This window comes from Suncus etruscus, chromosome 1, assembly GCF_024139225.1.
Source record: "Suncus etruscus isolate mSunEtr1 chromosome 1, mSunEtr1.pri.cur, whole genome shotgun sequence".
Classification (NCBI taxonomy): domain Eukaryota; kingdom Metazoa; phylum Chordata; class Mammalia; order Eulipotyphla; family Soricidae; genus Suncus; species Suncus etruscus.
This window is the reverse complement of record NC_064848.1, coordinates 204,933,223-205,191,436: the sequence shown is the minus strand read 5'-3', so window position 1 is coordinate 205,191,436 and position 258,214 is coordinate 204,933,223. Positions and strand designations below refer to the sequence as shown.

Here is a 258,214-nt window from a genome sequence, read left to right as displayed (position 1 = left end):
AACTCCTGAGCACTGCTGGGTGTGACCCCCCAAAAAAAATTAAAATAAAGAAATAATTAAGATACCAATAATAGAGCCTGGAGAGATAGCACAGCGGCATTTGCCTTGTAAGCAGCCGATCCAGGACCAAAGGTGGCTGATTCGAATCCTGGTGTCCCATAGGGTCCCCCGTGCCTGCCAGGAGCTATTTCTGAGCAGACAGCCAGGAGTAACCCCTGAGCACCGCCGGGTGTGGCCCAAAAACCAAAACAAAAAAAGATACCAATAATATGACACACACATATAAAAAGTTGAATTGATAAAATTAAATGGTAATTAGCCCACATTTGAAAAACATTTCAAGGGTATAGCAATAGCACAATGGGGAGGGCATATGTTTTGTATAAGGTTTGATCCTGGTCCTCCCATAGGTCCCCCAAGCCTACCAGGAGTGATCCCAGAGTACAGAGGCAGGTATAAGCCCTGAGCTTAAAAATCAAACGAACAGATAAACCAGATAATCACCTTTTCCTTCTAGCACCCTGATTTGCATTTGAGGGAAATAGTCCAGCGAGATTCTTGGGTAAAGGCAGCGGAGGCGCGGGAGACTGGGCCACTGACTTACTGATCCCTTTGACCGGAGGGTCCCTGCCATCCTCCCCTTGGTTGTAGAAACTCCTCTTTGAGCGAGGAAAGGAGTCCCTGGAGTCCGAGTTCCGCAGCCTCATGTCCCGGCACAGTAAAGTCGTGTCTCCCGTGCTTATCCTGGACCTGATCAGTATGGAGGACGAGCTGGAAGTCCCGGAGGAGGTGCCCCTGGAGCACCTGCCCGAAGCTGTACTGCAGGATGTGATCCGCATCGCCCGCTGGCTGGTGGAGTACGGCCGCAACCAAGGTGAGCTGCCTGGACGTGGCAGTGGTGGAATCCTAGCAAGTCTTTTCCCTTCTGTAATCACCTGGGGTGGGTTGTGGCTGCTTTATCTTTTTCTAAGTTGTTTTTTTTTTTTTTTTTTTTAATTTTTGGGTCACACCTAGTGGTGCTCAGGGGTTACTGCTGGCTCTGCGCTCAGAAATTGCTCCTGATAGGCTAGGGGGACCATATGGCATGCCAGGATTCGAACTACCATCCTTTCTTGGTTGGCTACTTGCAAGGCAAATGCCCTATTGCTGTGCTATCTCTCCAACTCCTCTAAGGTTTTTTTTTTTTTTTTTTTTTTTTTTTTTTTTTTTTGGTTTTTGGGTCACACCTGGCAGTGCTTAGGGGTTATTCCTGGCTCCAGGCTCAGAAATTGCTCCTGGCAGGCACAGGGGACCATATGGGGCGCTGGGATTCGAACCGATGACCTCCTGCATGAAAGGCAAACGCCTTACCTCCATGCTATCTCTCCAGCCCCCCCCTTTTTTTTTTTTTTTTTGCTTTTTCTTTCACTCTTTTCTTTTTATTTAATGTTGTTTTTGCCACACTTAATAATGTTCAGGGATTACTTTTTTTTTTTTTGGTTTTTGGGCCACACCCGTTTGATGCTCAGGGGTTACTCCTGGCTATGCGCTCAGAAATCACCCCGATGGGGCCGGAGAGATAGCATGGAGGTAAGGCGTTTACCTTTCATGCAGAAGGTGATTGGTTCGAATCCCGGCGTCCCATATGGTCCCCCGTGCCTGCCAGGAGCAATTTCTGAGCACTGCCGGGTGTGACCCAAAAAACACAAAAAAAAAAAAAAAAAAAGAAAAGAAAAGAAAAAGAAATCACCCTTGGCTTGGGGGGACCATATGGGACGCAGGGGGATCGAACCGCTGTCCGTCCTACGCTAGCGCTTGCAAGGCAGACACCTTACCTCTAGCGCCACCTTTCCAGCCCCCAGGGATTACTTTCTGGCTCTGTGCTCAGAAATCACTTCTGGCAGGCTTAGTTAGGAATTTGGGGATCAAACCTGGATTTGGCCACGTGCAAGGCAAACGCCCTCTCTGTTGTACTATTGTTCCGGCCCCTTTTACTTTTCTTCATTTTGCTTTTGGGGGCCATACTCGGAAGCTTTTGGAGCTACTCCGAGCTCTACTCAGGGGTCACTCCTGGCGGTGGTCTGAGACCATCTATGGTGCAGGGACTGAATTAGGGTCAGCATATGTGCAAGGCAAGTGTCTTAGCCTCTGCATTATCTCTCTGACCCTTTTGCATATTTCTCAGTAGAAGTTGATTAGGAATTAATAGTTGCTAACTAGGGGTAGCAGGAATACCTAGAAAACTGAGTCTAGTCAGATCCAAGATCTTTTTGTTCCTCTTTGTGCTCAGGGCTTAGTCCCTGCTCTGTGCTCAGGGATCTTTCCAGGTGATCCCAGGGATTGAATGTGGGTCAGCTGCATGCAAGGAAAGCTCCTTCCCCACTGCTCTGTCTGTTCAGTCTTGTCACCCTTTCCCAACACACACGTTTTGCATGTTTGTTTGTTTTGGGGCCACAACCAGAAGCATTTAGGGGTCACTCCTGGCTCTGTAATCAGAAATTATTCCCAGGGCTAGAGTAGTGGCGCAAGCGGTAGGGTGTTTGCCTTGCCCGTGCTAACCTAAGACTGATTGTGGTTTTGATCCCCTGGCATCCATATAGTCTCCCAAGCAAGGAGTGATTTCTGAGCGCATATCCAGGTGTTCTTTTTAACAGCTGTATAATGTTCCAGTACTTTGGTGGTACTTTCTCTCTCTCTCTCCCCCCCCCTCTCCCTCTCTCTTCTCTTCTCTTCTCTTCTCTTCTCTTCTCTTCTCTTCTCTTCTCTTCTCTTCTCTTCTCTTCTCTTCTCTTCTCTTCTCTTCTCTTCTCTTCTCTTCTCTTCTCTTCTCTTCTCTTCTCTTCTCTTCTCTCTCTCTCCAAGATCAAATCTTCAGCTTTACATGTTAGGGCTTTTTTTTGGGGGGCCACACCCATTGGTGCTCAAGGGTTACTCCTGGCTCCCTGCTCAGAAATCGCTCCTGGCAGGCATGGGGGGACTATATGGGATGCCGGGATTTGAACCACCATTGGTTATGGGTCAGCCACTTGCAAGGCAAACACTACCGCTGTGCTACATCTCCGGCCCCATCCAGTTCAAGTTTTAAAAATCAAAACAACCTATCTAGAACAGATGGTGGTTAGATTCCCGGCATCCTATATGGTCCCCCATGCGTGCCAGGATTGATTACTGAGCACAGAGTCAGGAGTAACCCTGAGCACCACTAGGTATGACCCCCAGAAAAACAAAAACAAAAAAAATAAAAACAGGTACCAGAGGGATGGCACAGTGGGGAGGGTGTTTTTCCTTGCACACAGCTGACCCAGGTTCGATCCACGGCATCATGGTCCTCTGAGCCTGCCAGGAGTAATTTCTGAGCACAGAGCCAGGAGTAATTCCTGAGTGCCGTGGGGCGTGGCTCAACACCCCACCCCCCCAAAAAAATGTCAGACCATCTTGGGACTGGGACCCAATGGTAGGTAGAAAACATTCCTTGGGGCCGGCGAGGTGGCGCTAGAGGTAAGGTGTCTGCCTTGCAAGTGCTAGCCAAGGAAAGATTGTGACCGAGGTTCGATCCCCCAGCGTCCCATATGGTCCCCCCAAGCCAGGGGCAATTTCTGTTTTGTTCTTGTTTTTTTTTGTATTTGGGCCACACCCGGTGACGCTCAGGGGTTACTCCTGGCTATACGCTCAGAAGTTGCTCCTGGCTTGGGGGACCATATGGGACGCCGGGGGATCGAACCACGGTCCGTCCAGGGGCAATTTCTGAGCGCTTAGCCAGGAGTAACCCCTGAGCATCAAACGGGTGTGGCCCGAAAAACCAAAAAAAAAACACCAAACATTCCTTGCATGCATGGGACCTGGAGATCCCTCCCTGGCAAACACAGAGAAAATACAGCACCAGATAAGGTGTTAGCACACAGCTGACCTGCGTTTGATCTCCAACCACCTTTAGTGTCCCTCGAGCCCCATCAGGAGTGATTCCTGAGCACAGAACAGGAATAAACCCTGAGCATCGTCACCCATAATCCAAAAACAAACTTACCCTTGTCATGCCCCAAGATAAAATAACCTGGGCCAGGGCAGAGATGGCATTTGCCTTGCATGCAGCCAACCCAGGTTTGATCCCCAGCATCCCATATGGTACCTCCAGCTTAACCTGCTCAATTCTCTCTTTGGCCCCACCCTACCCCACCCCAACTCCTGTTTCTTTTTTTTGTTTTTTGTTTTGTTTGTTTGTTTTGTTTTTTGGGCCACACCCAGTGATGCACAGGGGTTACTACTGGCTATGTGCTCAGAAATCACTCCTGGCTTGGGGGACCATATGGGATGCTAGGGGATCGAACCATGGTCCAACCCAGGTCAGTCACATGCAAGGTAAATGCCTTACTGCTGCGCAACCGCTCTGGCTCCTTTATTTATTTATTTATTTATTTATTTATTTATTTATTTATTTATTTATTTATTTTGGTTTTGGGCCACATCCAGTGACGCCCAGGGCTTACTCCTAACTTTGCACTCAGAAGTTGCTCCTAGTTCGGGGGACCATATGGGACACTGGGGATTGAACCCAGGTTTGTCCTGGCTCGGCCACAAGCAAAGCAAACACCCTACCGCTATCAATCCGGCCCCTCTGACTTCCTGTTTTTTACCTACAGAACTTCACCCTGACAGGCACCTGACTGGGGGCAGGTGCGGGGGCCTCTGGGCCACAACTCAGTCTCACTGTCTCCTCAGATTTCATGAACGTCTACTACCAGATCCGCTCCAGCCAGCTGGACCGCTCCCTTCGGGGGCTCAAAGAGCACTTTCGGAAGAACAGCTCCTTGGCCGGGGTGCCTTACTCCCCCGCCACCTCCAATAAGAGGAAAGACACACCCACCAAGAAGCCCGTCCGGCGGCCAGGTGAGCACGTAGGGGTGAGGGCCTGGGTCTTTGCCCCCCAACACTCAGTCCCAGAGGAGGTCTTCCTAGGACCTAGACCAGGGCCTGCCCCCCCCCATCCTACCCAGCTTCTGCCACAGTCACACCCTTCCCCCAGCAGGCTGGGGCCACACGACTGTATTTGGAGTAGGGAGTGTCTCAGGTTCAAAGGTAGACTGATGGAGTTCACCCCACTTTCCGGGGTCTGCGTCTCTGCCCGCCCTCCCTGATGCCACAAAGTGGTGGAGGAACCTGAAGTTGTGAACCCGTTCCCAGGACAAGCATCCCAAGGGCTCCAATGCTCTGGGCTATGGTATTAGAGGTGGCTGGGTTTAGGGGATGCTTTCCCCTCTCCCCGCTTTCCTGGGAGGTAGATAGTAGCATGATGGTGGCTGCCATAGCCTGGAAACGGGCCCTGTACCCTGCTGGGATGGGGATCCAGGGTGTTCCAGGCAGAGTTTGGGCAGGATGGATATGTTGGCCCAGGCAGCACCTGGATATGGGGCCATTTTCCTATTTCCTGCACCCCCAGGAAGCCCCCTCAGGCCTCCATGGTTTCTCTTGCGGGTCTCATACAAATTCCCAGGCCGACCTCAACGCTGCAGTGGGTGAAGATATGGGAGGGGGGTGACCTTCTCTCTCATGGTGGGCCTGCACCCACGAGGCTGCAGTCCCTGTGGGCCCTCCCAGCAGCACTGTCCTCAGGGGTCCTGACATGTGTCACTGAATGGTCATTGCCCCTCAGATGGGTCTTTCCCAAGACAAGGAGCCCAGAGCTGATCTGGCTGTGAGAAGGCTTAAGGTCCCCTTGCCCCAGTGGGTGTGGAGGTTTATGAGGTCCCCATGGCCCCTGTGAGTGTGGAGGTTTGTGTGGTCCCTGTGACCCTGTGGGTGTGGTTTGTGGGGTTCCCTTGGCCCCTGTGGGTGTGAAGTTTTGTGGGGTCCCATGTCCCCTGTGGGTGTGAGGTTTGTAGGATCCCTGTGACCCCTGTGGGTATGGAGGTTTGTGGGGGATCTTGACCCCTGTGGGTGTGAAGATTTGTGGAGTCCCATATCCCCTTGGGTGTTGCCCTTGTCATTGGGACCCCCATGGCTTTGCAGCAGCTACTGTACCATCTCTAGCCAGCAGGAACCCTGAAATCCCAGAGGTCACCTGGAGCCCCATAGCTGCCTTGTGATCTAGACACTTGGTGGGGGGGTTACGTGGTTATGTGCTGGTTCGAGCTGCTCGTGTGTCTCCCGTGTTCTGTCCTGTGCCCCACGAGGCGGTGGTGCTGTTTGCCTTGTGTTGAAACTAATTCTCTTGTTTTCCTCCTCCTGGCGTGAGAGCAGAGGCCCCTTCCCTGCCCCCCCCCAACTCCCCAGGTGCTGGTTCTCCCCACTCCATGCCCTGCTCTGCTTTGGGATCCCTTCCTAGACTTCGATGCTTCCCAACTCCTTGGTGTGGGGCTTCCCAGTGCCTGGCTTGGGCAGGAAACTCGGGGTCCAGCCCTAGCCCCGACCACTGACTCTCAGGGCTATAGATGTCTGAGATTCTGGTAGCCCTAGAGGCAGTTTTGTCACCAGTGGGGTATTGAGGGGTGCTGGATTCACACCCCTCAATGTGTCTCCCGTCTATTCACCACATCCTGGCCCGTGAAGGGGCTGACAGCACCCAGGTCCCGTAATAGGGAAACTTGTCCCCAACAGGGCTTCAGGGCCGGGGCAGGCCTGCTGGGAGAGGGGTCCGGGGGGCCTTGCCGGGGGACTGGTGGTGGGCTCTGCTGTTCTCTCTCACTCATTTCCTAGGTCTTACCTGTTCTCTGTGGCTCTGGTGCCAGGGACCATCCGTAAAGCCCAGAACCTTCTGAAACAATATTCCCAGCATGGTCTAGATGGGAAAAAGGGGGGCTCTAACCTCATTCCTCTGGAAGGTAATCACCCCATGCCCTTTCCTCTTCCTTCTCCTCTTCCTTGTGTCCATTCACTCGGCTGGGCAGAGCCTTCACACACATCCCCAGGAGGGCCTCAGGGAGCCTGGAGACTGAATGGAGGGGGGGAAATACCTATTCCTGCTGCCACCCTCGCTGGCACTGGGCCCGGCAGCTCTGACTCCCTGAGGCTCCCCACATCCCTCTCGTCTGTCTCCCTGTTGAATTGTGCCAGTTCTTTGCCTAGGGTAGCCCTTTCACGCTCAGATCAGCAGGGTTAGGGCCAAGGTGTCCCTCCAGTTTCAGGACGGGGAGGCCGGGCTGTTCCGACTCAGGACCAGCCACAGGAGGGTAGCAGATGCTATCCCTGCTCTCTCCCCACTCTCAAGGGCTCTCTCCTGAGCAGCCACTGCCCAAAACTACAGAAGGTCACCTACCTTGGTCCTCCCTTGGCCTCCCCATGGGCCCCTCTCTGGGCCAGGGGGACCTGCCAGCTGCTGTGAGTCAGGCTTGAAATGGCTGTTCCCGAGGAGATCTCTGGCACAGGAGAGGCTCAGAGCCATCTCCGATGCTGCCCCCGCTCCCCTATCCTCCCATGCCTCCCCTCCCGGCAAACCCAGCCTCCTCCCCGCCCCCCGACTGCCAGATCCCCCTGGCTGGCCCTCGGACAGACGCCTGTTTGCGGCGACATCTTGCTAGGTCCCGAGCATGATTTCCGAATTAAGCACCTGTCCGAGGCCCCGACCAACAAGCATGGGCCGCTGGCCGGTGAGTACCGCCGTCCGGCCCGCAGGCAGCTGCCCCCAGTGGGCCCCCACAGTGCCTGTTTCTCAGCAGGGCCAGGGGTGTCCTAGTTATTGCACCCGGAGTGTGTGCCCGGGGCAGCAGCCCCCCACTTCTGCAGGAAGGCAGGCAGAGTGAGAGCTCGCAGGAAGCCCCAACATCTCATGTCACCGCAAACTCCACAGCTCTGGTACCCTGTGGGTTGCAGGTGCCTTGGTCTAGCCTCCAAGGCTGCTATCTCAAGGCTTCCTGAGGATGCCCACAGTGGGCATTCCTTTGTCCTAGCCAGTTGTCATTGGTGGAGGAACTGATCACCTGCCAATGCAGGGAGCACTCCACCGTGCGCCGCTGTCCACAAGGCCTTGACCAGGCAGCAGGACTCAAGAGGGTTTCCCCTTCTTGCAGAGGGTCCAGTGCCTGAGTCTGTCCTCTTGGGCTGAGCTGGCAGCTAAGGAGCTGGACTCTTGAGCTGGCCGTGCCAGACCGGCCTTCTTCTACCCCCGGGCACTGCCAGTCTGGGTTGCCGGCCAGGGGCTGGGAGACCCCCATGCCCCCTGCACCTGGGAGAGGCTGCCCCCGTCTGCAGCCAGCTGCTCAGGGGTTATGCTGTCCCCCAGGGAGAGATGACATGCTGGACGTGGAGACGGACGCCTACATCCACTGTGTTAGCGCCTTCGTCAGGCTGGCGCAGAGCGAGTACCAGCTGCTGACGGACATCATCCCCGAGCACCACCAGAAAAAGACCTTCGACTCCCTCATCCAGGTCCGGACTCTCTTCCTGCCCGCATCTGACCAGCTGCGCACACCACCCACCAGACGGTCCCTGCACTCTCCCATGGCCTGCTGTAAACCTGTCCCAGCCTCAGGTGTCCCCCCCTACTGCCTGGCCTGCAGGGATCAGCTCCCCCCCATGCCTGTCCCTGTCCCCTAGGATGCACTGGACGGGCTCATACTGGAGGGGGAGAACATTGTGTCGGCCGCCCGCAAGGCCATTATCCGCCACGACTTCTCAGCCGTGCTCAGCGTCTTCCCCATCCTGCGGCACCTCAAGCACACCAAGCCTGAATTCGACCAGGTGCTCCAGGTAAGGGTACTGGGAAGGCGGGGTTGGACCTGCTCAGGTGCCAGGGGCAGGGCAGGGGCTCTGGCTCACGGTGCAGCCTTGTGTCTCCCCAGGGCACTGCAGCGGCCACCAAGAACAAGCTGCCCAGCCTCATCACTTCCATGGAAACCGTGGGGGCCAAAGCACTGGAGGACTTTGCTGATAACATCAAGGTGCCTTGGTGGGGGGCGAGATGGGCAGATGGGACTCTAACAAGGCTGGAGCTGGGACTGGTCAGGCAGGGCCAGGGGCTGGGCATGGGGCAGGGATGTTTGGGGCAGGGTGGGGGCATGGGGCGAGTCCAGAACTGGGACTGGGAACTAGGCTAGGACAGGGGCAGGATGGGCAGGGCCTGGTGCAGGAGTGAGTGGGGCTGGGATTGGGCAGTGCTTGGGCTAGGCGAGGCTGATGGAGCTAAAACTGGGTGGGTTGGAGTCGGGGCTGGAAGGGAGCACCCAGCCTCTTAGGAAGCCATGTTCAGGAGCTGTTCTACACCCCACAGAACGACCCAGACAAGGAGTACAACATGCCCAAGGATGGCACCGTGCATGAACTCACGAGCAATGTAGGTGCTACACTAGGGCTCCCCATGGGTAGGGGTGCTGCCGCCCAGGCTAGACACAGACAGCCCAGGGCACTAGGGGTGGCAGCCAGAGCTCAGGTGCCTGGGAGGGTCAGGATCTAGACGAGCTGGGGTAGCCCCTCAGGCATGGCCTGCCCTGCCCTGACTTCCTGGCCCCCTTCCTGCAGGCCATCCTATTTCTGCAGCAACTCTTGGACTTCCAGGAGACAGCAGGTGCCATGCTGGCTTCCCAAGGTACCGATGTTCTGCCCATGCCTGCTCCCCCTCTGGCCTGAGGACGCCCCAGGGATCCTCCTGCCACCTCCAGCTGAGGTTTATCTCCCAGTAAGGGCTGTGACTGGCTCCAGGCTGGTGGAGACACCGCAGCGAGCTGTATGTGACCCACCTTTCTTCTCTCTCCTCCCTCAGTCTAGGGAGCCCTCCAACCCCATGGGACTCTATACAGGATGCCCTGCCTACCCCTACTCTTTCCCGCTGGTCCCTCCACTCTGGTGTGCCCATGCCGGAGCTCGGCCCAGCTGACCCTGTTCTGCTTCTCACCCGGGGTTCCAGAGCTGAGGATTAGTGCCTGGGACCCCAGGGTTCCTTCAGCCCCGGGACACCTTGCCCTGCTCTGCAGGCCTTCCTGGGGTGCGGTGATACGGCGGTGGGGGTGCATTTCTAACCTGATGTTGCCTCTGCATCTTTCTCCCTGTCTCTCTTCCCTCTCCCATGTGCACTGCCTTTCACTCCGTAGTTCTCGGGGACACATACAATATTCCTTTAGACCCCCGAGGTAAGCAGTGGGGCTCTGCAACTCCTTCCTCCCCTAAGAGACCCCATGGGTGAGATTCCCAGGGGACAGACAGAGCCCCCGGTAGACCCAGAACCTATTGGGAACAGTGGGGTGGGGGTGGGGGTGGCTTCTCCTGCCTCCCAGCTACCCACCAGCTCTGGCCCTGGATGTCTTCTGTCTCTGAGCTTTATTTGCGCTGCTTTCTGCTTTGTAGCACCTCCTGTACCCCCTCCTGTGAGACCTGTGCCTTCTTGGCTTTCCCCTCCACCCCCATCCCTGCTGGCTTTCTGCTCTGAGTAGGCCTCAGGCCCCTGTGCATGAGAGTCCTGGGAAGGAGAAGGCTGTGGAAGCAGCTCAGAGATGCGACGCTTGACCGTGGGCTCAGCCCAAGTCGCACTAGTCTGGGGTTTCTGCTCCCGCATATCCAGCAGCCTTGCTCGCCACCATCCTCCATGGGTTTTGCTGTGGGTTCTAGAAAGTGTCCTGGGAGGATCCCTGCATGGGCTTCCTGGTGCCTGCAGGTCCCATGGGTCTGAAGGATGCTCTAGGCCCCTTCTCAGCCGTGTTGCGGTTGCTCCAGAGCAGAAGGAAAGCCAGAGAAGGTTCTGGCAGCCGCTGCCCACTCTGCTCACCTACCTCCTCCCCCCACAGAGACCAGTTCGTCCGCCACCAGCTACAACTCGGAGTTCAGCAAGCGCCTGCTCAGCACCTACATCTGTGAGCCCTGTACCCCGCTTTCATTTACACAGGCAGCCCTGGGGCAAAGGAGGCGGCTGTGTCTGCCTAGGAGGGGCTCACTGCCTTGGGCGGGCAGAGGGGAGTCGCCTTGGGGCCCCCAGGCTGGGATGTTCAGGGTCCAACTGCCGTGATGGGGGTGTCCCTGTCCTCCCCTCACAGGCAAGGTCCTGGGGAACCTGCAGCTGAACCTGCTGAGCAAGTCCAAAGTGTACGAGGACCCGGCCCTGAGCGCCATCTTCCTGCACAATAACTACAACTACATCCTCAAGGCCCTGGAAAAGTAGGCGGCCTGCACTGCATGTGTGTTTGTGTGTGCGTGCATGTGTGTGTCTGCAAGCAACTACCAAGTGTGTCTGTGTGTGTAAGGAATTGCCATGTGTGTCTGTGTCTGTATGAGGAAAGGAACTGCTATGTGTATGTGTGTTTGTGTGAAACTGTCGTGTGTGTCTGTGTGTAAGGAACTGCCGTGTGTGTGTCTGTGAAGGAAGGAATTACCATGTGTGTCTGAAACTGCTGTGTGTATGTGGAGACTATTCTGTGTGTGTCCCCATATGTTCATCCATCATAACCCCCCCAACACACCCCCTGCTGTGCTGCCAGGGAGGGGGAGGCCCCTGGTAGGCACCAGAAGCCTGTAGCCTGGATGACATTGCCCATCTGCTCCGGCCCACCAGGTCTGAACTGATCCAGCTGGTGGCCGTGACCCAGAAGACGGCTGAGCGCTACTACCGAGAGCACATCGAGCAGCAGATCCAGACATATCAGCGCAGGTGAGGGAGGGAGGGGCCCGCTGCTTGGGGTGACAGCATCAGGACCCGTGCAGGAGTGCAGCCCCATTCCACAAGGGCCCCTGTTCCTGCCTCTTTGGGGAGACTAGACGGGCAGCTGCAGCACCAGGGGGGGAGTGGCTGAAGGAGTCTCAGCTGCTGCTCCAGGCCTGGCCCAGCTCCTGCCTCCCCTGTGCATCTCTGTCGCCCAACCACTCTCCCTCCTTTACTCAGTCACCCCTAGAGATGCTCAGGAGTAGTTTCTGGCATGGCTGAGACGCTGCATGATGCTGGCCGTCATCCCCCAGACCTCCCACATGCAAAGCTCCTTCCTAGCCACTGCGCCCTCCCCAGATGCTTCTCCACATTTGGGTCCCAGGGTTGGTGGATTCATATGAGCCCAGAGTGTGTGACTGGACCGGCCTCTTCTCCCAGGACAATCTGACTTGGGTCCAGCCTCATTGCAGTACCCATCAGATGCTTCTTCCTTCTACCTCTCAGTGAATTAAAAACCGAACGGGGGCCAGAGCAATAACACAGCAGGGAAGGTGTGTTGACCCTTGCATGTGGTCGACCAGGTTCAATCCTCGGCATCCTGTAGGGTCCCCAAACACCACCCAGGAGTAATTTCCTGAATGCAGAGCCAGAAGTAACCCCTGAGCTCCTCTGGGTATAACACAAAACAAACAAAAGCAGGGAGCATGGAGGGATTTGCCCTGCACACAGTCAGCCCAGGTTCATTCACCAGCATCTTATAGGGTCCCCCAAGCCTGCCAGGAGTGATTTCTGAGCACAGAGCTAGGAGTAACCCCTTAGAACTGCCTAGTGTAGCCCCCAGAACAATAACAACAACAACAACAACAAAAACAAAGAGAAACAAAAAACACTTGAACAATTCAGATTGGAGATACAGATCAGCAGGAAGGGCATTTGCTTTGTACGCAGTCGACTTAGGTTCCATCCCCAGCATCCCCTAGGGGACCCAAACACCACCAGGAGTAATTCCTGAGTACAGGAATTACAGAAGGAACCTCTGAGCATCATCAGCCCCCAAATAAAACAAACAAGGGGCCAGAGAAATAGCACAGTGGTAGGGTGTTTGCCTTGTATGCAGCTGACCCAGGACGGATGGTGGTTCGAATCCCGGCATCCCATATAGTCCCCCGAGCCTGCCAGGAGCAATTTCTGAGCAAAGAGCCAGGAGGAACCCCTGAGTGCTACCACCAGGTGTTACCCAAAACCCAAATAAAACAAAAATCCAATTATGAACAAGTTATGCATAGGGCTCTGCTGGGGGACACCTGCCTAGCACACGGGGTCCTCGATTGTACCCTAGCACCACTCCGAATGTGACCATCCTCAGAGCCTCCCGCCCGCCTTCTGTTCTCCCCACAGCTGGCTGAAGGTGACAGACTACATCACTGAGAAGAGTCTCCCTGTCTTCCAGCCCGGCGTCAAGGTTGGTGGGAGCAAGAGAGATGGGGTCCCTCTGGGATGGGATGAGCTGAACTGGGATCCGGGAATGGCAGGGGAGGATCCTGGAAGGGGGATGTCTGTGCTAAGGACAGTTTCCCCTTCCTCCAGCTCCGAGACAAGGAGCGGCAGATGATCAAGGAGCGATTCAAGGTGAGCTGGGCCCCCCCCCACTTCCTCCCTTGCTCCTCCACCTGCAACAAAGACCGCCCCCCCCCCCCAAGTCCCCGGGGCTGCTTCTATGTCCCTGTGTGTGACAGGGCTTCAATGACGGCCTGGAAGAGCTCTGCAAGATCCAGAAGGCCTGGGCCGTCCCCGACACAGAGCAGAGGGACAGAATCCGCCAGGCTCAGAAGGACATCGTCAAGGAGACCTATGGAGCCTTCCTGCACAGGTGCGACCACATGGGGTGGGGTGGGGTCCTGGGGGGTGGGATGTGGTCTCAAGACCTCTTGCATGGGGTCATCCTTGTGGGTTAGAGACTGCATTGCTTAGCCTGGGGCCCTGGGCTTGTTGGGGTTCAGAGAGGGCCCTACCTGGGTCCATCCCAGTCTACTGAGACTGAGAGCAGCAGCAGCAGCATCGTGAAGCAGTAGACTGGGGGGCACAGGCGCAGGGCCTGACCTTCGTGCCTGGACCATGCCAGGTACGCCAGCGTGCCCTTCACCAAGAACCCCGAGAAGTACATCAAGTACCGAGTGGAGCAGGTGGGCGACATGATCGAGCGGCTCTTCGACACGTCGGCCTGAACCCGAGTCGGGCCAGATAAACCGTTTCACTTGCCTCTGTGCCCGCTGAGTCATATCCTTTAGGGGACCCAGCGGGGCCTCTTCACTGGCCCAGCCCAGATACCACCCCTCCCACCTGCAGCCTTGCTCCAGTCCCTACAGAGCAGATCTGGCACGCCTGGTATTCTGGGGCCCCGGTGCTGGTCAGCAGGGGTCGTGTTGGGAAAGGACCATGCACATGAGGCTGTGCCCACAGCTGCAGGCATGGATGGGAGCAGAGATTTCCTGCCTGGCTGTGTCCACAGCTGCATAGCCGCTGCTTCCATGGTCTTATTTTTTAGTGTGTGTTGGGCGAACTCATTGGCACTTAAGGGGTTACTCCTGGCTTTGTGCTCAAAAATCACTCCTGGCACATTTGGGGGACCCTATAGGATGCCAGGGTTTGAACCCTTGCATGCAAGACAAATACCCTCCCTGCTGTGCTGTGGCTCTGGCTCCTTCCCCATTCCTTAGAGCAGGGGTCTCAAACTCGGGGCCCTCGGGCCCCGTTTGCCACCCTCCGTACAACATTTTGTGGCCCTGCCCTAGAGGAATCTTTTTTTGTTTTGTTTTGTTTTAGTTGTTTGGGTCACACCCCCCAATGTTCAACTCTTACTATTGACTTTGCACTCAAGGATCACTCCGACTTTACCTCCTGCGGCACCCCGGTAAATTGAATTTAAGACCCCTGCTTTAGGGCCTGGTGCAGAGGACCTGGAGATGTAGCCAGACTGGTCTGCCTGGCAGTGTTATGTTCTGAGTCTAGGGTGCCTGCCCCCCCCCCCCCCCCCCAGTCAGGACAGCTTGTGTCTGCTGCCTCTAGGGGCTGTGTCCCAGGAGTCAGGCCTGGGGGCTAGGGGCCAAGAGAGGTTGCGTGGCACCCCCTTCTGGCCGGGGAGGTAAAGGCAGGGCTCACAAAATTGGCTCACTTCAGAATTGGATTTATTCATGCGCCCCTGGGCGGCCCCTGTCTTGGGACTAGGGGTTGATCTCCTTCTTCTGCACAGACTCCCCCACCCCCACCTCTCCCAGCATTGTCACATCCTGGGCTGCCCACCGTGGGGTGCAGCCAGGCCAGGGGCTGGGTTGGACTTGCAAGTGGCCCACACCCAGGTGCCCGCAAAGATCAGCTGGCTGCCCAGGACGCCCACCACGTAGGCCTGGAAGAAGATGCGGTCCACGGCCTTCACCCAGCTTCTCCGGGGCTGCTCACTCGGCTCTCGGGGGGCCTCTGTGAGGGGAGAGGGAAGGCACCATTTCCTGGGGTTCATCCACCCTCCAGAGAAGGGCTGGTCCCTGTCCCTGTCTCTCCCATCACCAGCTGATTGGTCCATCCTGGGAGTCACCTAGGCACCCAAGAAGCAAAACTTCCTGGAGCCTTAGGAATCAGAGAGTATAGCTAGAAAGATGACTGCCTTACATGTAGCTGACCCAGGTTCGATCCCCAACATCCCGGAGGGGTGAATACCACCAGGAGTAAGCCCCAAGCACCAAGGTCAGACAGGGGGAACCTGGAAACTATCAGCGGTCACCACCTTCCTTTGGTGCCTGCTCCGGCTTGTCAGGCGGGCCAGGATTGTCACTCCGGGCCAGCAGCCCCGTGAGCAGCACAGTCTCGGCTGTACTGAAGAAGAGCAGCAGCAGCAGCACTGTGAAGTAGTAGACTGGGGGGACAAAAAGGGGGCTGAAGGTCAGAGCCAGCTTGGGCCGAGGACAGAGGAGCCCTAGGCTGTCATAGCCTGCCTCCCCCATGCACGCACCGAACAGCGGGTTGCAAGAGGAGGAGCTGGGCAGAGACTGCACCAGGGACGAATGGAAGACCAGGTAGCCCAGCAGCAGGGTGACCTTGTAGGCAATGCGCTCGGGCCCCCCAAGTGGCAACAGTCCCCCGCACACGTCTGCCAACAGCAGCGCCTCCCCGGGGACCAGCAGGGCCATGACGCCCTTGACCGCTGTGTTCTGGAGGTGAAGCTGAAAAGCAGGCAGGGAGGTAGGGTTCAGGGGTCGCTGCCACAGGCTCGGGACCCCTGCACCCCATCTCCCCAGGGAACCCGCCCACCCAACTCACCTTCACCTGGAAGCAAGGCACCAGCTGCTCTTGGGGGATTTGGGCCTTCACGTTCCGAACCACATATTCCCGTTTGACACTACCAATCTGGTTTACTGCATGGGCCTGGAACTCCAGCTCTGCCGCTGTGCGGGTGTCAGGGGGGGGTGAACTCAGGAAGAAGGACCCCTTCACCCCTCCCAGCCCTGATGAGTCTTAAGAGGAGGGACAGGGACAGGAGGGGACTGATACACCATCACTACATAGAGGGACTTCTTGGCAGCTGCTAGAGGCAGTTTGGCCCCAGCAAGGGTTTCTCAAAACCTTATTTCTTATTTTTTTCCAAAACCTTATTTCACAGCATCCCACAACATTTGTTCCATCAGTGGGAGAAAGAACCTTAAATGCACTTGAGAGGCCAGAATAATAGGGGAGGGTGTTTGCCTTGCATATGGCCAGCCCTTATTTGATTCCTGTATGGTCCCCCCAAGTCTGCCAGGAGTGATCCCTAAGCTTTGTTGTGTATGGCAAAAAAAAAAAAAAAAAGTTAAAAATTGGGGCTAGAGTGTTAGCACAGCCAGAATGGTGTTTGCCTTGGATGTAGCTGACATGGGTTTTATCCCTGACATCCTATAGCACCACATGTGAGCCTGCCAGGGAGTGATTTCTAAGTACAGAGCCAAGAGTAACTCCTGAGCATCACCAGGTGTGGCCCAAAAAGCCCCCACAAAAAAGTGCACTTGAGGGGTCAGAGAGAGCATGGAGGTAAGGCATTTGTCTTTCATGCAGAAGTATGGTGGTTCGAATCCCGGCACCCCATATGGTCCCCTGTGCCTGCCAGGGGCGATTTCTGAGCATAGAGCCAGGAGTAACCCCTGAGCGCTGCTCGGTATGACCCAAAAAAACAAAACAAAAAAAAAAAAAGTGCACTTGAGTTGAGGAGGATGGCTCCAAGGGCCATCCAAGGTTTGCTCCTCAGCACTGGCAGGTTAGATGCCCCCTAATACCCCCCCCCACACACACACACACCTGTGCCACTATTTCAGGAAGAGCATTGACAGGCTCCAGCTGCCTGTCACCTCACACCCAGAGAGGATTCATGGTTAGGAGACATTGAAAAGGTGGGAGGATGCTGTCTCACTGGTCACCTTGCACTGCCCGTTTCAGGGTGGCCCCAGCAATGAGACCCCAATGGCCCCAGCTGATGTTAGGTCAGCTCTGTAGTGTGGCCTCCAGGGGAGTTGTGGGCAGATGCTTTGGGGAGCAAAGTTGGGGAGCTACAGAGAGGCAGGAAGCTGCCTGGGCAGGATACAGGCTCTTGCTTCCAAATCTCACTACCCTAAGCTGGAGCACAGACCTGATGGGCAGTTTTTGTCGGTGCTCAGAGCACCCTTCTCGTTTTGTTATATTTTATTATCCCTGGCAGTGCTTAGGGGTTCCTCCTACTCAGCTCAGGAATCCTGGCAGGTTTTGGAGACCCTATGGGATGCCAGGGATCAAACCTTTGGTGGGTTACAAGCAAGGCAAACGCCCTCCTCGCTGTGCTTTTGCTTTGATCCCCACCCTTGCCCCAATCTAGAGCCCTCAGCCCCCCAGCATCACCTGAGTTGCTGAAAGCAAAGAAGCTGAGGTTGCAGTCGCTCTGGTCCCGGGGGAAGTGGAGGAGCTCTAGGTCACAGTTGGTCTCCATGGTGACGGCCAGGTAGAGCTCCACGTAGCCGTGACGGTCCACTCGGACCCTCGGACTCGGGTTCTGCCAGTCCACCCAGAGCCTGCAGGGAGGAAAGACCCCACACCAGAAGCCTAGGCCCTAGACTACTCGGGGATACCTGCACTCCTCCAGCCCCACTGCAGACCCAGGAGAGAAGTCAGGGGATTAGGGAATGGCATAGCGGGAGGGCGTTTGTCTTGCAGGTTCCATCCCTGGCATCCCATAGGGTCCCCTGAGGTTGGTAACCAGAAGTCATTTCTGAGTGCAGAACCAGGAATAATGCCGGAGTGCCTCCAAGTGTAGCCTCCCCCAAAATGCAGGGGAACCCCCAAGATTAGGCTCCTTACTGATCCCTCTTCATTTCCTAATGGAAATGGGAGGCAGATTCCCAGAGCAAGAACTTACGCCTCCTGGATCGTGAGTCCCGGGGTCCAAAGCGAGTCCCAGGGCAGCGAGACCACACGCCGTGGGTTTGTGCTTGCGTTCCAGGCCAGGCGGGCATCCAGCCAGGACTGGGGGACACACACAAGGACTCATCTCAAGCTCCTGCTGCCTACAAGGTCCTGGTTGGGCCCTTTCTCTGACAGGTGGCTGCTGGTGGGGACTGCCCTGGCCTGCCACCCCCTTCTCCCATACTCACCAGCCGGAGCAGCAGCATGGAAGACACGGTGTATCGCAGGATGTCCTGGGTGACCGGGACAGTGTCTCAGCAGGCTGGACCCCCAGTTCACTGCCCCTGGCTGTGTCCCCAACACTCCCAAGGCAGGTCCTGACCCCACTTACCACATTCACTACGTTGGTCACAAACACTTGTGCATCTAAGAGCAGGGGACTGGTCCCATTTCGGGGGATCTGGGTCAGTTCCTGAGCCTCCTGGGGTGAGTTTTGGTGGAGGAAGGAGGGACAGGCTGAGGGATGGAGGTGGCAGTCATCCAGGAGTCCTGGGGTTTGAGCCCCCCCCTCCCAGCTCACCATTTATCTTCCACCTACCGAGCCCTGGTGCTTGAAAGCCTCGGGCCATGACTTCAGGGCTCCGCATGATGCTTAGCCCCAGGATGACAAAGGAGAGCTGGAGACTCAGAGCCATTTGCAAGTATGAGCAGCAGTCAAAAGGTGGCAGGATAGGGGCAGCTGCACTGTGATAAGCACGTGAAGCCCCCAGCACCTCAGTTCCGCAAACGCCCCAAGACAAAGCCAGGTCCTAGCCCCACCCACCCTGCACCTGCCGAAACTATCTGGTCCATTTCCACCACCTGGAGCGAGTGGCCAAGTTGAAAGAGTGGCCAAGTTTTGCTGGGTACTTTTCAGCAAAAGAGGGTCACCCTGTACACAAACACCACACACACACACATACACACACACACACACACACACACACACACACACACACACACACACACACACACCACCTAATATGGTCCAAAGTCCTCCACTAAAGTGACTGATGTGGGCCAGAGCACAGCAGGGAGGGCGCTGACCTTGCACTCAGCTGTCCCAAGTTCCATCTCCAGCATCCCAGAAGTAAACCCTAGCACTTATCCCCAAATGTAACAAATGTGCCCCGCAAGTGATAACAAAAACAATGAGCAGACTTTAAAATGCACAGGTTGGGTGGGAGAGAGCGCTTGCCTTGTTCATGAGACCAGATTCAATTCCTGGCACTGGATATGGTTCCCTGAACACCTCTAGGTGTGGCTCAAGACCACAAAGAAAAGTAGAAGAGAACAGAGCAATAGCACATTGGGGAGGGCGTTTGCCTTGCATGCAGCTGATCTGAGTTCAATCTCTGGCATCCCATATGGTCCCCTGAGTCTGCCAGAGGTGATTTCTGAGCTCAGAGCAGAAGTAACCTCTGAGCACCGCTAAGTGTGGCCCTGAAACAAACAGAAAAGTAGAATCCACCATTTAATTTACATAATGAATTATTTTATTGTGTTACCCTGATTTCCCAGATGAAGGGGCCAAGACTTTCCCAGCCTTGGACTTTGTGTTTCCCCAGGCTTAAACTTTGCGTGAAAGCTAGATTCAGTCACTCTCAGACAACACCTCTCTGACCTCTGCAAGTGTGGCAAAGGGGCAGAACACAGGAGATGGAGTGAGTCCCCCCACATGGGGTGACTTTTTGCACCTTTTACTCCCGGCGCTTCTCCTGGGCCTCAAAAGGGGGCAGATAGAGTTGGTTTGCTCACAAATGGGGTACCTTGGGGCTGAAGTGACAGCACAGCAGGGAAGACATCTGCCTTTCATGCACTTCACTCAAATTAGGTCCTTGGCATTCCCTGAGCACGGTTAGGAGTAATTTCTAAGCACAGGGCCAGGAGTAGCCCTTGACCACAGTCCTAAAACCAGAAGGAAAAAAAACCAAAAAACCAAACAAGGTGCTTCACTCAGCTGAGTGGAAGTCCCCCCACCTTTCTGGCTGCGGGAGGAGCTAAAAACCCGAAATTCAAAGCCCTTGGCTAACTGTTCCAACCCTTTCTATGTCCATGGCAGAAGCCAAATCCAAAAGCAACGTTGCAGGAGGCAGTGGTGCCTATATTCTTGGCCCTTGGGTGATCTGGGCGTCGGGCTGCGCACCTCTGAATCCCACCTCCCAGCAGACATCAAAAAGTCATCAAAAAAAAAAAAGGGGGGGGGCCGGGAAGGTGGCGCTAGAGGTAAGGTGTCTGCCTTGCAAGCGCTACCGTGCTACCGTAGGACGGACCGCGGTTCTATCCCCCGGTGTCCCATATGGTCCACCCAAGCCAGGGGCAATTTCTGAGCACATAGCCAGGAGTAACCCCTGAGCGTCAAATGGGTGTGGCCCAAAAACCAAAAAAAAAAAAAAAAAAAAGTCACTAAGCATCGCTAAGGGAAAGCACAGCGGGTAGGGCATTTGCCTTGCACGCAATTGACCCATGGATTTGATCCCTGGCATCCCATATGATCCTGTGCTAGGAGGAACCCCTGAGTGTGGCCATGTGTGGCACAAAAACAAAGAAACAAAAATCTAAAAAGAAGGGCTGGAGAGATGGCATGGAGGTAAGGCATTTGCCTTTTATGTAGAAGGTGGTTTGAATCCCAGCATCCCATGTGGTCCCCAGAGCCTGCCAGGAGTGATTTCTGAGCATAGAGCCAGGAGGAACCCCTGAGCGCTGCGGGTGTGACCCAAAAAACAAAAACAAAAGCAAGAATTTTTGAGGGGTCAGAAATTTTTGAGGGGTCAGTAAAAGCTGAGTGCCTGCTTCATGTGTAAGAAGCCCAGGGTTCAATTACTGGCACTGCATGGCCCTGCACCGCTTGGCAAGGTTCAAGGCGCCTGAGACAGAATAAAGAGAGGTTATAAAAAATATATGGGGGACCGGAGAGATAGCATGGAGGTAAGGCATTTGTCTTTCATGCAGAAGGTCAGTGGTTCAAATCCCGGCATCCCATATGGTTCCCTGAGCCTGCCAGGAGCGATTTCTGAGCATAGAGCCAGGAGTAAGCCCTGAGCACAGCTGGGTGTGACCCAAAAACCAAAAAATAAAAGATCTAAAAGGAAGTCATCAGGCATCTTCCCAGCACAGCCCGTCCCAGTCTGGGGAGGGAAGAGCAAGACCAGAAAAACCCATCTGCAGGAACAGGAACACGCGCAGGCGCACTCCAGCCTGGGACGGTGGGGGGGGGCGGACTCCTCCGAGTCCGCTACGTTCCCATCAGCCCGCAGCAGGGGCCGCTCTATCCCGCCGGGAGCGTCCCGCCTCCTCCATCCCATCTGGAGGAACAGGAACACGCGCAGGCGCACTCCAGCCTGGGACGGTGGGGGGGGGCGGACTCCTCCGAGTCCGCTACGTTCCCATCAGCCCGCAGCAGGGGCCGCTCTATCCCGCCGGGAGCGTCCCGCCTCCTCCATCCCATCTGGAGGAACAGGAACACGCGCAGGCGCACTCCAGCCTGGGGCGGGGGGGGGGGGCGGGCTCCTCCGAGTCCGCTACGTTCCCATCAGCCCGCAGCAGGGGCCGCTCTATCCCGCCGGGAGCGTCCCGCCTCCTCCATCCCGTCGTGCTCCGCGGCGCAGGGGCAAGATGGCTGCCGAGAAGCAGGTTCCCGGCGGTGGCGGTGGCGGTGGCAGCGGCGGCAGCGGCGGCGGCGGCGGAGGACGCGGAGCCGGCGGAGGGGAGGAGAATAAGGAGAACGAGCGGCCGTCAGCCGGGTCGAAGGCGAGCAAGGAGTTCGGCGACAGCCTGAGCTTGGAGAGTATCCTCGGCCGAGCGGGCCTCGGCGCAGTGACTACGTGTCGCTCCGGCTCCGGGGGCGGGAGAGGCGGCGGGGCCCGGCCTGGCCCAGCTGCAATCGCCGCTCCCGCTCTGCACGCTTGGGGTGTTGCACGTTGCAGTGCTGTCGACCTCCAGCACCCCCTTTCGGGCTCCTCCCGGTCGGGGATGGTGCATTTGTCTGGGCTCGTGGCATGGCAGGTGACAGGTGACAGGTGGCAGGCAGCAGGATCCGAACCCGCAGCGCCGGGTTGGCGTCGTGGTTGAGGTGTTTCGTCTGCCCAGGCTCCCTGGGGCCCAAGCTGGCGCCTTCCAAGGCCTGGCGTGCAGGGCCCGCCTCTAGCCCTCCAACCTCACCCCTGGCCCTTTGGTGATCGTCGCTGGCACTGACCCTCGGTTCCTGCCCTAAGGCCCTGGGTAGGGTGAACTGGATGGAGGCTTCTGGAGGTTTTTCTTCCAGAGGCTCATGCATCGCTTGCATCGTGTGAGGCTGCTTTGGGGGGTGATATGTAGCGAGTGGAGGCCGCATAGGTAGAGAGATTCCTGAAATGACTTGGTGGGTGGTCGTCGCTCTGAGCTGACAGGCACCCCAGGCAAGGCCTCCAAGCTGCCAAGAAGGCCAGCGTGGCTTGACGCGTGTCTTCACATGTTGTGTTGTTCGAGAATACGCAGATGGTTCAGCCCTTTCATGTTTTCCTTGGTTAGGCCGTTTACTTTTTGAACTGGCCTGGTCGTTCCAAATGGATGTCAAAAATGCCTTGATGTACAAACCTTTGAGGGGGCAGATAGGGAATCTGAGCAGGGATTTGAGTATTTGAACACACCTGGAGGTGATTAGGGGTTTTTTTCCTGGCTCTGTGCTTGGGAGATACTCAGGGGACCCTATGTGATTGATTCTGGGGGCATAACTAGGGTTCCTGGAATGCAAGGCAGATGCCTTAACGCTTCTGCCATCTCTCCAGCTTGCCTTGTCTTTTACGTTTTTAACTTTATTTATTGATGGATTGATTGATTGATTGGTTTCTGGGCCACATGCAGCGGTGCTCAGGGGTTACTCCTGGCTCTGCACTCAGAAATCACCCCTGTCGGGGCCGGCAAGGTGGCGCTTGAGGTAAGGTATCTGCCTTGCAAGCGCTAGCCAAGGAAAGATCGAGACCGCGGTTCGATCCCCCAGCGTCCCATATGGTCCCCCCCAAGCCAGGGGCAATATCTGAGCGTTTAGCCAGGAGTAACCCCTGAGCATCAAACGGGTGTGGCCCGAAAAACCAAAAAAAAAAAAAAAAAGAAAAAGAAAAGAAATCACCCCTGTCAGGCTGGGGGACCATATGGGATGCCGGAAATCAAATAGAATCCGTGGAAATCAAATCGAATCCGGTCCCTCCTGGTCAACCTCATGCAAGGCAAACACCCTACTTCCTACTGCTGTGCTATCTCTGGCCCCTCGCCTTGTCTTTTTTGTTTGTTTGTTTGCTTTCTGTTTTGTCTCAGTGCACTCGGGTTACTCCTGGTGGGTTCAGGGAACTATGGGATACTGGGGATTGAACCTGTGTTGGCCATGTGAAAGGCAAACGCCCTACCTGCTGTGCTATGCTCTGCCCCCTTACCTTGTCTGTTTTTAATTGTTCAAATGATCTCTTTAATTTTTGGGTTTTAAAATAACTTTTTAGAAGTTCCAGTGAGGAAACTTTTAGGGAAAAAATGAAATTGTAGGTAAAAGTCATTGTACTTAGTAACATTTGATGCTATTTCTTTTTTTTCTTTCAAATTTTGGCCACAGCCAGCAGAGCTCACCATTAACTCTTGGCTCTGCACTTAGGAATCCCTCCTGGCCAGGTTTGGGATCATAGTGCCTGGGACTGATCCCAGACGGGCAGCATACAAAGCAGGCCCTGGTGCAGTTATTTCCCCTCCCCCCCAGTTTTATGTTAAAAATAAAAGGAGGAAGTTGGTTAGGGCCTTTCCTTTGGAAAGAAAACTAATAATTCCATGCAAGCCTGGGTCCGGTTTGGGGCAGTGTGTGACAACCGTGGGTTCCAGCAGCCTCACAGCTGTTAGAGAAAATTTAGCCAGCAAGGAGGAACGTGGGAGGTTTGTAGGTTTGTACACGTCGTTACTACCAGAATCTGCCTGAATGAGTGAGCGTTGGCTCCAGGTGTAAACCAGTGGGAATAATCCCAGTTCCAATTGGCGGAGGATTTGGCAAGCTTGTTGGAGCTATAGGGGCCTGGGCAGTTCTTCCTCACTGGCTCAGAATGCCTGCCAGCAAATGCACCAGCATTTGCCCAGGCTGAACTCTCGCCAAAAGAGAATTCGCAGAGGTGCTGCGTATTTCAGATGCATTGAAGACCCTGTGGTTTGCTGTCTGTAGCGGTCCAGGGGGATGTGTCGTGGCAGCCACAAACTCTTCCTTAACCGGGACCCCAGTTCTGCAGATCATTAAGGAGTCGCAGCAGCAGCATGGTTTGCGGCATGGAGATTTTCAGAGGTATAGGTGAGTAGCAGCACATTCAGAAATCGTTGTGGACTTTCCAGACTCACTTTGTGCTCATTCATTTCTGGGGCCTGAGCTACGTCTAGTACAGCAAGAAGATGGTTTGATCCCCAGTATCCCAGAGGGTCTCCCAAGTACCACCAGGAATGATGCCTGAATGCAGATCCAGGAGTCAGCCCTGCACACTGCATGTGTGGCCAGACAAACCAAGAAAAGATCCTATTTGCTGTGCTGTTAGCAGAGTGTGGACCTGCAGTGACCGCATCAGATTCTCTTTTCCTCAAAGGATACTTCATTTTCTTTCTTTCTTGTCTTTCATGGAGTCGTGTTTTTGTGTTTTTGTTTTGGGGCCATACCCTGCCGTGCCCAAGGCTGACTCTTAACTGAGTTCAGGGTTCACTCCTGGAGGGGTGCACATGCGATGCCGGGGATCAGATCTGATTATTCTCATGGAAGGCGAGTGTCTTATTTACTGTACTAGCACTACCTACTATTTACCTACCTTACCTTCATGACCCCATAGAGATACTTTTATTGGGGGGAGAGGAGTTTTGGGCCACACATGGCGGTGGTGTTCAGGGGTTACTCCTGGCTCTGCACTCAGAAATCATTCCTGGCATGCTCTGGGGACCTTATGGGATGACAGGAATCAAATCTGGGCCCATCCCAGGTTGGAGGCATGCAAGCATGCAGGGCAAACACTTTACCACTGTGCTATCACTCTGGCCCCCACATTTTTGTTTGTTTTGGGAGGAGCTGTACCAAGTGATGCTCATAGCTTCCTGTTGGCTCTGCTCAGGCATCACTCTTTTTTTTTTTTTTTTTTTTTTTTTTTGGTTTTTGGGCCACACCCGGTAACGCTCAGGGGTTACTCCTGGCTATGTGCTCAGAAGTCGCTCCTGGCTTGGGGGACCATATGGGACACAGGGGGATCGAACCTCGGTCCGTCCAAGGCTAGCGCAGGCAAAGCAGGCACCTTACCTCTTGCGCCACCGCCCAGCCCCTCAGGCATCACTCTTGGGGGACCATATGAGGTGCCAGGGATTAAACCTAGAATGACTGCATGCCAAGCAAGCACCTTCCCCACTAGACTATAACTCTAGCCTCATGTTTTGTTCTTTTTTATTTTTACTATATTTAATAAAAAAAAAAACCCTTTGGCTGGATTTCCCTTTTCTGCCCTCCATAGTTTCATGCTGGGCACAAGAGATACCACAGAAAGAAAAACTCTGGCCTCAAAGGTAGCCTGCCCTGGTGTGAGTCCCTTCACCACCTATGGAGACCTTTGAGCCTTGAGGGCCACCAGGCTGACTCCTGAGCACAAAGCCAGTACCAGCCCCCTTGAGTGCTGCCAGGAGGGGTCCAAAACTACCCACGCGATGTTCCTGAGACTAAAATGAATCAGTTTTGTTTTATTTTTTTCTACTTCTTTTACCCCCGTTTTCCCTCTTCTCATTTGTTCGGTTTGGTTTGGGGGCCACATTCAGCTGTGCTCAGAGATCACTTCTGGTGGTCTTGGGAGCCAGGGATTGAACCCGGGTTAGTCACAAGGCAAGTGCCCTCCCTGCTTTACTATCTCTTTGGCCCCTGGGTGCTTTGAGGATCTTCAGGTAACAGGACTTAACTTGGGCCTGTTTTGCAACCCTTTCGCTGACTCTTTTTAAGAATCTCTGTTCCATGGGGGCCGGAGAGATAGCACAGCGGTAGGGCATTAGCCTTGCATGCGGCTGACCTGGGACAGACCCAGGTTTGATTCCTGGCATCCCATATGGTCCCCTGAGCCTGCCAGGAGCTATTTCTGAGCACAGAGCCAGGAGTAACCCCTGAGTGAGCACCACTAGCTGTGACCAAAAAACAACAACAAAAACAAAAAAAAAAGAATCTCTGTCCTGTGCACATGCCCAAACTGGGCTCACCCCCTCCCCCAGTACCCCTCATGGTATCCTGAGCCCCTCTAGAAGTGATTCCTGAGTGCAGAGCCAGCAGTAAGTCCTGGACACTGCTCGCTGTAGCCCCCCCCCCCCCCAATAAAAACAAAGCAAAAACGATAACCTATCCTCTGTTAGTCTTAAGGCTGAGAAGTTAAAGTAGCATTTAAATATCATTTTTGTTATGTTTATGTGCTAATTGTTTGACTTGGGGTTGGTGAGTTTTTTTAATGCGTTTTCATTAATTTAACCAAAACACACGTAGTGAATATGTGTTCATTATCTCTTTGCCAAGGTATTAGGCTTAATGTAAAAATAGAAGTTGGGGCTGAAGAGGTAATACAAATGGTAAGGAGCTTGCCTTCACATGACCAGCTTGGATTCAATCCCCAGAGTCTCTCTTTTTTTTTTTTTTTTTGTTTTTGGGCCACACCCAGCGGTGCTCAGGGGTTACTCCTGACTGTCTGCTCAGAAATGGCTCCTGGCAGGCACGGGGGACCATATGGGACACCGGGATTCGAACCAACCACCTTTGGTCCTGGATCGGCTGCTTGCAAGGCAAACGCAGCTGTGCTATCTCTCCAGGCCCAATCCCCAGAATCTCAAATGGTCCCCCCAAGCAGTGCCTGGAGTGATTTCTGAGTGCACAGCCAGGAGTAAGTAAGCCCTGAGCATCACCAGGTGTGGCCCAAAGCCACCAGCAGCAAATAAATAAATAAATAAATAAATAAATAAATAAATAAATAAATAAATAAATAAATAAATAAAAAAAATTATGTATCTCGAGGTCAGACAATAGTACAGTGGGTAAGGTGCTTTGCCTTATATGTGACTAACTTTGGGTTCGATTCCCAGAACCACATACGGGTCCTCTGAGCACCACCAGAAATGATCCTTAAGCATGGCCATAAGTAAGCCTTGAGCACCGCTGGGTGTAGCCCCAAAACAAAACAAAATCTCGTGCCAAGGAATGGTTCAAAGGGCTGAGCACTTACTTTGCATGCAGAAGGCCTGCATGGAGGCTTGATCCCCACTACCACATGATCCATTTGTGCCCCTCACCTCCCACCCTGCCAGCTCCACCAGGAAAAACTCATGAGCACGAATCAGGAGTAGCTCCTAATATGACCAGCTAAGGCCCCCAAATAATAAAATCGAATAAATAGGAGCCAGAGAGATAGCTTAAGGGGTTAAGTGCATGCTTTGTGTGTAGAAAACCTGGCTTCCAACCTTTGAGCACTACTAGCAGTGACCCCTCTTCTGCACTACCAGGTGTGACTCAAAAACCCCAGTAAAATGAATAAGAAAATCCTTGAGGGGCCAGAGCGATAGCATAGTGGTAGGGCCTTTGCCTTGCATGCAGCCGAGCCAGGGTGGACCCGGGTTGAATTCCCAGCATCCCATATAGTCCCTTTAGCCTGCTAGGAGCGATTTCTGAGTGCAGAGCCAGGTGTACAGGAGTAACCTCTGAACACCACCAGGTGAGCCCTAAAAACCAAAAAAAAAAAAAATCCTTGTGTTGGAGGTTTCTGTTAGTGGACCAGCTGCATAACACCCCCATCATGTGCCATCAGAGAAAGCTTCGTGAGTGCAGGGTGGGATCTGGTTTGAGACTCAAACCCTTATGCACTCTTTCAGTGCTTTGCCTGCCTGTGCTCACACTGTCTCCTGGGACCTGCTTTCTGGGTGCCCTGAGCCCTGCTCTTCCTCTGCATGCTATATACAGCTGTATGCCCAGATAGCCCTTGACCTGCAGAGAAACAGACATTGGCTTTTTTTGTTTTTGTTTTTATTTTTGTTTGTGAGCTACACCTGAGTAGCACGTAGGGGTTACTTCTGGCTCTGTGCTCAGGAATCACTCCTGACAGACTCGGGGCCCTATGGGACACCAGGGATTGAACACTGGTCTGCCACTTCTAAGGCAAGTATTCTGCACACTTCATAATGCTCTGGCCCCAGAAGTTGGCCTTTTTTTTCCCTCGCCTCCACCATCTACATGACTAGTACACTCCTAGCCCAGCCAGAGATGTGTTCTCTGATCTGGGAGGCAGCCTCACCCTCAGCTCGCCATCCTCCTAGACTGTCCTGTCCTTGCAGCCCAGTGGTTCCTGCTGTGGTTTCGACCCAGCGGTTCGTGCTATGGTTTCTTGTAGAGGCTACTGTTCCCGTCGGCAGAGACGGCTCCGGAAAACGCTCAACTTCAAGATGGGGAACAGACACAAGTTCACAGGGAAGAAGGTCACCGAGGAGTTGCTCACTGATAACAGGTATTGACTGTGCCCACTCCAGCTGGGCAGGCTCTGGGTTGGGGCTCAGGGCAGGAACCAGCCCGGGACACGGACAGGCTCCAGGGACTCAGGACAGGCTCTGACATGGAGCACAGACAGGGAAGGCTCCACCTTGGGGCTGTGTCTGCATTTTCCCTTCGCCCCTTTCTCTACCTCCATTCAGGTACTTGCTCCTGGTTCTGATGGATGCCGAGCGGGCCTGGAGCTACGCCATGCAGCTCAAACAGGAAGCCAACACCGAGCCTCGGAAGCGGTTCCACTTGCTGTCCCGCCTGCGCAAGGCCGTGAAGCACGCAGAGGAGCTGGAGCGCCTGTGTGAGAGCCAGCGCGTGGATGCCAAGACCAAGCTGGAGGCCCAGGTCAGCACCCATGCCTGCCACTTGCAGGGGGCCAGTTTGACTCTGGCTATTTTTTTGTTCTGTTTTGTTTTCAGCCACACTCGGCATTCCTCAGGGACCACTCTTGGTGGTGCTCACAGGCCCTGTGTAGTGCTGGGGTTGAACCAAAGCAGGTTGAGTACCAGCCAAGTACATTAATCCCTGACCCCTTCTAGGGGAAATTCAAGATGGTTTTTAAAAAGAAATGGGCTATTTGCAAGGCTAGAGAGAGGAGGCAGCAGTAAGGTGCTGGCCTGAACTGGAGCTAAACCAGGTTTGAATTTTTTTTTTTTAACTATGGAACACTTTACGAATTTGTGTGTCATCCTTGCGCAGAGGCCATGCTAATCTTCTCTGTATCCTTCCAATTTTATTATATGTGCCGAATCAAGCATTGAATATTTTTTTTTAGCTTTATTGATTGATTGATTTTTGGGCCACACCCAGCGGCACTCAGGTCACTCCTGGTTTCTTGCCCCTGGCAGGCTGGGGGACCATATGGAATGCCAGGAATCAAACCAGGTCCCTCCTGGGTTGGCCGCATGCAAGGTAAACACTCTACTGCTGTGCTATCTCTCCGGCCTCCAGGTTTGAATTTTCTGGCACCACAAACAATCCCTGAGTTCCACTGATCTGGGTTCAATTCCTGGCACCCTGAGCCTGCCAGGAATGATTCCTGACTACCATCAGGTGTTGCTCCCCAAATTAATAATCTTGGGACCGGAGCAGTTGCGCAAGCGGTAAACCATCTACCTTTCCCGTGCTAGCCTAGGACGGACCGAGGTTCGATCCCCCAGCATCCCATATGGTCCCCCAAGCCAGGAATGATTTCTGAGCGCAAAGCAGGACTAACCCCAGAACATCACCGGGTGTGGCCCAAAAACCAAAAATATATATATATATATATTAATAATCTTAAAAACTTTTTTTGGGCTCTTGGACTACATCCGGCAGGATTCACTACATGGTGGAACTCAGGAAAGCCTATGGGGTGCTGGGGAGCGAACCCTGGTTAGTCTTGTGCAAGGCAATACCCTCCCTATTGTGCTATTGCTCCATCCCCTGGCTGAACGTTTTTTGAGAGGGGTGGTCTGGGGTTAACCATCAGTGGTGCTTAGGAAACTACTCTCAGCTGGTGATTCCTTTGGCCATCCTTGGGGGACCATGTAGTGCTAAGGGTCAAACTGGGCCTCCTTTATGTAGATTCCACACTTCAGCCCTTTGAGCCCTTTACCCAGCCCTAACTGGAATGTGTTTATATGTGGAGCAGGGTTGAACCCTAAATCTTAGAAGTGACTCTGTAGTCTGCTACTTGAGCAACCAATCTGGAACCCCAAATCTCATCCTTTTAGGATCTTTTTTTTTTGGAGGGGGTGTAACACCCAGCAGTGTTCAGGGTTTACTCCTAGCTCTGCGCTTAGGAGTCACTCCTGGCAGGCTCAGAGAACCATATGGGATGCTGGGTATAGAACTAATTAAATTCATATTAGTCCTTGATGGCAGTGGATGACGGTGAGGCCTTTCTCAGCTGGGCCAGATGCCTGCAACCCCTTCCTGCCGGCGGGTCTGCGGGTTCAGGGTAGCTGTGAGGAAATGATCCACGGCAGTCACATTTTAGGAGACCTAAAGCTTTTATTATTAATAGGGCTCTTTGCCCATGTGTGGCTTCTATACTAACCTTTTAAGAAGGCTCCATAAGCTGCCTTGCACCTAAACCTGTTTCTGCTCTTTATCTCCTGCCACCTCTCTCGCTTCTTCTTCCTGAATCCCCTGCTGAATCCCCTTTACACCACTCAGGCAAACCCTTTATTACCTTCCATCGACCCCTCCCAGAAGTGAGCTGGTCTGACCATAAAGTTAGTAGTTAGCCTAGAGAGGGGTAACACTGGGAATCGAACTGGGGTCCATCCGGGGTTGGCCAAGTACAAAGCAAATGCCCTAGCGTGCTATGCTATTGCTCAAACCCCTGGGTTTTGGTTTGGGAGCTACCCAAGCAGTTCTCAGGGTAACTCCTGGCAGTAGTATCGATAAAGCTATTAAGCTCCCCACCCACCACACTTTCTCTCTGGCCTTTGTTTTACTCTTCACACTCACCCAGACTCAATCCATGTGTTTGAGTTTGGGGTCACATCCAGTGGTTTTCAGGGGACTATACAGGGTGCTGGGATCGAACCTGGCTCGGCCATATGCCAGCTTTCCGAACATCATGCTGTCTCTCCGGCCTCAGCTTTGTGTTCTTGCTAGCAGAGTCTGTAGCCAGGATGGCTGCTCTGTGGCTGCAGTTCTGGTGTGTGACCCCGTTGACTCTGTTCTCCCCACAGGCCTACACAGCCTACCTGTCGGGAATGCTGCGCTTCGAGCACCAGGAGTGGAAAGCTGCCATCGAAGCCTTCAATAAGTGCAAGTGAGTTCTGCGACCCCTGGGGCTAGGGGGAGAGGGACTTTGATTGAAACCTTGAGCTAACTGGTTCTCCCCAGTTAATTGCTGCTAACCTGAGGGTAGAAACTGAGCCCCCTTTGCCTCTTCCTCTGTGGCCTTTGGTGCTTCTCTTGAGGCCTCAGAACGTTCCTGCTCCCTCCCTGCAGCAGGAGGGTTTCATGGGGCTGTGGTGTGGGAATTCACCCTGTATCTCTCCTGTGAGTGGACTTTTCTAACAGAATGGAACCTGCCATTTTCTTCTTTCCAGAACCATCTACGAGAAGCTCGCCAGCGCATTCACCGAGGAGCAGGCCGTGCTGTACAAGCAGCGGGTGGAGGAGATCTCACCCAACATCCGCTACTGCGCTTACAACATTGGTGAGTGAGTGAACAAGCGAGGTCCACTCCTCCAGCCCCTTCCAGGCTAAGCATGGGGCTGCTGCCAACAGCTGCATGTCTCTTTCTCTGTCCTGTGGGCGTCTGTACTTCCCCAAGCTCTGTGAAAAACAGGCCGAAGATGGGGTTTTTTTGCATGGTACAAAGGGGAAGGTGGCGCTGCTGGGAGATCCTTCGAGATTCCTGATCTTGCTCTTCTTCACCAGGGGACCAGTCGGCCATCAACGAGCTCATGCAAATGAGGCTGCGCTCCGGGGGCACCGAGGGTCTCTTGGCCGAGAAGCTGGAGGTGATCAGGGCGGAACCTTCTGGAAATCTGGTTGTGGGGTTAGGTTGGGTTGGCCTTTGGACCCCACTTGGCAGGGTTCAGGTTTACTCCTGGTTTTGCACTCAGGAATCACTCCTGGCAGGACCTGGAATTGAATCCAGGTCCATTGTGGGTCGTCCACATGCAAGGCAAATGCCTTGCAAATGCCCTTTAGTTGTGCTGTTCCCCCCAGATGTATTTTCAATTTATTTTACCGCCTTGCATTTCTGTTGATGTGTGGCAGCTTTTCTCCTTAGACCAAACTTAGCAGTGTTCCCTTTAACCTCTGTTACATCTGCTTAATATTTGAATTTCCATTAGCAAAGATGTACGATATCAAGGAGGAATTAGTTTATTTTAGTTTGGGGGCCATACACAGCATTCCTTAGGGGTTACTTCTGGGGCCCAGAGAGATAGCACAGCGGCATTTGCCTTGCAAGCAGCCGATCCAGGACCAAAGGTGGTTGGTTCGAATCCCAGTGTCCCATATGGTCCCCCGTGCCTGCCAGGAGCTATTTCTGAGCAGACAGCCAGGAGTAATCCCTGAGCACCACCGGGTGTGGCCCAAAAACAAAAACAAAAAAACAAAAAAAAAGGGGGGGTTACTTCTGACTCAGTGCTCAGGGGACTATGTAATTTCAAAAGGGGTCAAACCTGAGCCTTCTACATGTAAAACCTGTGCCCAGACTATTGAGCTATATCTCTCCATGCCCAAGGAGGAATTAAAATACACAACTGTTGGGGCTAGAATGGTAGTGCAAACAGTAGGACGTTTGCCTTGCACGTGCTAACCTAGGACGGACTGTGGTTTGATACCCTGGCGTCCTAATGGTCCCCCAAGCCAGGAGCAATTTCTGAGCGCATAGCCAGGAGTAATCCCTGAGCGTCACTGGGTGTGGCCCAAAAAGCAAAAAAAAGAAAAAAACCCACAACTGGGAACTAGAGAGATTGTACAGAGGTAAGGTGCTTGCTTTGCATGTGGCCAATTCAGTTCCGAATCCAAGTACTGTATATGGTCTCCAAGTGCCTCTGGCAGGTTTGGGGATACCAAATATTGAACCCTGGTTAGCCACATGTAAGGCAAATGCCCTTCCCACTGCCCTCACTCAGGCCGCCATATAACAGTGTTTCATACAAGTATATAAATTTTGTACTTAGTTCTCCTCAGGCATTCAGATGCACAATTCAAGCCTGAACTTTTGCCAACTCCTGTCCAGGCCTTGATCACCCAGACACGCGCCAAGCAGGCAGCCACCATGAGCGAGGTGGAGTGGAGAGGGAGGACCGTTCCTGTGAAGATTGACAAGGTCCGCATCTTCCTGCTGGGACTCGCCGACAACGAGGCGGCCATCGCCCAGGTAACCGCCCTAAGGGAGGTGAGGAAGCGGGCAGTTGTTTTTGCGTGTTGCAGATGTCACGTTTCACTGCTGTTCATCTCATCAGAAAGTTGCTAAGTACCAGCTTTGCTGACAGTGTCCAAGTCTGCCCTTTCTCGTTTGGTTTCGTCCTTGGAGCCACACCCAGCAGTGCCAAGGGCCCAGGACAATTTTCTGTGATGCTAGCCATTGAACTCCCCATGGGACTTTGCAAGGCAAGCACCTGGCCCACTGTACTGACTTTTTTTTGTTTGTTTGTTTTTGGTTTTTGGTTTTTGGGCCACACCCAGCGACACTTAGGGGTTACTCCTGGCTATGCTCTCAGAAATTGGGGGATTGAACCTTGGTTCATCCTAGGCTAGCACTTGCAAGACAGATGCCTTATTATTACCTCTCGTGCCACCGCTCCGGCCCCCCTCAAGTTAATTTTTAAGGGCTGTGTCCTTAGGGTCTTGTGTTTAGATGGCAAACATTGTCATGCCAGGGTCAGCAGGGCCATGAAAGCTGCCAGAAGTGAGATGCACACATGGTCCAGTAGGTGGCGTCCTAGCCTCATCTCTGTCCCTTGATCCCCCTGACCTGTCCTAGCCGGTCGGCCACACAGGAGCCACTTGCTCCTGGGTCTTCATGGAGGGCCTCGCAAAACTAGAATGGCTTGTTTCCCCTGTGGAACAAGTATAATATTCATGCCAAGCTGTATTAATCAGTGCTTGCTGATGTAATTGTTACCTCTTGGGGGGTGGGGTGGACAACCAAATCTACTGCCCAGAGACCCTCGAGGCTGGAGAAGTAGAAGAATGGCTAAGGTGCTCGTCTTGCACGTGGCTGGCCCCATCTGGTCCCCCGAAACCCCTCTCCCCAGGAGTGATACCCTAAGTACAGATCCAGGAATCAATCAGTTCTGAGCACTGCTGGGTGTGGCCCCAAAACCAAACGAGGTAATAGCTGTTGTCAGGGCAGGGCTGTTACCTGGGCCAGGTTTCTACCCCCGCACGCTCACCCTTGTTGCAGCCTCTGCTCAGATCAGCACATTGGGAACCTACGAGAAGGTTTTCTCTTGCGCTGACACGCAGTGGTGCTTCCTGGAATGGTGTTTGGGGGGGATTTTGTTTGGTTGGGCTTTTGTTTTCATTTGTTTGGGGGCCACACCCTGGCTCTGCACTCAGGAATCACTCCTGGTAGACTCGGGGGGCTCTATGGGATGCCAGGATCAAACCCGCGTCTGTACCCTCCCTGCTGCTCTGTCAGTCCAGCCCTGTGTTTGGTTTGTTTTGAAGCCACATCTGCTGGTGCTCAGGATTTACTCCCAGTTTTGTGCTCTGGGATCACTTCTGAAGGGGCTTGAAGACCAGATAGAGTGACGGGATTGAACTCAAGGCTGCCGAAAGGTGACAGCTGAACTCTCACTTCATTGCTCTCTAGCTCATAATACTTGGAGAACTTTGCTTTCTTTTTTTCCCCCTGAGGAGTTACGACGTGTAATTTTTATTTTCTTTTTTGGATGGTGCCTGAGAATCCACACATGCAAGGCAAGTGCTTTATCACTGAGCGACATTCCAGACATCAATAGTCTTGTTATGTTATTTTCCCCCCAGGGTATGGCGTGAGGGATAAATGAATCTCCTAAGTCAAGTTTTGAAATGGTTTTCCCCCACTTCTTTTTTGTTTGTTTTTGGGCCACACACGATGGCGCCACTCGGGTTACTATTGCTTCTATGCTCAGAAATCCTTCCTGGCAGGCTCCAGGGACCATATGGGTTGCCGGGGATCTAACCCAGGTTGAACCCAGATTGGTCCCGAGTTGGCTGTGTGCACGGCAAACACCCTACCTGCTGTGCTATTGCTCCCGCCCCTTCTCTCTTTCTGAGGGAGTATATGTAAGGTATTTTCCCCTCACACGTTATGATTCAGTTCAGTAGCAAAATCATTAGGCCCATAGCTTCTGTTGGTTTTGTTGTTTGCCATGTTCAGTGCTAGGGGTTGAACCCAAGCCCCACACCTGCAAGACTGGCACCCTAGTGCTGCCAGGTAGCTATGGTGCCATCTCCTGCCAGGTCCTCATCACTGAGCTAGCCTAGTGGCTGTCATCATGTCTGATTTCTATATATCTTAGGTGTTGGTTCTCTTCCAAGTCTCAGAGACCTGGAAGCCACAGGGCAGAGGTCAAGGGCAAAGACAAGTCAAACCTAACATCTGTTCCCTGCAAGCAAGGGATTTCTCACAAGGAGAAAAACGGAGAGAGGTCAAGGAGAGGCCAGAGAGGTAGTTAGTACGGAGACGCTGGTCTTGCAGATGGCTTACCCATTTCTGATCTCTGACCCACCACCTGGAGTGATCCTTGAGCACTGAGCCAAGAGTATGCCTTGTATAGAACCTAATATAGCCCAAAATAACTTAAAATTGTAAAAATTATAAAAAGGGAAAGAAAGAGGGGCCGGAGAGATGGCATGGAGGTAAGGCATTTGCCTTGCATAGAGAAGGATAGTAGTTCGAATCCCAGCATCCCATATGGTCCCCCGAGCCTGCCAGGAGCGATTTCTGAGCCAGGAGTAACTCCTGAGCGCTGCCAGGTGTGATCCAAAACCCCCCAAAAAAAGTTGGGGGGGGTTAAGGCTGAGGCTGGAGCACTTAACACAACAGGGAAGATGTTTGCCTTGCATGTGGCTGACCCGAGTTCAATCCCCCACATCCCATAAGGTCCTCCGAGCCTACCAGCTGCCAGGAATAATTTAATTTTTTTCTTTTTCTTTTTTTTGGAGGGAGGGGCTATACCTGGTGGCACTCGGGTTACTCCTGGCTCTGTCTTCGGAAATTGCTCCTGGCAGGCTCGAGGGACCATACGGGATGCTGGAAATCGAACCTGGGTCCGTCCTGGGTTGGCCATGTGCAAGGCAAAATACCCTACCCTGTGTTATCTCTCTTTCCCCATGCCAGAAGTAATTTCTGACCACCTGTGATGTGGCCCAAAAACCAAAACCAAACAAACAAAAAAAAGTAAGTTTCAGGAAGTAGCTCATCAGTAGAGCTCTTGTCCTCTGTTAAGTGCTGGCTTAATGTCCAGTGGTCTGGAATAGAGCCCATGATGGCTTGTTTGAGGCCTGGTTGTCAGTTTCCAGCTCTGCACATGCCCCCAGCCCTAGAGGATGTGGCTCTCTGTTTGAGTTGGGGGCAACACCTTCTTGTGTTGTCCCGTCTCTACGCTGGGTCCTTCCTGGTGGTGCCCAGGGGCAAATGAGGGTTGGCTCTGCAAAACAGGCACCTTAGCTTCCCCCTATATTATCTCTTCGGCCTCTGCTTGTTTTTGGAGTGGAGGTTGGCCACACCCAGGGGAGCTCAGGGCTGACTTCTGCCTCTAGGACCAGGGGTCACTCTCAGTTTGACTGGGCTGAGATGGTACTGGGACTTGAACCCGGGTAGGCTGCATATAAGACAACAGCTTACACCCGTGTTCTTTCTCCAGCCCCTGCTTTATGTATTTGTGTGTATATTTATTTGTTTAGAGCTCAGTGTCCTCTATCACACCAAATCAGTATGAAAGGGAAATAACCCGGTACCGCCCTGTGTTGAATCTATAATTCAGGGTTAGCACTATAGGTGATTAAATCTCTCTTGAATCGAGTGAATCACAGGTTATTAAACCTGGAAAGTGCCCTTTGGCCCTGTGAGGTTGATCTCAAAAGCAGTCCTGGCCCGACTCTTAGATGACTTGCTGGATAAGGCCGGGTAGGCATGACACCCCTACAGGTTGTTGTGAGATTGTTACTCTACCCTGGACACACCAGGATGTTCTTTTCTTTGGGGGGGGGGGGTCACACCCGGTGTGCTTAGGAGTTACTTCTGGTGCTGTGTTCTCTCTCTGGCCCAACCGGGATGTTCTTACAGCTGCAGTGCCCTCAGTTTCCGGGCTCAACCTCACTTGTGTTGATACTGCCGCCCTCTAGGAAGGAAGTGCAGGAACAGGAGCTCCAATTGCTGCCTTGTAGGGTTTGCATGATGGTTTGTTGTTGTTGTTGTTATTGTTGTTGTTGTTGGATCCATACCCAGCATTGCTCAGGGTTACTGTGCTCAGTACTCCTGGAGGTGCTCAGGGTCTCTATGGGATGCCAAGGATTGAACCTAAGTCAGCCACATGCAAGGCAAATGCCCTTCCTGCTCTGCTATGGCTCCAGCCCAGCATGATGCTTTTTAAAATTTGCAGCTCACCTGGCAACAGGGCCGGACTGGCCACTGGGAGAACCATTGGGCATTGTGCAGCAGTGTGGGGACTCGGGCTCAAAAAGGTTAGCCATCACTGGTCTAGGGTTTCATTATTATGTTGGGTTTTTTTTTGTTTTTTGTTTTTTGTTTTGGCTTTTAAACCACACCTGGCTGTGTTCAGTGCTCATCCAGGCTCCGTGCTCAGGTAGCCCTGGTAGTGCTCAGGTGAACATGTGCTGTAAGCTTGAGTTGGGAATTGTTGTAAAGCCGAGCTTGAAGCCTTTTGGGTTTTCTTTTTATTTGGTTTTGGATTTGGATAGTTCACCATACAGCTGTGCTCAGGTCTCACCCCTCACAGGGCTCAGGGATCCTTGCGTGGTGCAGGGGATTTAGCTGGGGTGCAGCATGGCTGGCAGATGCCCCACCCCGAGTACTGTCCCTGGGGCCCCAGCACCTTGCCCCTTGCACTGTTGACCCTGTCCCAGTCAATAAACTACCACAGGTAAATGTACCAGGCGCTGCTTCCTCCTGCACCAGCTTTCTGCGGGCCAGGCAAGCTGAGGAGAGGCTGGCACCCTTCCGTGGTGCTCCCACGGGTGTGGTGAGAATGTGGTCCGACTTGCCCGGTGCGTCTTTCAGGCTCATCACCACCTTCTAGCAGTTTCTGTAGAATCTGGGGGGTTTCTCTAGTGGCGGGGTCCAGGCCTCAGTGTCGTCTCCCACCCCAGAAGCTCCCTATCTTCAGACCAGACAGAGCTGGTTTGTCTGAGACTAGAGGGTAAACCCCTCCTGGGGGTCTGAGGTCCCCATAAACCCTTCTGGACGCTTCGGCCTGTTGAGACTCCTGAGACACTGATGACCATTCTCTGCCCTGACGATGTCTTAGGGTACAGGGAGTGGCGGCTGCTCGCCGGCCAGGCTCTGGCCCTTGAGGTTTAGCTGCTTGTCTTGGCTCAGGGCAGACTCGGGGCTGCATTGAGAGCTTGCTCTCCTGGGAGACGGTCTCCCTGTCTCTTCTCCAGTTTAGACTTTTTTTTTAGGGAGTGGAGACACACCCTGCAGGGCTCAGAACTTACTCCCTGCTCTGCATTCAGAAATCGCTCCTGGCAAGCTCAGGGGACCCTATGAAATGCTGGGGATCAAACCCGGGTCTGCCATGTGCAAGATGCCCTCCCCAGCCCCGGTTGGACTTTTCTTCGTGTCTAGGATAGGGGACCCTTTCCTGCCTTCATCATTGGACCTTTGTGGTTAGATGTTCAGACCCATCAAATGCCCCCAGCCTGCTCTAGTGTTCGGGCTTCCACCGAGGGGTGCAGGGCCCCCCTGGGAGGTGCAGGGCTGGGCATCGAGGGCTGAAGACTTCAGTACCCCCCTGACCCCAAGGTTGGGATTCTGGAGGCACAGAGGGGCTGGGCTTCAGGGCTGCGTTGGAGGTGGCCGTTCCCTGCTCTTCATCTTCAGTGTGTGGTCAGCGGCGGACAGGTATTTCAGGGTCCAGAGTGATAGGGCTGCGGGGAGGTGGCTTGCTTTGATTCGATCCCTGACACCTGACATCCCATCGGGTCCCCGAGCCTGCCAGGAGTGATTCCTGAGCACAGAGACGATAGTAATACCTGAGTGCCACTGGGTGTGGACCAAGCCCGAAAGACAGAAAGGCCGGAGTGTCTGAGCGTCATTTCATTGTTGGATTGAATCCGGGCGCTCCCTGCAGAACAGGCCCGATGGAGCCTTTGTAGCTGGAGAGACACATTCAGTCACTCAGCTCTGACCACAGCACCCCGCCCATATTATGTTTCTTTTATTTTATTTTATTTTTTTTTTTTGAGGCCACATCCTTTCTTACTCAGGAAGTTTTTTTTAAAAAACATTTAGTCTTGTTTTTTTGGGCCACATCCAGCTGTGCAGGACTGGCTCTGGGTCTGCACTCAGGGCCCACTCCTTGTGGTGCTCAGGGGACCACATAGGGTGCTGGGGATTGAACCTGGGCCAGCCATGTGCGAGGCAAATAAATGCTATCTCCCCTGTACTAAATTCCAGCCCCTTTGCTCAGCGCGTACTTCCTGGCTCTGTGCTCAGGGATCTCTCCTGGTGTTCCTCAGGAGACTGGCTCTATAGGATGCTGGGAATCGAACCTGGGTCAGCTGCATGCAAGAGAATTACCCCACCTGCTGTGCTCAGTCTCCAGCTTCCCATCCTTAAAGAGGACGTAGGTGGTGGATTTATTTGCAGGCTGGCAGTCTCAGCTGAAGTGGGATCCCATCCTGCCCACCAGTGTCTCTGTGCGTGCACCCTTGTTTGGTATTTTGTTTCTTTTGGCACCAGAGATGCTCAGGAATCGCTCCTGGCCTTGCTTAGGGGGCCCGAGCCTGCTGCCTGGGCAACCTGACGCAGCTCTTGAGTCATTCCCACAACTATTTGGAGGAATCTCTGGTTTGTCTTTGGGACACACCCAGCAGCGCTCAGGTCTCGCACCTAGCTCTGCATTCAGGGGTCACTCCTAGCCGGATTCAGGGAACTATATGCCGGAGATTGAACCTGGGTCAGTCACATGTGTGTCACGTCGTCATCCCCCACTCCCCTGCAGTCTGGATCTACTTCCATGAGTTATTTCCTCTGAAACATTTCATAGGATTTGTATGTGGAAAAGTTTGGTCAGCAAATCTGAGCAAATGACTGAAGGGGCCAGCCAGAGAGACTCATCGTGCACCCTGCTGACCCCAACCTAGAGCCCCAGGTACTGTGTTACAGTCCCTTGAGCACCACCAGAGGTCACCCCTGAGTACTGGGCCAGAAATAGCCCTTGAGCACTACTAGTTCTCCCTCCCTCCAAAAAAAAGATACAAAGAAAATAAGTAATCTTGTTGGGGAACTGGGAAGCCAGTTCAGCAGATGGATAGGAGCATATATTTTGCATACAGGAGCCTTTAGGCAGGCAGCTGCTGAGCTTCTGGTTTTATGTATAGTTAAGAATTGAGGGGCCGGGAAGGTGGCGCTAGAGGTAAGGTGTCTGCCTTGCAAGCGCTAGCGTAGGACGGACCTCGGTTCTCGGTTCGATCCCCCGGTGTCCCATATGGTCCACCCAAGCCAGGGACGATTTCTGAGCGCATAGCCAGGAGTAACCCCTGAGCGTCAAACGGGTGTGGCCCAAAAACCAAAAAAAAAAATGAGGGCCCGGAGAGATAGCACAGCGGCGTTTGCCTTGCAAGCAGCCAATCCAGGACCAAAGGTGGTTGGTTCGAATCCCGGTGTCCCATATGGTCCCCCGTGCCTGCCAGGAGCTACTTCTGAGCAGACAGCCAGGAGTAACCCCTGAGCACCGCCAGGTGTGGCCCAAAAACCAAAAAAAAAAAAAAATGAATTGAAGGAGCCGGAGAGATAGCATGGAGATAAAGCATTTGCATTGCATCTGGAAGGATGCAATGCCGGTTCGAATCCCGGCATCCCAGGAATGATTTCTGAGCCTGGAGCCAGGAATAACTCCTGAGTGCTACTGGACGTGACCCAAAAACCAAAGAAAAAAAGAGAGAGAGAGAGAGAGAATTGAAAAGAATTGGTTACCCAGGAAACTAGGAAAGTGGCAGAGAGGAGAGGAGAGTCCCTCAGGGCAAAGGGTTTCCGAGACACCCTCCAGCCCCCCTGTAGTAAGTGGGTACACAGGCTATTCCCTGGGGCTTCCTCCAAGGCCAGTGGCGTGTCAGAGAGGTGGAATGTTTGACTCTGCGGGAAGTCAAGTACAGCTGCCACAGTGGAATGCTGAACCCCAAAGTCTGTCGGTGGGCCTGCCAGTTCCTCTTTGCCCTTGTCCCTCCTCACCTGCTCGGTGAGATTCTTGGGGACAATGATGCGGTTTGGCCAGTGTTCAGCAAATGAATCACTTTTCCCTCATTCCAGCTAGAGTGAGGCGGGCAGGGGGTGCCAACACCCTGTACTTTGTCCAAAGTGTTGCCCTGTCACCCAGTGCCTGGGACATTTCTCTAAAAGTGCAGAATATCTGAGTGCAGGATTCCTGTGGCCTGTTACTTAGAAGAAAAACAGTTTCATTTACCTCCTAGTCCTCCCACTGCAGAATGAGCGAGTGCTTCATAGCTCTTTGAGCCCTTCTCCCTGGCCCTGGATGAAAGATCAAATATTTTGATGGGAGGCCCCATCCAGGAGACCCAGGTTCCACTATCTGATGCTGCATGCCCCTAAACACCACTAGGAGTTCCCAGGCTGGTTGTGCCCCATTCTACCCACCCCCCAAAAAAATACAACTGAGAACCTTTGGGACCAGAACCATAGTCCAGCGGTGAGGGTGTTTGCCTTGCATGTGGCCAACCCTGGCCAGATCCCGGTTCAATTCCCAGCATCCCATAGGGTCATCTGAGCCTGCCAGAAGGGATTTCTGAGTGCAGAACGAGGAGGAACCCCTGAGCACAGCCAGCTGTGGCCAAAAAACTGAAAAGAAAAACAATTGAGAACCGTCAAATATGCTGGTTCCAAGGGTGCTGGATGGTCTAACACAGTTGTTGGAGCATATTCCGAGAGGGAGGGGTAGGAACCGCCAGTGTTGTCTCTCGTTAGGGCAAGATTGCAGGGCTGCTCCAGTGGGTCCGGTCCTGAACCTAGGGGTCCTTGCTGGCTCACCTGTGGGCCACTATGTCCTCCCAACCTGCTGGGATTTACTCTCTCCACTGAGGCTCTTGCCCTCTGTCTCCGTCCAGGCCGAGAGTGAGGAGACCAAGGAGCGTCTGTTCGAGTCGGTGCTCAGTGAGTGTCGGGATGCTCTCCAGGCCGTGCGTGAGGAGCTGAAGCCAGACCAGGTAGGCCGGTGCTTCAGGGTTCTTTGACGCCATTGGGGAGTTACCGGCCAGTGAGGGGCATCCGAAGGAGTGTCAGGATCAGGCAGTTGGGCTCCACCTTTCAATTCCTGTCCCATGTGTCTGCTGCCTTTCTGATCTGACTCCCTAATCACACACTGCATCCTTGGGCTCTGTCCCAGCAGCCCCAGAATAAGACAAACCACTGATCCTAGATGGCCTCGAGCACCACAGGGTGCAGCCCCTTAAGGGAGAATGCCAGGGCAATGTCCATCTGCCCAATGTCAATGCAGTGGCAGTGGGAGGCCCTAGCGCTCACTCAAGTGTCCCCATAGACACCTCCTATGCACTTTTATGCTACTGGGGACCGCAGCCACACCTTTGGCCTTTCCTGCTCTCCACAGAAGCAGAGAGACTCCGTTCTCGATGGGGAGTCAGGCAAGGTGTCGAACCTTCAGTACCTGCACAGGTAAGGGCTTGCCCACAGCCTTTGGGCTACCTGTCAACAGAAGACGCTTGACATATAACTCCCAGCGCAGAATGTGTGTGTGTGTGTATGTGTGGTTCTCTGAGTTGCATATGACTTGACTTTGTGTGTCTGTTGTTCCCAGAATATGTGTGTGTGTGTGTGTGTGTGTGTGTGTGTGTGTGTGGTTCTCTGAGTTGCATATGACTTGACTTTGTATGTCTGTTGTTCCCAGAATATGTGTGTGTGTGTGGTTCTCTGAGTTGCATATGACTTGACTTTGTGTGTCTGTTGTTCCCTGAGTTGCATACGACTTTACCTTTATAGAGCTCAAGGTGTCCTGCACCCTGGTGCCCCAAAGGTCTGAAGTTTTTCCTTTCACGTCTTCAGTTTTTTGTGACACCCTGTAGCCTCTGGAGGTGGCCTTTAGACTTCTCAGAGCAGTCGGTGCTTCCAGGATGGGCTGCGCTGCAGGCTCTGCCTGGCCTCATCTGGCCCACACCAGGGGGCCGGGGATATGACTCCAGGGGCCAGACACAGACCATATGCAAGAAGCCAGACCTCTGTCCATGTTCCACGAGGTCTCATGAGCACAGAGTCAGAAATAGCCCCTGAGCACCACCAGGAGTAGCTCCTGCAATACCACAAGTTGTGCCCTTAAAAATAAAAATACCGGGGCCGGAGAGTTAGCATGGTGGTAAGGCATTTGCCTTTCATGCAGAAGGTCATCGGTTCAAATCCCGGCATCCCATATGGTCCCCCAAGCCTGCCAGAAGCGATTTCTGAATGTGGAGCCAGGAGTGACCCCTGAGTGTTGCCAAATGTGACCCAAAAACCAAAAAATATATAAATAAATAAATGAAAATAAAAATACTGGGGCCAGAGTGGTGGCGCAAGCGGTAGGGCATCTTGCACACGCTAACATAGGATGGAGTACGGTTTGATCCCCCGGCATCCCATATGGTCCCCCAAGACAGGAACGATTTCTGAGCACATAGCCAGGAGTAACTGCTGAGTGTCACCGGGTGTGACCCAAAAACCAAAAAAATAAAAATACCAGGGGCCGGAGAGATAGCATGGAGGTAAGGCGCTTGCCTTTCATGCAGAAGGACAGTGGTTCAAATCCCGGCATCCCATATGGTCCTCTGTGCCTGCCAGGATCGATTTCTGAGCATAGAGCCAGGAGTAACCCCTGAGTGCTGCGGGGTGTGACCCAAAAAACAAAAATAAAATAAAAATACCAAAAAGTGGGGCCGGAGAGATAGCATGGGGGTACGGTATTTACCTCGCATGCGGAAGGACTGTGGTTCGATTCCCAGCATCCCATATGGTCCCCTGAGCCTACCACAAGTGATCAAGTGATTTCTGAGCATAGAGCCAGGAGTAACCCCTGAGCGCTGCCGGGTGTGACCCAAAAAAAACAAAAACAAAAAAGAAAAAGACTTGAGTCCCACCACTGTGGTGAGGACTCGTGTGTGTTTTAGGCTCCCCTGCTGCTGGCTTTGCCCGAAGTAGACCCAGCCTCGGAACCCTGTCAGGGTTTCTCTGGGGTTACTCAGCGACTGGAACATTGTCTGTGCTGTGTAATAGCCCTTGAGCCCTTTATGTCCTTTATAGTAACAGACACCCTACAGCATCCTGTTCCCCTGTCCCCAGCACAGCTACCTTCTACCTGGGCAAAGAGCTGAGGTCTCAATGTATCTCAGTGTCAGCTATAAATGGTCACCAACTCCCGGCTCAGGCATTTCCTGGACCTTGCAGAATGGACAGCTCTGGCCCACGAGCATCCTGCTTGTCTCCAGGCAGACGCTGCACCCCTGCACCATGCAGAGCCTCCGTGTTGGCTGCCAGGAGCACGAGGCCAATAAGGGGGGCCCCCACTCCCTAGGCCTGTGCAGGGACCTCTCACCATCCAGGGGCACTCCCTAGGACTGTCCAAGCACAGCCTGAGCGGCCACACACTCCCCCACAGCTACCTGACCTACATCAAACTGTCCACGACCATCAAGCGCAATGAGAACATGGCTCGGGGCCTGCAGAGGGCACTATTGCAGCCACAGCCTGAGGACGACAGCAAGCGTTCTCCGAGGCCTCAGGACCTGATCCGGCTCTACGACATCATCCTGCAGGTGCCCAGGGACAGGGGTGATGGGCTGGGGGGGGGGGGGGTACCAGCCTCTGCCCCCTCCAGGCCACTTCCCCACTTATGTTGAAAACCCAGTGTGAGGCCCGTCTTTGGGAATGTTCTCGTTGTGCAGAATCTGGTAGAATTGCTCCAGCTGCCTGGCCTCGAGGAGGATAGAACTTTCCAGAAGGAGATCAGCCTCAAGACCCTGGTGTACAAGGCTTACAGGTAAGCGCCCCCATGTCGTGGAGCTCTCCCCCTGCTGGATGCCGTGACTGAGGGTATCTCAGTTGGTTTGTGGTGCTTGGGACTCGTTCCCACAGCACTGTGGGGGTGCAGGGTGAGGACCTCGCAGGCCTAGGGGTGGAGTCAGGCCTCCTGCACGCAGAGCCTTTGCCCAGCCCTTTCCGCCACCTCAGGACCTGAGACCTGTTGTTGTTTTGGAGAAACGTGTTTTCTGGGTGCCAGAGAACTGGACTGTTGGGCTTTTCCTGTCTGGCTATATAGACACCCCGGTTTCCCTCTCCTGCTTTATTCCGGGGCACCTGTGCACCCCTGTATTCTGGCCAGATCCATGATTCCGGGCTCCCTGGACCCTTTTGGGGGTGCCCCAGCTCTGAGGGGCTTCTGGGACTCAGGGATTGTAGAAGCCATGAGCAAGGGGGCTAGTTTTTGGTATCTCTGAGTCTCTCTGCCGGGCCTGGTCCCCAGCGCTGCTGCAGCTGCTTTGACCACCTGACCTCAAGGGCATTGGAGGGATGTGTCTGTATTTGGGACCGAGGCTCACATCTCTCAGTGGAGCACTTAGTGGGTGCAAGGCCCTCCCCACCGTGGTCGTTCCCTCCCCAGGTGTTTCTTCATCGCGCAGTCGTACGTGCTGGTGAAGAAGTGGAGTGAGGCCCTGGTGCTTTACGACAGGGTCCTCAAGTACGCCAGCGAGGCCTCCTCTGACCGTGCTGCCAAGACCAGCCTCAAGGTGAGCTGCAGCCTTGCCAGCCCCTGCTGCTGCTTCTGCCCGACTACAGTCCCTTCCCCTCCGCCCTCCGTGGCTCTGACTCCTGCCATAAACCTGGCTCGGTTTCACTGGTTTTGTCATGCAAGGGAAACTAGTTTGAGCCTCGCATCACCACTGAGCCACACTCCTGGCTGGGAGGAATTCTAAGGGATCAGAATAATCTGGCTGCTCCAGCTCTGTGCTCAGGAGTTGTTCCTGAAGGTGCTCCAGGTCCATTATTGGTGCCAGGAGTCAGGTGTGGGCCTGGTAGGCTCAGTTTGGTGGCACTGAAGGCTGTACGGTGGAGTAGTCAGGAGTATTCACAGAGAACCTTACATATGCCAGTAAGGGACTGTTCACAGGCCTCAGGTCCAGTCTAGGCCTAGAGCCCCTGGGGGTGGTCACATGAGTTGGTGCGGTCCCCCTCTAGGACTTGCCTGACGTGCATGAGCTCATCACACAAGTGAGGTCGGAGAAATGTTCCCTGCAGGCAGCGGCTATCTTGGGTGAGTCGTCCCTGTCCCCCTGCCTCTGTTCAGCCTGAATAGGGCTGTGGGGTGCGGGTTGCCCTAAGTCTGTCCCCGAGGCCCTGGGGGTGCAGAAAAAGAAACACTGTCTCCTCCCCTGGCGTTCTGACTCACTGTTCATGTCGACTTTATGTTCTGTGGCATGTTTGGGACCCAGACCCACCCTGCGGTGCTCAGGCTCCTCCCTGCTCTGCTCTTGGGGATGGGCCCCCGGGTCTTGGTGACTGTTGCGTGGGGTCTGTGCTCACTGGGTCTCTGTAAAACTTGCAGACGCCAGCGACCCCCACCCCACAGAGAATGCCACCCAGGTCAAGGACAACAAGGTGAGGCGGGGCTGACACATCCTGGGAAGAGGCCTGTGGGGCTCCCAGCGCCACTTCTGTCTCATCGTTAGCATCTCCAGGGGCTCAGGAATACGTGGTTCTGGGGGTGGGTGCTGGGGTTTCTGGGGATCCTGCCCAGGATGCCCGGCCCATCGGGGTCCCAGAGCATCCCCTCTGCCTCGCCCGCAGCCTCTGGTAGAGCGGTTTGAGACCTTCTGCCTGGACCCGTCGCTGGTGACCAAGCAGGCCAGCCTGGTGCACTTCCCGCCGGGCTTCCAGCCCGTGCCCTGCAAGCCGCTCTTCTTCGACCTGGCGCTCAACCACGTGGCCTTCCCTGCCCTTGACGACAAGCTGGAGCAGAAGGCCAAGAGCGGCCTCACCGGCTACATCAAGGGCATCTTCGGGTTCAGGAGCTGACCAGGCTCTTCCAGGGGTGTGGGTTGGGGACCCGCTCTGAGTCCTGTGTTGTGCGAGAGGCCGGGCTGGGCCTGGGACTGTAAAGTCCAGTGTGCAGCGATTCCAGGTGCCACCCCTCGGCCCCGCACCCTCTGCGTGTCTGCACCTGCCCGTTCAGGGACCTCGGACCCCTGTGGGAATGCTGGTGGCCCCTATGGGCAGTTCTGTGGGTCCCGCCCAGAGTGCTGGATGTCTGGGGGTGTTGGCTTCAGTCCCACGGACCTGAAATGGACTCATCTTGGCCAGGAGCATTTGAGCCCCTCGTAGCGTGGGCCCATGACAGGGGACACTGGCAGCATCGCCCCAAGATCAGTGGCCAGCCCTGTCCCCCCCCCTAACTCCCACACCCACCCAGGAATGTTCCGGAGCGTCACAGCAAGCAGAGAGCTCTATTTTTAGAAGAAACATGTCACACAAAATGATGCAAACAAGTCTTATATTAAAAGGCCAAGATACTGGTGGTTCTGCCCGTTTCTTGCATTCTCCCTCCCCTTGCTCCGCTCCCCTCAGGAGCTGTTTGCTTGCTCGCTCTGTTTGGGCCTGGCCCAGCACAAGGAGAGCATGAGGGCCTGAGCATCCGCAGCTGCTTCATGAGCTATAGAGCCTGGTTTGTCTCTCATTGTCTTTCATTCCCCACAGTCAGCCCGTGTGGCGTCTGGCAGTGTCTGGCCGAAGCCCTGGAAGCAAGCGAGGCACAAAGGCAATTGAATGCCAGCGGGGCCAGGCCTGGCCCTCCTGCCCATCTGGGAAGCGGGAAGCACAGGGGTGTGTTCAGACTCGGCTGGGCAGTCTCAGGCCCGTGCGAGGTGGAGGTGTGTTCTCCAGCCTTGGTTTCCCCCAGGGATTGCAGCAGTTGGCACTGGGGACCAAGCAGGCTCTAGGCCACAACTTGGTTTTCTCCAGACTCACCTTTGCTTGTTGGACACACCTAGGCTCCTCAGTTTAGGGCCGTCCCTAGATGTGGCCTGTGCTACCCCGGCCCTCCCTTCAGACTCGGCCCACATGCTGGATGGTCTTGGAGGCTGAGCTCCTGGAGGCTTTGTTGTCGCCTTGGTTTCCTTTCGTAGTTTGGGTTCACTTCCCATGGTGCAGTGCTGGGGATCGAACCTGGGGTCTCAGACTTGCAGGGCCTATCCTTTCCCAGACTCTGAGGGCCTGGATTTTATTTAACCCTGGAGACCCTGTGTGTCCAGAGAAGAAAGGTGGGTGGCTTCCTTCCTTATCCTTTCACGGCCAGAGGCCTGTACTTCCTGGCCTGCTCTTGGCCTGACTGGGCCCACCCCACCCCAGCAAGCCACAGATCTCCTGCACCCTGAACAGGCCTTTCATCCTGCAGCATTGGAGTGCAGGAGCTCACTAGAAATTTCTCTTTGCCCTGAAGGCTGAGCCCATCGCCCCAGTGTCTGCAACAGCCAGAGAGAGGATGTGGGGGGGGGGTTGTTTCTTGTCCACCAGCTTCTCAAGTGACAGAGCAAATTTAAGGCAGTCCCTGCCTCTCCTCACAGAGGATTTGGAGGAGGACACAGAGGAGCAGGCAAATAGTTTTATTCCAGGGCCTTCCGACTGCTGGGGTGCCTTAGGCCTGGCTCCAGCCCTTGCAGTAACTTTGACATTGGAAGTCCTATCCTGAGGGGCCAGAGGAATAGCACAGTGGGGAGGGCACTTGCCTTGCAGTGGGCTGGCCATCCTAGTTCAGTTCCAATTTATTGGGTCCCCCAAGCCCTGCAAGGAATGATCCCTAGAGGCAGAGGTAAGTTCTGAGCACTGTTGAGTGTAGCCCCAAACCAAAAAGAGTCATCTCCCCAGATTCTGGGGTGCATAGGAGTGGAGGAAACCCCTAAAGAGGAGCCTGGCAGCGCCTTATATCCTGTAGGGATGACCGCTGAAGGGACGTTTGGTATCTGTTTCCATAACAACTTGCTTTAGAAAAGTTTCATGAGGGGGCTTGCGAGGTGGCACTAGAGGTAAGGTGTCTGCCTTGCAAGCACTAGCCAAGGAAGGACCATGGTTCGATCCCCTGGCGTCCCATATAGTCCCCCCAAGCAATTTCTGAGCGCTTAGCCAGGAGTAACCCCTGAGCATCAAACGGGTGTGGCCCGAAAAACCAAAAAAAAAAAAAAGCTTCATGAGGGGCCAGTGGGTAGGGTGTTTGCCTTGCTTGCGGTCAACCCAGGTTTGATCCCTGAGAACCCATATGGTCTCCCAAGCCTGCCAGGAGCAATTTCTGAATACAGCCAGGAAGAATCCGTGAGAGCCGCTGGGACTGGCCCAAAAGCCAAAGTGAAAAAAAAAAAGCGTCAGGAGGGGCTGGAGCAACACTACAGTGGGTTGAACATTTGCCTTGCACATGGCTGACCCAGGTTCAATCTCTGGGGTCCCATATGGCCCCCAAAGCCTATCAGGAGTGAATCCTGAGTGTAGAACCAGGAGTAGCCCCTGAGCACCACTGGGTGTGGTCCTCCGCAAAATAAAATGCATCAGGAGGGGCCGGTGAGGTGGCGCTAGAGGTAAGGTGTCTGCCTTGCGAGCGCTAGCCAAGGAAGGACCTCGGTTCGATCCCCTGGCGTCCCATCTGGTCCCCCCAAGCCAGGGGCAATTTCTGAGCGCTTAGCCAGGAGTAACCCCTGAGCACCAAAAGGGTGTGGTCCCAAAAGCCAAAAAAAAAAAAAAATGCATCAGGAGGAGCTGGAGCAATTGTATAGTTGTTAAGATACTTGACCTTGTGGGGCCAGAGATCACAGTGGCAGGGCCTTGCAGCTGACCGGGAAGAGACCTGGTTCCATTTCTGGCATCCCATATGGTCCCCCAGCCTGCCAGGGCAATTTCTGAGTGCAGAGCCAGGAGTAACCCCTGAGCTCCGCTGGGTATGGCCCAGACCGATCAATCAATAAAATGAAGTTTAGCAGCTGGCGTAGTGGTGCAAGCAGTAAGACATCTGCCTTGTCCGCGCTAGTCTAGGATGGACCGTGGTTAAATCCCCCGGCATCCCATATGGTCCCCCAAGCCAGGAGCGGTTTCTTAGCACATAGCTAGGAGTAACCCCTGAGCATCACCTGGTGTGGCCCAAAAACCAAAAAAACAAAATAAAGATGGTTGCCTGCACTAGCCTTGGATGGACCGCGTTTCGATCCCCCAGTCCCATATGGTCCCCCAAGCCAGGAGCGACTTCTGAGTGCATAGCCAGGAGTAACCCCTGAGCGTCACCGGGTGTGGTCCAAAAACCAAAAAGAAAAAAAAGATGGGGTCGGAGAGATAGAGATAGATAGATGGAGGTAAGGCATTTGCCTTGCACGCAGAAGGACTGTGGTTCGAATCCCGGCATCTTTTTTTTTTTTTTTTTTTTGGTTTTTGGGCCACACCCGTTTGACGCTCAGGGGTTACTCCTGACTATATGCTCAGAAATCGCTCCTGGCTTGGGGGACCATATGGGACGCCGGGGGATCGAACCGCGGTCCGTCCTACACTAGTGCTTTTGAGGCAGACATCTTACCTCTAGCGCCACCTTCCCGGCCCTGAATCCCGGCATCTTATATGGTCTCTTGTGCCTGCCAGGAGCAATCTGAGGGTGGAGCCAGGAGTAACCCCTGAGTGCTGCCGGGTGTGACCCAAAAACCAAAAAAAAAAGATACCTTGCAGGGCTGGAGAGATAGCACAGCGGTAGGGTGTTTGCTTTGCAAGCAGCCAACCCAGGACCAACGGTGATTCAAATCCCGGCATCCCATATGGTCCCCTGTGCCTGCCAGGGTAGAGCCAGGAGTAACTCCTGAGCACTGCCAGATGTGACCCAAAAACCAAAATAAATAATACCTTTTTTTTTGTTTGTTTTGCTTTGTTTTTGGGCCACACCCATTTGACGCTCAGGGGTTACTCCTGGCTATGTGCTCAGAAATCGCCCCTGGCTTGGGGGGAACCATATGGGACGCTGGGAGATCGAACCTCGGTCCTTCCTTGGCTAGCACTTGCAAAGCAGACACCTTACCTCTAGCGTCACCTCGCCGGCCCCAAATAATACCTTGAATATAACAAATCTATGTTTGATTCCCGGTATCCCATATGATCCTCTGAGCCTGCCAGGTGTGGGTCCTGAGCACAGAGCAAGGAGTAACCCCTGAGCACTGCTGGGAGTGGCCTAATAACAGAAAAAGCTGTCAGGAGGGCGAGGTGACCTGGCCAGTGCCCTGCAGTTACCCGTTGCCCCTTCTGGTGGTCTCTGGTCTTAGCAAAACTCCAGGGAGGCCATGTGGGTTTCCTGTTAGAAACAGGACTCCTGTGGCTTTAGCCTGGAGACCCTCTCAAGGTCGGAGAGATTTGGGAACCTCCTGCTTCCTAATAGCACCCACAGGCAAACTCTGGCCTCTGGTCCATGGGTCTTGAACTTGCCTCCATCCGTTTTTATCAGAGGGTCCTTCACCCTCTGCACTGCGACTGGTCACAGGCTGGCACTCAGCTCGGACCAAAGGAGCTGGTGTTTCCCAGCAGGTCTGACTGTGAAAGGGGGGAGGCCCTGTGTTCTATGGGCTCTTGAGAGGCCTGCCCTTTGCTGCTACAAGGACACTCAAAATCCCTCTCAGCACCCCACACCACCCACTTTACCTGGAACCACGGGGAATACGCCCCAGAATTGCTGCCCCAGTCCTTGGTCTGTCACCTGGAATAAGAAATTTCTCCTAGGAGCCCCCAAGTAAGGCCCCAGCAGAGGCGCCCAGTTCTCAGCCTTCCCTGAACCCAAGCCCAGTGCCAAGGACAGCAGGTGGCCAGCACTGTCAGTACCTGAAGCTGGGGAGACAGTTGTTTTGGGGGTCAGCCAGTATCTATGCTTACTGACCTTGTCCTCTATACTGAGAATTTGGGGGCTCAAGGGGGCCCGTGTCTTCTGGGCCCCATTCGACTTGAGCAGGCAAGTTTGACTCCTGGTTTGCTACCTCAGGCTCCTGTGAAACAACCAGAACGACCAGCCAAAGCATCTTCCTGCCCCTGAGGCCCAGCCAACCTCAGCAGGTCTAGGCTTGCTTGACCGATTGTTTGCTTGGCTGGTTGTTTGCTTGCTTGTTGGGTTGGTTGTTTTCGTGGTTGATTGGTTGTTTGCTTGGTTCAGTGGTTTACATGGTTGTTTGTTTGATGGATTAGTTAGTGGGTTGGTTGGTTCGTGGGTTGGTTGGTGGGTTGGATGGTTTGTGGGTTGGTTGGTGGGTTGGATGGTTGGTGGGTTGGTGGGTGGATGGGTTGGTGTGTTGGTTGGTTGGTTGGCTGGTTAGCTGGTGGATTGGTTGGTTGGTGGGTTGGTAAGTGGTGGGTTGTTTGGTGGATTGGCTGGTGGATTGATGAGTTGGTGAGTTGGTTGGTGGATTGTCTGGTGGGTTGGTTGGTTGTTGGGTGGATAGGTGGGTTGATGAGTTGGTTGGTTGCTTGCTTGGTAGAATGGTTATTGGTTGTTTTCTTTTTTTTTTTTTTTTTTGTGGTTTTTGGGTCACACCCGGCAGTGCTCAGGGGTTACTCCTGGCTCCATGCTCAGAAATTGCTCCTGGCAGGCACGGGGGACCATATGGGACGCCGGGATTCGAACTGATGACCTTCTTCATGAAAGGCAAACGTTTTACCTCCATGCTATCTCTCCGGCCCCAATTGGTTGTTTTCTTATTTGCTTGGCTGTTGGTTGCTTGCTTAGTTGTTTACATTTTTTGCTTGAGTGGTTGATTATTTTATTGTTGGCTTACCTGGTTTTGGGGTGATCTCAGTGCTCAGGAGGGATATTCCTGCCATTCTTCTCAGGGGTTGTGCCCAGCAGTGCTCAGTGGACCCTGCAGTCCTGGACCCTGGGCTTCCCACTGCAAAGTTGTGCTCCTCCCTTTGAGCCCTCCCTCTCCAGCTCTCTATGTTTCTTTTCGTCAGACTTTCTGGAGGACTCTGCTCCCCCACAACAGCAACCCCAGGTGTCTGTGCCCAGGACCCCTCCCCTGTCCCTGTCTTTTTAAAAAAAAAACATTTTATTTATTTATTAATATATTTATTTTTGGTTTGGGGGGTCACAACTAGTGTTGCTCAGGGGCTACTCCTGAATGCACTCAGGGATTCTTCATGGCAAGTCAGGAACATATGGGATTCTGAAGATCAAAACCCAGTGGGCCTCAAGCAAAGCAAACATCTTCCCCATTGTACTACCAGTCCGGCCCCTTCCCCTTTCTTTTAATTTTTTGGGGGTGGGGTTTGGGTCACACCTGGTGGCTCTCAGGGTTTACTCCTGGCTCTGCTCTCAGAAGTCACTCCTGGCAAGTTTGGGGGACTGTATGGGGTGCCAGGATTTGAATTGGAGTCTGTCCTGTGTTGTCCATGTGCAAGGCAAAGGTCTTACCACTGTGCTATCACTTTGGCCCCTCTCTTTTTTTTGGGGGGGGGGGCCACACTCGGTGGTGCTCAGGGGTTACTCCTGGCTGTCTGCTCAGAAATAGCTCCTGGCAGGCACGGGGGACCATATGGGACACCGGGATTCGAACCAACCACCTTTGGTCCTGATCAGCTGCTTGCAAGGCAAACGCCGCTGTGCTATCTCTCCGGGCCCTCTTTTTTTTTTTTAACTTTTTGTTCCCAGTGCCAGAATGGAGTCCAGATTTTCTGTGTGCATGGCAGGTGCTTCGCCCACAAGTCACCACCCTGCCCTCCCTTGGTCCCTCTCTGCACGGGCCATGCTCATAGGCATAGGATGGGGAAGCAGGTGACAGCCCCAGCCAGCTGGCTCCAGGGCTGCAGTAGGAGTGTATACAAACAGAGGGTAATTTCCTAAGCCAGTGAAGCCTGTCTTAGGAGCATGCGGGAGCTGGCAGCCTACAGCTTTATCCACTGGGGCGGAACACGGCAGCTGGAGGAGGGGGAGCAACTCAGGCCTGGCCCCACAGTTGCCTGGCTGTGGCATAGAAACAGCCACACACAGCAGCATGGTCGCTGCTGTGGACTCAGCTTCTGTGCACAGTACCTCACCAGCCTGAAGCTCCAGGGTGAGACAAGAGTGAGCGGCCACATAGCTGGCACAGGAAAGGTTGAGACCTGGGGACCAGTTTGACCTTAGTGCCTCAATCCTTAAAGGAGGAAGCGATGGCCGCTGAACTCAGGACTTCTGCAGGGCAGGACCGGAAGCCAGGGTCTGGGCATCCTGCCTGGTTTCAAAGGCAGAGACGTGGCAGGGGTGAGGCCAGGGAAGGCTGCCAACCAAGGGTGCTCCTTTGAGCTGTCTGGGAGAACCATCCGTGAACCACAAGGTCAGCCACACCTGCCATGTTCACAGCCATGGAAGAACATCAAGGAAAAGTGACAGGTGAAACCTGCCTTTAGAAAATGTATTTCCGGGGCCCGGAGAGATAGCACAGCGGCGTTTGCCTTGCAATCAGCCGATTCAGGACCAAAGGTGGTTGGTTCGAATCCCGGTGTCCCATATGGTCCCCCGTGCTTGCCAGGAGCTATTTCTGAGCAGACAGCCAGGAGTAACCCCTGAGCATCGCTGGGTATGGCCCAAAAACCAAAAAATAAAAAAAGTTAAAAAAAAAAAAAAAAAAAAAAAAAAGAAAATGTATTTCCGGGGCCGGAGAGATAGCATGGAGGTAAGGCGTTTGCCTTTCATGCAGGAGGTCATCGGTTCGAATCCCGGCATCCCATATGGTCCCCTGTGCCTGCCAGGGGCAATTTCTGAGCCTGGAGCCAGGAATAACCCCTGAGCACTGCCGGGTGTGACCCAAAAACCAAAAAAAAAAAATGTATTTCCGCAAAACATAACATAAAGATAAGGAATACTCTTAATACGTGCAAGGCATGCGGGGGCGCTAGCCCCCGCGCGCGTTTTTCAATATGTAGACTGGTCAGAAATTGCCAGTGACAAACAGTGCAACCGAGCAAATCTCAGCACACCCCAAGTTAGGACCAACCATTTCTGGCCGACTGGGCTGCCACCCCAGAAGGCCTGGAGGCCAGGGGCAGAAGAGGGGAAGGCTGGGGGCCTATCAAGGCTCCCAGCACACCCAAGTTAGGGAGAATGTATTAAGAGTATTCCTTATCTTTATGTTATTTTTTGCATATCCAGAATGTCCATTTTGTATTCTGCCCTTTCCCACACCCCTACAAAGCTCATTTTTACTCCTAAATCTCTCACCCCCCAAACATCACTAACTCACATTACTCTTTTTATCTTCAGTATTGCACAATCCTAATCACAGACCAAAGTCGTGCATTATGTGTAACAACCCCAAACTGTTTCAAAAGACATAAAAAGGACACGTATTTCTTTAGAATATTTTGTGTTTTTTCTCTGATAGCTAAAAGTCTTACTAAATATTCTCTTATACAGTGATGATTCTAACCACTTTTTATCTTCTCTTTATGAAAGAGTCCCCCAGTTTAATGCTTATGATGAACCATGTCATGGGGATTATTGGACTTGTTCTTATGGTCCCCATATGCACCAATAACACCACGTGGCATTGCTCCTTTTTTGCATAGGCACATTAAAATGCGAAAATACTATACATACAAATAAGATCCTATCTAATAGAGATAGGAATACACAAATCTTGTAGTGCAAAGGGACCTTACACCCTGAACATTGACATAACGACCTGGTACAGGCCTCAGAAGAAAGGGTATTTTCTAAATTTCAAAAAAAAAAAAAAAAAGGGTATTTTCCATTCACCCCTGAACCAGGGAAGCCATCCACAAAACATCCAGGTTTGTCTATAACATCACCTGGAAGCAATGCTCTACCACAGAAGACCCCACCACTGCTCAGACATCTATCTGCTCAAAAGAGACTTCCCTTAACACTGAGAAGACTTAACAGCAATGACCTGCTTACAGGACAGGGCTTCCTGCATTGCCCTTTAATGGTGAGGTGAAATGAGAAGGCACTCCACATCCTGACTTTAATGTAGGATATGCAGATTCCAGGATCTTTAATACAGAAACATGATACCAACAACAGAGACTTGTGAAAAGTGTGTTGGCACTAACTACGGACAATGTCTTGGATTGCACGATCTAACTTGCCTGGAGCCTAGAGTTGTTCTTATGCCAGGAAACTTCAGGGGTAGGGTCTCTTTGTATTTCCATGCCCCTCATATTTTGGTGGGCCTATGCAAACAACAATTGCCACTCTAACTGTTTTTACTGTGCTCCTTTGACTCTAATCCTTAAAAAAAAATCCACTTAAAATTTGAGGTTAACTTAAGCTAATATACATGTACATGGAAATGTAAAAAATACTATGCCTCTAATATTTAAGGAGTTACGTAAGTTTTATGGCTTTAGATTGCCTTGTGTGCTGTTAAGAAATATTATAATATGGGCCCGGAGAGATAGCACAGCGGCGTTTGCCTTGCAAGCAGCCGATCCAGGACCTAAGGTGGTTGGTTCGAATCCCGGTGTCCCATAGGGTCCCCCGTGCCTGCCAGGAGCTATTTCTGAGCAGACAGCCAGAAGTAACCCCTGAGCACTGCCGGGTGTGACCCAAAAACAAAAAACAAAAAACAAACAAAAAAAAAAGAAAATGTATTTCCAGGGGCTGGATCGATAGCACAGAGGGTTGGTGCTTGCCTTGCACGTGGCTGACTCAGATTTGATCCTCAGCATCCTATATGGTCCCCAAGCCTGTCAGGAGTGATTACTTTTCTTTTCTTTTCTTTCTTTCCTTTTGGTTTTTGGGTCACACCTGGCAGCGCTCAGGGGTTACTGCTGGCTCTACGCTCAGAAATCGATCCTGGCTCGGGGGACCATATGGGATGCCAGGATTCGAACCACCGTCCTTCTGTATGCAAGGCAATGCCCTACCTCCATGCTATCTCTCCAGCCCCAGAAGTGATTTCTGAGCACAGAATAACCCGAGCGCTGCTGGTGTGCCACCCATTACAAAAAAAAAATGTATTTCCAAAACTGTAGTATGAATACACTTGTAACCATGGTGTTTAAATTAAAAAACAAAAACAAACAAAAAAAATACATTTCCAGAGACTGCAAGCATAGTACAGCAGGGAGGTAGCTTGCCTTGCGCATGGCTGACCCAGGTTTGATCCCTGGTATCCCTTATAGTTCCCAACATATGAGTCCTGCCAGGAACAATTCCTGAGTGCAGAATCAGGAGTAACACCTGAGCTCTGCTGGGTGTGACCTCAAATACTATCTCCCACCCAAAAAAAAAAAAAGAAAAAAAATGCGTTCCAGGCCAGAGCAATAGCACAACATGTAGAGCATTTTGCCTTGCATGCAGCTAACCTGGGTTCGATCCACAGCATCCCATTTGGTCCTCCAAGCCTGCTAGGAGTGATTCCTAAGTTCAGAGCCAAGAATAACTCTGAACACCATCGGGTGTGGCCCAAAAACAAAACCAAAAATTAATGTAGATAAAAACCTCCCACCAGAAGAGAGAAACCAGAGAGGAAACACAAAGCCTCCTGGGGGCTCCAAATTAATTCTGTGTTGATAGTCACTGCCGTAGACATCACAGAATGCCCCTTGATGTCTACCTCCCCACCCCACACACATGCTCCCATCAGCCCTTTTCTGCTACCCTTCGTTGAATTTGATCCAGCCTTGGACAGTCCGGCCTGGAATCCAGCTCATGTTTTTCTGTGGTGAATCACTTGCCTTAATCTCGGGGTGTGTGTGAGGCCCCCCCTCACCTTGGCACTTGTTTCTCTCCAGGAGCTGGAGCAGGTGGGTGGCTGTTTCGGAAGGCCAGATGGTGCCTCTGGCGCTCCCTGGAGATTGGGGGACAGGCCACCCCCACCTCCCCTGGAGCTCAGGGCGGGTCCTGCCTCCCTGATGATGATAATGCCCTGAAAGGGGCCTGGATGGAGTTTACGGGCACTGCCTTGGGCTCTCCCGGGTGGTGGCCGTAACCTTGGCCAATCTCAGAGATAAGGAGGCTGGGGGGGGGGGTGAGACTCAGGGTGAGACTAGAGGCAGAGGGCAGGGCCGGGGGGGCCCCCCAGTCCTGCAGACATTTTGGCAAAGGGCTCCTTTCTGATGGCAGTTGATTGCAGGGGTGCTGCTGGCAGTTAAGACAAAATTGTCACCCAGGCTTGGCAGATTGGTGGGCTGGAACACAGGCAGAGTGGCCTCTGGATGCCCCTGTCTTCCATGTATCTGGGGCTCCATCTCACTGACAGCCCTGTTAGGAGTGTCATTAGCTGTGACTTCTTGTCTCTGTCCCTTTCCTGATGGGCGCCTCCTTCCCAGTCTCCCCTCCAGTGAGTGACCCATCCTCTGGGCTAAGTTGGGACTTAGCTCCCCGCACCTGGGCCCCCCTTCTCCGACCCACCACCTGGAGCAGAGCCCGGGAGAGGCATGTCAGAATAGGAAGGAACCAGAATAGGAAGGAACCCCTGCCTAACATGTCAAAACAGAGGGATCCAGCCCTGGTCCTCACAAACAGCTACACAGAGACGTGGCCCCCACATCAGTCTGCTAAAGGGGTACACGTGAGGAACAAAGTCCGAAAATGAGGTGGGAGCGGCCTGAGGAACACCCAAGTTCAGTGGGTTTCTGGGGTCCAGGTCTCAGAGTCTGGGGCAAGATACTCCGGACAAGGTACGCCCCATTGCTGGCTGGGTTGAGCCCCAAGAGACCAACTGGGAATGCCCTTTGTGCCAGTCTGGAGTGGGTGAGTGCCCATCGTGTTGATGGGTGGGTGAGCACAGAAGAGAGCCTCATTTCTGAGTGAGTGTCTCTGGGCAGGCGGGGTCACCCCAGTGCTGGGGCAGGCCGTGGGCATCTCTGGCTGGAGGCTCAGGAACCTGAGCTCCAGCCAGTCCCCCACTCTCCTCCCTGCTCTGTCCTCCCACTTGGAGTGGAGGGGTGCCGCCCGCCCGCCTCCTGGCCCCCGCGAGTTCCCCGCTTGGGTGTGATCCGGCGCCCCAGGGCGAATGAGTGGAGCAAGTCCAAACCTTCCCGAATTGGGCGGCGCGGGGACCCGCCCTAAAGGCTGGCTCCTTCCTCCCAAACTGGTCGCGCCGGGAGACTTGGGGTGCGCGCGCTAGCGGCCTCACCTGCAGGGAGGGGCCTCCCAGAAACTGCCCTCCCAGCTGCCGCCCCACCAGGCCACAGCCCTGCAGAGCTCCGGTCAGGTCGCACGCTTGCCCGCCTGCCCGCCGCCTGCCCACGCCGGAGCCCAGCAGAGCCGGCACCCGCCTGACCACCATGTTCAAGGGGCTGAGCAAAAACTCCCAGGGGAAAGGGTCCCCGAAGGGCTCCCCGGCTAAGGGCTCCCCGAAAGGATCCCCCAACAAGCACAGCCGGTGAGCAGGGCAGCGGGGCGGGCAGAGGGGGAATAGCGGGTGCGAAGATACTGGAATCCAGGTGCTCTGGTCCCTGGCATTTGGGGTCCCCAGGAACTGGGCCCAGGGGCTCAGCTGAGGCCCCTGGGGCTGCTGTGTTTTCCCTAGGTGGAAGTGGGGCGTCTGTGTCCCCTGATCATGGAGCCAGGCTGCTGATTTCCTGCTAGGACCCGACTTGACTTGTCTTGGGCATTTGAGGGGGGCAGAGGTGGGCTGGAGGTTGGGGTGGAGTGGGCCCAGCCTCAGGTGGTGCCTGGACTTCTCTGGGGGACCTTGGAGAGTTGGTTCCAGTGTTTGGGGAGTCCTTTACCTTGGGGGGGAGTGGGAGTGCTGGGGTCTCTTACTGACAAACGCCCCAGTTAGGATGAGGGGCCCATTACACAGATAGGGATCAGGGCAACCCGCCAGCCTGGGAAGGACCTGTCTGTCCAGGCACTTGTGGGGGTGCCAGACCTGGACAAGGTACTAGAGGGGCCAGGCTGACTACTACCCGGCCTCAAGTGGGCTCCTGAGCAATGCTCTTCAGTCCCGGCAGCTCAGGCTACAGGGTCCCTCCATTCGGTGAGCACTTCCCCTGTGTCTGCTGTTCCTGGCACCCTCCACCCACAGGCTCTGCCTTTTGGGGTTCTACATGTGAGGTCCAGGGACTCAAAGAGGTGCAGAAACTTACCTAAGATCACACAGCACTGGGAGCGGAAGGTGAAACCCCTCTGCCAGGGTTGGGGGCTCCTCCTGCATCTCCTGACCCAACCTCATCTGGGAAGACTCGCCTTTCCTGGGACTGACCTGCAGGGCCTTGAACTTCTCTGTTCCCATATGCACAATGGGAGCAGATCCTGATCTGGGCCCCCAAACCCCAAACTGGACAATGTGGGGGAGCCCAAACAAGCTCTTGACCTTGTCCTGAATCCACACTGTCTGCTCCCCAAGCTGGTGGTCAGCTGGAGTATAGTGAAAGCCAGCCCCCCATCCCCAGTTTTTTGAGATGCTAGATGGGGGCTGAGCTAGAGTCAGAGGGGGAAGTGGACCCTATGCACCAACACATCTGGACCCCCACTTTTTGGGAGGCCATACTCTGTGGTGTTCAGAGCTTATGCCTGGTTCTGTCAGTGTGCCTCAGGAACCATAAGTGGTGCTAGGGATTGAACCTAGGTCAGCTGTAAGTTCCCTGACTGCTATACTATTGCTTCAACTCCTGAAGTCCCTTTCAGAGCCCTCAAGTGGGGGACAGAAGATGATCATAGGGGGCCAGAGAGATACTACAGCAAGTAGAGCACTTGCCTTGCATGTGGCCAAACCGGGTTCGATCCCTGGCATCCCATATGGACTTCAGAGCACCACCAGGAATAGTAGTAATTCTTCAGCACAGAGCCAAGAGTAACCCCTGAGAATCACCAGGTGTCACCCACTCCCTCCCCCCAAAAAAAAGGACAGATCTTAGAGACCTCTCTTCAGGGCAGAGAGTCTGGCTTTGGGTGGGAAGTGACAGAGGGGCAGGGGACCCCAACGGAGTCCCCAACGGATCTGTGTGCAAGGAGGTATTTATTTTGGTTTTTGGGCCACACCTGGTGACGCTCAGGGGTTACTCGTAGCTATGTGCTCAGAAATCACTCCTGACTTGGGGGACCATGTGGGACACCTGGGGATCGAACTGCGGTCCGTCCTAGGCCAGTGCATGCAAGGCAAGCGCCCTACCGCTTGTGCCACCATTCCAGCCCCTCGCAAGGAGATCATTTTTCATCAACTGCCTTGTTCTCCATCCCCAGTGTTGCCACCCAGGAGCTGGCCCTGCTCATCTCCCGCATGCAAGCCAACGCCGACCAGGTGGAGCGTGACATCCTGGAGACGCAGAAGAAGCTGGAGCAGGTGCAGTGGGTGCAGGGGCCTCGCCATAAAGGGGGCAGAGGGAAACAGGGCGCCAGCAAGGAGCAGGAAAGAGTTCAGGTTCCTTGTTGGGCATCACACTTAGAGGGCCAAGGGAGCTTGGTGACACAGGCTTCTCCTGTGTCCTCATACCTGCTCTGCAGATGCCCGGACTCGGCTCTTTGTTGAACTTGGAGGTTGGAGGGCAGCTGGCGGGCACTGAGGGCGTAGCTTCTGGGCCATAGCTTCACCAATGGATGGAGTTTGTAATGGGAGTGGTCACCATGTATGGGGTTGTTTGTGGGTGGGGCCATCTATGGGCGTGGCTTCAATAAAGAGAGTTGCCAGTAGATAGAGCTGCCTGTGGTATGGGCGGTGGGCGTGACTTGTGGGCGAGCGTGGTCTATGTGGGCGTGGCTGTGTAGATGGGCGTGGTTTCTTGGATATTGAGTGAGGCTGTGGGTGTGGCCATTGGTGGGCGTGACTGGGTATGGGTGTGGTTTCATGTGGCCATGGTTTCTGCGATAGAGTTGTCAGTGGTCATGATTAGTGGGTGTGGCTGGCGTGTGGGCGTGGCTTCTGTGGGTGTGGTTGCCATTGGACAAAGCTGTCGATGGGCGTGGCTTGCACGGGTGTGGTAGTTGGTGGGCGTGGTCTCTATGGATGTGGTTGCCATTGGGCAGAACTGTCGGTGGGCGTGGCTTGAGGCGAGCATAGCTGCTGCGCATGGGCAGGGCTGTGTGTGGGCGTGGCTGTGTGTGGGCGGGGCGTGGGCGGGGCTTTCTCTCATCAGGGCTGGTGCCCATTCGAGGCCTCTGACCTGGGCGCATCCCCAGGACCGGCAGCGCAGCGAGCAGGGCCTGGCACTGCAGCATCGGCATGAGGCGGGCCGCAACCTGAAGGAGGCCGAGGTGCTGCTCAAGGACCTGTTCCTGGACGTGGACAAGGCCCAGCGCCTCAAGCACCCGCAGGCCGAGGAGATCGAGAAGGAGTGAGTCCTGGCACGGGGCATGAGGGTGGAGGAGCGGGGCCCTGCCGCAGCCCGCACCCACCCACTGGCTGGCCTTCCCCTGACAGCATCAAGCAGCTGCACGAGCGCGTGACCCAGGAGTGTGCTGAGTACCGTGCCGTGTACGAGAAGATCGTGGTGCCGCCGGACATGGCGCCCAGGGTGGACTGGGAGCGGGTTCTGGAGCAGAAGCAGGTTAGGCCCCCCCACCGCCTCGCAGAGACACCCCCAAGGAGCTCTTGGTCACAGCTGGGGCCGAGATGGGTGTTGGCAGGGGCTAGCTGCTGTGCTAGGACCGGAGGCAGCTGAAGGGGTCGGTCTAGGTCGGGAGAAAGTTAAAAAGACAGTGTAGTTAGGGAGGGCTTCCTGAAAGAGATGATGTGATGCAGGACACACCCTCAGCGAGGGGAGAGGGCCTTGCATGCAGAAGGACAGTGGTTTGGGTTCCAGCATCCCATATGATCCCCAGAGCCTGCCGGGAGCATTTTTCTGAGCATAGAGCCAGGAGTGGCCCCTGAGCACTGCCAGGTGTGACCCAAAAACAACAACAACAACAAAAAAAGAATTTCAGAATGCTGCAGCCTCAGACCAGGCTGCTGGAGAATATCACGACCCCTGTGCTGGGGGAATGGGGGGCGCCCAACCTGGCTGGCTGAAGGTGCTGAGATGAGTGGGTGTTGTGCTGCAGAAGCAGGTATGCGAAGGCCAGTATGGGCCGGGCATGGCTGAGCTGGAGCAGCAAGTGGCGGAGCACAACATCCTGCAGAAGGAGATCGAGGCTTACGGGCAGCAGCTTCGGACTCTTGTGGGGCCGGTGAGTGAGCCCCCACCCCGCCTGCCCACTACCCACCCACCCACCTTCCTCCCAGGGATGGGGATCATGGCCTGCACAGCATGAGGGGCGCATCTCCCTGGACTCCCCCTCTCACTGGCCCTGCATTTCTCCTCGACTCAGGACGCAAACACCATCCGGAACCAGTACCGAGACCTGCTGGTGAGTTCTGGGCTGGGAGGACAGGAATTATGGGATTGGGGCTCCGTGCCGGCTGGTTGGGGGTCCTGGCCTGGCTGCTTGGATGATGGGGCCGAGTTTCCGGTCATCCTCCCTGAGGGCCCCTCTGGCTTCCCCTCTCCTCCCGCCAAGTGCAGAAGGCAGCTTCGTGGCGCGGGCAGAGCCTGGGCAGCCTGTACACGCACCTGCAAGGCTGCACACGGCAGCTGAACACACTGGCCCACCAGCAACAGCGTATACTGCAGCAGGACTGGAGTGACCTCATGGGGGACCCGGTGGGCGTGCGGCGAGAGTACGAGGTAGGTGCCCAAGGAGGTAGGGAGAGAATGAGGGAACCCGTGGGCATGGGTGGGAGCAGGGCGTGGGGGGCTCGTCCACCCCAGAGCTCACCCTCCCCTTTCCTGCAGCACTTTAAGCAACACGAGCTACTGAACCAAGAGCAGTGCGTGAACCAGCTGCAGGATGACGGAGAGCGCATGGTGGAGCTCGGCCACCCTGCCGTGGGGCCCATTCAGGTGCTGAGACCAGAGGGATGTCCCGGGTGCCTCGGAAGCTCTTCACCACCTCCAGGCGGGCTCCCATGGAGGGTGGGGGCATCCCAGGAGGGGAGCAGTGGGCAGGGCTGGTTGGGTGAGTGGCAGGCCCAGGATGTGTCCTGGTGCAAGGCTCCAAACCAACCCGCTATGCCCAGCGATAGGGCATTTGCCTTGCATGCTGCAGACCCCGGTTTGATCCCCAGTATCCCATATGGACTCCTGAGCCTGCCAGGAGCAATTCCTGAGGGCAGAACCAGGAGGAACCCCTGAGCACTGCTGGTTGTGGCCCAAAAACAAAAATATAAACCAAAAAATAAATAAATAACCTGTTGTGCCCAGGCCCATCAGGAGGCTCTCAAGCTGGAGTGGCAGAACTTTTTGAACCTATGCATCTGCCAGGAGAGCCAGCTGCAGCACGTGGAAGATTACCGCAGGGTGAGATTCCGGCCGATGGCCTGCTGGGAAAGGGTGGTGATGGCCCTCGAGGGAGCCTCTGTTCCTGTGGATACTCATGACATACAAGCAGGGTGTGGAACAGGCTGCCTTGTGTGTATCCATCACACAGACTGAGGAGACCACCCATGTGGAGATCACTCATGGAGAGAGGGACTGGCGAGAGTATGGCAGGGAGGGCACTTGCCTTGTACACTGTTGACCTGAGTTTGATCCCTGGCATCCCTATGGTCCCCCCAAGCCCACCAGGAATGATTCTAAAGTGCAGAGTCAGGAGGAAGCCCTGGCACTGCTAGGTGTGGCCCCCAAATTAAAATGAACAAATGAATAGTAAATTGAAGCTAAAATGATAGCATAGCAGAGAGAGTGTTTGCCTTGCACACACTAACCCAGGTTCAATCCTGTTATCCTATATGGTTATTTCTTGAGCCTGGTAAAAAGTGCTTTTTTTGTTTGTTTGATTTTGGGTCACACTCAGCAGCACTCAGAAAGCACTCTTGGCAGGGCCGGAGAGATAGCATGGAGGTAAAGCATTTGCCTCTCATGCAGAGGGTTGGTGGTTCAAATCCTGGCATCCCATATAGTGCCCTGAGTCTGCCAGTAACCATTTCTAAGCATAGAGCCAGGAGTAACTCCTGAGCACTGCCGGGTGTGACCCAAAATACAAAACAAAACAAAACAAAAAAACCTGAAAGCACTCCTGGTAGGCTCAGGGGACCCTATGGGATGCCGGGAAAAACTCAGATCTGCCACCTCAAAACCAAAAAACAACAAAAATTATGTAAATTAAGCATGGCTTCACCTTCTACCCTGAGGCTGGGAGAAGACAGCTAAGAGACTGGGGGTTCTCATCTGGGACCAGCCAGGAGAGCACCCTCATCAGGAAGGCAAGCAACAGTGCTCCAGACATGAGGCCCTCATGTTCTGGGGTTTAGAAAGGCCAGGGGTCCTTCTGGGTTTTGGCCTTCGCTGGTTTGCAGGGACAGTAGGCAGCGGGCTGCCCCATGCTCACCTGCCCTGACCACCCGCTCACCTCAGTTCCAGGAAGAGGCGGACTCCATCAGCCAGACCCTGGCCAAGATCAACTCCAACTTGAACACTCAGTACAGCAGTGCCCCGGGGGGTCCACCGGGTCCCCCCACAGAGCTGCTGCGACAACTGGAGGTGAGCTCTCGAGCCATGTGGGCCAAAAACTGGGATCGGCCTAGTAAGATACAGTCCTGCAGGAGCATTGGCTGTGGGGGCAAGAAAAGGGAAGGTTCACTCCTGCAGGTGGAGACCGGTGAAGCAACAGCAAGTCCCTCCTTTTTGTGCCCAAGTTTCCTTCATGAGCTGAGGGATGACCAGAGTGAAATCCTGGCATCCCTCACTGCCCAGTGGAGGCCTTGAAATGTTGGTCTATCACCCAAGCCACTCTAGCCAGTGGGCTCAGGGCCTAGGTCCCCCACATAGGTCTCTCTTCCTTGGCCTCCCTAGAGACTGTCTTGGTGCAGACCCCATGGCCAGTCCTCCTGGGCAGTGGGTGTAGAGCTGGCCTGAGTGAGGCCTGACTGAGCACCCCCTGTTTGGGCCCATTGCAGGCAGAGGAGAAGCAACTGGCCATAGCAGAGAGGACCATTGGGGACCTGCAGCAGCGCAGCCGGGAGGTGGCCCCTCTCCCACAGCGCAGGAACCCACCCCAGAAGGCCCTGCACGTGGACAGCATCTGCGACTGGGACTCTGGAGAGGTAGGGAGGCAGCTGCCCATTCCCCTAATCCCATCATGGCCCCCCACTCCAGCGGATGGCTGACCCACCCACACCAGCCTGACCACACCCTCACACATCCCACTCAACTCTGACCAGCCCACTCGTTTGTGACCACACCCCTTATTAACATAACCTACCAGGTCCATGAGTGGACACGCCCACTCCATCTTGCTTCTGCTAAGCGTGACCCCGCCCCTTCCACAGCACTGCCCACTTCTGCCAAGACCAATTGGCTTATAACAAGACCTTGCCTGTCTGTCAAAGCTTTGCCCATTCATAGTATGATCTGCCCACGTCTGCCACGGTTCTGCCCACATATGCCACGACCCTACTTCTGCCCCATCCAGAATCCCAGGGCTCTCTAGACCCAGGTCCCTTTCCAATCCCCTAGGCCCAACTGTCTCTGACTCCTGACCCCCCAGTTCAGCCCCACCCCTATTCAGTTCCACCCCACCCTTGCTTGTCCCCCTGGCCTGCCTGCCCAGAAGCTTGGCCCAGAAGCTCCACCCTCGACCCACCCTCCTGCCCCACCCCTGAGGTCCCCTATGTCTCACCCCAGGTACAGCTACTTCGGGGTGAGCGCTACTTGCTGATGGACAACAATGACCCCCACACTTGGGTGGTGCAGCACCCTGGTGGGGAGACCAAGAGAGCCCCAGCTGCCTGCTTCAGCATCCCAGCTCCGGACCCCGAAGCCCTGGCTAGGGCCTCCAAGTGAGTGTGATGATGGGTGGACTGTGGGTGGGTGGGTCCCTGGCAGGCCCTACCCTGCCTGACCCTCATGGGTCCCCTTAGAGCATCTTCCCTGAGCACTCCTCTTTGTAGGCTGAGTTCCGAGTTGCAGACCCTGAAGCAGAAACTGAATGCGGTCCAAAGCCGCCTGAAGGCCAGCATGGAGGACCCGCTCCGGCCTGGCCAGCAGAGTAATTGGGGGTGGCCCTGGTTTGCAACACTGAGCTGGGCATCCCATCCCCTGGTTGGCAACCTGCTGGACTGCCCACCTCCCCTTTTCTGACCACCTCTGTGGGAACCCCGGGAGGAACCCCATAGATGAAGCTCTGCCCTGGTCCTTCAGTAGTGTCTTGTGCCCCCAGCTTCGAACAGCTCCGCTCCGGCTGACCCCCAGGCGCAGAAGCTCCTCACGCAGATGACCAAGTTGGACAGAGAACTGGCACAGATGGAGCAGCAGCTGCTGGCATGGGTCCGGGGCCCAGTCAACCGAAGTGCCCCCCTGGAGGACCTGGAGGGCAGAATCCAAAGGCACAAGGTAAGGGAGGGGAAGCAGAGAGAAGGGAGGAGGAGAAGGAAAAAGAGGAAGGAGGAGGAGGAGGAGGAGGCAGTTAAAGGCTTTTGCAGCAGCTTCAGGGATGGCGATGCAGGAAGAAACAGTCCTAATAAATCAGACAAGCCAGTCTCTGTCCTGGCTCCACCATGGACCAACTCTGCTACCTTGAGTAACTCACTTAACCTCTCTGGGCCTTGCCACTGTCACTTGTCACTTGCCACTGAAAACAGACCTAAAAGGCACCCAGCTCAGAAGGCTGGAGAGAGCACGAAGTGACCTGTTGGCAATCCCCGGCACCTTATGTGGTCCCTGGAGTCCACCAGGAGTGATTACAGAGTGCAGAGCCAGGAGTAAGCCCTGAGCACTGCTGGATGTGACTCCCCAACAAATAAAAAAAAAATCTGTTTGGCCCAATGATGGAAAAGGAACTTGTGGGTTAGGTTCTAGAAGGGATACAGCCTTGGATCCCAGCACTTTCCCAGGATTCCTCCTGGCGGGGAAGCAGGCCAAGGCAGGTAGGGTGAAGGTTGGGGATGGGGGCAGGGGGTTCCCAGCCTTCGTAAACATGACCACAAACTTGGTCCCTCCCTGTAGTCTGAGAGCTGCTGGCCCTGCCTCCATGTTGGGGAGCAGGGGGGTGTTCATGTCCTAAACCGGTTTATCCTCAAATACATTGTTTGAGTTTGTGTTGGAGAAACTTGAACGATGCTCACTCGATTGGGTAACTGGCACTTTTCACTCTGAACGAGTCCTTCACAGTGGGAGGTGTTTGGCAGCAGGGTCAGATGGGGGGCCTCCAGAGGCAGTAGGGGAAGGTATTGGGGGGCTGTAGCCTAGACCCTGGAGATCAGGAGAGAGAAAGTGGGATCTGTGTGAAGTGTTTGAACCATGTGTGCCCACCGGGGATTGGGGGAGGCAGCAGGAGGGAAAGGCCATATCAGCCCCCACAAAGAGCACAGAGCTGGGAGAGGCCTGGGGTCCCCACATGGTTCTGGAGTCAGGGCATCAGCACAGCTGGTGGGAGGGAGGATGCCTATGGACTGCTAGGGCATCTGGGGATACCCGAGGCCTTGAGGAATGGAGCAGGACAGCAGGTTCAGAAAAAGTGCAGGACAAGCAGCTGATCCAGGACCAAAGGTGGTTGGTTCGAATCCCGGTGTCCCATATGGTCCCCCGTGCCTGCCAGGAGCTATTTCTGAGCAGACAGCCAGGAGTAACCCCTGAGCACCGCCGGGTGTGGCCCAAAAACCAAAAAAATAAAAAAAAAAAAATAAAGAAAAACTGCAGGAGAGATGGCCCAGGGGCTAAGGCATTTTGCCTTGCATGTGGCCAACCCAGGTTTAAACCCTGGCACCCTATAGGGTCCCTACCAGGAGTGCTCCCTGAGCAAGAGCCAGGAGGAATCCCAGAGCACTACCAGGTATGGTCCCAAAACTAAGAGAAGAAAAAGGGTTTGGAGGGATAGCCCAGCGGTAGGGCGTTTGCCTTGCACACGGCTGACCCAACACGGACCTGGATTCGATTCCCAGCATCCCATATGGGTCCCCGAGCCTGCCAAGAGCGATTTCTGAGCATGGAGCCAGGTGTAGCTCCTGAGCACCGCCAGGTGTGGCCCTAAAATAAAATAAAATTAAAGAAGAAATAAAAAACAGAACAGGGAGCCCAGATGGTCAGAATAGACTCAGCCTCAGGATGGAAACATGAGGCTTAGGGATTAGAAGTGTGACTTGAGGGGCCGGAGAGATAGTATGGAGGTAAGGCGTTTGCCTTTCATGCAGGAGGTCATCGGTTCGAATCCCGGCGTCCCATATGGTCCCCCATGCCTGCCAGGAGCAATTTCTGAGCCTGGAGCCAGGAATAACCCCTGAGCACTGCCGGGTGTGACCCAAAAACCACCAAAAAAAAAAAAAAAAAAAAAAAAGAAGTGTGACTTGAGGGCCCGGAGAGATAGCACAGCGGCGTTTGCCTTGCAAGCAGCCGATCCAGGACCAAAGGTGGTTGGTTCGAATCCTGGTGTCCCATATGGTCCCCCGTGCCTGCCAGGAGCTATTTCTGAGCAGACAGCCAGGAGTAACCCCTGAGCACCGCCAGGTGTGACCCAAAAACCAAAAAAAAAAAAAAAAAAAAAAAAGTGTGACTTGAAACCAGCCATCCTGACCCAGCTGCTGATCCCACTTTTTTGGGGGCCATACCCAGTTTCACTCAGGGCTTCCTCTGGGCTCTGTGCCCAGAAATCACTCTTGGCAGAGGACCATATAGGAGGCCGGGAATCAAACCCAGGTTGGCCCTGTGTGTGCAAGACAAACGCCCTCCCCACTGTGCTCTCACTCTGGTCTCTCTTTCCCCACATTCTTTTTTTTTTTTTTTTTTTTTTTTTTTTTTTGGTTTTTGGGCCACACCCGGCGGTGCTCAGGGGTTACTCCTGGCTGTCTGCTCAGAAATAGCTCCTGGCAGGCACGGGGGACCATATGGGACACCGGGATTCGAACCAACCACCTTTGGTCCTGGATTGGCTGCTTGTAAGGCAAACACCACTGTGCTATCTCTCCGGACCCTCTCTTTCCCCACATTCTTACATCAACCCCAAACTGCTTCTCATGCTATAGAGGAGACTGAGGAGCTAGGAGGCTCATTCTCCTTCCTCTTCATTCTCTAGGGGCACTAGAGAGACTAGGATGATTTGGGGGTCTCAGCCTAGCAGCCAGGCCTCCCTCCTGGGCTGCATTCAGTGGCCCTAGAAGGGTGGCTGGATGGCCCCTGCTGTCCAGATCAGAGCCCTCTGACCCAGCAACCCTCACCCCACCCCAGGACCTGGCCCAGGACCTTCGGAGACTGGGCGCAGAGAAGGAGGCAGCTCAGCAGAAGTGCCAGGACTTCCTGTCGGAGAGGCCGGTGGGCACCGCGGCCCTGCACCTGCCCGTGGTCCTCAACAGCGTCAAGAACAAGTATAGCGACACGCTGGCTCTCTGTGACCTCTACGGGGACAAGTGAGTCCTTGTTGGGTGAGGGGCCAGGGGCAGAGCTGTACTTGAAGGGGTACTTGATGCCCTGGGGGCTCTCCCTTCTCCTTGGCAGAGCCCAGGCCAGCCTGGAGCTGGAACAGCAGATCCTGGAAGCCAACAGGGTCATTTCAGGCTTCGAGTCCACCCTGGTCCAGGAGGCGCCGCTCCCCGCCAACCCCGGAGCGCTGCAGGACAGGGTTGGGGACCTGCAGGTGAGGGGTGGGTAGGCCAAGCCTGAGCGGGGGAGCCTGGCATGGGGGCAGGTGGGGTGCACAGAGATGCATGGTGCTCTGTGCCCACCCAGCGCCTGCGGAGGGAGCTGCTGGAGCAGCAAGCCTGCGTGCTGGGGCTGCACCGCAAGCTGAAGGCAGCTGAGCACGCATGCAGCGCACTGCAGAGCAACTGCCATGAGTTCTGCCACGACCTGCCCAGCCAGCAGCGCCGGGTGCGCGCCCTCACCGACCGCTACCACACCGTGGGGGACCAGCTGGAGTTCCGGTGAGTTGTGTGCACTCGAGGAAGAGGCGGGGTGTGGATAGGGGTGGGGGAGAGCAGGGGCCACTAGTGAATTTACTTCTCTAAGTGGGGTGACTTCTGTGTTGCTGGCTGAAATCCACTTCTGGTTCAGTCCTTTCAGCTTCTCTCTCTTTCTCTCTCTCCTCTCTCTCTCCTCTTTCTCCTCTCTCTCTCTCTTCCCCTCTCTTTCTCACTCTCTCTCTCTCTCTCTCTCTTTAGTTTTTTTTTTTTTTGAGAAACCTAGGACTGCTTAGGGGACCCTATAGGATGCCAGGGATTGAACCCAGGTTGGCCATGTGCAAGGCAAATGCTGGCCCTTTAGTTTTTTTCTTTCTTTTTTCTTTTTTTTTTTTTTTTGGTTTTTGGGTCACACCCAGCAGCGCTCAGGGGCTACTCCTGGCTCTACGCTCAGAAATCACGCCTGGCAGGCTCGGGGGACCATATGGGATGCTGGGATTTGAACCATTGTCCGTCTGCATGCAAGGCTAATGCCCTACCTCCATGCCATCTCTCAAGCCCCCCCCCCTTTGGCGCTTTTTTTTTTTTTTTTTTGGTTTTTTGGGCCACACCCGGTTGACACTCAGGGGTTACTCCTGGCTATGTGCTCAGAAATTGCCTCTGGCTTGGGGGGACCATATGGGACGCTGGGGGATCGAACCGCTGTCTGTCCTATGGTAGCGCTTGCAAGGCAGACACCTTACCTCTCGCGCCACCTTCCTGGCCCCCCTTTGGCTTTTATTGTTTTGTTTTTAGGAGCAACATCTGGCATTGGTTGGAGCTTACTCTTGGCTCTGTACTCAAAGATCACTCTTGATGGTGCTCAGGGATCACTCCTGGGGGTGCTCAGGGCTTACTCCTGACTCTGTGCTCAGGGATTACTCCTAGCGGTACTCAGGAAACCATATGGGATGTTGGAGCTCGAACCCGAACCCTAGGTCAGCTGCGTGCAAAGCAAATGCCCTTCACACTGTGCTTTCACTCTCCTCTACTTCTGCCATCCTTTTATTTATTTTTTGTTGTTGTTGGTTTGGTTTGGTTTTTGGAACACAGCAAGAGGTGTTCAGGGGTTACTCCTGGCTCTGTGCTCAGGGGTCATTCCTATCTGTGTTCCAGGGGCTGGATGGGATGCTGGGAATTGAACCCTTTGTCAGCTGCTGACTTCTCTGCTGTGTTTTCTTTTACTCTGGCCTCTACTTTTCGTCCTTTCTCACCTGCCCCAGCTAGAGGGCCCCTACTTGACTCTTGAGCCCCCACTGTCCTCCAGGGTCCTCTTAGCTCTGTTCCTCCCCTGCCCAGGGAGAAGATGGTGCAGGATATGGGCGTCACCTACCAGCAGTTCAAGACCTGCAGGGACAACCTGAGCTCCTGGCTGGAGCAGCTGCCCCATGGCCAGGTGCGGCCGAGTGACGGGCCTAGCCAGATGGCCTACAAGCTGCAGGCTCAGAAGGTGAGAGCTGGCTGCTGGCAGGGTCACCTGGTCCTGTCCAGGGCTGGCTATGGTGCACCCCTGGCCCATGTGGGTAAACTGGGAGGTCTCAGCAGTCCCCTATCAGACATGCTCCCCTTTGTTAATTTTGTTTGTTTGTTTTGCTTTGTTTGTTTTTTATTTTGGGCCATACCTGATGATGCTCAGGGCTTCTTCTTGACTCTATGCTCAGGATTCACTCCTGATGGGGTTTAGGAGACTATGTGGAGTGCCGGAGATTGAGTGCAAGTCAGCTGCATGCGAGTCAAGTGCCCTTCCTGCCATATAATTACTATGACCCCTTGTTTTATTTTAAACTTTTGTTTTTGGGGAGCCACATCCAGAAATGTTCAGGGGTTACTCCTGGCTCTGTGCTCAGGAATCACTCCTGGTGAGCTCGGGATGTCGGAAATCCAACCCAGGTTGGTTGTGTACAAGGCCAATGCCCTCTCTGCTATGCTATGACTCCAGCCCCAAAGTGGCTTTTAAAGTGGGGTGGCCCAGAGCAGCCACAGTAGCATCACTCTAGACTCAGACTATTAGACTCTCAACCGGGCACTTTGGGCTTTGGGGGTATGCTGGGTAATGCTGAGACTGCTGCTATGCCAGAACCTCCTTGAGATCCACGAGAGACCACGAGGCAGGAGAAGGGGGCAGTGTGGGGTGCGGGCTACTGGGGAAAGGCCAACCCACCCCACTCCACCTGGTGGAAGATGCAGAGCCTTGTCCCTCACTCTCCCTGGTCTCCCCCAAGAGGCTGCTGCAGGACATCCAGGACCACGAGCAGGACCGGGTCATGGCCTCCCGCCTCTCCCAGGAGCTGCAGGCAATCGTACAGGTCAGCACTGACACCTCGGGTATCCCCCGGAAGTCCCCTCTGCTGGGGCCCTGCTCCCTGTTTAACCTCCTAGTCTGTGTCCTTTCCTCTGGCTGCCCAGGACTATGAGCTGCAGGCAGACTCCTACCGCTGCTCCCTGAAGCGCCCCCAGGAGGACACAGCCCCCCGAAGACCCCGCATGTCCCCCCTGCAGGAAAGCATTGAGCAACAGGTGAGTAGGACCAGGTGGGGCCCCTCAGACCTCTGGTCTCAGTGCTGCAGCCTCAAAGGCCGGTGCTGATTACTTCACCACCCTGCCCTGTCTTGGTCTCCCCAGGAGAATGAGCTGATCAAGGCCTACACAGAGGCTGTGGCCGCCCACCAACAGCAGCTGCACCAGCTGGAATTTGCCAGAAAGATGTTGGAGAAGGTCTGGGGATGGCTTCCTCTGCTTGTCTTTCTCCTCACTCTGAGGCTTCTGAGGGCTGAGGGGGGTTCCTCTTTCTTCCTCCCCACTACAGGCTGGATCACTACAGGCCCTAGGGGGTAACTTTCACCACTGGACAGGACTTTTGTCTTGGGATCTCAGTCTTGGGACCCAGAGGGCAGAGGGCAGGGAGTTTGGTGCAAAGGGCTCTCTGCCTGGCTTTGCATGTGGGACACCTGGGTTGGATCCCCGGTACCCTGTATGGTCCCTGAGTCCTGTGCTCTGTCCTCTGCGTGATCAGGAGTGATCCCCAGGGACCAGAATTGATACCAAGAGCAGAGCCAGATCCTACATCTCCACTGCTGGGCAACCTACCAAGAGTCACAAATTCCCCAGGGGTTAAACTCAAGGGGCTAAGTGTAGACCATGCCTGGGAAGACTGGGGTTTGAACCCCAGTATTATGTAGTCCCCAGGAGTGGCCCCCAAGCACTAAGCTGGGAGTCAACCCGAGTGCTTCTGGGTATAGTCCTAATGCCTCCCACCACAAAAAAAGGGGGGCCAGGGTCATAACATGGCAGGTAGGGTATTAAACTTGCACGTGGTTGACCCAGGTTTGATTCCTGGTATCCCCCCCCCAAGCTTGCCAGAAATGATTTCTGAGCTCAGAGCCAGGAATAACCCCTGAGTGCCAACTGAGTATGGTCCCTCAAAAATAAGGCAGTTGGTGTCCAGCAGAGAGGGGACTCGGAGGCGGAGAATCCCTCTGTCCATGTCACCCCAGTTCTCACTTCTCCTGTCCTCCTCTGCAGAAGGAATTCAGCGAGGATTTGCAGCTGCCCCTAGGAGCACAGCAGGGCTCCAACGGGCGCCCTGCCCCTGAGGGGAAGAAGCCTAAGGCCCTCCAGGCTCAGCTGGAGGAGGAGAGGCAGCGAGTGGCCCGGGTGAGGCAGGAGCTGGAGGAGCGACAGGGCCAGTTGCTGCGGCTGCGGGCCCAGAGGCCCCGGGAGCGGCTGGAGGAGAAGGAGGTGGTGGAGTACTACCGGGACCCGCAGCTTGAGGCCAGCCTGGCCCGGATCCAGTCCCAGGTGGCCGATGAGGGCACACGGCGGGCCCTCCTGCAGGCAGAGCTGGAGATGGCAGCGCAGAAGGTGGTGCAGCTGGAGAACCAGAGGAAGGCCGTGCAGCCTCACCTGCTCACTAAGGAAGTCACCCAAGTGGAGCGTGACCCGGGGCTGGCCAGCCAGGCGGCCCAGCTGGGCAGCGAGCTCCAACAGCTGCGGGCACAAGAGGAGGCCGTGTCTTCGCGCCTGGAGGCCCTCAAGAAGGAGCTGCAGGCCTGGGAGCAGAAAGAGGTGACGGTGAAGGAGAAGATGGTGGTCAAGGAGGTGGTGAAGGTGGAGAAGAATCTGGAGATGGTGCAGGCGGCTCAGGCCCTGCGCCTACGGCTGGAGGAGGACCGGGCACGCCGGCAGGCTGCGGAGGAGGCCGGGGCAGCTGCCCGGGCGCGCGTGGAGGAGCTGGAACGTGCCATTCGAGCCGTGGAGCCCAAAGTCATCGTCAAGGAAGTGAAGCAGGTGGAGCAGGCCCCGGGACTGTCAGAGGAGGCGGCCCGGCTGCGGGGCCTGCTGGATGCAGCCCGGCAGGAGAACGCGGCTCTGGCAGCGGAACTGCGGGAGCTGCGACGCCAACACAGCGAGGCCGAGAAGCAGAAGCCCCGCGTGGAGCTGCAGGAGCGGGTGCATGAGATCTTCCGGGTGGACCCCGACACCGAGCAGGAGATGGGGCGGCTCCGGGGCCAGCTGAAGGAGGCTGGCGAGCGGCGGGGTGCAGCCGAGCGGGAGCTGGAGGCGCTGCTGGCCGAGCTGGCCGTGCTTCGGGCCCAGAAGCCGCCGGTGGAATACAAGGAGGTGACACAGGAGGTGGTGAAACACGAGAGGAACCCCGAGGTGCTGCGGGAGATTGACCGGCTGAAGGCGCAGCTCAACGAGCTGGTGAACCGCAGCGGGCGAGCCCAGGAGCAGCGGATCCGGCTGCAGGGCGAGCGGGACACGTGGCGGCGGGAACGGGCCAAGGTGGAGACCAAGACGGTGAACAAGGAGGTGGTGAGGCAGCAAAAGGACCCGGTGCTGGAGCAAGAGGCCGAGAGGCTCCGCCAGGAGGTGCGGGAAGCCGCACAGAAGCGACGGGCTGCTGAGGATGTGGTGTACGAACTGCAAAACAAATTCCTGCTGCTGGAGCGGCGGCGGCCGGAGGAGAAGGTGGTGGTACAGGAGGTGGTGGTGATGCAGAAGGACCCGAAGCTGCGCCAGGAGCACGACCAGCTGAGCCAGAGCCTGGACGAGGAGATGGCCCGCAGGAGGCAGCTGGAGCGGGAGGTGCAGCAGCTGCGGGCGGGCGTGCAGGAGCAGGAAGGCCTGCTCACCTTCCAGGAGGACCGCAGCAAGAAGCTGGCCTTGGAGAAGGAGCGGCGCCAGCTGGGCCTGCGGATCCGGGAGCTGGAGGAGCGGCCGCCCGCGATGCAGGAGAAGATCATCATGGAGGAGGTGGTGAAGTTGGAGAAGGACCCAGACGTGGAGAAGGCCGCGGCTGCCCTGCGGCTCGACCTGGAGCGGGAGAAGGCTCGGGTGACGGATCTGCATCGGGAGTGTCAAAGCCTGCAAGTGCAGCTTGACGTGCTGCAGAAAACTAAGTCTCAGGAGAAGACGGTGTACAAGGAAGTGATCCGCGTGGAGAAGGACCAAGTGCTGGAGGGGGAGCGAGCGCGTGCCTGGGACCTGCTCAGCCGTGAGCGTGCGGCCCGCCAGGGCCGGGAGGACGAGGTGAGGCTTCTGCGGGAGCGGCTGGAGCGGGCCGAGGCGCTGGGCAGGACCTGGGCCCGTGAGGAGGCCGAGCTCCAGAAGGCCCGGGCCCAGGCCGGCCAGGAGCAGCAGCAGCTGCGGCAGCAGCTGCGAGAGCTGGAGCAACGGAAGCAGCAGAAGATGCTTAGCCTGCAGGAGGAGTCGGAGCTGCTGAGCCGCCAGAGCGAGAGCCAGCGGCACCAGGAGGCCCAGCGTGGCCAGGAACTGGCCCAGCTGGAGGCGGCTATCCTGCGCGAGAAGGACCAGATCTACGAGAAGGAGCGCACCCTACGGGACCTACAGGCCAGAGTGTGCCGGGAGGAGCTCAACCAGGAGACCCAGACGCGGGAGACCAACCTGTCCACCAAAATCTGCATCCTGGAACCCTACACGGGCAAGGACATGTCTCCGTACGAAGCCTACCAGCGGGGCATCATCGACCGCGGCCAGTACCTGCAGCTGCAGGAACTGGAGTGTGACTGGGAGGAGGTGACCACCTCAGGTCCCTGTGGTGAGGAGTCGGTGCTCCTGGACCGCAAGAGCGGCAAACAGTACTCCATCGAGGCCGCGCTGCGCTGCCGTCGCATCTCCAAGGAGGAATATCACCTCTTCCGGGACGGCCGCCTGCCCATCTCCGAGTTCGCCCTGCTGGTGGCCGGCGAGACCAAGCCCTGCTCCACGCTGTCCATCGGCTCCATCATCTCCAAGTCTCCGCTGGCCTCACCCGGCCCTCAGGCCACCTTCGGGGGCTTCTGCTCGGGCTTCTCGCTGGGCCCCCTGGGTGAAGACAGTTTCCCCATTGCTGGCATCTACGACACCACCACGGACAACAAATGCACCGTCAAGACGGCCGTGGCCAAGAATATGCTGGACCCGCTGACCGGGCAGAAGCTGCTGGAAGCCCAGGCGGCTACAGGGGGCATCGTGGACCTGCTGAGCCGTGAACGGTACTCGGTCCATAAGGCCCTCGAGCGTGGGCTCATCGAGCACACGGCCACGCAGCGGCTGCTGAACGCGCAGAAGGCCTTCACGGGCATCGAGGACCCGCTGAGCAAGAAGCGGCTGTCGGTGGGCGAGGCAGTGCAGAAGGGCTGGATGCCCCAGGACGGTGTGTTCCCGCACCTGCTGGTCCAGCACCTCACCGGTGGCCTCATCGACCCGCGCAGGACCGGCCGCATTCCCGTGCATCAGGCCCTGCAGTCGGGGATGATCAGCGAGGAGCTGGCTCGCCTCCTGCAGGACGAGGCCGCCTATGAGAAGGATCTGACCGACCCGCTCTCCAAGGAGCCGCTGAGCTACAAGGAGGCCATGGAGCGCTGCCGCAGAGACCCGCTCAGCGGCCTGCTCCTGCTCCCCGCGGCGCTGGAGGGCTACCACTGCTTCCGAGCCGCCTCGCCCGCAGGCCGCTGCCTGCGCTGAGCATCCCGGAGCATCCCCAGAATGAATGACTGACTGTCCAGGTGGGTCTCGAACAGGGATGCTCGCCCTGCCCCACCCACCGCCAATCAGAGGCCCAGAAGGAAGTGGCCACACCCTGAGCATCTCCCCGCCCATGCTTGTGGTCCCCTGCCCCTGCCCACCCACCCAGTGTCTTTAATAAAGTTTCACCTTATGTCTTTCTCCCCTTGGGGAGTGGAGGATAAATTTGTCCAAGGTTTCTGCACCTGTGATGGTGCAGCTGGGGATTTCTTGGGTGCAGAGTGGGTGAGGGTCTTGCCCAAGTAGTAGGGTGCCTTCCCAGATCTGTGGCAACCAAGTCCCTACTCTCCAGCTCTATGTTAGCAGCTTCCTGGTGTGTGTGTGTGTGTGTGTGTGTGTGTGTGTGTGTGTGTGTGTGTGTGTGTGTGAGAAACATAAAGCACTGAGTGTTTGGGGTTGGAGTGACAGCACAGTGGTAGGGCCTTTGCCTTGCATGCTGCCAACCGGGGACAGACCCAGGGTTCAATCCCCAGCATCCCATAAGGTCCCCCAAACTTGCCAAGAACGATTTCTGAGCGCAGTCAGGAGGAACCCCTGAGCACTGCTGGGGGTGGCCCATAAAACAAAACAAAACAAACCAAGCAAGCACTGGGTGAATGAGAAATGAGTCACTTTTATTCTCCATCTCCAAAGGCAGCAGTTAAGTCACAGAAGCATCATTCGAGGTGACCCCCCTTCCTAAAGTGCTGCTTCTCCAGAACCCCGCTTCCAGGTCACTGAACTCAAACCAAACATCTAAACCCAAACACACCAGCAGGGGGCCCCCTCTTCCCTGGGTCTGGCTGGGCAGGGGAGGGCAGGGCCTTGGAAGAGCACCAGAGGGTAGACCCATAAGCTTCCTGCTGTTGGAGCCATCTGGAACCCAATGGGGAGGGGGTGTGAGAGCAAAAGACAATGGAACATTCACCCACCACTGACAATCATTCACCAGAGGACCTGAGCCCCCCAGCTCTGCTCTCTCCCCAGACTGGGGCTGGTCTGCAGGTCACCTGCCCTCCAGCTCGCAGGGCTGCGGGCCCGGGGAGGTCTCGGGGGAGGTCTCAGTCCAGAAATACGGGTGCATGAGGGCAGCCTTGGCTGAGAGCCGCTGACGGGGGTCGTAGCACAGGAGTTGCTGGAAGGAAGGAGGGAAGGGGAAGCCATGGGCCAGGTTGCGGGGCTGACAACTCCCCCCAGAACCCACCACCAATGCTGCCTCCAGACCTGACCCCACGCCAGCCAGGGATGGCCCAGGAGTCCAAATGCCCTGCCCAGTGGGGCCTCCCAGACCCACCGCCCTCCACTCTGACTTAGTTTCTCTTTTTGTTTTTGGGCCTCATTAGGTGGCGCTCAGGGCTGATTCCTGGCTCAGTACTCATGAATCACTCCGGGTGACCCTAAAGGGCCCTAGGGGACTCAAGATATCCTATAGGGTGCTGGGGATCCAACTGCAAGGCCAGCCCCCTCCCCCACTGTAGTATTACTCTGGCTCTTGTTGGTTTGGGGGGAACCACACCTGGCTGTGTTTGGGGGACCCTGCAGTGCTGGGCTGAAACTCAGGGTGGCCAATGTCTGGCCACACATCCCCGCTTCTTTTTTTTATTCTTCTTTCTCCTTCTCCTTCCTCCTCCTCTTTCTCTTCTTCTTCCTTCCTTCTTCACCTTTTCCTCCTCCTTCCTCTTTTTCCTTCTTTTTCACCTTTTTTTTTTCCCCACACCCAGAAGCTCTCAGGGGTTACTCCTGACTCTGCACTCACAAATCATTCCTGGGAGGCTTGGGGGACTACATAGGATGCTGGGGATTAACCTAGGTTGGCCGCATCCAAAGCAAACACCCTCCTCCCTGATGTGCTATTGCACAGGCCCAGCAGCAGTTTCTTGGACATCAGGAAATGCTGGACAAACCTGTCCTAGGGTCAGAATTAAGGGGCAGGGGCAAGAGTGCCTTAGTCCAGCTGGAAGGTGGAAGTGAGGAGGGCCAGGTGGGAGTGCTCAGAGCCTGGTGGCCTGCCTGGCAGCCTGTGGGCAACGGCTTGGTAATACTACATGGCCCTGTGGAAAGCAGGGTGCATAGCAAAGAAATGGAGCCACAACCTTGCTTTCCTGGGGGCCAATAGCAGATGGAGGGATCAAAGGGAGAAAAGTCTGTCAGAGGGAGGCCTTGCCAGCCTGGCCAGGATGGTGCAAAAAGTAGGTAGGGGCCTGGGGAGATGGCATGGAGGTAAGGTCTTTGCCTTGCATGCAGAAGGATGGTGGTTCAAATCCCGGCATCCCATATGGTCCCCCGAGCCTGCCAGCAGTGATTTCTGAGCATAGAGCCAGGAGTGAGTCCTGAGCACTGCCAGGTGTGACCCAAAAACTAAAACAAATGTAGGCAGGGGAAGTGGCAGGGAACAACCTGTTCTTTTTTTTTTTGGGGCCACACCCGGCCAGTGCTCAGGGATTACTCCTGGCTGTCTGCTCAGAAATAGCTCCTGGCAGGCACAGGGGACCATATGGGACACTGGGATTCAAACCAACCACCTTTGGTCCTGGATCGGCTGGTTGCAAGACAAACGCCGCTGTGCTATCTCTCCGGGCCCCGGAACAACCTGTTCTGACCAAGCTTCGGGTGACAGTAACTATCTACACTGGTCCAGAAGAACAGAGTCCACAGTGAGCCTGGCCAATCTGCTGTCACAGGTTCAAACCCCAGTGTCCCTCATGTACCACGTTCTCTGTGACCTCCAACACCTCAATTTCAAGCTGCAGTGCCTGCAGCCTGGGCTTTGTGAGAGGCACAACATGGGGTGCAACCTCCCCAGGGCCAAGCCAACAATTGACCTGATGCGTGAGCAGAATAACTGCACATCTAGCAGGCTTGCATATGAACACAACACTGACCGCAGTGGGCAGCACCCTTGGCACAAGTCTGGTGCCCACAACCAAAGGAAAAACATCAGGGTCCAAGTGATAGCAAGATTACCTTGCAAGCGGCTGACCCAGGTTTGATCCCCAGCATTCCATAGGGTCCCCTGAGCCTGCCAGGAGTAATTTTTCTCTTTTTTTTTGGGGGGGGGGTCACACTCGGCAGTGCTCAGAGGTTACTCCTGGCTCTGCACTCAGAAATTGCTCCTGGCAGGCTTGGGGGACCTTATGGGATGTTGGGAATTGAAACAGGGTCTGTCCTGTGTTGACCACGTGCAAGGCAAATGCCTTACTGCTGTGCTATCGATCCAGCCCCACACCCCCGGAGTCCCTCCAGGAGTAATTTTTAAGTGCAGAGCCAGGAATAACTCCTGAGTTCTGCCAGTTGTGGCCAAAAACCAAAACTAACAACAAAAGTGTATCAGCCTTTGCTCCTGTCCTTTGCTGGGAGAGAATTCCGGCCAGCCGCTTTCTCTTAACCGGAACAGAAGGCAAAAGCAGCTACAAATAATTCGCGAGTGTTAAGCTCTTTTGTGAACACCTAGAAAATTAATCCGTAGAAGTTAATAATAAAAGCTCAAGCTGAATTCCTGTCAAGAGGTTTATTGAGAGAATAAGCAAAGCTTTTATAGCCTGTTTCAGTGGGAGGAGCAAAAACACAGGATTGAAACTTAAACCAATCAGATTTGTACAGGTACAACGATTTTTAACCAATGGGAGCAGACACATTTTGATGGCGGGAAGGATAAGGAGAAACCTGGCAGGATGGGGGGAGGGGAAGCAAATCCTTAATAGATTCTAACAGTTTAAACCTTACAAAAATCTATTTATGACTATGCTTGAGAGCAGTTACAAAAACAGATTCCATGGAAAGATTAAGGAACCTAGTTAAGCCAGGTTCTCTGTGGTGAGCTAAGTTTATTTGCAGGGTTCTTTTGGCTCAGGGCTATGCAAACTTTTGGCTTGAATCAGGCAGCGGTGAAAAATCCATACAAAGTTCCTTTAAACATGTGGGTACTCGGTCGCCCACATCTCCCCCTGTTTAGTATACAATATGGAAGGGACAGATGTGCCTCGGTGGACTGGCCACACTGGGTGAAGAGGTGTGGGGCTTCCAGTCACCGCATCTGCTACCCTTGAGTCAGTCGTTTCCAAAGCTTGGCAAGGCGCGAGCGCACAGATTGAGGTCTATGCGCCAGCTCCTCGATTACTTCAAACTTAAGTGGTGGAGAGTTGGCAGGAGGGGAGATGTCAGGCGTCAGCTGGTCTTCTGAGGTGCATAGCTGTTGGTATAAAACTTTTGAGTCCTTTCTGGTTGCTTCACCCACTTGATTTTTCACGAAGGTGGTGAGTTTGCGAAAAGCCCAAAGACCAAAAGAAACTAGCAACATGAAGCCAATGAAGGGTCCCAAAAAAGCTGGGAGCACTGTAGTTATCCATGGAGTGGTAGAAAACCAATTTTTGTACCAGCTCTCACTCTGCTCTAAATCTTTTTGTTTATTTACTAAATCATCCTCTATACGTTGAATGCTGTCTCTAAGTAAACCTGTTTCATCCTTAAAAACACAACATTCTTCTTTAGGAGCTACACAGATTCCCCCTTTCTTCAAAAAAAAGGAAACCAAATTAAACCATGGTGGTTTTGCTGCACTATTTTTGCTAGGGATTTAACAATGTGCTTTAAGTGTTGTAAACTTAGTTTAAGTTTGGAAACATTATTAACAACAGTTATACTTAAGGCATTGACAGATTTTAGAGTATGAATTAATGAATAAATTATTGTGCCAGCACCAATAATACCCAGGCCCATTAATAAGGCAAGGGTAAGAGCAGTAGCTGGCTGTTTCCTGCGGAGGGAGAGAGACAGAGTTATTTTTAAGGGGTAATAAATTAGTTTCAGGTGTAACAGTTAATTTAGGCATTAAAACAACTAAAACACAGTAGTTTTAGGACTGAAAAAACAAATGTGAAACAATGTGGGGAGATAAACCAGTAGAACAGGCAAGAAACGTTAAATTGGGGGCAATCATGAACTGAAAGGAGGAATTAATGACAAGAATTTGATTACAATTTTCAATATTGGGTACCAAAAGGCAAAGTCCAAGTTTTACCACCTGTTACAAGGTGATGCTGAAGTGAGGCTTGGGGCTGGATCGCAGAGCGAAGGGGTTAGAGACAGGCAGGGGGTTACCAAAGCAGAAGGGCGGTTGAGATGAATAGCAGATAGGCTGGGTCAGTGATGGTGGAGGCGTTGACCATTTGTAGGATGAGGTTCGAGGTGAATAGCAGGTACCGAAGGCGTCTGCGTTTGGACGGAGGGCGGAAGCGTTGATTATGACAAGGATGAGCTGAGAAGAGGAGGGGGTCCCGAGGACAGCATGGGCTGGAAGGGTGGGGAAGCCGGCAGAGTTTTGAAGAGCCGAGGGTATGGGAGAGGTTGAGCTGACATTGCCAAGGGAGTTGGCTATGTTTTCGGCACCATTGTAGAAGGAGAAGGGAAGGAACTAGAGGTGTTGTCATTGTCTTGCAAGGAAGAGTGAAGTGAAGCAAACAAATTAATGAAGCCTTGGTTTGAAGGGGGTGGTTGGTGGCAGCCAGGCAGAGTACCATTCAGCATTGTGAAAGGTGGAGTCAGTTAGCAACAGGTTTGCAGGGATGGTAGCCAGCAGGAGAGGTGGCAGGCTGTTTTGAAGTGAATGAAGAGAGGACTGCAGGAGGCTAAGGAAACTGCTTGGCAGGAGGCAAAAATGGTTATTTTTGAATGCCACTGGAATGCCTTATGACTACTGTTGGACTTTAGCACACAAAAAAAAATTTTATAATTAATGATAGCCAATTGTTTAAAAACCTTTAAACTGAACTTAAATGATTTCTTTTAAACTTTTTAGTTATTATTTTAAAGCTAGATGCTTCTTTTTGTAGCCACATTTGGCCTTATTGTATTGGCCTTAACTATACATAGCAGAAAAACTGGGGATTGCAAAGTTCAAAAATTCTCCAGGAAAAAGTTATTCCTGATGGCCATTTGAGAAATTTTTGAGGTTTACCATCCCCTATCTTTTTTGCCATGCTGATAGAACAAAGCTAGCTTAGCACAGGATTTTTAGCATGATTTCACAGTTTATAGATGACTAGACTAAGCTAGGTAAAAAATTAATTGAAATTTTAAAAATGGATAAGACTATAAAAATTGTATTTATAGAAATGCAAAAACAACAAATAGACAGACAGAACAAACAAGAAACACAACATTGTGGCCACTTTCACTGATAACACGCACACCTGAACAAAAGGATTGAATGAAAACTTGCATTAGAAAAATGGACAAGCGCTTTTAAAGTATTTAGCCGGCATATTTGTGAGAGAAAAGAAGAAGGAAAAAAAATTATTTTAATGTAGCTGGAATGGAACTGCTGAAAATAAATTTTAAGGTTGGCTTTAACACAAAACATTTTTTAAAACAATTTAAATTTGAAGTTTAAAACATGAAGTAAAATGTTAGCAGTTAAAAAAAATTTTTTTTTTTTTTTTTTTTTTTTTTTTGTTAAGTGACATGGTTAGGGGAGCGCTGAAGAAGGAGTTTCCACGCTGAAGTATATTATTTGCTGAAAATGAACAGGTTTGTTATAAATTGGTTTCACAGTAGAATAGTAAGACAGCTGTAATAAAGTGTTAAAATTTTTATGATTAAAGACGAGAGCATGAACTATGATTATTAAAGGTATAAAAAACTGACTTTAAAAAACAACTGTTTGTACTTTGAAGATTTTAAGTGAATAATTTGTAAAAATTATATACCAAATTAACAAGATGTGTAGACATTATAAAATATAGTTAAAGACATTTGATGCATTTTTACACCTAGAACTGAAGACCAAAATTATTTTTAGTACTTGTGAATTTGCTTATAAAATTTAGGTACCTTTATAATGCTAATTAACAATATTATTTTAAAAAAGGCTAACCAGAACATGAACAGAGACAATTTAAGATTAAACTTGGAGAATGCAAAATTATTTGTACTTACCTTTGAGTTTAAATTTAAGCTTGAAATTGAGAAAAGGGATAAGGCTACTTAAGGTTTAAGTTTTTTAAATGGCAATGCTATTTTGCTATATTTATTATGCATTTAAAAGAACTTAGGCTTAGTTTAGAGTTTTGGAATGTTTACACACTATTGTTAAGGAAAGCTGACCAACTTATTTTGCTTACTTGTATTATTTTAGTTGTTAAAAAATTAACTTTATAAACATGTGCAGTAATTTTAACAAAGGAGTTTTGCTCTTTTTTCAATGCAGAGGTAAGAAAGACACCTGTGTTATATTTACAAATTATTCCTTAAAAACAAAGTTAAAAATGTTACAAAATGTTATTTGACTATTAGATTTGAATAGCAGACATGGAGAGGAAAGAGCAATTAAAAAGACAAAATATAAGAAATATTTAAATGCAGATTAAGGAGCCTAAGCTACTAAAAAATGCCCATGACATGAACTATTTTACAAACTTTATATACTTTTAAGATTAAAAATAATTTTTAATAGAAATATAAGATTTAAACTTTAATACTTGTGTGTTTGTTTAAGTTTTAAAACACGAAAAGGTTTTTTATTTACTGATAATTTGTTATTACAAGTAACTGAATTATGACCTTGCTTTAAAATTTTTGAGAGGCATGAACAAAGGGTGTTTATTGCTGTTAGTTGCTTTTTTTTTTTTTTTTTATATAGAATTTTTTTTTTTTTTTTTTTTTTTTTTTTTTTTTTTTATGTTTTGCACCTTAGCTACACAGAAACCTACAGTTTTTAAAACAGGTACAAAGTATACCACATATACGCCACCTTTGCATAGGTTAAATAACTTATTATGACATTTTTTAACACATATAAGACTTTTTAATTTCACCAACTGTGGCCTTTATCTTTAGAAAAACATTTTAACTTAGGCATTTCGACTTAGGAGAAAGGAAAGCTTGTAAGGGATGGAAGGAGGAGGGGGGAGGACCGTTCTGCTCGCTTAAATCTTTGAAGCAGCCTGAAGTTTTTGTAGGCAACGGCCACTGGCTAACCCAGACAGGTGTGTTTGAACACCAGGTAATTTATTTTGCTTGGGGGTAGGTTAAAAAGCCGGAAAAGCGTGTGAATAGCCTAATTTTAGGCGTTCAGGAATGGGGGCGGGCTAGAACCGGCCACAGCTTCTAGCTCGCCGGCATTCTGCCCCGCGGGGGGCTGTGGGGGGTGCAGGCATAGAGAAGGGAGTGGCAGCGGGAGTTAGTAGAAGTTGGTTGCTGTGACACAGACCTGGAGAGTGACTCAGGCACAGAGTTGCTGACAAGCTGGGATTTGGAAAATGTGTGTTGTTTTTATAAGAGTTTAGAGACTGGGATTTTTGCCCGCCCGCCGGCTGGCTAGAGATTAACAGCGCGGGGGAAAAAAAAAAGCGGCGAAATTTTGGCCCGCCCGCCGGCTAGAGCTGTTCAGGGAAAAAGGCGGCGGTTTTAACAGGATTAGCACAGAGGTTGAAGCAGCAGAAGTGAAGATAAAGGGTTAAAGGAGGGAGGGAACTGAGAGATTTAAAGCGACAGGAACCTGAAAACTAGATTTTTGGTAAACATCATAAACAAAATATTAAGAAATTACAAATATATTTTTTGGTAACTTCTATGTGCCTGCGTTTTAATGCAGACTGAATATTAAGCACTGAATTTGGCTTCTGTGCTTGAGGGGGGCTGCCCATAAAAAAGCACAGGAGTCCCAAAGCCAATTGCGGGACGATAGGTCGGCACAAAAATAAATGTGTGCACACATAAGAAAGGCTGACTTACGCAGCGTCACTCCGGATGGGAGTTTACCCGACGTCTTACCACGTTAGCTCCTGGATTCGCCTGCCTCCAGCCGACGGGATGATCACATAGGATTCAAAACACACACGTGGGGCGCCATTTTGTATCAGCCTTTGCTCCTGTCCTTTGCTGGGAGAGAATTCCGGCCAGCCGCTTTCTCTTAACCGGAACAGAAGGCAAAAGCAGCTACAAATAATTCGCGAGTGTTAAGCTCTTTTGTGAACACCTAGAAAATTAATCCGTAGAAGTTAATAATAAAAGCTCAAGCTGAATTCCTGTCAAGAGGTTTATTGAGAGAATAAGCAAAGCTTTTATAGCCTGTTTCAGTGGGAGGAGCAAAAACACAGGATTGAAACTTAAACCAATCAGATTTGTACAGGTACAACGATTTTTAACCAATGGGAGCAGACACATTTTGATGGCGGGAAGGATAAGGAGAAACCTGGCAGGATGGGGGGAGGGGAAGCAAATCCTTAATAGATTCTAACAGTTTAAACCTTACAAAAATCTATTTATGACTATGCTTGAGAGCAGTTACAAAAACAGATTCCATGGAAAGATTAAGGAACCTAGTTAAGCCAGGTTCTCTGTGGTGAGCTAAGTTTATTTGCAGGGTTCTTTTGGCTCAGGGCTATGCAAACTTTTGGCTTGAATCAGGCAGCGGTGAAAAATCCATACAAAGTTCCTTTAAACATGTGGGTACTCGGTCGCCCACACAAAAGTATCTTAGGAGCCCCATGGCTGAGAGTAACACCCCGCTTACCCCACCCCACCTGTGGCTTCCCAGCCAGCATGTATGAAATGACCATCGCTTCAGCTTGACATAAGATAATAATGAAAATATGGGCCCTGGCAGGTTGGATCAATAGCACAGCAGGCTGAGCAATTTTTTTTTTGTTTGTTTTTTCGGGCCACACCCATTTGATGCTCAGGGGTTACTCCTGGCTAAGCGCAAAGAAATTGCCCCTGGCTTGGGGGGACCATATGGGACGCTGGGGGGATCGAACCATGGTCCTTCCCTTGGCTAGCGGTTGCAAGGCAGACATCTTACCTCTAGTGCCACCTCGCCAGCCCCAGGCTGGGCAATTTGCCTTGCATGCAGCCAACTCAGATTCGATCCCTGGCACCTCACGTGGTCCCCTGAGCCTACCAGGAGGAATCCCTGAGTGCCGGGAATAAGCCTGAGCACTGCCAGATCTCAAAATAGAACTAACTTAGGGTTGAAGTGATAACACAGTGGGGAGGGCATTTGCTTTGCACATGGCCGACCTGGGTTTGATCCTCAACATCCCATATGATCCCCTGAGCCTGCCAGGAGTGATTTCTGAGCACAGAGCCAGAAGTAACCCCTGAGCACTGCTGGAATGTGGCCCCAAAACAAAAACAAACAAACAAAAACTAAAAACAAGAAGTAACTATGCATAGGCAGAAGGTACCCTGGGAACTATACCCAGGAAAGCTGATGGCAGACAAGGTCTGTAAGATAGTAGGACCCACACAGGGCAGGCCAACTAACGAAGTGATGCTCAGGGCCTGGAAAGGAAGTGGTTCTGACAGAGGCCGTGAAATTGGAGGCCAGAGGTCTCCCTGTGGGACCATTAATCAACAGGCAATAATGCAGGCGGGGGCCGGAGAGACAGTATAGTGGTTAGAGTTCCACTTGACTAAGCCTGGTTTTATTCCCATCATATGTTTTCCCTGAGTGTTGGAGACAGTGTCCTGTCAAAGGATCAATTTTTCTGTCTTCTGTCTTTTATGCAGCCTTTTACCTAAGGCTGCCCATCTGCTGACTTTGCTGTAAGCTTTTGTGCTAACAGGAAAGGTATTTCACAGCTGAAGGAGATTTTTCTTTGAAGCCAAAGAGAAAGTGAACACCCCCAATGCTAACTCCAAATCTAGACCACTCCCTTTAGCTTCTTTCCGGAGTTAACAGCTAACTTCAAAAACCTGCCCCCTTCACAAACTGATGTTAGCCCAGATAAGCGGCTGCAGATCCCACTTTGGAGACATAAGGTCTCCATCCCTTCTGAATATTTTACTGCCCTTTGTTCTAAAAACCTTCCCGCCAAAAAGTATGATTGACATGTTCTTTTTCCTGCCCATTTCTCCTCCTCTATATAAGAGATGCTGAATCAATAAATTTTCGCCTCTGATCGGAAACTTCGCCTGGGGTCTTCTTTACTAACCTCTCTCAGATTTTTTACAGGTGTGGTTGTTCTTTTAACCCAGCCAAATAAGAGTGCGGAAGTCCAAGAGCCTCCCAGCCGCTTCCCCGCTGGCCGTGCCCCTTTTGGGGGGCTTTAGGACCCCGCACCTGAGCACCTGAGTATGACCCTCCCGACAAAAATCCCTCCAAAGCTGGAGCCATAGTACAGTGGGTAGCACACTGGCTTTGCAGGTGGCTGACCCAGGTTTGATCCCCGGCGTCCCTTGAGCACTGTGGGGAGTGATTCTTAAGAGTAGAGCCACGGGGCCGGGCGGTGGCGCTAGAGGTAAGGTGTCTGCCTTGAGAGTGCTAGCCTAGGACGGACCGCGGTTCGATCCCCCGGCTTCCCATATGGTCCCCCAAGCCAGGAGCGACTTCTGAGCGCATAGCCAGGAGTAACCCCTGAGCGTCACCGGGTGTGGCCCAAAAACAACAACAACAACAAAAAAAAAAAAAAAAAAAAGAGTAGAGCCAGGAGTAATCCCTGAGCACTGCCAGGTAAGGCTCAAAAACAAAAAAGAAACAAAATCCCCCAAGATAATGATCTGTGGGAACCAGGGAATTCTATCCAGGAGAGCTGGCGTGGGCTCCAGAACCCAGGTTTCTCATGTGTGGGGACCAGTCAAGGGGACTCTCTGGAGGGGTCAGGGTAGCGCTGGCACCAAGGGACCCCCGAACCTACCATGAGCAGATCTTTGCCCTCTGGCTCCAGGCTGGGTATGACCTTGTCCAGCCCCTTCCAGGCCCACTTGGGGAAACTGCCCTTGTAGTCCGGCAGCTGTGTGACCCCGGGCCACATGGCTTCATTGGGGGTCCCCAGGATCTGGAAGATCTGGAAGAGCTGGTCAATCTCAGAGTCCCCCAGAAACAGTGGTTGGCAGGTCACCTGGTATGAGAGAAGGGGCAGGTAAGGAGGAGCTTTGTTCTTTTTGGATTACTCCTGGCAGGCTCGGGGAACATTATGGGGTGCTCGGGATCGAACAAGTCTGCCACATGCAAGGCAAACACCTTCCCAGCTCTACTTCTCTCTGGCCTAAAAGAGGGGGGAGTCATTCCAAGCTGGTTCCTACTGAGTTACTCCCAAAGCTCCTTGTATGTTGCTGACTTTATTGTTGGGGGGTCATGTAGGGTGTGGGCCTATGAGCAAGGAGGATCGAACCCAGGGCCTTGGGCCTGTCAGGTGCAGGCCCTGTCTGGCTCCCTCACTCAGAGCCCCCTGCAGCCTGGGGGCCCTTCCTGTGGTTCTAGGTGCCCCTCCTAATACCCCCGCTACCATCTCGGCAAAGATGCAGCCGATGCTCCACATGTCCACAGCCGTTGAGTAGAACTTGCTTCCTAGCAGTATTTCAGGGGCGCGGTACCACAAGGTCACCACCTGTCGAGCAGAGGCATTGTCACAGGGGCCAGGGGCATAATGGCCGCCCACCTGCCCTCCTCTCCTTTGCGCCCCACACGCACCTCGTGGGTGTAAGTGCGTAGGGGCACCTTGAAAGCCCGTGCCAGGCCAAAGTCAGCCAGCTTGATGGCACCCAGTCCATCTAGGAGCAGGTTCTGTGGCTTCAGATCCCGGTGGATGACGCCATGTGAGTGGCAGAAGCTGAGGCCCTCAAGCAGCTGGAAGAGGTAGCTCTGGGGGGGGGGGGCATTATCACCTACTAAGGGGGATCCCTCCCTGCCCTCCCTTCACTTCCTTCCAGAGTTGGGTCCCTCATCACCCCCTTCCCAGGTGCTGGGAACCCCCTTCCAGTGCACCCCATTCCCACCTTCACAAGGTGTGGGGGCAGTGGGGTGCCCAGGCTGGCATCCATGCACTTCCTCAGGTCCTGGCTGAGGAATTCTAACACAAGGTACAGCTTCTCCTTGCTAAGCACCACATCCAGCAGCCTGGGGGAGGGTGGTAGAGGGGGACCCTGAGTCTGGCTGTGGTGCCCAGGGGGGCAGGCCCAGCCCCTTTCACCCTGCGCCCCACACCTGATGATGTTTGGATGCTTCAGCTCCTTGAGCAGGGAGATCTCTCGAATAGCCGTGCTAGGGACCCCCTCAGTCTCCCTACAGGAAAAGCAGGTGGTGCTGGAGGGAGGCACTGCATGGGGTGTCCTCTGGTGGAGGGATGGTCCCGGCTGGGAGGCTCTGTGGCCTTTGCCCCCTCTGGAACTCACCGGTTAAGCCTGATCATCTTCAGGGCCACCAGCTGCCCGGTGCCCTTGTTCCTGGCCTTGTAGACCACCCCATAGGCGCCCTCTCCGATGGTCTCTACCTTCTGGAACATGTCCATGGCGTCCACCTGCCCAGAAAGGGGTGCCCGGGTGCCTCCAGGCTCCATGGAGAATACATGCCTGCCACCCTCCCCGGGGTGTTTTTTATTTTATTTTTTTTGGGGGGGGGCATACTCAGTAGCACTCAGAAATCACTCCTGGTATATGGAATGCTGGGGATCGAACCCGGTTCTGTCCTTTGGTCGGCCTTATGGTAGGCAAACGCCCTACTGCTGTGCAATCACTCTGGCCCCCAGGATGTCTGAGCCCTACAGCACCCCCCATTTGCCACCCGTGACCCTCACGGCCCATGGACCTGGGCCCTGCTGTCTAGCCCCCCAAATCCGCCGCCCCCACCCCAACTCCCACAAGAGCCCCAAGTCTGTCTGACCCCCTAGGCCCTTGCTCCCCACCTAGTCAATCCTGAGACCCCCAGGCCCCAATTGCCCAGCTGCCCCTCACCCAGCCCATCTTGGGGGGGACCCCCAGGAAGACGCACTGACAACTTCTAGGGGCGCTGGGGCCTGCCCACAGGGGCGTCCTGGAGAGTCCCGGGGACAGGTCAAAGGTCAAGGGGTTTCTGAGGCCAAGTACACGCAAGGCCCCAAGGGGTGCCAGGAGCCAGGCCTGGCCTATCAGGCTGCAAGGGGCCCCTCTGAGGGCGAGGGCTGAGCCTCGGCGGGCGTGTCCCCCTCAGGGTCCCCGGACCCCCACGACACGGTGCACCCACCCAGCGCCCTCTCCGCGCGCTTCACCAGAGAAGCGCCTCGGCCTCCCCGCGCCCCGCTCGCCGGCTCCCCCTGGCGGCCGCCGGCGGCGCTGCAGCCCGTGCACAGCTAGCTCTCTTCCCTGCAAACGCTTTTATTCTCTTCTGGCTTCTAGAACTTTCCGGGGCCCCCACTAAGGACACAGCCAGGGCCCCACAGCGCCGCCTCCCAAGCTGTCCCGGTTGTGGGGTGCAAGACCAGTCAGGGGATCTCCTCAGGTGTCAGCACTGCCTCCTTCTCAGCCCAGCCCCAGTCTCCAGGAGCTCAGTCCTCAGTCCATAGGCCAAGTCTTGCATGTTCATGGACCCCGTGTGTCCGGGGGTGGGTGCTCAGGAATGGGGGAATCCGTGCTTCTGGAAGCTTCCATGTCCTGCGGGCCGTTGTTGTCCCTGTCTTGCTGGTATTCCCTCTGCTCCTGGATGGCCTGTTCCAAGAGGACCAGGTTGAGCCCTTCCACGCAGATTAGCACCCGGGCCTTCAGCAAGGGGACCCCATCTGGAAGAGGAAGCAGCAGGGTCAGGCTCTTGGCTGCACCCCTCGGCCCTTCTTTTCTCCAGACAGACCCTTGAACACTTTAGGGTGTCTCCTAGGAGAAGAGACTGTAAACCCTCTATGTCCTGCATGCAACACCCCAAAACGTCTGTAAGGATGTCTCCAATCAGCTCCAATCCTGTCCCGATTCCTACGACCACCACCACCCTTGTTGGTGCCAATGAACGTGGTCTGGGGGGCAGGCTTTATTACTGCTCCAGTTCTCTATTTGTTCTATGGGACTTGCCCTTGTTCTTATTTTTGTTTGTTTGTTTGTTTTTGGGTCACACCCATTGGCTCTATGCTTAGAAATCACTCCTGGCAGGCTCGGGGGACCACATGGGATGCCTGGATCCGAACCACTGTCCTTCTGCATGCAAGGCAAACGCCTTACCTCCATGCTATCTCTCTGGCCCCCTTGTTCTTATTTTAAGGAAAAAAAAATTGTGGGTTTTGGGCCACATCCAGTGGCGCTCAAGAGGTTACTCCCGGTTTTGCACTCAGGAATCATTCCTGGTAGGTTCAGGGGACCATATGAGACCATATGAGATGCCAGGATCGAACCCAGGCTGGCCGTGTGCAAGGCAAATACCTTCCCCACTGTGCTACTGCTCCAGTCCCGTATGTCAACTTTGGGCCCCCTGGGTACAGGGCTGCAGAGAATCCACATGGAACAGTTTGAGCTTATAGAATGTAGGGCTCTAGGTGGGCTCAGCGGTGACCCCTCCAGTCTGTCAGAGCCAGTGGACAGGAGATACATCTGGGCTGCCCTGAAGTTTTTCAGGGGCTGGAGTGATGGCACAGCGGGGAGGGCATCTCCCTTGAACACTGCCTGACCCAGGTTTGATCTCTGGCATCATCTATGGTGCCCTAAGCTCTGCCAGGAGTGATCTCTGAGCCAGGGGTAAGCCTGAGCACTGCCCAGTGTAGCACAAAGAAACCAGAAGAAAAATAAAACTAATTGAGGGAAAAAATATTAAAGATGGGGCCAGATAGATAGCACAGTGGTAGGGCATTTTCCTTGCACCCAGCCAATCCAGGAGGGATGGTGGTTCAAATCCCAGCATGCCGTATGGTCCCGAGTCTGCCAGGAGTGATTCTGAGCTCAGAGCCAGCCAGGAGTAACCCCTGAGTGCCACTGGGTGTGGACCCCCCCCCCTAAATTATTAAAGGTATCAGGGCAATAGTGGAGAGGGCACTTGTCTTGCATGCCTGGTTCAATCCCTGGCATCCCATATAGTCCTGAATGCAGAGCTAGGAGTTATCCTTAAGCATTGCTGGTGTGGCCCCAAATCAAAACAAAATTATAAAGCATTTTGGGGGGCTAAAGTGATAGCACAGCAGAAAGGGCATTGTGTTGCACATGGCAGATCTGGGCTGAGACCAACCTGGAATGATTCCTGAGCACAAAGCCAGGAGTAATCATTAAGCATAGCCAAGTGTGATCCAAAAAAGAATCAAGAAAAATAAGTGCATTTTGGGCAAAGAGCTGGTTGCAAGGGAGGAACACAGTCTCTGAATGCAGGAGACCTAAGTCTGACTGCTCTGGTCCCCTGAGCAATGCTGGGGGTGAAGCCCCAAGCATGGAGCCATTTAAGGCAAAAAAAAATTTTTTTTACTCTTATTTCTCTTCTCTGGTTACTGAATGAATGTATTAATGATTTTAGTACATGAGACTATGAATGATGCTGGTGAAGTCAGATCGGAAGATGTAGAAGTCGCAGGTGAGGTTGGATCCCAAGTGAGTAGACTCATAAAAAGGATCCACGAGCCACTTTAGGAAAGTAACTCAGTTTTTTGTAGGCGGGAAATGGAAATTAATATTAAGGGAAACATGGATGTCACCTCTGTGTCAGTCAATCAGGTAGGAGGGGAGAGGGGATGAAACAGGCTGTGTGAGTGGGCAGAAGCTATAGCACAGTGGGGTAGGGCATTTGCCTTGCATAAAGCCTACCTGGGTTTGATCCCAGTATCCCATATGATCCCCTGAGCCTGCCAAGAATAATTCCTGAGTGCAGAAGAAAGGGGAACCGGGGGCTGGTCCATTCAGGTTGAGGATGATAGTATTTTTGGGTGCAAGTGGGGACTGTTTTGTTTGCTTATTATAAGAAGGCACATTTCTAGGGGGAGGTGGAACAATTAAAAATTATTTTTCTAATAAAGTCGTAAAATTCACTTATACATGGATGGAATGTATTATGTGGAGTGAAATGAGTCAGAGGGGCAGGGATATATAGAATGATCATACCTGGGCTGGAGCCATAGCAAGCAAGTAGAGTGTTTACCTTGCATGCAGCCAACCTGGCTTCAATCCCTGGCATCCCATATGGTCCCCAAGCTTGCCAGAAGTGATTCCTGAGTGAAGCCCTGAGCAGAGCTAGCTGTGACCCCCCAAACCAAAAAATTAAAAATAAATAAAACAGGGTGTCTATTTCTGTGTTTAGAGAAGACAGGGTAAGGGGATTAGGGAAAGTAGGACGCATGTTATGAGTGTTAAAACAAGGTGTGTAAAAAAAAAAAAAACAACAAGGTGTGTGCTTAACGTGTTTAGCAACAGGTGATTAGCTCTGTTTAAGGGGGGGGGCTCCTAAATAATGCTTGGGAGGCCTGGAGGTCCCTCCTTGATGCTCAGTCACCTGAGCTGGATGGGGCAACACTTTGGCCGGGCACAACAGTGCTGGGTCACCAGGGATGTACCTGGCAAATCTAGGTGGAAGGTAAAACTTGCAGTGCTAGGGCTGGAAGCTGGGCATTGCCATGCCATGAGGGGTACAAGGTACAAGGTCGGCCTTGGGGTGCCATTCTCCAGCCTGATCAACATTGCATCCAGTTACTGCTGTAGCTGTTGCTGTTCCATATTGGGGGCCGCACTTACTGGATCTCAGGGGTCACTCCTGACTGTGCTCAGGGATCCCTTCTGGAGAGATGAGTATTGAACCTGGGTCAGCAGCATGCAAGGGAAGCACCTTCTGTAGTATGTCTCCTATCCAATTACCTTTTTCACTTATTAGAATTTTTTTTCTTTTTTGGCCACATCTAGTGGTGCTCAGGGATCATTCCTGGAAAAGTTTTGGGTACCATATGGGTTGTCAGGGATGAAACCCAGGTCAGCAGTGTGCAAAGCAAGCACATTACTAACTGTACTATTGCTCAGAACACCTCCCCACAATTTTCACTTTTTTTTTTGGTGTTTGGGCTATACCCAGCAGTGCTCAGGGGTTACTCCTGGTTCTGCATTCAGGAATCATTCCTGGCCAAGCTCAGGAGATCCTATGGAATGCTGGGAATCAAACCTGGGTCAGCTGTGCGCAAGGCAAATGCCCTACCTGCTATGCTATTAATCTGGCCCCTAAATGGTTTTTTTTTGGGGGGGGTGGGGGCAATGACAGTACAGGAATGATTCCTGAGCACAGAGCGAAGAAGCCCAAAATAAAACCAAAAACCCAGGTTCAATCTCCACCATCCTAATGGTTCCTGGAGTTTGCCAGGAGCATTTTCTGAACGCAGAGCCAGGAGTAACCTTGAGCATCGCTGGGTGTACCTCAAAAACCAAACCAAAGCAAACCAAACAAAACAAAAAAACCCACATTGTTTTCTTGTTTTTTTTTTTTTTTTTTTTTGGTTTTTGGGCCACACCCGGTAACGCTCAGGGGTTACTTCTGGCTATGTGCTCAGAAGTTGCTCCTGGCTTGGGGGACCATATGGGACACCGGGGGATCGAACCGCGGTCCGTCCAAGGCTAGTGCAGGCAAGGCAGGCACCTTACCTTTAGTGCCACCGCCCGGCCCCTGTTTTCTTGTTTTTTTGTTTTTGGATCACACCCAAAGATGCTCAGGGGCTACTGCTGTTGAGTGCTTTGGTGGTTGTAATGTATCTTTTTTTTTTTTTTTTGGTTTTTGGGCCACACCCGGCGGTGCTCAGGGGTTACTCCTGGCTATCTGCTCAGAAATAGCTCCTGGCAGGCACGGGGGACCATATGGGACACCGGGATTCGAACCAACCACGTTTGGTCCTGGATCGGCTGCTTGCAAGGCAAACACCGCTGTGCTATCTCTCCGGGCCCGGTTGTAATGTATCTTTGCTGTTAAATCCTTTGTTGGGTATTTGTGAATCCAAGAACAGTCCCCAGAATGAGAAATAACTTCCCATCCCCTTGTCCCCTTTCGGGGGGGAGACCTTGGTAATATTTATCCGTAGCAAATAATAATCCACACAGACAAGAAGGATAGGGTGTAAAAGATTGAGCAAAGAGAGAGAGCGAGAGAATCCTCTTGCAGCCTACAAACAGCTTTCGCAAAAGGACCCCTCTCCCCTCTCCATCAAGCTATTTATTGCCAACTCCACAGCACCCCACCTGGAAGGTCTAGGTGGGGCAATAATCACAAAACAATCCCAAGGAAATATTTTTATATACAACAATTCCAAGAATAATCTTAAAACTTTCTTTAATCTGGAAACTTTTTTTTTTTTTTGGTTTTTGGGCCACAACCGGCGGTGCCCAGAGGTTACACCCGGCGGTGCCCAGAGGTTACTCCTGGCTGTCTGCTCAGAAATAGCTTCTGGCAGGCACAGGGGACCATATGGGACACCGGGATTCGAACCAACCACCTTTGGTCCTGGATCAGCTGCTTGCAAGGCAAACGCCGCTGTGCTATCTCTCCGGGCCTGAAACTTTTTCATAAACTACAGTGGTCACTACTGGCAGTGCTCCGGGGACCCTGAAGTGACTGAGAGGACATACTGAGGGGCCAAGACAGGTTAGAAACAGGTCTCTCTGATCATCCCCCAGAGCCTGGGACTGATTTCAAATCAATGCCGAAGGCATGAACTCTGTGGGTGCAAAGGTTTCAGCCTGAATAAATATTAACTTGCATTGGGGAGAGATAGCACAGTGGGGAGGGTGCTTGCTTTGTACATGGCTCATCTGGGTTAAATCCATTGCACCATATAGGGTCCCCTGCCAGGAACAATCCTGAGCACTGCCTTGCATAATTCAAAATCATTAACAAAATAAGTCAAAGGTTAACCTTGATATTGATGAAACCAAATATAAATAGAGGAGGCACTGTGGAGTAAACTTGTTTTTCTTTTTGGTTTTGGGGCAATACCCAACAGTGCTCAGGGATTGCTTTTGGCTCTGCTCTCAGGAGTCATTCCGGGCAGTGCTCTGGGAACCTTATGGGATGCCATGAATTAAGCTCGGTTGGCCGTGTGCAAGGCAAACGCCCTACCACTGTGCTATAGCTCTGGACCCTGAGTTACTTATTTTTCCCTAGCACTTTTGTTTGTTTTTAGGCCACACTCAGCAATGCTCAGGGATCACCCCAGCTTCTACAACAACTTTTTTTTTTTTTTTTTTTTTTTTTGTGGGTCATACCCGGCAGCGCTCAGGGGTTACTCCTGGCTCTATGCTCAGAAATCACCCCTGGCAGGCTCAAGGGACCATATGGGACGCCAGGATTCGACCTTCTGCGTGCAAGGCAAACGCCTTACTTCCATGCTATCTTTCCGGCCCCTACAACAACTTTTTTTTTTGTTATTCTCTCAAGTCTTTTACAATACCATTTTAAATGGCTGTATACGAAATATTTTAAAAAATGGGTTGGTCCAATGGCAGTGGCTTATCAGAACTTATTAACGTTAGTATTACAAAAGTTGGTATATAACCCCCCCAAAGCTCATTTTGATTGGCTAAAAAATAATAAAAGGGCCCGGAGAGATAGCAAGGCGTTTGCCTTGCAAGCAGCCGATCCAGGACCAAACGTGGTTGGTTCGAATCCTGGTGTCCCATATGGTCCCCCGTGCCTGCCAGGAGCCATTTCTGAGCAGACAGCCAGGAGTAACCCCTGAGCACCACCGGGTGTGGCCCAAAAACCAAAAAAAAAAAAAAAAAAAAAAAAGGCTGTCTAAGGGGCCAGAGAGATAGCATGGAGATCAGGCATTTGCCTTGTATGCAGAAGGATGGTGGTTCTAATCCTGGCACAGGAGCGATTTCTGTGCGTAGAGCCAGGAGTAACCCCTGAGCACTGCCGGGTCTGACCCAAAAACCAAAAACCAAAAAAAAAAAAAAAAAAAAAAAAAAAAAAGGCTGTATGGTATTCTTTTTTTTGTTTTGTTTTGTTTTTTTGTTTTTTTGGGGCCACACTCGTTGACGCTCAGGGGTTACTTCTGGCTCAGAAATCATTCTTGGCTTGGGGGACCATATGGAATGCTGGGGGATCGAAGCACGGTCAGTCCTAGGCTAGTGTGAGCAAGGCAGACGCCTTACCACTTGTGCCACCGCTCCAGCCCCAGCTATATGATATTCTACTGAGTGAAATATTAAGATTTCTTGGGGCCGGAGAGAGAGCACAGCGACGTTTGCCTTCCAAGCAGCCGATCCAGGACCTAAGGTGGTTGGTTTGAATCCCAGTGTCCCATATGGTTCCCCGTGCCTGCCAGGAGCTATTTAGAGCAGACAGCCAGGAGTAACCCCTGAGCATCGCCGGGTATGGCCCAAAAACCAAAAAAAAAAAAAAAATCTCATACGTTCCCCAAGCCTGCCAGGAGTGATTCCTGAGCACAGAGCCAAGAGTAGCCATTGAGTACTGCTGGGTGTGGCTCAAGAACCAAAAATAAAACAGTTGGGGGAACTCGTGGGCTGCTGGAAGAAATATTCTCCCCCAGAGAGAGAATCTCTCTATTCCTTGTAGCCTCAGAACCCAGGCCTAGATCTGAGTCAGCCCACAGGCTCTGCAGCCTGGAGTAAGAGCAAAGGTCAGGGACAGGCTTACCGGGCTGTTGGTCCAGCTCCCCCAGGACAATATAGAGGGAGCCCAGCTGGGCCTGGAAGGGTTCCACCAACTCAGTGCAGACAAGGAGCTGGTGCTGGTCGGAGCCTCGCTGAGCTCGCAGGCTCACCCGGGACTGGTTCACATCGTAGAGGTGCAGCCTAGAGACAGAGAGCATTGGTGTTTCTGCCCACAGCTGTGGCCCCTGCAAAGCTCCTGCAAATCCCTGGGAAAATGTTTAGCTCCTTGTTTACCCGGGAAGTGAAAACAGGAAGTGCAGTCTGCCCTGTTCTCCCACAGACTTTTTTTTTTTTTTTTTTTTTTTGGTTTTTGGGCCACACCCGTTTGACGCTCAGGGGTTACTCCTGGCTATGTGCTCAGAAATCGCCCTTGGCTTGGGGGGACCATATGGGACGCCAGGGGATCGAACCTCGGTCCTGATCCTTGGCTAGCGCTTGCAAGGCAGACACCTTATCTCTAGCGCCACCTTCCCGGCCCCTCCCACAGACTTTTGTTTGTTTGTTTTTGTTTTTGAGGCCACACCTGGCAGCACTCAGGGGTTACTCCTGGCTCTACACTCAGAAATCGCTCCTGGCAGGCTCGGGGGACCATATGGGATGCCGGGAATCAAACCCAGGTCCTCCTGGGTTGGCCATATGTAAAGCAAACGCCCTACCACTGTGCTATCTCTCCAGCCCCTCCCACAGACTTTTTTTGTGTGTGTGTTTGTTTTGTTTTTGGGTCACTCCTGGCTCCACGCTCAGAAATTACTCCTGACAGGTGTGGGGTGGGGGGGCCCTGTGGGATGCCGAACCTGGGTCAGCTGCATGTAAGGCAAACATTATCCCTGCTGTGCTATCGCTCTGGCTCCAAGAACTACAATATTTTTGCCTATCTCAATTTTAGTTATTACTATTTTGTGATGTTGAGGATACATGTGGGGCCTCCTATAGGCAAAGCAAGTGTTCTACAGCTGAGCCACATCCCTGGCCCTTGGCCCCTTTCCTCATTGAGGTGCTGGGGGCCATACCCCACACCCAGTGGTGCTCAAGTGCCACATCCAGGTCTGGTCACTCTTGTCATGTTGGGGCCACATGATGGCCGACAGGCTTTTTACTTTTTTTTGTTTTTACTTTTTTTCTTTTCTTTTCTTTTCTTTTTTTTTTTTTTTTTTTTTTTCGGTTTTTGCGGCCACACCCGTTTGATGCTCAGGGGTTACTCCTGCTTAAGCGCTCAGAAATTGCCCCTGGCTTGGGGGATGCCGGGGGGATCGAATTGCGGTCCTTCCTTGGCTAGCACTTGCAAGGCAGACACCTTACCTCTAGCACCACCTCACTGGTCCCTTTTTCTTTTTCTTTTTTTGTTTTTGGGTCACACCCGACAGCGCTCAGGAGTTCCTCATGGCTCTGCACTCAGAAATCACTCCTGGCAGGCTCAGGGAACCATATGGGAAGCCGGGATTCGAACCACTGTTTTTCTGCATGCAGGGCAAACACCTTACCGCCATGCCATCTCTCCAGCCCCTTAATGGTTTTTCTTTTTGGGTACACAGTAGCTTAGAATTGCGTGGAAACCCAAATAATTCATGATCTCATTTATGATTTTTTTTGGTGGGGGGGCCACACCAGGTGGCGCTCAGGGGTTACTCTTGGCACTGTGCTCAGAAATTGCTGCTGACAGGTTCAGAGGACCAGGAACTGAACCCAGGTCCGTCCCTGGTCATTCGCGTGCAAGGCAAATGCCCTACTGCTGGGTTATCACTCTGGTCCCTCAGTCATTATATTTTTCTTTTGTTTTTTGGGGGCTAAACTCAGCAGTACTCAGGGAAGACTCCTGGGTTTGTGCTGAGGAATTACTCCTGGTGGTGCTCGGGGAAGCACATGGGATGCTGAGGATCAAACCTGGGTCAGCTGTGTTCAAGGCAAGTTCTTTACCCACTATAGTATCACCCTAGACCCTTTTTCGGTTTATTTATTCCACCTTTTTTGGGGGGTGCAGTGGCATCCAGGACTTCATACACAGTTGAGACCCGAGTTCTACCACACTGGCCCTTTTCATTTTAAGAAACTCCTCTTGGGGCCAGCGAGATAGCATGGAGGTAAGGCGTTTGCCTTCCATGCAGAAGGACGGTGGTTCGAATCCCAGCATCCCATATGGTCCCCGTGCCTGCCAGGGGCGATTTCTGAGCATAGAGTCAGGAGTAACCCCTGAGCGCTGCCAGGTGTGACTCAAAAACATAACAAAAAAAAGAAAGAAAGAAAATCCTCTTAGGGGCTGGAGGAGAGGGCATTTGCCTGCAGGCAGCCATCTACAGGGTTCCCCAAGCTGGCCAGGAATAATTTATGAACACTGAACTATGAGTAACCCCTGAACATTTCTGGGTGTGGTTGTGCGCACCCCAATAAAAGCTCCTCTTAGGATAATATAATGCCAGGCTTACAGACAGTATGTCCTATAATTAACACCCCAAAATGCAATGTTCTCCTGGAAACACAAATAGAACTAACAGATCAGGGGCTGGAGAGATCGCACAGTGGTGGGGCATTTTCCTTGCATGCCAAAAGGATGGTGTTTCAAATCCCAGCATCCCATATGGTCCCCAGTGCCTGCCAGAAGCAATTTCTGAGCGCAGAGCCAGGAGTAACTCCCGAGAGCCACCGGGTATGACCCAAAAGCCAAAAAAAAAAAAAAAAAAAGTAAAATTAAAAGAACTAACAGATCATCTGGATACAGGAGACACACATGTCTTAGGGCCTTGCCATCCACACTCACACACAATCTATTGTCAGCTATTTGCTCCCCAGTGTCACACACACACAAATTACAGAAATAAAAATAAGGGACTGGAGCTAGCACAGTGGTAAGGCGTTTGCCTTGCACACAGCCAGCCCAGGACAGACCCCAGTTCAACTCCCAGCATCCCATATGGTCCTCTGAGACTGGCAGGAGCTATTCCTCAGTGCTGAGCCAGGAGTAACCCTGGAGCACCCCTGGGTGTGGCCTAAAAACCAAAAAAGGAAAAGAAAGAAAATGAGACCCTCTCCCCCTCCCCATACACCACCAGGAAACAAAACAGCCATGTATTCACCTGCCAAACGTTCTCAGACTGCTGCCTTCGGGAACGTGGCCAGCGCTGACCTCCCAGGGGAAGTAATAGGTCCCAGGTCTGGGCAGCATCGTCTACTCCTCTCGTCAAATCCCGGGGATGGAGCTTTGAAGGTTCCTGAGAAGCCGAGCAGACAGAGGGAAGAGGTTCACAGATGGCCGAGACCCTGTTTCAGCAGATGGTGATTTCAACAAAACTCTGAGGACAGGGACCAGAGCGAAAGCACTCGGGGAGGGGAGGGTGTTTGCCTTGCATGTGGTTGACCTGGGTTTGATCCCCGTCATCCCATGAGCGTGCCAGGAGCGATTAAAGAGCAAAGAACCAGAAGTAACCCCTGAGCGCCTCCAATGGGGCTCAAAAACCAAAACAATAACAACAAAAACCCCTACGAGAGCAGGGAGGGGCTGAAGCTGTGGCCCAGTGGTAGGGTGTTTGCCTTGCATGTGGCTGACCTAGGACGGACCTCGGCTTGACCCCCCCTCCCCCGGGTCCCATATGGTCCCCCAAGCCAGGAGCGATTTCTGAGCCCATAGCCAAGAACAACACCTGAGCATCATTGGATGTGGCCCCAAAATAAAAATAAATAAGAAGAGAGAGCAGAGAGACAGAGCACACACTGGCTGGAGTGCAGGGCTGACTCCTGGCTCCGTGCTGAGGGAATAACTCCTGGAGGGCTGGGAGGACCATATGTGGGGCTGGGGATTGAACCTGGGTCAGCCACAAATAAGATAAGAGCCTTATCTGTTGTACTCTCTGGCCATATATATACATATACATATGTATGTCTAAGTACACACGTACATACAGGTTTCACCACAGGTACTTTGTTTCCCTGTGTGTGTGTGTGTATATGTGTGTGTGTGTGTGTGTGTGTGTGTGTGTGTGTGTGTGTGTGTGTGGCGCCATACTTGGAGATGCTCAGGGGTTCCTCCTGGCTCTGCACTCAGGAATCACTCATGACAGGGTCAGGCGACTATATGGGATGTCAGGAATCAAACCCAGTTTAGCTGCATGCCAAACAATCGCTCTCCCCACTAACCTATCTCTCTGCACATTTCCCCCCAAAAAACAAATGTAAAGCATTAAAGAGAGCCCAGGAACAGGGCTCAAAGAACCAGGTGAATTGTGTTCTCTCCAAAAGAGGTTGGCACCCTGGGAGCAAGAGAAAAGGTTTTCACAGGTGCTACCTAGTTAGCAGGAGGCCTGCACAGTGAACTCTGGACAGACTGACACACATGCAGGAGTAAGTCAGCAAAACTGGAGGCTGAGATAGAAACCTGCACCCAAGACCACAAGCCCAAGAAATACCTCTGGGTGCTGGGCTCGCTGCTGCAGACACAGGCAGGATCTGGGGCACCTCAAACAAACAAGCCCTTTTTTTTTTTTTTTTTTTTTGGTTTTTGGGCCACACCCAGCGGTGCTAAGGGGTTACTCCTGGCTGTCTGCTCAGAAATAGCTCCTGGCAGGCACGGGGACCATATGGGACACCGGGATTCGAACCAGCCACCTTTGGTCCTGGACTGGCTGCTTGCAAAGTAAACGCCGCTGTGCTATCTCTCCGGGCCCTCTTAATCCAGTTCTAATCAAGACTTTAAACTCAAGGGCGCTTCGGGAAAGCTAAACTTCTGCTAAAAGTTTAGAGCTCTCACTGGCTTTATCAAATGTTGCTGGCAGTGGGTAACGGGGAGTCTGTGGTCAGAGGAAGGGCCTGTATGAAAGTGTTAGAAAGTGTACCAGAAAGTGCTCGCTTCAGCAGCACATATACTAAAGTTGGAATGATACAGAGAAGATTAGCGTGGCCCCTGTGCAAGGATGATACGCAAATTCGTGAAGCGTTCCATATTTTAGGCCTTTTTTTGATTAAAAAAAAAAAAAGAAAGTAAGTGTACCAGAAAGAGGGCAGAGGTGGTTATCAGCCAAAGATTCTGGCCCGGGGAGAGATGCAGGCCTCCCTTGCGTGAGGCCTTGAGGTTCAGCCCAGCACCTTTCAAAGAGAAAAAGGTCTTGAAGTTAAAGCTCCTTCTCTTTGGGTGAAAGACCAGGTCTTATCAGGCAGGTGGCAGGTGTGATTTAGGAAAGAGCAGATAACTGGGTTTTCAAGATTATAGTCCTGGAAGAGGGAGAAATCAGAGCTGTACCAGGTACTAAGAAGGATGTGGGGGCCGGAGAGATAGCATGGAGGTAAGGCGTTTGCCTTTCATGCAGAAGGTCATCGGTTCGAATCCCGGCGTCCCTTATGGTCCCCCGTGCCTGCCAGGAGCAATTTCTGAGCACGGAGCCAGGAGTAACCCCTGAGCACTGCTGGGTGTGACCCAAAAACCACAAAAAAAAAAAAAAAAAAAAAAAAAAAGAAGGATGTGGCACCAAGGAGGGTTATCTTTTTTTTTTTTTTTTTTTTTTTACCAGACTCTGCCTTTCTTTGTTCTGGCCCACAGGCAACTGTGCTCAGGGCTTCTTCCTGGCTATGCTCAGAGATCCTAAATTGATGCTGAGGATCGAACCCAGATTAGCTGCATCATGCAAACACCTTTCTCGCTGTACTAAGGCTCCAGCCCTTGATCTCCTTTCTCTTTTTTTTTTCTTTTTTGCTTTTTGGGCCACGCCCAGTGACACTCAGGAGTTACTCCTGGCTCTGCGCTCAGAAATTGCTCCTGGCTTGGGGGACCATATGGGACACTGGGAGATCATACCATGGTCCCTCCTAGGTTAGTGTGTGCAAGGCAAACGCCCTACTGCTTGCGCCACCGCTCTGGCCCCATGATCCTCTTTTCAATACATCCAGTTCTCAATCCAATTTGGCCTTCTCTTGCCTTCTCAAAAGAGGAGAAAATGAGCAAAGACCCTCTTCTTCCTCACTATATTTTTCCCTAAAAGCTCAGCCCTTACTTATTTAACTTTGTGGAAAAGATGAGCATTTGTTGTTGTTGTTTTGGTTTTTGGGCTACACCCGGTGGTGCTCAGGGGTTACTCCTGGCTGTCTGCTCAGAAATAGCTCCTGGCAGGCACGGGGGATCATGTGGGACACTGGGATTCGAACCAACCACCTTTGGTCCTGGATCGGCTGCTTGCAAGGCAAACACCGCTGTGCTATCTCTCCGGGCCCGTGGTTGTTGTTTTTGGGTTGCGGCCATACCCGGTAGTGCTCAGGCATTACTCCAGGCCTGCTCAGAAATCATTCCTGGTAAGCTCTGGGGACCAAGTGGGATGCCAGGATCAAACCAGGGTAAGCTGCCTGCAAAGCGAATGCCTTCCCAACTATGCTCTCATTTCTGCTTGAGATAAGCATTTTATTCATTTATTTATTATTTTTGTTTGGTTTTGGGGCCACACCTGGTGACGGTGACTCAGAAATCGCTCCTGGCTTAGGGGACCATATGGGACACCGGGGATCGAACTGCATTTAGTCCTGGGTCAGCCACGTGCAAGGCAAACGCCCTACTGCTGCGCCACCGCTCCAGCCTGAGCTAAGCATTTTCTTGTTCATCTGTCGCTCACAGGCTTGTTCTTTCCTCCTAAGATCCTCTCCTTGTGACAGCACGAACAAGAAGACTGCTGGCTGGGCTTCTCAGGCCTTATATGGGACCCAGGATCAAACCCAGGTGGACAGCAATGCCTTACCCGCTGTCCTATCACTCTGGCCACCTTTGCTTTTCTTACAAATCCCCTGGGCTATTTATTTGGGGGGGCTTTGGGGGTTCTCAGGGGTTGATCTATAGCTGCTGGGGCCATGCAGTGCTACGGATCAAATCTGGGCCTCCTGAATTCAAACCATTACACTGGCCCAGTGGTCCTCAAACTATGGCCCGCGGGCCACATATTGTATGTTTTGTTTCTTCATTGCAAAATAAGATATATGCAGTGTGCCTAAGAATTCGTTCATAAGTTTTGTTTTTACTATAGTCAGACCCTCCAATGGTCTGAGGGACAGTGAACTGGCCCCCTGTTTAAAAAGTTTGAGGACCCCTGCACTGGCCTCTAATCTAAAGCGGCCCTTTCCCATGATTCACAAGAAATTGCAAGGGGGGCCGGGAAGGTGGCGCTAGAGGTAAGGTGTCCGCCTTGCAAGCGCTAGCATAGGACGGACCTTCGATCTCCCGGCGTCCCATATGGTCCCCCCAAGCCAGGAACGATTTCTGAGCTCATAGCCAGGAGTAAGCCCTGGTTTACGGGTATGGCCCAAAAACCAAAAAAAAAAAAAAAGAAATTGCAAGGAATACTCCCCATCTTAACATTTTTTGGGGACCACACTGCAGAGGCTTAGGGATGACGCCTGGCGATGCTCTAGGGGGGCAAATGCGGATCCTGGGATCCGAGTTCAGCTGCATGCAAGTGACACAGCGCCTGAACCTTGGTCCTTTCCTACCCGGGGTGCACTTCACACTTCCACAACAGCAATTGTGAAAACTAAAAACACCCTGTACCCTGGATGCTCTTCTTTTTTTTTTTTTTTTTTAGATTTTTTTTTTCTTTTTTATAATGCAATGTATTGTATTTTTTTTAGATTTTTTTTTCTTTTTTATAATGCAATGTATTGTATTTTTTTTTTAGATTTTTTTTTCTTTTTTATAATGCAATGTATTGTATTTTTTTTTTTGATGCTCTTCTTAAGAGGACATAGGAGCCTCTAATCCCGTTCTCATTTCTCTCCCATCATCTGGGCGGCTTGAAGAAAAAAATACAACAGCCTCGCGGGCCTCAACCACAGAACATGGAGAGGCTCAAACCAGAGTCACCTTTCCCTCCCATCAGCCATTACTTCCGGTGACGTCATGACGTACATGACCGGAAGGGGCGAGGCAGATCCAAGCGCACGCGCAGTCGCGAACTGACCTCCGCGTGACCCCGCTCCATCCGGTCCCGCCTACCTGAAAGAGGGAACGAGCCGGGCGGAACGTTCGCCACTTCCGCCCTGAGCGGTCACGTGAGACGGGGGCGCCGCGGGGTTCCGAGGGCGTCGCGCGCCTTCTCCTTCTCCGCCGTCCCGCCCGCTACCTCCGAGAAAGCTTCTCGAGCGTCCTCTCCGCGGGCTCCGCCTCCGAAGTGAAGCGAGGCGGGGACTAGGCCGGCGCGGTCGCCTTTCGCGTGGCCACGTGGCCGGACCGAGGTCACGTGACCCGGTCGAGGTCACGTGACACGGGGGCGTGGCTATCCGGACCTGGGCGGGGCCTCGCGCGTCCCGGGCTCGCTCTTAGGCCGGGCGGTGTCCTGCGCTGCAGACTGTCAAGTCACTCGTCGCTGTTGCTGCTGCCCCTGCCGCTGCCGTCGCCGTCGCAGCTGTCACCATGAACCCCGACCTGCGCCGCGAGCGGGACGCCGCCAGCTTCAACCCGGAGCTGCTCACGCATATGCTGGACAACGGCATCAGCAACACCCGGCGCCGCCGCGAGATCGGTGAGGCCGCCGGGGGTCGTCGGGCTCAGGGGGGGTCCCCAAGCCAAGAGCCCAGCGGGTGCGGATCGGCTGCGGGAGAGGCTTCAGGGGCGATCGGCTCCGGCTTGTGGGGGGAACCCCAAGACGAGTCTGAGCCACCCCCCGTCCGTGCCACCCTGAGTGTCTTCTCTTCTCTTCTCTTCTCTCCTCCCTCCCGTGCAGAGAACATGATTCTCAGCGACCCCGAATTCCACCACGAGAACTTGAACTTCCTCTCCCGCAGCCAACGCTACGAGGTGGCCCTGAAGAAGAGCGCCTACATGGTGAAGAAGATTAAGGAATTCGGCATCGGGGACCCCGAAGAGCTCATGTGGTTTAAGAGGTAGGTCGGTGCTACCCCTGCAGGCGAGAAGCAGCTGGTGCCAGAGGCCAGAGGTGGATGGAGGACACTTCCCCCTGTGGCCTGGACCTGATAGGGTGGACCTGGCCAGCTCTCTCTCTGGGGCATGTGTCATGGCCCACCCCACCCCCTCGGAAAATAACGTTGACCTTTGTGCTGGAAGACCAGGGCCCACATCTGTAGAATGAATGCCAAGCTGAGGGTTCTGCCCGCTGCCAGATTCTTGCTCAAGAATCCACCACATTCTGGCAGCGCCCGCGTGTTTTCATCTCGAATAATTCCGGTGCCGAATGACTTTGCTTTCTTTGTCTAACTTGGAGCCTGCTGAATTTCAAATCCCGATCGGAAGGACATTTTTTGTTTGCTTGATTTTTTTTTTTTATTTGGTTTTTGGGCCACACCTGGCGGTGCTCAGGGGTTACTCCTGGCTGTCTGCTCAGAAATAGCTCCTGGCAGGCCCGGGGGACCATATGGGACACCGGGATTCGAACCAACCACCTTTGGTCCTGGATCGGCTGCTTGCAAGGCAAACGCTGCTGTGCTATCTCCGGGCCCATGCTTGATTTTTTTATTTTGGGCCACACCCAGGAGCTCTCAGGGGGTTACTCCTGGCTCTGCACTCAGAAATCATTTTCTGGCAGGTTTGGGAACCATATGGAGTGCCAGGATCGAGCCCAAGTGGGCCTCGAGGCTAATGCCCTACCAGCTGTGCTATGGCTCTGGTCTCTTTTTTTATTTATTTTTAAGTTGCAAGATCAAACAGTTTTGATTTTATCCAGTCACTATCCAGTATGGATGTGGAAATTGTGTTGATTTTTCGCTTTGGGCCATAATCTTCGAGATGTTCAGGGCTCACTTCTAGGTCTGCACAGGGTTCACTCCTGGCAAAGCTTGAGTACTATGTAAGGTGCCAGGAATTGGCTGCTTGCAAGGCAAGTACCTTCTCAGCTGTGCTATCTTTCTGGTTCTGGATGTTGAATGTATTTATATGGGCTTGAGGACAGACCCAATCATGTTCAGGAGTTATTCCTGGCTCTGCTCTCAGGGATCATTCTCGAGTGGTGGGCTCAGGGAACTATATAGAGATGTCAGGGATCAAAGTTGGATTGGCTGGATGCAAAGCAAATACTGCCTTAACCACCAAACCATTTCTTTTTCTTTTTCTTTTTTTTTGGTTTTTGGGCCACTCCTGGCAGCACACAGGGGCTACTTCTGGCTCTATGCTCAAAAATCACCCCTGGCAGGTACAGGGGACCCTATGGGATGCCGGGATTTGAACCACCGTCCTTCTGCATGAAAGGCAAACGCCTTACCTCCATGCTCTCTCCTGCCCCAACCACCAAACCATTTCTTTTTTTTTCTTTCTTTTTTTTTTTTTTTTTTTTTTTGGGCCACACCCGGCGGTGCTCAGGGGTTACTCCTGACTGTCTGCTCAGAAATAACTCCTGGCAGGCACAGGGGACCATATGGGACACCGGGATTGGAACCAACCACCTTTGGTCCTGGATCGGCTGCTTGCGAGGCAAACGCCACTGTGCTATCTCTCTGGGCCCCCACCAAACCATTTCTACAGTCTTTCTTTTCTTTCCTTTTTGCTTATCAGTTTACTTTTTTTTTTTTTAACTTTTTTTTTTTTTTAACTTCTTGGGCCATACCTGGCGGCTCTTGGGTTACTCCTGGTTCTGCGCTCAAAATCACTCCTTGCAGGCTTGGGGGACCATATGGAATGATGGGATTGAACTCTGATCCATCCTGGTCATCCAGATGCAAGGCAAACTGCTGTGCTATCACTCTGGCTCTGTTTGTTTTTTAGTTTGGGGGCCACACCTGGCAGTGCTCAGAGGTCAGTCCTGCAATCAGGGCTCAGGGAATCAATCACATGTGGTGCCAGGGATCAACCCAAGTCAGCTTTATCTTCTGACCTATGTTTTTTTTCTTTTTTGTTTTATTGGGCCAGACCTGGCAGTGCTCAGGGATTACTCTTGGAGGCACACAGGGGACCTAATGGGTTGCTGAGGATCAAACCCAGGTTGGCTGTGTACAAGGCAAACTCTATGCTGTACTGTTTGTTTGGCCCCCCCTGGGGTGCAATTTTATTTTTGTTTATTTTCTGGTTTTGGTTTCATTTTGGAGCCATACCCAGTGATACTCAGAGCTTACTCCTGGTTCTGCATTCTGGAATCACTCCTGGTATGATTCAGGAGACAGTTTGAGATGCCAAGGGTTGAACCTGGTTTGGCTGCTTGCTAGGCAAACACACTCTTTGCTTTGTTGTCTTTTTAGCCCTTTATATTTATTTAATGAATTTCTGGCTTTTATCTATGTACACTGTATTGCTCATTTGCACTCAGTGAACCCTTCCTCTAACAAAGCAATTTTTTTTTGTTATTGGGCCACACCCAGCAGCATTCATGGGTTACTCCTGGCTCTTTGCTCAGAAATCGCTCCTGGCTGGCTGGGAGACCACATAGGATGCTGGGAATCGAACCCGGGTCTGTCCCGGGTCAGCCGATTGCAAGGCAAACACCTTACCGCTATGCTATCTCTTCAGCCCTTAACAAAGCATTTTTTTTTTTAATTTCTTTTTCTCTTATTTCTTTCCCAGCTGTGCTGGGATCTAATCCAGGCCTTGTGCTTGCAAAGCTTGTGCACTAGAGATGGTGCCCTGCCCACAAGAGTACATCTTCCACATCTCATTGGTTCCAGTGTGTTTCCCCATTTCACCTGTCTTTGGTGGGGCCACAATAGGCAATGCTCAGGAGTTACTCCTGGCAGTCTCGAGGAGACAAAATGGAATGCTGGGTATTGATTCCAGTCAGCCCCCTTCGAGGCATGTGCCCTACTCGCTGTCTTAGTTCTCTGGCCACTTCTTTTTTTTTGTACTTTTAAAATTTTTTAGAAGGACTCCAATATATAATCAGTAATGAAGTGTGTATTCCAAAATCAAGGAAAAAGGTTGCAGCTTTTATTTTTTTATTTTAATTTTATTTTTATTTTTATTTTGGTTTTTGGGTCACACCCGGCTGTGCTCAGGGATTACTCCTGGCTTTGTGCTCAGAAATCGCTCCTGGTAGCCTCGGGGGACCATATGGAATGCCGGGATTCAAACCTCCATCCTTCTGCATGCAAGGCAAACATCTTACCTCTGTGCTATCTCTCCGGACCCTTTTTTTAGTTTTTTTGTTTGTTTGTGTTTTTTTTTGTTTTTTTTTTTAAGGTTGCAGCTTTTAAATTTAGTCGTTTAATTGTTACATTGAGTTTTGGGCTGACCTGGTAAATGCCAAGAATTCAGTTCACTTGGGGCCCTGAAGTCCTCCAAAGAACTCCTTTCTATCTTAGTTACAAAATTAACAATGTCTTTGGAAGCCAGATCAGAGTACCACTAAGGTAAAACTTGGGCCAGAGTGATAGCACAGTGGGAAGGGCATTTGCCTTGTATGCAGCTGACCCGGGTTTGATCATTGGCATCACATAGGGCCCCCTGAGCCTGTCAGGAGTGATTTCTGAGCACAGAGCCAGGAGGAAGCCAGTTGCTGCTGGGTGTGCCCTCCCTCAAAAAAAAAGAAAAGTATAACTCATGGGAATAGTATAGCAGGTAGGGCACTTGCCCTGCACTTTGCCAATTCAGGTTCAATCCCCAGCACCCTGAGCCTGCCAGAAATGATCCCTGAGTCTCTGAATGCAGAGCCAGGAGTAAGCCCTGAGCACTCTTAGGTGTGTCCCAAAAAAAAACAAAACCAAAAAAACTTGTGGGGTGGCAAGGTAAGGTACTTGGCCTTGAAAATGACTGACCCAGTTTCCCAACATCACCTAGGTTCCCCTGAGCCCTCCCAGGTTAGATCCCTGAATGCAGAGCCAGAAGTTAGCCCTGAGCACCACAGGGTATGGTCCCCTCCCCCCCAAAAATTAGAATTAGTATGATTTTGTTTTTTAAAATGGTTTGAAGTGACTGGGGAGATAGTTCAGTGGGTAGGACGCTTGCCTTGCACATGGCCGATCTAGTTTCAATCCCTGGCACCCCATATGGTCCCCAGAGTCTTGTCAGGAGTAACCTATGAGCACTACCAGGTGGGACCCTAAAATGAAAAGGAATGCTTGCTTAGTACTTGTGAGGCTCATGGTTATATTCCCGTCACTACAGGGGTCTCCATGGCCCATAAAGCTGAGCTAGTAAATAAATGGCTGCTGCATTGTGTTTGAGCTGGAGAGATTCTAGAATCTTCCCGACCACCCTTTCCTCTGTGGGTAAAGTCACAGTGAAGCAGAACAGAACCCTTTGTGTAGGTTAAAGGTCAGCCGACTGCACCACTTAGCATAGTATTATATTTTCACGGTAGACACCTTGCTCCCTGGGAAATACAAAGTCTAGTCTTGAACACAATTCTGACGGGCAGTGTGGCAGAAACTTGACTCTAGACAAGGGGATTGGAAGTCAGTCGACACAGTGCCATCAGCTGTGTCACACCCTGTAACTCATGCCTGTGTTTTGTCACTATGCAAAAGTGCTTCCAGTGCCCTCTGACGCACCATCTGTTGTGAAAGGCCTTGGATTTCTTAGGTGCTCTAGTTCTTGGGCTGGAAGTGTGCAAACAGGAAGGCAGAACTAATGGAAGTGGCATTCCCTCTCTGGTAATGTGTAGACGCAATGGTCCTCAAACTACGGCCTGCGGGCTACATATTGTATTTATTCCCATTTTGTTTCTTCACTTCTAAATAAGATATATGCAGTGTGCATAGAAATTTGTTCATAATTTTTGTTTTTACTATAATCTGGCCCTTCAACAGTCTGAAGGACAGTGAACTGGCCCCGTTTAAAAAGTTTGAGGACCCCTGGCATTGACCAGTCTCCTATCAGTCTCTTCTGATAAAGTACACTAGTATTTGGACGTTTGCTGATTAAACCCTTGTTTATTTTTGGGCCATCTCCTGTGGTGCCCAAGGCTTATTCCTTCTAGCAGGTTCAGGGGACCATATGGCTGCTGGGGATCAAACCCAGAATAGCTACATACACATACAAAGCAAGTTCCTTACACTCTGTTCTATAGTTGCCTCCTGCTTTTTTGTTTTTGTTTTTGTTTTTTTTTTTTTTGTTTTTTTTTGGTTTTTGGGTCACACCCGGCGGTGCTCAGGTGTTACTCCTGGCTGTCTGCTCAGAAATAGCTCCTGGCAGGCACAGGGGACCATGTGGGACACCAGGATTCAAACCAATAATCACCTTTGGTCCTGGATCGGCTGCTTGCAAGGCAAACGCCGCTGTGCTATCTCTCCGGGCCCAACCTCCTGCTTTTTAAAAGCTTGTTCTTTTTCTGTTTTGGGGCTACACCTGGCAATGCTCAGTGTTTACTCCTGGCTCTGCTCAGGGAATCACTTTTGACAGGCTTGGGAAACAATATATGATGCTGGGGATCAAACTGGGGTTGGTTGGCCAAATGTAAAGGAAGTCCCTTAATCTCTGAACTGTCTCTCTGACCCCTAGGTTTTTTGCTTATATTAACTTCCAAATGACTCTAAAATATGAATTTAAGGCTAGAAGTATTTGATAGTTTTTATTTGTGCCAAGTTTTTCTTTTTTTTCTAGAATTAACTTTTTTTTATGTCAATAGCATCTTTTTACAAACCAAAAATAGCTTTACTGTGCTCTTCACCTTCCTGTATTAGCATTTATTTATTTATTTATTTATTTTGATTTTTGGGCCACACCCGTGGTGCTCAGGGGTTACTCCTGGCTGTCTGCTCAGAAATAGCTCCTGGCAGGCACGGGGGACCATATGGGATGCCAGGATTCAAACCAATGACATTCTGCATGAAAGGCAAACGCCTTTCCTCCATGCTATCTCTCCGGCCCCTAATCAGAATTTTTTTTTTTTTTTTTTGGTTTTTGGTTTTTGGGCCACACCCGGCGGTGCTCAGGGGTTACTCCTGGCTGTCTGCTCAGAAATAGCTCCTGGCAGGCACGGGGGACCCTATGGGACACCGGGATTTGAACCAACCACCTTTGGTCCTGGATTGGCTGCTTGCAAGGCAAACGCCACTGTGCTATCTCTCCGGGCCCCTGTATTAGCATTTAAGTCTCTGCTTCTGGGCCAGAGCCATAGTACAGTAGGGATTGTGTTTGCCTTGCATGCAGCCAACTTGGGTTTAATCCCTGGCATCCCTTAGGGTCCCCCAAGCCTGAGCGCAGAGCCAGGAGTAACCCCTGTATGCTGCTGGGTGTACCCCACACCAAATCCCTCCTTCTGTGGTTCAGAAATTCTCCTGTAGTCCTTTCTTCCATTTAAATGGATGGGGCTGCCTGGTGTTTGAGAAGAGGGTCCTCACATTCATCCAATGAAGCATCCCCCTTTCAGATAGGCAGGCAGGCCTTGTCAGGAGTAGGAAGCCCAGGGAAGTTGTCTGGGTGCTTAATTAACTCACTCCTCCTGCTCCCGTCCTTTCTTCCCTTTCCTTTTATCTAGTTTAAATTCACGTTTGATACAGAATATTGAGGTTATAAAGTTTTTTCTTTTCTTTTTTTTTTTTTCTTTTTTTTTTTTTTTTTTTTTTTTTGGTTTTTGGGCCACACCCGGTAACGCTCAGGGGTTACTCCTGGCTATGTGCTCAGAAGTTGCTCCTGGCTTGGGGGACCATATGGGACACCGGGGGATGGAACCGCGGTCCGTCCAAGGCTAGTGCAGGCAAGGCAGGCACCTTACCTTTAGCGCCACCGCCCGGCCCCTAAAGTTTTTTCTATATTGACTGTTCTATGGATGTTTGTCTGTCCCAGCCTCTCCCTCTCCCCTCTTCTATTCTCCTGTCCCCTTTCCTCCCCTTCTTGTTTTTTTCCTTTCCTTCCCATTTCTTTTTTTGTTTTTATTTGGTGGAGGTCCACACCCAGCTGTGCTCAGGGCTACTCCTGGCTCTGCTCTTAGAAATCGTTCCTGGCAGGCTCAGGGAACCATATGGGAATTGAACCCGGGTTGGCTACATGCAAGGCAAATGCTCTACTACTATGCTATCTCTCTAGCCCCCCCCCACTTTTTTTTTTCCTTTTCTTTTCTGGTTTTGGGGCCACTTTCAGAGCTGAGGACTTAGAGTCACTCCTGTTGATGCTCAGGTTTTCAACTGGGCTCAGCTCACACAAGACAGCACCTTACTGTACTCTCTCTGGCTCCAAATCTTGTCCTCTCAATTTATGCCTGAATCAGCAGCGAGGAAAAGTTTACCTTGGTTCCTAGAACAGCGTCTGTGGGTTGAGCATAGTCAGTCACCTTGGTGGAATCTGGAATCATGACCCCAGGGTCAAGAGAGGAGCTGGGGCCAGAGAAGATAGTGGGGACTGCACTTGCCTTGCACGAGGCCAACCTAGGCTTGATCCCCAGCACTACATGTAGTTGGTTCCCCAGCTTGTATGCAGAGATAGATGTAATCTCTGAGCATAACTGGATGTGGTACAAAAATAAAAGAAACACAAAGAATGTAGCTTAGCGTAGAGCACTTGCTTTGTGTGTGTAAGACACTGGGTTCATTCCCTGGCTGCAAACTGAAAAAAGAGAGTGGACATCTCTGACAAGGCAGATCTTTCAGTGTATTACTAATACCTCAGTGAGTTACAGAGAGAGATTGATTCTAAATGGATTATGATTTGTGTAAGAAAGGAAGATGGACTGATTTGTGTAGTCAGGAGGACAATAAGATATGTTGTCTTCATTATTGTTCTCTTTATTTTTTTTCCCTGCTTTTTGGATCATACCCTGTAATGCTCAGAGGTTACTCTTGGCTGTGCACTCAGAAATCTCTCCTGGCAGGCTCGGTGGCTAATATAGGATGCCCAGAATTGAATCGGGGTTTATCCTGTGTTGGCTGCATGCAAGGCAAACACCCTACCACTGTGCTATTCTCTGACCCAAGAGGTTTTTGGTTTTTTGGTCACACCCGTGACACTCAGGGGTTACTCCTGGCTATACCCTCAGAAATTGCTCCTGGCTGGGGGACCATATGGGACGCTGGGGGATCAAACTGCCGTTCGCCCTAGGCTAGTGCATGCAAGGCAGATGCCTTACCACTTGTACCACTGCTCCGGCCCCAAGAGTATTTTTAAGAGGTTTTTTTTTTTTTTTTTTTTGGGGGGGTCGCACATCCCGCGATGTTCAGGGGCTACTACTGGCTCTACGCTCAGAAATTGCTCCTGGCAGGCTCAGGGAACCATATGGGATGCCGGGATTCAAACCACCGTTCTTCTGCATGCACGGCAAACACTCTACCTTCATGCTATCTCTCCAGCCTCTATTTTTAATGAGTTTGTTTTTTTTTTTTTTTGGTTTTTGGGCCACACCCAGAGGTGCTCAGTGGTTACTCCTGGCTGTCTACTCAGAAATAGCTCCTGGCAGGCACGGGGGACCATATGGGACACCGGGATTCGAACCAACGACCTTAGGTCCTGGATCGGCTGATTGCAGGGCAAACACCGCTGTGCTATCTCTCCGGGCCCTTTAATGAGTTTTTATTAACAATTTCTTCCAGTAAGATGTGAGGTTTCTGGGGCTGGCATGTGGCGCCAGAGGTAAGATGTCTGCCTTGCCAGCGCTAGCCTAGGACGGACCTCGGTTCGATCCCCTGGTGTCCCATATGTTCCCGCGCATAGCCAGGAGTAACCCCTGAGCATCATCGGGTGTGGCCAAAAAAAAAATAAATAAATAAAGATGTGAGGTTTCAAACCATTGATTTTTTTTTTTTTAATTTTGTTTTGGGACCACACTTGGCAATGCTCAGGGGTTACTTCTGCTTCTGTACTCAGGATTTACTTTTGGTAGTACTCAGGGAACCATATGGGATGCTGGGGATTAATCCCAGGTTGGCCATGTGCCTTACCCATTAGACTACCTCTCTGTTCCCTTTATTTTTTGGTTTTTTGGCCATACCCGGTGACGCTCAGGGGTTACTCCCGGCTGTGCGTTCAGAAATGGCTCCTGGCTTGGGGGACCATATGGGACGCCAGGGGATCAAACTGCGGCCTGTCCTAGGCTAGTACGTGCAAGGCAGATGAACCGCTCTGGCCCCCCCCTTTATTGATTTTTGGGGGGGTGTGTGGGAGAGCCACACACTATGGCACTTGGGTTACTCCTGACAGGCTCAGGGGACCATATAGGATGCTGAGAATTGAATCTTGGTCAGCTACATTTAAGGCAAATTTGATTTCTAAAGAAAAGACGTAAAACTTGCAATTGAAGCAAACACAGTCCAAAAAATTCATTCAATCCTGACTGTGCTGTGACTCAGTGACAGAACACATACCTCTCTCGCTGTGAGGCCTGGCAACACAAATAATCATAACAGCTTTTGGGGGAAATTTTTTTAAACAATTTCAGCAAAAAATATCATCAACAAAAAAGGGGGTTTGAAGACATCAAATAATAGGTGGGATTTGCTTCCTGAATCTTGTATAGATTGAAGAAAAATAGGGATTTGAAATGGCTAAAGGAGAATGAGATACCGTAGTGTCCGCCCCAGGCCTTTCGGGGTTCCAGCAGCTCGGGTCCATTTCTGAGGACTCTGGTTCTGGTGTTCCACTCCTCCATCCTGCACTCCACACTGAGTGGTGGGGTGGGTGGCAGGATGTACTCTGCAGAGTAAGGCTGAGATTTCTTTCTCTTCTTTCCTGTAGACTATGTTTGAGCAATTTTGCGGAACCTGTGGGCCTCAATTTCTCCATGTTTATTCCTACCCTGGAGAATCTGGGCACCACAGCTCAGCAGGAGAAATGGCTGCCTCCGGCCGAGGAACTCGCTGTAGTTGGCACCTACGCCCAGACCGAATTGGGCCACGGTTAGTCTTCGTTTGAGGGTCCCTGGGTCCCCTGCCTTGGGACTAAGGGACTAAAGCATTTAACTTTAGGTGTTTGGTTTACACACACGATTTTGTTTCTTTGTCGGTGCATGATTAATAAACTTCCCTTTCTCATAGGCCAGTTTCCTGCCAGCTGGCCCAGGTTTCTTCCTGACACATTTCGACACTGCTGTTTCTTGTTTCCCACTGTTCTCTTCATAATGTTTGAGTAGGGTTTGAGTCTTGTGGGGAATCTAACAAAAGTACCCCCAAGTCTGATGTCTTGTTTGTTCACGAATTTGTGGGAAATTCTCGTGAATATTAAAGACTTGGCAACTTCTAGGCGATACTTCTCTATGCTGATGATTTTAAGTGTGTGGGTTTCCATCGGGCCCTTGGGTCGGAGCATTTACTATCGGGGCTTTTAGGCAGGGTGATGATAAGGGACAAAGGTGATGATTCTCCTCACTTGACACTTGACCACATGAGTCCTAAAAAGGTCCTTTCAAGGAGTTCTGTTTTCAGTTGTTCAGTGGATTTGTTTTCCCAGACCATGCCATTGTTGGGGCTGAGCTGGTGATTGTCAAGATTGATTCATTGTGCAAATCAGGGCAAGTGGAGAAAGAGGGATGGGTGTGTGTGTGAACATGGGGAAACAAGCATCCCTGTGGCTCTGTGACTTGGTTCCAGAGAAGGTTGCAACCGTGATCCCTGCCTACTAGTGCACTCAGTGTCCATGTGGTGGCCCTCCCATCCCTCTCTGCTTATCTCTATGAAAATGTTTGAGGACAGATGGGGGAAGAGGGTCCTGGGGATCGGTCTTTGGGAAGGAGGAAAACCTCCTACAGGCTTCTTATCTCCAAGGGGGTCAGTGGTGGTTTGGACAGTAGCTTAGGAAGAGGTAAAGAAAAAGAAAAAGAAGAAAAGTTTTTCCAATCAGTCAGCTTTGTGGTAGAGATTTTTTTTTTTTTGGTTTTTGGGTCACACCCGGCAGCGCTCAGGGGTTACTCCTGGCAGGCTCAGGGGATCATGTGGGATGCCGAGATTCGAACCACTGTCCTTGTGCATGCAAGGCAAACACCCTACCTCCACGCTATATCTCCGGTCCTGTGGTAGTGAATTTGGAGCTGGGGCCATGACCAGCGGTACTTTGGGTCCCATGGTGCCAGGTCCAAGGCTCCTGCCTGAAGCTTGTCCCCCAGCCGTTTGACCGCTTCCCACTTCTTTTACTTCAGGATTCATCGAATTCAACATAATCGTGTATTCGTAGCAGAGGGAGGATATGAACGATATGGGTCAGATGAAGGATGGAAACTGCTCAGTCCGAATGGGCCTCCCTTGTCGGTTTGATCCTGCCTATGTACAGTGCTTTGTCATGGTGGTTTTTTGAGAAGTTGGTAGTTCAGCAGTGATTTTGGGACCAGAGCAATCCATTATGAGTGATTATCCAGAGTGGTCCATTATGGTGGTTATCCACCAGAGGGTCCAGTAACTCACCATCATTAGGGTCTTTTGGGTTCCTGGATCCCTGTTCGGGCACCAGTTGTAAATGAAGCTGGTAATGAATGTCAGGTTCTAAGACATAGAAGTCACTGGTGAGGTCACAAAGTCGCTGGTTGTAGCAGTCACTGGTGAGGTTGGATCTCAAGCGAGTAGAGCACTCACAGAGAAGCATCCACCAGCCGCTTCAGGAGAGTAACTTCGTTTGCTGTAGGTGGGCAATGGATACTTATATTAGGGGAGAGTAAGGTATGACTTCCGTGTTAGCCAGCCGGTAGCATGTGAGAGAGGATTACAACAGGGTTGTGCTTCTGGGTTTGGGGAAGACAGGGTATGGGGTTAAGGAAAGCCGGTGTGTGATCTGGGTGTTAAAACTGGTTGTGTGCTTAAGGTGATTAGCTATAGGGCCCTTGCTCTGCGAGTGGCCAATCTGAGTTGAATCCCCGGCGCACCCTGAGCCATACCAGGAGTGAGCCTTGAGCACTGTGTGTGGCTCTGTGGTGTTTGCCACTTCGGACAGTTAACGTTTTATCATATAGAGGAAGCAGCAGCTCGGCCTGGTTATCTCACCCATTTGCCCATCTGCTATGCTATTGTATTTTATAAACGTCTCTCAATTTGTTTTTTGTTGTTGTTGTTGTTGTTTTTGGGCCACACCTGGTGGTGCTGAGAAGTTACTCCTGCCAGGCTCGAAGGGCCATGTAGGATGCCGGGGATTGAACCTGAGTCGGCCACATGCAAGGCAAACACCCTCCCCACTGTGCTATCGCTCTGGCCCTATTTGATAATGAATAAAAATGAAATGGCTTTTTCCCCTACATAAGCTATAGCTTTTCTAATCTTAATCATCTATTGTATTTTGCTGTTGATTTCCTAGGATTATAACCACATAGATAAATTTTGATTTCTTTCTCTCATAATCTTTTTAACCGAATTATTTTGTCTTCAATCTTGGCTTCTAGACTTCCATCTACGTGTGGAAGGATTGTCCACTAAGCCATCTGTCTTGGTTGTGGTTTAGAAAGAACTGTAGCTAGTGCCTCACCAAGTGAATGCTGCTGTTCGATAGTGTTTTCAGTTTTATTTTGTTTTGTTTCGTTTTGGGCCATACCCAGCTATGCTCATGAGTTATTCCTGGCCCTGTGATCATGAATTACTCTTAGCGGTGCCCTGGAGAACATAAGGGGCACTAGAGATTGAACCCAGGTCTGCAGCTTGTGAGGCAAGTGCCTTCCTTATCTCCTGTAGTCTCTCTCCAGCCCCCAGGTAGTTTGAAAATAAATTATTTAAGGTAAGACCAAAGCAGCTGTTTGCATCAGAGTAAATGCTCCAGAGGGCCTTTAATCCTGCTCTAAATCATCTCCACTCCTGGATAAGCCTAGTCTTAGGACTGAAAGACCTTTTCTCCAAGGACATTCTGTAGTTTCCAAAGTGTTTCTGGCTGCAGGCATGTTCTCCCTGCCCTCCGTCCTGTGCACAGCAGGCCAGCCAACACTTGCCCTTTTAGGGCCTGCTGGGGTTGCAGGCTCTCTCTGGGCCCAGCGATACCAGGTCACCTTGCTGCACAGGTAGAGGCTGTGTTGAGGCTGGCCCAACCAGTTTCCACCCAGAATTATTAGCCCCTCAGCCCCTGCTTTTTCAAGAAAGGATGTGCCCGCTTGTGAGTGCTGGGACTTTCACCCCCTGAGATAAATGATTTCCCCAGAAATCCCTTCACTGTTTCCGAAGGGCCAGAGATTCCTAGGGAGCTGTTAGTTGATTGGCTTCTGTTCTCCCAGCTTCTGGCAATGGTGACATCTCAGCATTCTTCCTGGAGTACATTTTGACTGGCTTGTTTTCTTTTTCCTTTTTTTTGGTGGGGTGAGGGAGGGTTAGGTGCCAGGGATCAAACACTGGTCTGCCATGTGCACGAGTGTCCAACCAGACCAGAGAGTTCAGTGGGCCGAGCACATACTTTGCCTGGGCTCAAGCCCTGCACCTTGGTCCTTTGAGTCCCACTGAAAGTGATACCTCGGGCCCGGAGAGATAGCACAGCGGCGTTTGCCTTGCAAGCAGCCGATCCAGGACCAAAGGTGGTTGGTTCAAATCCCGGTGTCCCATATGGTCCCCCGTGCCTGCCAGGAGCTATTTCTGAGCAGACAGCCAGGAGTAACCCCTGAGCAATGCCGGGTGTGGCCTAAAAAAAAAAAATAAAGAAAGTGATACCTCAAGTAGAGCGGGGAAGTAGCTCCCAGACACTACTGGATGTTGCCCCCAAGTCATGTCAAATCATCCAGAAATGGTTTCGGGGCTATCCACAGTAGTTCTTGAGGATACATTCACTCTGTGCTTAGGGGGTCATGCCCAGTTGGGGAAACCAGGGGACCGAGAGTGGTAGTGATTGAACTTGGGCTTCTGTGTGTGAAGCTTATGCTAAGTCCATGGGACTGTTTTTGTGCACATTTTAGAGGTGCCAAAGCATATGCTACCTACATGCCCACTACCCCTTAAAATCCTATCTCTCAATTCCGTCTCTCCTGTGACACCAATGAGAAGCCCCCCCTTTCCCCTTCACCTCACATTCTCTACTAACCTTGAATCTTCAGCCTCATTCTGTTTTTGTCTCTTTGTTTGCTTTTTCCTTCTTCTTCTTTTTTTTTTTTTTTTTTTTTTTTTGTTACTTTTTGGGTTACACCTGGCAGTGCTTAGAGCTTAATTCTGACTCTGTGCTCAGGAACTACACCTGAGCAGCACAAGAGGGAACCGTATGGGATGCCTGGGCCCAAACTAGGTTGGTTGTGTGCAAGGCCAATGCCCTCTCTGCTGTGCTATCGCTCTGGCTCCTCGGCCTCCTCTCCGAGAAGACTAAGAATAGAAGAGTCTTCTTAGGAGCTGAGTTAAATGCAGTGTCAGTAACCTGGGTTAATTCGGAGGCAGAACTGGTCTCTGGTCAAAATAAATTCACAAGAAGTCTAAAGCACCAAAGCACCCTGTTTTGTTTTGTTTTGCTTTTGGGGCCACACCTGGTGGTATTCAGGACTTGCTGCTGGCCCTGCACTCGGAGATCACTCCTGGCAGGCTCAGGGGACTGATCAGATGGGATGCTGGGGATCGAACTGAGGTCGGCCACAAGGCAAGCACCCTACCTGCTGGACTATCGCTCCAATCTGGGAGTAGATTATTTAATAGAAAACCAAGATGTTGACTAAAATGTGTAATGAGTCTGATTGTAACCTGATTGCATGAACCTGTTAATTGTAACTGCTCTAATATACTAGAAATCCTGTTTTTTTAATCAAGAGATTATTGGGATGAAGAGAGCACAGTCCTTTTCTGTATGAGTTTGTGTGACTCGCACCAGGCTGGCTACTTGAGAGAGTGAGGCAGGAGGAGCACCTGGCAGCCTGCAGCATTTCTGAGGTGCTCCCACCTCCCCCGCCCCCAGTCCAGCACCGTAGCCTAAATTCTCCTTTCGGACCAGCCCCTTCAAAGTGTCCTATTGGTTTTGCTCCCATGGCAGTGAGGAGTCCTGCTCGCTAGACTTTGTGCCTTGCCTGTCTGGAGTTGAGATACGTAGCCAAGTCCTGCCACAGTTCTCCACTTGGCACCCGAGTACCCAAAGCGAAAGGCATCTTGCCAGCTTTGGGTAGCCCTGGTGCCTCACCCCCCCACCCCACCCCCACCCTGTGCACACTCATGATGAATACAGAAAAGGGACTGTGCTCTCATGGGGCCTTGCACCAGACCGAATCAAAACTTACAGTTTTTTCTTTCCTCATGCGCTCCCCCCACAATGCTGATTCTCTGACCCGATGACGCGTCTCTCAAATTCCCACCCTTGGTGTTTCCTCGAAGCTTTGTGCACCGAGGGCATCCCGAGGCCCTGGATCTTCACTTGGGCATGTTCCTACCTACCTTACTTCACCAGGCCACAGAAGAACAACAGAGTCGCTTCTTCATACCCGCCTGGAACTTGGAGATCATTGGCACCTATGCCCAGACGGAGATGGGCCATGGTAGGGCTTTTAGTCCCCACTGCCTGGAGCTGGGTTGAGGCGTGCCTGCCCTCTGCCAGCCGAGCATACGGCCTTCTGTCTGAAAGTTCGCCTTGTGCCGAGGGTAGGGTTCTCTGGGCAGGGGAAAGCGAGGGCGTGTTGCCAGAGATAACACCGGCTCATTTGTCCTGGGTGTCCAAAGGTAAAGGCTCTTGGTGTTAGTGCGAGTTCTCAGGGGCTGCAAAGCCTGTGTGTGCTACAGAGGTTCAGGGCCTGAATTCCTCCCTCACCGCTGTGAAAATCTTCCGCTGTTGATTCTTGAATGCACCCTCCTGCCTTTTCACACATGGCATGTGTGCCTTGAAGGGACCTGAGTGTCTGAAGGAATCAAAACTTCGCTGACCTTTTGTTAGTGTTTCTGTAAGTTCAGTCAAGTTGGACAGGAAAAATGAAGCAGAAAGTGCTTCTAAACTCAGGTGTTTGGCGCCCTGCCCCGTTCCCCCATGCCCTTCGTGGCCTTGCCAGGGCTGTCGGAGGTGTCTTTGGCCTCGCCTCTGAGTTGATGGTTTTGGCTCCTCTTTTACTCAGTCTTAGAACTGACTGGCCGCGTGAGTGTTTTCTTACTGGCTCCTATTGCTGGACAACTTGATCTTCTCTTGTGGCTGCTTTGGTGCTCAGCTTCTGTCTTGGTTGCCGGAGACCAAAGGTTTCAAAAGTTTGTTTCTTAAAAGCAGGGCTGGAGCCCAGTGGGGAGGGTGCTGCCTTGCACGCAGCCAACCTGGGTTCTATCCCTTACATCCGACCCCGCCAGGATTGATTTCTTGAGCACAGAGCCAGGAGTAACTCTTGAGCACTACCGGATGTGACCCCAAAAACCACAAAAACAAGAGCAAATGGTTGTTTGCAGCCGGATCTGATTTCAACTCCTGGAAAGGTTGTAGTTGTTCTGTTTTTCACCTTGAAAGTTTCAACTGGGGCCGGGAAGGTGGCGCTAGAGGTAGGTAAGGTGTTTGCCTTGCAAGCGCTAGCATAGGATGGACCGTGTTCGGTCCCCCCAAGCCAAGAGCGACTTCTGAGCTCATAGCCAGGAGTAACCCCTGAGTATCAAACGGGTGTGGCCCAAAAACCAAAAAAAAAAAAAAAGAAAAAAGAAAGTTTCAACTGTTCCCAGGTTTGAGTATTTAAGAAGATCTGGCATTATCAGAGCAGCTTGGCAAAAAGTTCTCAGCATTTGTTTCACTATTAGCGGGGGAGGAGACTGCCAAGAACACTGGGCTGGAAGCTGTTGATTCATTTGCAGTCGGTATTAAAAGACAGCTGGGTCCCTCTCCCAGCTTGCAATTGGAGCTGCCTCTCCTGCTGGCAAAAATGAACCAGCTAAAGCTGATCTAGCCTATCTGTTGGGACTGAGACTGAGCGAGGGACCAGCAGGCCATTCTAGCATAATTCTGAAAGAAATAAGACGGTTTACAGGAATTTCAGCTGGAGTCTCTTGGATTACCTTGTCTGGGCTTCGTTGGATGCAGATTCCAGAATGAGGAGTTGATGTGGCCAAGACAGCTCCTGTGTGCTGAATCTCGAAGACCCATAGCATAGAGGAGGGTTAGCAGCCTAGCTCACTTTCAGTGCCTTTCCTGTTCTGCAGTCTTGTTTGTGGAAAGGTATAGAGAGGCTGCCTAATGTTTTCTTTTGGTCGCTGTAAAGGAGAAGCCTGCTGACAGAGGTGTGCTGAAGTGAAATTAGAAATAACACCTTGGAATCTACTAGAACTCTCGGGTTTAAGTATAGGTGTTATGTCTTATTGTCTGTCTTTTGTAGCTTCTCTACACTTGATTCCTGGGCTTTCTCTTTGGTTTGATGTGGAATCGGCCAGACTTCAAAATTTATTCTGCCTGTTAAGCTCTCTCTGACTGACCCTACTTGTTTTTTGTTGTCTGTTGTTTTTGTTCTTTTTTTGTTTTTCCCTTTAAACTTTAAAGAGGTGGGCATGTGCTTTTTATCCTGCACCAGACCCTTTCTTCGTACATCTTCTCCGAAACTGATGTCATTTCTTTTTTTAGGAACCCATCTTCGGGGTCTAGAAACTACGGCCACTTATGACCCGAAGACCCAGGAGTTCATTCTCAACAGTCCTACCGTCACCTCCATCAAGTGGTGGCCAGGGGGCCGTACGTGAATTTTCCCTTCTCACCTGTTATATATTTGGATGATTTATTGCAATATTGTTGTTTAAGATGTAGATCTTATTTTATGAGGCTATTTGAAAGAGAAAAATATCAAACTGTTGATTACATGCTCTCTTGAGCATGTTCATACAGCTTGCAAAGGATCACTTTGTAGAAACACATTGTAGATGTGTAGATCACATGTAGAAAGGATCACTTGTGTATTCTGCTTCTCGTTTTTTTTTCTACTTATATACCCATATGTCAATATAGTTTCTGTAGTCTTTGAAGTAAAATTAGATTTCCCATTTAGTCAGGCCTGTGCACTGTCAAGCATTTGAGGTTTTGTTGTTTTTTTCTTTTTTTGTTTTTGTTTTTTTTGTTTGTTTTTTGGGTCAAACCCGGCAGTGCTCAGGGGTTAGTCCTGGCCCTATGCTCAGAAATTGCTCCTGGCAGGCTTGGGGGACCATATGGGACGCCGGGATTCGAACCAATGATCTTCTGCATGAAAGGCAAATGCCTTACCTCCATGCTATCTCTCTGGCCCCTAATCAGAATATTTTTTTTTTTTTTTTTTGGTTTTTGGGTCACACCCGGCAGTGCTCAGGGGTTATTCCTGGCTCCAGGCTCAGAAATTGCTCCTGGCAGGCACGGGGGACCATATGGGACGCCGGGATTCGAACCGATGACCTCCTGCATGAAAGGCAATCGCTTTACCTCCATGCTATCTCTCCGGCCCTAATCAGAATATTTTTAAAGCAGATTTATTTCCTACAAATTCTGTAGTGAGAAAAATAGTGGCTATCTTGGCTCTGACTTAGTGTGTCACATTATTGAGCATTTTAATTGTGGCTGGTTAACTTGAGGACAATCTTTATGGAGACACAGACCAGTATGCCAGGGCTTAATCCTGACTGCCCTGGGATCACTGCTGTCGGGGCTGTGGGGACCATGTGGAAATCAAGCCTAGATCTATTGGCAAGACAAGAGCCCAGTCCCTAGACAGAATCTGTTTTCCAATTGAATTTGGGTTTTTGGGTCACACCCGGCAGTGCTCAGGGGAAACTCCTGGCTCCATGCTCAGAAATTGCTCCTGGCAGGCACGGGAGACCATATGGGAAGCCGGATTCGAACTGATGACGTTCTGCATGAAAGGCAAACACCTTGCCTCCATGCTATCTCTCCAGCCCTGAATTTGGGTTATTTTAAATATGATAGACTTGTGACTAGTGTTCACTCTTGGGTACCGGGCACCCCTGTGTGGCCTTTCCCAGCTCTCCTGGGTATGGTTCTTACACCAACAGCAAAGATAAAGTGAATCAACATTCAGATGATTAGCATAGACTTTATTTATGTAAATATGTGAGAAATAAGTAAAACCACCTGGGCCTTTGACACGCAGGACATCTCTCTGGCCCTTTAAAGCTGTTTTTGAAAGGAAAGGATTGATGGCAAATCCACATCTTTAATGAACTCTGATCCTATGCTAAGTTTACGTACATGCAATCAAGGGATGCATTCAATTTTCTACTTTGTTGGTGTTTAGGCCACAGCTGCTAGTACTCAGGGCTAGTCTTGGCTCTGTGCTCAGGAGTGACCCCTGATGTGTTCAGGAGCCATTCTAAGGTACTGGGGGTTCGAACCAGGGTTGTTAGAACACAGTGCAGGGCAAGTGCCTTACTCCCTGCACTCTCTCCAGACTGCTCTGTTGTTTCTGTCCATTGAGATATAAGAACGCTTATTCACTTGACTCTTGTTCTCCTTGTTTTTGCAGTTGGGAAGACTTCAAATCACGCCATAGTTCTTGCCCAGCTCATCACCAGGGGCCAATGCTATGGATTACACGCTTTCATCGTGCCGATTCGTGAGTTTGGCACCCACAAGCCTTTTCCAGGTTAGGACTCTTCTTCTGAGGTTGCCGTCAAAGTTAAACCAATCACTTTCCCTCTGAAAAAGAGGAGGAAGCTGTTATCAGTCTAAACACCTCCTGGCTTTTACTTTTACCGAGGTAGGTATTACAGTCGGAGACATTGGCCCCAAGTTTGGCTATGAGGAGGTCGACAATGGCTACCTGAAGATGGACAATTATCGCATCCCCAGGGAGAACATGTTGATGAAGTACGCCCAGGTAGGTCTAGACTGGAAGTAGAAAGAAGCAGGGGCTAGAGCGATGGCCTTGCATATGACCAACAAGGGTTCAGTCCCCGACATCCCTTACGGTCTGCCAAGCACCACCAGGAGTGACCTTAGTTTCTTTTTTCTTTTTCTTTTTTTTTTTTTTTGTTTTGTTTTGGGGCCACACCCACCAGCACTCAGGGATTACTTTTGGCTCTGCAATCAGAAATCACTCTTGGCAGGCTTGGGGGACCATATGGGATGTTGATATCGAACCCAGGTCTGTCCTGGGTCAGCCACGTACAAGGCAAATGCCTTACCACTGTGTTGTCACTCCATGCCTAGGTGTGACTTCTTAAGTGCAGAGCCAGACACAGACAACAAGGAAAGAAAGTAGAAGCAGGGTTGTCCTGCGTGACAGTCTCATGATGTTGCTCTTGAGAAGGGAAGGGCTTGTTTTCACTATGGATGCTGCGTAGGACAGTGAGCTCAGCAGCATCGGCATGCTCAGGAGCGCGGTTCACTGGCCCCGCTGGCCTCACAGCTTAGCTGCACCAGAACCACGTGGGCAGGATAGCTTACGAACAGGGGGGCAGGTGGGTGTTGAGAAGCACCCCAAAAAGCATGCCCAAGTATTGGGAGCCAGGCCTCTTGGGGATCCCCATGTATGAGAAAGGAAGCATCAGTCCCGGCTCTTTGCAGGTGGAGCCTGACGGCACATATGTGAAGCCAGTGAGCGACAAGCTGACATACGGCACTATGGTATTCGTCAGGACCTACCTGGTGGGCTTGGCTGCCATGTCTCTGTCCAAGGCCTGCACCATCGCCATCCGCTACAGCGCTGTGCGACACCAGTCAGAAATCAAGGCAGGGTAAGGGGCAGCTGCTGTGGGTCAGGGCTTGGTGGGCTCCCTGGGCTGGCAGCAGAAGCTACACGACACAGGCACTGCATAGAGCCTGCTCCTCTTTTTTTTTTTTTTTTTTTTTTGGTTTTTGGGTCACACCCAGCAGCACTCAGGGGTTCCTCCTGGCTCTACGCTCAGAAATCGCTCCTGGCAGGCTCAGGGGGACTATATGGGATGCCGGGATTCGAACCACTGTCTTTCTGCATGCAAGGCAAATTCCCTACCTCCATGCTATCTCTCTGGCCCCACCTTCTTTTTATTTTTTTATTATTATTTTATGGCTTTTGGGTCACACCCGGCAGCACTCAGGGGTTACTCCTGGCTCTGCACTCAGAAATCGCTCCTGGCATTCACAGGGATCATGTGAGATACTGAGATTCGAACTACCATCCATGCTGGATCTGCTGCGTGCAAGGCAAACGCCCTACTGCTGTGCTATCTCTTCAACTTAAATCACCTCCTTTTCTTTTTTTTTTTTTTTTGGTTTTTCGGGCCACACCTGTTTGATGCTCAGGGGTTACTCCTGGCGAAGCACTCAGAAATTGCCCCTGGTTTGGGGGGGGGGGGCATATGGGACGCCGGGGATCGAACCATGGTCCTTCCTTGGCTAGCGCTTACAGGGCAGACACCTTACCTCCAACGCCACCTCGCCAGCCCCTAATCACCTCCTTTTTAATGTAGTGAAAATGTTTGTTGTAGTCCTGTGTTCCAGCCATGAAACCTTCAAAGCCTTGAAGGCAATTTGAAATTCTTATTGTTACCAGTTGCTAAGCTGGATTTATTAGGAGTGGCCTTAATCTGGGTTCCCTGTGTGTGCTCTGGGCCATAGTTTCCACTCTCTTTTCTTTTTCCTGGGTATGACTCCAACATATCATTGTTCCAGACAGATAGTATAGAGCAGTGGTCCTCAAACTACGGCCCGCGGGCCACATATTGCATTTGTTCCCGTTTTGTTTTTTTAATTCAAAATAAGATATATGCAGTGTGCATAGGAATTTGTTCATAGGTTTTTGTTTTGTTTGGGTTTTTGGTTTTGGGCCACACCTAGTAATGCTCAGAGGTTATTCCTTGCTATGCGCTCAGAAATCGCTCCTGGCTTGGGGACCATATGGGACACAGGGGAATCAAACTGCGATTAGTCCTGGGTTAGCTGCGTGCGAGGCAAATGCCCTACCACTTGCGCCACCATGTCAGCACCTATAGTTTTCGTTTTTACTATAGTTCGGCCCTCCAATTGTCTGAGGGACAGTGAACTGGCCCCCTGTGGAGTTTTTGTTTTTGTTTTTTTTTTGTTTTTGGGTCACATCCAGCAGTACTCAGGGGTGACTCCTGGCTTCACTCTCAGAAATCACTCCTGGCAGCCTTGGGGGACCATATGGGATGCCGGGTTTTGAACCACCATCCTTCTGCATGCAAGGAAAACGCCTTAACTCCATGCCATCTCTCCAGCCCCCTGGCCTCCTGTTTTAAAAGTTTGAGGACCACTGGTGTAGAGGATAGGGTGCCTGCCTTCCCCATGCCAGCCTGGGTTCAGCCCCTAGTACCTATAGCACAGTGGGGTGGCCCCCCCACCCAAAACACAATGGATTTTTTTTTTATTGTTGTTTTTGAGCCACACTCATTGACACTCAGGGGTTACTCCTGGCTATGGGCTCAGAAATCGCTCCTGGCTTGGGGGACCATATGAGACGCCAGGGGGGATGAACCGAGGTCCGTCCTAGGCTCGAGCTCAAAAGGCAGACACCTTAACTCTAGTGCCACCACTTCAGCCCCCAAAACATGAATGAAAACCTTGTCAAATGTTTGGCCTCTGTCAAAATTTGACCTCAGATATTGAACCCTTCACTTGCGTTCTTCTCCGAAACTGTGATTATAGTACAGATTGTTAACCCTGTACCTAGTCAGACCTTGTTTTGGAGTGCTGTTTGTGGTGTGGACATACCTGGGTGTCCTCAGAGGATGAGCCCAGCCTGACTCAGAGGCCCCTGGGTGTGTGGCTGAATCTAGGCTTCCTGCTTGTAGAGCCTGCTCTCCCACTGATAGACCATGTTCAGCCTGCCTGCCTGCCTTCCTCCAGTGCTTTAGGGTGTTGTTTTGACCTGTGTCCTCGTGCAGGGAAGACTGAGACAGTGAGGGGCTTCACGGTGGGCCCTGGTCTTCATTGCAGACCGTGCAGTTAGGACTGTCTTTAGATCCCACGGAGGATTTGCTGCTCGTGAGCCTTTGTGGCCTTGGGCAGGTCCTGGAGTCTTTATTTTCCCCTTTTGAACTGGGGTCATCTTGAGAATTGGGCTTGTTATTTCCATCTGTGTGTAAACTGGAATCTCTGTGTTCACTTTTATTTCTCTGTGTCCTTCAGCGAAAAGGAACCACAGATCTTGGACTTTCAAACCCAGCAATACAAACTCTTCCCACTCCTGGCCACGGCCTATGCCTTTAAGTTTGTGGGCTCATACGTGAGGGAGACCTACTTGCGAGTCAACGGAGATATCAGCCAAGGGAACCTGAGTGAGCTGCCCGAGGCATGTGTCTTTCCTGAAGGGGATGTTCCTGCTTCCTCTTGGTTGGGGGAATAGTCCAGAAAAAACATTGGGCATCCTTTTTTTTTTTCTTTGGTTTTTGGGTCACACCTGGCAATACTTAGGGGTTACTCCTGGTTCTGCCCTCAGAAGTCACTCTTGGCAGGCACGGGGGGGGGGGGGGGGGGGAAGACACACCATATGGGATGCTGGCATTTGAACTGGGGTTCGTCCTGTGTTTGCCATGTGCAAGGCAAATGCTGTACCGCTGTGCTATCGCTCCAGCCCCCACATTGGGCTTTCTTTAGGTATTGTATTCCTATGTCCTTGGAATACACTGTTATACTGATTAGAAGTAGACCAGGGACTGGGAGGGTGCTTGTATGTGACCCATATGGGTTTAATCTGAGCTCCCTGTATGGTACCCCAAACTCCATCAGCAGTAAGCCCAGAGCATCGCTGGGTTTGGCCCCAAAAACCAAAAAAATTGGACCAGAGCAGAAGCTAAAGTGTGGTTTGCATCGTGGCTTCAGAAGTTCTGTGCCATCTGTGCTGGTCCAATTGGCACAGCTCCCAGGGAGTGCAGGGGTGTTGGTGACTTGGGGGAGTTGGGCAGGCAGGAGCAGCCTGCAAGGTCTAAACACTCCTACACCTGCCCTCAGCTCCACGCCCTGGCTGCTGGCCTGAAAGCCTTCACCTCCTGGACTACCGTCGCTGGCATCGAAGCTTGTCGCATGGCCTGCGGCGGCCACGGCTACTCACACTGCAGCGGGCTCCCCAACATTTATGTCAACTTCTCCCCAGCCTGCACTTTTGAAGGCGAGAACACTGTCATGATGCTGCAGACGGCCAGGTGCGTGTCTATCCCCCATTGGGTCTCCTGCCTCTGCTTTCATTCTTGGGGGGCCAGGGAGACCAAACCTGCGGGGGAAGGCCTATGCTCCGCTCTCCTCAGTAGTTGTGCCCTTGTCCCAGGACAACGCCCTCTCGGTCCTGGGGAGTTGGGCTCAGGGGGCTCCTGACCTAGTGCTCCCCTGAGAAGGCAGCCCCCGTGTTTTCCAGGTTCCTGATAAAGAGCTACGAGCAAGTGCGCGCCGGCACCCTGGTGGGTGGCACCATGTCCTACCTGAATGACCTGCCCAGTCAGCGCATCCAGCCACAGCAGGTGGCAGCACGGGCCTCCGTGGTGGACCTCAGCAACCCTGACAGCCTCATGGATGCCTACAGGCTCCGGGCGGCAAGGTGTGCATCCGCCCACGCAGGGGGAGGTGGTACTGAACGCTGGGGTTCCTTGCCTGAGCACCTACCTCTCTTCTCCCTGACAGGTTAGTAGAAGTTGCTGCAAAGAACCTTCAGGCAGAAATGAGTCACAGAAGCAGCAGGGAGGTGGCCTGGAACCTAACCTCTGTGGACCTCGTTCGAGCAAGCGAGGTGGGCCCTGGCTCTCAGTCCAGGCAATGTCCCGTCTCTCCTTCAGTGCTCATATCCACTTCTTCTTCATTGCCCTCGACCTTCACTATTCCACCCTCATCATCCTCACAGCCCCCAGACAGTAAACTTGCCCCGTCCCACCACCCTTGCCTGCCGCCGCTATCCTTGCCTTCTGTGGTCACTGTTTCTCACAGTCTGGTCTTTCTTTTGTGTCCAGGCACACTGCCACTATGTGGTGGTCAAACTCTTCACAGAGAAACTCGGCGAGGTTCAAGAGAAGTCCATCCAGGTGGTGCTTAGGAACCTGTGTCTGCTGTACTCGCTCTATGGGATCACCCAGAAGGCCGGGGACTTCCTGCAGGTCAGGGGTGCTCTGTTTGCTCTTTCTCCTTTCCCATAGGAGACAGTTGGGGTGTACCATAGCATTGGATGTCTGTCTGTCTGTCTGCCCGTGTATATACTTGTCTGTCTTGACCCTTCAGGGGGGCATCATGACAGACTCGCAGATCACCCAAGCACACCAGCGTGTCAAGGAGCTGCTGGCTGTGATCCGACCTGAAGCTGTGGCTTTGGTGGATGCGTTCGACTACCGGGATATGACTTTGGGCTCTGTGCTCGGCCGCTATGACGGGAATGTATATGAGAACATGTTTGAGTGGGCCAAGAACTCCCCGATGAACAAAACAGAGGTAACTCCTGGGTCCTCACCTTGGCTCTCCATCCTCTCCTGGGTGCTCCCGACCACACTGACTTTACTTGAGCTACCGAAAACAGGTTTTCATGCATGTGCTTTCTTCATAGTCAAGAAAAACAATTTTTTCTGACTCTTGGACACACCCAGCTCTGTGCTTGGGGCTCACTTCCAGAATTGCTTCGAGGCTCACAAGGTACCAGACATCAAACCTAGGGCTTCTGCACACACAGTCTGCACTCTAGTCCTGTGAACTGTGTCCCTGGCCCCAGCAATTGGAATGTTTTCAAGCCTAGAGTTGGGGGTAGGCATGGGTGTAATAGCGGCCGCCTGCCACAAGTGGGGAGACCCTGGGCCTGCTGGCCAGGCTGGTAGGTTTGGATGGTGCTGAGGATCGAACTCTGGACCCATACATGCAGAGCATTCACTCTGGCCCTCTGAGCTATCTCCCTACCCATGAAAAGCTCTTGGGGTACAGTGTAGCGTGTTTCTACTTTGGTGATGCTTGTCCTATAGTATGTGGCCCTGAAGGTTCTTCGATGCCAGGGCTGCTGTGAGCAGCAGGCTGGCAGTGCCCAGAAAGAGTCTCAAATGAAGGTGGGTGACAGATGGAGGTCAAGGGCCCTCCATTCCTTTCCTCCCTTTTCTTATTGAAGTACTTGGAGTGGGGCCGGGTAGGTGGCGCTGGAGGTAAGGTGTCTGCCTTGCAAGCGCTAGCCAAGGAAGGACCGCGGTTCGATCCCCCAGCGTCCCATATGGTCCCCCCAAGCCAGGGGCAATTTCTGAGCACATAGCCAGGAGTAACCCCTGAGCGTCAAACGGGTGTGGCCCAAAAACCAAAAAAAAAAAGAAGTACTTGGAGTGGGGGGCCTCAAACCCGTGAGCTGTGTTCACCACAGGAACCACATGATTTAGCCACCAAATTTGCTTTTTTTGAGTTTTCTTTGGCCAGTTGAACAGACCACATTTGTCTGTGCTCAGAAGCTACTTCTAGCTCAGTGCTCTGGCAACCAAGCATGAGTGCTGGGAGCAAACCCAGGCCTCTGCAATGCAGAGCCTGTGCTCAGCCCCTTGAGCTCTCTCCATCTCCTCCCCTAATCTTTTTCTAATGATTTTGGAATCATTTTAAGAATCAAATAAGGTCCATATAATTTCTCAATTAAAGGTGTGCTGTGATCACACAACAGTACAGCGGTAAGGTGCTTGCTTTGCCTGTGACTGACTCGGTTTCTAATCCCATCACTACACAGGGCCCCCTGGGCTGTGTCAGAAGTGATCCCTGGGCCCGGAGAGATAGCACAGCGGTGTTTGCCTTGCAAGCAGCCGATCCAGAACCTAAGGTGGTTGGTTCGAATCCCGGTGTCCCATATGGTCCCCCATGCCTGCCAGGAGCTATTTCTGAGCAGATAGCCAGGAGTAACCCCTGAGCACCGCTGGGTGTGGCCCAAAAACCAAAAAAAAAAAAAAAAGTGATCCCTGAGCTCTGTGCCAGGATTAAACCCTAAGCACACCCCAGATGTGGCCTAGAAACTGGAGGTAGGGAGGTATGGAGAAGATATGTTAAGAGTAGAGAAATAATACAGGAGTTTAAGGTACTTACTTGCCTGGCATTGAACCCACCCCAGTTTGACTCCCAACTCCACATCTGATACCCCAAGCACTGAGCACTGCAGAATCTGTTTCAAAAACAGAGGAATCAACTACTAGGGGCCAGGAGATGACTCCGTGCTGGAGTGAAGTTTTGTAGTCAGTAGCCTGGGTTTGGTCCCTGGCACAGCCTGCCAAAGAGCACCCCCAGGTCCACAGGGTGTTACCCCATACACTTTTCATTAAGTGTTCATTCAGGAATTGGGCAGTGTGACTTAGAAGTAGAGCATATGCCTTGCAGGTGTGTACCCTAGTTCTGTAGTCTGGTGGTCTGATGCTCTGGAACCATCCCAGGGCTGCACAGATTCAAATTGGGCAGCTCTGTGGGGTCAGAGACACTGGCCTGTGGTGCATGACCATCTGCTTTTGGAATCTAGCACCCCTGAGGATCCCCCAGCAGCACCCGCAGTGGTCCCTAAGCACAGAGCCAGGAATAAGCCCCGGAACATTATCCTGGAGTGTGGTCCCAAGAGCCCCTCAGAGATCTTCGATTGTGCACGTTCCTTTCCGGTAACTCCTTTCCCTCTCCTCAAGGTCCACGAGTCTTTTCACAAGTACCTGAAACCGCTGCAGTCGAAGCTCTGAAGCAGCGGGGCCAGACCCCGCCTGCCGCCACAGACCTGTACCAGAACCTTGATTCGCTTCGGATGCTCTCGAGCCCACGAGAGAAGGACCCCTCTCCTCTTTGATAATTGAAGAAAGAAAAAATTTGAAGAGATTTCAGAGATTAAATGAGAAATCAGATATGTTTTAAGTGCAATTAGCCATGAAAGAGCCCTCAGACCTGCGGAGTGCGGCAGGTGGTTAGCGGGACTTAACTACCGAGTAGTTAATTGTTCTTACACCTCAATTGCTAATCACCGGCTCTAGACATGTTCTTAAGCACTTTTTGAGCCAGGTGCGCACCTTCTCTGCTTTCTAGCTATGTGGCTTGCCCCTAGCCCATGGCCTGGCTACAGAGCAGGGTGAAAGAACAGGGCCTGATGCCAAGAACCTCATTCAGGCACTCTCTGGGTCCCAGTGCTGTCACCCCCACCCCCACCCCCACCCCGGGCTGGTCTCTCTTCTTGTCTTCCCGGTCTTGCTACCATTTTCCCAGGGTGAGGGTTTCTGCAGCACAGGCCTTCTGCAGGGTCCTTCCCCAGCAGTCAGGAAATAGTCTTCCATTCCAGGGTCTCTCTGGTGGCACAAAACCTCCCTTTGTCCCCTGCTGCTTGGGAAAGGATTAGGTAGCCAAGTCACGGCTACATCTGCCTTCAGGCAAAGGAAGGGACTTCAGCCTGTGGATGCCCAAGGAACCAGCAAACAATTAACTCTTTAAGGACTCTCTGTCAGGGCTGTGCCTACTTGATGGCCATATTATTTGGATTTCCTGGAATAGTCCAGGCTTCAACTAGTCTGTCATCTTGGCATAAACCATTAAGAAGCTTGCCAATTACATTATTAAAAGCTCTGTTTGGGTCAACTTTATACCTATGAGTATTGCAGAAACTTTTCAGAAAATACAATCACTGAAAGCAGAGCAAAAGAAAGCAGTTAGTTCCATAGAATCTTATTTCTTAGCATAGATTTGGCTTTGTATTCAGTTTGTTTCTAAGAGCTTGGTAGGAATTGCAAAACTGTCCTTACAATGGAGATCTAATTTGCACAATCACGCTATACTTAAAAGTTTCATGTATACCTCTTAATGATTTTTTTTCTTAAAATCAATGCTATACAGCGCATGAGTTTGACTTTTTCTTTAAGGCCTTTAACTGTGTCTTGACATTGTCTCATCAGGCCACTTGTCCTAGACTCAATGTTTATTATAATTTAGTGGAAATGCAGTTCCTATCTTGGGGCCTGTCTTAATTCAGTCCCTGTGGAACTGGTAATACAAGTCCAGCAGAAATATTGACAAGAAGCCTTAATATTTTCAACTGATTAATGGTGTTAAGTTGATATAAACAAAAAACAGCACTGTGTTACTCCTATCAGGATATATTTGGACAGTAGCTTAGGATCTTGGAAATAGAGACTTACCTTAAATTGAGTGGTCAAGTGCTTGACTCCTAGATGAATGTCTGAGAACGTTTAAAATTTACATCTACCTAACTTAGCTGTGAAGATGCACACTTGACCCTCGCAGGTTTGAGTAGCAGATGATGGACAGTCTCTTCCTCTACACCTTGAGTTTTCTTTCAGAATGAAACCAAAGGAGCCAGCGCCATACTGCAGTGGGTAGAGTGCTTTCCTTGAATGCAGCTGATCCTGGTTTGACCCCTACTACCCGAGTTGGTTCCTTGAGAACCGCTGGGTGTAGGCAAAATAAGTAAATAAACATGACATTTGGTACTAATTTAATTGACATGAAATGTTTTGTCTTGAACTCATTCAGTGTCATTAAAGAATAAAACCTCAACTTGTGCCGTCAACAGAGGAGTGCCACATAAGTTTCTATTATTATATGAAGAATTTTAGGATGTGTATCTTTGATCTCGGTAGCACCAGGAGATGGTGATGGTCCCTGCGGTAGCAGAGACTGGGCACAGCTGTGGAAACTCCTTTGCAGGATGACGGCCCTTTTTTGGGAAAACCAGACTGCTTTCTGTTTTTTGTATTTGGGGGGGGGGTCACACCTAGCAGCCCTCAGGGTTTCCTCCTGGCTCTATGCTCAGAAATCGCCTCTGGCAGGCACAGGGGACCATATGGGATGCCGGGATTCGAACCACCGTCCTGCATGAAAGGCAAACGCCTTACCTCCATGCTATCTCTCCAGTCCCCAGACTGCTTTCTGATTGCTGTGTGGCTACAGTTATTTGTATGAATTTATTTTTTTTGGTAAGCCATTCTCGAAAATACTTTTTGAACTTCAAAATGATGATATAACCAGAGCCATAGCACAGTGGGAAGAGCATTTATTTGCCTTGCATGCAGCTGATTCAGGTTCAATCCCCACCATCCTATATGGTCCCCTTGAGCCTGCCACAAGTGGTTTCTGAGCGTGGAGCCAGGAGTAACCCCTGAGCACTGCCGGGTGTGACCCCCCCCCAAAAAAAAAGTCAGGGGTCGTCTTATACGCCAGTATACAGCATATTGAAACTTACTCCAGCTTCATCCCTCTGTTCAGCTTTTATGGGACACAGAGAAGGTACTCTGTCGTCTCCTTCTAGCTGTCTTATTAATCACTGCACCCCAGCCAGCTGCTCTTGGAGGAGCCTCCTCTCCCTGCTCTCAATGTAGATCACAATTAAAAAATCACAGTCACTCAAGTGACAAGTGTAAAATGATTGTTGGCACTCCAAAGTCTAGCTGTATTAAACATATACTGTTGACCTTTGAGGGTTTTACTCTTTCTCTTTTTGGTTTTTGGGTCATACCCGGCGGTGCTCAGGGGTTACTCCTGGCTATCTGCTCAGAAATAGCTCCTGGCAGGCACGGGGGACCATATGGGACACCGGGATTCGAACCAACCACCTTAGGTCCTGGATTGGCTGCTTGCAAGGCAAACACTGCTGTGCTATCTCTCCGGGCCCGTTTTTTAATTTCTGTTTGGTGTGCATTAAGAGAGGCAGTCTGGGGCCGGAGAGAGAGCATGGAGATAGTGTGTTTGGCTCGCATGCAGAAGGTCAGTGGTTCAAGTCCCGGCATCCCATATAGTCCCGCAAGCCTGCCAGGAGCGATTTCTGAGCGTAGAGCCAGGAAGAACCCCTGAGCACTGCCGATGTGACCCCAAAATAAAAAAAATAAAAGAGGTAGTCTTATACAGCAAATATAGCCCAAACCCTATATTTTAACAGGAAAAGTAGATCATCTTATACGCTGAAAAATATTATATATATATATATTTATATATACACACACACACACACACACACTTTTGTTGGGGGGGGTTGGTTTATGGGCCACACCTGGCAGTGCTCAGAGGTTACTCCTGGCTCTGCACTCAAAAATCAATCCTGGGGCCGGGCGGTGGCGCTCGAGGTAAGGTGCCTGCCTTACCTGCGCTAGCCTAGGAGACGGACCGCGGTTCGATCCCCCGGCGTCCCATATGGTCCCCCAAGCCAGGAGCGACTTCTGAGCGCATAGCCAGGAGTAACCCCTGAGCGTCACCGGGTGTGGCCCAAAAACCAAAAAAAAAAAAAAAAAAAAAATCAATCCTGGCAGGCTTGGGAGGACCATATGGGATGCTGGAGATTGAACCCGGGTTGGTCCCAGGTTGCTGCATGCAAAGCAAATGACCTACCACTGTGCTATCGCTCTGGCCTCAATTTCTAGGGAAAAAAAATGTGGGAGTGGCCCGGGGCGATAGCACACTGGTAGGTTGTTTGTCTTGCACACAGATGACCCAGGACAGACCCGAGTTCAATACCTGGCATCCCATATGGTCCCCGAGCCTGCCAGCTTCGATTTCTGAGTGCAGAGCCAAAAGTAAGTCCCGAGCGCTGCTAACCAAAAACCAAAATTAAATTTGGGGCAGGGGTAGATACACCTGATGGTGTTCAAAGGTGATACCTGACTGCACTTGGGTCACTCTTGGTGGGCTCGGGACTATATGAAAATTGAACCCAGGTTAGCCACATGCAGAGTAAAAACGCCTTACCCACTACTGTCCCTCTGGTGCCCAAGAGTTTAAAACTTTAACCAAGATAAGTTTTGTCACAATACTGTCATAGATCAGGTACCAAGTACTTGATCTCCCCCAACCTACTCAGCAGACCTCTGCTTTATGAGCCCTGTTTTGTTTTCAAGTATGACAGGTTCAAAGAAATGACACCTGTCCTTTGATTTGTTCCCTTGGACTGCTGAGGTTTGAATTTGGTCTATTTCCTATGATGCTTTTTTTTTTTTTTTTTACAGTTATCCACCCCTGGCGGGACATCTGGGGCGGAAGTACTGAGTAGGTTTCAGGTCATCGCTGTTGGGCAACAGTGACTCAGCAGTCCTGCGAGAAAGACAAAACCATGACACTTGGTCCTTTGTAAAATTAGACCCTAATTTTAAATCTACAGTTGGGACTGGAGTGATAGAACCATGGGTATGCGCTTGACTTACTTGTGGTCAACTCTATCTAGTCGGTTAGATCTCCAGCATCTCATACGTTCCCTGGGAGGGAGCACCTCCCAGAGTGAGCCCTGAGCATCGCTGGATATGGCTAAAATAAAATCTATGATTAACACCAAAGGACTCTTTACTGGGCGGCACTCTATATAGTTTTCTTTCTCCTTTCAATTCACAACTTTGCTTTTCAGAATTGAACCAGGAGGGCTGGAAAGAAGAGCAGGGAGTGGGGGTCATACTGCGGGGGTCAGTTAGTTGACCTACACTGCCTGGTGTAGCCCCAAACCACTTCCCCTCTGCAGGAATAAAAGATTATTAAGGGACCAGAGCAGTGGTGCAAGCGGCAGTCCATTTGCCTTGCACAACTGACCTAGGACAGACCGTAGTTTGATCTGGCATCCCAATATGGTGCCCCAAGACAAGAGTGTTTTCTGAGTGCATAGGCAGGAGTAACCCCTGAGCATCACTGGGTATACCCCCCCAAAAAAAAGATTATAATATATAGACGTGTAGTTTTATGAGTAGCTCCCTCAGACTACAGATTCAATATTATCACAACCTTTGTTCAATAACATTGAAATATCTTATTGCACATTATTTAGTCTAAAATAAAAGGGCAAATAAAGCAGTTAGATATTTTGTTTTGTTTTTGGGCCACACCCGGCATTGCTCAGGGTTACTCCTGGCTGTCTGCTCGGAAATAGCTCCTGGCAGGCACGGGGGACCCTATGGGACACCAGGATTCGAACCAACCACCTTTGGTCCTGGATCGGCTGCTTGCAAGGCAAATGCCGCTGTGCTATCTCTCCGGGCCCGCAGTTAGATATTTTACAGGATGAAAGTAAATAGAATGTGGGACCAGAGAGATAGCATGGAGGTAAGGCGTTTGCCTTGCATGCAGAAGGACAGTGGTTCGCATCCCGGCATCCCATATGGTCCCCTGTGCCTGCCAGGGGCGATTTCTGAGTATAAAGCCAGGAGGAACCCCTGAAATAGAATGTGAAAAAAGAAAAAGGAATGTGGGGCTGGAGCAATAGCACAGAGGTAGGGCATTTGCCTTACCCTACGCAGCTGTCCAGGACGGACCTAGGTTCGATCCCTGGCGTCCCATATGGTCCCCCAAGCCAGGAAAGATTTCTGAGCACAGAACCAGAAGTAACCCCCGAGCATCACAGGGTGTGGCCCAAAATCGAATAGGAGAAAGGTAACATACTTTTTCTTTATGGGTCACACCCGGCAGCACTCAAAGGTTCCTCCTGGCTCTGTGCTCAGAAGTCGCTCCTGGCAGGCTTGGTGGAGCATATGGGATGTCGGGATTCGAACCACCAACCTTCTGCATGCAAGGCAAACGCCTTACCTGCATGCTATCTAACAGGTACGTCTAAGCTTCAGGGTGTGGGGTGTATTCATAGTGATTTCCTAAGTCGGCCTAACGAATTGAACTAGATTCTCCTCCACCCTCAGCCCCCTTTATGAATATTTGGTCCCCGGTGGGACCTGAGGACAGACAACAGGCCTTGGAGCGCTGCATCGTCCTCCCGCGGGCGTCGAAGCTGCTCCTAGCAACGGGCGGAGCAGCGAACTGATGCTCTGCCCCGGTTGACAGATGCGGCGGGGCGCCTCGGGAAATGTAGTTCGTCTTGGTGCGCAGTTACCCTGAACTCCGTATAAGTGAGCGGACGGCGGACTACAACTCCCAGCATGCTCCGCGCCCCCTGCTTCCGGTGGCGGGGCGACCGAGCGCGGCCTGGGCGCATCTTCGAGGCGGGAGACTGCGCCACGCGGAGCCTCGGAGCAGAACCGGGACCACCCGCGATGGCTGGGACGGGGCCCCCTCGGCCGCGCCTCCGAGGGCCATGGCGCGTACCCAGGGGGTGCTGAGGGGCTGGGAGGCTCGCGGCGGAGCTCGGGGAGGACCCCAGAAGTCTGGCCTGGGCGGGCGGGCGCTGTGGCTTTTGCTGACCTCTGAGACATTCTTGGGGTTCAAGAGGCAGGACGGGGGTCCACGAGGGTTGAGGGGGGTTGACTGCTTCCAGAGTGTCCAGTGAGACCCTAGGCCACTCCCTCTACTTATAATCTCAAGCCCCTCAGTTGCCCAAGTACCAATATTTTCCTAACCTGCACCCCTCTTTTTGGGGGGCGCCTTTGGGGCCACACCGGGTAAAATCAGAGCTTACTCCTAACTATGCTCAGGAGTGACGCCTGGCAGGCCCTAGGAAAAACTGGAGGTTCTGGAAATGGAACCTGGGTTGGCTGTGTGCAAGAAACACCTTACGCTATCTCCCCAGCTCCCACTTGGGTACATTTTTTTTTTTTTTTTGGGTTTTTGGTTTTTGGGCCACACCCAGTGTTGCTCAGGGGTTACTCCTGGCTGTCTGCTCAGAAATAGCTCCTGGCAGGCACAGGGGACCACATGGGACACCGGGATTCGAACCAACCACCTTTGGTCCTGGATCGGCTGCTTGCAAGACAAATGCCTCTGTGCTATCTCTCCGGGCCCTCCACTTGGGTACTTAAGTTGTTTTGGAGCCACACCCATCGGTGCTCCGGGCTCACCCCTGGCTCTGCATTCATGGATCACACCTGGCAGTCACGGGGATCTTCTGATACTGGGGATGGGACTTGAGTCAGCTATGTGCAAGGGCAGTGAGTGCTTCAACCTCAATAGGACATCTCTAGCACCCGAAAATAGGTTTCAGTTTAACTGGGTAAAGTAAGAGAAGCCTTAATAGGTTTTGCACTTAAGCACTATTGAAATCCCATGTTTGGATTTGAGAACCATAGCCCAGGGGGGCCTGGGAAGGACCTACTTTCTGCATAGTGCTCAGGAAATGAGGTTCCAGAGATAAACCCTAGGGTTTCCCCTTGTTCCTTCTCCCCCTAAAGAAGTGACTTTTATGGTAAGGGAGGGATTTCAGGCCATCCAGGGGCACCCCTTGTAGGAACTGTTTCCATGTCCTGCAAGAATCCACCTGGTTTTTGGGTCATATACCAGTGTTGCTCAGGATCACTCCTGACAGATTCCAAACCAGATGGGGTGCCAGGAATTGAACCAGGTTAACCACATGCAAGGCAAGTGCCTTCCCTGTTATACTTTCTTTCCAACCCACAACATAATTTGGGAGTTTTATGTTTTGTTTTGGGGCCACATTCAGTGATGCTCTTGACTCTGCATTTAGGAATCACTTCTGGAGGTGCTCAGGGAGCCATATGAGATGCCAGAGGTCTAACCCGATTGGCTGTGCAAGGCTAGCGTCCTCCCCACAGTGCCATCTCTCGAGCCCCAACACCGTTAGTCAAGCAGCCACTTTGATTTACCTTTTTCAGGGCTGCTGTGCCTGATGTGGGAGAATTCAGATGAACTGGAGAGCTGAGTGACAATTCCGCGAGCCAACCCCAGAGCCTCGAGATGGTAGGAGGGCCCAGAGCAAATGTCTAGGCTGGGAATCCCCACCTGTCCCACACCTCACCCCTGGGGATCTTGACTGCAGGGATCAGTATTGACTGGGTGACAGAGCCAGTATGAGGTCCCTGGTGCAGTGCTATACTGAGTGGACTTTGTTTTATCTTTTTTTTTTTAATCACACCTGGTGGCACTCGGGTTACTCCTGGCTCTGCACTCAGAAAACGCTCCAGGTAGGCATGGGGGACCATATGGGATGCTGGGCTTCGAACCACCATCTGTCCTAGATCTGCATGCAAAGCAAATGCCTTATCGCTCTACTATCTCTTGGGCCCTTTGTGATTGGGTTTTGGGGTTCTTTTGTGTGTTTATTTTTGTTTTTGCCACACCCAGTGGTGTTCATGGCTTACTCCTGGCTCTGTGCAAAGGAGTCATTCCTGGTGGTTTTCTGGGGACCCTGTGAGGTGCTAGGGATCAAATCTGTGTCAACTACACACAAGGCAAATGCCCTCTCCATTGTGCTATTGCCCCAGTCCCAGATTTTGTTTGTTGGGGCCACACGCAGAGATGCTCAGGAATCTCTCCTAGCAGAACGCGGGGGACATATAGGATGCCAGAGAATGAACCATGGTCAGCCATGTGCAAAGTGAGTGTTCTGCACTCTATACTATCTCTTGGACTCCTGGTAGCAGATTTTGTTGACGTGATTACACAACCGATTTTCCAGCTGGCAGGGTCTGTGTGTGGCAACCAGCATTGAGGGTAAGGGAGGGATTTCAGGCCATCCAGGGGCACCCCTTGTAGGAACTGTTTCCATGTCCTGCAAGAATCCACTTTCACAACCTCCTCCTGCCTGGGGCCTTCATCTCTAGATAACACGCAGGCACTGCCCAGCCATGCTCACTGTCTGGTTCTGTTCTTGTGTCTTGTGTTCCCACTTCAGGCACTGAAGGCCAAGAAGGCACTGAAAGGTGAGCAGGAAGACGAGAGGTGCAACACCTTGCAGCTGAGAGTGGGGACAGAATGGCATGTCTGATTGTGGGAGGTTTTCCATAATGTCCTGGCCCACGCTGGCCTTCCTATGGCTGCAGCCGCCATCACATCATTGGGTCTCCCTCACTGTCCTGGACCCTTCCCCTGGAGGGTAAAGGGGCCCCTATGGAGAGATAATTTGTGTGCACCCTGAGAGCTTAGGCAGTCCTCACCCAAGACACTCATAGCTCGGTTTAGCACCAGAAAAATGGGCTTGTTGGCCCCATAGAATACAAGGTCCAGGGGCTGAAGCGATAACACAATGGGTAGGCCATTTGCTTTGCACGTGGCCCATCTGGGTTCAATCCCCAGCATCCCATAGGGTCCCTCGAGCCTGCCAAGAGTGATTTCTGAGTGCAGAGCCAGGAGTAACCCCTGAGTGCCACTGGGTGTGTCCCCTTCCCCCAGGAAAAAGAAAAAAACAAAAACAAAGGCTCACTAACAACCTTCAGCTTTTTCCTTGGCCAAAGTTATTGTTTCCCTCTACCTGGGGCCTTTCAAGCCAAATATCTCATTCTGGCGGTGAGTGAGGAGTGAGCTCAGTGCCATTCTCCGTGGGCACCACTGACGTGGCCCGGAGCATGGCCAGGCTGTAGGTCCTGCTGTCTCCTGCCGTCCTGACCCTCCATCTGTTGCAGACTCCATCGAGGATGTTTTAGGGGACCTCCTGGGAGATGACAGTAAGTGGCGCTTCCCCACCTCAGCCCCGGTCGGGAGCTTATGGGCTGGGCTTTGGGTGTTGTTTTGTTTTGTTTTGTTTGATTTGGGGGCCAAACCCAGTAGCATTTAGGAGTTATTCCTGAACCAAAGGACAAATGGAAAAAATAAAAGCTTTGTTAGGGCTGGAAAGAGAGTTGGGTTGGGATGTGGTGGAGTGCTTCCCTTTCCTACGGGCATCCTTGGTGTGAATTCTCAGCACCACGTAGTATCCGCTGAACTAAGCAGAGTCAGGAATTGTTCCTGAGCTCCCCTGGGTGTGACCTGCAAAAAAAAATTTTTTTAATCTGGGGCCAGAGTGGTAGCACAGCTGTAGGGCGTTTGTCTTGCACATGGCCAACTCCTGACGGACTCCGGTTTGATCTCACCATCCCATATGGTTCCCCGAACCTGCCAAGAGCAACTTCTTAGCACAGAGCCAAGTGTAACCCCTGAGTAGCACCAGGTGTTACCCAAAAACAAAAAATAATTTTTTTTTAATTTGGGGCCAGAGTGACAAGTATAAGTACAGCAGGCACTTGTCTTGCCAGCTGCCAACCTGGCACTCTAAAGGGACCCCCAAATCTCACAACGGGTGATGATGCAAGATCCCAGGACCTCTAAGCACAGCCATGTGTGACCCTTGAAAGACATTAAGCACAGAAGGCTCATCTCCTAGGCTCACCTGGAGAAGAAGCATGGAAATTGCATTTCCTGAGAGGGTTGGGCTCCCCCATATTCAGGGTGTTCAAGGAAAAAAGTGGGGTCTACACATGGCCCCTGCTCCTGGGCAGGTATCTGGGGCCTACAGCACACAGGGCTCTGCTTCTCCCCAGCCTCCCTCCTGGATCAGCCAGTCAAGTTCAAAGCCAGCACCAGAAACTCAGTGGGGGCAGCCCAGGCGCCTGCAAGGGCCAGAACCAAGTAAGTACCAGGCAGCTGAGGGCCCAACCCGGCCTGCTCCTTCCTCCAGGGCTGCCATCCTGTCCTGACCACCCTCCTGCCCCTGAGAGCCCAGAAATCTGACAGGGCACCCAGAATCCGGGTAGCTAGTGCTAAGCTGGCCACTACCCTGGGCAGCGCCTAAACCGTCTTGAGCTTCAGTCCTGTCTTCCTTCCTTCCTCCTCCCTTTCTCCCTCCCTCCTCTGAGATTGACCTTTTTTTTTTTTGGTTTTTGGGTCACACCCGGCGTTGCTCAGGGGTGACTCCTGACTGTCTGCTCAGAAATAGCTCCTGGCAGGCACGGGGGACCATATGGGACACTAGGATTTGAACCAACCACCTTTGGTCCTGGATCGGCTGTTTGCAAGGCAAACACTCCTCTGCTATCTCTCCGGGCCCTGAGATTGACCGTTGAACTTCACATATGCCGCATGCTCTGTCACTGAGCCACATTACAAAACGTGAGTTTTGTAACCTCAGAACAAAATTGGCCCAGGAGGCCGGAGCAGTGGCTCTGCCTTGCAAGCGCTAGCCTAGGACAGACCGAGGTTTGATCCTCGGCATCCCATATGGTTCCCCCAAGCCAGGAGTGATTTCTGAGCGCATAGCCCAGAGTAACCCTTGAGCATCAACAGATGTGGCCCAAAAACAAAAACAAAACTGGCCCAGGTCAGTGATGTTCCCTGTTTTTGTTTGGGGTGAGGTGAGGGGTGTCAGGGGTGTTCAGGAAGTCATGTCTCCCTGGGGAATCCAACCAAGGTCAGCCACATGCCAGACAAGTGCCTGAACCCTATTATCTCTCCAGCCCCTTCTTCCCTATCAAAAATAACTCTGGTGAGGCTGGAGGAGTGGCACAAGCAGTAGGGTGCTTGCCTTGCATGCATTAGAATGGACCGAGGTACGTGGTTTGATCCCCCTGGCGTCCCATAGGGTTCCCCAAGCTGGAGCAATTTCTGAGCATACCTATAGCCAGGAGTAACCCCTGAACATCAGCAGGTGTGGCCCAAAAAAGAAAGCAGTTAATTAATTAATTAAATTCTCCAACTGCCATTAAAAATAATAAATAACCTTGGTGAGATGGTACAGAGACATACAGAGGGTCGGCAAGAGCTTGGCACACAGTGGCCTGAGGTTTATGCCCACCATCTGCAAAATGAAACATTTTATTTTAAAAAATGAAAAAATTGGGGCCGGGCGGTGGCGCTAGAGGTAAGGTGCCTGCCTTGCCAGCGTTAGCCTAGGATGGACCGCGGTTCGATCCCCTGGCGTCCCATATGGTCCCCCAAGCCAGGAGCGACTTCTGAGTGCATAGCCAGGAGTAACCCCTGAGCATCACCGGGTGTGACCCAAAAACCAAAAAAAAAAAAAAAAATTACATTTTGGGGGGCCAGAATGATAGGTAGGGCGTTTGCCTTGCACACAGTCAACCTGGGATGGACCCGGGGTTCAATCCCCAGTATCCCATATGGTTCCCCCGAGCCTGCCAAGAGCAATTTCTGAGTGCAGAGCCAGGAGTAACCCTTGAACACTGCTGGGTATGGCTCAAAAACAAAATTGAAAAAAATTTTATTTTTATGGGGACCAGAGAAGCAGGACAGTAAGTAGGGCATTTTCCTTGTAGGCAGCTGACCCAGGTTTGATCCCTACTGATCCCTTGAGCATGGCCAGGCATGATCCCTGTGTACAGATAGGTGTAGTCCCCAAACAAACCCAAAGTGCTGGCTTTGGGGTTACTGCCCACACCAGGGGCTGGGGTACCCCCTTACGTAGCCTGCCTGCTTTGAAGCAGTCAGGATCACCGGACCATACACTGCCAATGCCCCTTTGTGGCCCCTCTGGACAAGCGTCTGTCGGAATCCGTCTGTCCTTGTCTGTGGGACTTTGCTTCCTTCCCTGGCACCAGCTGGCACCTGTGATTGGAGTGGTACCAACAGCTGCTTTTGCAGGTCCTTCCTGGGAGGCGATGCCCGGGGCACTGCAGCAGAATCAGCGGGAGCCAAGACTGAGGTGAGGACCTTGGAATCCCCTCCCAGTCTTTTTCTTTTGTGGAGGAGGGGAGCTCCTAACCGGATCTGACTCTTCTCAGGAGTGACCCCAGCGGTGCTCAAGGCTGATTCCTGCCCCTGTTCTCAGGGTACACGCCTGGCAGGGCTCAGGGAGCAGATTAGGTGCTGGGGATTGAAGCCAGGAGAGGCCACTCCCATAACTGAGCTTCCAAGGCTGTGCTCCCAATGCTCCCAAATCTGCCACAGTAGCAACCTGCCACTATGCACAGTTTTGTGTCTCATCCCGACCCTTTATTTTGCACATGGCAGTGCTTAGCAGTTACTCCTGACTCTGTGCTCTGGTAACACTGCTGTCAGTTTTACAGGACCCAATGGGACACCCGGGATCAAACCCCAGTTAGCTTCATGCAAGGCAAGCTCCCTCCCTACTATGCTATCACTGGCTTTGCTGATTTGCTGATTTTTTTCTTCAGCCAAATAGCACCGAATGGGGTCCAAGCAATAACACAGTGGTAGGGCATTTGCCTTGCATGCGGCCAACCCTGGAAAGACCTGGATTAGATCCGTGCCATCCCATGTGGTCCCCCAAGCCTGCCAGGAGGGATTTCTGAGTGCAGATGCAGGAGTAATGTCTGAATGTGGCAAAAAATAAAAAAAAATTTAAAAAGCACCAAAGGGGGTTGCTCCCCAAGGCTCTACTTGAGGAAGGCCACGGGGTGCAGCCCCCAACTAGCCCAGCTTTGATCCTCCTCTGACTTTTCCTGGGTGTAGGATTCAGACATCTCTGAGGCGGACCCACAGGCCTTGCTGCAGACTATGAAGGTGAGCACTGCAGCTGGAGCAGGGGCGTGACCCCCCATCTCTTCTCCTGCCTGCCTTCTCCCTCATCTCTGTTTCCCTAGCAGTCTCTTTCTGCCCCTCTAACTCTGGATCTGCTGCTGGATCTAGACAAACACCTCCCCAGTCTACCCTCACTTCTCCCAGCCTGCCCTGGCCCAATTCCTTCCTTCTTCTGCTCCCTCTCTGGGGTGCCCGCTGCCCTCCCTCCCCCCCTCCCCCGTGAGCTAGTCCCTGCCTCCTCTTCTCTCCTGGACTACAGCTGAACACTGACTTTCAGCCCTGGAGACCATCAGAAGAGGAGTGTTTGCTGTTTTTTAATTTATATTCTGGCTTGGGAGCCACACTCAGTGGTGCTTAGGGGTGACTCCTGGCTCTGCACTCAAGGATCACTCCTGGTGGGGACCAGATAGGGTGCCAGCCACATGTAAGACCAGTGCTCTCCCTGCTCTTCAATCACCCCAGACCCCTCTGGTCCCACCTTAGCACCAGATTCAACTTCTTTTCAGGGAGAGAGGGTGGGTGTTTGTACCACACCTAGTGGTACTCAGGAGCTACTCCTGGCTCTGCTCAGGAAGGGCCACTGGCAGTGCTTCCGGGGTCAGAATCTGGGTCTGTATGATGCAAAGTGCCTTAACCCCTGTGGTTCAGTTTTGTGTTTCCTTTAAAAGGGGTTGGGGATAACATTGCCAGCAGTGTGGGGGTGCCCAGTTATGCTAGCAATGGAACTAGGGGCCTGTGTGTATATCTGTGCTCAGCCCTTTGGGTGTCTCAGGTCCCAGAGTGAGTGGAGAGAGTCTTCCCCACAAGCCCACGGTGCTCCTGAGTCCCTGAAGTCATCCTGGGTGTCTCGGGGTCTCATCCCAGAGCTAGATCTGGACACCCTTTGGTTTGAGTTTGTTGGAATTTTTTGGGGGGGAGGGGTTGGAGCACACCCGGCGATACTCAGGGCTGACTCCTGGCTTTGCTCTGAAGGATCACTTCTGGTTGTGCTCAGGGGACTACATGGGATGCTGTGCTTCGAACTCGGGCTGGCTGCATACATGCAAGTGCCCTACCTGCTGTGTTATCGCTCTGCCCCCCCCCCCCCATGCCCAGACTTGCTCTGTCCTTCCCGTGGCTAACAGAGCCTTGGAGAACAGTGCCCAGAGCCATTCAGCGGACAGGTGGCCCCTCATTCTCATGCTATGACCCCTTCATCCTCACACTGTGACTGCCTGATTCTCGCCTCTGCTTTGCCCACGCTCCTCTCCTCCATCCCTGGTTTGTCAGGGTCCCTCTGTCCCTCCCACCCCTCTCCCCCCACATGGACTTGTCCCCAGGCCATGGGGTGCTGAACACCAATAGGGTGTCCCCTGCCTACAGGATCTGGATGACATGGACGCCGACCTGTTCAAGCCACGAGCAACAGCACTGGCCCCCAGCCGAGCAGCAGCAAAGGGCTCTGGGGACAAAGTGCTGCAGGGGACCCACCAGGCAGCTGGTATGTGGGGTGGCCATGAGCAAGAGGCCTAAGTCCTGAGCTCAGGGGCAGAGCAGACACCTTGCGGGGGGGGGGGGCACCATCAGTGTCTGCTTCTACCCCTATCATATAAGGTTCCACCAGAGAAGCCCATGGACTTCTCTGAGTCCATGAGTGAGGTCGTGTGTATGTGTGTGTGTGTGTGTGTCTGTGTGTCTGTGTGTCTGTATCTGTGTCTGTGTCTTTGTGTGTAGATGTATCTTTGTGTCTGTCTGTATGCCTCTGTTGGTGTATGTTTTATTTGTCTGTGTGTGTCCGTGTATCCCCACTTTTCCCAGCAAACCCTTGTGGGCAGAGTGGAAAGAATTTCCAGACCATGGGGACTTCAGGAAAGTTGCTTGAGAAGTGGTATGGGGCGTCCCATAGCTGAATCCATTGCCCTGAGCCTTCTGGAGAGAGTAAGAGGTTGAGAGAGAGCAAGAAAGAGACACAAGGGGCCAGAGAGATAACACTGCAGTAGGGCATTTGCTTTGCATGCTGCCAACCTGGAAGGGATCTGGTTAGATTCCTGGCATCCCATATGATCCCCAGCCTGCCAGGGGCAGTTTCTGAGAGCAGAGCCAGAAGTAACCTCTGAGCACCGTTTGAGTATGGACCAAAAACCAATCAATCAATCAATAAATATTTAAAAAAAAAAAAAAAAAGGCATAGTTTGAAAGAGAGCAAGAAAGACACACGCGCGCGCACTGCCTTCTCTTTCTTTTCCTGCAGGGGGCACCATTCCAAACAGGAAGCCTCCTGGGAAGTTCTCCTTTGAAGGTACAGGGAACCCTGCCCTGCCTGTACTCCTGGGACCTTGTATCTGAGATGGGGGTGGCATGGGGAGCACTGACAACACCCTGATACCAGTGACCTGGACATCTGAGTGTGGTCCAGGGATCAAGTCCAGATCAGCCACATGTGCCAGATGCACAATCTGTGGTCTCTTTTCCCCATCCCATATTTCTCTTCTAATGCCCAGAGATCTTTCCAGAAGACTGTGCAGGCAGCTGATTGGGGGTTCCTCAGCCAATTTCCTTGGGCTGAGTCAGGGCTGTGTGGGGGCCCCCAGCCTTGCTTTCTGTAGCAATGTTTCTAGACCCCTTGGCTGTGCAGTAGTGTCCCCTGCAGGCAGCACCTGCCTCTGCCCCCTCGGCCCTCCACTGTCTTATCTGCTTCTTTTCCCTCCCGGCCTTTAGACATGGAAGACCCCCTGGCCGGGCTCCTCTCAGATGAAGAGGGAAGTGCTGAGAAGCCCCTGGTGGAGACAGAAAATCCAGCCCCTGTGCGGGGTCCAGGTCCGAGGGGTTCCCCCCAACCCTGCCTGAGATCCTGAGCCAGACCTTAGTTGCCCCATAGGAATGGGGGGTGGGAAGGACTGAAACAGGGTGCACAAGTAGTGTCTGCCCCACCCACGTGCACCTCAAACCCTTCCCGGGCCAGCAGCTGTGGCATTGTGGCCCACACACTCTGCCTCCAGGCCCCCCAGTTCCCCTGACTCCGGGCGACACCCCTATCCACAAGAAGCCAGACCTGTTCGACGACGGGGACGATGTGGTGGCCGTACTGGGGTTTGGTGACAGCCCCCGAGCAGACCGGAGGCCGACCGGGGAGCAGTGAGGAGCCTACCCCAGGAGGAGTGGGGTGGAGGCATTTAGGGCAAGTTCACACTGGGCTGCCCCCCACTCACGCTGTGCCACTACCCCAACTTACGTTGTCTTGCAGGGAAGGGCCACGCCCCGCACGCTCTCGGCTGGATGAGCTACTGGGCCGAGGCACGGCTGCCACACTCCTGACCCGCCCGGGCACCGGGGAGCATCGGGAGTTCAAGCTGGATAGGAAGTACCAGAGGCCACAGGGTGAGGGCATAGGAGACAGGACAGGAGGGGGAGGCCCTACTAGGAGAAATTAGCCCCACCTGTCATGCTACCGACATGGTGTCTATAGCCATCAGTGCTTCATGGTTGGGTTGTTCATGAGTGACCTGGCTACATGGGGCAGCCTACTGGGGTTGAAGCCATTCCCAGAGCCTTCGGTGTGGGGTGGACCAGGCTCCCCCCTGCAAGGATATGCAATGTCAAGGCCAGTCTGGTGACCTTGGCATTCCCTGGAGTTTCCTGCTGGGGACCCCGTCACTTGGACACACTCCCAAGACCTGAGTGCCAGGCAGTAACTCACAGCCCTGTCACTCACAGACAAAGAAGAGCCAGGGTCCGAGGAGGATTTGGACTTCACCTTTGGAGCCTACCAGCCCACCGTGGGCTCCTCCCACAGTCGCCAAACCCGCCGCCAGGCCGTCAGGTAAGGGGCCTGGGCAGGCTGGCACCAGCAAGGCAGATGGCCCAACCTGCTGCCTCCTGAGAGCATCAGGCTATGGCAGACACGGGGTTCCTCCCCACCCCCCATCGTGGGCATTGCTTGTGCCTCTGACTTCCCCGCCTTCCCACATGCCCCTCTAGCTAGGTGAACAGAATTTTCTGCCCATGGAGGCTCTTCGAGTTGTGAATTCTGTTCTGAAATCTTTACTCCTTCCAAGTTCCACCTAGTTGCATTCATGCCCCTTTGGGTGACACTGGGATGAATTTGAGGAACCCAAGATCTAACCCAGAGCCTCACACATGCAAGGCCCGTGTCCTACCATTAAGCCCCAGCCCAGGAATTAGGGACATGTAGCATGAAGAGGGGACAGGCCAGAAAGTGATGCCACGTCTCAGGGGCCTCCTTGGCTTCCTGTCCAGGTCACCCTGAGCACATGGCCCCAAGCACAGCAGATTTCTCTTTTTTTCTGAGGGTTTGGGGGAGTTGGGCCACGCCTGGGCTTACTCTTGGCTTTGTGCTCAAGGACCACATCTGACAGGGTTTGGGGGACCCTGTGTGATGCCGGGGATTCTATTGGGGTCAGCTGCATACAAGGCCTCTGCCTTTGTTTGTTTGTTTGTTTGTTTTGGGCCACACTCAGTGACACTCAGGGGTTACTCCTGGCAATGTGCTCAGAAATTGCTCCTGGTTTGGGGAACCATATGGGACACCGGGGATCAAACCACGGTCCATCCTAGGCTAGCTCTGGCAAGGCAGATACCTTACCGCTCTGGCCCCAAGACCACTGACTTAACTTAATGCCAGTGTTCTTTCTGGCCCTGGCAGGCTCCTAACAACCTGCAGCCAGGGGCCAGTGTTAGCATAGCAAGTAGGGCATTTGCTTTGCACATTGCCGATCTGGGTTTGATCCCCAGTATCTTGTATGGTCCCCGAAGCCTGCCAAGAGCAATTTCTGAACACAGAGCCAGGAATAACACAAGAGCTGCAAGGTATGGCCCAAAACCAAAAAATTCTGGCAGCCAGGGGCCCAGGGACAAGGCTGAGTATGCCAAGTCAGGAACAAGGGACAGAGTGACAGTGGTGCCTACAAACCCAGCTACATCCTTCGGCCTGTGCACTCTGGTAATCTTGTGTCGTTCCTGGAGGCTGGTGGGGCCTTGGGGGCATCCCTGGGACTCCACATCTGTCTCCTGGGTGCTGGCAATGCCCAGCTTGCTGCCCTCTACCCTCCCAGGCCTCACACCCCAGCAGTGAGGGAGAGGCAGGGCCTCCTTCGGCCCTCACACCTTACTCTGCCTTGTAGGTTCTCAGCAGAAGGCGCTGCAGATTCCAAGAGTGAACCAGGCTCTAAGCCAAGCGTTGTGTCCAGCCCTGCCACTCAGCCCCGCAAGGGAGGCGCCGACTGGCTGGGCCTCAAGGATGTGGATGTCGACACGGGTCTGGATCTGGATCCATCCTCCACAGCTCCCACTAGGGAGGCCCGAAGCGGCACCTCTTTGCACTCCATGTCCGCCCTGCCCCCTTCGGGGAGCCAGCGCGCACCCTCCGGCCCCAGCTCTGCCCCGCCAGACCTGGCCACCCAGCACAGGGGTCCGCTGACCCAAGGCAGCCCAGCGCCCCGGCGTGGAGCACCCGATGATGATGACCAGGCAGAGGATTGGTTGAGCCATGCCCTGTCCCGGAAGAGGGCGCAGGGCCTGGCCAGAGAGGACCGAGAGGCCGCCTCGGGAGACCCCAGCTCTGGGGGGTACAGCCTTGGGCTGGGGGCTAGGGAGGGGGGCCAGGCCTGTCTGCTCACACGGGTATCTTAAATTTGAACCGGTCCTTATGACTCAGCCCTTGGACTGTCTCTGTGGTCTGTCTACTCTGCCTGGGTGAGCGCTGAGGCAGGAAGGGGGTCCTTGAAATCAGTGGGGTGCCATCAACTCACTCAGGCTCGGGAGTAGCAGACCCCCAGCAGGAGAGCGGGGCTGAAAGGGCCTTGTTGGGCTGTGGCCTCCCAGCCTGACACCTGGGCCTTCTCTTCTCAGCCTGCCCATGGCTAGTGCCCCGGGGAAGCGCTCGGACACAGCAGTACAGGAGTCTCCAGCTCAGCTGGCTCCCACGAGGTATGTCTATAGCTGGGGACAAGGGCAGGGCATGGAGGTAGGCTGCAGACAGCTGTGCTAGGATCCAGTGGGTCCCTCCAGGGTCTGGTAGCCAGTCCCTTGTCTCACCAGTGAGTTTGAGAGCTTCATCCAACAGGTCCATCTCCTTACCCAGGACCTCACTTAGCTCGGGGCCAGCCCCCACTCTCCCGCTGTGCCCTGGACCCTCTGTCTCCCCTCCCTGCATGATCTCCCACCTCCCTTTTGCCTCCATAGAAACTCCTGTCTTCTTTGTCCTCAGGCTGGCCGTGACCCCCAAACAAGCCACCATGAACCTCGGTGCAGGGGACCCCAAGCAGGAAGCAGCCCCGAGACACCGCTCTGGCCCAGGTGGGTTCCTCACTTTCCTCAGAGGCATGCAGAACCGAATGAAGCCAAAATCCCCCAAACACACTGACGGGACTCAGGGTGGCAGTTCAGCTCTCTGTGCTCACTTCACAGAGCCTGTAGGTACCAACCGGGGCCTCCCAGAACCCGAAGGCATCTCTGCACCCTTCCAGGTAGGAGGGGCCCCGCTCAGAGGCAAAGGGGCCAAGCTGGCAGCCACATCTTTCCCAGCAGGGAGTTGATGGGGAAGCCTGGGAGTGCCCTAACCAGGAGGTGACTGGGGCATTTTTGTTTTGGTTTTGGTTTTGGTTTTGGTTTTTGGGCCACACCCATTTGACGCTCAGGGGTTACTCCTGGCTATGAGCTCAGAAATCGCCCCTGGCTTGGGGGGACCATATGGGACGCCGGGGGATCGAACCATGGTCCATCCTACGCTAGCGCTTGCAAGGCAGACACCTTACCTCTAGCGCCACCTTCCCGGCCCGACTGGGGCATTTTTGGTGGTGACAACTTCCCTCCCCTCTGCAATGACCCCAACGCAGCCTCACCTCCCACCCCGACCATGCAACCCGAGTCCTAGCCCAGAGCCCTATGAATGGAGATGGAAGTGGGCCATAGTTGCAGTCCCGTATGCCCTCAGACTGCTCTGCATTTGGGAAGATGTTTTGTGGGGGGCGCTGTGCCCACCAGACTGTTTCCATAGGGTCTGGGTATACCCAGGAGCAGCGGTGCCCATGGCAGTGGTCACCCACAGTCCCTGCTTCCCGAGTCCCTGCCGGCCCCTACCTTCCCGAAGCTGCCGCAGGCACCATTGCAGAGTGAGGTGGGTGAGCTCCAGGCCCAGCTGCTGCAGAGCCAGGCCCGGCAGGCCGAGCTGGAGACCCAGGTGAGTCCTGGGATCTGCGCTGAGGCTTGTCACCCAGGACCCCAGGAGAGGGAAACCCCGCTGAGCACCCACACCTTCGTGAGCGCCCACACCCACGTGCAGGTGCGGAAACTGGAGCTGGAGCGAGCCCAGCACGCGTTGCTGCTAGAGAGTTTGCAGCAGCGACACCAGGTGGACCTGGAGCTCCTGGAGAACACACACAGGTAGTGCCCACCCTGCGACCCTTGGGTCTACGGCTGGGTGCCCACTCCTCACTGAGCCCACCACAGCTGGATGCTGTGGCCCCAGAAACCGCCTCAAGGTGCTGGAGACATCCAGCCAGCAGCGGGAAGAGCGGCTGCAACGTGAGAACCAGGAGCTGTCGGAGCGGTACCTGTCAAAGTGTCAGGAAGTCCAGCAGGCCTGCGCCGAGCTCAGCGCCCAACACCAGCGGCGACTGGCCACTGCCCTGCAGGAAAAGGACCAGGAGCTGGAGCGGCTTCAGGAGCTGCAGCGGTGAGGGGGACCGGGGAATGGGAGGGGGTCCCCTCAGGCCTCGACACCATAGTTTGTGGGTGGGGACCCCGGCTGAGCACAGGGACTCCTCCTCACCTGCCCTACAGAGTGAGGGTTGGCGTCAGTCCAGGGGGCCCTGGGGAGTTCCATAGGCATCAGAGAAATATCTCTGTATCTCTGTTGGCTTTCTGTTGGGCCTGGGGCCCCGAATGGACCCAGGATCTGTGCCTGTCTGTCTTTGGGGAGGGCCCTCGCCTTCAATGCAGCTGACCCAGGCTGGATCCCCGGCATCTCATATGGCCCCCAAGCACTGCCAGGAGTGATTTCTGAGTGCAGAGCTAGGAGTAAGCCTTGAGCAACCTGTGTGATCCCAACCCCCTCAAGAAAAGAATAAAACTCTTGGGGCTGGAGCGATAGTACAATGGGGAGGGAGTTTGCCTTGCATGTGGCCACCCAAGTTCAATTCCTGGCATCCCAAAGAGTCCCCTGAGCAGCACGAGGAATGACCCCTGAGTGCAGAGGCACAGATAAGCCTGAGCAGCCTTGGGTGTGTCCCCCAAATACAAAGAACCAAACTCAGAGGAGCAGGCAGGAGCCTGTCACTCCTCGAACCTGCCAGGCCCAGATCCCCCTCGTCCCTGCAGTTTCTCTTGCCCAGAGCAGAAAGGACCTTCTAGCCCAGAGAGCAGGCATGGCATCACGGCCCAGAGACCGGGGCAGTTGGGGGTGTTCCCAGGAGCTGCCTGCCAGCTTCGGGGTCTCTCTGCTCCCCACAGAGCCTCCATCCAGGAGATGCGCAAGGACCATGAGGAGCAGCTACAGCGGCTGAAAGCACTGAAGGAGCGTGAGATCGACGCAGTGACCAGTGCCACTTCCCACACACGGTGGGCATGCACATTGGGCCGGCCTGGCAGCAGGCGGGCGTGGACTGTGTGCGCCCCAGGCTGACCCTGCCCTGCCAATGCCTAGGTCGCTGAACGGCGTCATCGAGCAGATGGAGATGTTCTCCAGCAGCCTGCAGGAGCTGACATCACGCGTCGAGGCCTCACACGTCACAGCTGCCCAGGAGCGGGAGCTGGGTGTGCGGCAGCGGGACGAGCAGCTTCGAGGTGCCTGCGGGGCGCCTCTCGGGTTGTGGGGTACCAGGAGGGGTGCTGACGCTGAGTGGCCCCCTGCCACTGTGCCCAGTGATGCAGGAGCGCCTGGCCCGGGAGCAGCGGGACATGGAAGAGGAGCGAGGCCGCCTGCAGGAGATGGTGGGCCGGATGGAGGCGCGCCTGACGGAGCAGAGCCGGCAGCTGGAGCAGGTGGGGTGCAGCCTAGGTGGGGTTGGGGGGTCAGCAGGCTCCCTCCTTGCACCTCCACCCCAAGCTGCCTCTTGAAATAGCACTCTTGTCCCCATGTTCTTTCCCAAAATCCCCAGCTACTCCTGCGTCTCCACTGATAGGACATGTGCACCCATCTGAGCTCTGGCCCAATCGCTTTTATTTGGACGTGGGGTGGTGGGAGCCCCAGCAATCTTCAGACAACCTACAGAGGATGCATTGCTACTTGTAGCCCGTGACAATTTGGGGGGCCACCCTCGGTGTCGAATACAGGGTCTTGAATGGGGGGATCCATCGCATGTAAACCACATGTCCTAACCCCTTTGCCAGGATGCAGTGAACCTGGTCGTCCACGTCACCCACATTCTGTGCTTCCTGGGGCAAGGCATATGGGGGTGCCCAGCCACAAAGGTGCAACGTGTCATCTCTTCGGCCTGCCCCGTCCATGCAGGAGCGCTGGCGGATGAGTGCAGAGCAGTCCAAGGCGGAGTCCATGCAACGCACCCTCGAGGAGCAGAAGAAGGCCGTGGGCCAGCAAATGACCATGGAGCGGGAAGAGCTGGAGAAGGCCAAGGTGAGGGCAGTTCTGTGGCTCAGCTCGCCACGCCCACTGCAAACGGCCACGCCCTTTCTCCCATAGCCACGCCCACCGCAAAAAGACACGCCCCTCGCCGCATGGCCACGCCCACTATAAAGGCCATGCCTGGGAACAGTCTTGTCTCTACTGCCGCTAACCACGCCTACCACTGATAGCCACGCCCATTGTGATTAGCCACACCCCTTATGTGGCCATGCCCACTCCACGGCTCCGCCTACCTGCCCCTTCCCCGTCCAGACCGCCCTGCTGCAGGAACAGAAATCCGTCATGGACAAATGCGGGGAGGAGCGGAGGCGCCTGGCAGCCGAGTGGAGCGAGTTCTTGGCGCAGCAGAAGTTGAGTAAGGAGCGGGCAGAGCGTGATGCCGAGCGGGCGCTGCAGGTGGACAGCCAGCGGGAGGGCACCCTCGTCAGCCTGGCCAAGGTAAGCCCCTCTGCCTTGTGTCCTGGCCTGGGCGCCGTGGGAGGGGAGAGGGGTGTCAGCAGCAGCGCTTCCCAGCAGAAGCAAAGGACAGTTCCCTGGTGAGAGTGACCCCCTTTCCCACAAGCAGGGCTGTTCGGGAACCTTGTGGCACTGGGGATTAAGCCTTGGCTTCCTGCAGCCAGCTCCCTAATATTTTTTTCTTGTGTGATTTATTGTTTGATAGCCAGCCACACCTGGAGATGCTCAGGGGTTACTCCCAGGTGGTATTCAGGGGACCCTGTGGCACCAAAAATGAAGTTAATTTTGGCATTTGGGGTACTGGAACCAAGCTCTGCACCAAATTGTGCACCCCTAAGTCACCTCCCTGAGTTAGAAACTTCGCTCTTCTAAGGATGAGACTAAGCCATAGTACAGCCAGTGAGGCCCTTGCCTTGCACACAACCAATCGGGTTCCATCCCTGTTGGGTCCCCCAAGCACACGAGGAGGGATCCCTGAGTGCAGAGCCAGGAGTAACCCCACATCCACCGCTGGGTGCATGTGGCTCCCAAACAAAAGAAAACCAAAAACATCTTGTAAAGACACTGGGTCAGCCAAGTGGAACCCAGGCAAACCCCCCAGGGATGGGCCTCTGGGATCCCGGTGGAAGTAGCACCTCTGCAGAAGGCAGCGGCAGCTGCAGCAAAGACTCCTGTCCGCACGCAGGAGCAGGCTGAGCTCAAGATCAGGGCCACCGAGCTGCGTGCCAAGGAGGACCAGCTGGTGGCCGAGCGCGAGGCGCTGGAGCGGGAGCGGCAGGAGCTACGGCTGGAGAAAGAGCGAGTCAGTGCTGCTGCCCTGCGCCTGCGACACCGCTCCGAGGAGGTGGAGCGCATGAGCCAGGTCAGCATCAGGCAGAGGGGAGCACAACCCTCCCTGGTTATGCCGCCCCCCCCGCAACCCTCCCACCCACCGTGGGCCCCCCACACTCCCAGTGACCCCGCGGCGCTGCTGCAGGTGGCCTCGGAGAAGTACCAGGAGGGGGAGCAGGCGCTGCAGAAGGCCCAGCATATCCGCTCTGAGCAGCAGGCCCGGCTCCAGCTGGTGCAGCAGCAGCAGCAAAAGCTCCGGGAGCAGGAACACCACATGCACCAGGCAAGGCTCAGATGGCACGCGGGCCCACAAATGTGCACATGCATATGCACACAGAAACAGACAAAAACACAAGCATACACACACACACACACACATATGCACGAACGTGCCCCCGGCACCCCTGACCGTGCTATCTCCAACCCTCAACAGGAGCAACTGAGCCTGGCCCAGCAGAGACTCCAGCTCGACCGAGTCCAACAGGACCTGCCGTCTCTCCCCGCCAGGCTGCTCCCCACGATTCCAGGCCCTGTGGCCCCTAGTCTAAGCGGTGAGCGATGGAGCAATGGTTCAAGGACACCTGTCCCACCTCCAAGACAGGAACCATAATCAGGCTCTTCAGTCACCCTGTTGGGGACAGGTAGTAAAACAGAGAGGGCGCTTGCTTTGCAAGAGACTAACCGGGGGCCGGAGAGATAGCATGGAGGTAAGATGTTTACCTTTCATGCAGAAGGTCATCGGTTCGAATCCCGGCGTCCCATATGGTCCCCCGTGCCTGCCAGGAGCAATTTCTGAGCACGGAGCCAGGAAAAACCCCTGAGCACTGCCGGGTGTGACCCAAAAACCACAAAAAAAAAAAAGAGACTAACCTAGGTTCCATTTTTGGCACCCCATCTGGACCCCAAGAACCTCCAGGAAAGGTTCCATCAGCACAGAGCCAGGGTTAAGCCCTGAGCACTGCCAGGTGTGGCCCCAAGACCAGAGTATTATTACTCTTTAGTTTTCTCATGTTTCTATGGGCCCTCCCTGCTGATGCTCCGGGGTCACTCCTAGTGATGCCTCAGTGGTGGATCAAATCGCCGGGGCTGGAACCGGGTTGACGTAGCACTTCTCCATCCTGGATTCCTGGTTATGCACAGGGGGCGCATATGGGCTGTCAAAAGTAAATCTGAGAGGCCAGAACCAGCCCAGTGTTAAAGTGCTTCCCAGGGACCGAAGAGATAGCACAGCAGTAGGGCATTTGCCTTGCAAATGGCCAACCAGGACAGACCTGGGTTCGATTTCCAGCGTCCCATGTGGTCCCCGAGCCTGCCAGGAGCAATTTCTGAGTGCAGAGTCAGGAATAACTCCTGAGCGCCGCCAGGTGTGGCCCCAAAATACAAAATAAATAAATAAACGCTTCCCATGTTTTGTTTCTATTTGGAGCTACATCTGGCAGTTCTCCGGGTTCACTCCTGACTCTGCACTGAAGAGTCACCCCTGGTGGGGTTCAGGGGACCATATGGGATATGGGGGGGTCATCGAAATTGGGTTGGCCCTGTGTAAAGCAAGTGCCCTGCCCACTGTACTGTATCTCTGATCCCAAACATTGCCCTTGTATTCAGCTAATTTCTGGTGCCCCACATGATTCCCCCAAGCATCACCTGAGACTGCTAAATGTAACTCAACTAACTCCCTCTGCCCTCTCCAAAAAGGAGCCAAAACATTACTAGCTGCATTTCATCATATGTTGGTGTGTGTGTATGTGTGCCCACTGGTGCCACAATATCACTAGCTGCATTTCAGCACATACTAGAATGTGTGTGTGTGTATGTGTGTGTGTGTGTATGTGTGTGTGTGTGTGTGTGTGTGTGATTGGAACTGGATATGGTTCTGTGGGACCCATTAGCACACTTATGAGGTCTTATATTTCATTCCTAGACCTTTCATTCAATGAAACTGAATTCAATATATTGTCCAGGTTTTGCTTTTTTATTTTGTTTTGTTTGGTTTTTGGTTTTGGGGCCACACCCAGCAGTGCTCAGGGGTTACTCCTGGCTGTCTGCTCAGAAATAGCTCCTGGCAGGCACAGGGGACCATATGGGACACCGAGATTTGAACCAACCACCTTAGGTCCTGGATCGGCTGCTTGCAAGGCAAACACCGCTGTGCTATCTCTCCGGGCCCTGCTTTTTTATTTTGTTAGTTTGGCCCACACTGTGCTCAGGGATCACTCCGTGAATGGTGCTCAGGGGATCATATGGGATGCCAGGGATCAAATGACAACAAATGCCTCCCCACTGAAATGTGTTTCGTGCCCCTCAATATGTTGGGTTTTTTGGCTCCGAGAGAAGATTTGGGAGGTATTTTCACTCAGTAATGGTTTTCCTGTGACTGTTTCCAGTGCCTGTTGAGCCCGTCCCTGCCCCTCAGAGCAGCCGTCTGCTGGCTCCGGGCCCTGCGATGCTCCATGCCAGGCTACTGCTGCTGAGACACACAGCCCAGCAGGTGAGCCTGGGTCCCTTCTGCACCCCACTCACACGAGTTTCCACAGGGCACAGGACCACCCCTTCACACATAGGAGACTGGCCCGCCCAGGGGCTGAGAGAAGAGGCTGCGGCTTGGCGGGTCACAGAGCCCCCTAGGCCAGGTTCTGTGCCTCCCTGTGACCCCGTGTAGGCGCTCCCCTACTATGCCTCCTACAACCCCATGAGAGCAGACAGCCCGCTCTGCCTCATCCCCTCTGCAGCCTGGTCACCTCCAGCTCCTGGGCAGGAAACAGGCAGCGTCACTCCTTGTGGTCGGGATCTTCAGGCCCCAGGAGCAAGTTGGCCCTGGGGTCCACGCATGAGCCCCATCCAACTACCTGCCGCTGCCCTGCAGGATCACGACTTCCTGGAGGAGGAGCGAATCTTCCTGCAGACCCTGAAGGGCGCCCACTCGGCCTGAGAACCCACTGCCCACCAGCTGCTGCTCCAGGACTGGGAGTGTAGTGTGCCTAAGCCCAGGATTTACTGCCTCACCTCAGACATCCTGCTCTGACCCCTCGTCAGGGGAGATACCTGAGCCTCTGTCAGACTCTGAGCAGCGGTTATTGGGGGTGGGGCCTAAACGGGCCTCCTGTAGGGTATGTGGATATCCCGGATCCCAGCTGCCCATTCTGAGGCGACAGCTAAGGAAGGGGAGAGGTTTATCCCAAGCCCCCTCCAAAACTGGTGGTGGGTGAAGAGAATGCAGGGAGCCCTGCTGCCCCCCAGGGCCACCTGTGCCTTCTCTGTATGTGGAGATTCCTGTGCCCAGAACATGAGGACAAATGGACTCTAATAAAGCGGATCATTTTTTTAATATCTTTATTTAAACATCTTGATTACAAATATGGTTGTAGTTGGGTTTCAGTCATATGAAGAACACCCCTCTTCACCAGTGCATCATTCCCATCAATGTCCCAAATCTCCCTCCTTCCCCCCTCCCACACACCCCATCTGTACTCGAGACAGGCTTTCTACTTCCCTCATTCATTCGCATTGTTATGATAGTTGTCAGTGTAGTTATTTCTCTATTAAGCGGATCATTTCTAAAACAGCTTCTTGGGGCGTCTGTCAGTGCGAGAAGCTGGGGGCGGCAGGGCAAGTGTGTCCTCACCTGTCCCTGTCCCTGGGGACTCCATTCCTCCAGTGTTAGAGTTATGTGGACGCCATATCTCAGCCCTCTACACCCCTCACTGATGATCCACTTATGCCTGTGTGGCACTTGGTCATTTGTAAGCGCTCCAGGCCAAAGGGATAGTACAGAAGGGAGGGCACTTGCCTTGCACACAGCCAACCCATGTTTGATACCCAGCATCCCAGATGGTCCCCCAAGCACTACCAGGAGTGCAGAGCCAGCACTGAGCACATCATTTCCAGCACTGAACAATACACTTAGCACACCTGGAGTGACCTTTGAGCATAGAGCAAGGAAGTGCCCTTTAGTACTGCCCTCCATCAAAGTGATCAAAAGCCAAGACATATTCTCTAACACATCAGATGTTACATCATCTCACAAGCCTGGAAGATTACCACCTGCTTTCTTCCTAAAGAACAATCAGACAAGGTCCTGTGTTGCAAATTAGCCCTTAGGATGGCCTTGGATGGTGGATGGAGGCCTTTGTTCTTAGGCCCCGGCCATGTGGCTCCATCCCCCATTAATCGATGGGTCTGGGTCCAGGAAAGCACGGGTATTGAACTCACTCACAGGCAGGCTTCCAGAGAGATAACATCTTTATTGCCCTGACCAACAGATTGCCCTGGCCAACAGATGTGGCTGCTAACCATTTACTAGTCCTGCATCTTACTTCTTTCATCCATGTCACCTCCAACCTCCATCCTGGCCAAAGACCAAAAGGACCTAATCCTCTCTGGTCAAAGCCTAATCTAACCTTTCCAAGACTCCTCCCAGGAATGAGCGGGGGTCTTGCAGGTAAGATCAAGTTACCTGGGAAGAATGGGAGGATGAGGCCACAGTCCTGATTGGGAGGATGAGTCAAGCTGTCAGACTGCATAATCCATGCACCAGGCTAAAGCAATCATATGATGGACAGGACGTTTGCCTTGCATGTGGCCAACCCTAGTTCAATCCCCCGTATCCCATAGATTCATCAGGCTCCACCAGGAATGAGTCCTGACCACATATCCAGGTGTGGTCAAAAATAAAAATTCTAGGGCCAAAGAGCTAGCATGGAGGTAGGATGTTTGCCTTGCATGCAGAAGGATGGTGGTTCAAATCCCGGCATCTCATATGGTCCCCCAAGTGATTTCTGAGTGTAGAGCCAGGAGTAACCCCTGAGAACTGCCAGGTGTGACCCAAAAAACAAAAACAAACAACAACAAAAAAAAAATGCTAGGGCCGGAGAGATAGCACACCAGTAGGGCGTTTGCCTTGCAAACAGTAGACCCAGGAAGGATGATGGTTCGAATCCAGGCATCCCATTATGGTCCCCTGAGCCTGCCAGGAGCGATATCTGAGCAAAAAGCCAGGAGTAACTTACCTCTGAGCACAGCCGGGTGTAACCCAAAACCCAAAACAAAGCAAAACAAAACCATCAAAAAAACAAAAACAAAAACAATTCTAGGGGCCAGAGCAATAGCACAAGCAGGTAGGGTGTTTGCTTTGCATGTGGCTGGCCTGGGATTCAAACCCCAGCACCCCATATGACCCCGAAGTCTACCTGGGGATTTTTGATTTCTGAGCGCAGAGCCAGTGAGTAACCTCTGAGCGCCTCAAGATATAGCCCCAAAACAAAAATTCTACATAGGGCCTGCCAGCAAACTCCTGGGAGATCAGACTAGATAAGAGTGCATGCAGACTTCAGGGGTTCCAATGACTTCATCTAGGTCCGCCCCTTGGTGGCAGGAGGCGGAAAGACAGCCCAGGGGATGGGGCGGAGACAGCGGTCTCGCGGTGGGCGTGGCCACACGGGGCTACTGGAGTGGGCGGGACTTCCGCCCGGCGTTCAGGCACCGCGGCGGCCACCCCTGCTGGGGTCCGCCCGGCGCTCAGGCACTGCGGCGGCCACCCCTGCTGGGGTCCTCGGGGGTCCTGCCGGGAGAAAGCAAGATGGCGGCGCCCTTATGGCGAGCCGCGCTGCGGGTCGGCTGGGGGTGTCCGGGCTTTAGCACGTCGGGTGAGCGGGCGCTCGGGATCGGGGAGCCCTTGGGGGTGGGGGTCCCCACTACGGTCATGCCCCCGGGGGCGCGGGCCTGCACCGATCCCTGGATCCCTCAGGCCTGACGCCTGCTCTGTCCGCAGCCGCCCTGAGCCGCCGGACCCCGCCGCTGGGCCCGATGCCCAACGAGGACATCGACGTGAGCAACCTGGACCGGCTGCAGAAGTACCGGAGCTTCCGTCGCTACCGGCGCCGCGCGGAGCAGGAGGCGCGGGCCCCGCACTGGTGGCGGACCTACCGGGACTACTTCGGGGCGAAGCCAGGTGCCGGGGACAAGGGGACTGTCTCCCCGTCCTCCCGGAGCCCCCCGAGTCCTGCCCACCTGCCTAGTCCCTGCATGCAAGGATGTCCGTGCTTTGGGGTTGGAGACTCCAGCCTCTGCGCTCAGGGATCAATCCTGGCAGGCATCCCGGAAACCATAAGGAATCCCGGGGATCAAACCCTTATTAAAGCTTGAAGCAGCTCCCAGCTATAATCATGGTGTGGCTCTCGGCCTTGAGGTCTGTCCCCCCCTTCCTAGGCTGACTGACAGTGATGCTGGTGATGTGGTTTAGGACCAAGTCCTTTGCGATCACAAGTCACATCTCATGACTTCTGCAACTCCAATGCAAAGTAAAGATTCAGCTTTGCGATGCAAAGAGAAGAGAAAAAGGCCTGAGCGTTAGAACAGCTGGGAGGGCTTTTTGTTCTACACACAGTCTACCCCGGTTCAATCCCTGGCATTCCTTATGGTCCCCCAAAGCACTGGCTGGAGTGATCTGAGTACAACAGAGCTGGGAGTTATCTTTGACAAGGATAAGCGTCTTGTCCCCTGCACTATCCTTCCAGCCCTATGACAGGCAGGTGTTTTTCTGCCACATCCTGCAGTGTTCCGCGGTCACCCCTAACTCTACTCAAGGATCACTCCAGGTGGAACTCAGGGGACCATATGGGATGCTGGAGATTGAACCATGTGCAAGGCAAATGCCCTCCCCGCTGTGCTATCACTCTGGCTCCAAAACTGGGAGTTTTAAGGGGTGACTTTATCTCAGTGTCTCCATCTGTCTATGCTTTCTAGATCCTAAAGACAAAATTGACATTGGGCTGCCCCCTCCCAAAGTGAACCGGGCCCAGCAGCTCCTGGAGCGAAAGCAGTTCCTCAGAGAACTCCGTGCCAATGTGGAGGAGGAGAGGGCTGCACGCCTGGGCACAGGTAAACCCTGAAGCAGAGAGATGGGGCAAGGAATGCCCCGGCCCTTACCCCGCCTCCCAACTGCCTGCCATGTCTCCTTCACAGCAAGCATCCCTCTGGAAGCGGTGCGGGCCGAGTGGGAGCAAACCTGCGGCCCTTACCATAAGCAGCGCCTGGCCGAGTACTGTGGCCTCTACCGGGACCTGTTTAATGGCGCCACCTTTGTGCCCCACGTTCCCCTGCACGTGGCCTATGCTGTCGGGGAGGACGACCTGATGCCCGTGTACCACGGCAACGAGGTGACCCCCACCGAGGTAGTGCCTGCCATACCTACTCCAGTTTGAAAGTTGGGGTGATAGTAGCCACATATCCTCTTATCCTTTTGACTGGCCACTAATTAGTAGTATGTTATGAGAAAGAATATAAAAGGGGCAAGAAGGATCCGAGCAATAGCCCAGTGGGGAGGGCGTTTGCCTTGCATATGTTGACCCAGGTTCAATCCCTGGTATCCCATAGGGTACCCTGAGCCTGCTAGGAGTAATTTTTGAGCGCAGAACTAAGAGTAACCCCTGAGCACCACTGGGTGTGGCCCCAAAACCAGAAAGAAAATAAATAAATAAATAAATAAATAAATAAATAAATAAAAATTTAAAAGGGGCAAGACGGGGCAGGAATACATAGTGGGGAGGGGGTTTGGCTTGGCTTGCCTTGTGCGCAGCTGAGCTAGGTGCAATTTCTAGGACTCCATAGTGTCCCCAAATACAGCTAGGAGTGATCCTTGAGTGCAGAGCCAGGAGTAACCTGTGAGTATCTTTGGGTATGGGTCCAAAACAAAACAGCAGCAAAACAGACATGGGGTCCAGAGTGATAGCACAGTGGGGAGGGCATTTGCCTTCCTGTGGTCAACCCAGGTTCGATCCCTGGCATCTAAGCCTACCAGGTATAATTTCTGAGTGCAGAACCAGGATTAACCTGCAAAGGAAAAAAGAGGGCCGAAGAGATGGCATGGAGGTGGGGTGTTTGCCTTGCATTGCAAAAGGACGGTGGTTCGAATCCTGGCATCCCATAGGGACCCCTGACCCTGCCAGGAGCGATTTCTGAGCATAGAGCCAGGAGTAATCCCTGAGTGCTGCTGGTTGTGACCCAAAAACAAAACAAAACAAAAAAAAAGAAAAAAAGAGGGGGATGAGAAAAAGAAGCAGGACTTGGTGCCTGCACACACACACACACACACACACACACACACACACATTCACATACACAAACACGCATTGCCATTGGCCTCTGCTTTAGCCCTGAACAGCAGGGATCCCGCAGGTTTCTGCCTGTGTTTTGGAGCTCCCACACACACGTTCTTCCTCCAGGCCGCCTGCGCCCCAGAAGTGAGCTATGAGGCAGACAAGGGTTCCCTGTGGACACTGCTGCTCACCAACCTGGGTAGGTGCCATGCTCCGCTCCCTTCCACTTCTCTCTTCCTGCCAGTCAGTTGGGTCTCTTCCTGCCAGTCAGTTGGGAGACCCGGGGCAGAGAGCATTTCTGCCCCCTTTAGGCTCAGGCTCATCTGCTTGTGTTCCTTTGTGGCAGATGGACACTTGCAGGAGCCTGACGCTGAATACCTGCACTGGCTGGTGTGAGTATTGGGGGTGTGGCCAAGGTCTCAGGAAGTCACAACTCCCTCAAGGATTGGCCCTGGGAAGCAGAAGGAACTGCCCCCTCTTTGGGGGCAGAGCCTTTGGTTTCCTAGATGGCTGTAAGCCTCAAGGCCAGGCAGGAACCGAAAGGGTTGGGCCTTAAAGGGAGGGACCAGGAAGCCTGTTCATGTCATTTTTATCCCTCTGCAGCCACCAATCTGTGCAGCAGAGCTACAGCAGAATCAACCTAAGAGTACGGGGTGGGTAGACACTCTCATAATCCCCGAGCCTTCGTGAAATGGGCTCGTAGGGGGTTGGTACCAGAGTTAGAGCTCGCCTGCTGCCCCCCTACCATCTCTGGGACTCTCTCCGTGGCCCTGAACCCCTCCTGCACCCTTCACAAGGGGGGCCCTGTGTGTGCTGCAGATTTATGAATAAATAGAGACTAATACTACCCAGATCATCCAGTGGCCCAGGGATCACCCACTTTAGGGGGGTAGGTGGTCAGAGGGACCCCACTGCACCCAACCATGTGGCCATTAACGGCTGTGCTTCCTCCTGCCAGCACCAACATCCCGGACAACAGAGTGACAAAAGGCCAAGAGACGTGTCCCTATCTGCCCCCCTTCCCTGCGCGTGGCTCTGGCTTCCACCGACTTGTCTTCTTGCTCTTCAAGCAGGACAGGCCCATCGATTTCTCTGGGGACACCCGGCCCACACCCTGGTAACCTGCACTGCCTACCTCTGGTTCCATGCCACACACCCCATGTGATGGTCTCCCTCCTTCCCTCCCCTACTTGGCCCTGAACCACCCCATGAGGGGTTGTGCTGGGCAGACGCCGAGGGGCTGCTCCAGTTTGTTTTTGCATTTGGGGCTAAGGGGGACTCAGTCCTCCATTCTCTCCCTGTTCTCCCAGCTACCAGCTGGCCCAGCGAACCTTCCACACGTTCCATTTCTACAAGAAGCATCAGGAGGCCCTGACCCCGGCCGGCCTGGCCTTCTTCCAGTGCCGCTGGGATGAGTCGGTCACCCACATCTTCCACCAGCTTCTGGGTAAGAGCAGAGTGGGCCAGGGTGCAGCTGACTGGGAAGTCCCCTCCTGGCCTTCAGCAGACCTCATGGCGCTGTCATTCTTCTTGCAGACATGCGGGAACCCGTGTTTGAATTTGTCCGCCCCCCGCCTTACCACCCCAAGCAGAAGCGCTTCCCACACCTGCAGCCGTTACGCTATCTGGACCGGTACCGGGACGCTTACGAGCCCACCTATGGCATCTATTAGTAACCACAGTGCCACCCGGAAGCTCAGCACTGGAGACAGGAGGCCCGAGTTCCCGAGGGCCAAGCTTGGGCCTGGGATTTCTGCCACCCTGGGTCCCTGCTGTCCCAGGACCCTACTGCCCTGGGTGCTGTGCTGTGACTGACTAGGCAGCCAGAGGATGGGGATAGAAATAAAGAATTAGTGCCATGCTTGCTATTGTGGTCTGTGCTGAGAACCCCATAAGCCTCTCCCCACTGTGGACTTTTACCCTCCTTGGAAAAGGAAGGGCCCCACCACCCTGTGGCCAGAGATCAGACAGCAGGTCATGCAGGGGGAACCAGCTGCCTCCTCCTGCCCCTTGTGGCCTGGCTTCAGCTGGGTGAAATCAGGAGGCCAGAAGCCCCCACTCCCACCCCTGTGCCTTGGGGGTCTGGTTCTGGGATGTTTTCATTCCGAAGAGGGTCAGACTAAGCAAAAAAAAATTGTGGGGCCGCACAATAGCACAGCGGGGAGGGCGTTTGCCTTGCACACAACCAATTCCTGGCATCCAGACAGTCTCCCAAGCCTGCCAGAAGCAATTTCTGAGCACAGAGCCAAGGGTAACCCCTGAGCACCGCTGGGTATGGCCCAGAAAATAAAGGAAAAAAAAATTTGAGCCCCTTTCCTGGTTAGAGAAACTTGGTGACATTCACAGACAGATCTGCATGTCATGGGGAAAAGCACAGAGCAGGACACCTGCTTGCATGCAATTGACTCAGTTGCTGGTTCCATCTCCAGTACCAAATAAGGTTTCAGACACATCCGCCAGGATTGAGCCATAAATACTGCCGGGTGTGGCCCAAAAACAAATGATGCCACTCACTTTGCCCAGGGAGGGCCTCTGGTCCAAGCTTGACGACTCTGGGGCTTTCTCAGAATCAGGTGTGCTGTGAGCCAAATTTTGTTTGCAGTCTACAGCACCTGCAAACAAATCCTTCGTGGAGTTCGGGAAAAATTTCACGGGAAAAGGTGGGCACGCGGAATGACTAATGACGGAAATATATTGTAAAAATGAAATGAAACCACACAGATAGTATGGGGACTCACGTTTACAAGAAACGAGAGACAATTTTATTTTTTAAGCTGGCAGCTTTTAAAAAGTAGAGGCAGGAAGGCAGATGTAAATTCTAGGCATCAAAGAGGCTGGGAGAAGAATGAAGGACCCTGGCTAGATTAGCATATGAAGAGCTGATGCTGAAGGTGAAAAGGGAGTTTGTAATTAACAGGGAAGTTGGAAGAGAGGAATGTTTCAGAGTTTCGGGGGGGGGGGGGGGAGTGAAAATTACTTTGTTTTGAGCTAAGTTATGGAAAAATATGTTTCTTGGCGCCAAGGTAGCAAAAATTACAGGGAGCTCTTAAATGGGAGACTTTTGGCTGGATTAATTGCTGTCCTTTGTTGTAGAAAGAAATTACTAAGGCCTGATTTCTAATATAGGTTAAAAATAAAGAGAAAAATAGTTACAGCCACATATATGAATTATTGCCAAACCATCCACGCAAAGGGTCACGTGATTTTGACTGCTCTATGCGGGCCTTTTTGGCAAATAATTCCTTTTCAGGAGAGCACTACATTTTGGTGTGTGCTTCTGAGTGGGAATGTGGCATTTCACTCTTTTTTTTTTTTTTTTTTATGGGCACCTGGTGGCAATATTAGGCTTTTATGGCTGTGAGCTTAGAATAGCCTTTTGCACAGTAGGGACTGAAAGGAATGAAAAACATATTTTCCCCTACACATTCCTGATGAGAGTTGTCTGTCTCTTTCTCATGCAATGTAATGTTCCCCCCCTCACCCTCCCCTCTGTGTTAACTATCTGCTTGTCTCTTATCTACTGAGCTACAGGTGCTGATCCATTTGCTGGCTCCCCATGGTTTTACAGACCCTGCATTAATCGTCCTGAAGACATCTTGGAGACTTAATGTCTGAGTCCCGCTCACTTGAAGACTTGAAGTCTGATCCCTACTCACACCTACCCCCAAAACCTCCGGATTCCCCCATATCAAAGCCCATTCCTGTTTCCGCTGTAAAAATAACTCAGCCCACCTGAAAACTGTATAAAAACCCCCTGATTTCAGACCTCGGGGTTCGCAACCTCTGCTTTGCTCTGAGCACGTTTTGAACCTCTGATCGATCAGATTAAAATTGGAACTTGCCTGCAATTTGCTGAGCACGTGCCTTTTTCACTATTCTGTGCTGGGCAACTGGGGGGGTCGGGTCGTCCGGACTTTTCATTTTTGGCGAGCCAGCCAGGAGACCCTTACACACCCTGCCCGAGCCGGACGAGTGAACAAGGTCTGCTTGGTAAGTTCCCTGGGATCCCCTCTCCCTCCTCCTCCCCTTAGCTCACTCTCTAGTTCCCCGTGTGCTTTGCTCTGGGTTTATCTGTGGGAAGCGCCATTTTGCATTGCTATTGTAAACAGACCTGGTAATTCGACTAAGGAGGCTTAGTCGTGGAAGTGTGGCTTTGGAATCCCAGATTGAGATTCCCACTTGACGCGTATACCGAGTGGCAAGAGTTGACGAACTCCAACGCAAAGTCACATCCCTGGACGCGCGCACCAGGGGGCCTAGGAGGCGATTTAAAGCAACGGGGGAGACGTTCCCTGATTGCAGGAAGGAGGTCTGTCTTTGTCTGTGTAGGTTTGCTTTCCGCCGCTATTATTGGATTTAAAACTGTTGTTGGAATATTGGCTTGCGATTTGAGTTGAATATCTGGCAATTTTGATATTGTCATTGTGTCTCTCTATTGTGAGTCCCTTGGGGGCTTGTCCATTGACTGTTACGCCGAAAAACTTTCTGTTTAAGATCTCTCTCTTCTTTATCTAAACTAACACTACTGAGTCTGACCGCAAAAGTCCCCCGGAGCCAGGTACCCCGTCTTCTCCATAAAAGACGTGGTCCGATAGATAAATCCTGGTGAAGAATAAGGGGTCTCAGACAAATCTCTCCAGATAGATTTGCCCTCCAACAAGACAAAACTGAGCACTGATTAGGAACACATTGGTTTAAGCAATACACTACTCCCTCTAGTGGTCGGACATTCTTTTTTTATGTCTTCTGAGACTAATCCTCTCTGTCCTCCTACCTGTAACTGGGCTGACCCAGCTGCGTATTCTGGTACACTCATCCCAGTTTGTTGTTTTCTCTCTACGGAACACCCTACCCTTGTTTTCGTGTTTCAAATCGGACTCTGTATTGTGTTTTTTTTATTTCTTGTTGGCTGTTATACTGTTCGGTGTGGAAAGAGGGCTTGATATATTGCTGTCAAGTATTCTGTGTGAAAGAGAGGCTTGGTAACAGCTGTTTGTGCATAAGGCTGGTGAGATCAGGCAGCAATGGGACAAGTACAATCCACACCACTTGCTCTTACACTAGAGCACTGGAAAGAAGTTAACAAAAGGGCAAAGAAACAGTCTTGGGTTATAAAGAAGAGAAAATGGCAGGCATTTTGCTCTTCCGAATGGCCCTCCTTTGGTGTAGGGTGGCCTCAGGGAGGCTCTTTTCATTTGCCATCCGTACGAAAAGTAAAAAGCGTTATCTACCGCGCCAAACCCGAGGGACACCCAGAACAGGAGTCCTATATTCTTGTCTGGGAAGATTTGTGTGAAAACCCCCCGGAATGGATGCGCCCTTTTCTGTTTTCAACAGCTCCCGACAGCCTGGTCGCCTTGCCGCCTGACCCTGAGCGCTCTTCCTTACCCCCACCTATTAACCATAGCATTCTTCCCGTAAGAACCCAAGAAGGAGGCGCCCCGGAGGAGATAACGAAGCCAGCCCCTCCCGGCTCACCTCTATGCCCACCACAGTTCCCCAACATTTATCCAGATACAACTGATCTTCTTCTTTTCGAGCCCCCCCCTACAGGCCCACAGAACAGAGATTCGTTTCGCCAATGCCTGCCCTGCCCGCATCCTCACAACGGGAGGCACCTGTCCCCCTTGCATCTTCCTGTAAGGGCATGGAGAAGCAGGGAGCAGGTCAGGGGGCGTGGCTGCTTCCTGGGTCTGCAGAGTCTGGAGCGTCTGCCCCCCTTGCGTCTCCCTCAACTTGCGAAAGTTCGGAGAAGGGAAGGGCAGACCAGGGGGCATGGTGGGTCACCCCAGCGCCTTTACCAGGGAGAAGGGAACAGCCCACCCCAGCTCCTGCCTCGATCTGCGGGAATGCAGGAAGTGCAGACCAGGGGACGTGGCGGCTCACCGCAGCGCCTGCACTGGGAAGAGGGGAACCGTCCACACTGTCAGCTCCCACTGCCCCTCCCCAGCCACCACCACCACCACTATTAACCAAGGGGCATGACCGGGCCCCTTGCCTGCCTTCTGTTTTAACAACAGACGGACAGGAATCATACTATCCACCCTCCCCCCCTGACTCAGGGAGGGAATGGACGCACAGGACCAGCTGCAGGGACCTGGAGCCAGCTAAGAGGACAAAACTCTGCCCCTCATGCAGCATCTATCATGCCACTAAGACCAGTGGTCCCCAACGTTCCTTTGCCCGATGGGCATGGTGGAAACATGCCTACCTTACAGTACTGGCCTTTTCCCTCCTCTGATTTGTACAATTGGAAGCTAAATCACCCTTCTTTTTCAGAGGACCCTACCAAGCTAATTAACCTTTTTGACTCCCTAATGAATACTCATCAACCAACCTGGGATGATTGTCAACAACTGATAAAGACCCTTTTTACAACTGAGGAACAAAACAGAATCCTGGCCGCAGCACGGAAAAATGTGATTGGGAATGGTGGACTAATCACCGACAGGCCTGATGAAATAGATGACATCTTTCCTTTGCGCAGACCTGACTGGGACCCCAACGCTCCTGGAGGTAGGGAACATCTGTCCACTTATCGCCAGACACTCATGAGAGATCTCCGGGAAGCTGCTAGAAAGCCCACAAATTTAGCCAAGGTAAAAGAAATAATACAAGGGCCAGAGGAGCCACCAGCTGTCTTCCTAGAAAGACTAATGGAGGCATATAGGCGATATACCCCATTTGACCCTGCTTCTGAGGTCCATCAGGCATCAGTAATCATGGCTTTTGTAGGACAGTCAGCAACAGATATTAGAAGGAAGTTACAGCGGCTAGAAAACATACAAGGCAAAAATTTGCAGGATGTGTTAAAAGAGGCAGAAAAGATATATGAGAAAAGAGAAACAAAAGAAGAGAGAGAAGAGAGGTTAGAAAAGGAACGTAGAGAGTGGGAAGAAGAGAGAGAAAAGCGTAAGAAGGAAGAGGAAGAGAAAGAAAGATTAGAGAGAGAGCGGAAGGAAGATCGGAGAGATTACAGGAGAACTAAGGAAATAGCAAGAGCCCTGGCCGTAGCAGTCAGTGCAGAAAGGGCAGACAGGGACCTGGGCCCACATAAGAACCCGGGATGGAGCTCAGGCCCGCGTCGCGATTTAGGATCACGACGGAAGCCGCGCAAGCTCGAGAAGGACCAGTGTGTTCGATGTGGACAGATAGGGCACTGGGCACGGGAGTGCTCCCAACCCCCGAAACCTCGCTCAACAAAGACCCTAGCAATAGACTCCGAATGAGGGGGTCGGGGCTCCAATCCCCTCCCGGAGCTCAGGGCTAAGTTTAAAGTGGAGGGGACTCCCGTGGATTTTGAGTTAGATTCAGGAGCAGTATATTCAGTCCTGAAGAAACCACTAGGGCCATTGGCAAACAAACTAACTTTAGTACAGGGAGCAAATGGAAGCAAGTACAGACCCTGGACTACTAGTCGTACAATGGATCTGGGGAGAGGAGAAATAAAGCACTCCTTCCTGGTCATTCCAGACTGTCCTTCACCTTTAATGGGTCGAGACCTATTAACTAAATTAAGGGCACAAATTACTTTTGAGGAAACAGGCCCTGAGGTAATTTTTAGGAATCCAAAAGTCCAACCTATTGGAACATCCATTTTAACCATGAGAGCTGAAGACGAGTATAGAATATTTGAGGAAGAAATCCATATCTCCAAAACAGATCTGGACTGGTGGTTAGAAATAGCACCAGCAGCATGGGCCGAGACTGCTGGACTAGGGCTGGCAAAACTACAGGCACCAGTAGTGGTGGAATTAAAGGCAACCGCAACCCCTGTAAGAATCAGGCAATACCCCATGAGTCAAGAAGCAAAGCAGGGAATAACTCCCCACATCAGAAAGCTCTTTAAGCAAGGAATTCTGGTAAAATGCCAGTCCTAATGGAATACTCCACTCCTCCCTGTCAAGAAACCTAGCTCCGGGGACTATAGACCAGTACAGGACTTGAGGGCAGTTAATGCCCGGGTGGAAGACATTCACCCTACGGTGCCCAACCCCTACAATCTGCTTAGTACCCTCAGTCCAGACAGAATTTGGTACACTGTGTTGGATTTGAAAGATGCCTTCTTCTGCTTACCCTTGCACCCAGCTAGCCAGCCGTTGTTTGCTTTCGAGTGGACAGACACGGAGGCCGGCATCTCAGGCCAGCTGACATGGACACGACTCCCACAAGGATTTAAAAACTCCTCCACCATTTTTGATGAAGCTTTGCATCAGGACCTAAGTGCTTTTCGCGAACAACACCCACAGGTAACTCTGTTGCAGTATGTCGATGACTTGTTGATCGCTGCCGAAACCGAGGGCAGCTGCAGGCAAGCCACTCTAGATTTGCTACAAGAGCTAGCCCAGCTGGGATACCGGGCCTCTGCCAAGAAGGCCCAATTATGCAGACAGGAGGTAACGTTCCTAGGATACACCCTATGTGATGGCAAACGATGGCTGATGGAGGCTCAGAAAAAAGTAGTTGCCCAAATCCCGCCACCAACAACACGGGTCAGCTGCGTGAGTTCCTGGGAACAGCAGGGTTTTGCCGTTTATGGATTCCGGGTTTCGCCAACCTGGCAGCACCTCTATACCATCTCACAAAGGGAGATGCAGCATTTGAATGGACTCCTGATTGCCAACAAGCCTTCAATGCAATCAAGACGGCCCTGCTGTCCGCCCCAGCACTGGCTCTACCTGATGTGAGTAAGCCATTCACTTTATTTCTGGAAGAAAGAGGCGGGGTGGCCAGAGGCGTCTTAACCCAAACACTCGGGCCGTGGAAAAGACCAGTTGCCTACTTATCAAAGAAATTGGACACAGTAGCCAGTGGCTGGCCCAAGTGCCTTAGGGCAATTGCAGCCGCGGCCCTTTTGGTAAAAGATGCTGACAAGATCTCCCTTGGGCAAAAGCTAACTATAGTAGCCCCACATGCACTGGAAAGCATCATCCGCCAGCCTCCGGACCGGTGGCTCTCAAACGCAAGAATTACACACTATCAAAGTATTCTGCTAGACAAAGACAGAATTCATATCGGAGTACCCGCCACCTTAAACCCGGCCACTCTGCTGCCTGAAGAAGAAGCAGAGCCGATACTGCACAAATGCCAAGACATACTGGCTGAGGAAAGCAGTACCAGAAAAGACCTCCAGGACCAGCCGTTAAAGCAGTCAGATGTGATATGGTTTACAGACGGAAGCAGTTTTGTAAAAGGAGGAGAAAGAAGAGCCGGAGCAGCAGTAGTAAGCAATCATAAAGTGGTTTGGGCCCAACGGCTGCCAGATGGAACTTCTGCTCAGCAGGCAGAACTAATTGCATTAACAAAAGCTTTAAAATTAGCAAAGGGGAAGAAAGCCACCATCTACACAGATAGTCGGTATGCTTTTGGAACCGCCCACGTCCATGGCATAATTTATCAAAGACGAGGGCTGCTGACTTCAGCGGGAAAGGACATTAAAAATAAAAAGGAAATACTGGAATTATTATCTGCCCTTCAACTCCCCAAAGAACTGGCCATCGTTCACTGCCCCGGACATCAAAAAGGAAATGGAGCAGTAGCAGCAGGGAACCGAAAAGCAGATGCAGAGGCAAAGGCTGCAGCTGAGGGACTACTGCCCTGCCCCATCGCAGGACCAAGGCCACTTCAGGAGGAGGCATTAGTATGGGTCAGAGAAGACATCCCTATACCTCCACTCAAGCCGGAGTGGAAAACTACAAAAATTGCTGAACTAGATCCGGAAGAAATAGAAGAGCCTGACCCAGAGGCAAGAAGGTTGTTGCCACTCAAGGAAGTACCTAGACAAGAGAAAACTTCAAGAATTCAAGAGTACCTAAAAACACTCCATCGCCTCACCCACCTAGGGCCCAGGAAAATGTTAGAAATTGCAAGAGACTGGCTGGGGGGCACGCGCCCCGAGGAAATAAAAAGACTTGCAGAACAAGTTGTTAAGTCGTGCCAGCCATGTCAGCTGGTAAATGCCTACCCTGGAAGAATCAAAATGGGGAAAACGATTAAGAGGAACACGACCTGGACAGCACTGGGAGATTGACTTCACCGAGATCAAGCCCACCAAATATGGACTGAAATACCTATTAGTTTTTGTGGACACTTTTTCCGGCTGGGTAGAAGCCTACCCCTGTAAAAATGAAACTGCGCAAATGGTATCTAAGAAAATTCTGGATGATATTTTCCCCAGGTTCGGACTTCCCCAGGTAATCGGGTCCGATAACGGACCTGCTTTCGTGGCCCAGGTAAGTCAGGGATTGGCCAGGGCTCTGGGAATTAATTGGAAGCTACATTGTGCCTATCATCCCCACAGCTCAGGTCAGGTAGAGCGTATGAATAGAACTATTAAGGAGACTTTAACTAAATTATCTCTAGAGACTGGCGTAAGTGACTGGATTTCCCTCCTCCCTTCAGCCCTTTTCCGGGCTCGAAACACCCCTCTCCCCTCCCAGTGTATTTTAACCCCTTTTGAAATCCTATATGGGGCTCCTCCCCCAGTAAAAGTTATAACTGATACTTATGAACCTTCTCTTGCTTCCTCTTCCCCCTTGACTGCCCGACTGGCTGCTGTCACCACGCTGCAAAAGTGCATCTGGAAAAATCTTCAGCAAGCATACGAGCCCGGGGACCTGACAGTACCACACAACTACAAGCCAGGAGACTCAGTCCTCGTGCGGCGACATCGTGCTCTAACACTAGAACCCAGGTGGAAGGGACCGTATGTTGTCCTCCTCACGACCCCTACTGCAGTTAAGGTAGACGGTATTGCGGCGTGGATACACGCCTCACATTTAAAGCCAGCACCAATAGAATTTAATCAGAATGAGTGGGCAGTGGAGCGAGCAGAAAACCCGCTCAAAATCCGGCTTAAACGCCAGCAAACTGCTCCTCCTGCCTCAACTCCTGTGGTTACTTCTAATGCCCCCAGTCTTAGGGGGGTTTGATCGGCCAGTGGAACACCAAAAGCTGTTAAGGACTCTCTACGGTAACCCCTGTGACTGCCCCGGAGGTCATCAGTTCAAACCTGAGTACCGAGCTACACAGGCAGTCGACTGTGGCACTAAAACGGCCTATCTCCAGCTCAAGCCATCAGCTTCCACAGGTGAAATCAAGGCTCAGTGGGTATGTAAGCAAAAACCCCAACCCCTTCCCCCGGACACAAAAGGAACCTGCCCCCCAGGATGTGTAGAGCTAACTCAGGTACACTCACGGTGCTATAAAACCTATCAGCAGTGCGTTAAAAATGGCCAACTCTACCTGGTGGCGAAACTAACTGATACCTACAAGGGGAGCACGGGAGGTGAGTGGGGTCCTGAAACTTTTAAAACTCCATACGGGGCAGCACATTGTCTAGCAAATATTGGAGATGTGGTCTGCTGGCCTCTAAAAGCCCCTTTACATATATCAGATGGGGGAGGGCCCACAGATCAAGAAAAAGAAAAGGAAGCCATAAAATGGGCCGAAAAGGAAGTTTATAACCTAATGCCAAACTGGCCCAAGCACCCCTCCCTTCAAGCTAGGGTGCTAAATGAGGATCTGGATTCAAATATACACGACATTCTAAAGTACACTCACAAGCTCTTAAATCAAACCAACCCAAGCTTAGCGGCTGACTGCTGGCTATGCATGAAAATGAGTAACGATTGGCCATTAGCAATACCTGTGCCTAAACCAAATATAAGTAGCTTTTCAAACTGCACCTATACCAAGCCCTTTAAAGTAATCCCTCAGGAATTTGACTCCTCCACTTGCTATGTTAGAAATTACTCACTAACCATAGATTTAGGGCAAGTACCAACAACAAGGTGCTCTAACATCTCCGAAGTCTCATTGGACTTGGGATGCCTCCCCCCAGGACAGGTCTGGGTCTGTGGAGGAAATTTGGCTTATCCAGTGTTACCCAGAAATAGCACAGGCATTTGTGCACCTGCCTTTCTGCTACCCAACATTGATGTTCTCCCAGGAACTGAACCAGTCCCGCTTCCCAGCATAGACCACCTGGGAGGACACCGAACTCGTAGGGCTGTAGTATTACTACCCCTGCTGGCTGCGTTAGGGGTGGTCGGAGGATTAGGAATGGGAGCTGCAGGGTTAGGAGTTTCATTGGACCGGTATAATAAGTTATCTGATCGACTGGCCTCAGACATCCGGCAGGTTTACAAGTCTATCCAGGACCTACAAGACCAGCATGACTCACTCGCCCGGGTGGTCCTGCAAAATCGGAGGGGACTAGACTTAATCCTAGCCGAGAAAGGAGGATTGTGTGTAGCTTTACAAGAAGAATGTTGCTTTTATGTTAATAAATCCGGAATAGTACGAGACAGAATAAAGAAACACCAGGAAGAATTAGCAAAGCGAAGGGAGGAACTCTATGATCAACCGTTATGGTCTCTATGGGGAGGAATCCTCCCCTACCTCCTGCCTCTACTTGGTCCACTGCTAAGTGTACTCTTAATAGTTGCAGTAGGACCCTGTATCGTAAACAGAGTTGTAACTTTTATCCGCACTCAAGTGGGGGAAGTTAAGCTAATGGTGCTAAGACAGCAATATCAGGAAGTACCCACAAAACTCTGAGTAACCACTTGCTGCACCTTGAACTTAACCCCTGAAACCAACTCCGCCCCACCTCAGCAGGAAGTAGTTACAGAAGAGAAACCGTCTGCCCAAAATCCCTTCAATGTTCTTGACTAGCAGTGGTTACTTCTGTGTTAATTCTAAGATTAGAATTATTAACAAGAAGGAGTGGGAAATGAAAGGAATGAAAAACATATTTTCCCCTACACATTCCTGATGAGAGTTGTCTGTCTCTTTCTCATGCAATGTAATGTTCCCCCCCCTCACCCTCCCCTCTGTGTTAACTATCTGCTTGTCTCTTATCTACTGAGCTACAGGTGCTGATCCATTTGCTGGCTCCCCATGGTTTTACAGACCCTGCATTAATCGTCCTGAAGACATCTTGGAGACTTAATGTCTGAGTCCCGCTCACTTGGAGACTTGAAGTCTGATCCCTACTCACACCTACCCCCAAAACCTCCGGATTCCCCCATATCAAAGCCCATTCCTGTTTCCGCTGTAAAAATAACTCAGCCACCTGAAAACTGTATAAAAACCCCCTGATTTCAGACCTCGGGGTTCAAAACCTCTGCTCTGCTCTGAGCACGTTTCGAACCTCTGATCGATCAGATTAAAATTGGAACTTGCCTGCAATTTGCTGAGCACGTGCCTTTTTCACTATTCTGTGCTGGGCAACTGGGGGGGTCGGGTCGTCCGGACTTTTCAGGACCAAATAGGAGTTTGAATTACTGTTTGCATGCGAGGCAAAACGCCTTACGTATGCTATTTTTTGTAATAAGTTCAATTAGAAGGAATAGGGACAGTACCAAAAGAGCCAAAAGTTTTAAGTATTTTTGCAAGGTGGGATTAGGAGTATGATACACTTAGCTAAATAGGGTATAAAGTATATACTATTTTATGAAAATTAAAATATAGGTAGGTTACTATAACAAATAAAAAATTGAGAATGTGCACTGGCACTGAGGAATAAAAAACAAATAAGTAAGATTTTATAAGTGAGAGAATTGTAAGGAGATGGAAGATTAAGTAATACTACATTATTAAGAAAAGTTAGAAATAAAGAAACATAGGGCTGGGCGGTGGCGCAAGAGGTAAGGTGCCTGCCTTGCCTGCGCTAGCCTTGGACGGACCGTGGTTCGATCCCCCGGTGTCCCATATGGTCCCCCAAGCCAGGAGCGACTTCTGAGCGCATAGCCAGGAGTAACCCCTGAGCGTTACCGGGTGTGGCCCAAAAACCAAAAAAAAAAAAAAAAAGAAATAAAGAAGCATAGAAAAGTTGGAAATTAGAGGACAATTTAAGCAATAGTAATAACATGACATATATGAAACAATTTTTGCTGGCAAATAGTTGGGGAACTGCTGGTTTGCAAATTATAAACACATATATAAAAATTTTTTGGGGCTGGGCGGTGGCGCTAAAAGGTAAGGTGCCTGCCTTGCCTGCGCTAACCTTGGACGGACCGCGGTTCGATCCCCCGGTGTTCCATATGGTCCCCCAAGCCAGGAGCAACTTCTGAGCACATAGCCAGGAGTAACCCCTGAGCGTTACTGGGTGTGGCCCAAAAACCAAAAAAAAAAAAAAAAAAAAAAATTTTTTGTGACAAATTACAATGATAATAAAAGTTTTGTTGCTGCTTTGAAGAAGGTAGGCTAAACAGGAAACATATACTTGAAGAATAAAAGATGGTATTTTGTTGAAGAGTTTATAAGTTTAGTTTTTAAATTTTAAAGAGTTTGTAAATTTAGCTACGGGTGTGACGTCATCTGTTTCCAGGCAGCCTTCAGGGGTTAGTAGTGATGGCTGGCGTTTTTTTTTTTTTTTTTTTTTTTTTTTTTTTTTTTTTGGGTCACACCTGGCAGTGCTCAGGGGTTATTCCTGGCTCCAGGCTCAGAAATTGCTCCTGGCAGGCACAGGGGACCATATGGGGCGCCGGGATTCGAACCGATGACCTCCTGCATGAAAGGCAAACGCCTTACCTCCATGCTATCTCTCCGGCCCATGGCTGGCGTTTTTGCAGAAGTTACAGGACTGGGGGTTGAAAATGCAGCTGGAGTTGTTAGGTGAAATCAGCAGGGGTGCTGAGAGTGAGCTTGTCAGCTTTCTGCAGGAGGGAGACTGCTTGTTAGTTTCTGCAGGAGGGAGACTGATATTTCTTAGGCAGACAGCGTTTTAGCGTTAGTAGTTTCTGTGAAGTTTTTTGAAGAAAACTGGAAAACTTAAGTGAAAAAATTAGTGGGGGCATGGTAATTGTTTTACTTTGACTGGGTTTCAGAGAAACTTTTTAGACCTGTAGGGAAATTAAATAGCTTTTAATTATGCTTTGGGGGAGCTATATGCTTCCCTTTTGGACTTCATGTTTCTATAAAACAAAGGTTGTTAGGAGAAAGTGAGGGTGGAGAATTTGCATTATTTGTATTTAGGATGTTAAAGAAGCTGTATTTTTTTTTTTTTTTTGCCTATAAGAAAGGAAGAAAGATTTTTTGTTACTTTGATTGCAAGGGAATGCAATTGACTGGTATAATTTTGTAGTTTTAATTCCTGGAAAGGATTAAATTGATTAGTGGGATTTGAGCAGATTAGATTTAAAAACTCTAAGATTGTTTTAGAGGTGCACGTGTTCTTGTTTCCTGTGGGAGGATAAAAATTAATTTGCAATGAAATACAAAAATTAAGTAAAAGCAATTACAATTATTAATTAGTACAGATTGGTTATAAAGCAAGGTAAGGTTATAATATTTAAATGCATTTTATAAGCAAGTAGATAAGGTAGTGGTGGTAGGTATATTTAGAGGCTAGAAATATAAGGAAAAATAAAAGAAGCAAAACTTTTAACATAGTAGCAATAAGATTATAAAGTAATGATTTTTATACTTAAAAAGAAGAGAAAATGTTTGTTAAGAAAACCGCAATAATTGACCTGATTATACTGTATCATATTGAAATAAAATAAAACAAATTTATAGAAAAAAATTATAGAAAGAATAGAGAGAAAATATTTTTGAGTTATGTAAATGAAAAGTTATGCACCAAACAAGACGTAAAAATTGATGTAACTTATTTGTTATTGGCATTTGTGTGAAGGCACACCTACTGTTTTTTTTTTTTTTTTTTTTTTGGTGGTTTTTGGGTCACACCCGGCAGTGCTCAGGGATTATTCCTGGCTCCAGGCTCAGAAATTGTTCCTGGCGGGGCCGGGCGGTGGCGCTAAAGGTAAGGTGCCTGCCTTACCTGCGCTAGCCTAGGACGGACCGCGGTTCGATCCCCCGGCGTCCCATATGGTCCCCCAAGCCAGGAGCGACTTCTGAGCGCATAGCCAGGAGTAACCCCTGAGCGTCACCGGGTGTGGCCCAAAAACCAAAAAAAAAAAAAAAAAAAAAAAAAAAAAAAAAAAAAAAGAAATTGTTCCTGGCAGGCACAGGGGACCATATGGGACGCCGGGATTCGAACCGATGACCTCCTGCATGAAAGGCAAACGCCTTACCTCCCATGCTATCTCTCCGGCCCCACACCTACTGTTTTTAGGAAGAAAACTTTAATGATTTTTTGGGAGAAAACACAGCTGAATATTACTGTTAATTTGTTCACTATAAATTTTTGGATAAGAGTTACCGTGATAAGGTAGAGTAATTAGCACATAAATAAACTTTGTTACTAATGACCAGTTTTTTGTAGTTATTAAGTAACTTTTACTTAAATATTTTTTTAAACGTATATAAAACAAATACAGAAAGTAGTTACCAAATACATGTTAACTAAAAATCTTAACTTTAGATAGCTGAAAATTAAAATTATATTTTTAAACATATATATTTTTAAGATTGGAGAAAATTTTTCTTTTTTGGGGCAGCCACTGAAGGCTGTTTGCAAATGTGGTTTGCAGAGAAGGCATTTTTGTTTATACATATGCAAATTAAGGTGGCCATTGAGTATAACAAAAGATAAATTTAAAGATTTTAAGAGGCTGAAAGCACAGAGCAACAAGTAAATTTTTAAAATTGCAATAAGTTACGTAGCTCTGATTTTATGATTACTGTAACATGAGGTTAAAAAACATGCTTTATTACTAGAATTATACCATATAAAGCATTAGATTTGTGTTTTGAAAATAATTTGGCACTAATAGACTGACAAATAAAATGGCCTGATTAATTAATTGTTAAAGTTTTAGACTTTTTGGGAATAAGTTCCCTTTTACCAATTAAAGGTACTAAAATTTGTTGAAAATTTGAGGGCATTTTTTGTAGATGAAATACACCTTAACTAAATTAAAACCAGTGCTGACAGGTGGTATATGCCAGCTATTTGTTAACATTAGAAAACTTTTATTAGGGGGCCGGGCGGTGGCGCTGGAGGTAAGGTGCCTGCCTTGCCTGCGCTAGCCTAGGACAGACCGGAGGGACCGCGGTTCGATCCCCCGGCGTCCCATATGGTCCCCCAAGAAGCCAGGAGCAACTTCTGAGCGCATAGCCAGGAGTAACCCCTGAGCGTCACAGGGTGTGGCCCAAAAACCAAAAAAAAAAAAAGAAAAGAAAACTTTTTTTTTTTTTTTTTTTTGGGCCACACCCTGTGACGCTCAGGGGTTACTCCTGGCTATGTGCTCAGAGGTTGCTCCTGGCTTCTTGGGGGACCATATGGGACGCCGGGGGATCGAACCGCGGTCCGTCCTAGGCTAGCGCAAGCAAGGCAGGCACCTTACCTCCAGCGCCACCGCCCGGCCCCGAAAAGAAAACTTTTATTAAGGCTTAAAGATGGAAATAATGAAAATTATTCTTAATTAAAATATAAGTAAATAAAATGCTAGATGTTATTAAAGACGATTGAAAATTAGTTTTTAGATAACAAAGAATTAACACAATTTGATACCAGTTTTAATATTATTATGACCAATGATAATATTACACAGTAATAAATCTATGTGACCAAAAAAAATTTTTTTTTCTTAAAATTAAGTTGTAAAAATATTATGCATACACAAAATTAATACTATGGTTAAATTTTAATTAACTGCAATATCATTAGACAATTTTTTTTTTTTGGTTTTTGGGTCTCACCCGGCAGTGCTCAGGAGTTACTCCTGGCTCCATGCTCAGAAGTCGCTCCTGGCGAGCACGGGGGACCATATGGGACGCCGGGATTCGAACCGATGACCTTTTGCATGAGAGGCAAACGCCTTACCTCCATGCTATCTCTCCGGCCCCTCATTAGACAATTTTGATTTATTAAAAACCTTTTAGAGGGGCCGGAGAGATAGCATGGAGGTAAGGCGTTTGCCTTTCATGCAGGAGATCATCGGTTCGAATCCCGGCATCCCATATGGTCCCCTGTGCCTGCCAGGAACAATTTCTGAGCCTGGAGCCAGGAATAATCCCTGAGCACTGCCGGGTGTGACCCAAAAACCACAAAAAAAACAAAACAAAAAAAAAAAAACCTTTTAGAAAGAGAAATTTGGAAACCTTGAGAAATTTAGACCTCATTCTGATGACCACAATGAGCTTTCTGTGGGGGAGGTTTTCTTCCCCTCAGGGCCTAGAAGCCGCTTGAATTCAAAGCGCAAACAGATTTTTTTTTTCTTCGCTTTTCTCTGAGGCGAGGTTTTGACCTAGGAAAAAGCTGTTTTTTTCAAAATTGCACATTTGTAATATGCTCACACATTGTTTTCAGACACACAATTTCAATGCACACTTAGACAAATTCTTAGATTCACACAGCACATAAATTGACAAACCTAAAGGTGAATTGCAGGTAAAAGATGAGATGAGAAAAATTGTGGGAAATTTTTGGACGTCTCCAAATTATTCCCGCCAGATTTTTGCTGGCTATTAATAAAAAATTGTTTTAGGGGCCGGATAGGTGGCGCTGGAGGTAAGGTGTCTGCCTTGCAAGCGCTAGCCAAGGAAGGACCGCGGTTCGATCCCCCTGCGTCCCATATGGTCCCCCCCAAGCCAGGGGCGATTTCTGAGCACATAGCCAGGAGTAACCCCTGAGCGTCAACGGGTGTGGCCCAAAAACAAAAAAAAAAAAAAAAGTTTTAGGAAAGGATAAGATAAGGCCTTTTTAGAAGAAAATAGAAAAGTCGACTCTTAGTTAAAAAGGGAGGTTTTTGAAGAGAAATAGAAAAAATTAAGTGCATTTGTTTACCTTTATAAATTTCTAGTTGGCAAATTTTTACTTTTGTTGCATTAGATATGACCTGCAATTTTTACGGATACACACATATTTATTATTATTTAAAGAAAACATTTGAGCAGAGACTTATGAAAAAAATTTATGCATTAGATATGCAAAAATGTTATTTTTTTTTTTTTTTTTTTTTTTGGTTTTTGGGCCACACCCAGTGACGCTCAGGGGTTACTCCTGGCTATGCGCTCAGAAGTCGCTCCTGGCTTGGGGGACCATATGGGACGCCGGGGGATCGAACCGCGGTCCGTCTCCTAGGCTAGCGCAGGTAAGGCAGGCACCTTACCTCGAGCGCCACCGCCCGGCCCCTGCAAAAATGTTATTAATCATGATTTTTAGACAGTTTTTAGCACATTTCTTCCCCATATAGTATACGATGAATGAGGTAGAATATAGGGCTGGAAATTTCCTTTGCTTACACCATTATTCCAAGGTAGGACTACAGCACTTTTTAGAACACTTTTAGGCAATCCTAGACCCCTCAAAGGGAATGGAACGTGTTCCACTGCCCAAGAGTGGGGCCAGTCTTTTCCAGCGATGCAGGAAAAGTCTGCTCCGGTATCCACGTGGCCTAAAATATCTTTGTCCTGAATTCTTATAGATGTTACAAGTGGTTCTGAGGTGTTTTCATATTTTTCAAACATTACAGGAGAACAAGACTCAGTAGCATGAGAAGATGCAGCATACAGATTGTTTTGTTCTAAAAACTTTTTAACTTTTTGCACAGGAGAAACAGTAGCCAAAGCTAATTTTGATTCATCTTTAACTTGGTGTTTTCTGGGGGATTCTTTTGTTTTTAAGTTTAGAGATGCTATAGAAGGAACCGGCATATTAGCTGTTAAAGGTTTTGAGCCGTCCTTTGCTCTATCAAACCACTGATCGCTAGTTGTTCTGTTAAAAGTTATATTGGTCTTCTGCTTGGACTGCTGACCATGACTATATTCCATTTCTGCCCTGGTAGCTTGTACTGATTCTTTTTTATCATCAATTACCTCCATAACCTCTGTCCAAATAGTATGGATAAGATTTAGATGGGCATCAGGACCATATGTTTCATATACATTTTTGATATCCTGCTGTACTTGTAGCCAATCCTCTAAACATAGAGTACCCCTCTCAATAAACCAGAGGCTATAAGTTTCTAAGAATAGAATAAATTGCTGTATCTGCTGTGGAGATATGGCATAACTCTTAGCTCTTAGAATATACTTTATAGTATCAGAAAGAATTTGTTGCTTAGAATAATTTTGACCCATGTTCCCGTATACCTTCTCGCCTTAAAACCTGGTACTTTTCCAGGGGTTCCTAGGCAACCGGCGAGGTCCAATTCCGTGGCCTGGAAATGAAAAAGAGAAGGGAAAAAAAGGGATAGAAGAAAAGACAGAGAGATAGCTTACCTTTTCCGATATGGCCCCACATTGGGCACCAATTGCTGTGAGCCAAATTTTGTTTGCAGTCTACAGCACCTGCAAACAAATCCTTCGTGGAGTTCGGGAAAAATTCTACGGGAAAAGGTGGGCACGCGGAATGACTAATGACGGAAATATATTGTAAAAATGAAATGAAACCACACAGATAGTATGGGGACTCACGTTTACAAGAAACGAGAGACAATTTTATTTTTTAAGCTGGCAGCTTTTAAAAAGTAGAGGCAGGAAGGCAGATGTAAATTCTAGGCATCAAAGAGGCTGGGAGAAGAATGAAGGACCCTGGCTAGATTAGCATATGAAGAGCTGATGCTGAAGGTGAAAAGGGAGTTTGTAATTAACAGGGAAGTTGGAAGAGAGGAATGTTTCAGAGTTTCGGGGGGGGGGGGGAGTGAAAATTACTTTGTTTTGAGCTAAGTTATGGAAAAATCTGTTTCTTGGTGCCAAGGTAGCAAAAATTACAGGGAGCTGTTAAATGGGAGACTTTTGGCTGGATTGATTGCTGTCCTTTGTTGTAGAAAGAAATTACTAAGACCTGATTTCTAATATAGGTTAAAAATAAAGAGAAAAATAGTTACAGCCACATATATGAATTATTGCCAAACCATCCACGCAAAGGGTCAAGTGATTTTGACTGCTCTATGCGGGCCTTTTTGGCAAATAATTCCTTTTCAGGAGAGCACTACATTTTGGTGTGTGCTTCTTCTGAGTGGGAATGTGGCACAGGTGGGTAGATTACCCTCTGGGGGAGTTCTGGCCCCCTTAGCTTGGCCAGGTCAAGCCCAAAGCAGCTCAAGCCCACTTCAAGAAACCTGACTGAGCTGGCCCTGAAAGCGACCAAGCCCAGACAGACGTCCATCTCCTCCAGATGGACATGGGATCACGACCCCGAACTGGTGTGGCAATCTCTGTATGGGAACAAGCACCTGTGTGCAAACACCAGGCCGTAGGAATAAGGAACTGACCCTTATCAGACCCCTTGCCACATCCCACCCCCAAATAAAACACCCCCTACACATCCTGATCGTTCATGGGGACTTGCAAAAAATTATTGGGAAAGGGGTCAAAGCAATAGCACAGAGGTGAGGACATTTACCTTGGATACAGCTGACCCAGGTTTGATCCCAGCATCCCACATAGTCCCCAAAGCATGCTAGGAGTGATTTCTGAGCAAAGAGCCAGAAGTAATCTCTGAATGCTACTGGGTGTGGCAAAAAAAAAAAGAAAGAAAGAAAAGAAAAGACACATGTCTTAATGCAGCTGACCTGGTTTTGATCCATATGGTCCAAGTCTCACCAAGAATAATCTCTTTTTTTTTTTTTGGTTTTTGGGCCACACCCGGCGGTGCTCAAGGGTTACTCCTGGCTGTCTGCTCAGAAATAGCTCCTGGCAGGCACGGGGGACCATATGGGACACCGGGATTCGAACCAACCACCTTTTGGTCCTGGATCAGCTGCTTGCAAGGCAAACACCGCTGAGCTATCTCTCCGGGCCCAGGAATAATTTCTGAACACAGAGCCAGGAGTAATCCCTGAGCACTGCTGGAGAGATTACAACAGGCTGCATATCTGCTTTGCATGCAGAAAGCCCAGGTGGTCCCTGGCGCCATATGGTCCAGAGCAAAACCAGGAATCACCCTTGAGCACACCTGGGGGAAGCAAACAACAACAAACTAATGATGGGGTCACAGAAGCGGTTGTGTGGCAGCCTGGAGACCTGGGCATCTGGGTCCTTATTCCAGGTGGTGAGCTCTGGTTCCACACAGACACACACACACCCCAGCCCCACCACTCATGCAGGAGCTGTGGGATGAAATTTCCTAAACCTGATTGGTGGGGCCAGAGAGATAGCACAGAGGTAAGGCGTTTGCCTTGCACGCGGCTGACCCAGGACAGACAGTGGTTGGTTCGAATTCCGGCATCCCATGTGGTCCCCTGTGCCTGCCAGGAGCGGATTTCTGAGCTCAGAGCTAGGAGTAACCCCTGAGAGCCTCCAGATGTGACCCAAAAACCAAAACACAAAAAGTTCTGAGTACCACTGGGATGACCCCAAAACAAAAACCAAAAAGGGGGAAGAAGGGGCAGGAAGACTTAGAAATGGCACAGTGGATAATTTGGGGTGTGATGCCCAGCAACCGAAATAGGGTGTGACCCAAAAGCCAAAATAAAAACAACCTGATTTGGGGGCCGAAGAGATAGCATGGACGTAAGGCGTTTGCCTTGCATGCAGAATGTCGTTGGTTTGAATCATGGCATCCCATAGGGTCCCCGGAGCCTGCCAGGAGTGATTTCTGAGCTCAGAGCCAGGAGGAACCCCTGAGAGCCTCTGGGTGTGACCCACAAACCAAAAAACACAAAAAAGTTATGAGTACCACTGGGGATGACCCAAAAACAAAAACTGTAGTATATGAAAAATTTTCCATAAGATGATTCTTGGAATTGTTGTATATAAAAGTGTTTCCTTAGGATTGTTCTGTGACTATTGCCCCACCCAGCCCTTCCAGGTGGGGCGCTGTGGAATTGGCATAAATAGCTTGATGGAGAGGGGAGAGGGGCCTTCTGTGAAAGCTGCTGGCTGCAGGAGGATTCTCTGGCTCTCCTTGCCCAATCTTTTACACCCTATCCTTCTTGTCTGTGTGGATTATTATTTGCTGCGGATAAATTTTACCAAGGTCTTCCCCCGAAAGGGGACAAGGGGATGGGAAGTAATTTCTCATCCTGGGGACTGTTCTTGGATTCACAAATACCCAGCAAAGTTAACAGCGAAGATACATTACAAAAAACCAAAAAGGGGAAGAAGGGGCAGGAAGACAGAAATGGCACAGTGGATAATTTGGGGTGTGATGCCCAGCAACCCAAATACCCAGCATGGAGGTAGTACGTTTTGCCTTGTATGCAGAAGGGCAGTGGTTTGAATCCCAGCATCCCATATGGTTCCCCGAGCCTGCCAGGAGCGATTTCTGAGCTCAGAGCCAGGAGGAACCCCTAAGCACCGCAGGGTGTGGCCCAAAAACCAAAACCAAAACACCCTGATTGAAGGGGGTGAGGGGTGGGTGGGTTGGGGTGGTGTAATCCCAGATCAAGGCCCGTGCAGACAAGTGGTGTGGTCCGCCTGGAGAGGCCGGTTCCGGGCCTGGGGCGTGTAGGGCTGTCACAGGGGTGTCCCAGGGGTGTCACAGGGCTGGTGGCCCTGGGCCTCGCTGTCCCTTTAAGAGGCCCGGGACTTTACGACCAGCAGCCGGCGCCCCAGCAGCCTCGCCATGGCCTCGCTGGAGGACAAGCTGTCCTGCGCCATCTGCCTGCAGCTCTACCAGGCCCCGGCGACGCTGCCCTGCGGCCACAACTTCTGCTACGCCTGCATCCAGAAATGGGAGCCCCAGAACCAGCAGTGCCCCACCTGCCGCACCCCCTTCTGCGGGGACACCGATCTGCGCCGCAACGTGGAGTTCAGTGAGGTGGTGGACATGGTGCGCGACGAGCTGGATCGCCGGCCCGGGGAGCTCCCCGCCCCGGACCCCGACCCAGGGCTCGAACTCGCGACCAAGCCCGCCCCGCGCTGCCCCCGCCACGGCTGGCCGCTGGAGCTCTTCTGCCGCACCGAGGGCCGCTGCGTGTGCTGCGCCTGCACCGTGCGCGACTGTCACGGACACCAAAGGGCGCTCTTGCGCATCGCCCGGCGGGACCGAGAGGTGAAGCCCGCCCGGGAAAGCAGGGAGGGCCAAGAGCCTGCTAGGAAGGGATTCGGGGAGGTGTGGGGGTCCCCCTAGTGAGATCTTGGAGTCAGTGGGCCAGGATGGAGCGCAGAGGTGGTCAGATATCTTGGGGAATGCTGGGGGCCCTTGAAGGCCAGTGGGTGAAGAGGGAGCTACAATAGGCAGTGGTCAGAAGCTGGGGGGACTGGAAGTAGGACAGTCCACTCTCCCCCACACACACTCATGCCCACCCCTTGGGTGAAGATGGAGCTACACTGGGCAGTGGTCAGAAGCTGGGGGGACTGGAAGTAGGACAGTCCACTCTCCCCCACACACACTCATGCCCACCCCTGTCTGCTGCAGGAAGCCCACCCGAAGCCCCAGCTTTGTACTTTTGGGAGGGCTCATGGCCTTGGCTTCATGGCCACCTGGTTCCATGACTCAAGGTCAGAGCTGCCGGCACTGGGAGGTAATGTTGGGGTGCATAGGGAATCTTTGCAAGGGGGCCAAAGGCGTTGCTTCTGGCATCTGAAGGGTTGACTTGATATCAGGAGAATATTTTCAGGGGTCGGAGTGATAACAGCGGGGAGGGCATTTGTCTTGCACGAGGCTGACTTGGTTCAATCCCCAGTATCCTATATGGTCCCCCCCGAGCCTGCCAAGAGAGATTTCTGAGCACAGAGCCAGGAGTAACCCCTGAAAACTGCTGGGTGTAGCAACCCCCCAAAAAAAGGGAGGAGCGAGAGATAGCACAGCAATATCGCTGACCCAGGACCAACAGTGGTTCGAGTACCAGCATCCCATATGGTTCCCGCCCTCCCTCCCACCCTGCCAGGAACCATTTCTGAACACAGAGCCAGGAGTAATCCCTGAGCTTCACCGGGTATGACCCCCTCAAAAAAACCCAACAAAATAAAAATAAAAAGAACATGGGGCTGGAGTGGTGGTGCAGCGGTAGGGCGTTTGCCTTGCATGCAGCTGACCTGAGATGGACCTCGGTTCGATCCCTGGCATCCCACATGGTTCCCAGTGCCAGAAGCCATTTCTGAGCAAATAGCCAGGAGGAATCCCTGAGCATCACCAGGTGTGGCCCAAAAACCAAAAATAAATAAATAAAAAGAACATTTTCAGGACTGGAATGATAGGACAGTGGGAGGGGTCTTGCCATGCATGCACCTGATCCTGGTTTGATCCATGGCACCCTGGAGGGAAAAAAAAGATAGCACACATTTTCTTTTTTTTGTTGTTTTTTGGGCCACTCACCCCACTCCATGGTGCTCAGGGTTACTCCTGACTCTGTGCTCAGAAATTACTCCTGGTGGGTTATTTCTTTTCTTTTCTTTTCTTTTTTTTTTTTTTTTGTTTTTGTTTTGGTTTTTGGGCCACACCCAGCGGTGCTCAGGGGTTACTCCTGGCTGTCTGCTCAGAAATAGCTCCTGGCAGGCACGGGGGACCATATGGGACACCGGGATTCAAACCAACCACCTTTGGTCCTGGATGGCTGCTTTGAAGGTAAACGCCGCTGTGCTATCTCTCCGGGCCCCTGGTGGGCTATTTCAAGGGATATTTGGGATGTCGAAGATTAAACCCAGATCAGCAGCATGCAAGGTAAACACCCTCCCCTCTGTGCTGTTGCTCCAATCCCAAGACAGCACAAGTTTTCATCCCAGCTGTATGGGGCGGGGGGGGGGGGGGAGACGGGACGGGACCTTATAGTCGCAGAGGGGCTGGGGCACTGCCAGGCCTCACCGTGCCCATGCCCTGCTGTAGGGGGGCAGGAAGGGGAGGAAGAAGTTTGTGCAGCCTCTCACCAAAATCTGGCCCAACCCTCCTGGGGTGCACACACCAAGGGTGAACTAGGGTGGCACAGGAGGGGGTATGGATAGGTACATGCTGGTGTTTGCTGAGGGAGTTCAGGGCCACTTCTGCAACAACCTTGTATTATTGGTGTTTTTTTGGGGGAGGGTTTGGGCCACACCCAGCTGGATTCAGGGATTACTTCTGGGTCTGTGCTCAGGAATCATTCCTGGCAGAGCTCTGGGGATGACCCATGGGATGCCAGGGATGGAACCCTGGTGGGCCATGTGCAAGGCAAGCACCCTCCCCACTTTATTTATTCATTTATTTATTTATTATCGCTCCAGCCTCCTTGTCTTTTCTTCCCTTCCCCCATGGACTCCCGCAGGCCCAGCTGAAAGCAGCGCTGGAGACACAGTGGCAGCAGCAGCAGAACCGGACAGAGCAGCAGCTCCAGGAGCTAAAGCAGAAGATGCTTCAGATCCAGGTGCAGTGAGTGGGTCAGATCCTTGCCAACCCCCCGAATTTGAGTGGCCAGTCCAGGGGGTCCCCCGATGCTCTAGGTCTAGGAACACTCCCTGGCCAGTAAGTGCAAGGTCCTGGCATCTGGGAGGTGAGAGGTGGAAAGAGAAAAAAGATGCTCCAGGGGACCCCTGGCTCCCCATCTCAGCCCAGCAGGCAGCCCTGGTGCCATCGACCCCTGTGTGCCTCCCCAGACCTCAGCCTGCACCGTGGCCTCGGTGGTCTCGGACAAGTTCAGCCACCTGCTGCAGGCGCTGGAGGAGCGTCGGGCCTCGGCCCTGCGGGACCTGGAGGAGGCCCGGAGCCGCGCGAGTGCGCAGGCGCAGGAGGAAGAGCAGCGGCTGCAGCGACACCTGCAGGCGCTGGCGGAGTATGACAGCCGGGCCCGCGCGGCCCTGGAGCAGGAGGACGACGTCGCCTTCCTCCAGGTAGGCCTCAGTGTCCCCCAGGAAGGGGCGGTGGCTCTGCCCGTCCTCCCGGCTCACTGTGGCTGTCCCTGGGCACAGGGATCGCAGCTCTTGATGCTCCCCGCGCCCGTCGAGCCGCCCAGCCCTCCGCAGTGGGACGAAGAGCAGCAGGTGGGAGGCCTGAAGAAGTGGCTGAGCCAGCTGGCCGGGCTCCTCCTGGAGGAAGGGGCTCCGCAGGCACCAGCTGAGGCTGCCGGCTCGCACCCCCCGGGTAAGGTGCCCCAGATCTCCGTCCTGTGCCCCTGGGGCTATGAGTGGGCCAGGTCCCTGTGCTGTGCCCTCTCTGACCCTGCTTTGTTTCTTTTTGGGGTGAGGGGTTGGGTTTTTGGGTCACACCTTTCAGCGCTCAGGGGCTACTCCTGGCTCTATGCTCAGAAATAGCCCCCAGCAGGCTCAGGGGACCATCTGGGATGCCTGGATTCGAACCACCGTTCTTGTGCATGCAAGGAAAACGCCCTACCTCCTTGCTATTTCTCCGGCCCTCCTGCTTTTCTTTGTTTGTTTGGTTTTGGTTTTGGTTTTTGGGTCACACCCTGGCTCTGCGCTGAGAAATCACTCCTGGCAGGCTCGGGGGACCCTCTGGGATGCCAGGATTCGAATCATCGTCCTTCTGCAAGTACAGACCCTGGACTACTAGTCGTACAATGGATCTGGGGAGAGGAGAAATAAAGCACTCCTTCCTGGTCATTCCAGACTGTCCTTCACCTTTAATGGGTCGAGACCTATTAACTAAATTAAGGGCACAAATTACTTTTGAGGAAACAGGCCCTGAGGTAATTTTTAGGAATCCAAAAGTCCAACCTATTGGAACATCCATTTTAACCATGAGAGCTGAAGACGAGTATAGAATATTTGAGGAAGAAATCCATATCTCCAAAACAGATCTGGACTGGTGGTTAGAAAGAGCACCAGCAGCATGGGCCGAGACTGCTGGACTAGGGCTGGCAAAACTACAGGCACCAGTAGTGGTGGAATTAAAGGCAACCGCAAACCCTGTAAGAATCAGGCAATACCCCATGAGTCAAGAAGCAAAGCAGGGAATAACTCCCCACATCAGAAAGCTCTTTAAGCAAGGAATTCTGGTAAAATGCCAGTCCTAATGGAATACTCCACTCCTCCCTGTCAAGAAACCTAGCTCCGGGGACTATAGACCAGTACAGGACTTGAGGGCAGTTAATGCCCGGGTGGAAGACATTCACCCTACGGTGCCCAACCCCTACAATCTGCTTAGTACCCTCAGTCCAGACAGAATTTGGTACACTGTGTTGGATTTGAAAGATGCCTTCTTCTGCTTACCCTTGCACCCAGCTAGCCAGCCGTTGTTTGCTTTCGAGTGGACAGACACGGAGGCCGGCATCTCAGGCCAGCTGACATGGACACGACTCCCACAAGGATTTAAAAACTCCTCCACCATTTTTGATGAAGCTTTGCATCAGGACCTAAGTGCTTTTCGCGAACAACACCCACAGGTAACTCTGTTGCAGTATGTCGATGACTTGTTGATCGCTGCCGAAACCGAGGGCAGCTGCAGGCAAGCCACTCTAGATTTGCTACAAGAGCTAGCCCAGCTGGGATACCAGGCCTCTGCCAAGAAGGCCCAATTATGCAGACAGGAGGTAACGTTCCTAGGATACACCCTACGTGATGGCAAACGATGGCTGACGGAGGCTCGGAAAAAAGTAGTTGCCCAAATCCCGCCACCAACAACACGGGTCAGCTGCGTGAGTTCCTGGGAACAGCAGGGTTTTGCCGTTTATGGATTCCGGGTTTCGCCAACCTGGCAGCACCTCTATACCATCTCACAAAGGGAGATGCAGCATTTGAATGGACTCCTGATTGCCAACAAGCCTTCAATGCAATCAAGACGGCCCTGCTGTCCGCCCCAGCGCTGGCTCTACCTGATGTGAGTAAGCCATTCACTTTATTTCTGGAAGAAAGAGGCGGGGTGGCCAGAGGCGTCTTAACCCAAACACTCGGGCCGTGGAAAAGACCAGTTGCCTACTTATCAAAGAAATTGGACACAGTAGCCAGTGGCTGGCCCAAGTGCCTTAAGGCAATTGCAGCCGCGGCCCTTTTGGTAAAAGATGCTGACAAGATCTCCCTTGGGCAAAAGCTAACTATAGTAGCCCCACATGCACTGGAAAGCATCATCCGCCAGCCTCCGGATCGGTGGCTCTCAAACGCAAGAATTACACACTATCAAAGTATTCTGCTAGACAAAGACAGAATTCATATCGGAGTACCCGCCACCTTAAACCCGGCCACTCTGCTGCCTGAAGAAGAAGCAGAGCCAATACTGCACAAATGCCAAGACATACTGGCTGAGGAAAGCAGTACCAGAAAAGACCTCCAGGACCAGCCGTTAAAGCAGTCAGATGTGATATGGTTTACAGACGGAAGCAGTTTTGTAAAAGGAGGAGAAAGAAGAGCCGGAGCAGCAGTAGTAAGCAATCATAAAGTGGTTTGGGCCCAACGGCTGCCAGATGGAACTTCTGCTCAGCAGGCAGAACTAATTGCATTAACAAAAGCTTTAAAATTAGCAAAGGGGAAGAAAGCCACCATCTACACAGATAGTCGGTATGCTTTTGGAACCGCCCACGTCCATGGCATAATTTATCAAAGACGAGGGCTGCTGACTTCAGCGGGAAAGGACATTAAAAATAAAAAGGAAATACTGGAATTATTATCTGCCCTTCAACTCCCCAAAGAACTGGCCATCGTTCACTGCCCCGGACATCAAAAAGGAAATGGAGCAGTAGCAGCAGGGAACCGAAAAGCAGATGCAGAGGCAAAGGCTGCAGCTGAGGGACTACTGCCCTGCCCCATCGCAGGACCAAGGCCACTTCAGGAGGAGGCATTAGTATGGGTCAGAGAAGACATCCCTATACCTCCACTCAAGCCGGAGTGGAAAACTACAAAAATTGCTGAACTAGATCCGGAAGAAATAGAAGAGCCTGACCCAGAGGCAAGAAGGTTGTTGCCACTCAAGGAAGTACCTAGACAAGAGAAAACTTCAAGAATTCAAGAGTACCTAAAAACACTCCATCGCCTCACCCACCTAGGGCCCAGGAAAATGTTAGAAATTGCAAGAGACTGGCTGGGGGGCACGCGCCCCGAGGAAATAAAAAGACTTGCAGAACAAGTTGTTAAGTCGTGCCAGCCATGTCAGCTGGTAAATGCCTACCCTGGAAGAATCAAAATGGGAAAACGATTAAGAGGAACACGACCTGGACAGCACTGGGAGATTGACTTCACCGAGATCAAGCCCACCAAATATGGACTGAAATACCTATTAGTTTTTGTGGACACTTTTTCCGGCTGGGTAGAAGCCTACCCCTGTAAAAATGAAACTGCGCAAATGGTATCTAAGAAAATTCTGGATGATATTTTCCCCAGGTTCGGACTTCCCCAGGTAATCGGGTCCGATAACGGACCTGCTTTCGTGGCCCAGGTAAGTCAGGGATTGGCCAGGGCTCTGGGAATTAATTGGAAGCTACATTGTGCCTATCATCCCCACAGCTCAGGTCAGGTAGAGCGTATGAATAGAACTATTAAGGAGACTTTAACTAAATTATCTCTAGAGACTGGCGTAAGTGTCTGGATTTCCCTCCTCCCTTCAGCCCTTTTCCGGGCTCGAAACACCCCTCTCCCCTCCCAGTGTATTTTAACCCCTTTTGAAATCCTATATGGGGCTCCTCCCCCAGTAAAAGTTATAACTGATACTTATGAACCTTCTCTTGCTTCCTCTTCCCCCTTGACTGCCCGACTGGCTGCTGTCACCACGCTGCAAAAGTGCATCTGGAAAAATCTTCAGCAAGCATACGAGCCCGGGGACCTGACAGTACCACACAACTACAAGCCAGGAGACTCAGTCCTCGTGCGGCGACATCGTGCTCTAACACTAGAACCCAGGTGGAAGGGACCGTATGTTGTCCTCCTCACGACCCCTACTGCAGTTAAGGTAGACGGTATTGCGGCGTGGATACACGCCTCACATTTAAAGCCAGCACCAATAGAATTTAATCAGAATGAGTGGGCAGTGGAGCGAGCAGAAAACCCGCTCAAAATCCGGCTTAAACGCCAGCAAACTGCTCCTCCTGCCTCAACTCCTGTGGTTACTTCTAATGCCCCCAGTCTTAGGGGGGTTTGATCGGCCAGTGGAACACCAAAAGCTGTTAAGGACTCTCTACGGTAACCCCTGTGACTGCCCCGGAGGTCATCAGTTCAAACCTGAGTACCGAGCTACACAGGCAGTCGACTGTGGCACTAAAACGGCCTATCTCCAGCTCAAGCCATCAGCTTCCACAGGTGAAATCAAGGCTCAGTGGGTATGTAAGCAAAAACCCCAACCCCTTCCCCCGGACACGAAAGGAACCTGCCCCCCAGGATGTGTAGAGCTAACTCAGGTACACTCACGGTGCTATAAAACCTATCAGCAGTGCGTTAAAAATGGCCAACTCTACCTGGTGGCGAAACTAACTGATACCTACAAGGGGAGCACGGGAGGTGAGTGGGGTCCTGAAACTTTTAAAACTCCATACGGGGCAGCACATTGTCTAGCAAATATTGGAGATGTGGTCTGCTGGCCTCTAAAAGCCCCTTTACATATATCAGATGGGGGAGGGCCCACAGATCAAGAAAAAGAAAAGGAAGCCATAAAATGGGCCGAAAAGGAAGTTTATAACCTAATGCCAAACTGGCCCAAGCACCCCTCCCTTCAAGCTAGGGTGCTAAATGAGGATCTGGATTCAAATATACACGACATTCTAAAGTACACTCACAAGCTCTTAAATCAAACCAACCCAAGCTTAGCGGCTGACTGCTGGCTATGCATGAAAATGAGTAACGATTGGCCATTAGCAATACCTGTGCCTAAACCAAATATAAGTAGCTTTTCAAACTGCACCTATACCAAGCCCTTTAAAGTAATCCCTCAAGAATTTGACTCCTCCACTTGCTATGTTAGAAATTACTCACTAACCATAGATTTAGGGCAAGTACCAACAACAAGGTGCTCTAACATCTCCGAAGTCTCATTGGACTTGGGATGCCTCCCCCCAGGACAGGTCTGGGTCTGTGGAGGAAATTTGGCTTATCCAGTGTTACCCAGAAATAGCACAGGCATTTGTGCACCTGCCTTCCTGCTACCCAACATTGATGTTCTCCCAGGAACTGAACCAGTCCCTCTTCCCAGCATAGACCACCTGGGAGGACACCGAACTCGTAGGGCTGTAGTATTACTACCCCTGCTGGCTGCGTTAGGGGTGGTCGGAGGATTAGGAATGGGAGCTGCAGGGTTAGGAGTTTCATTGGACCGGTATAATAAGTTATCTGATCGACTGGCCTCAGACATCCGGCAGGTTTACAAGTCTATCCAGGACCTACAAGACCAGCATGACTCACTCGCCCGGGTGGTCCTGTAAAATCCGAGGGGACTAGACTTAATCCTAGCCGAGAAAGGAGGATTGTGTGTAGCTTTACAAGAAGAATGTTGCTTTTATGTTAATAAATCCGGAATAGTACGAGACAGAATAAAGAAACACCAGGAAGAATTAGCAAAGCGAAGGGAGGAACTCTATGATCAACCGTTATGGTCTCTATGGGGAGGAATCCTCCCCTACCTCCTGCCTCTACTTGGTCCACTGCTAAGTGTACTCTTAATAGTTGCAGTAGGACCCTGTATCGTAAACAGAGTTGTAACTTTTATCCGCACTCAAGTGGGGGAAGTTAAGCTAATGGTGCTAAGACAGCAATATCAGGAAGTACCCACAAAACTCTGAGTAACCACTTGCTGCACCTTGAACTTAACCCCTGAAACCAACTCCGCCCCACCTCAGCAGGAAGTAGTTACAGAAGAGAAACCGTCTGCCCAAAATCCCTTCAATGTTCTTGACTAGCAGTGGTTACTTCTGTGTTAATTCTAAGATTAGAATTATTAACAAGAAGGAGTGGGAAATGAAAGGAATGAAAAACATATTTTCCCCTACACATTCCTGATGAGAGTTGTCTGTCTCTTTCTCATGCAATGTAATGTTCCCCCCCTCACCCTCCCCTCTGTGTTAACTATCTGCTTGTCTCTTATCTACTGAGCTACAGGTGCTGATCCATTTGCTGGCTCCCCATGGTTTTACAGACCCTGCATTAATCGTCCTGAAGACATCTTGGAGACTTAATGTCTGAGTCCCGCTCACTTGGAGACTTGAAGTCTGATCCCTACTCACACCTACCCCCAAAACCTCCGGATTCCCCCATATCAAAGCCCATTCCTGTTTCCGCTGTAAAAATAACTCAGCCCACCTGAAAACTGTATAAAAACCCCCTGATTTCAGACCTCGGGGTTCAAAACCTCTGCTCTGCTCTGAGCACGTTTCGAACCTCTGATCGATCAGATTAAAATTGGAACTTGCCTGCAATTTGCTGAGCACGTGCCTTTTTCACTATTCTGTGCTGGGCAACTGGGGGGGTCGGGTCGTCCGGACTTTTCAGGACCAAATAGGAGTTTGAATTACTGTTTGCATGCGAGGCAAAACGCCTTACGTATGCTATTTTTTGTAATAAGTTCAATTAGAAGGAATAGGGACAGTACCAAAAGAGCCAAAAGTTTTAAGTATTTTTGCAAGGTGGGATTAGGAGTATGATACACTTAGCTAAATAGGGTATAAAGTATATACTATTTTATGAAAATTAAAATATAGGTAGGTTACTATAACAAATAAAAAATTGAGAATGTGCACTGGCACTGAGGAATAAAAAACAAATAAGTAAGATTTTATAAGTGAGAGAATTGTAAGGAGATGGAAGATTAAGTAATACTACATTATTAAGAAAAGTTAGAAATAAAGAAACATAGGGCTGGGCGGTGGCGCAAGAGGTAAGGTGCCTGCCTTGCCTGCGCTAGCCTTGGACGGACCGTGGTTCGATCCCCCGGTGTCCCATATGGTCCCCCAAGCCAGGAGCGACTTCTGAGCGCATAGCCAGGAGTAACCCCTGAGCGTTACCGGGTGTGGCCCAAAAACCAAAAAAAAAAAAAAGAAATAAAGAAGCATAGAAAAGTTGGAAATTAGAGGACAATTTAAGCAATAGTAATAACATGACATATATGAAACAATTTTTGCTGGCAAATAGTTGGGGAACTGCTGGTTTGCAAATTATAAACACATATATAAAATTTTTTTGTGACAAATTACAATGATAATAAAAGTTTTGTTGCTGCTTTGAAGAAGGTAGGCTAAACAGGAAACATATACTTGAAGAATAAAAGATGGTATTTTGTTGAAGAGTTTATAAGTTTAGTTTTTAAATTTTAAAGAGTTTGTAAATTTAGCTACGGGTGTGACGTCATCTGTTTCCAGGCAGCCTTCAGGGGTTAGTAGTGATGGCTGGCGTTTTTGCAGAAGTTACAGGACTGGGGGTTGAAAATGCAGCTGGAGTTGTTAGGTGAAATCAGCAGGGGTGCTGAGTGTGAGCTTGTCAGCTTTCTGCAGGAGGGAGACTGATATTTCTTAGGCAGACAGCGTTTTAGCGTTAGTAGTTTCTGTGAAGTTTTTTGAAGAAAACTGGAAAACTTAAGTGAAAAAATTAGTGGGGGCATGGTAATTGTTTTACTTTGACTGGGTTTCAGAGAAACTTTTTAGACCTGTAGGGAAATTAAATAGCTTTTAATTATGCTTTGGGGGAGCTATATGCTTCCCTTTTGGACTTCATGTTTCTATAAAACAAAGGTTGTTAGGAGAAAGTGAGGGTGGAGAATTTGCATTATTTGTATTTAGGATGTTAAAGAAGCTGTATTTTTTTTTTTTGCCTATAAGAAAGGAAGAAAGATTTTTTGTTACTTTGATTGCAAGGGAATGCAATTGACTGGTATAATTTTGTAGTTTTAATTCCTGGAAAGGATTAAATTGATTAGTGGGATTTGAGCAGATTAGATTTAAAAACTCTAAGATTGTTTTAGAGGTGCACGTGTTCTTGTTTCCTGTGGGAGGATAAAAATTAATTTGCAATGAAATACAAAAATTAAGTAAAAGCAATTACAATTATTAATTAGTACAGATTGGTTATAAAGCAAGGTAAGGTTATAATATTTAAATGCATTTTATAAGCAAGTAGATAAGGTAGTGGTGGTAGGTATATTTAGAGGCTAGAAATATAAGGAAAAATAAAAGAAGCAAAACTTTTAACATAGTAGCAATAAGATTATAAAGTAATGATTTTTATACTTAAAAAGAAGAGAAAATGTTTGTTAAGAAAACCGCAATAATTGACCTGATTATACTGTATCATATTGAAATAAAATAAAACAAATTTATAGAAAAAATTATAGAAAGAATAGAGAGAAAATATTTTTGAGTTATGTAAATGAAAAGTTATGCACCAAACAAGACGTAAAAATTGATGTAACTTATTTGTTATTGGCATTTGTGTGAAGGCACACCTACTGTTTTTTTTTTTTTTTTTTTGGTGGTTTTTGGGTCACACCCGGCAGTGCTCAGGGATTATTCCTGGCTCCAGGCTCAGAAATTGTTCCTGGCAGGCACAGGGGACCATATGGGACGCCGGGATTCGAACCGATGACCTCCTGCATGAAAGGCAAACGCCTTACCTCCCATGCTATCTCTCCGGCCCCACACCTACTGTTTTTAGGAAGAAAACTTTAATGATTTTTTGGGAGAAAACACAGCTGAATATTACTGTTAATTTGTTCACTATAAATTTTTGGATAAGAGTTACCGTGATAAGGTAGAGTAATTAGCACATAAATAAACTTTGTTACTAATGACCAGTTTTTTGTAGTTATTAAGTAACTTTTACTTAAATATTTTTTTAAACGTATATAAAACAAATACAGAAAGTAGTTACCAAATACATGTTAACTAAAAATCTTAACTTTAGATAGCTGAAAATTAAAATTATATTTTTAAACATATATATTTTTAAGATTGGAGAAAATTTTTCTTTTTTGGGGCAGCCACTGAAGGCTGTTTGCAAATGTGGTTTGCAGAGAAGGCATTTTTGTTTATACATATGCAAATTAAGGTGGCCATTGAGTATAACAAAAGATAAATTTAAAGATTTTAAGAGGCTGAAAGCACAGAGCAACAAGTAAATTTTTAAAATTGCAATAAGTTACGTAGCTCTGATTTTATGATTACTGTAACATGAGGTTAAAAAACATGCTTTATTACTAGAATTATACCATATAAAGCATTAGATTTGTGTTTTGAAAATAATTTGGCACTAATAGACTGACAAATAAAATGGCCTGATTAATTAATTGTTAAAGTTTTAGACTTTTTGGGAATAAGTTCCCTTTTACCAATTAAAGGTACTAAAATTTGTTGAAAATTTGAGGGCATTTTTTGTAAATGAAATACACCTTAACTAAATTAAAACCAGTGCTGACAGGTGGTATATGCCAGCTATTTGTTAACATTAGAAAACTTTTATTAGGGGCCGGAGAGATAGCATGGAGGTAAGGCGTTTGCCTTTCATGCAGGAGGTCATCGGTTCGAATCCTGGCGCCCCATATGGTCCCCTGTGCCTGCCAGGAATAACCCCTGAGCACTGCCAGGTGTGACCCAAAAACCAAAAAAAAAAAAAAAAGAAAACTTTTATTAGGGGGCCAGGCGGTGGCGCTGGAGGTAAGGTGCCTGCCTTGCCTGCGCTAGCCTAGGACAGACCGGACGGACCGCGGTTCGATCCCCCGGCGTCCCATATGGTCCCCCAAGAAGCCAGGAGCAACTTCTGAGCGCATAGCCAGGAGTAACCCCTGAGCGTCACAGGGTGTGGCCCAAAAACCAAAAAAAAAAAAAAAAGAAAACTTTTATTAAGGCTTAAAGATGGAAATAATGAAAATTATTCTTAATTAAAATATAAGTAAATAAAATGCTAGATGTTATTAAAGACGATTGAAAATTAGTTTTTAGATAACAATAAAGAATTAACACAATTTGATACCAGTTTTAATATTATTATGACCAATGATAATATTACACAGTAATAAATCTATGTGACCAAAAAAAATTTTTTTTTCTTAAAATTAAGTTGTAAAAATATTATGCATACACAAAATTAATACTATGGTTAAATTTTAATTAACTGCAATATCATTAGACAATTTTGATTTATTAAAAACCTTTTAGAGGGGCCGGAGAGATAGCATGGAGGTAAGGCGTTTGCCTTTCATGCAGGAGATCATCGGTTCGAATCCCGGCGTCCCATATGGTCCCCTGTGCCTGCCAGGAACAATTTCTGAGCCTGGAGCCAGGAATAATCCCTGAGCACTGCCGGGTGTGACCCAAAAACCACAAAAAAAAAAAAAAAAACAAAAAAAAAAACCTTTTAGAAAGAGAAATTTGGAAACCTTGAGAAATTTAGACCTCATTCTGATGACCACAATGAGCTTTCTGTGGGGGAGGTTTTCTTCCCCTCAGGGCCTAGAAGCCGCTTGAATTCAAAGCGCAAACAGATTTTTTTTTTCTTCGCTTTTCTCTGAGGCGAGGTTTTGACCTAGGAAAAAGCTGTTTTTTTCAAAATTGCACATTTGTAATATGCTCACACATTGTTTTCAGACACACAATTTCAATGCACACTTAGACAAATTCTTAGATTCACACAGCACATAAATTGACAAACCTAAAGGTGAATTGCAGGTAAAAGATGAGATGAGAAAAATTGTGGGAAATTTTTGGACGTCTCCAAATTATTCCCGCCAGATTTTTGCTGGCTATTAATAAAAAATTGTTTTAGGGGCCAGATAGGTGGCGCTGGAGGTAAGGTGTCTGCCTTGCAAGCGCTAGCCAAGGAAGGACCGAGGTTCGATCCCCCTGCGTCCCATATGGTCCCCCCCCAAGCCAGGGGCGATTTCTGAGCACATAGCCAGGAGTAACCCCTGAGCGTCAACGGGTGTGGCCCAAAAACCAAAAAAAAAAAAAAAAAGTTTTAGGAAAGGATAAGATAAGGCCTTTTTAGAAGAAAATAGAAGAGTCGACTCTTAGTTAAAAAGGGAGGTTTTTGAAGAGAAATAGAAAAAATTAAGTGCATTTGTTTACCTTTATAAATTTCTAGTTGGCAAATTTTTACTTTTGTTGCATTAGATATGACCTGCAATTTTTACGGATACACACATATTTATTATTATTTAAAGAAAACATTTGAGCAGAGACTTATGAAAAAAATTTATGCATTAGATATGCAAAAATGTTATTAATCATGATTTTTAGACAGTTTTTAGCACATTTCTTCCCCATATAGTATACGATGAATGAGGTAGAATATAGGGCTGGAAATTTCCTTTGCTTACACCATTATTCCAAGGTAGGACTACAGCACTTTTTAGAACACTTTTAGGCAATCCTAGACCCCTCAAAGGGAATGGAACGTGTTCCACTGCCCAAGAGTGGGGCCAGTCTTTTCCAGCGATGCAGGAAAAGTCTGCTCCGGTATCCACGTGGCCTAAAATATCTTTGTCCTGAATTCTTATAGATGTTACAAGTGGTTCTGAGGTGTTTTCATATTTTTCAAACATTACAGGAGAACAAGACTCAGTAGCATGAGAAGATGCAGCATACAGATTGTTTTGTTCTAAAAACTTTTTAACTTTTTGCACAGGAGAAACAGTAGCCAAAGCTAATTTTGATTCATCTTTAACTTGGTGTTTTCTGGGGGATTCTTTTGTTTTTAAGTTTAGAGATGCTATAGAAGGAACCGGCATATTAGCTGTTAAAGGTTCTGAGCCGTCCTTTCCTCTATCAAACCCCTGATCGCTAGTTGTTCTGTTAAAAGTTATATTGGTCTTCTGCTTGGACTGCTGACCATGACTATATTCCATTTCTACCCTGGTAGCTTGTACTGATTCTTTTCTATCATCAATCACCTCCATGACCTCTGTGCAAATTGTATAGATAAGATTTAGGTGGGCATCAGGACCATACGTTTCATATACATTTTTGATATCCTGCTGTACTTGTAGCCAATCCTCTAAACATAGAGTACCCCTCTCAATAAACCAGAGGCTATAAGTTTCTAAGAATAGAATAAATTGCTGTATCTGCTGTGGAGATATGGCATAACTCTTAGCTCTTAGAATATACTTTATAGTATCAGAAAGAATTTGTTGCTTAGAATAATTTTGACCCATGTTCCCGTATACCTTCTCGCCTTAAAACCTGGTACTTTTCCAGGGGTTCCTAGGCAACCGGCGAGGTCCAATTCCGTGGCCTGGAAATGAAAAAGAGAAGGGAAAAAAAGGGATAGAAGAAAAGACAGAGAGATAGCTTACCTTTTCCGATATGGCCCCACATTGGGCACCAATTGCTGTGAGCCAAATTTTGTTTGCAGTCTACAGCACCTGCAAACAAATCCTTCGTGGAGTTCGGGAAAAATTCCACGGGAAAAGGTGGGCACGCGGAATGACTAATGACGGAAATATATTGTAAAAATGAAATGAAACCACACAATAGTATGGGGACTCACGTTTACAAGAAACGAGAGACAATTTTATTTTTTAAGCTGGCAGCTTTTAAAAAGTAGAGGCAGGAAGGCAGATGTAAATTCTAGGCATCAAAGAGGCTGGGAGAAGAATGAAGGACCCTGGCTAGATTAGCATATGAAGAGCTGATGCTGAAGGTGAAAAGGGAGTTTGTAATTAACAGGGAAGTTGGAAGAGAGGAATGTTTCAGAGTTTCGGGGGGGGGGGGAGTGAAAATTACTTTGTTTTGAGCTAAGTTATGGAAAAATCTGTTTCTTGGTGCCAAGGTAGCAAAAATTACAGGGAGCTGTTAAATGGGAGACTTTTGGCTGGATTGATTGCTGTCCTTTGTTGTAGAAAGAAATTACTAAGACCTGATTTCTAATATAGGTTAAAAATAAAGAGAAAAATAGTTACAGCCACATATATGAATTATTGCCAAACCATCCACGCAAAGGGTCAAGTGATTTTGACTGCTCTATGCGGGCCTTTTGGCAAATAATTCCTTTTCAGGAGAGCACTACATTTTGTTGTGTGTGCTTCTTCTGAGTGGGAATGTGGCACAGGTGGGTAGATTACCCTCTGGGGGAGTTCTGGCCCCCTTAGCTTGGCCAGGTCAAGCCCAAAGCAGCTCAAGCCCACTTCAAGAAACCTGACCGAGCTGGCCCTGAAAGCGACCAAGCCCAGACAGACGTCCATCTCCTCCAGATGGACATGGGATCACGACCCCGAACTGGTGTGGCAATCTCTGTATGGGAACAAGCACCTGTGTGCAAACACCAGGCCGTAGGAATAAGGAACTGACCCTTATCAGACCCCTTGCCACATCCCACCCCCAAATAAAACACCCCCTACACATCCTGATCGTTCATGGGAACTTGCAAAAAATTATTGGGAAAGGGGTCAAAGCAATAGCACAGTGGGGAGGACATTTACCTTGGATACAGCTGACCCAGGTTTGATCCCAGCATCCCACATAGTCCCCAAAGCATGCTAGGAGTGATTTCTGAGCAAAGAGCCAGAAGTAATCTCTGAATGCTACTGGGTGTGGCAAAAAAAAAAAGAAAGAAAGAAAAGAAAAGACACATGTCTTAATGCAGCTGACCTGGTTTTGATCCATATGGTCCAAGTCTCACCAAGAATAATCTCTTTTTTTTTTTTTTTTTTTTTTTTTTTGGTTTTTGGGCCACACCCGGCGGTGCTCAAGGGTTACTCCTGGCTGTCTGCTCAGAAATAGCTCCTGGCAGGCACGGGGGACCATATGGGACACCGGGATTCGAACCAACCACCTTTTGGTCCTGGATCAGCTGCTTGCAAGGCAAACACCGCTGAGCTATCTCTCCGGGCCCAGGAATAATTTCTGAACACAGAGCCAGGAGTAATCCCTGAGCACTGCTGGAGAGATTACAACAGGCTGCATATCTGCTTTGCATGCAGAAAGCCCAGGTGGTCCCTGGCGCCATATGGTCCAGAGCAAAACCAGGAATCACCCTTGAGCACACCTGGGGGAAGCAAACAACAACAAACTAATGATGGGGTCACAGAAGCGGTTGTGTGGCAGCCTGGAGACCTGGGCATCTGGGTCCTTATTCCAGGTGGTGAGCTCTGGTTCCACACAGACACACACACACCCCAGCCCCACCACTCATGCAGGAGCTGTGGGATGAAATTTCCTAAACCTGATTGGTGGGGCCAGAGAGATAGCACAGAGGTAAGGCGTTTGCCTTGCACGCGGCTGACCCAGGACAGACAGTGGTTGGTTCGAATTCCGGCATCCCATGTGGTCCCCTGTGCCTGCCAGGAGCGGATTTCTGAGCTCAGAGCTAGGAGTAACCCCTGAGAGCCTCCAGATGTGACCCAAAAACCAAAACACAAAAAGTTCTGAGTACCACTGGGATGACCCCAAAACAAAAACCAAAAAGGGGGAAGAAGGGGCAGGAAGACTTAGAAATGGCACAGTGGATAATTTGGGGTGTGATGCCCAGCAACCGAAATAGGGTGTGACCCAAAAGCCAAAATAAAAACAACCTGATTTGGGGGCCGAAGAGATAGCATGGACGTAAGGCGTTTGCCTTGCATGCAGAATGTCGTTGGTTTGAATCATGGCATCCCATAGGGTCCCCGGAGCCTGCCAGGAGTGATTTCTGAGCTCAGAGCCAGGAGGAACCCCTGAGAGCCTCTGGGTGTGACCCACAAACCAAAAAACACAAAAAAGTTATGAGTACCACTGGGGATGACCCAAAAACAAAAACTGTAGTATATGAAAAATTTTCCATAAGATGATTCTTGGAATTGTTGTATATAAAAGTGTTTCCTTAGGATTGTTCTGTGACTATTGCCCCACCCAGCCCTTCCAGGTGGGGCGCTGTGGAATTGGCATAAATAGCTTGATGGAGAGGGGAGAGGGGCCTTCTGTGAAAGCTGCTGGCTGCAGGAGGATTCTCTGGCTCTCCTTGCCCAATCTTTTACACCCTATCCTTCTTGTCTGTGTGGATTATTATTTGCTGCGGATAAATTTTACCAAGGTCTTCCCCCGAAAGGGGACAAGGGGATGGGAAGTAATTTCTCATCCTGGGGGACTGTTCTTGGATTCACAAATACCCAGCAAAGTTAACAGCGAAGATACATTACAAAAAACCAAAAAGGGGAAGAAGGGGCAGGAAGACAGAAATGGCACAGTGGATAATTTGGGGTGTGATGCCCAGCAACCCAAATACCCAGCATGGAGGTAGTACGTTTTGCCTTGTATGCAGAAGGGCAGTGGTTTGAATCCCAGCATCCCATATGGTTCCCCGAGCCTGCCAGGAGCGATTTCTGAGCTCAGAGCCAGGAGGAACCCCTAAGCACCGCAGGGTGTGGCCCAAAAACCAAAACCAAAACACCCTGATTGAAGGGGGTGAGGGGTGGGTGGGTTGGGGTGGTGTAATCCCAGATCAAGGCCCGTGCAGACAAGTGGTGTGGTCCGCCTGGAGAGGCCGGTTCCGGGCCTGGGGCGTGTAGGGCTGTCACAGGGGTGTCCCAGGGGTGTCACAGGGCTGGTGGCCCTGGGCCTCGCTGTCCCTTTAAGAGGCCCGGGACTTTACGACCAGCAGCCGGCGCCCCAGCAGCCTCGCCATGGCCTCGCTGGAGGACAAGCTGTCCTGCGCCATCTGCCTGCAGCTCTACCAGGCCCCGGCGACGCTGCCCTGCGGCCACAACTTCTGCTACGCCTGCATCCAGAAATGGGAGCCCCAGAACCAGCAGTGCCCCACCTGCCGCACCCCCTTCTGCGGGGACACCGATCTGCGCCGCAACGTGGAGTTCAGTGAGGTGGTGGACATGGTGCGCGACGAGCTGGATCGCCGGCCCGGGGAGCTCCCCGCCCCGGACCCCGACCCAGGGCTCGAACTCGCGACCAAGCCCGCCCCGCGCTGCCCCCGCCACGGCTGGCCGCTGGAGCTCTTCTGCCGCACCGAGGGCCGCTGCGTGTGCTGCGCCTGCACCGTGCGCGACTGTCACGGACACCAAAGGGCGCTCTTGCGCATCGCCCGGCGGGACCGAGAGGTGAAGCCCGCCCGGGAAAGCAGGGAGGGCCAAGAGCCTGCTAGGAAGGGATTCGGGGAGGTGTGGGGGTCCCCCTAGTGAGATCTTGGAGTCAGTGGGCCAGGATGGAGCGCAGAGGTGGTCAGATATCTTGGGGAATGCTGGGGGCCCTTGAAGGCCAGTGGGTGAAGAGGGAGCTACAATAGGCAGTGGTCAGAAGCTGGGGGGACTGGAAGTAGGACAGTCCACTCTCCCCCACACACACTCATGCCCACCCCTTGGGTGAAGATGGAGCTACACTGGGCAGTGGTCAGAAGCTGGGGGGACTGGAAGTAGGACAGTCCACTCTCCCCCACACACACTCATGCCCACCCCTGTCTGCTGCAGGAAGCCCACCCGAAGCCCCAGCTTTGTACTTTTGGGAGGGCTCATGGCCTTGGCTTCATGGCCACCTGGTTCCATGACTCAAGGTCAGAGCTGCCGGCACTGGGAGGTAATGTTGGGGTGCATAGGGAATCTTTGCAAGGGGGCCAAAGGCGTTGCTTCTGGCATCTGAAGGGTTGACTTGATATCAGGAGAATATTTTCAGGGGTCGGAGTGATAACAGCGGGGAGGGCATTTGTCTTGCACGAGGCTGACTTGGTTCAATCCCCAGTATCCTATATGGTCCCCCCGAGCCTGCCAAGAGAGATTTCTGAGCACAGAGCCAGGAGTAACCCCTGAAAACTGCTGGGTGTAGCAACCCCCCAAAAAAAGGGAGGAGCGAGAGATAGCACAGCAATATCGCTGACCCAGGACCAACAGTGGTTCGAGTACCAGCATCCCATATGGTTCCCGCCCTCCCTCCCACCCTGCCAGGAACCATTTCTGAACACAGAGCCAGGAGTAATCCCTGAGCTTCACCGGGTATGACCCCCTCAAAAAAACCCAACAAAATAAAAATAAAAAGAACATGGGGCTGGAGTGGTGGTGCAGCGGTAGGGCGTTTGCCTTGCATGCAGCTGACCTGAGATGGACCTCGGTTCGATCCCTGGCATCCCACATGGTTCCCAGTGCCAGAAGCCATTTCTGAGCAAATAGCCAGGAGGAATCCCTGAGCATCACCAGGTGTGGCCCAAAAACCAAAAATAAATAAATAAAAAGAACATTTTCAGGACTGGAATGATAGGACAGTGGGAGGGGTCTTGCCATGCATGCACCTGATCCTGGTTTGATCCATGGCACCCTGGAGGGAAAAAAAAAGATAGCACACATTTTCTTTTTTTTGTTGTTTTTTGGGCCACTCACCCCACTCCATGGTGCTCAGGGTTACTCCTGACTCTGTGCTCAGAAATTACTCCTGGTGGGTTATTTCTTTTCTTTTCTTTTCTTTTTTTTTTTTTTGTTTTTGTTTTGGTTTTTGGGCCACACCCAGCGGTGCTCAGGGGTTACTCCTGGCTGTCTGCTCAGAAATAGCTCCTGGCAGGCACGGGGGACCATATGGGACACCGGGATTCAAACCAACCACCTTTGGTCCTGGATGGCTGCTTGCAAGGTAAACGCCGCTGTGCTATCTCTCCGGGCCCCTGGTGGGCTATTTCAAGGGATATTTGGGATGTCGAAGATTAAACCCAGATCAGCAGCATGCAAGGTAAACACCCTCCCCTCTGTGCTGTTGCTCCAATCCCAAGACAGCACAAGTTTTCATCCCAGCTGTATGGGGCGGGGGGGGGGGGGGAGACGGGACGGGACCTTATAGTCGCAGAGGGGCTGGGGCACTGCCAGGCCTCACCGTGCCCATGCCCTGCTGTAGGGGGGCAGGAAGGGGAGGAAGAAGTTTGTGCAGCCTCTCACCAAAATCTGGCCCAACCCTCCTGGGGTGCACACACCAAGGGTGAACTAGGGTGGCACAGGAGGGGGTATGGATAGGTACATGCTGGTGTTTGCTGAGGGAGTTCAGGGCCACTTCTGCAACAACCTTGTATTATTGGTGTTTTTTTGGGGGAGGGTTTGGGCCACACCCAGCTGGATTCAGGGATTACTTCTGGGTCTGTGCTCAGGAATCATTCCTGGCAGAGCTCTGGGGATGACCCATGGGATGCCAGGGATGGAACCCTGGTGGGCCATGTGCAAGGCAAGCACCCTCCCCACTTTATTTATTCATTTATTTATTTATTATCGCTCCAGCCTCCTTGTCTTTTCTTCCCTTCCCCCATGGACTCCCGCAGGCCCAGCTGAAAGCAGCGCTGGAGACACAGTGGCAGCAGCAGCAGAACCGGACAGAGCAGCAGCTCCAGGAGCTAAAGCAGAAGATGCTTCAGATCCAGGTGCAGTGAGTGGGTCAGATCCTTGCCAACCCCCCGAATTTGAGTGGCCAGTCCAGGGGGTCCCCCGATGCTCTAGGTCTAGGAACACTCCCTGGCCAGTAAGTGCAAGGTCCTGGCATCTGGGAGGTGAGAGGTGGAAAGAGAAAAAAGATGCTCCAGGGGACCCCTGGCTCCCCATCTCAGCCCAGCAGGCAGCCCTGGTGCCATCGACCCCTGTGTGCCTCCCCAGACCTCAGCCTGCACCGTGGCCTCGGTGGTCTCGGACAAGTTCAGCCACCTGCTGCAGGCGCTGGAGGAGCGTCGGGCCTCGGCCCTGCGGGACCTGGAGGAGGCCCGGAGCCGCGCGAGTGCGCAGGCGCAGGAGGAAGAGCAGCGGCTGCAGCGACACCTGCAGGCGCTGGCGGAGTATGACAGCCGGGCCCGCGCGGCCCTGGAGCAGGAGGACGACGTCGCCTTCCTCCAGGTAGGCCTCAGTGTCCCCCAGGAAGGGGCGGTGGCTCTGCCCGTCCTCCCGGCTCACTGTGGCTGTCCCTGGGCACAGGGATCGCAGCTCTTGATGCTCCCCGCGCCCGTCGAGCCGCCCAGCCCTCCGCAGTGGGACGAAGAGCAGCAGGTGGGAGGCCTGAAGAAGTGGCTGAGCCAGCTGGCCGGGCTCCTCCTGGAGGAAGGGGCTCCGCAGGCACCAGCTGAGGCTGCCGGCTCGCACCCCCCGGGTAAGGTGCCCCAGATCTCCGTCCTGTGCCCCTGGGGCTATGAGTGGGCCAGGTCCCTGTGCTGTGCCCTCTCTGACCCTGCTTTGTTTCTTTTTGGGGTGAGGGGTTGGGTTTTTGGGTCACACCTTTCAGCGCTCAGGGGCTACTCCTGGCTCTATGCTCAGAAATAGCCCCCAGCAGGCTCAGGGGACCATCTGGGATGCCTGGATTCGAACCACCGTTCTTGTGCATGCAAGGAAAACGCCCTACCTCCTTGCTATTTCTCCGGCCCTCCTGCTTTTCTTTGTTTGTTTGGTTTTGGTTTTGGTTTTTGGGTCACACCCTGGCTCTGCGCTGAGAAATCACTCCTGGCAGGCTCGGGGGACCCTCTGGGATGCCAGGATTCGAATCATCGTCCTTCTGCAAGTACAGACCCTGGACTACTAGTCGTACAATGGATCTGGGGAGAGGAGAAATAAAGCACTCCTTCCTGGTCATTCCAGACTGTCCTTCACCTTTAATGGGTCGAGACCTATTAACTAAATTAAGGGCACAAATTACTTTTGAGGAAACAGGCCCTGAGGTAATTTTTAGGAATCCAAAAGTCCAACCTATTGGAACATCCATTTTAACCATGAGAGCTGAAGACGAGTATAGAATATTTGAGGAAGAAATCCATATCTCCAAAACAGATCTGGACTGGTGGTTAGAAAGAGCACCAGCAGCATGGGCCGAGACTGCTGGACTAGGGCTGGCAAAACTACAGGCACCAGTAGTGGTGGAATTAAAGGCAACCGCAAACCCTGTAAGAATCAGGCAATACCCCATGAGTCAAGAAGCAAAGCAGGGAATAACTCCCCACATCAGAAAGCTCTTTAAGCAAGGAATTCTGGTAAAATGCCAGTCCTAATGGAATACTCCACTCCTCCCTGTCAAGAAACCTAGCTCCGGGGACTATAGACCAGTACAGGACTTGAGGGCAGTTAATGCCCGGGTGGAAGACATTCACCCTACGGTGCCCAACCCCTACAATCTGCTTAGTACCCTCAGTCCAGACAGAATTTGGTACACTGTGTTGGATTTGAAAGATGCCTTCTTCTGCTTACCCTTGCACCCAGCTAGCCAGCCGTTGTTTGCTTTCGAGTGGACAGACACGGAGGCCGGCATCTCAGGCCAGCTGACATGGACACGACTCCCACAAGGATTTAAAAACTCCTCCACCATTTTTGATGAAGCTTTGCATCAGGACCTAAGTGCTTTTCGCGAACAACACCCACAGGTAACTCTGTTGCAGTATGTCGATGACTTGTTGATCGCTGCCGAAACCGAGGGCAGCTGCAGGCAAGCCACTCTAGATTTGCTACAAGAGCTAGCCCAGCTGGGATACCAGGCCTCTGCCAAGAAGGCCCAATTATGCAGACAGGAGGTAACGTTCCTAGGATACACCCTACGTGATGGCAAACGATGGCTGACGGAGGCTCGGAAAAAAGTAGTTGCCCAAATCCCGCCACCAACAACACGGGTCAGCTGCGTGAGTTCCTGGGAACAGCAGGGTTTTGCCGTTTATGGATTCCGGGTTTCGCCAACCTGGCAGCACCTCTATACCATCTCACAAAGGGAGATGCAGCATTTGAATGGACTCCTGATTGCCAACAAGCCTTCAATGCAATCAAGACGGCCCTGCTGTCCGCCCCAGCGCTGGCTCTACCTGATGTGAGTAAGCCATTCACTTTATTTCTGGAAGAAAGAGGCGGGGTGGCCAGAGGCGTCTTAACCCAAACACTCGGGCCGTGGAAAAGACCAGTTGCCTACTTATCAAAGAAATTGGACACAGTAGCCAGTGGCTGGCCCAAGTGCCTTAAGGCAATTGCAGCCGCGGCCCTTTTGGTAAAAGATGCTGACAAGATCTCCCTTGGGCAAAAGCTAACTATAGTAGCCCCACATGCACTGGAAAGCATCATCCGCCAGCCTCCGGATCGGTGGCTCTCAAACGCAAGAATTACACACTATCAAAGTATTCTGCTAGACAAAGACAGAATTCATATCGGAGTACCCGCCACCTTAAACCCGGCCACTCTGCTGCCTGAAGAAGAAGCAGAGCCAATACTGCACAAATGCCAAGACATACTGGCTGAGGAAAGCAGTACCAGAAAAGACCTCCAGGACCAGCCGTTAAAGCAGTCAGATGTGATATGGTTTACAGACGGAAGCAGTTTTGTAAAAGGAGGAGAAAGAAGAGCCGGAGCAGCAGTAGTAAGCAATCATAAAGTGGTTTGGGCCCAACGGCTGCCAGATGGAACTTCTGCTCAGCAGGCAGAACTAATTGCATTAACAAAAGCTTTAAAATTAGCAAAGGGGAAGAAAGCCACCATCTACACAGATAGTCGGTATGCTTTTGGAACCGCCCACGTCCATGGCATAATTTATCAAAGACGAGGGCTGCTGACTTCAGCGGGAAAGGACATTAAAAATAAAAAGGAAATACTGGAATTATTATCTGCCCTTCAACTCCCCAAAGAACTGGCCATCGTTCACTGCCCCGGACATCAAAAAGGAAATGGAGCAGTAGCAGCAGGGAACCGAAAAGCAGATGCAGAGGCAAAGGCTGCAGCTGAGGGACTACTGCCCTGCCCCATCGCAGGACCAAGGCCACTTCAGGAGGAGGCATTAGTATGGGTCAGAGAAGACATCCCTATACCTCCACTCAAGCCGGAGTGGAAAACTACAAAAATTGCTGAACTAGATCCGGAAGAAATAGAAGAGCCTGACCCAGAGGCAAGAAGGTTGTTGCCACTCAAGGAAGTACCTAGACAAGAGAAAACTTCAAGAATTCAAGAGTACCTAAAAACACTCCATCGCCTCACCCACCTAGGGCCCAGGAAAATGTTAGAAATTGCAAGAGACTGGCTGGGGGGCACGCGCCCCGAGGAAATAAAAAGACTTGCAGAACAAGTTGTTAAGTCGTGCCAGCCATGTCAGCTGGTAAATGCCTACCCTGGAAGAATCAAAATGGGAAAACGATTAAGAGGAACACGACCTGGACAGCACTGGGAGATTGACTTCACCGAGATCAAGCCCACCAAATATGGGACTGAAATACCTATTAGTTTTTGTGGACACTTTTTCCGGCTGGGTAGAAGCCTACCCCTGTAAAAATGAAACTGCGCAAATGGTATCTAAGAAAATTCTGGATGATATTTTCCCCAGGTTCGGACTTCCCCAGGTAATCGGGTCCGATAACGGACCTGCTTTCGTGGCCCAGGTAAGTCAGGGATTGGCCAGGGCTCTGGGAATTAATTGGAAGCTACATTGTGCCTATCATCCCCACAGCTCAGGTCAGGTAGAGCGTATGAATAGAACTATTAAGGAGACTTTAACTAAATTATCTCTAGAGACTGGCGTAAGTGTCTGGATTTCCCTCCTCCCTTCAGCCCTTTTCCGGGCTCGAAACACCCCCTCTCCCCTCCCAGTGTATTTTAACCCCTTTTGAAATCCTATATGGGGCTCCTCCCCAGTAAAAGTTATAACTGATACTTATGAACCTTCTCTTGCTTCCTCTTCCCCCTTGACTGCCCGACTGGCTGCTGTCACCACGCTGCAAAAGTGCATCTGGAAAAATCTTCAGCAAGCATACGAGCCCGGGGACCTGACAGTACCACACAACTACAAGCCAGGAGACTCAGTCCTCGTGCGGCGACATCGTGCTCTAACACTAGAACCCAGGTGGAAGGGACCGTATGTTGTCCTCCTCACGACCCCTACTGCAGTTAAGGTAGACGGTATTGCGGCGTGGATACACGCCTCACATTTAAAGCCAGCACCAATAGAATTTAATCAGAATGAGTGGGCAGTGGAGCGAGCAGAAAACCCGCTCAAAATCCGGCTTAAACGCCAGCAAACTGCTCCTCCTGCCTCAACTCCTGTGGTTACTTCTAATGCCCCCAGTCTTAGGGGGGTTTGATCGGCCAGTGGAACACCAAAAGCTGTTAAGGACTCTCTATGGTAACCCCTGTGACTGCCCCGGAGGTCATCAGTTCAAACCTGAGTACCGAGCTACACAGGCAGTCGACTGTGGCACTAAAACGGCCTATCTCCAGCTCAAGCCATCAGCTTCCACAGGTGAAATCAAGGCTCAGTGGGTATGTAAGCAAAAACCCCAACCCCTTCCCCGGACACAAAAGGAACCTGCCCCCCAGGATGTGTAGAGCTAACTCAGGTACACTCACGGTGCTATAAAACCTATCAGCAGTGCGTTAAAAATGGCCAACTCTACCTGGTGGCGAAACTAACTGATACCTACAAGGGGAGCACGGGAGGTGAGTGGGGTCCTGAAACTTTTAAAACTCCATACGGGGCAGCACATTGTCTAGCAAATATTGGAGATGTGGTCTGCTGGCCTCTAAAAGCCCCTTTACATATATCAGATGGGGGAGGGCCCACAGATCAAGAAAAAGAAAAGGAAGCCATAAAATGGGCCGAAAAGGAAGTTTATAACCTAATGCCAAACTGGCCCAAGCACCCCTCCCTTCAAGCTAGGGTGCTAAATGAGGATCTGGATTCAAATATACACGACATTCTAAAGTACACTCACAAGCTCTTAAATCAAACCAACCCAAGCTTAGCGGCTGACTGCTGGCTATGCATGAAAATGAGTAACGATTGGCCATTAGCAATACCTGTGCCTAAACCAAATATAAGTAGCTTTTCAAACTGCACCTATACCAAGCCCTTTAAAGTAATCCCTCAGGAATTTGACTCCTCCACTTGCTATGTTAGAAATTACTCACTAACCATAGATTTAGGGCAAGTACCAACAACAAGGTGCTCTAACATCTCCGAAGTCTCATTGGACTTGGGATGCCTCCCCCCAGGACAGGTCTGGGTCTGTGGAGGAAATTTGGCTTATCCAGTGTTACCCAGAAATAGCACAGGCATTTGTGCACCTGCCTTTCTGCTACCCAACATTGATGTTCTCCCAGGAACTGAACCAGTCCCTCTTCCCAGCATAGACCACCTGGGAGGACACCGAACTCGTAGGGCTGTAGTATTACTACCCCTGCTGGCTGCGTTAGGGGTGGTCGGAGGATTAGGAATGGGAGCTGCAGGGTTAGGAGTTTCATTGGACCGGTATAATAAGTTATCTGATCGACTGGCCTCAGACATCCGGCAGGTTTACAAGTCTATCCAGGACCTACAAGACCAGCATGACTCACTCGCCCGGGTGGTCCTGTAAAATCGGAGGGGACTAGACTTAATCCTAGCCGAGAAAGGAGGATTGTGTGTAGCTTTACAAGAAGAATGTTGCTTTTATGTTAATAAATCCGGAATAGTACGAGACAGAATAAAGAAACACCAGGAAGAATTAGCAAAGCGAAGGGAGGAACTCTATGATCAACCGTTATGGTCTCTATGGGGAGGAATCCTCCCCTACCTCCTGCCTCTACTTGGTCCACTGCTAAGTGTACTCTTAATAGTTGCAGTAGGACCCTGTATCGTAAACAGAGTTGTAACTTTTATCCGCACTCAAGTGGGGGAAGTTAAGCTAATGGTGCTAAGACAGCAATATCAGGAAGTACCCACAAAACTCTGAGTAACCACTTGCTGCACCTTGAACTTAACCCCTGAAACCAACTCCGCCCCACCTCAGCAGGAAGTAGTTACAGAAGAGAAACCGTCTGCCCAAAATCCCTTCAATGTTCTTGACTAGCAGTGGTTACTTCTGTGTTAATTCTAAGATTAGAATTATTAACAAGAAGGAGTGGGAAATGAAAGGAATGAAAAACATATTTTCCCCTACACATTCCTGATGAGAGTTGTCTGTCTCTTTCTCATGCAATGTAATGTTCCCCCCCTCACCCTCCCCTCTGTGTTAACTATCTGCTTGTCTCTTATCTACTGAGCTACAGGTGCTGATCCATTTGCTGGCTCCCCATGGTTTTACAGACCCTGCATTAATCGTCCTGAAGACATCTTGGAGACTTAATGTCTGAGTCCCGCTCACTTGGAGACTTGAAGTCTGATCCCTACTCACACCTACCCCCAAAACCTCCGGATTCCCCCATATCAAAGCCCATTCCTGTTTCCGCTGTAAAAATAACTCAGCCCACCTGAAAACTGTATAAAAACCCCCTGATTTCAGACCTCGGGGTTCGAAACCTCTGCTCTGCTCTGAGCACGTTTCGAACCTCTGATCGATCAGATTAAAATTGGAACTTGCCTGCAATTTGCTGAGCACGTGCCTTTTTCACTATTCTGTGCTGGGCAACTGGGGGGGGTCGGGTCGTCCGGACTTTTCAGGACCAAATAGGAGTTTGAATTACTGTTTGCATGCGAGGCAAAACACCTTACGTATGCTATTTTTTGTAATAAGTTCAATTAGAAGGAATAGGGACAGTACCAAAAGAGCCAAAAGTTTTAAGTATTTTTGCAAGGTGGGATTAGGAGTATGATACACTTAGCTAAATAGGGTATAAAGTATATACTATTTTATGAAAATTAAAATATAGGTAGGTTACTATAACAAATAAAAAATTGAGAATGTGCACTGGCACTGAGGAATAAAAAACAAATAAGTAAGATTTTATAAGTGAGAGAATTGTAAGGAGATGGAAGATTAAGTAATACTACATTATTAAGAAAAGTTAGAAATAAAGAAGCATAGGGCCGGGCAGTGGCGCAAGAGGTAAGGTGCCTGCCTTGCCTGCGCTAGCCTTGGACGGACTGCAGTTCGATCCCCCGGTGTCCCATATGGTCCCCCAAGCCAGGAGCGACTTCTGAGCGCATAGCCAGGAGTAACCCCTGAGCGTTACCGGGTGTGGCCCAAAAACCAAAAAAAAAAAAAAAAGAAAAAAAAAAAAAGAAATAAAGAAGCATAGAAAAGTTGGAAATTAGAGGACAATTTAAGCAATAGTAATAACATGACATATATGAAACAATTTTTGCTGGCAAATAGTTGGGGAACTGCTGGTTTGCAAATTATAAACATATAAAAAATTTTTTGTGACAAATTACAATGATAATAAAAGTTTTGTTGCTGCTTTGAAGAAGGTAGGCTAAACAGGAAACATATACTTGAAGAATAAAAGATGGTATTTTGTTGAAGAGTTTATAAGTTTAGTTTTTAAATTTTAAAGAGTTTGTAAATTTAGCTACGGGTGTGACGTCATCTGTTTCCAGGCAGCCTTCAGGGGTTAGTAGTGATGGCTGGCGTTTTTGCAGAAGTTACAGGACTGGGGGTTGAAAATGCAGCTGGAGTTGTTAGGTGAAATCAGCAGGGGTGCTGAGTGTGAGCTTGTCAGCTTTCTGCAGGAGGGAGACTGATATTTCTTAGGCAGACAGCGTTTTAGCGTTAGTAGTTTCTGTGAAGTTTTTTGAAGAAAACTGGAAAACTTAAGTGAAAAAATTAGTGGGGGCATGGTAATTGTTTTACTTTGACTGGGTTTCAGAGAAACTTTTTAGACCTGTAGGGAAATTAAATAGCTTTTAATTATGCTTTGGGGGAGCTATATGCTTCCCTTTTGGACTTCATGTTTCTATAAAACAAAGGTTGTTAGGAGAAAGTGAGGGTGGAGAATTTGCATTATTTGTATTTAGGATGTTAAAGAAGCTGTATTTTTTTTTTTTTGCCTATAAGAAAGGAAGAAAGATTTTTTGTTACTTTGATTGCAAGGGAATGCAATTGACTGGTATAATTTTGTAGTTTTAATTCCTGGAAAGGATTAAATTGATTAGTGGGATTTGAGCAGATTAGATTTAAAAACTCTAAGATTGTTTTAGAGGTGCACGTGTTCTTGTTTCCTGTGGGAGGATAAAAATTAATTTGCAATGAAATACAAAAATTAAGTAAAAGCAATTACAATTATTAATTAGTACAGATTGGTTATAAAGCAAGGTAAGGTTATAATATTTAAATGCATTTTATAAGCAAGTAGATAAGGTAGTGGTGGTAGGTATATTTAGAGGCTAGAAATATAAGGAAAAATAAAAGAAGCAAAACTTTTAACATAGTAGCAATAAGATTATAAAGTAATGATTTTTATACTTAAAAAGAAGAGAAAATGTTTGTTAAGAAAACCGCAATAATTGACCTGATTATACTGTATCATATTGAAATAAAATAAAACAAATTTATAGAAAAAATTATAGAAAGAATAGAGAGAAAATATTTTTGAGTTATGTAAATGAAAAGTTATGCACCAAACAAGACGTAAAAATTGATGTAACTTATTTGTTATTGGCATTTGTGTGAAGGCACACCTACTGGTTTTTTTTTTTTTTTTTTGGTGGTTTTTGGGTCACACCCGGCAGTGCTCAGGGATTATTCCTGGCTCCAGGCTCAGAAATTGTTCCTGGCAGGCACAGGGGACCATATGGGACGCCGGGATTCGAACCGATGACCTCCTGCATGAAAGGCAAACGCCTTACCTCCCATGCTATCTCTCTGGCCCCACACCTACTGTTTTTAGGAAGAAAACTTTAATGATTTTTTGGGAGAAAACACAGCTGAATATTACTGTTAATTTGTTCACTATAAATTTTTGGATAAGAGTTACCGTGATAAGGTAGAGTAATTAGCACATAAATAAACTTTGTTACTAATGACCAGTTTTTTGTAGTTATTAAGTAACTTTTACTTAAATATTTTTTTAAACGTATATAAAACAAATACAGAAAGTAGTTACCAAATACATGTTAACTAAAAATCTTAACTTTAGATAGCTGAAAATTAAAATTATATTTTTAAACATATATATATATATATTTTTTTTTTTTTTTTTTTGGGTCACACCCGGCGGTGCTCAGGGGTGACTCCTGGCTGTCTGCTCAGAAATAGCTCCTGGCAGGCACGGGGGACCATATGGGACACCGGGATTCGAACCAACCACCTTTGGTCCTAGATCGGCTGTTTGCAAGGCAAACGCCACTGTGCTATCTCTCCGGGCCCAAACATATATATTTTTAAGATTGGAGAAAATTTTTCTTTTTTGGGGCAGCCACTGAAGGCTGTTTGCAAATGTGGTTTGCAGAGAAGGCATTTTTGTTTATACATATGCAAATTAAGGTGGCCATTGAGTATAACAAAAGATAAATTTAAAGATTTTAAGAGGCTGAAAGCACAGAGCAACAAGTAAATTTTTAAAATTGCAATAAGTTACGTAGCTCTGATTTTATGATTACTGTAACATGAGGTTAAAAAACATGCTTTATTACTAGAATTATACCATATAAAGCATTAGATTTGTGTTTTGAAAATAATTTGGCACTAATAGACTGACAAATAAAATGGCCTGATTAATTAATTGTTAAAGTTTTAGACTTTTTGGGAATATGTTCCCTTTTACCAATTAAAGGTACTAAAATTTGTTGAAAATTTGAGGGCATTTTTTGTAAATGAAATACACCTTAACGGGGCCGGAGAGATAGCATGGAGGTGAGGTGTTTGCCTTTCATGCAGGAGGTCATCGGTTCGAATCCCGGCGTCCCATATGGTCCCCTGTGCCTGCCAGGAGCGATTTCTGAGCCTGGAGCCAGGAATAACCCCTGAGCACTGCCGGGTGTGACCCAAAAACCACAAAAAAAAAAAAAAAAAAAAAAAAAAAGAAATACACCTTAACTAAATTAAAACCAGTGCTGACAGGTGGTATATGCCAGCTATTTGTTAACATTAGAAAACTTTTATTAGGGGGCCGGGCGGTGGCGCTGGAGGTAAGGTGCCTGCCTTGCCTGCGCTAGCCTAGGACAGACCGGACGGACCGCGGTTCGATCCCCCGGCGTCCCATATGGTCCCCCAAGAAGCCAGGAGCAACTTCTGAGCGCATAGCCAGGAGTAACCCCTGAGCGTCACAGGATGTGGCCCAAAAACCAAAAAAAAAAAAGAAAACTTTTATTAAGGCTTAAAGATGGAAATAATGAAAAATATTCTTAATTAAAATATAAGTAAATAAAATGCTAGATGTTATTAAAGACGATTGAAAATTAGTTTTTAGATAACAATAAAGAATTAACACAATTTGATACCAGTTTTAATATTATTATGACCAATGATAATATTACACAGTAATAAATCTATGTGACCAAAAAAATTTTTTTTTTCTTAAAATTAAGTTGTAAAAATATTATGCATACACAAAATTAATACTATGGTTAAATTTTAATTAACTGCAATATCATTAGACAATTTTGATTTATTAAAAACCTTTTAGAGGGGCCGGAGAGATAGCATGGAGGTAAGGCGTTTGCCTTTCATGCAGGAGATCATCGGTTCGAATCCCGGCGTCCCATATGGTCCCCTGTGCCTGCCAGGAACAATTTCTGAGCCTGGAGCCAGGAATAATCCCTGAGCACTGCCGGGTGTGACCCAAAAACCACAAAAAAAAAAAAAAAAAAAAAAAAAAAAAAAAAAAAAACCTTTTAGAAAGAGAAATTTGGAAACCTTGAGAAATTTAGACCTCATTCTGATGACCACAATGAGCTTTCTGTGGGGGAGGTTTTCTTCCCCTCAGGGCCTAGAAGCCGCTTGAATTCAAAGCGCAAACAGATTTTTTTTCTTCGCTTTTCTCTGAGGCGAGGTTTTGACCTAGGAAAAAGCTGTTTTTTTCAAAATTGCACATTTGTAATATGCTCACACATTGTTTTCAGACACATAATTTCAATGCACACTTAGACAAATTCTTAGATTCACACAGCACATAAATTGACAAACCTAAAGGTGAATTGCAGGTAAAAGATGAGATGAGAAAAATTGTGGGAAATTTTTGGACGTCTCCAAATTATTCCCGCCAGATTTTTGCTGGCTATTAATAAAAAATTGTTTTAGGGGCCGGATAGGTGGCGCTGGAGGTAAAGTGTCTGCCTTGCAAGCGCTAGCCAAGGAAGGACCGAGGTTCGATCCCCCTGCGTCCCATATGGTCCCCCCCAAGCCAGGGGCGATTTCTGAGCACATAGCCAGGAGTAACCCCTGAGCGTCAATGGGTGTGGCCCAAAAACCAAAAAAAAAAAAAAAAAAAAGTTTTAGGAAAGGATAAGATAAGGCCTTTTTAGAAGAAAATAGAAGAGTCGACTCTTAGTTAAAAAGGGAGGTTTTTGAAGAGAAATAGAAAAAATTAAGTGCATTTGTTTACCTTTATAAATTTCTAGTTGGCAAATTTTTACTTTTGTTGCATTAGATATGACCTGCAATTTTTACGGATACACACATATTTATTATTATTTAAAGAAAACATTTGAGCAGAGACTTATGAAAAAAATTTATGCATTAGATATGCAAAAATGTTATTAATCATGATTTTTAGACAGTTTTTAGCACATTTCTTCCCCATATAGTATACGATGAATGAGGTAGAATATAGGGCTGGAAATTTCCTTTGCTTACACCATTATTCCAAGGTAGGACTACAGCACTTTTTAGAACACTTTTAGGCAATCCTAGACCCCTCAAAGGGAATGGAACGTGTTCCACTGCCCAAGAGTGGGGCCAGTCTTTTCCAGCGATGCAGGAAAAGTCTGCTCCGGTATCCACGTGGCCTAAAATATCTTTGTCCTGAATTCTTATAGATGTTACAAGTGGTTCTGAGGTGTTTTCATATTTTTCAAACATTACAGGAGAACAAGACTCAGTAGCATGAGAAGATGCAGCATACAGATTGTTTTGTTCTAAAAACTTTTTAACTTTTTGCACAGGAGAAACAGTAGCCAAAGCTAATTTTGATTCATCTTTAACTTGGTGTTTTCTGGGGGATTCTTTTGTTTTTAAGTTTAGAGATGCTATAGAAGGAACCGGCATATTAGCTGTTAAAGGTTTTGAGCCGTCCTTTGCTCTATCAAACCACTGATCGCTAGTTGTTCTGTTAAAAGTTATATTGGTCTTCTGCTTGGACTGCTGACCATGACTATATTCCATTTCTGCCCTGGTAGCTTGTACTGATTCTTTTTTATCATCAATTACCTCCATAACCTCTGTCCAAATAGTATGGATAAGATTTAGATGGGCATCAGGACCATATGTTTCATATACATTTTTGATATCCTGCTGTACTTGTAGCCAATCCTCTAAACATAGAGTACCCCTCTCAATAAACCAGAGGCTATAAGTTTCTAAGAATAGAATAAATTGCTGTATCTGCTGTGGAGATATGGCATAACTCTTAGCTCTTAGAATATACTTTATAGTATCAGAAAGAATTTGTTGCTTAGAATAATTTTGACCCATGTTCCCGTATACCTTCTCGCCTTAAAACCTGGTACTTTTCCAGGGGTTCCTAGGCAACCGGCGAGGTCCAATTCCGTGGCCTGGAAATGAAAAAGAGAAGGGAAAAAAAGGGATAGAAGAAAAGACAGAGAGATAGCTTACCTTTTCCGATATGGCCCCACATTGGGCACCAATTGCTGTGAGCCAAATTTTGTTTGCAGTCTACAGCACCTGCAAACAAATCCTTCGTGGAGTTCGGGAAAAATTCCACGGGAAAAGGTGGGCACGCGGAATGACTAATGACGGAAATATATTGTAAAAATGAAATGAAACCACACAATAGTATGGGGACTCACGTTTACAAGAAACGAGAGACAATTTTATTTTTTAAGCTGGCAGCTTTTAAAAAGTAGAGGCAGGAAGGCAGATGTAAATTCTAGGCATCAAAGAGGCTGGGAGAAGAATGAAGGACCCTGGCTAGATTAGCATATGAAGAGCTGATGCTGAAGGTGAAAAGGGAGTTTGTAATTAACAGGGAAGTTGGAAGAGAGGAATGTTTCAGAGTTTCGGGGGGGGGGGAGTGAAAATTACTTTGTTTTGAGCTAAGTTATGGAAAAATCTGTTTCTTGGTGCCAAGGTAGCAAAAATTACAGGGAGCTGTTAAATGGGAGACTTTTGGCTGGATTGATTGCTGTCCTTTGTTGTAGAAAGAAATTACTAAGACCTGATTTCTAATATAGGTTAAAAATAAAGAGAAAAATAGTTACAGCCACATATATGAATTATTGCCAAACCATCCACGCAAAGGGTCAAGTGATTTTGACTGCTCTATGCGGGCCTTTTTGGCAAATAATTCCTTTTCAGGAGAGCACTACATTTTGTTGTGTGTGCTTCTTCTGAGTGGGAATGTGGCACAGGTGGGTAGATTACCCTCTGGGGGAGTTCTGGCCCCCTTAGCTTGGCCAGGTCAAGCCCAAAGCAGCTCAAGCCCACTTCAAGAAACCTGACCGAGCTGGCCCTGAAAGCGACCAAGCCCAGACAGACGTCCATCTCCTCCAGATGGACATGGGATCACGACCCCGAACTGGTGTGGCAATCTCTGTATGGGAACAAGCACCTGTGTGCAAACACCAGGCCGTAGGAATAAGGAACTGACCCTTATCAGACCCCTTGCCACATCCCACCCCCAAATAAAACACCCCCTACACATCCTGATCGTTCATGGGAACTTGCAAAAAATTATTGGGAAAGGGGTCAAAGCAATAGCACAGTGGGGAGGACATTTACCTTGGATACAGCTGACCCAGGTTTGATCCCAGCATCCCACATAGTCCCCAAAGCATGCTAGGAGTGATTTCTGAGCAAAGAGCCAGAAGTAATCTCTGAATGCTACTGGGTGTGGCAAAAAAAAAAAGAAAGAAAGAAAAGAAAAGACACATGTCTTAATGCAGCTGACCTGGTTTTGATCCATATGGTCCAAGTCTCACCAAGAATAATCTCTTTTTTTTTTTTTTTTTTTTTTTTTTTTGTTTTTTGGGCCACACCCGGCGGTGCTCAAGGGTTACTCCTGGCTGTCTGCTCAGAAATAGCTCCTGGCAGGCACGGGGGACCATATGGGACACCGGGATTCGAACCAACCACCTTTTGGTCCTGGATCAGCTGCTTGCAAGGCAAACACCGCTGAGCTATCTCTCCGGGCCCAGGAATAATTTCTGAACACAGAGCCAGGAGTAATCCCTGAGCACTGCTGGAGAGATTACAACAGGCTGCATATCTGCTTTGCATGCAGAAAGCCCAGGTGGTCCCTGGCGCCATATGGTCCAGAGCAAAACCAGGAATCACCCTTGAGCACACCTGGGGGAAGCAAACAACAACAAACTAATGATGGGGTCACAGAAGAGGTTGTGTGGCAGCCTGGAGACCTGGGCATCTGGGTCCTTATTCCAGGTGGTGAGCTCTGGTTCCACACAGACACACACACACCCCAGCCCCACCACTCATGCAGGAGCTGTGGGATGAAATTTCCTAAACCTGATTGGTGGGGCCAGAGAGATAGCACAGAGGTAGGGCGTTTGCCTTGCACGCGGCTGACCCAGGACAGACAGTGGTTGGTTCGAATTCCGGCATCCCATGTGGTCCCCTGTGCCTGCCAGGAGCGAATTTCTGAGCTCAGAGCTAGGAGTAACCCCTGAGAGCCTCCAGATGTGACCCAAAAACCAAAACACAAAAAGTTCTGAGTACCACTGGGATGACCCCAAAACAAAAACCAAAAAGGGGGAAGAAGGGGCAGGAAGACTTAGAAATGGCACAGTGGATAATTTGGGGTGTGATGCCCAGCAACCGAAATAGGGTGTGACCCAAAAGCCAAAATAAAAACAACCTGATTTGGGGGCCGAAGAGATAGCATGGACGTAAGGCGTTTGCCTTGCATGCAGAATGTCGTTGGTTTGAATCATGGCATCCCATAGGGTCCCCGGAGCCTGCCAGGAGTGATTTCTGAGCTCAGAGCCAGGAGGAACCCCTGAGAGCCTCTGGGTGTGACCCACAAACCAAAAAACACAAAAAAGTTATGAGTACCACTGGGGATGACCCCAAAACAAAAACTGTAGTATATGAAAAATTTTCCATAAGATGATTCTTGGAATTGTTGTATATAAAAGTGTTTCCTTAGGATTGTTCTGTGACTATTGCCCCACCCAGCCCTTCCAGGTGGGGCGCTGTGGAATTGGCATAAATAGCTTGATGGAGAGGGGAGAGGGGCCTTCTGTGAAAGCTGCTGGCTGCAGGAGGATTCTCTGGCTCTCCTTGCCCAATCTTTTACACCCTATCCTTCTTGTCTGTGTGGATTATTATTTGCTGCGGATAAATTTTACCAAGGTCTTCCCCCGAAAGGGGACAAGGGGATGGGAAGTAATTTCTCATTCTGGGGACTGTTCTTGGATTCACAAATACCCAGCAAAGTTAACAGCGAAGATACATTACAAAAAACCAAAAAGGGGAAGAAGGGGCAGGAAGACAGAAATGGCACAGTGGATAATTTGGGGTGTGATGCCCAGCAACCCAAATACCCAGCATGGAGGTAGTACGTTTTGCCTTGTATGCAGAAGGGCAGTGGTTTGAATCCCAGCATCCCATATGGTTCCCCGAGCCTGCCAGGAGCGATTTCTGAGCTCAGAGCCAGGAGGAACCCCTAAGCACCGCAGGGTGTGGCCCAAAAACCAAAACCAAAACACCCTGATTGAAGGGGGTGAGGGGTGGGTGGGTTGGGGTGGTGTAATCCCAGATCAAGGCCCGTGCAGACAAGTGGTGTGGTCCGCCTGGAGAGGCCGGTTCTGGGCCTGGGGCGTGTAGGGCTGTCACAGGGGTGTCCCAGGGGTGTCACAGGGCTGGTGGCCCTGGGCCTCGCTGTCCCTTTAAGAGGCCCGGGACTTTACGACCAGCAGCCGGCGCCCCAGCAGCCTCGCCATGGCCTCGCTGGAGGACAAGCTGTCCTGCGCCATCTGCCTGCAGCTCTACCAGGCCCCGGCGACGCTGCCCTGCGGCCACAACTTCTGCTACGCCTGCATCCAGAAATGGGAGCCCCAGAACCAGCAGTGCCCCACCTGCCGCACCCCCTTCTGCGGGGACACCGAGCTGCGCCGCAACGTGGAGTTCAGTGAGGTGGTGGACATGGTGCGCGACGAGCTGGATCGCCGGCCCGGGGAGCTCCCCGCCCCGGACCCCGACCCAGGGCTCGAACTCGCGACCAAGCCCGCCCCGCGCTGCCCCCGCCACGGCTGGCCGCTGGAGCTCTTCTGCCGCACCGAGGGCCGCTGCGTGTGCTGCGCCTGCACCGTGCGCGACTGTCACGGACACCAAAGGGCGCTCTTGCGCACCGCCCGGCGGGACCGAGAGGTGAAGCCCGCCCGGGAAAGCAGGGAGGGCCAAGAGCCTGCTAGGAAGGGATTCGGGGAGGTGTGGGGGTCCCCCTAGTGAGATCTTGGAGTCAGTGGGCCAGGATGGAGCGCAGAGGTGGTCAGATATCTTGGGGAATGCTGGGGGCCCTTGAAGGCCAGTGGGTGAAGAGGGAGCTACAATAGGCAGTGGTCAGAAGCTGGGGGGACTGGAAGTAGGACAGTCCACTCTCCCCCACACACACTCATGCCCACCCCTTGGGTGAAGATGGAGCTACACTGGGCAGTGGTCAGAAGCTGGGGGGACTGGAAGTAGGACAGTCCACTCTCCCCCACACACACTCATGCCCACCCCTGTCTGCTGCAGGAAGCTTACCCGAAGCCCCAGCTTTGTACTTTTGGGAGGGCTCATGGCCTTGGCTTCATGGCCACCTGGTTCCATGACTCAAGGTCAGAGCTGCCGGCACTGGGAGGTAATGTTGGGGTGCATAGGGAATCTTTGCAAGGGGGCCAAAGGCGTTGCTTCTGGCATCTGAAGGGTTGACTTGATATCAGGAGAATATTTTCAGGGGTCGGAGTGATAACAGCGGGGAGGGCATTTGTCTTGCACGAGGCTGACTTGGTTCAATCCCCAGTATCCTATATGGTCCCCCCCGAGCCTGCCAAGAGAGATTTCTGAGCACAGAGCCAGGAGTAACCCCTGAAAACTGCTGGGTGTAGCAACCCCCCAAAAAAAGGGAGGAGCGAGAGATAGCACAGCAATATCGCTGACCCAGGACCAACAGTGGTTCGAGTACCAGCATCCCATATGGTTCCCCGCCCTCCCTCCCACCCTGCCAGGAACCATTTCTGAACACAGAGCCAGGAGTAATCCCTGAGCTTCACCGGGTATGACCCCCTCAAAAAAACCCAACAAAATAAAAATAAAAAGAACATGGGGCTGGAGTGGTGGTGCAGCGGTAGGGCGTTTGCCTTGCATGCAGCTGACCTGAGATGGACCTCGGTTCGATCCCTGGCATCCCACATGGTTCCCAGTGCCAGAAGCCATTTCTGAGCAAATAGCCAGGAGGAATCCCTGAGCATCACCAGGTGTGGCCCAAAAACCAAAAATAAATAAATAAAAAGAACATTTTCAGGACTGGAATGATAGGACAGTGGGAGGGGTCTTGCCATGCATGCACCTGATCCTGGTTTGATCCATGGCACCCTGGAGGGAAAAAAAAGATAGCACACATTTTCTTTTTTTTGTTGTTTTTTGGGCCACTCACCCCACTCCATGGTGCTCAGGGTTACTCCTGACTCTGTGCTCAGAAATTACTCCTGGTGGGTTATTTCTTTTCTTTTCTTTTCTTTTTTTTTTTTGTTTTTGTTTTGGTTTTTGGGCCACACCCAGCGGTGCTCAGGGGTTACTCCTGGCTGTCTGCTCAGAAATAGCTCCTGGCAGGCACGGGGGACCATATGGGACACCGGGATTCAAACCAACCACCTTTGGTCCTGGATGGCTGCTTTGAAGGTAAACGCCGCTGTGCTATCTCTCCGGGCCCCTGGTGGGCTATTTCAAGGGATATTTGGGATGTCGAAGATTAAACCCAGATCAGCAGCATGCAAGGTAAACACCCTCCCCTCTGTGCTGTTGCTCCAATCCCAAGACAGCACAAGTTTTCATCCCAGCTGTATGGGGCGGGGGGGGGGGGGGGGGGGAGACGGGACGGGACCTTATAGTCGCAGAGGGGCTGGGGCACTGCCAGGCCTCACCGTGCCCATGCCCTGCTGTAGGGGGGCAGGAAGGGGAGGAAGAAGTTTGTGCAGCCTCTCACCAAAATCTGGCCCAACCCTCCTGGGGTGCACACACCAAGGGTGAACTAGGGTGGCACAGGAGGGGGTATGGATAGGTACATGCTGGTGTTTGCTGAGGGAGTTCAGGGCCACTTCTGCAACAACCTTGTATTATTGGTGTTTTTTGGGGGGAGGGTTTGGGCCACACCCAGCTGGATTCAGGGATTACTTCTGGGTCTGTGCTCAGGAATCATTCCTGGCAGAGCTCTGGGGATGACCCATGGGATGCCAGGGATGGAACCCTGGTGGGCCATGTGCAAGGCAAGCACCCTCCCCACTTTATTTATTCATTTATTTATTTATTTATTATCGCTCCAGCCTCCTTGTCTTTTCTTCCCTTCCCCCATGGACTCCCGCAGGCCCAGCTGAAAGCAGCGCTGGAGACACAGTGGCAGCAGCAGCAGAACCGGACAGAGCAGCAGCTCCAGGAGCTAAAGCAGAAGATGCTTCAGATCCAGGTGCAGTGAGTGGGTCAGATCCTTGCCAACCCCCCGAATTTGAGTGGCCAGTCCAGGGGGTCCCCCGATGCTCTAGGTCTAGGAACACTGGCCAGTAAGTGCAAGGTCCTGGCATCTGGGAGGTGAGAGGTGGAAAGAGAAAAAAGATGCTCCAGGGGACCCCTGGCTCCCCATCTCAGCCCAGCAGGCAGCCCTGGTGCCATCGACCCCTGTGTGCCTCCCCAGACCTCAGTCTGCACCGTGGCCTCGGTGGTCTCGGACAAGTTCAGCCACCTGCTGCAGGCGCTGGAGAAGCGTCGGGCCTCCGCCCTGCGGGACCTGGAGGAGGCCCGGAGCCGCGCGAGTGCGCAGGCGCAGGAGGAAGAGCAGCGGCTGCAGCGACACCTGCAGGCGCTGGCGGAGTATGACAGCCGGGCCCGCGCGGCCCTGGAGCAGGAGGACGACGTCGCCTTCCTCCAGGTAGGCCTCAGTGTCCCCCAGGAAGGGGCGGTGGCTCTGCCCGTCCTCCCGGCTCACTGTGGCTGTCCCTGGGCACAGGGATCGCAGCTCTTGATGCTCCCCGCGCCCGTCGAGCCGCCCAGCCCTCCGCAGTGGGACGAAGAGCAGCAGGTGGGAGGCCTGAAGAAGTGGCTGAGCCAGCTGGCCGGGCTCCTCCTGGAGGAAGGGGCTCCGCAGGCACCAGCTGAGGCTGCCGGCTCGCACCCCCCGGGTAAGGTGCCCCAGATCTCCGTCCTGTGCCCCTGGGGCTATGAGTGGGCCAGGTCCCTGTGCTGTGCCCTCTCTGACCCTGCTTTCTTTCTTTTTGGGGTGAGGGGTTGGGTTTTTGGGTCACACCTTTCAGCGCTCAGGGGCTACTCCTGGCTCTATGCTCAGAAATAGCCCCCAGCAGGCTCAGGGGACCATCTGGGATGCCTGGATTCGAACCACCGTTCTTGTGCATGCAAGGAAAACGCCCTACCTCCTTGCTATTTCTCCGGCCCTCCTGCTTTTCTTTGTTTGTTTGGTTTTGGTTTTGGTTTTTGGGTCACACCCTGGCTCTGCGCTGAGAAATCACTCCTGGCAGGCTCGGGGGACCCTCTGGGATGCCAGGATTCGAATCATCGTCCTTCTGCATGCAAGGCAAACACCCTGCCTCCATGCTAACTCTCTGGGACCCCTGCTTTCTTTTTTTGGAGGGGTCCCACCGATGGTGCTCAGGGGTTACTCCTGGCTCTTCACTCAGAACTCACTCCTGGCAGGCTCGGGGGACCAATGGATGCCGAGAATCAAACCCGGGTCAGCTCTGTGCAAGGCAAACTCTACTGCCCACTGTACTGTGGCTCCGGCCCCTAACGCTGCTTTCTTTGTCCTGTAGATGCCCCGAGCGTCCAGACACCGGTCCCTGGCGCGCTGTGTCCGGTGAGGAGGGAGCTCTGGCAAAGTAAGGAGGCCCGGCGCCACATTCGTGTGTTTATTGTGCGTGGTGGGACCTGCTGAGCCCAGGAACCACGGCGGCTCTTCCTGTCACTGGGGTGCCACTTCCACATGGCCCCGCCCACTCTAGCCCCGCCTCCCACGTGGACACACCCACACCTGCCTAACCCCGCCCACAATAGGCCCTGCCCGGATTGTGTGGCCATGCCTCCCAATAGCTCCGCCCATACACCTTGAGGCCCGTCTCATATGGCCCCGCCCACAGTCACTGACTGCCACTCACATGGCACCGCCCACAGTCGCCTGGACCTGCCTCCAATTGGCCACGCCCACACTCGCAGGACCCCGCCCCACCTTGTCTTACACTCCTGACCCCGCCTCCACATGGCCCATCCACGCAGCGTAACCCCGCCCACACCGCCTGGCCTCGCCCACCGCGTGGCCCCCGCCCACATCTGACGTAGCCCCGCCTCCCACCTGCCTTACACTCGTGTGATCACGCCCGTGACCACGTCCACACACGTAACCCCGCCTCCCACTAGATCCTATTTAGATTGGCCCCGCCCATACGACATGGCCCCGCCTCCCGCGTGGCCCCGCCCACACTTGCCTGGACTCCTCCCAGCATTACGTGTTCCACCCACACATCTGCTCACATCTGGCACTCTGTAGCCACCTAGCGGGAAGGCCATACCAGACACATTCGCCTCATCCTGTCCCCCACTCTTGCTCCGTCATCTTTTTTCTCATTGGTGCCAGTTCAAAGGAGCCTTGCATCGAGGATGGGGGCCTGTGCGCTACCCAGGGCCGGCACAGCTTGCAGGGAGCCCTGCTCGCTCTCCTTGATCAAAGATCTCAGGGGTCAGGAGGCAGGAGCCAGGCCCAGCCTCGCACCCTGGCTCACTCACCTATTTATTTATTAGTTAGTTAGTTAGTTAGTTTTTGGGCCACACCCGGCTGTGTTCCGGGGTTGCTCCTGGCTGTCTTCTCAGAAATAGCTCCTGGCAGGCACAGGGGACCATATGGGACACGGGGATTCGAACCAACCACCTTAGGTCCTGAATCGGCTGCTTGCAAGGCAAACACCGCTGTGCTATCTCTCCGGGCCCCTATTATTTATTTTTGTTGGGGGGGGGTCACACCCGGCAGTTGCTCAGGGGTTCCTCCTGGCTGTAAGCTCAGAAATCGCTCCTGGCAGGCTCGGGGGACCATATGGGAGCCGGCATTGGAACCACCTTCCTTCTGCATGCACGGCCAACGCCCTACCTCCAAGCTATCTCTCCGGCCCCATCTGGCCTGTTTTTGCTACTTTGCTACTTTTCCATTTTGCTACTTTGTTTTCTCTTTTTGTTTTTTATTTTTGTTTTTTGGGTCACACCGGGCAATGCTCAGGGGTTCTCCTGGCAGGCTCGGGGGACCATATGGTATGTCGGGATTCGAATCACCGACCTTCTGCATGCGAGACCAACTCCCTACCTCCATACCATCTCTCCGGCCACCACCACCCCGCTCACCCTCTTTCTGACTCCCTCTGTCCCCAGATTATCGCAATCTGACCTTCGATCCCAGCAGCGCCAACCGCCACCTGCACCTGTCGCGGCAGGACCAGCGCGTGGTGCACCGGGCGAAGCCCCGGGACCAGGTGGGCCCCGACAGCTTCGAGCTGTGGCAGGTGCAGTGCCAGCAATACTTCAGCAAGGGGTGCCACTACTGGGAGGTGCGCACGTCCGGGACCTCGGTGACACTGGGGGTGGCCTACCAGGACCTGCCGCGGTGCCGGGGGGAGCGCTCCACCGACAACATCGGCCGCGGGCCCAATTCCTGGGGACTGCACCTCCTGGACGACAGGACTCAGGCTTGGCACGACGGCAAAGCCCAGCGCCTCCCAAGGGTGTCGGGGCGGCTGCTGGGCATGGAGCTGGACCTGCACTCCAACCGCCTGGCCTTCTACAGCCTGGAGCCCAAGACCCAGCTCCTGCACACCTTCTACGCCGTCTTCACCCGGCCCCTCTACCCGGTTTTCTGGCTGCTGGAGGAGCGGAGCCTGACCCTGCTGCAGAGGCCGGAGACCAAGCCCACCCCGGTGCCCGTGGAAGAACCCCCGGGGGCCAGGCTCTGCGGGGTGGACGTAGCTGCCACCTTGCCAGGGTCCCCCAGTGTGGGGAACGGAGCCATCGGTCCTTCGGGAGAGGAGCTCAGGAGCCTGCCCCCGACAGAGGACTCTGCTGGTGACCAAGAAGTGAAGAACATATCTTGAAAAAATACATTTCTGCCTCACCTCCCTTTTTTCATTTTGTTTGGTTTGGGGGTTACACCCAGCGATGTACTCAGGGGATATTTCTGACTGTGTTCAGGGGACCATATGGGATGTCAGGTGAGTGGAAAGCAAGCTCCTTACCTGCTGTACTATCTCTCCTGCCCTCTTTTTCTTTTGCTTCTGTTCTTGGTGACACCCAGCATTGATCAGGGCTTCCTCTGGCTATTTGCTTGGGGATCATTGCAGCAGGGCTGGAAGGATCAACCTTATGAAGTGCAGAAGTTTGAACCCATGTCAGCTAGTACTCTCTCCTGCCACTCCCCCTTTGTCTTTATTTTTTGTTTTTGTAACCCCAGCAGCACTCGGGTTACTCCTGGTTCTGCACTCAGAAACTACTGCTGGCAGGGGCCGGTGAATAGCATGGAGGTAGGGTGTTTGCCTTGCATGCAGAAGGACAGTGGTTTGGATCCCAGCACACCATATGATCCCCAAGCCTGCCAGGAGCGATTTCTGAGCATAGAGCCAATAGTAACCCCTGAACGTTACCGGGTGTGACCCAAAAACCAGAAGGAAGGAAGGAAGGAAGGAAGGAAGGAAGGAAGGAAGGAAGGAAGGAAGGAGGGAGGGAGGGAGGGAGGGAGGGAGGGAGGGAGGGAGGGAGGGAGGGAGGGAGGGAGGGAGGGAGGAAGGAAGGAAGGAAGGAAGGAAGGAAGGAAGGAAGGAAGGAAGGAAGGAAGGAAGGAAGGAAGGAAGTAAATTACTCCTGGCAGGCTCAGGAGACCGTATGGGATGCCAAGGATAGAACCTGGGTGGACCACATGCAAGTCTTTTGCCCTACCCCACTGTGCTATTGCTTTGCCCCGTCTTTACTTATTTTTTTGGTGCTTGCTTTTTTTGTTTTGTTTTTGTTTTCGTTAGTCCTTATGCAGAACAGTTTTTCCAATTGCAGAAAATACGAGGGTCAGCATATGAAGACTTTTTATGGTTTATTTGGGGGGGGTTGGTTTTGGGTCCACACACAGTGAAGCTGTGTTTACTCCTGGCTCTGCCCTCAGGAATCACTCCTGGCAGGCTCAGGGGAAAATAGGGACCACCAGGGTCATGCACATGCAACACCTTCCCCACTTTGCTCTTGCTCAGTCCCCAGCAGGCTGCTGCTTAGCCCCTGTACTGTCTCTTCAATCCCTGAAGATCTGATTTTAGCAACAACTAAACAACAATCTGTTTTTAAAAACAACTAAAATGAAGCAATATTCAGTCAGCCCAGCTCATGGATGCCACCTGAATCCCTGAACACCAGTCACACTCACTGGTCCCCAACCTGTGGGCTGTGGGGGTAAGGAGGGTACTGTGCACCCACACAGTACCAGCCATCCGGACTCTGCATTCAGTCCAGACAATAGGCCCAGAGCCTTCCAGAGGTGCTGGGACAGCTTCTGGCTATGGCTTTGATCTTTAGTTGAGGTTCAAGTTTTGCACTTTGGGGCCACTTGATGAAGATCCTGAAAGTGTTTTGCTGATGTTTCTGGAAGAAAGTGTCTGGGTCTCAGGGCTGTGGGACACATTTTTTTCCTTTGAAATGTTCCACTTCTTTGATTTGGGTAAAGATGACATAACTCTTTGTTTTTATTCTATTTTTTTAAAATATGGTTTGTTTTATACGCTTATGTCAATATTTCACAATAAAAGTGTTTTCAAGGAATTGCAGTCTCGAGAAAATGCTATAGGGGCCAGCGAGGTGGCACTAGAGGTAAGTTGTCTGCCTTGCAAGGGCTAGCCAAGGAAGGACTGCGGTTCAATCCCCCGGCGTCCCATACAGTCCCCCCAAGCCAGGGGCAATTTCTGAGCACTTAGCCAGGAGTAACCCCTGAGCATCAAACAGGTGTGGCCTGAAAAAAAAAAAAAGAAAGAAAATGCTATAAGTTTGGGGGGAACCACCTAGGATTTTGCTAAGGTCTTGCTCCATTACCTGAACTATATATAGTTCAGCCAACTGGAACCAGCTTGAGTGTTCAAGGGAAACAGGAATCTGTCCAGAACTGTCCCTGGCCAAGCTACCCAATGAGAGAGAAGCTGAAAAAGCTCAGGACCTAGATTGGCTCCATGCAAAGCCAGCACCTTGACCATTGTATTATCTCTTCCCCCTACCTATTTTTTTGGAAGGGGGACACCAGTGGGCGCTCAGGGGTTACTCCTGTCTCTGAGCTCAGAAATTGCTCCTGGCCAACTCAGGGGACAATAAGGGATGCCGAGATTGAAACCCCGGGTCCATACCAGGTTGGCAGGGTGCAAGGCAAATGTCCTACCACTGTGCTATCATATCACTCTGGCCTGGGAGTAAAAAAACTTTGAGATGTTAAAATTTGCCTTTTATTTTTGTTTTTTTTTTTTGGGCCACACATGTTTGATACTCAGGGGTTACTCCTGGCTAAGCGCTTAGAAATTCCCCCTGGCTTGGGGGGGACTATATGGGACACCGGGGGATCGAACTGCTGTCCTTCCTTGGCTAGCGCTTGCAAGGCAGATACCTTACCTCTAGCGCCACCTCGCCGGCCCCAAAATTTGCCTTTTTGATCCCAGAGAAGCCTCTGGATCAACTCCCCTCTGTCATTAAATTGGAGATTACCATTCAGAAGATTTGTAACCCACAATAAAGGCTGCGCTCAGGGGTTACTCTGGCTCTGTGCTCAGAAATCGCTCCTGGCAGGCTTTGGAGACAAATATAAGATGCCAGGATTCAAACCACTATCCATCCTGGATAGGTCGTATGCAAGGCAAGTGCCCTTCTGCTGAGCTATTTCTGCCGCCCCCTATTGTGAAGAAACTTATAGATCAAACAGTATGTACTGGGGCCGGAGAGATAGCATGGAAGGTAAGGCGTTTGCCTTGCATGCAGAAGATTGGTGGTTTGAATTCCGGCATCCTATATGATCCCCTGAGTCTGCCAGGAGTGATTTCTGAGCATACAGCCAGGAGTAAACCCTGAGCACTGCCAGGTGTGACCCAAAAACAAACAAGCAAGCAAAAAACCCAGTATGTACTGATAAGCTTTTTGCTAACAAGAAAGCACAATTTTGTTTTTGTTTTTGTTTTTTGTTTTTTTTGGGCCACACCCGGCGATGCTCAGGAGTTACTCCTGGCTGTCTGCTCAGAAATCGCTCCTGGCAGGCACGGGGGACCATATGGGACACCGGGATTCGAACCAACCACCTTTGGTCCTGGATCGGCTGCTTGCAAGGCAAATGCCACTGTGCTATCTCTCCGGGCCCAGCACAATTTTTTTTAACCTTGCAGGAAAGCAGATGTCGGCGGTCTCTCACACATAAACATCATGTTTAAATACATCACTAGTAGTCAATGAACACAGTTCAGATTCACCCCCACAGCTGAGTGTGGCTCCATCATTCGCTGAATCTTGCATCCACTTTCCTGGGAACGTCGAGAATTCCCTGAAGTGTCCGGACCAAGATGACCGTGACACTCCCTACTTTTTTTTTGGGGGGGGGCACACCCAGCAGCACTCAGGGGTTACTCTTAGCTTTGTGCTCAGGAATCACTCCTGACTGGCTCGAGGGACCATATGAATGCTGAGATTTGAACCATTGTCTGTCCTGGGTTGGCAGCATGCAAGGCAAATGCCCTATCATTGTGCTATCTCTCCGCCCCCCCCCCTTTTTTTTTTTTTTTTTTGGTTTTTGGGCCACACCCGGCGATGCTCAGGGGTTACTCCTGGCTGTCTGCTCAGAAATCGCTCCTGGCAGGCACAGGGGACCATATGGGACACCGGGATTCGAACCAACCACCTTAGGTCCTGGATCGGCTGCTTGCAAGGCAAACGCCGCTGTGCTATCTCTCCGGGCCCGCCCCCACCTTTTTTTTTGGTCACATCCAGCAGTGCTCAGGTGTTACTTCTGATTCTGTGCTCAGAATCATGCTCCTTGGCATGTTCAGGAGATCATATAGGATGCTAGTATTTGAACCATCATCTGTCCTAAGTTTGCTGTATGCAAGGCAAATGAACTACCACTGTGCTATCTCTCTGCCCCCCCTTTTTTTGGTTTTGGGTCACACCTGGCAACACTTAAGGGTTACTCCTGGCTCTACACTCAGAAATTGCTCCTGGCAGGCTCGGGGGACCATATGGCATGCCAGGATTTGAACCACCGTCCTTCTGCATGCAAAGCAAATGCCCTACCTCCATGCTATCTCTCTGGCCCCTAAATTGTTTTCATTTTGTTTTGTTTATTCTTTTGGTTTTTGAACTCCCCCGGATTTTTTTTGGGGGGTCACACCCAGCAGTGCTCAGGGGTTACTCCTGGCTCTAGGCTCAGAAATCACACCTGGCAGGCTCAGGGGATCATTTGGGATGCTAGGATTCGAACCACTGACCTTCTGCATGCAAGGCAAATGCCATACCTCCATGCTATCTCTCCGCTCCAATTCCCACCCCACCCCATCCCCCGGTTTTTTTTTAAGTAACACCTCAGCCAGTCTGCCATACTTAGGAAAAAGAGGATTATCTTCAGGTTGAATCTTCAGAGTCTCAATTCTTTTTATTTTTCCCCCTGGTATTTGGGACACACTCAGTGGCTCTCAGTCAAAAACTGTTTCTGTAGTCAAAAACTATTCCTGGCAGGCTTGGGGGACCCTACAGGATGCTGGGGATCAAACCCCAGTTGACCATGTGCAAGGAAAACGCCTTACCCCACTGTGCTCTCTCTTCAACCCTCTGGCTTTTTTTTTTTTTTTTTTTGGTTTTTGGGCCACACCCTGTGACGCTCAGGGGTTACTCCTGGCTATGCACTCAGAAGTTGCTCCTGGCTTCTTGGGGGACCATATGGGAGCCGGGGGATCGAACCGTGGTCCGTCCTAGGCTAGCGCAGGCAAGGAAGGCACCTTACCTCCAGCGCCACCGCCCGGCCCCAACCCTCTGGCTTTTAATTCTGCCTCCTTGGCTGCACAGCTACAGGAGGTATGTGATCTCCAGCAAGATCTGTAGCCTGTCTGGATTTCGTTTTCTGCCATTCAGAATTGCAGGGGCGGGAGCTGCAGGCCCGAACACATTTCCTGAGGTCTGGGAAGTGCAGCGACTCTTTCTCCCAAGAAGCGTGTTCATCTCACAAAAGTGACTCTCCTACGCCCTCAGCTTTAAACCCCCAATCAAAGACATGAAAAGTCCCATGTCTCCAAGTGTCCCAATGGTCACACTTCTACATTGTCCTTTGGGTGGGGACATCTTCCAGAACTAGCAGAGAGTGGGGCCAGAGAGATAGCACAGCAGTAGGGCATTTGCCTTGCATGTGGCCAACTAGGACAGAATCTGATTAGATTCCCAGCATCCCATATGGTGACCCCCACCCCCAAGCCAGCCAGGAGTGATTTCTGAGTGCAGAGCCAGTAGTAACCCCCTGAGCATGCAAAAAAAAAAAAAAAAAAACAGAACTAGTAGAGAAATAGAAGCAAAAGGCTGACACTCACTGTGGAGGATTCCACAGGGCAGAATCAGGCAGATCTGTGTCCTTAGCAAGCCCAGGCAACCTCCCAGAGATGCTGGTTCCCGAGCCCAGAACCATCCCTGAATTCCTGGCACTCAACACACAGTGGATGATGTGATCAGACTAACGTATGTAACTCATTACTATCTTCTTGCCAAATGGGCCAATCCGGACTGGTTGTCCCTGTGGCTCCTTCTGCCACAAAGCTTTTTCTGCCCTCTGTGATGCCTACCTAGTCAAGCTCAAATGCCAATTCTTTCAAGGAGTCCTCCAAGATTGGGTCACTTGCTGGAGAGATAATTCAGTGGAAAGGGCTTGCCTTGCACTTGACTGAATATGGTGTGGTCTCTGGCACTGCATTGGGTCCCACAAGCCCTGCCAGAAGCGAGCCCTATGGCCCATTAAATGAAATAGAAAATAGGGCCGGGCGGTGGCGCTAAAGGTAAGGTGCCTGCCTTACCTGCGCTAGCCTAGGACGGACCGCGGTTCGATCCCCCGGTGTCCCATATGGTCCCCCAAGCCAGGAGCGACTTCTGAGCGCATAGCCAGGAGTAACCCCTGAGCGTCACCGGGTGTGGCCCAAAAACCAAAAAAAAAAAAAAAAAAAAAAAAATGAAATAGAAAATAAAAACCATCAGATAGCAGAGCGGTAAGGCATTTGCCTTTCATGCAGAAGGATGGTGGTACAAATCCCGGCATCCCATATGGTCCCCCAAGCTTGCCCGGAGCGATTTCTGAGCACAGAGCCAGGAGTAACCCCTGAGTGCTGCCGGGTGTGGCCCAAAAACCAAAAAAAAAAAAAAAAAAAACCAAAAACAAAAACAAAAAAAAAAAAACACACTCTTTTGGGCCCAGAGAGATAGCACAGTGGCGTTTGCCTTGCAAGCAGCCGATCCAGGACCAAAGGTTGTTGGTTCGAATCCTGGTGTCCCATATGGTCCCCCATGCCCACCAGGAGCTATTTCTGAGCAGACAGCCAGGAGTAACCCCTGAGCAACACCGGGTGTGGCCCCCCCCAAAAAAAAGAAAGAAAGAAATAGAAAATAAAAGCAATCCAACTCTGTTTTTCCTCTTCCGCTGTGATCTGTCATAGGATAGGTGGTTGGGGCCACACACACTTTAATGCTACTTAGCTGATTTGGGGGGAGAGTCACAGGCCTTAACTGCAGGCCTCACCCACACACAGTAATAGTGACCACATTCCTCGTGTGGGTACTGGGACCCCCAAGCTCTGGTGCCCATGTGTGATGCCTGGTCTGGGGTGGGTAGCATCATGGAACCCATGGTCTTCTGGGTGAACTGAGGACACTTTGGCTGTTGTTTTTTGTTTAGTTTTACTTTGCTTTGTTGGGGGGGGGGTCCACACCCAGTGATGCTCCGGACTTCCTCCTGGTTCTGTTGCTCAGAAATCACTCCTGGCACAGTGCTCCAAGAACCTTATGGGATGCTGGAGATCAAATCTGCTGTGCTCTCACTCCAGGCTCCTGGCTGGGGTACTTCAGTTTGTGACTTTGTTTTTGGTCTTTTGTTTGTTTGTTTTTCTTTTTGTTGTTGTTGATGTTTTTGGGCCACACCCAATGACACTCAGGTCACTCCTGACTCTTCACTCAGAAATCACACCTGGGAGGCTCGGGGAACCCTATGAGATGGCAGGGATCGAACCTGGGTCAGCTGCGTGCAAGGCAAAAGTCCTATCCATTATGCTATTGCTATGGCCTTTTTTCTGTTTTCTTGAGTTTAAATACCTTGCTTAATTCTCCTGCTCTGTTATTTCTGAGAGATTCCTCCTCCTCCTTCCAAAAGTTTTACATCAAAGTATCCAGGGCTGGAGTGGTGGCGCATTTGCCTTGCACGCATTGCCCTAGGATGGACCGTGGTTCTATCCCCCAGCATCCCATATGATCCCCCCCCAAGCCAAGGGCAATTTCTGAGCGCATAGCCAGGAGTAACCCCTGAGCGTCAAATGGGTGTGCCTCCCCCCCAAAAAAAAGAAGAAGAAGGAATGAAGGAGGGTAGGAAGGAAGAATTGAATACTTTGGAGGGGGCCACACCAGGTGATGCTCAGGGGTTACTCCTGGCTATGTGCTCAGAAATTGCTCCTGGCTTGGGGACCATATGGAACGCTGGGGGATCAAACAGTGGTCCGTCCTAGGTTAGCACATGCAAGCAATCACCTCACCACTTGCACCTCTGCTCTGGCCCCTGTACAGGAGAATTATGTGCACGTACATGAATTATTAGATTAGTTTGTCGCCTGCATATTCCTACGACTTCTCAGTCTCGACCGTGACTGAGGAGACAAACCATGCAGGAAACAACAGAAAAAAAAAAAAAAAAGAATTATTAGATTAGTTTGTCTTGGGGCTGGAGAGGTATCATGGAGGTAAGGCGTTTGCCTTCCATGCAGAAGGTTGGTAGTTCGAATCCCGGCATCCCATATGGTCCCCTGAGCCTTCCAGGAACGATTTCTGAGCATAGAGCCAGGAGGAACTCCTGAGTGCTGCCAGGTGTGACCCCCCTTCCCCCCCCCAAAAAAAAAGATTAGTTTGTCTCACTGACAACATGGGAGCAGGGTCTAATCTTCAACATCATCTATCAAACCTGCTGCCTGATTTGTGTGTGGATTGTTTTATTTTTACTTTTTTATTGGATTTTAGATTTTTGGTCACACCCAAGAGTACTCAGGGATCTATCCTGGTAAACTCAGAGGACCCTGTGGGGTGCCAGGCATTCAACCCAGGTTGACTGTGTATAAAAAAAAAAATTAAAAAAAAAGTGTCTTTTCTGCTGAACTATTTCTCCAGCCCTACTTATTTTTTTACCACATGTAATCAATATTTGAGGACAATGTCAGTCTGTGCTTGGGGGTCACTCCTGACAGTGCTCAGAGGCCCATATGGTGGTGTGGATCCAGCCCAGTGTCCTTGGGATGCCCTCGTGTTGTGCCCCAGCCCCTCCCCAATGCTCCTTTATGCTTTTTTTCTGTTTTATTTCGAGCCCACATCCAGTGGTGTTCAGGGCTTACTCTTGGCTCTGTGTTCAGGGATTACTTTTGCATGCTTGCAGGGACCACATAGGGTATTGGGGATTGAACCCAGGTCAGCCACTGGCAAAACAAGTGTCTCAACTGCTGTATGATAGGTCCAGCTCTCTGTTGGGTTTTCCTTCCTTCATTCCTTCGTTCCTTCCTTTCTGCTACTTTTTTTTGTTTGTTTTTTTCGGGCCACACCCATTTGATGCTCAGGGGTTACTCCTGGCTAAGCGCTCAGAAATTGCCCCTGGCTTGGGGGCACCATATGGGACGCCGGGGGATCTAATCGCGGTCCTGATCCTTGGCTAGCGCTTGCAAGGCAGACACCTTATCTCTAGCGCCACCTCGCCGGCCCCTCTTCCTTCCTTCCTTCCTTCCTTCCTTCCTTCCTTCCTTCCTTCCTTCCTTCCTTCCTTCCTTCCTTCCTTCCTTCCTTCCTTCCTTCCTTCCTTCCTTCCTTCCTTCCTTCCTTCCTTCCTTCCTCCCTCCCTCCCTCCCTCCCTCCCTCCCTCCCTCCCTCCCTCCCTTCCTTCCTTCCTTCCTATACCTGATGACACTCAGGGGTTTCTCCTGGCTGTGTGCTCAGAAATTGCTCTTGGCTTGGGGGACCATATGGAACACTGGGGGATGGAACCGCAGTCTGACCTAGGAGATCAAACCTAGGTCCGCCCTAGATTAGCACATGCAAAGCAAATGCCTTATAGCTTGTGCCACTGCTCCAACCTCCCCTATTTTTTTGGTTATTTTTTTTAACATTTTGTTATTAATTTATTCATTTCTTGCAGTGTCTGCAGTTACAACTCAGAGCTTTGACCAAAACCTTTAGACCGAAGCAGTCCCCTGTACCTTTGTACTGTGTAAAAGTTTACCGGGGGAGGGATGTAGGAGTGATAGCACAGTGGGTAAGGTGTTTGCCTTGCATGTGGCCTACTTTGGTCCCCTGAGGCTGCCAGGAGTGATTCCTGAGCTCTGAGGCAGACTATAAGACCCGAGCATCGCAGGTTGTAGCCCCAAAACAAAAACAAAACAAAAAAGTTTACAAGAGGGGCCAAAGTGATAACACAGCAATAGGTAGGTTGGCCTTACACATGGCCAACCAGGGGCAAACCCAGTTTCAATCCCTGGCATCCCATATAATCCTCTGAGTCTGCCAGGAGCAATTTCTGAGCGCAGAGCCTGGAGTAACCCCTGAGCATCGCCAGGTGTTGCCCCAAAACAAAACAACAGCAAAACAGTTTACAAGAGGGCTGAGGTATGGAGTGATAGATAGTATAGTACATAGGGCATTTGCCTTGCACACAGCTGACCAGGGTTCAATCCCCAACATCCCATACGGACCCCAAGCACTGCCATAAGTAGTTCCTGAGTGTGGATCCAGGGGTAACCCCTGAGCATGCCTGATTATGTCCCATAAACAATAATAACAGAATAAAATAAAAGGCTGCAAGACTGTGGTGTGATTCATGATCAAAGGCAAGTAGTAGTAAAGATCAATCAGTAGTTGCAAATATCAATCAGTCTTTGGGTCACAGCAGAATGTGTTTGTGTTCAGGACTTACTCCTGGCTTTGAGCTTGGGGATCCCTCCAGGCTGGGCTGGGGTATGTACACCTCGTACCCCAAGACAAGTGTCCTTCTTATTGGCCCAGCTGGTTGAATCTGAATGTCTTTCAGGGCAGAAGTGACAGCACAGCGGTAGGGTGTTTGCCTTACATGAGGAAGACCTGGGACGAACCCAGGTTCGATCCCCTAGCATCCCATATGATCCCCAGAGCCTGTCAGGGCCTATTTCTGAACACAGAAACAGGAGTAACCCCTTAGGAACACAGCCGGGTGTAGCCCCAAAACAAAAACAAACAAACAAATCTTTTCCACGGGATACCCCACTAGTGGTGCCCAGGTCAGCAGAACCCCTCAAACAGAAACACAAATCCCATTTCCATTTAGAGAAGCCCAAATTGCCCAATAGGGCCGAGAGTCGCTAAGGGAAGGGGGCAAGACCAGGAGCATCGGTCACATCTGGAAGCTTCTGGAAGCCCAGAAACTTTGCCAAGGCTGAGAGGCTCCTGGATAGCCAGTCCCTTTTGGGCTCCGGGTCCGCCCAGAAACCGTTATGGAAGGCTCTGGGCGGGCGGGCGGGCAAGCCGAGTCATGAAGGGCGAGTGAGTGCCTCTCGGGCTTCCTTCCCGTGCGCCCCCGGGCATCATGCGCCCCGCGCGCCCTTGCAGACCCCTCTCCAAGGCCCGTGAGCGTCCGCCGGGGCGCAGCGGCCGCTCCAGCCTGGGTGGGGACCGCGTGCCGGGAACTCGGGGGACGGGCCTGCGGGGCTGGGGGGCGCGGCCTGAGCCCGGGGCCGGACCCGGTGGCCTCCTTCCCAGGGGGCGGCACCGGCCCGCGCCAACGGCGGGTCCCACCCAGACCAGACAGACCCAGGCGGGAGCGGAACCCGGGGAGCCAGCGAGCCATGGACGGCAGCGGCCCCTTCAGCTGCCCCATCTGCCTGGAGCCGCTCCGGGAGCCGGTGACGCTGCCCTGCGGCCACAACTTCTGCCTGGCCTGCCTGGGTGCGCTCTGGCCGCACCGGGGCGCGGGGGGCCCCGGCGGCTCGTCCGGGGGCGCGGCGCGCTGCCCGCTGTGCCAGGAGCCCTTCCCCGACGGCCTGCAGCTCCGCAAGAACCACACGCTGTGCGAGCTGCTGCAGATGCGCCAGGGCGCGGGACCCGGCTCCGGCCCGGCGCCGGGACTCGAACCCGCCGCGCCCAGCGCGCCGGAGCCCTCTGCACCCTGCGCGCCCGAGCCGTGGCCCGGCGCGGAGGAGCCGGTGCGCTGCGACGCGTGTCCCGAGGGCGCCGCCCTGCCCGCCGCGCTCTCCTGCCTCTCCTGCCTCGCCTCCTTCTGCCCCGCGCACTTGGCACCGCACGAGCGCAGCCCCGCGCTGCGCGGGCACCGCCTGGTCCCCCCGCTGCGCCGGCTGGAGGACAGCCTGTGCCCGCGCCACCTGCGGCCGCTCGAGCGCTACTGTCGCCTCGAGCGCCGGTGCCTGTGCGAGGTCTGCGCCGCCCAGGAGCACCGGGGCCACGAGCTCGTGTCGCTGGACCAGGAGCGCGCGCTCCAGGAGGTGGGGGACTGGGCTCCGGGGGTGCCCTGGGGCCTCTCCTTCCCAGTCTGAACGTGCAACTCCAGCCGCTGGCCCCGGGGATTCTCCGAACCGAGTAGAGATGGGCCAAGGCCCAAGTGGGGGTCCCCCTGTGGGTGCGCCCCGCGCGGCTGGCGCTGCGCCTGGCTGGCCAGGCTCCCGCGCTGCAGCTCAAATGGGCCTTTTCGGAGGCTGCGGGTTGGGACGGGCGCGGCCCGGCAGGGCGGACCCAACACACAGTGAGTTCTGTCCAGCGGTTCCGGAGGCGATGGGAGCCCCAAGGAGCCCAGTGCACAGGCCCCGCTACCTCCGCCCCCGGTTTCCTTTGGCCTCCAGCCTAGTCTTGGCGCCTCTGGCCTTGGGATTTTCCGCCTCTCTAGCCTGGAGCTGTGACTCATCAGATCCAGGGGACTTGCCCAGAATCCCCATTTTTTTAGGGCTGGATGGGAGGCATAGATTCTTGGGGGACAGTGATACCCAGATACCCAAAAGCAACAGAATGCCTTTATTTTTATTTTGGGGGTTCACACCGGCCAGCGCTCAACACTGCAGAAATCACTCCTGGCAGGCTCAGGCAACCCTATGGGATGCTGGGGATTGAACCCGGGTTGGCCACATGCAAAGCAAATGTCCTTCCTGCTGTGCTATTGCTCCCATCCCCAGAATACCCTCTTGAGCAGCACCCCCTTCTCAGCGTCCTCCCTACCAAAGGGAGGTATGTAAGGAATGTACCTGCCCACCCGATCAGAGGTGCTAAGCAGACAGGACAGTGCTGGCCTCTTCCTGGTTGTCTCAGATGGGTACACTCAGGCAGAAAATCCAGGGCAGCTGTCTGCACCCTGGGGGGGGGGGGGCCTGAGTCCTCATGGACGTGTGTGTTCATAGGCAGAGCACCCCAAAGTGCTGAGTGCTGCAGAGGACCGCATGGACGAGCTGGGCGCCAGCATCGCCCAGGCCCGACGCACTGTGGCCCTCATCAAGGTAAGCAGCCTCCTCCTGGCAGTGTGAGGGCCAGACAGCTTGGGGGAGCCCCTCTAAATGAGGCTGTGCCCTAGGCCCAGCTACACCTTTGCTGGATGCAGTGCAGTGTGGGCGGGTGGGTCCCTCTGCCCCCCCTTTCCCCCTAGACAACAGGGTGGGAAGGTTGGAACCAAGACAGTGATGCAGAACTGAAGAGATGCTACACTGCAGAGCATTTGCTCTGTACACAGCCGACTCTACTCAGTCCCAGCACCCTGGATGAGTTCTATCAGGAGTGATCCCTAAAACTAATCCCCATGGCGGTGTTCCCCTGTACCCCTTGCAGAGCGCTGCAGCAGCCGAGAGAGAGCGGGTAAACCGGCTGTTTGGTGAAGCTGCAGCCACCCTGCACAGGTTCCAGTCCGAGGTGCTGGGTTTCATAGATGACGGGGAAGCCACCATGCTGGGCCGCTCCCAGGGTGACCTACAGCAGCAGGAGAAGCAGCGCAGCCGGCTGAGCCGAGCCCGTCAAAACCTCAGCCAGGTCCCAGAGGCCGACTCAGTGGGCTTTCTGCAGGTGAGCTGGGCATGGATTGGGTGGGGGACTAAGTCAGGCCACCTTGTAGACAGCAGCAGCAGCAGGCAGGGCAAGGAGGCCAGGGCTGGGGGCTTCGGATCAGACCAGCTTTTAGGTGGCACTGTCTGGGCTCCAGCAGGAGGAGCTGTGGGTAACAGGCAACTCACGGGCATTTATCTGGTGCAGGAGCTCCTGGCTCTCAGGCTGGCCCTGGAGGAGGACGGTGGACCCGGGCCCGGCCCCCCCAGGGAACTCAGCTTCACCAAGTCATCCCAAGCCGTGCGCACCGTGAGAGATGTGCTGTCTGCCGCCTGTGCCAGCCAATGGGAGCAGCTGCAGGGGCCGGGCAGCGAGGAGGATGGACTGCAGAAACCGGGCACGGAGGGTGAGTGGTTCCCCCCAATGACTCACCGCCTCGACCTCCACACTGGCCCGAGGCCTGGTGTCCATTGAGAAGGATGGAAACTGTTGTCTGGCACTGGAGGGGAGGGGCCCAAATCCTGCCCCTGAGCAGAACCAACTCCTTTGCCTTCTGGTGAATACTCCGAAGGGGGTTCAGAAACCGAGGGCCAATCATGCAGGGGCCACAGAGGGGTGCACCTGCCCCCATGTAGCTGGATCTCTAGGGGACAGGGAGACACCAAGGGGGTGTCTTGCACAGCAGCCCAGCATGTATACTTGGGTGGACCCTGACTCAGTGTTTCCTCTGCAACAGAAGGCGAATCTCAAGAACCGGATAGCACCGACCAACTAGAGACCCAGGCTTCCCGGGATTACTTCCTCAAGTGTAAGCGGACCCCTGTGCTCTCCCCCGTGCTCCCCACAAAGCTCCAGAGCTAGGACCTGGCACAGCACATCTGGATTTCTGTGCTTCCTTCAAAGGGAAGCTCCTGGGGCCAGAGAGATAGCACAGTGGTAGGGTGTTTGCCTTGCATGCAACAGACGGTAGGGGAGTGGTTGAAGGCAAGCCTCTCCCACACCCTTGCAGGGGCGGGGCTGATATAAGCCACTCCCCTTTTGCACTGCAGTGGCAGGGCGGCAGACACAGGGGCGGGGCTTGGCCTTGAAACCACGCCCCCAGAGATTGCAGGGGCGGTGCCAAACCTAAAGCCACACCCTTCCTCCCATCCCCTCCCTGTCTGTCTCTCTCTCCTTCTCCCCTTTCTCCCCTCACTCCTTTCTCTCCAATCTTCTCTCATTCCTCTCCCCCTTCTGTTTGTCTCTCTCTGTCTCTGTCTCTCCTCTCCTCTGCCCTTTCTCCCCCACTCCTTTCTCTCCTATCTTATCTCTTTCCTCTCCCTCCCTTCTGTTTCTGTCTCTTTGTCTCTGTTTCTCTCTCTGTCTCTCTCTGTCTCTGGCTATCTTTCATCCCTCTCTCCCTTTTCTCCCCCCACTCCTTTTTCTATTCTTTCTTCTCTCTTTCCTCTCCCCTCCCTTCTGTTTTTCTCTCTCCTCTCTTTGTCTCTCTCTGTCTGTGTCTCTCTGTCTCTGTCTCTCTCTGTGTCTCTGTCTCTCTCCTCTCTCGCTCTTCACTTCTCTCTCCTATCTCTGTCTCTCTGTCTCTGCCTCTCTCTGTGCCTCTGTCTCTGTCTCTCTCTCCTCTCTCTCCTCTCTTGCTCTTCTCTCTCTTTTCTCTCTCTGTCTCTCTCCCCTTTCTCTCCCCCCTCCTTTCTCTCTCTCCTCTCTTTCCTTTCTCCTCCCTTCTGTTTCTGGCTCTCTGGCTCTGGCTCTCTTCCCTTTCTCCCCCACTCCTCTCTCTTCTATCTTCTCTTTCCTCTCCCCTCCCTTCTGTTTCTGCCTCTCTCTGTCTCTGTCTCTCTCTCCTTCTCCCTCTTCCTTTTCACCTCCCACTCCTCTCTCTCCTCCCTCTCTCTCTGTCTCTGTGTCTCTGTCTCTCTCTCCTCTCTCCTCTCTCTTTTCTCTTTCTGTCTCTCTGTGTCTCTCTCTGCCTCTCTCTGTCTCTTTCTCTGTCTCTATGTCTCTCTGTCATTCTCTCTGTCTCTGTCTCTATGTCTCTCTCTCTCTCCCCCTCTCTGCCCTCTCTCCCAGTCGCCTACATCGTGGACCTGGACAGCGACACGGCCGACAAGTTCCTGCAGCTGTTCGGCACCAAGGGCGTCAAGCGCGTGCTGTGCCCCATCAACTACCCCGAGTCGCCCACCCGCTTCGCCCACTGCGAGCAGGTGCTGGGCCAAGGCGCCCTGGACCGGGGCACCTACTACTGGGAGGTGGAGATCATCGAGGGCTGGGTGAGCGTGGGCGTGATGGCCGAGGACTGCTCCCCGCAAGAGCCCTACGACCGCGGGCGCCTGGGCCGCAACGCGCAGTCGTGCGCCCTGCAGTGGAACGGCCACGTCTTCTCCGTGTGGTTCCACGGGCTCGAGGCCGTCCTGCCGCAGCCCTTCGCGCCCACCGTGGGCATCTGCCTGGAGTACGCCGACCGGGCCCTGGCCTTCTACGCCGTGCGCGACGGCCAGATGCACCTGCTGAGGAAGCTGAAGGCCTCCCGGGCCCGCCGAGGCGGCGCCCCGGCCTCCCCCGTGGACCCCTTCCAGAGCCGCCTGGACAGCCACTTCGGGGGGCTCTTCACCCGCAGGCTCAAGCCTGCCTTCTTCCTGGAGAGCGTGGATGCCCACCTGCAGATCGGGCCCCTCAAGAAGTCGTGCATCTCCGTGCTCAAGAGGAGGTGATGGTGGGGCCTAGCGTCCCCTCCTGCAGCCGTCCGGGCGCCCCCAGAAGCTCACATCTCTGTACCCCAGATTCCCCAGGGAAGCAGAGCCTTGAGGCCCCACTGCTCCCCAGCATTCTCCTTGCTACAGATGTCTGCCTTTCAGATGCCTTACAGATGTCTGACTTTCAACACTTTTGGTGACAGGGGGTGCCACAGACAGCCCCCCCAACCCAGGCCCTCGGATTCTGTCCCCTGCAGGGAAAAGGGACAGATCTTCGCTGCTCGAACCCCTGTAGTCCAGGGACAGGACCTGGCACACAGTAGGTGCTCAATAAAGATTTGTTGGATGAATAAAGGCCTCCTCTGCCATCCACCCACTCAGAACTCTACCAGCCCTGGAGCCTGAGTGATAGTACGGTGGGAAGGGCTTTTGCCTTGCACACACGGCTGACCCAGGTTCGATCCTCAGCACCCCAAGTGCAGAGCCAGGAGTAAGCCCTGAGCACTACCAGGTCTGGCCCCCAACAAAAGAACTCTAGGCCTCCTCTTTTGCTAGTGCTGACCTTGAAAGATCAGATTCTCCGAGGAGGCTGGGAGGGAGAGCCTTGATTCAGGATATAGGGGTTGAAAGGGGGTGCCTGCCCTCTGGGCCCCTCTCTTGCTAGTTCTGTCCACACCCAGCCCACATTCTTGCTGATAGCCCCAGGGCTTAATTGGGGTGGGCTTCTTCACCACAGGTTTTTTTGTTTTCTGGTATTCAGGATTTACTTCTGGCCTTGTGCTCAGGAACTCTTGGTGGACTTAGGGGACCCTATGGGATGCCAGGGTTCCAACCTGGGTTGACTGTATGCAAGGCAAACACCCTCCCGCTGTACTATCTCTCTGCCTCGGGGACCATATGGGATGATGGGGATTGAACCCTGGTCGGTTGCAGGCAAGGCAAATGCTCTACCGGCTGTGCTATCTTTCCAGTCCCTGAACCATGATTGTTTTAGCCTTAGCACCCTGGTCTAGTGGGACCAAGCTCTACGTGTCTATACCTGAACTGAATGCACACGCTTCCCCCATGAGCAACGCCTGGACAGGACTGAGTGAAAAATGGAGCAGCTTTCACTCGCTCACAGCCCTCCTTTGCAAATCTGGACAGCCAGGGGGAAGGGGCCCTGTAGTGCCTGTGGCTTGGGCATTTCTGTCCCTTGGGCAGCTGAAAACAATGCATCTCTCTGTGTTGTGGGGGGCCTCCCCTCACGACTCATTCCCATCCAAGGAGGCCAAGCACAGACTCGGCTGTCCAGGATGGGGAAGCTCAGTTGAAGGAAGCTGACTCCCCGCTGTTTCTAGGCCTCTCCCTCCACCTCTTTCTCTGAGGCCCAAATGCACTGGAGGGGCACCCAAAGGATATGGGGGAAGGGTAGACGGGCCTGGCCTGGCAGCCTGGGACCGAGGTTGGACAGGACAATGGGGGGGTTATGCTTCCAGACAGGAGGCCTTACAAGTCCTGCCCTGGCGGCCTTCTGGCTAAAAATAGTTCCTCCCCAGGAGCCCCATTGCCTGGCAACCAGGATGTTGTTTTTCCGGGCGTGCATTCCCCCACAGTTCCCAGGGCAGCCCAGGGTGGTGATCCCTCTCTTTGCTGCCCCCCTGGGCACCCCAGAGACCCTCTTACCTGCCAGGTGGTTCCCCCTTTCCCAGATCCTCTCTTCTTCCCACACTCCCACACCACCTCCAGAGACTCTGGGGCACACCCACTGGCATGTCCCAGAATGAGTTCTCAGAGTTTAAGGCTTGGCATGGGGTTGGGCTTCCTGGCAGGACGTCAGGCCTGACTTGTCAAGTACTCACTAGACACTGGCAGAACCATTACCAGCTTCCAGAACCTTCCATGTGAGGCTGTGCACTTGACTCTGATGTCCCAGATGCTTCAAGCATCAGAGCAGTCCAGCCTCATCCCAGGGTGCCCAGTGAAGTATGGTCAGAGACAGGGGGGAGGGTAATGTGCCAGATTTTAGGGTGCTCCCCCCTCTGGTGTGTTCTCCACCTGCCTGAACTGTCCTTGGTGACCCTGGGACAATAGAAGGACATGGCCAGGTAGTGTGTGACCGTGGGGATCTGGGGTGTGTGTGTGTGTGTGTGTGTGTGTGTGTTTTGGTTTGTTTTTTGTTTTTTACTTTTGGGTCACACCCGGCAGTGCTCAGGGGTTACTCCTGGCTCTGCACTCAGGAATTACTCCTGGCACGCTCAGAGGACTATAAGGAATGCCAGGGATCAAATCTGGGTCCCCTGAGTGTAAGGTAAACACCCTTCCCGCTGTGTTATCACTCCAGCCCCCAAAATTGACCTTTTTGACCACTATGACAATGACAGTTGGAAAGAATCACTCTGGACAAGAATTGGGTGCTGAAAGAAGGGAAAGTGATATGCATGCTACCCCTTCATAACAATATTGGAAACCAGTGTCTAAAAGGAAAAACAAGAAAGGGAGAAACAGAGAGGGAGAAGAAAAATATTTGTCCCAGAGACAGGCAGAGAAGAGGGCAAGGGGGTGGGAGGGAGGGAAACTGGGATCATTAGTGGCGGGAAATGTGCACTGGTGAAGGGTGTTGTACATTGTACGACTGAAACTCAACCATGCATCTTTGTAACTGTGGAAAAAATAAATGTATCATGAACAACCTTGTAACCATGGTGTTTAAATAAAATAATTTTTGAAATAGTAAAAAGAAAATTGACCCTTTAGTGGTTGGAGTGATGGTACAGCGGGTGAGCTCTTGCCTTGCACATGGTTTACCCAAGTTTTTTTTGTTTTTTTTTTGTTTTTTGTTTTTGTTTTTGGGCCACACCCGGCGATGCTCAGGGGTTACTCCTGGCTGTCTGCTCAGAAATAGCTCCTGGCAGGCACAGGGGACCATATGGGACACCGGGATTCAAACCAACCACCTTTGGTCCTGGATCGGCTGCTTGCAAGGCAAACACTGCTGTGCTATCTCTCCGGGCCCGTTTACCCAAGTTTGATTCTCTGCACCTCATAGGGTCTCCTAATTCCTGCCAGGAGTGATTTCTGAGTGCAGAGCCAGGAGTAAGTTCCAACACAGCCAGGTGTGGTCCAGAAATGGAGAAAAGGAAAGGAAAAATAAATGGACCGTTTAGCAAGAAAACGTAGGAAAAGTCATTAAAGGATGCGCAGGACAGAGACAGTACAGAATCTGCAGTGGAAATCTCCATCTAGGATAATCAGGGTGGGAATGTTATTTTTATCTTTTTTTGTTGGGGGGGGGGTCACCCAGTGGCGGCATTCAGGGATTACTCCTGGCTCTGCACTCAGAAATCACTCCTGGGGACGCCAGAGCAGTGGCGCAAGCGTTAGGGCATTTGCCTTGCACATGTTAACTTAAGACCGACAGCGGTTCGATCCCCCATCGTCCCCTATGGTCCCCCAAGCCAGGAGCAATTTTTGAGCGCATAGCCAGGAGTAACCCCTGAGCCTCGCCGAGTGTGGCCCAGAAACCGAGAGAGAGAGAGAGAGAGAGAGAGAGAGAGAGAGAGAGAGAGAGAGAGAGAGAGAGAGAGAGAGAGAGAGAGGGAGAGGGAGAGGGAGAGAGAGAGAGAGAGAGGGAGGGAGGGAGGGAGGGAGGGAGGGAGAGAGAGAGAGGGAGGGAGGGAGAGAGGAACGGAGAGAGAGAGAGAGATCACTCCTGGCAGGCTCTGGAGACCATATGGGATGCCGGAATTCGAACCACCTTTCGTCCTGGGTCAACTGCTTGCAAAGCAAACGCCCTGCATCTGTGCTATCTCTCCAACCCCTCTTTATTATTCTTTTTAAGGAAATATTGCATAGGAATGCCAGGAGTTTTGGGTTTCAGGACCGGAGCAATAACACACTGGGGAGGGTGTTGGCCTTGCATGCAGCCACCCGGATTCACAATCCCCAGCATCCCATAAGGTTCCCTAAGCCAGCCAGGAGTGATTCCTGAGTGCAGAAACAGGAGCAAAGCGAGGGTTCCTGAGTATTGCTGGATGTGGTGCCACCCCCCAGAAATAAAAGAGTTTGGGGTTTCAGGTCAGGGGCTTCACCAGTGACCAGTCACTGAATGGGAAGCATGTGATTGGAGTTTAGGGGTTGAATCATCTTTAAGGGGAAGGGCACTTGTAACAGACTGAAATGGTTCTCAGGGGCTGGGGCACTAGCCCAGTGGGGAGGACGCTTGCCTTGCATATGGCTGGCCTGGTATCAATCCCTGGCATCCAGGGTTTCCCAAGTCCCACCAGGAGTGACCCCTGAGTCAGAGCCAGGAGCTAAGCCCTAAGCACTGCCAGGTGAGCCCACCCCACCCCCAAGACATCCAGAAAACAACCAATTTAAGGGGAGGTGTATCACATCCAACAGTACTCAGGGATTATTCCTGCCTCTGTGCTTACTGATGACTCTGGGAGGGCTCAGAGGACCATATGTGGTGCCTAGGATCGAACCTACATCAGCAGGGTGCAAGGCAAGCACCTCACCCGCTGTGCTCTCTCTCCTTCTCTCTCTGTGTCTCTCTCTGTCTTTCTGTCTCTCTGCCTCTCTCACCCAAACCATAGTGTCTCCACCTGGTCCTCCTGCTGTTGTGTTCAGATGAAGAAACTGAAGCAGAGAGGGCCGGAGAGATAGCATGGAGGTAAGACGTTTGCCTTGCATGCAGAAAGTCATATAGGCATATATGACATATATAGGCATATAGCAAGAGATACATATAGGCACACACTTATTCACATCTGTAAAGTCACATTCGTTCTGAACACACATTTAGGGCCATGCTTACACACACTCAAACATGCTCATAATACACTCTCACAAATAGGGGCCGGAGTGATAGCATAGCAGTAAGACATTTGCCTTGCACGTGGCTGGCCAGGACAGACCTGGGTTTGATCCCCTGCATCACATACGGTTCCCCTGAGCCTGCCAGGAGCGATTTCTGAGCATAGAGCCAGGAGTAACTCCTGAGTGCCCTCGAGTGTGGCCCCAAAACAAATAAAATATACACTAATGAGGCCAGAGAGATAGCATGGAGGTAAGGCATTTGCCTTTCATGCAGAAGGTCATTGGTTCGAATCCCGGCATCCCATATGGTTCCCCAAGCCTGCCAGGAGTGATTTCTGAGCGTAGAGCCAGGAGTAACCCTTGAGTGTCCTCGGGTGTGGCCCAAAAACAAATAAAATATACACTAATGGGGCCGGAGAGATAGCATGGAGGTAAGGCATTTGCCTTTCATGCAGAAGGTCATTGGTTTGAATCCCGGCATCCCATATGGTCCCCCAAGCCTGCCAGGAGCGATTTCTGAGTGTGGAACCAGAAGTAACTACTGAGCATTGCTGGGTGTGACCCAAAAACCAAATATATATATATACACACACACACACACACACACACACACACACACACACACACACACTCCATTCCACCCCCTAAATTTGGCCCCAAGGCCCCACGGCTTGGCTGAAGTGTGTCAGTTCCAGCAGGGAACTCCAGAGATCCTCAGACCCCCCTGCTGCACCCCTCCACTCAAACAATGGCACTGAGAGTGTCGGGCCAGGAGCGAGTGGCCGTGAGGGGGGCTCTGGCTTTAGGGCCGGGCACCCCGCCAACCTCCACCAGAGCTTTGTTTCCGTGGGAAAATGAGCCTAGAGTCCAAACAAGGGCCCCTTCCCCAGCCCTCCCCTCTTCCTCCTGAACCCCCTCTGAGGCTGCAGGGAGGCCTGGCAGAAGCACCTTCCTCTGCTCCCACCCAGGGCGGGAACAGGGTGAGGCTGCACCCTAACTGTGGTGGGGACCCAGGGCTGCCCAGGACGACTTTGGCATTTCTGTCCCCAGGAAGAAAATAGTTTCCAGTTGTCATTTCTGTCTCCTGCCACCCACTGTAGTCACTCCCTTTGCTTGAGGTCAGGATGTCGGGATGAGGGAGAAGAGCAGGAGGCCCTGTTGGTGCCCAGCCTCCTTCATATGAGACTCAGAAAGTGGGGGCCCCCTTAGTGTCCTGGGCTCAGAGTGACCTAGAAAGAAGCCTGTTAGCAGATTAGCCATTAGCAGATTCTCAGTTGTGCTCGGTAAGAGCTTTGTTTGTTGTGAATAGTTAACAGTGTTTGTCTGATCTGGCTTTGAGGAATGTTCTGGAATGTGGGGGGCAGAATCAGGGAGACCTGTGAACTCCCTCTGAGCCATGTTCTAGCCTGTGGGTAGGCTTGAGCAGGGGATGGAGCGATAGAACATCAGGTAGGGCATTTGCCTTGCATGCAGCCGGCCCAGGTTTGATCTCTGGCATCCCAAGTACCACCAGGAATAATTCATGAGCACAGAGCACGGCCAGCAGTGATTTTTTTTTGGGGGGGCCACATCCGACAGTGCTCAGGGATTACTCCTAGCTCTACACTCAGAAATTGCTCCTGGTAGGCTCAGGGAACCATATGGAATGCCAGGATTCAAACCATCGTCCTTCTGCATGCAAGGCAAACGCCTTATCTCCATGTTATCTCTTCGGCTCCCAGAAATTATTGTTGAACATCACCAAGTGTAGTCCAAAAGAAGAAATTAATCTTTGGAATTAATCCCCAAACCCACCAGGAGTGATTCCTAAGCGAAGGGCCAGGAGGAACAAGGAGGAACCCCTGAGCATCAGAGGTTGTGGCTCAAATATCATAAAAAAAGACAAAAGCCAAAACCCCACAGATTTTCTTCAATCAGGAATTAATCTTTGGAGAGAGACAGATGTGGAAAAGGGCAGGTGTTGGGGACAGAGCAATAGCACAGTGGTAGGACATTTGCCTTGCACATGGCCAACACTGGATGGACCCCAGTTCGAATCCCAGCATCCCATATGGTCCCCCGAGCCTGCCAGG

General features: G+C 51.6%; 12 protein-coding genes and 2 non-coding genes across 18 annotated transcripts in view; 10 read left to right on the top strand and 4 right to left on the bottom strand.

The window, feature by feature from the left end:
- The window catches only part of EXOC7 (exocyst complex component 7), a 17,488-nt gene extending 3,692 nt beyond the window's left edge, over positions 1-13,796 (top strand). Inside the window, exons 5-20 of one of the 4 annotated variants that reach the window (XM_049770551.1) lie at positions 652-874; positions 4,696-4,863; positions 6,702-6,794; positions 8,192-8,337; positions 8,506-8,658; positions 8,751-8,849; positions 9,179-9,241; positions 9,427-9,493; positions 9,996-10,034; positions 10,686-10,751; positions 10,932-11,052; positions 11,447-11,542; positions 12,935-12,998; positions 13,124-13,165; positions 13,273-13,406; positions 13,659-13,796. In XM_049770551.1, the coding sequence (XP_049626508.1) occupies positions 652-874; positions 4,696-4,863; positions 6,702-6,794; positions 8,192-8,337; positions 8,506-8,658; positions 8,751-8,849; positions 9,179-9,241; positions 9,427-9,493; positions 9,996-10,034; positions 10,686-10,751; positions 10,932-11,052; positions 11,447-11,542; positions 12,935-12,998; positions 13,124-13,165; positions 13,273-13,406; positions 13,659-13,761 (1,677 nt within the window). In that variant the 3' untranslated portion in view covers positions 13,762-13,796. The remainder of the gene's footprint in view (positions 1-651; positions 875-4,695; positions 4,864-6,701; positions 6,795-8,191; positions 8,338-8,505; positions 8,659-8,750; positions 8,850-9,178; positions 9,242-9,426; positions 9,494-9,995; positions 10,035-10,685; positions 10,752-10,931; positions 11,053-11,446; positions 11,543-12,934; positions 12,999-13,123; positions 13,166-13,272; positions 13,407-13,658) is intronic. The other 3 variants (XM_049770566.1, XM_049770556.1, XM_049770571.1) reach the window with 3 other exon arrangements.
- A 1,020-nt stretch (positions 13,797-14,816) lies between these two features.
- On the bottom strand, positions 14,817-18,576 carry ZACN (zinc activated ion channel). The gene is given in 9 exon segments (XM_049768562.1): positions 14,817-14,998; positions 15,282-15,443; positions 15,540-15,750; positions 15,848-15,972; positions 17,429-17,598; positions 17,943-18,049; positions 18,178-18,222; positions 18,321-18,445; positions 18,528-18,576. Coding segments are annotated over 9 exon segments (1,176 nt in total).
- A 2,997-nt stretch (positions 18,577-21,573) lies between these two features.
- Positions 21,574-47,699, top strand: SRP68 (signal recognition particle 68). Its single transcript, XM_049770597.1, has 16 exons — positions 21,574-21,755; positions 24,197-24,263; positions 28,345-28,458; positions 28,643-28,838; positions 31,178-31,260; positions 31,544-31,653; positions 31,878-31,960; positions 33,196-33,336; positions 42,255-42,353; positions 42,755-42,819; positions 44,789-44,945; positions 45,075-45,169; positions 45,791-45,917; positions 46,366-46,441; positions 46,733-46,785; positions 46,975-47,699. Exons 1-16 carry the CDS (start codon positions 21,584-21,586, stop codon positions 47,200-47,202), a joined length of 1,866 nt encoding a protein of 621 aa, XP_049626554.1. The 5' UTR covers positions 21,574-21,583; the 3' UTR covers positions 47,203-47,699.
- LOC126027575 (U6 spliceosomal RNA) lies at positions 29,148-29,251 on the bottom strand. Its single transcript, XR_007502287.1, has one exon. It is a non-coding gene; the product is annotated as a U6 spliceosomal RNA (small nuclear RNA).
- Positions 47,700-59,412: 11,713 nt separating the features above from the next.
- Positions 59,413-77,942, top strand: EVPL (envoplakin). Its single transcript, XM_049770530.1, has 22 exons — positions 59,413-59,510; positions 61,316-61,415; positions 62,249-62,403; positions 62,490-62,616; positions 63,110-63,235; positions 63,377-63,415; positions 63,571-63,732; positions 63,841-63,948; positions 64,309-64,404; positions 65,461-65,586; positions 66,003-66,149; positions 66,730-66,884; positions 66,996-67,103; positions 67,275-67,437; positions 70,264-70,442; positions 70,531-70,669; positions 70,762-70,955; positions 72,270-72,420; positions 73,193-73,276; positions 73,377-73,487; positions 73,593-73,685; positions 74,493-77,942. Exons 1-22 carry the CDS (start codon positions 59,413-59,415, stop codon positions 77,937-77,939), a joined length of 6,108 nt encoding a protein of 2,035 aa, XP_049626487.1. The 3' UTR covers positions 77,940-77,942.
- A 1,042-nt stretch (positions 77,943-78,984) lies between these two features.
- CDK3 (cyclin dependent kinase 3) lies at positions 78,985-91,207 on the bottom strand. The gene is made up of 7 exons (XM_049768552.1): positions 91,092-91,207; positions 90,904-90,981; positions 90,696-90,816; positions 90,391-90,561; positions 90,206-90,307; positions 89,615-89,818; positions 78,985-79,113 (listed from the first exon to the last, which is right to left on the bottom strand). Exons 1-7 carry the CDS (start codon positions 91,205-91,207, stop codon positions 78,985-78,987), a joined length of 921 nt encoding a protein of 306 aa, XP_049624509.1.
- Positions 91,208-92,032: 825 nt separating this feature from the next.
- Positions 92,033-107,436, bottom strand: TEN1 (TEN1 subunit of CST complex). The gene is made up of 4 exons (XM_049770715.1): positions 107,227-107,436; positions 102,344-102,478; positions 99,259-99,416; positions 92,033-92,449 (listed from the first exon to the last, which is right to left on the bottom strand). The coding sequence occupies exons 2-4, from the start codon at positions 102,430-102,432 to the stop codon at positions 92,253-92,255; spliced, it is 444 nt and encodes a 147-aa protein (XP_049626672.1). The 5' UTR covers positions 102,433-102,478; positions 107,227-107,436; the 3' UTR covers positions 92,033-92,252.
- On the top strand, positions 104,102-104,208 carry LOC126026199 (U6 spliceosomal RNA). The gene has a single exon (XR_007501587.1). It is a non-coding gene; the product is annotated as a U6 spliceosomal RNA (small nuclear RNA).
- A 181-nt stretch (positions 107,437-107,617) lies between the features above and the next one.
- ACOX1 (acyl-CoA oxidase 1) lies at positions 107,618-137,293 on the top strand. Of its 2 annotated transcripts, none has more exons than XM_049770778.1 (14): positions 107,618-107,752; positions 107,954-108,113; positions 123,267-123,427; positions 125,467-125,574; positions 127,346-127,465; positions 127,584-127,699; positions 128,389-128,558; positions 130,951-131,113; positions 131,773-131,963; positions 132,173-132,352; positions 132,436-132,541; positions 132,759-132,902; positions 133,024-133,230; positions 135,414-137,293. In XM_049770778.1, exons 1-14 carry the CDS (start codon positions 107,644-107,646, stop codon positions 135,462-135,464), a joined length of 1,986 nt encoding a protein of 661 aa, XP_049626735.1. In that variant the 5' UTR covers positions 107,618-107,643; the 3' UTR covers positions 135,465-137,293. The 2 variants fall into 2 exon arrangements, with proteins under 2 accessions (XP_049626735.1, XP_049626730.1); XM_049770773.1 differs by lacking the exon at positions 123,267-123,427 and adding an exon at positions 117,772-117,932.
- Positions 137,294-143,949: 6,656 nt separating this feature from the next.
- Positions 143,950-163,031, top strand: FBF1 (Fas binding factor 1). The gene is made up of 29 exons (XM_049768540.1): positions 143,950-143,968; positions 144,090-144,293; positions 144,993-145,034; positions 145,887-145,974; positions 147,940-148,000; positions 148,771-148,821; positions 150,202-150,319; positions 151,070-151,117; positions 151,537-151,635; positions 151,818-151,953; positions 152,063-152,196; positions 152,533-152,638; positions 153,960-154,403; positions 154,687-154,764; positions 155,045-155,133; positions 155,245-155,303; positions 155,834-156,016; positions 156,119-156,219; positions 156,305-156,511; positions 157,288-157,395; positions 157,481-157,620; positions 157,700-157,818; positions 158,288-158,410; positions 158,672-158,857; positions 159,561-159,737; positions 159,852-159,989; positions 160,140-160,257; positions 162,091-162,194; positions 162,570-163,031. Exons 1-29 carry the CDS (start codon positions 143,950-143,952, stop codon positions 162,633-162,635), a joined length of 3,546 nt encoding a protein of 1,181 aa, XP_049624497.1. The 3' UTR covers positions 162,636-163,031.
- Positions 163,032-165,273: 2,242 nt separating this feature from the next.
- On the top strand, positions 165,274-169,527 carry MRPL38 (mitochondrial ribosomal protein L38). Its single transcript, XM_049770658.1, has 9 exons — positions 165,274-165,348; positions 165,474-165,653; positions 166,448-166,582; positions 166,667-166,875; positions 167,926-167,998; positions 168,146-168,191; positions 168,758-168,916; positions 169,110-169,246; positions 169,336-169,527. Exons 1-9 carry the CDS (start codon positions 165,282-165,284, stop codon positions 169,470-169,472), a joined length of 1,143 nt encoding a protein of 380 aa, XP_049626615.1. The 5' UTR covers positions 165,274-165,281; the 3' UTR covers positions 169,473-169,527.
- Positions 169,528-173,574: 4,047 nt separating this feature from the next.
- On the top strand, positions 173,575-195,937 carry LOC126001293 (tripartite motif-containing protein 65-like). The gene is made up of 6 exons (XM_049768531.1): positions 173,575-173,724; positions 191,180-191,653; positions 193,842-193,940; positions 194,170-194,403; positions 194,482-194,653; positions 195,927-195,937. The coding sequence occupies exons 1-6, from the start codon at positions 173,575-173,577 to the stop codon at positions 195,935-195,937; spliced, it is 1,140 nt and encodes a 379-aa protein (XP_049624488.1).
- Positions 195,938-205,859: 9,922 nt separating this feature from the next.
- On the top strand, positions 205,860-235,617 carry TRIM65 (tripartite motif containing 65). The gene is made up of 9 exons (XM_049768519.1): positions 205,860-205,880; positions 207,515-207,644; positions 209,976-210,289; positions 229,342-229,509; positions 231,704-231,802; positions 232,028-232,261; positions 232,340-232,511; positions 233,157-233,222; positions 234,757-235,617. The coding sequence occupies exons 1-9, from the start codon at positions 205,860-205,862 to the stop codon at positions 235,470-235,472; spliced, it is 1,920 nt and encodes a 639-aa protein (XP_049624476.1). The 3' UTR covers positions 235,473-235,617.
- Positions 235,618-246,461: 10,844 nt separating this feature from the next.
- On the top strand, positions 246,462-251,500 carry TRIM47 (tripartite motif containing 47). Its single transcript, XM_049770582.1, has 6 exons — positions 246,462-247,115; positions 248,019-248,114; positions 248,440-248,670; positions 248,857-249,055; positions 249,386-249,457; positions 250,720-251,500. The coding sequence occupies exons 1-6, from the start codon at positions 246,462-246,464 to the stop codon at positions 251,358-251,360; spliced, it is 1,893 nt and encodes a 630-aa protein (XP_049626539.1). The 3' UTR covers positions 251,361-251,500.
- Positions 251,501-258,214: the final 6,714 nt, after the last annotated feature.

What these genes read in the sequence shown, in the direction of transcription:
- SRP68 (XM_049770597.1), top strand. Translation starts at nt 21,584, where the DNA reads ATGGCTGCCGAGAAGCAGGTTCCCGGCGGTGGCGGTGGCGGTGGCAGC. An exon ending in AACCTTCAGTACCTGCACAG is followed by an intron (nt 42,820 to 44,788) that starts GTAAGGGCTTGC and finishes ACTCCCCCACAG; the next exon opens with CTACCTGACCTACATCAAAC. An exon ending in TCTACGACATCATCCTGCAG is followed by an intron (nt 44,946 to 45,074) that starts GTGCCCAGGGAC and finishes CTCGTTGTGCAG; the next exon opens with AATCTGGTAGAATTGCTCCA.
- EVPL (XM_049770530.1), top strand. Translation starts at nt 59,413, where the DNA reads ATGTTCAAGGGGCTGAGCAAAAACTCCCAGGGGAAAGGGTCCCCGAAG. An exon ending in CGCAGAAGAAGCTGGAGCAG is followed by an intron (nt 61,416 to 62,248) that starts GTGCAGTGGGTG and finishes GCGCATCCCCAG; the next exon opens with GACCGGCAGCGCAGCGAGCA. An exon ending in GCCCTGGCTAGGGCCTCCAA is followed by an intron (nt 66,885 to 66,995) that starts GTGAGTGTGATG and finishes TCCTCTTTGTAG; the next exon opens with GCTGAGTTCCGAGTTGCAGA.
- CDK3 (XM_049768552.1), bottom strand. Translation starts at nt 91,207, where the DNA reads ATGGACATGTTCCAGAAGGTAGAGACCATCGGAGAGGGCGCCTATGGG. An exon ending in TACGCACTTACACCCACGAG is followed by an intron (nt 90,308 to 90,390) that starts GTGCGTGTGGGG and finishes TCTGCTCGACAG; the next exon opens with GTGGTGACCTTGTGGTACCG. An exon ending in GCTGCATCTTTGCCGAGATG is followed by an intron (nt 89,819 to 90,205) that starts GTAGCGGGGGTA and finishes CTCTCATACCAG; the next exon opens with GTGACCTGCCAACCACTGTT.
- TEN1 (XM_049770715.1), bottom strand. Translation starts at nt 102,432, where the DNA reads ATGCTGCCCAGACCTGGGACCTATTACTTCCCCTGGGAGGTCAGCGCT. An exon ending in AGTCTGAGAACGTTTGGCAG is followed by an intron (nt 99,417 to 102,343) that starts GTGAATACATGG and finishes CTCTGTCTCTAG; the next exon opens with GCTGCACCTCTACGATGTGA. An exon ending in GGAGCTGGACCAACAGCCCG is followed by an intron (nt 92,450 to 99,258) that starts GTAAGCCTGTCC and finishes TTCCTCTTCCAG; the next exon opens with ATGGGGTCCCCTTGCTGAAG.
- ACOX1 (XM_049770778.1), top strand. Translation starts at nt 107,644, where the DNA reads ATGAACCCCGACCTGCGCCGCGAGCGGGACGCCGCCAGCTTCAACCCG. An exon ending in CAAGTGGTGGCCAGGGGGCC is followed by an intron (nt 125,575 to 127,345) that starts GTACGTGAATTT and finishes TTGTTTTTGCAG; the next exon opens with TTGGGAAGACTTCAAATCAC. An exon ending in CACCCACAAGCCTTTTCCAG is followed by an intron (nt 127,466 to 127,583) that starts GTTAGGACTCTT and finishes TTACCGAGGTAG; the next exon opens with GTATTACAGTCGGAGACATT.
- FBF1 (XM_049768540.1), top strand. An exon ending in CAGCGGGAGCCAAGACTGAG is followed by an intron (nt 148,001 to 148,770) that starts GTGAGGACCTTG and finishes TCCTGGGTGTAG; the next exon opens with GATTCAGACATCTCTGAGGC. An exon ending in AGTGCCACTTCCCACACACG is followed by an intron (nt 157,396 to 157,480) that starts GTGGGCATGCAC and finishes GCCAATGCCTAG; the next exon opens with GTCGCTGAACGGCGTCATCG.
- MRPL38 (XM_049770658.1), top strand. Translation starts at nt 165,282, where the DNA reads ATGGCGGCGCCCTTATGGCGAGCCGCGCTGCGGGTCGGCTGGGGGTGT. An exon ending in TCCGGGCTTTAGCACGTCGG is followed by an intron (nt 165,349 to 165,473) that starts GTGAGCGGGCGC and finishes CTCTGTCCGCAG; the next exon opens with CCGCCCTGAGCCGCCGGACC. An exon ending in GACACCCGGCCCACACCCTG is followed by an intron (nt 168,917 to 169,109) that starts GTAACCTGCACT and finishes CTGTTCTCCCAG; the next exon opens with CTACCAGCTGGCCCAGCGAA.
- LOC126001293 (XM_049768531.1), top strand. Translation starts at nt 173,575, where the DNA reads ATGGTGGGTCACCCCAGCGCCTTTACCAGGGAGAAGGGAACAGCCCAC. An exon ending in AGAGGGGAACCGTCCACACT is followed by an intron (nt 173,725 to 191,179) that starts GTCAGCTCCCAC and finishes TCCCTTTAAGAG; the next exon opens with GCCCGGGACTTTACGACCAG. An exon ending in ACGACGTCGCCTTCCTCCAG is followed by an intron (nt 194,404 to 194,481) that starts GTAGGCCTCAGT and finishes CCCTGGGCACAG; the next exon opens with GGATCGCAGCTCTTGATGCT.
- TRIM65 (XM_049768519.1), top strand. Translation starts at nt 205,860, where the DNA reads ATGCAGGAAAAGTCTGCTCCG. An exon ending in TGCAGGAAAAGTCTGCTCCG is followed by an intron (nt 205,881 to 207,514) that starts GTATCCACGTGG and finishes TGGCCCCCTTAG; the next exon opens with CTTGGCCAGGTCAAGCCCAA. An exon ending in GGGATCACGACCCCGAACTG is followed by an intron (nt 207,645 to 209,975) that starts GTGTGGCAATCT and finishes TGTCCCTTTAAG; the next exon opens with AGGCCCGGGACTTTACGACC.
- TRIM47 (XM_049770582.1), top strand. Translation starts at nt 246,462, where the DNA reads ATGGACGGCAGCGGCCCCTTCAGCTGCCCCATCTGCCTGGAGCCGCTC. An exon ending in AGGAGCGCGCGCTCCAGGAG is followed by an intron (nt 247,116 to 248,018) that starts GTGGGGGACTGG and finishes GTGTGTTCATAG; the next exon opens with GCAGAGCACCCCAAAGTGCT. An exon ending in CCGGGATTACTTCCTCAAGT is followed by an intron (nt 249,458 to 250,719) that starts GTAAGCGGACCC and finishes CCTCTCTCCCAG; the next exon opens with TCGCCTACATCGTGGACCTG.